The sequence below is a fragment of the Lissotriton vulgaris genome, chromosome 2_1 (genome assembly GCF_964263255.1).
Source record: "Lissotriton vulgaris chromosome 2_1, aLisVul1.2, whole genome shotgun sequence".
Classification (NCBI taxonomy): Eukaryota; Metazoa; Chordata; class Amphibia; order Caudata; family Salamandridae; genus Lissotriton; species Lissotriton vulgaris.
In genome coordinates, this window is record NC_141687.1 from 1,053,522,422 (window position 1) to 1,053,810,779 (window position 288,358).

Below are 288,358 nucleotides of genomic sequence, written 5' to 3' on the forward strand. Positions count from 1 at the left end.
GACCAGGCAATTTTAGTGGGAGGAGATCTCAACATAGTAATGGATGCAATACAGGATAGCCCTAGGCAAGGAACTGGTCATTCTAGGGCCTTTCCCCCGGAAGGGCTGGCCTGGTTAGCTGACTGTGGGTTACGTGATGTTTGGAGTTTGTAACAGACTGATTAACGGGACTATACTTTTTAATTGGTGGTGCATAAAACCTACTCTCGCCTAGACCATTCCTTAGCCTTCCCCGTGGCCTGGGACTGGATAACACATTTTTCCATTGAGACCCACTCACTATCTGACCATGCTGCTATCATATTCACTTTAACAACCTCCACTGTGCCACACCATGGCGCCCACGTGAAACACTGCTGCACTCCCCTGAAGTGATCTCATCAATCAGGCAGACAATTACTGACTATCTGGCCCATAACGACACGGGCGAGGTCCCCCTCTCCTCGGTTTAAAAAGCACTCAAATTGGTAGCCTGAGGAGTTTTCATAGCAAAAGTGGCACAAGGGAGTAGCCGGGGAAGGCAGTATTGAACTGGAGTCCATACACAAGCACACTGGGGCTCCCAGAGTCTGGTATAAACTAGAACAGGAGAGATTGCAACTTAAACGCCTCAACTTAGACAAGTCCAAATACGCAATGCTTCACCTCAAACATAACTTTTGTTCAGGGACCAACAAAGGGGGGCGAATGCTGGCACACTGCTTGGGCAGTAAGCAACACACAAATAAAGTGAAGACTATACAAACATGTGTAGGCTCAATGATGTCTGATGCTGCAGCTCTCACAGCCTAATGTCGGGGCATTCCATGCTAACCTATATGCAGGGTACTCCACAATCCCAGGGCTTTGGGCATTCCATTCTGGGCTACTCATCATTTGATTAGGCTCTATGCAGATTATATCTTATTCTCTATCTATCGACCCCTGTCCTTGCTTCTAGCCCTTATCTTGAAGCTGAGCGCATTCAGAGATATATTAGGCTTCAAAGTAAACTCGCTGAAAACACAAATACTGAACCTCACCAAAAACCCAGGCACAGAGCAAATTCTAAATTCCCGGTACGACTTCCAGTGAGTGGAGGCTGATCTCCCCTACCAGGGATTAGCACTGGCTTGGAGTTTCAATAAAAATGTGCAGGTTAAGTACTCCAGACTCTTGGCAACTCTGTTAGTTGGGCAGAGTAGCTGCAGTGAAAATGAATGTTCTACCCCGGGCCCTCTTCCTTTTCTAGACTCTTCCCCTCTCTCACCCGCCTGGAATGATACGCAATCTCCAAAAAGAAATCAATTGCATTATCTGGGGAAAGACAAAGGCAAGGTTACCAACACAATTGCTACAAAGAACCAAGCAAGAGGGGGGCATGGCGGTGCCTTATGTTTTACGGTACTACCAAATGACGCAGCTAAGATACCTGATAGAGTGGACCACCCAATGATGGAAAAGCACTGGGTCTTTATGGACCAAGCAGTATATTTGGAGAGAGGGCTGGCTCTCCCGTGCCCACAGATCATGGGGTCTCTACTCATCCCCAGTCACCAGCCCTTAAGGTTGTGGAGTCTGCTGGGTTTTCATCCTTCCTTTCCCCCATGACCTCCCTGTTTGCAAACCCAGAGTTTCCCCCAGTTTGTCTCTGGGCATTGCTACGCATCGGCTGGCTGCAAGCGAGTTGGCGGCCTCTTTGATCACAAGGGTCTCATTCTGTTTGAACTACTGAAGACACATACACCTTGCTAGAACAAGACAGATTCACCCACACTCATCTGACCCTTGATTGTTCCACACAGAGATGCGCCCTAAAGCTAGTAGACCTATGACCCCATTTGAGAAATAGTTGTACCTCAAAGACGATGACAAGAAACTCTTACTGAAATCTATCACTACTTTATGAAAACACCACAGCCACAAGAGTCCAGGCCAGATCCGATGGGAGATGGAACTTGGGCATAGTCTCACAGACAAAGAATGGGGAGATGTAGTCTATAGGACGCACCACACAGCACATAACGTAGGACACACTGAAACTGCATACAAAAATAGCTCATATTGGTACTACATGCATTCAGAAATGGAACGTGCTTGCGAGACTGTGGCAACCCCGGGACTCTGATACACCCCCTGTGAAATTGTACCAAGTCCTCAAGATTCTGGGAGATAGTCCTGGGTGATATTGTTAGCACCTTTAAAATGGAACTTCCCTGGTTCCCTGCATACATCCTTCTGGGTCTCCCCAATGCCCTTATATACGCTCTCTGGTCCACTAGAAGGCAACAAATTACTCTGGGCCTTAACGCAGCGCACAGGTTACTTTGGCAAACTCTGGTTCAGACAAAATCCCAGAACACAGACTATGGCTCCATCAACTCTGGTACTTGTTGTGCATGGAGAGGTTGTCTATGGATGCCAGTTTTGACCCTACATCATACACAAAAATATGGTCCCCATTCATACCTATCCTGTCCAAAGTGTTCAGGGAACTGACATGTCCCTCATACTTGCGTCTCTTGAGACTTTTGCCTCACTATCAGGGGAGGCCAAGCCTCATGAACTCAAGGGCTCTAAATTAAGCCTGGGAGGAGTTCTAGTATGCAGAACTATTGGATAAATGATGTACACAGTGATTTTCAGTCCTAGGTGCTTGTCTGCACTGTGCAATCATCGCGAACGGCACCGTGCACAGTGCAAGCAGGCTTTACTTCCTTTCTGGAGCCAGACTTACTCTGATTAAGGGCAGGCCAAATCAGACACTTTACAAACCTAGTATAGTCTAGTCGGAAGGGGAGAGGGTGAGGGTTGGCAAGGGTTTGTTCAATTTCTGAGTTTCTCTTTGCTTTTCTGTTTTTCTTGAAATGCAAAGCATTCTACCATACTCAGCAATACTGTGCTAAGGCCATTGCTATACAAAGTTGATTATGATGACCTATGCATTTTTTTAAATAAGCTTCGATGCCTCTATCTCATGTATTTTGTATGCAGCCGTCCCTTTCTGGGCTCTAAGTGACATCATGTGTATTACCATGCCCACTCACCGGTTACTAACTTGACGTGATCTGCTCATTGGTAAACAACTGAACTTTGCGGCTGGCCCGTAATGGGTTGTAGGTGGCTTAGTGTATATTACCACGGCGTCTCGGTGGTTACTAACTTGACGTGATCTGCTCATTAGTAAACAACCGAACTTTGCGGCCGGCCCGTAATAGGTTGTAGGTGGCTTGCTGTGTATGTGACTTGATTTATGGTTTGCCAATAAAAAAGATTTGATCCTAACGTCACTAATAAAGATCAGTAACATTTATAAAGTTGCCACTCTGCACTCCAGCTAGTCCAGTGGCCTCACAAAGGCACTGACATAGAAAGTGTTCTGACCACCTGGGAAGATGGGTGAATGACTCCGAAGCCCAGGAACAAAGGCAGATGCCACAGAGGTTTCACATCCTCTTCAGGGTGATAGTCCAAAGTGCACACTTCATAAGTGAAACTGCATTTGAAGGGTCACTTGTGACAGCATCCCTGAGCAGGATGCCTTTTGTTCCTGCTGACAATTAGGAGACAGAGCTAAAGGAGGAAAACCTGGATCCAAACCAGTTTTCCCTTGGGCATGTAGCCCACTGGTAGCTACACCTCTAAGATGGGCTGCCCTGCTCTTGATGAAAGAATGGCATTCTGGGATAGCCAGATGTGACACATCACATGAACTTCATCACTAGAGAGAAGGGGACCCAAGAGTCCATTAGCTGTGGATCTCATGGTCCCCTAGGGGCACTTTCCTGGGACCAGCCCAAAAGTGCACCTGCTGGTGCACATCTGGACTAGTGGAACTGACCCAGGAAAAGTCAATTTCCAACCTTCACAAACAGCAGTGACTCAGAGGACCAGTCTGCTGAACTTCTGGAACCAGCTCCAGGACAACAAGAGCTGAAAGAGCCCAACTAGACAAAGTGGCATTCACCAATTAAGTTTGGCTGTGATCAGTCACCAGGCATGACAAGAGACACATCTGAGATAGCCAAAAGCTGCACCCATGTCTGCTGGACTGGAGGGTGCTATCAGAGTCTGGATCCATCACATATAAGGGACACCAAACCCCACCAAAGGTTTTGCATCGAACCACAGTGCAGCAAGACCACTAGTGCAGCATCTGCTGTTCAACTCCTGCCACATAGAGGGCTTCTATGGACTTTGATCTGCATGGACAAAGTCATCCCACATCACTTGTGGACGAAGGAACTACCATCGAGACACCCCCTTTGAGCACACCGCAATCATACCATTCTTTCGAGCATCTGCCTGATTCCTACAGCATCAGGACCACTCAATTGAAGTCAATGGCATCATCCTTTATAGTGTGGAACTTGCTTTAAAACACTCTTTTGATCATCAAGGTCATTAAAATACTCTTTGTATTTACAAATTGTTGTTATGTTTTTTTATTGGTGTGTGATTTTCTTATTTCATAGATAAGAGCTGTTAAATGCTTTACACTGCATTTCTTTGCCAAACCTTACACAGCCAGAGCCACCCAGGGTAGAGCTAAGGTTAAGTAATGATACTGACACAAAGAGGAATTGCTATACTGAAAATATAGATATTTTATGAAGATCTTCCAGTGGATCCCCACCGACACCAGGAAGACGGTCACCCAGGCCCTGGTCACCAGCCGACTGGACTACGGGAACACCCTCTACGCTGGAACCACACCCAAACTCCAGAAAAGACTCCAGCGCATACAGAACGCCTCTGCATGACTAATCCCGGACATCCCCTGTCACAGCCACATCTCTGCCCATCTGAAAGACCTGCACTGGCTCCCTGTCAGCAAGAGGATCACGTTCAGACTCCTCACCCATGCACACAAGGCTCTAAACGACATGGGCCCCAAATACCTCAAATGCCGCCTCACATTCTACACACTCACCCGCCAGCTCCAATCCGCCAGCCTCGCTCTCGCCGCCGTCCCACGAATTTGCAAAGCCACCGCTGGAGGAAGATCCTTCTCCTACCTGGCGGCCAAGACATGGAACTCCCTCCCCACCCCCCTACGGCTGTCCCAAGACCATCTCTCCTTCAGTAAACAACTCAAGACCTGGCTGTTCGAGCAGTAGCGACTCCCCTCCCTCCCAGCGCCTTGAGACTGTAACGGGTGAGTAACGCGCTCTACAAATTATTTGATTGATCGATTGATTGAATGTGCTTGAAATTAGATGTGGTGCTTGCCTTTAGTTGTAATTTAATGGTATGTACTTTGCATCCACTCAGTCAGTCAGGCAGGCACTTACACATTCAGTTATACTCCAACAAAAGGACTTATGTACCCACCACTCATATAGACAAATAGTCACTGGCAGACCTATAAAAGCATTCACAAACCCATAAACCCACCTATACATCTACTTACATAGTCATTAAAGCACCCATACAGGCACTGTCACACCCACAGCCATTCATGTACCCAGCACTCAAACAGTCAGTCACACATGCACATACACAACCATACACCCAGTTATACACTCAGTCACCCACCCATACAGCCACTCACATGCCTATTTACAAAACCACACAGCCACTCACACACTCAGTCAGACAGCGACAGAGACACTTACACATTCACTCACACACCCACAGAGCACTTATGTATCCACCATGAACAGAGCAACTGGAATATACAGTTACACACCCAAACACCCAGTAACAATACCCATTTAGACATCCATACAGTCACTAATACATCCAATCACATACAGCACACAGCTATTTACACTACCAGTAACAGACCCACAGATACACGCACTCACATATCCACGCAAACACTCACATACCCAGTCACCCACCCATACAGCCACTCATATACCCGTTTATACAGCTATACTCAGACAATTACACAGCTTCTTCCATACTGACATAACCACTTATGTAGCTACTCACTCACCTACAGTGTGTGATCTAATAGTATGTACTGTAAAGTTAAATGTACTCTATATTTATAAACTGGGCAATAATTGGCTTTTTTAGCGCAACTGGCAGATGGCATTTGCCACAATGAGTCACTAAGTCTTTCACTTTTGGTGAAACAGCGGGGATGGTAACCACTGGTTGGGTGGTAAGGGTCCCACAGATGATGCAGCAGCTGATGATGATGCACCACCTTCCCTTCTTTCTCATCATCCTGTTAACCGTCCTTGTATAGATGATTTTCCGATGTTTCCACATAGAGTATGTGCTGTGTGAATACTTCTTCTCCATAACTCTTGACAGTTTTTTGCTGAATATATTGCATTGGAATATTTTTGCAACAACGTTCTTGTCTCCTGAATGGATGGAGAAATATTTCCAAACATCACAGGACTTCTTTGGCGGTGGTAACATTTCTTTCTCTTCGTCCTGCTCTTCTCTTTTTATCTTTACCAGAAGTCATCCTGACTTTACAACTCTGTACTTTTGAAGGAAAGCCAAAAAAAGGATGGAGTTGTGGATTTCAGTCTGTCTCCGGAGAGATGTTAAACCCAAATAACTACTGAAGGGTGTGACTTCTAATGTCCATGGGTAGAGACTTACTTTATTCAAGGAGAAGTTGAGGTTTGAACCTGAAATTATGGCAGATCTGTTTTGGCATTGCGGTGGATCCGCAGACTTGTCAAACTCACAAAATATGTATCTTTCCAGCCCACATTTCTCTATTCAAACTCAAAAAGCCTAAAATGAATGGCGGTGTCAACTGTCCATATTTTTTACAATATATTTCAGCTTTTGTTCCTAAACAGATTTGGTCCTCTTTAGGTTCCGCTAGTTCGTCTTCATCTCTTTTGTGTGCGAACCTTCGAACTGTTGCTCATTTCTCCTTTTTCCTTTCTCAAATGTGTCATTATTTCCCAAAAACCCAGACATCTGTCATCCCCTATATTAAACCATTCTAGTTTTATTGCTAATAAGTACTTTTCTCAGACATACTCTCCTTCCCAACTCATGTCATTATCCCCTATTTGGTACAACCCTGCTATTAGCATATCAAAGAAAGTTCTTAAATGGCCCTCCTGGTGGGCCTCTTGCATTACATCCATTTCCCAACTACTCTCTAACATAAAAACAAATCTATTTTCTTTGATACTTCTGTCTCTTATAGACACAAACATTAACTACTTCAAGATATTCTTCGTCATAACATTATTGATTCTTCGCTCATACCTCATACACCCATTGGTGACCTTGTACCTTCACAGAAGTTAAAGCAGCCTTCATATATAAACAGCTTTCTTTATAAAAAAAATGTTTTTATTATTTTATATATATACGCAGCCCCCCACCACTGATCTGCCCAACCCTTCTCAGACTTTACCCATCAACAAAAAACCCACTTTTATTACATAATTCATCAAAATCAAGAAAGCAAATCCTTAATTCTCCGGTGCAAAACAATCCATTACAATCTATTTTTGCATTTCATAATTAAAACCTACTTAACATTTAAAATCGTACATCGGATCTATAAGAAGCATCTATCCGGCCCCGGTGTGACTTTGTATCCACTGCAATAACGGGTCCCATATTGCCAGTCCTTTTTAACGTTTACTACGCCCTTTTCTTTTATAGATGGCTACCTCTAAACTGCTTGTTGCCTATAAGCAGGATACCTATTGTTGGAGCGTTAGTGGATTTGGATCTAGCCATGCTGAGGCTATACATATCCTAAAGACAGCCATTGCCACGTAAATTAGCCCTTGCATATATTTTGGCCGCTTAACATTAGCTGTGCCTAACATGATTTCCTCCACTGAAATAACTACTCTTGCTTTTAATATCTCTGACAAGAAGCCTGATATTTCATTGACCAGATTCGTTAAAACGTCACATAATGCAAATATATGCACAATATCAGCCTCAAATAGTGCACAGCGGGGACATGTTGTTCTTTTACTGGTCCCTCATTATGCTATCTTGTATGAGGTGTAGTATAGTGAGAAAAATGTTTCACAAAATTGGGCTTGTAGTTTTATAGACAGTAAACAAGTCTGAGATAATTCATAGGCGTGGTAGAGCGTTTGGGGTAAAACACCTGTGATAACAACGCTGCTGTAACCCAAAGCCAGTAAGCTCACAACACTAGGGGGCCCTCATATCCCTTAAAAAAAAATCAGGCAATACCAGAGCGTGAGGAACAGCTAACTAGTCGCAGAGACCTGGTACATTGGGACGCGACTTGCAGTAGCTCGAGCCCAAACAATGAGGTCCGGCAAAATAAGAAAAGCACCTAGCGAGAAACCGACAGCACGGAAGACCTCAGCCAAACAGAGAAGACTTGATAAATCGTCTGCAAATAAGGCCAACAGCACCCTGAAAAATCCTTTAATATCACCAATTGCAACTCTCTTCGAGAAATCAATAGCGAACAAGAACTCTTTAAAGGACCTACTAGTCAACTTTTTGAAAGATCCAGGCGAGGTACTGTTTTCCTCCACAACCGACGTAGCGGGCCTACAAACCCCATTGGATCCTGAGATAGAATCGGAAGACAGCTTCCAGTCAACAAAAGAGGCACGTACACACTCAAACTCGCCTGTAAAAGTAGCTGTTCAACTTACAGAAGACAGTCCTGTTAATAAAAGTCAAGATCACCTAACAAGCAGTGAGAACAATATAAATCGCCAAACAGACGTACAAGTGTAACCACATCTGCAATAATTCACTCTGTTGACAACTCAAGTCTGAATAATCCGTCACAACAATGGCCCATCACCAATCAACTACTTCACAAAATTAAAGCGAGAGAGCTATCAGCCGAAAAAGGCCCCTACGACCTATTGAACCAGGAAATAGGAAATGTAGAGCCTGAAAAACTCCAGTCAGACGAGGCCCCATACCCACACATCCCGAAAAACCATCCAGCAGACGGTTCAAAGGCCCCCGCTGGGCAACAAGTCCCACTCAATAACATGAAGGATCTTAACAACTCGCTAAGACATGACGACAAAACAAATTCACCTACAGGCGACGAGTCTCTGATCCTCGTGGCACCTCTCCTGCAAGCACTAAAAACAGCTATGGCAACGTTAACAATGCAATCCGACAAGTTGGACATCCAAATAGATTTGATGAACATAATTGCATCCTACATAGCAGGAATAAATACAAAATTGGATAACCTTAATAACTTAATTAAAAGAGTGCAATCCCTCTCGACCGAACAGCATCAAATTTGCCCTTGTGTCCCAATTCTGGATAAATTGAGCACCCTACCAACGGTCCTTGACCAGATCATTAGTTTAAACAAGCAAGCAATAAGCTGCGACAGAGTGACCGAAAGCTTAAAGAGCGTCAAACTTGAAGATCAACAACCTGGCAGCAACAGACCTCGAGAAGAAAAAACACCTGAATTACAGACATCACGGCATGAGATCAATATAATCAGTAATACCACACCCTAAAAACCAGCGACGGAATCTACCACTGCCAAGCAAATGATACAAAATTTAACGAAAAGACAAAAGAAAAAAGAAAGAAAAGCAAGAAACAAAAAAAGGAAGATGACGTGCTCCGACGCCATAGCAGCTATCCTATATTTTTAAAACACCATACACAAAACACACCAGAGTTAGGCACAACGGACACCTCTAAGAAGGCTGAAGCAGGAACCATCGGACAACGTATATACACAACCTCGCTAAACGCGAAACCCAACCCTCAAAGCTCACTGGAATCTCGGGAAAACCCTCAGTTGAAGCAAATACTCGATCAAAATCCCGCCTCAAAACAGATCAGTCTGACTACAAAAGGGCCGGAGCACAAAATATCGCCGGCACTGAAAACAACAAAACTATTGTTCAAGTACACAACGAGCAGTCAAAAAATTTACTAAACAGGAGTTCATCCAATGATCCGATGCCACTTATGGAATCAATAAAATCTGCTTGGCGGAAACACCCGCCCAATACAACACCATCATTAAACCCTCAAAATGCTCAACTACGAGCACTTCACTATGGAAACAAAGTTGCCCAAGAATGCACTAGCAACCAACAACATCAGGAGAGAGAGAGCGAAGCTGAAAAACACTGCCTTAAAGCAAACAACACAAATACAGCACACCGAGACGAATTGCATAGCACCGTCCAACACCCCGGGCTAAGCCCCCACACCTTAACATCAGGCAGCCAGTGCAATTTGACTCAGACAAAGCTGAGCTTCGTTGTCACCAACAACGAAATGACACGACCAAGAGATGAGGCAGCGACAAACCAGAAATTAGATACCATCAATTTATCACCTGATATCCAGCACAATCAGCTCCAAACGTCACGTCTAAGCGAAGAGGCAGTAATAAAACCAATAATAGACACAACCAATGTGGATAACGTCAGCTGCCAAATTATCTTTACCCCCGAGAACGTGACCCAAGGAAGACACGATATCCTAAATAGGAATAATATCCTAAAACTGACTAAAGAAATTAAGGAACTAAGTTCAAGTTCAAGTTCAAGAATTTGTATAGCGCACTACTCACCCAGAGGGTCTCAAGGCGCTTGAGGGAATGATCGGTGCGGTACTTATCAAAAAGCCAGGTTTTTAGCTGTTTTCTGAAGGAGAGGTGGTTCTGTGTAAGACGGAGGTGAGTGGGGAGGGAATTCCAAGTCTTGGCCGCTAAGTAGGAGAAGAATCTTCCTCCCATGGTGGATCTATGGATGCGTGGAATTGCGGCGAGGGCTTGGTCGGATGATCGTAGTTGGCGGGTGGGTGTGTAGAAGGATAGTCGGGTGTTGAGGCATTCTGGTCCTAGGTCATAGAGGGCTTTGTGTGCGTGGGTGAGGAGACGGAATGTGATTCTCTTGTTTACGGGAAGCCAGTGGAGGTCTTTCAGGTGACCGGAAATGTGGGTATGACGGGGGATGTCCAGTATGAGTCTGGCTGAGGCGTTTTGGATGCGTTGGAGTTTTTTCTGTAGTTTGGCTGTGGTTCCGGCGTAAAGGGTATTTCTATAATCCAGTCGACTAGTGACCAGTGCGTGGGTGACTGTCTTTCTTTTTCGGTGGGGATCCAACGGAATATTTTTTTGAGCATGCATAGGATGTTGAAGCATGAAGATGAGACGGCTTTGACTTGTCTGGTCATCGAGAGAGAGGAGTCTAGGATGAAGCCCAGGTTACGTCCGTGATCTGTAGGTATGGGTGCTGTACCCAGGGCCGGTGGCCACCATGAGTCGTCCCAGGCAGAGGGGGAGGATCCTAAGATGAGGACTTCCGTTTTGTCCGAGTTTAGTTTTAAGCGGCTGTTCTTCATCCAATCGGCTACTTCTTGTAGATTGGTTTTGGCGGTGTTTGGGTCTTTGGTGAGGGAGAGGATCAGCTGGGTGTCGTTTGCGTAGGAGATGATGTTGAGGTTGTGTTGTTGCGCAATGGATGCGAGGGTACTCATGTAGACGTTGAAGAGGGTGGGACTGAGCGATGATCCTTGTGGTACGCCGCAGATGACTTCAGTGGCCTCTGATTTGAATGGGGGAGGCGGACTCTCTGGGTTCTTCCGGCGAGGAACGAGATGATCCAGTCCATAGCTTTTCCTTGTATTCCGACGTTGCTGAGGCGTTGTAGGAGGGTGCTGTGACAGACTGTGTCGAAGGCTGCGGAGAGGTCAAGTAAGATGAGGGCAACTGATTCTCCGTTGTCCAGTAGTGTTCGGATGTCGTCTGTAGCTGCGATGAGGGCGGTTTCGGTGCTGTGTTTGGCTCGGAAGCCGGATTGTGAAGGGTCGAGCGATTTGTTGGATTCGAAGAAGGCGGTGAGCTGACTATTGACGGCTTTCTCAATGATTTTGGCCGGGAAAGGGAGGAGTGAGATGGGGCGGTAGTTCTTAAGTTCCGAGGGGTCAGCTGTGGGTTTCTTCAGGAGGGTACTGAGTTCGGCATGTTTCCAGCTTTCCGGGAAGGTAGCGGAGTTGAGGGAGCAGTGGATGACATCGCGGAGATGGGGTGCGATGATGGAGTCTGCTTTGTTGAAAATGTGGTGGGGACATGGGTCGGTTGGTGAACCTGAGTGGATGGAGTTCATCAGGCGGATGGTGTCTTCTGTAGTGATTGGGTTCCAGGCTTAAAGGTTGTGAGAGTGCTGTTTTGGTTCGGAGGTGGGTTGAGTGGTCTGTTGATCGGTCTGGTTTTCAAAGCTGTTATGTATGTTGGCGATTTTGTTGTGGAAGAAAGAGGATAAAGAGTCGCAGAGGTCTTGGGAGGGAGTGATGTTGTTGGTGCCGGAGATGGGGTTGGTAAGTTCTTTGACGATGTTAAATAGTTCCTTGCTGTTGTGGGCGTTGTTGTCGAGTCGATCCTTGATTGCAGATTTCTTGGAGGATCGGATCAATTGATGGTGTTTGCGGGTGGCGTCCTTGAAGGTGGTCAAGTTGTCAGTGGTTGGGTTTTTTCTCCAGGTTTTCTCGAGGTTGCGACATAACTTTTTGGATTTCTTCAGGTCATCGTTGAACCAGGGGCATTTTTGCTACCATGTTTGATCTGGTGGTTTTTCAAGGGTGCTAATTTGTCAGCGCTGTGGGTGATCCATTGTGTGAGTTTGGTGGCAGCTTGGTTTGGATCCGATGATATGGCAGGAGGGTTTTGGTTAAGCGATGTGAAGAGTTGGTCGGTGGTGATTTTGTTCCAGTTTCTTCGAGGAATAGGTTGTGGGGGTTTTGAGTCGAGGTCCTTTTGTAGCTGAAGTGGACGCAGCTGTGGTCCGTCCAATGGAGAGCTGTGGTGTGATTGAAGGAGATGTGTTTGCTGGAGGTGAAGATAGGGTCAAGCGTGTGTCCGGCTAGGTGGGTGGGGGTGTCAACAAGTTGTTTGAGTCCGAGATTGGCCAGGTTGTCCAGAAGGGTGGTGGTGTTGCTGTCTTTTTTCTTTTCCAGGTGGAAGTTGAGGTCTCCCAGTAGGATGTAGTTCTCGGATGTGAGGGCATGTGGGCTGATGAAGTCAGTGATGTCTTCGTTGAATTGTGTGCCGGTTCCTGGTGGTCTGTAGATGAGGGTGCCTCTAAGTGTGGTCCTGGGGTCGGTGTGGATCTGGAAGTGAAGGTGTTCGGCGGCCGCAAGGTTGTCGTCGGAGCTGGTCGTGATTCAGATAGTGTTCTTATGGACGATGGCGATTCCTCCTCCTGTTTGGTTGATGCAGTCTTTTCGTATGATCTTGTGAGCGCTATCAAATCATCCGACTTAGACCGGGTCAAATTTCTAAGTAGCTCTAATACAACAACGCATGAAAAAACAAGGACAACATGGACCTCCGCTGCTATAGCCCAAGCTATTCTAGGGCATACGGAGATCTTCCAAGCATGGGGCATTCCATTATCACAGGCAACTGCCCCAAGATACCGCTTCCTCTACAGACAAATAGTGGCACGCAACTTATAAGAAGACTGGGAGACCTTGCCCCGAAAAAAGCAGTGTACTCTACATTACATAACGCCAAAGGCAGAAGCGAGGCAGAACCTACACGCAAAGAGGCAAACGCAGTTACAGCAGGAGAACAGCTAACCATAACTGATTCCTGGAATAAGCTTCCGAACATACAATAAACGACCTAACTGACCGATCGGCTAAGAAAGAAATAAAGTAGTACATAATAAAATACATATTATCTCATGGAACATAGCGGGCACAAAAAGACTGCTGGACGACGGTCTCGCCTTGGATGAATGGGACAACGCCGACATAATTGCCCTGCAAGAAACATGGCTGCAGGAAGAAATTGCATTGGCGGGCTACATCCACTACACGGTGCCAGCTAAAAAATGTAAAACCAGGGCGTGGCCAAGATGGCGACCGAGACGGAGGTCTGACTGTGGAGCTCCTCACCCTATTCCCCTGTGACTTCCCGCAGTAGCCCCAAAACAGCCACTTTGGTCCCCCTTGCATCCCGCGGGGAGCGGTGCGGCCCAAAGTGCAGACCCAAACAGCGAAAACGCACTTCCCCGCCGCCATCGCCGGCGCGAACGCTGACCGGAGCAGAAGCGCACTGCAGCGGGGATCGGCGGTGGATCGGGCCTGATCCTGCCCCGGGGCCTCCTGCCCTCTTGCGGGAGCCACAACTACAGACCGAGGCGGGCCCTCGCCACCCGGGACCCCCCAAGACATCTGGGCCCATTAGGGGGATAGTCTCCGCTCCGCAACTGGGGCGGCTTGAGACCCGGCCACTCAACAAATCCAGCCCCCGTTCTGGGCCTACACCCAGAGTGGGGCTGGCGAGGGCGGACCGAGGCGGACCCGAAGTGAACTGCCCCATGCTGCCGGGTCCTTGCAATGCCGCACTCAGCAAAGGGAAGCTGCTGTTGCCGACGCTACGCTAGGGCCACAGACCCCAGCGTCTTCCCTCAGGGCGAACGGCGGCCCAGGTATGCGAGGCCCTGACATCCAACAGAGGCCTACACTGCGGCGTGGATCAAACGCTGGGCACCCGCCGGCGGACTGAGAGTCTCAGGAGTAGGCACTGAGGGCGAGCGCTTGAACACTTCGAGTGTGCTTGGTCTCGCGCTAGCCCTCCTGGTGTCTGGGCCTTGATCCCATGGGGCTCCTCGCCTTGGGGCACCAACCTGAGGCCCCGGCTTCGGCCTGCGTGGAGCTGCGGCAGGCGGGACGGCCACTGGGGCCTGGTGAAGGAAGACCTATCCCCCGCATCAGCGCCTGGGGCGTCCGGGGGCCGACCCGGATCACAAAGTCGGGGCCCCGGTTTGGCCATAAGGGGCCCGCAGCGAGGAGCCCGGGGGACGCCCGGAGAATGCGAGCAGACGACTACAGAGCGACCGCAGGACCGGAGGTGAGGAGTGGGGGAGCTCGGGGGGCCTGGTGATCGTACCCCCGGCGGGAAAAGTGCGGCCCACTGGCTGTATACAGAGACGGGCGGCAAGACGATCCCCGGACACAACCCGATACTGCCCAGACCAACTACGTTAGGCCCCATCTCTACCACAACACGCAGAACCGCGATTGTCTCGGCGGGAACTGGAGACCCTGCGCCCGCCTACAGCACTGCCTTAACACCGTAGCGGGACTTCATCGAAGCGGCTGGTGACCGTGGGCCCGGTGAGGCGGCCCTCTCGACCGGCGGGACAGAGGGGTCGGGCAGACAGACAGACCTCAGCGCAATGTCCAACACTAACCGCAGGGGAGGCCGACCGATTAACGAACTCCTCATAAAAACATCCACAAAAAGCGAGGAAACCCACACGCCTCCGTCGCCATCGGCGCCGGCGGCCACTCCTAACAAGGACGCCGAGGACGCCCCCATCACGAAGTCGTTTTTGGAAACACTCTTTAACACGCTTCGTGAAGACTTCCAGACCTTAAAACAGGAACTGGTGAGCGAGCAGAGGGAACTTCGCCGGGACCTGGATGGATTGGGGGAAAGAGTAGTGGCGGTGGAGGAGTCTACCCAAGCACGCTGCGAGGAACTGGTGCATCTCCAACAAGAGGTCCTCCATCTCCGGGAACAGCAGGTGGACCTCCAAGCTCATGCGGAGGACCTCGAAAACCGCTCTCGGCGGAATAAAATACGGGTTAGAGGAGTACCATCAAAAGCGGAGGGGACCAGCGTCACCATGTATCTCCAAGACCTCTTCCGAGAGATCCTCAATGAACCAGCAGACTTTCCTATCCTCATTGACCGGGCACACCGGGAGGGATTGCCCCGTCGGGCTCCCGCCCCCCCTCCGGACATCTTGGCATTCCTCCCGGACTTTCCCCTGAAAGAAAGGATATTGAGGGACGCACGTCAAGCACAACCCCTCCGCTTCTGAGACTGCCCTGTTGAACTATTCCAGTATCTATCAGCTATAACGCTCCAAAAGCGCAAAGAATTCAAAGCAGTCACCACGTTCTTGAAGGGAAAAGGGGTGCCTTACTCTTGGGGCCACCCGTTCCGCCTGATCTTTAAATGGGAAGGTGCCCTGCATCAGCTCCGCTCGCTTCAAGACACCTGTGCCTTGCTGGGCCTTGAGTTACCAGATGACACTTCGGAGGGAGGCTCTTCTCCGAGATCATCCCAAGCTAATCCCTCTGGAAGCGGCTGGCAACCGGTGCGGAGATGTCGCACACCTAAATCTCACCTCCGCCCGGACCCGGGGACGATCGCCAAAGACAGTGCCGCAGCCATCGAAGAAGTGGTTATGGACACCGCTACTAAGGCCTAAGCCTGTTTGACCCGGGGGGCCATACTTGAAGCATTTTTTAGATGTGGGGGGGAAGGGGGAGGGGCGGGGGGGCACATGGGTTGCCACTGCCACAGTCTCCTTTCTCTTTTGGAATTACAGGCCTGAACTGACTCTGAATAGGCCTGAGACTATGACTTTTGATTGGGGGCCACGAGTTGGGGTTAGGGTGGGTGAGGGAGGAGGGGGTTGCGGGGGGAAGGGGGTTAGTTGGGGAAGTTGGGGACTAGGGTGGGGGGAGGGGGAAATCTGGACCCTCCCGGTGTGGTACTTTAATGTCGGAATGGGCGGACATGGGGAGCTGGCAGACCCCTGCAGGCCGAGAACGCTGCGCGACTCGCATACCTCCCATGCATGGCTAGCTCCGCGCTGAAGATTCTCACCTTGAATGTAAAGGGGCTTAACAACCCCGTTAAATGCAGGGCTGTCCTATCATTCTTAGAAAACTCGGGAGCAGAAATCTGCCTGCTCCAAGAAACGCACTTGCTCTCCAAAGACTGGCACAGAATGCGCTCAAGGGCCTTCCTTCTCCAATACTACTCCTCCACCCTGGAGAAGAAAGCGGGGGTGGCCTTATTGGTGGCACGTCATTTTAAGGGGACGGTTGGGGACTAGGTGGCTGAAATTAAGGGGAGGTTCCTAGCCCACATCATTCGTATCGGCGGGATGGAAATGGTCGTGGGCTCCCTTTACGCTCCGAACACCAAGCTAGAACCATTTCTCAAAGGGGCATTGGCAGACGCGCTGCGACCTAACACTAAGACTGTGCTAGTGGGCGGGGACACAAACCTAGTAATGGACCCGAACGTCAACAGATCTGGCCATCGACAAGGGTTTGCCCGGGCGATCACGCCGGAGGGGAGCCGGTGGTTGTTGGAGGAGGGGTTCGAGGACCTGTGGAGCAAACACCATCCCGTCACCCCGGGATACACTTTCTACTCCCACATACACCGCACCTACGCACGCATAGACCACTTTTTCGGCATCTCAGACGCGACTCCCCTGATAGACGATGTAGAGGTGCTCCCAGCAGCGTTGTCTGATCACGATGCACTCGTCCTACACATGCAAACACGTAGGGTCTCACAGCGGAAAGGTAGATAGCGCCTCAATGATGCACTTTTGCAACACGGGGGGTGACGCAACAGCTCCAGGACCGCATCAAAGAATACCTGCAGACCAACGACACCCCGGAGGTCTCCCTGGCAGCGGTGTGGGGGGTGCTTAAAGCGGTAGTGAGGGGAGAACTGATTTCTATAGGGATAAGAGGCGCTCTTTGTCCGCGCAAGTGCTCGACCTGGAGCAAGCTCACAGCCGCACCTGGGCTCCCAGGATTTGGCGGCAGCTTAAGGCAGTCAGGGCCGAACTCGCTAGCTTAGATCTAGATAGAGCGGAATATGCAGCCCTGAGACTGCGCCACACATACTATGTGGGTGGCGATAAGACAGGGCGCTATCTAGCGAGCTGCCTCAAAGCGAAGACCCTGCAGACGAAAGTCCCCTCTATCCGTACCCAAGATGGAAAGGTAGTCTGTGAGGATGACCAAATTGCGGAGGCCTTCCGCGAGTTTTATGCTTCGCTGTATGCGGCGGAACCGCCTGCCGAGCAGATTTCCGCTGATTCTTATCCCCGGAACACGGAAATTACCCCCTCCCTCCCAGACGAGCCCACAAGGGCTTCCCTCGAAGCTCCCATCAGAACGGAGTAGGTCATCTCCGCGATCGCGCGTCTCAAACCTCTGAAAGCCCCAGGCCCGGATGGTTTCTCGGCAAACTTCTACAAGGCTTTCTGCCCCCAAATTGCGCCGGTGTTAACCAGACTTTTCAATTCCTTCCAGGGCAGAGGCTCCATCCCTCAGGACATGTTGGAAGCTGACATCGTGGTCATCCCCAAGCCAGGCAAAGACCCATCCCAATGCAAAGCATATAGACCCATCTCCCTGCTTAATCAGGACCTAAAATTGTTCACAACTGTATTGGCGGCGAGACTAGGCCTGTGCCTACCGAGACTCATTGAACCGGACCAATTGGGGTTTATCCCCAGCAGGCAGTGCGCAGACAACACCAAACGCCTGCTTCATGTCATTGATAAAGCCCACTAATATGACTCTGATGCGGTCCTACTGTCAGTAGATGCCGAAAAGGCGTTCGACAGAGTTGACTGGGAATATCTGGACGCCCTCCTGGAGCGCTTTGGGTTCGGAGATCGGTTCCGCACATGGGTTGCTAGCTGCTACGCCGCCCCGCAGGCCAAGATCACAGTTAACGGGATAGGCTCTAACCCTCTAGACATCCGGAGGGGCACCAGACAAGGGTGCCCTCTCTCGCCCCTGCTATTTGCCCTGTATATCGAACCACTGGCCCAATGGATACTGGACAACAGGTCCATTACAGGTGTTCGATTCGGGGGGGAACCGCAGACCATAGGTCTGTACGCAGACGACGTCCTGGCGGCCCTAGAGAACCCCTCGACGTCGGTACCGGCTTTCCTCTCTGAGATAGAGACCTTCGGGAGCGTATAGGGGTTCAAGATGAATGTGGAAAAATCACTAATCCTGCCCCTGGGACGGAACGCAAGGGCCGCGCGGTGCGGCCATTGGCAATATGGGGATCTTCAGACTCAGATGTCCATACCTTATTTAGGCATCTCCTTGACCCCTAGCACGACCCAAACAGTTGAACAGAACTATACGGCTCTACTGACGGCCCTGAAGGGGGACCTTGTGAGATGGCGTCGCCAGCCGCTTTCGTGGCTGGGGCGAGTGGCGGCGGTAAAAATGACCCTCCTGCCAAAAGTTCTGTACTTGTTTCAGACCATTCCGGTAACTCCCCCGATTGGCATGCTCAAACATTCCGGTAACTCCCCCGATTGGCATGCTCAAACAAATGCAGGACTCCATCACACAATTTGTGTGGGCTGGTAAGCGCCCGCGTCTGCGCAGAGATCTGAACACGCGGAATACGGCAGAGGGCGGTCTCGGGGTCCCTGATCTGCTCCGCTACTTCCACGCATCGCAACTCCGTTACCTCCTGGAATGGAGTAGGCCCGAATCAGAGAAAAGGTGGTTATTTCAAGACCGGGCTATGGGTCAGATGTCCCTATGGAAGGTCTCATTCCTGAGACGGACGGACAGGCCCTCGTATCTCAAGAAATCGCCCATCACGAGAACTATAATGCAGGTGTGGGACAAAGTGGCGGTTCCGAAGGGCCTTACCACGTTCCCGTCCCCGTTGACCCCTCTGTTTGGAAACCCGGCGTTCCCTCCCCAGATTGGCCCCCGGGTCTTTTTCACAACGGCAGGGGTCGGAATGCAAGGCAGCTGGTGACCTCTTCAATCCCATGGGCTTCATGCAAATCCGCACTTTGCAAGACTACTACACACTCCCACAGATCCATCGCTTCCAGTACTTCCAGATCAGACACTGGCTCACAGAGAAAGACATGATGCCCCATGTGAGCAAGCCCCTAACAGACTATGAGAAGTGGCTCCACACGAAAACAACAGACAGACACTCGATCACAGACCTCTACACGATGCTCAGTCCACCTCCCCCTGCTGCGCGATCGGCGAGTCAGAACCGATGGGAGCGCAAACTAGGTCGCACATTCACAGACAAGGAATAGCAGGACATATATTTCAGGGCTCATCACACCGCTCGCAACGTGGCTAGTAAAGAGGCGGCGGTGAAAATAGCATACTACTGGCACCTTACACCGGCACGGCTACATCAAGGCAATCCGCGTAGAGACCCTGGGTGCTGGAGGGGTTGTGGTCAAATTGGGACACTCACTCACATCCTGTGGGAATGTGCAGAAGTCAAGGGGTACTGGGAGGAAGTGCTCAAGAGCTTTGACACACGTTTTGACACGGAAATTCCCCGGTTTCCAGCATACACGCTCCTAGGCCTCCCCAATGCTATCACTTTCCCTCTCAATTCGATCGAAGGAAGGCAGATGGGGCTAGCGATGGGGGCAGCAACTCACCACATCCTATCTCTTTGGGGCACCCCAAGGAAACCGACTCATACGGGGTGGCTCCACCACCTGTGGTATATAATGGGGATGGAGAAAATACAGGCCTCTCTTACCCAAACAAGAGACACATTCCTCGATACTTGGCAACCCCTCGTCTTTCTCCTGTCTGAGGAATTCAATGAGATTACCTGCACAAAATACCTCAGAGTGCTCCGGCTGCCAGACGATTTCCGAGGAGAGCCCAGTTCTCCTGACTGAATGATGCCTCTCCTATAGGCCTAGTGATATCTAACATCAACGCACTTACCACACCGGGGCAAGGGGAACGAGGGTGGGATACGGGTAGGAGTTGGGAGGGGGGTTTGTTGGATGTTCATGGGACTGGATCAGAGCTTCGCTTCGACCTCGGAGCTTCCCTAGCACTCAAGGACACAGTATGTGCTGCAACAAGGGGCCCCGCTCTTTGGGAGGGGTGGGACAGAAATTACCTGCCGGGCGACCGCATGCACGCCCGTAATGTTCCTGTGCCCTTTGTTTGTCTTGTCCGAATTTCAATAAAAGATTTAAACCAAAAAAATGTAAAACCTACGGAAGACCGATCGGAGGCCTAATGGTATACGTGTCTACTGCTCTTAAAATTAAGTCAGAACAACTCCAATCGCCAGATCCAAGTTTACAGTTAATCAAATTGTCAGGCCAAAAAAAGTAAGGTCATAAAACAACAATATTGAGCAATTATTACACCCAACCGAATCATCAGGTAAAAAAGACAAAATTCAACTTATTATGCAAGAAAATACTAAAACTTCGGAGCTCTGAACCAACTTGGAACATCATTTTAACAGGAGATTTTAACTCCAATCTGACTTATACACCAGAGGAAGATGAGATACTAACCTCAGACAACATACACTGGAATGTCTTCAAGCAAGCAACAGGTGCAACAAAGAGCTGAAAGGATAGCCTAGCCACTCACTTAGTAACTGACCTAGAGTACCTAGGTATGCGAGTACTGAATGGCAGAACAGAGAAAGACAACCCACCAAAGAAAACGTTCTACGGTCCTTGTAGTCAATCCACATTGGACTTTACGATAATAAGTCTTCCACTGATTCCTTCAGTACTCACTTTTTATATCGAATATACAACAATGAGCGATCACAGTATGCAACATCTGAAACTCAACTTTTTTTCAGACACATTGCAACCGGTGTATTCCCTGGAAGGCTATTTAGGAACAATCAACCAGAAACGAATACACTGGAACAGTTCGACTAAACTGAATTGGACCTTAATAATAAAGGACACTCTCCAAGAGGCAAACAGAGCTACAATAGATAAGATACAAGCCTGGTCTCTCTTTCTTGCGAAATTAAAGTTAAGAATGAAACCAACAGATAGGAGGAGCTTTGCGGGCAACCAAGATGGCCGCGTAAGCTCGGAGCTCCGCGGACCCTCCGACCCTCCGCAAATATCCTGTTGGAAATCCTGATCCACGTTAGTGGATTCTACTTGGTGGATGGTCGCAGACACGGGAGCAGCTTTCCGCATCTAAAATGATGGTTCCTAGACTAAACTACGTCGAGCTGAACTCCGTGCCAGGGATGCGCCATTGTCTCATGGGTGGTTGCTGCCTTCACCGACGCTCCGCACGATTGGAATGCGAAGCAGTTCTTCGAGGTCCCTGCTGACGGAGTGCTCATGGCTGCGGAGTTGCCTACTACCGGCTTGGTGTGATTACTGACACTGCCTCGGCTCTGTTCGTGTGTCCCTTGTTCAGGCGGAGTAGTCCTTTGTTCTTCTGGGACCCAAAATGGCTGGCAGAGGGGACCCCGACAGGTCGTCGAACAGAGGTGTTCGTAGGACGGCCCAGACGCAGCTAAATAAAATCGACCGATATGCTCAGCAACGGACCTCACCCACTGTGGTGGCCTCCTCTAAAGACCCTGAAACGGCGCCTGAGAGACATGGGCCTTAAATATTCGATGCTGTTCCCTGCCAAACTTAGGATCGATTATGATAGCCGTGCCCTGTTCTTTGATGTGCCGGAAAATGTAAGTGACTGGCTGGACACTTTGCCACAACGCCGGGAAGAACAGGACGAGCATTCCGGAGGCGCAACTGGTGGCTCCGACCTCTAAGACTTGTTTCTACTGTGCAGAACTTGGCGGTTGGTGTCCCTGTAGTCTGTGACTGATTATACCAACGTTACTTCGATGTTGATGATTCTCCTGTCGTTTACAAGGAGGGTGGCGGGAGGGGTTTGTGGAGATTCCTTACTCCTTTGGGGACTTTCTGTAGGCTAGTTCATGGGGCGACAGGCACACTGCTGGTTGGGGGGGCTTTTTAGTCTGCTGCAGGGGTGCAGGGTGGGGGTGGTTTTGGGACAGTTCGTTTGTTTGCTTCTTTTTCTCTCTCTCTATCTCTTTGGCAATGGGTTGTACACACTGTTCAGTTTCGATTGCTGTTGAGGTTCGCTGGGGCTGGGTGGGGCTGGCAACACGATGATGGGGGTAGGAAACTACGTGTTCTTAGTTGGAATGTCAACGGGTTGGGTGACCGCATCAAGAGGGGGGTTGTGATTCAATTGATTAAACGCCACATGCCTGATGTCGTTCTCCTTCAGGAGACGCATTTGGTTGGTAATACGTGTATGGCGCTTAACCGTAAGGGATACAAAATGGTTGCCCACTCGGGGTTCTCCTCGGGCTCTCGAGGGGCGGGAGTTCTTGTTCGCACGTCCCTTCCTTTTGAGATTGACGTCACTCTGATAGATGAGAGGGGGCACTACGCCGCAGTCACGGGGCGGTGGGAGGGGCGTGCCCTGACATTACTTTCAGTTTACGTTCCCCCGGGCCTGCAATCTAGCACTTTCCAAGACCTTGGTGGCGCCATTTTGAATTTGCCTGTTGGTTTGTTGATATTGGTAGGTGATCTCAACTAGGTTTGCTCCGGCTCTTTGGATCGCCAACCGCCTAGAGACCTTCGGGGCTCCCAACTGTGGCTGCCCTCTTTCCTTGAGACTATGGGATTGGTGGATAGCTGGCGGCTGTTACATCCCACGCTCCGTCATTTCTCCTTCCATTCCGGTGCCCATGGCAGTCTATCCCGGATAGACTATGTTCTCACGTTGGCTGCGTATGCGCCTGCTGTCTCTGAAGCCCGGTTTTTGGCAAGGGGCATCTCCGACCATTCCCCGTTGTGGGTCTCTTTCGACTTTGACATTGTCTTGTCAGATCGGCCGGTGGCTGTTAACCCATGGTATTTCCGCAACCCCAAGACTCGCAAGCTACTGGCCAAGGCCATCGACCTCTACTTTTCCGAGAATGAGGGTTCGGTTCGCTCAGCCGCGACTCTATGGGAGGCGTTTAAAACTGTTTTGAGAGGTGCGGCTTTCGCTCTTATAGCGGAGGCCCGTAGAGCCAGGGATGCCGACTTGGTGCATATCGAGGAGGAAATCGCGGAGTTAGACTCTCAACTGGAGACAGACCCCGATTCCGCTCTCATGCACGATCTTTCCCTCAAACAGTCGGAATACCGTGACCTTGCCACGAACGCTGCCCTTACTATTGCTAAGGAACAGCAGGGTCGGATATACGACGTCGGCGATAAGGCTGGGAAGTTGCTAGCCTGGCTAGATAGGAGGGAGATGGCTAGCCGTGTCGTACCCGAGATTTTGGGGGATGACGGAGTTGTCGTCTCTGATCCTAGCGCCATTGCCGAGTCCTTTGCCGACTACTTCCGAGATGTTTACACTTCTGTTTCGGACCGGTCTGAGATCGACTCAACAGAGCTTCTCTCGACAGTTGAGCTTCCCTGTCTTTCGGATGAGGAGCGAGACGACTTGGACAGGGACATCTCGGTTGATTAAATCGCCCTTGCGATTCGCTCATTGCGATCGGGCAAGGCGTCGGGCCCTAATGGCATCCCGGTTGAGCTATATAAGGTCAGCCCGGATGTGGTTTCCCCGCACCTGCGTAACATGTTTCTGGAAGCGCGGGACGCCGGCCTACTTCCCTTGGACCAGAGATTGGCCACCATTGTGGTCATCCATAAGGATGGGAAGCCGAGAGACTTGTGTCGCTCCTATCGGCCCATCTCTCTCCTCAACGCCGAGCCTAAGATCCTCGCCAAGCTACTCGCCAATCGTCTGATTGGGATTATTGGCGACTTAGTGCACCCGGACCAGTCGGGCTTTATTCCTCATCGCAACACTGCCCTTAACCTGCGTAGACTCCACGGCGCCATGGCCAGGGCTCACACCCTGGAGAAGCCGGCGGTCCTCGCCTCCTTGGACGCCACAATGGCTTTCGATTCTCTCGAATGGAGTTACCTCTGGGCGGTGTTGTCGAAGCTCGGTTTTAGCCCGGTGTTCATTACCTGGGTAAAGCTCCTTTATGCTGACCCGCTGGCTAACGTTGCCGTCAATGGCCGCATTTCGGCGTCTTTTGCCCTTCATAGAGGCACCAGACAGGGCTAGCCCTTGTCGCCTCTCTTGTTTGCGCTCGCTCTTGAGCCACTTGCGGCCATGATGCGCACTCACCCAGATCTGCATGGCATAAGCTGGGCTTCTGGCTTTGAGGACAGAATCTCGCTCTATGCTGACCACATTCTGCTCTACCTCACCTCCCCTTGCAAGTCACTCATCGTGGCATGCGATGTACTCAGGCTTTTTGGCAGGTGCTCTGGCCTCATTATCAACCGGGCCAAGTCCTTCCTGTACGTGCTGAAGGGGGACACACCGCGCCTCCCTAGAGGCTGCAACATCCAGGTGGCCAGCCAGGGCTTTAAGTATTTGGGGATTTATATCTCCGGTAATGCGAGGGTGAAATACGACCACAACTTGCTTCCCCCTCTTCAGCGCCTCCGGCGTGACGTGGAGGGTTGGCGCAAGCTTCCACTCTCTTTACTCGGTCGGGCGGCAATATTTAAGATGATGTCTTTGCCCAGGTTTTTGTATGCCCTGCAGAACACTCAGGATCCGGTTCCCGCTCGTTACTTTCGAGAGATTGAGAGCCTTCAACGTGCCTTGCTCTGGGATGGCCGTCCCCGTGTTGCCATCACGAAGCTCACGCTCCCGTGGTACGACGGGGGGATTGCACTGCCGGATGTGCGCAGATAATACTGGGCCTCCCAGTTGGCGGCTATCAACCATGGTTTCTACGGCCCGGAAAACAACCCCGGCTACGCCATGGACAGGTGGCTCTTGGGTGGCGGCAGCTACTACAGGGCGCTGTATTCGAGGTCTCTGGACGGGCGTATGTCGGGTCCGACAAGAACTGCGGTCCACATCTGGCGCACGATCACTAAGGCGCAGGGTTGGCTGGGCAGGCTGACTAGTTTCACCCCTTTGTACGATTCCGACATTCTGGGCAAATTATGGCACACCAAGGGCTTTGATAAATGGGACCTCATAGGAATTTTAAGGGTGGACGATATGATCTCTAAGGGCGAGATTAAGACCTTCTCCCAGCTACAGGCTGAATACCAGCTGGGCGGCACAGAGTTTTTCCGTTATGCCCAGCTGCGACACGCGCTGCTATCTGCTAAGCCGGCAGAGGGAGTGATCCCAGAGAGCTCCCCGCTGGAGGACAGAGTGTTGGACGGCCATATGCCTGACAGTGTCATCTCACTGTCGTATAAGAAGCTGATTAACGTTCGTACTGACCTCCTCCTCAGTGTGCGGGTGCAATGGGTGCGTGATGGCCTGGAGATCGACGATGAGGACTGGCAGAGCGCTGTGTCCTCCCCTAAGGAGGTCGCCATTTCCTCTCGTCTCCGACTGGTGCAGTTCAAGATCTTGCATAGAGTGTACGTGACTGGCCCCCGGCTTATACATATGGGCTACTCGATCAATGGGCTCTGTCGCCGTGGCTGTGGCGCCTCTGCTACTTTTCTGCACATTCTCTGGGAATGCCCCGTCATAGCTTCCTGCTGGAGACGGGTGCATCGGGTTATGGAAGAGGTGACTGGGGTAGCGGCGACTGCGGAAGCTAGGAGATGCCTCCTCAACATCTGGGAGCCATCCGATCATAATGTGGCTCAGACGCAGTGGGTGACCCTTGGCAACATGGTGGCTAAACGCGACATTGCACAGAAATGGGGGGCTGCGACGGCTCCCCTGGTGGTACAGTGGAAAGCCAACATGGTTTGGAGTATGTTTAGGGAAAAGACAGTCTACATTGCCAGGGGTAAGCCACGAAAGTGGTCGAAAGTGTGGGGGGCTTTGAATGCTTACAGGGGAGATATTTGCTTGCCCCCTGAACCTGTTTCTTTGGAGGAACATTTGTCGCCATAACCTGTGACACCAACTGTTTTATGATACACTGTTGAATCCTGTTTTTTCCTTCTCCCCCCCTATATCCTGCTTACTTTTCTATATTTGTGCTCAAGTGTACGCTACTCCCTGCCCTGCTCTGGCACCTCGTAGGCTCTCCCTGTTCCATTGCTACTCTTCGACGCCCTTGGCGTCTTCTTTTTTCCTTGTTCTAATGTTCCTTCTATTATATAAAATATAAAAACAACCTTCACAGTTCTGTGTTAAACGCTCTTGCACTATTGCTCTTCTGATTCACGATGCTGCCTTGCCTCCGGGATGTCAGGCTGAATAGCTGTGTGCATTTTTTCAATAAAGGTTTTAAAAATTAAAAAAAAAAAAAAAAAGAATGAAACCAACAAAAACATTGGTAAAAACTAAGCACCCGACATAGGGCCCGATGTAGGAGCCCTAATACCGGTTGGAAACGGCCAATTTTGTCCGTTTCCGACTGGTATTAGGGTTTTCTAATGTAGGAGCATGCTTTACAGAATCGGTATTTTACCGAATCTGTATTTACAGATTCGGTAAAACTACCGAATCGGTAAATACAGACTCGGTAAAAATACCGATTCTGTAAAAGCACATGTAGGTAGCACATCTTTGAGTGCTGCAGGCCTTTCAGATTCGGTATTTTACCACCCAATCCAATTGGGTGGTAAAATACTGAATTCAGGTGTGCATGCACATCTGTGCATGCACACCTGTGCAATGTGACACACAGACATGCCCTAAGGGCATGTCTGTGTGCCACATGGCACACAAGTCCAGAATTGGGGTGCCAGAGGGTGTCAAAGTGACACCCCCTGCACCCTTGCAAAAATCGGAATTTACTGAATCGGTAAATACCGATTCGGTATTCACCATTGATTTCTATGGGCTTCAAGGCCCATAGGAATCAATGGGGGATACCGATTCTGTATTTACCGAATCGGTAAATACCGAATCTTACAAATTCGGTATTTACTGATTCTAAAATACCTACATGTGCCCTCTTCTATTTTACCACTTCTTAAATACCGAATTGGTAAAATTCGGTATTTTAGAAGTGGTAAAATAGAATTACCTACATCTAGCCCTAAGAATCTGCCCGGGGCACTAAATGAACAATTAAAAGTGAATGACCCGAGCTGCTTGAATACGTTTCTTGTCCACAGAAAATTATATAAAAAAGGAATCTGGGAGCTGAAAAAGAAGGCGAACAACAACTTTTGGATTAACTTACTGGCCAGCTCTAAGTTACAGGACTCGAACAAATTCTGGACCATAATAAACCAGCTGACAAGGCCATGAAATGTTCTGTCCTCAAATATTCAAGAAACGGTATGGTCAACTTTCCTGTTGACAAAATTTGAAGAAAACCGATGGAAAGCTCCAGAACAGACATTGGGAACCACATTTAAACAGTTGCGAAGAACATCATCACACTAACCGCACGACAACAGCACAAAGGACACATATGTGTACTGAAGCCACAGAAGGCTGGTACACGGTTGATGAGATCATCGCTATCATCGGAAAGGGAAAAAGAAATGGAGCGCCGGGCCCGAAGGGCATCCCACAAATTGCCTTTAAGGATGCATCAGACCTTTGGGCACAACATCTTGAAGAGCTCTTTACAGACGTTCAAAGGTATAATCGCATCCCAGAAAGCTGGAAAGGCTCTATCATCACCCCAATACACAAAGGAGGAGAGAGGGCAAACCCTTTAAATACCGCCTAATAACACTCCAGGACATCGAAGCCAAATACTTTGCCTCTCTCCTTTTAAAGGACCTGGTAAATTGGGCAGACGATAAAGCAATAATTGCAATAAATCAAACCGGCTTTAGAGCGGGCATCGGAACTATGTTTAATATACTAACAATAACAATGATAGAGGAAAAATGCCAGCGTTCGTAGCAGGACCTGAACCTCTGTTTTATCGACCTGAAGGCGGCCTTCGATAGCGTTGACCACAAGCTATTATGGGCGAACCTGAAAGCCTGGGCCATTCCCGAGAAAATACTGAGGGGGCTACTCCTATTCTACACAGATACTTGGACACAAATCAAGTTAGGGGATGGATCACATCTATCAAGAAAAGTATACACATCGATTGGTTTAAAACAGGGCTGCGTCTTAGCACCACAGCTTTTTAATCTATTCATATCAGAGCTCTCAGGAACTTTAAACATCTGTAATGCGCATGCACCGAAACTTGGCAATCGTCATCTTACCCATTTGGCTTACGCTGATGACATTGTTCTTTTGAGCCAAACTAAAGTGGGCCTGTCCAGGCTACTGGCAGTAACATCACAATTTTTGACGGCAAATAACCTTACTCTGAATTTATCTAAGACAAAAACTATGTCAATAACCAACCGTCGTACAGTGCAACTTGACATATCATTTGAGGGAAAATCACTTGAAAGAGTAACAGACTATAAATACTTAGGATAATACCTTGATGACAAGCTCACTCTGAACACCCAAAAAAACTAAGCAGAGAGCCGGAGCACTAATTTTCGCACTTAGCTCACTGGCAAAAAAGCTGCAAGGCCCCTCGCTGAAATCTCTACTAACAGTGATGGCAACCAAAGTACTTCCAACACTATCCTATGCAAGCATAGCCATGCAGGGCAAGGATGACATTACCCTAAACAGCCTTACTGCAAAAATCTACAAGAAGGTCTTGCAACTTCCACGCTCAGCTTCTCCTGGATAGACGCGTTTAGAATTTGGCCTAATGAATGAGACACTCGGAAGACTCTACACAAGCATTAGAGTATGGTATAGAATTAAAGTGAAATTTACAAATAACACCTTGGACAGCTTGTTATGGCAGGAATTAGAAAATCAACAAAATTCTGCCGCAAACAAATATCTGACAGGCGCTTTGGAGCAAACATGCATGGTAACCTTGTGGGAAAAAAACCTACCATTCACGTCCTTTAAACAGGTCCTAAAAAAAGCGGCCAAATTTCATTAATTAATTACGGATAAAGCCATCTTTGCCGCCCGCTCCCACGCATGGACCGTGATTAACAGCTATAACAATCTCATCCCGGCTACCTACCTTGCATCAACATACTCCGTGTTTATAAAAAAAGGCTGATGGCAGTGAGATTCGGTAAACTACCGACTGTGGCTGATGAACCTGTCTGGAAAAACGCTCAGAAGCAAATACCTGCCGACTATGTGGCACTACAAAAGAAGATATCATCCACATTATATGCCACTGCAAATCACTGACCCCGGAGCGAACACTTTTTCTAAAGAACATTTTTAAGGCCAAAGGTCTACGCACTGGTAGATCTGCCATTATTGGTGCCTTAGACTCAACAGACCCAATAATTAATTGCAAATTTATAAAATTCTTGATAGCCTTTGAAAAGCGGCTGAAAGCTCTTGATATTTTAAAATAAGATGTTCCGTATTATTAACTATTTTAATGACAAACAATCAGATTAAGCTCCTACCAGCATCATTTTAAATTTTGCATTTTAAACTTTACGATGCAGACATTTTATTGATTTCACTGTAATGTTAAAATTTCTTCCATGTTCGTTTTTGTTATGGTTTTAATTAACTAAACATTAAAGTTTATTATTCTGTGTTGGCAGTCAGACACAATTTTGTATATAATCGGTGCCAAACGTCTAGCTAGTAATTTAGAATAAATTTTAGAGTCCCCATTTATCAACGTGATAGGGCGATAAGACCCAAGTTCTGTGGAGTCCTTGTTTTTTTTAGGAAGACCACAATCTTAGCTGAAGACCATGAGCCCGGGGTCACCCCACCCCTCCCCCCCGGAAGATATGAACAAATAGACAAATAGATCCTGTATTATTTCTTTTAATTGTGAGGAAAATATGGAATAAAAGTCTGTTGGGGTTCCATCCATACCCACTGCTTTTTCCTGTAGCTAGGCTATTCATAGAGAGAAGAAAATTCCTCCCAGTATGGTGTGTTATCCAGACTATCCTGGTCCTCTTCCTCTAATCTTAATGGTGAGTTTTGATTTAAATACTCCTCGATTTTTTCCTGTTGAATCTCTGAGTCCTAATATAGTTTCTAGTAAATCCGTTGAAACGCAGCTCTTATTTCATTAGATTCAGTCTTTTGCCCAAATTCTGGATCTTTAATTTCCCTTATTAAATTAGCAGAACTTTGTTCTCGGGTACGTTCCGCTAGTTGGTGTCCCACCTGTTCACTCAATTCGGATATTTTTTCTCAGTGCATTGTTGCCTTAACTATGGCTTTTTCTGTTAGGATATCGATGATAAGATTTGTAGCGGTCGCTACCCGGCTTAGTTCACTTTCTATTTCCCGTCCCTCCTGGACAGCCTTTATCAGTCCTCCCAGATTCCGCTACAGACCGACCATTTTTTGTTTGGCCTCTTTATTAAGGCTTAATGAGAATTGTAATGTCTCTCCTCTGATGCCAGCCTTCAGGGCGTCCTAAACCATATCTATTGATGTACTACCTATAATGTCCTCCAAAAGCCCAGGTATTCATCTCCTCATATGATGACAATATTCCTCCTAAAGCAACAGTGCTCTTTCAAACATCCATGTATTCATAATGGATTTTGTTGCTCCACATTCTATCATTAACACAAGAGGATTATGGTCAAATAACACTCTTGGCAATTTTTCTATTGTACAGAAAGATCTTAAGGTGCTAGAGACAAACATATAAACAAGCCTTGCATGCATAGAGTGTGGATTAGAGTAATATGTAAATCCAGGATCCACGGATGCTCTATTTGCCAACAGTCGATCAATCCATGCATTTGATATACATTTTTAAGAGCCTGAAATACTTTTGGCTTCCTGCCCCGATATTTAAACCCTGGATCCAACGACCAGTCACATGGGAGATTTAAGTTATAATCAAGACACACTATCAGCGGGAGAGGCCAGTGAACCAATTCATTAGAGATAAATAGCCTGATTCATCAATCTCCCGTTTTGCGAGCTCCTAATAGCGATTCATAAGGAATCGCCATTAAGGACTTGCAAAACGGGATTCATGTAGGAATTGCTAAATAAATGGCGATTCCTACACAATCCTTATTTGCGAGTAGCAAATTGCTAATCGCAAATAAAGAATAACTCCCCATTCATTCCTATGGGCCAAAAGGCCCATAGGAATGAATGGGGAGTATTCCTTATTTGCGATTAGCAATTTGCTACTCGCAAATAAGATAGCGATTTAAAGGGTGCCAGGGGTGTCCAAAGAACACCCTGTAGCACCCCTTAAATGCAAATTGAAACAGGTGTTGCGCACACACATGTCCAAAGGACATGTGTGTGTGCAACATGCAACTTAGAAAAATGCTTTTAAAAGCATTTTTCTAAGTTTTTGCTATTTACCGAGAGGTCTGACCTCTCGGTAAATAGCGGCCCGAAATTGCGAATTAGCAATTTAAAAATGGTTGATGAATTGCATTTAAGGAATCTCAAATAGAGATTCCTTAAATGTAATTCCTCGCAATTTAGCGAATTAGCAATTACCGATTTTTGCATTTGGGATGATGAATCCCAAATGCAAAAATAGCGCTCGCAAAGGGCCAGATTCTCAGAATCTGACCCTTTGCGAGCCGATTTCGGCTTGATGAATCAGGCTGAAAATTCAGTACATCTGGGTCATCACTAACATTATCATATATTGTACATAATGTCATTCTTTTCCCATTATTATATTGAAATTCTGTAACTGCCCACCATCCAAACTTATCGGCTGAAGATCAAGTAAATTGCATCCCACCCCCTTTCGCCAAAAATGCCACTCCCCTGGTTCTCACCCCTTGTGTTTTAGCAGTGATCAGTATATACCAAAGTGTATTTAGCAAATACGGTTGTGACCCCTTTATATGTGTCTTATCTTATCTTAAGCGAAATTTGTACAGCGCGCGTTCACCCGAAGGTTTCTTGGGGCTAACCGAGCGGTCTTAAACACTAAGCTCAGAGGGGAACAGGAAGACTACGCCAGTGTCTGCACAAACAGCCACGTTTTAAGTAGTCCCCTGAACTGGGGAAGGGAGGTGGAGGAACGAATGTCCAGAGTGAGGGTATTCCACAGCTTGGTGGCAAGCGTGGCGAACCTACGTCCTCCCATGCGTTGAAGCTTGAAGCGAGGGACGGTCAAGAGGATTTGAGAGGCAGACCGAAGATTGCGTGAAGGTGTATATTTGGGCAGAAGTTTCTGAATGAACCTAGGACTGCGTGAGAAAAGGGCTTTGAACGTCATGCATGCGACCTTGAAAAGAGTGCGTTGTGTAACAGGAAGCCAATGAAGTTGCCTGAGCAGTGGTCTAGCAGATTGCCAGCGAGGAAGACGTAAAATGAGTCTAGCTGCTCGGTTTTGAACTAGCTGCAGACGCTTGCTCAAAGCAACCGGAAGGCCCAGGTAAATGGCGTTGGCATAGTCTAGATGCGACAGCACTAAGGCCATTACAACCTGTGTCAAAGCAGAGTGGGTGAGCAGTCGGTTAATCTTTTTTATTTTCCGAAGTTGGAAAAAGCATGATGACACCACAGCATTGACTTGAGGCTTCAGTGAATCCTCATCATCAATGAGTACCCCTAGGCTCTTCACCGATTCTGAGGGATTAGGAGATGGGCCAAGTTTGGGAGGCCAGCAATGTGGTCCCCAGAAGACCTTACTTTTGCCAAAAAGAACCAACTCTGTCTTTTCGGGATTCAATTTGAGATGGTTATTGTCCATCCATTGACCTATGAAAAGCATGGTGGATTGAAATTGGTGGACAGATTCTGGGGAGTCATCGATGGTAAAGGTGAGTTGCAGGCCATCTGCATAATTAAAAGTGGTGGCTTTAAAAGATTTTAATGAATGCAGCAGAGGAAGCATATAAATATTAAACAAAATTGGTGATACGAAGGAGCCCTGAGGGACCCCACAAGTAGTGAGTAACTTAGGCGAGGAAAAGGGGGGAAGACCTACTGCCTGAGAGCGGGCACTGAGAAAGGACCTAATCCAATCATGGGCAAGGCCCCGTATGCCGGCTAATTTGACACAGTCGAGGAGGATGTCATGGTCGACCATGTCAAATGCCGCCGACAAATCAAGCAGGACCAGGGCCTGAGGGACGCCCAGGTCCGCATTATGGCGTAGGGAGTCCAGGACTGCTGTAATAACCGCCTCAGTGGAATGGGCTGGACGAAATCCAGCTTGAGCATGGTCCAAAAAATCCGACTGCTCGATAAAATTGGAAAGGTGCGTGGTGACATGGGCATCCAGGACCTTGGCCAAATAGGGCAGCAGGGAGATAGGCCTGTAATTCGACAGAATGGTAGAGTCCACTCCCGGTTTCTTTTGCAGGGGTATTACCACAGCCTCCTTGAACAAGCTTGGTACCATGCAAAATGCCAGGGAGCTATTGAGAACATTCAATATAGGCAAAGGGAAGGCAGTGATTACCTTTTTTAGAATATGGGAAGGGCAGCAATCACTGGGGGAGCCCGACTTGACCCTAGCCGTGAGAGCAAGCAAAGTCGGGACATCTAGGATGGGGAAAAGATCAAGGGAGGACTCATTAGGGAAAAGAATGGAATCAAGGGAAATGGGAAGGGTAACTTGGATACTAGACTTGATAAGCCTGATCTTGTCTTGAAAGTAATTATTGCAGAAATCTTGAGTAACTTTGGGTCTGGGCTGAGTTCTTACAGGATTGGTGATGGAAAAGATATCCTTCGACTTATTAACAGAGTTTTCGATGATGTTGGAGAAAAACTCTGCTTTGGCTAAGAAAATTGCTTTCATATAAGCAGAACGGACAGCCAAATATTGGGTCTTCCCAAGGGGATCATAATGTCTTCTCCACTCGCGTTCCTTCTGGCGTACTATACGTTTTTTAGCCCGAAGATCTGAGGAAAACCATTTATGAGCGTCAGATTGACGCAGTGTTTTTGATATTTTCATAGGGGCGTGTATATTGCTAGCTTTTTTGAGCCAATAGGAGATGTCTTCTACCGATTGGTTGAGATCGTCATTGTTGACGGGGACAGAGTTCTGCAGGCTATCAAGAAAGGCTGGAGTGTCCAGGGATCCCCACTTCCTAATCATGCCTTTCCTAGTGTCGGTAGTCCTAATAGGCTTGGAGATGGAAATGAATCAAAAAATGATCAGACCATATGCACGGCGAAATCGTGGGCAAAGAGACGCTAAGGTTGGAGCTCCAAATCTGGTCCAGCGTGTGCCCTTTAATATGGGGGGCGGAGTCAATATGTGATTGAAGTTGAGCCATGTGAGGAGGTCCCCAAGTTCACTTGCTGCCGGGTCTCTGGCCCTGTTGTCCAGCCAGTAGTTAAAATCACCGATCAACAAGATCCTGGTGTAATCAGTGACTAGCGTAGCTAACTGGTCACATAAGGAAAATGGGAAAGAGAGCATACTTTGGGGGAGTCTGTACATCAGAACACAGATACATGTACCTGGTCCGGAGTCAAACCTAAGCACCATGTTTTCGGCTGCTGAGAGGTCAAGTGACGTCAGTTTAGTGAATGCTAAATGTTTGTTAATATGTGTCTCTTGTAAACAGATGTTATTGGCCCCTGTCATCTGTAATGCAACAGACACTCTCTATCTTTTCTTTGTATCATTGAGGCCACATATATTAACAGTCATGATTTTCAACCTAGCCATATTGATTCTTGTTCACCCCATCCATCCCTAGTGTTCTCACAGTTTGACCCATGGCACTCGCTCCTTGCTTAGCTTAAGCATACTCTCGTGTGTAACAGCCTAAGCATCTGCTAGTCTGGATATTTCTGTGGCTTGCAGAAGTGCTAATTGGGTCATCCATCTGACCCCTCTCCTTAGCGTTCATACCCTTCGGGGAAAACAGACTTGTGATAACAGTCTGCTTTTTCCCCTGCTCTCCTGCACTCGTGCCCCTCTGGCCATGATTTTTAATATGTTCAACTTTGCCCTTCTTACCAGTGTGTGGATCGGCCTTCATCGATTCATTGTCTGATTTCAAGTCAGTTTCCTGCCCCGCTGCAGCTGGTGTCGGCTGCACAGTCGAGCGCGTCTTGTTCCACGTTCCTCATGCTGCCATAGCTTCTCCGTAACGCGCTCTGAGATCTCTGGGGTCCTCGTTGCTAGGCAACCCCAGCCGGCTTCCGTCGATGATTCCCCAACCAGATATATGGGATGAAAAACGTCTGCAGCAGCAAGAAGGTAAGGCCACACAGGGAAGTCTATGGAGGTATCCTTTATTGCAAAACGAACCAGAGTCCAAGCGAATGCATTTCGGCTCCATTTGAGCCTTCCTCAGCGCGACGTGGTTCAGGCAGCATCAGGACAAAATGACCGGTGAGTATCCTGGTCCCGACCTGCCAGGTGAATAAGTACTCCGCCCCCAACAGCTCAGAATGTCATTGGCCGCAGATAACACGTGGTAGGATGCCCAGTGCGTCTGGACTACCACTACCGAGATGCAGTGTGCTGGGCCAGCACCGCATCAATGATGCCAAATGTTCACAGGTTACTTCCACCTCTGTAATGCCTTGCAGGAACCACCTCCGCTCCCCTATACTGCACCAACCACGCAGAAACGACAGTCTATGAGACAGGGGCGGGACCAATGATCCGGTGCCCGAGGTGAAGTAAGTTACTCCAACACTGCCGTGTTTTCGTGCCGCTTCCAGTGGTGGGCTCCTAGATCCCAATAACTTGGGCACATAAAGATTTCCACCAAAGCAGATACCAGCAGCCAGGAGCCTCTTTCCGGTGCAGGGGCCTCTCACCGCACGATGCTGGCGTGCACGCTAATTAGTGGACGAAAAACCTCTGCAGCAGCAAGAAGGTGAGGCCACACAGGGGAGTCTATGGAGGTATCCTTTATTGCAAAATGAACCAGAGTCCAAGCGAATGCATTTCGGCTCCATTTGAGCCTTCCTCAGCGCGACGTGGTTCAGGCAGCATCAGGACAAAATGACCGGTGAGTTTCCCTGGTCCCGACCTGCCAGGTGAATAAGTACTCCACCCCCAACAGCTCAGAATGTCATTGGCCGCAGATAACACGTGGTAGGACGCCCAGTGCGTCTGGACTACCACTACCGAGATGCAGTGCGCTGGGCCAGCACCGCATCAATGATGACAAATGTTCACAGGTTACTTCCACCTCTGTAATGCCTTGCAGGAAGCACCTCAGCTCCCCTATACTGCACCAACCACGCAGATACAACAGTCTATGAGACAGGGGCGGGACCAATGATCCAGTGCCCGAGGTGAAGTAAATTACTCCAACACGGCCGTGTTTTCGTGCCGCTTCCAGTGGTGGGCTCCTAGAGTCCCAATAACTCTGGCACATAACGATTTCCACCAAAGCAGATACCAACAACCAGGAGCCTCTTTCAATGCAGGGGCCTCTTACAGCGCCATGCTGCCGTGCGCGCTAATTAGTGGACAAAAAACCTGTGCAGCAGCAAGAAGGTGAGGCCACAGCTGAGTCTATGGAGGTATCCTTTATTGCTAAAAGAACCAGAGTCCAAGCGAATGCATTTCGGCTCCATTTGAGCCTTCCTCAGCACGACATGGTTCAGGCAGCATCAGGACAAAATGACTGGTGAGTATCCCTGGTCCCGACCTGCCAGGTGAATAAGTACTCCGCCCCCAACAGCTCAGAATGTCATTGGCCGCAGATAACACGTGGTAGGACGCCCAGTGCGTCTGGACTACCACTACCGAGATGCAGTGTGCTGGGCCAGCACCGCATCAATGATGAAAAATGTTCACGGGTTACTTCCACCTCTGTAAGGCCTTGCAGGAACCACCTCCGCTCACCTGTACTGCACCAACCACGCAGATACGACAGTCTATGAGACAGGGGCGGGACTAATGATCCGGTGCCCGAGGTGAAGTAAATTACTCCAACACTGCCGTGTTATATATATATGGCGGTCGCCAGTAGGTAGTTATAGTTAGGACCTACTTTCCATAGGAAATCCACAACATTCTATTTGGAATAACTTTGGCGCTGGTGGACGAATCTTCGCAAATTTCTCCAAGAAAATTGCCTGCTCTGCTCCGCTCCTTCCCTAAAAGTTTGGGGGTGATTCATCAAGTGGGGGCTGAGAAAAAAGGGGGGACCCAAAAAGTGTTTTCCCCATGCAATTTTCCTATAAGGACCTTTAGCCAGGGCTACAGCCCGAACGGCTTAACGGAATTACACCAAATTTGGCAGAGAGGTAGATTTCATTTCGCAGATTGTGCTTTTTGTTAAATGGTGTAAATCCATTCAGTAGTTCCTGTGAAAATCAAAAGTAAAATCATAGCGATATCTAGAGACGAAGTACAGTACGAGTACCTACCCGAGCATGAGCTGCATGCTGATTGGCTGTCAACTGTCTGTCAACACTCGAAACCAGGAAGTGTTGGCAGCCATCTTGTGCCTCGGTAGAACTGAGGCATGAGAAAGCAGTGAAACAAATGTGTAAAACATGCAAAGGGGGCAGGGTAGAAACACCCTGACCCCCTAGGCCTGCTCAGGGGGTCCTACAAGGACCCCCAAGGCCCCCCAGACATTTTTATATTGCAGGATACGCGTAGGGTACGCGTACCCTGCCGATCCCCCAAACAATTAAGGCACCACTCTGCAAATGTCCCCTGGCACGTCTGCAGAGGGGGAAATAATTCCCCTTGAATACTGGGGGTCCCTGGGTGCCAAGTAGCCCACCAAGAACCTCCAGTATGCACCAGGGGGCTGCCTTGCAGAGAGGTGTAAAGAGGCCATGCCCCTTTTTACACCTCTCTGCAATGCAGCCCCCTGGCGCATTGACACCTCTCTGCAATGCAGCGTCCTGGCGCATACTGGCCCCCAGGTACCCCCAGTATTCAAGGGGAATTAGTTCCCCCTCTGCAAACGTGCCAGGGGGCTGCCATGCAGAGATGTGTAAAGAGGCCATGCCCCTTTTTACACCTCTTTGCAAGGCAGCCCCCTGGCGCATACTGAAGGTTCCTGAACCCCTATGCCTGCTCAGGGGGTCCCGAAGGACCCCCAGGGCCCCCCAATTTTTTTAGGTGATATGTGTTGAAACGTGACCGGTGGCACATTTTAAGTTGGGGAATTAATTCCTCTTCAATCCAGAGGTACCCTAGGGGCCAACTATTCCAACAGGTTCCTCCAGTAAGCACTACGGAGCTGCATTGCAGAGTGTTGTATAAAGGGGGCGTGCCCTCTGAACACCTCTCTGCAACGCAGCTCCCTGGTGCATACTGGAGGTACCTGGTGGGCTAGTTGGCTCACAGGGGACCTCAGGATTGAAGAGTAATTAATTCCCCAATCTAAAACCCACCACAGGGCGTGTTTGCACACATGTCACCTCAGGCCCCGCCCCTTCCTTCACTATTGAGCACAATATTACTCTAAAATTAGCGGAACTACGAATTCCGATTTACTCACCTGTTATCAGGAGAAACGTCAGTGCTGCATCTTTGAGCCCACTACTGATCCTGAAAAGTAATTCTAACCATATTTACAGTAACTTAAATGTCCTTCCTTAGGCTAACATTGACTGGTTTCACTTGGAAATTCTTCTAAGTGTGAATTTTGGAACTTAAAAAAATTCCTCTAAAATCAGCCGAACTACGAATTCCGATTTACTCACCTGTTATCAGGAGAGACCTCAGTGCTGCATCTTTCAGCCCACTACTGAGCCTGAAAAGTAATTCTAATCGTAGTTACAGTAACTTGAATTTCCTTCTATAGGGTAACATTGACTGGTTTCACTTGGAAATTCTTCTAAGTGTGGAGTTTTGGAATATAAAAAAATCCTCTAAAATCAGCCGAATTACGAATTCCGATTTACTCACCTGTTATCAGGAGAGACCTCAGTGCTGCATCTTTCAGCTCACTACTATCATGATTTATGTAATATGTGATGTCATCAGCAGTGCATTGCGGGCACGCGAGTTATAATTAACTGAATTAACTATAACAGGGGAATTTCAATGGTTTTGTATGAGTGAATTGTCCAGCTAACTATAACATGTGTGAAACCTATGTTTTTTTTTTAATGAATTTGCAAGGTTTTTTAAATGCTAATTCCTAACTATAACGTGGCTGAAACCTATGGTTTTTTCAGTGAATTTCTAAGGTTTTTTAAATGCTAATTCCTAACTATATATATATATATATATATATATATATATATATATATATATACATATACATATATATATATATATATATATATATATATATATATATATATATATATATATATATATATATATATATATATATATATATATATATCCAACACCAAATTCCACGATGCCTTTCCGCAACAAACAGGAGAACAGACTCTTCTAATGACTTCAGTTGCAGGTTTTTATTGTTTTTTCAATATTCAAAAGTGCATTGCTGTGCCCGAAAACACCAAACACGGTTCTCTGGTAAATTGTGCAAATTACACCATTAACATTTAAAACTACTGTTAGCCAATCATAAACTGTCATCTTATTTTATCATGAATATAGAAAACAGACTTTGTTTTTGTTGATACGGGAAAATAGACTAACTCGTAACTGTGAAATACATTCGTTTTAAAGTGCTCTGTGCGACATACAATAATAAAGAAATATTTCTATTTCAAATATAATTCATGCATTTGGTTATAATCCGACCACAATATAAAATAACTGGTCAAATACATTAACGATATTCATTAGATGCATATCTCCATTCTATTCTAGGTATATTAACCTTTGGTCGGCCTTTGCATTTATAATAATATGTCAGCATTAGAACTTCTTGTTTCCCATTGTCGAACATAAAAACCAATTGAGGATGTGTATAAAATATTTCTTGATGACAGAAAAAAGTGCATGTGCTATAGTGCAATATTAAAGTGCAACGTGAACTCCCAGCCGGGAGTTAGTTTAAACTTGGTAGTAAGTATATTACTACGGGGCAGGGTTGAGGGACAGAGGTAACTGTTTCAATCAAGTAAAATATTGATTTTCATTACTGTACAAATACTGATGAACGGGCTTAAATTCATAATTTGGAAAATATGACAACATAGGACTTAAATAGGGCAAACTTAACCTCAGATGTTAATCAATTCATGTGGTCAATAAATCCATGCTATGGCATCAATTAATAGTAAAAACCACAAAATCCATAAAATTATAGATTTATGATAAAATAAACATCAATCGAACACCACCACAAAGAGCTAAAAACCTACATAAAAAGATTAAAATTGTGGTTAAAACATATTAATTTATAAATAAGATGTTAAGATTAAATAAATAACCATTTGAGCAAGATCCATTTCATATAATGTAAAATATAGGCTGAAATATAATAAAAAAACAGTCTAGAGATAGTGATATAAGTCTTTACAAATATTTAGTCCTTTCGGGGTTTTAGTATCGAGCTCTAGATTGTATTTAGTTACTAGTTGGAGTAATAACTTTTCTCGGTTGCCACCTCTCTTATTCAGATGCTCCGTCCATCACCACCCCCTTTTTGTACCGCTTTTGGCCGCCATAAGTGTGGCAGGGTATGCTCAGACGTGAGTCCCTTGCTCACCTTGCCACTGGATTCAAGCAAGCCGGGCTGAAGACGGCTGGAATGCCAGAAACTGGTCCTCGGAAGCTTGTTTCCGGTCCAGGGAAGACATGGCTTGGCAGTTCGGGCTGGACTGTTCCCATGAGGCACAGGGTCAGACTGATTTGCATATAGCCATGTCTGAACTGGGGTGGCAGAGTGGGCTAAAGAACGGTGATGGATTAAACCCAGATCTTTTGACTGGGTGTGAGTGTTTGATTGATTCAGATGCTCCATCCATCACCACCCCCTTTGTGTACCGCTTTTGGCCGCCATAAGTGTGGCAGGGTATGCTCAGACGTGAGTCCCTTGCTCACTTTGCCACTGGATTCAAGCAAGCCGGGCTGAAGACGGCTGGAATGCCAGAAACCGGTCCTCGGGAGCTTGTTTCCGGTCCACGGAAGACATGGCTTGGCAGTTCGGGCTGGACTGTACCCATGAGGCACAGGGTCAGACTGATTTGCATATAGCCATGTCTGAACTGGGGTGGCAGAGTGAGCTAAAGAACGTGATGGATTAAACCCAGATGTTTTGACAGGGCGTGAGTGTTTGATTGATTCAGATGCTCCGTCCATCACCACCCCCTTTTTGTACCGCTTTTGGCCGCCATAAGTGTGGCAGGGTATGCTCAGACGTGAGTCCCTTGCTCACTTTGCCACTGGATTCAAGCAAGCCGGGCTGAAGACGGCTGGAATGCCAGAAACCGGTCCTTGGAAGCTTGTTTCCGGTCCAGGGAAGACATGGCTTGGCAGTTCGGGCTGGACTGTTCCCATGAGGCACAGGGTCAGACTGATTTGCATATAGCCATGTCTGAACAGGGGTGGCAGAGTGGGCTAAAGAATGGTGACGGATTAAACCTGGATCTTTTGACTGGGTGTGAGTGTTTGATTGATTCAGATGCTCCGTCCATCACCACCCCCTTTTTGTACCGCTTTTGGCCGCCATAAGTGTGGCAGGGTATGCTCAGACGTGAGTCCCTTGCTCACTTTGCCACTGGATTCAAGCAAGCCGGGCTGAAGACGGCTGGAATGCCAGAAACTGGTCCTCGGAAGCTTGTTTCCTGTCCATGAGGCACAGGGTCAGACTGATTTGCATATAGCCATGTCTGAACTGGAGTGACAGAGTGGGCTAAAGAACGGTGATGGATTAAACCCAGATCTTTGACTTGGGTGTGAGTGTTTGATTGATTCAGATGCTCCGTCCATCACCACCCCCTTTTTGTACCACCTCTCTTATTGGCTTGTATGCTGTCAATTACAAAGTATTGTAACACATTCAAATTATTGTCGTGTTCCAATTTGACATGTCTCGCCACTGGATAGGAGGGGTCAGAATTGACCGTTGCTGGCAAGTGCTGCAGGAATCTAGCGTGTACTTGCAATTTCGTGCTGCCTACATATTGGAATCCAAATATGCATTTCAACACATACACAGCATATTCTGTTTTACACGTGTAGTGACCCTTGATTTCAATAGTGATTTCCAAAAATGCATGAATGTATGTACTGGTGTTAACTCCAAATTTGCAGGCCCTCCAAGTACTGCACTTGAAGAAGCCTTTTTTAGTAGAAAGCCAACTATCTTTGTGGTATAGCTAAGGGCTGGTTTTGACCAATTCACTTCTCATTGAATGGGCCTTGCGAAAAGTAAAATTAGGTCTTGAGGTTAAAACTCTATTAAGAACAGGAACAGTGAGCACTATGGGCCATTGTGTATTTATAATCTTCTTTATACTCTGAGATTGTCTGCTATATGTAGAGATGAACCTGCAGGAATTTTCTGTTTTGGATGTCTGACTAGTTACGACTGACATTTGAGTTAGACCTCCAGGACTTTCTGTGGATGTTGATATTGATTGAATGAGAGATGCTCTATCTTTTTTATTAGCCTTTTGAATGGCTAAATCAAGCTTCTTCTCATTATATCCACGTTCCAGCAATCTGCATTTTGCAGATTCCTGTGCTTCCTTCAGCGCCGTTTCTGTGCTACAAGCTCTACGAATTCGTAGGAATTCACCATAGGGTAAACTAGTAATAGGGTGGTGCGGGTGAAAACTGCTGGGATGTAACAATGTGTTGCCAGCAATGGATTTTTGGTAAAGACTAGTTTCTATTTTCCCCTCCTGTATGGATACTTGAAAATCTAAAAAAACGAATCGACAGGGGGTCAATATGGGAGGTAAATCTGAGGTTAAGTTCATTAACATTGATTATGTCTACGAATCTTTTTGCCAATTCCTCAGACCCTCTCCAAATAATAAAAACATTGTCAATGTATCTCCACATTTGCATCACATGATTTTCAAACAGAACCCGGTGTTGCCCCTTGAGGACATGCTCCTCCCACCAGCCTACATGTAAACATGCATAGCTGGGGGAGAAGTATAGAGTATGATGAGGACGACCTGGAATATGATGAAGATGGCGAATCCCTTCTGTTTACATCTTCAGCAGAAGAGAGTATAGAGGAGGAGGCACAAATAAATACAATCAAATCCAAACCTAAACCCCTGTCCAGGACTAAACAACGAGGCCCCTGTAGCACAGATTTGTCTAACCAATATGTACTCCCCCCTACTGCGGTAGAAACCATTCTACAGGCCATCGCAGCCCATAGAGAGCAGACGGAGGAGGACAGTAATCGATCAAGGCTGGCTCTACGCAAGATTCAAGGGGTGGTTAAAAAACTGACCAAAACTTGTAAATCAATTGGCGAAAGGGTTACGGAAGTTGAGGCAAGAGTGTTGACTACTGAAAATGAAACTCAAGCAAACATAGAGAAGATCAAACTCCAAGAAGCTGAGCTAATGGATATAAAATGGAAGCTGGAGGATTTTGAGAATTGCCAGCGCCGTAATAACTTACGCCTGCTGGGAATTCTGGAATAAATGGAGGCGGAGAATGTACGCGCATTTGTTATTAAACTGTTCAAGGAATCTATGCCCAACCTAACAAATTGGAACTGGGAACTTGAGATCCAACGAGCTCACAGGATGCCGTTTAACCCTCCTGTTAAACCTGGCCCTTATCCTCGTGCTATCCTAATCTATTTTGGGAACTTCTTATTGAGACAATCAGTGGCCGAGAAAGCTAGACCCGATCATAAACTTACATGTAATGAGGTTTCCTTTTTCACTAGGCCTGACTTCTGCCATGCTGCAGTGGAGAGGCGGTGGCGACTACGATCCTTAATTAAACCCTTTCAAGAAAAGGGGGCCCAGGCTTATTTAAATAACCCCGCAAAACTAAAGGTTGTATGGGCAGGGCAGGCCAAATTTTTCATCTCAGAAATTAAAGCGAAGGCTTACCTTGATGAGATTAACAAGTAGGGGCTAGTAATGTTGTAATATAGAATATAGAGTCTCCTGCTAAGTAGCTACCATCGATTGATTATTGCTTGATTATTGCCTGATACTTATGTTTTCTTTTTCTTTTTTTTTTTTTCTTCAATGAGGTTTTGTCTATTGTTTAGTATGCAACTCTCTATTCCTTACGGCTTAAACCTATATTACATTATTAAAGCAGATACAGTAGCTCAGGCGCTGCACTGCTCTGGCAGAGTCCGATTGCCTACTAATTGTAGGGGGGTCCCTAGAGGGGGAGGGACCTGCAGGGGGGAGGGGGCGGGTGGGGTTTGGGGGGGGTTGGAAAAAGGAAAAGAACCTGATCCAGAGGGTAAAGCTTTTTTTGTAAATTTTAAGAACTGTATAAATAAAGTAAGCAACTGCATGAAGAAGAAGTCAAAGATCCTTGATAATTACAATGAGAGAATTAGAGAGTTTTTTATATATGCTGATTCATTGACTAATGGCTAGATTGAAAATTCAAACTTGGAATATTGGGGGTCTATTGAATAGGGAAAAACAACGTCGATTGTGTGAATTAATAAAAATTAATCCTGTAGACATTTTATGTCTACAAGAGACGCATGTTTCATGGGTTAAAAGATCACAATTGAGGCTCAGAGGATATAATCTGTTTGCCGTCTCTACCCAAACATCAAATATAAGAGGGGTGGCGATTTTCGCTAAAACTTATCTTGGTCAACCTATATGTGCTGCCTCTGATCCACATGGTAGATGGGCAATAGCAAAATTAGCAAATGGTTTGATTATCTGCACAATTTATGGTTCTAATCAGGACGTTCCAACAGTATTCTCACTACTTGAAGTTGAGCTTGCAACCTGGCAAGGTTCGCTAGTCATCTGTGGGGATTTTAATATTTCTTTAAAAACACATATATTTAACGATCAAAATAACCATAATCTGCAGAGCTATGTAGGACGCAAACCTAAAGTATATAAGGCTATCAGGAGACTCACAAATAGTCTGGGACTAGTAGATATATGGGGTGTTAAGAATCAGCAGGACTTAGGATGGACATACTTTTCCCACCCACATCAAAAACATGTCCGTATAGATTACTTTTTCTCTACTAGGGATTTAGTGGCTCAGGCGGTAATTACAAAACATCCTAAGATCTTATCTGATCACAATGCTTTGGTTCTCACACTGACAGTTGGAGATCGAAAGCAGCCTCGACAGTGGTCATTTGATCGAAAACTGTTGGTCGATAATGAATATATTAAACACATTAAAAAATGGACGGAGGAATTTTTTGATATCAACCGCTTTAGTGCCCCCAGAAACACTGTATGGGATTCCTTTAAATCTGCCCTTGGGGGTGAGACTATTAGCTACCAAGCTAGAGCGAGAGAGCTAAATAAGAATGACTTCAACGCTAAAGTAATAGCCTTGGCTAAGGCAGAGGAAGATCATACCACAGCTATTTCCCATGGGACAGATGCTACACAGTCAATGTATTTAGTTACTCTATTAAAAAATGAGCTAAACAATAGCCTTAGTCAAAAAGCAGCTCAGACTTACAGTGCTCATAGGAGAGATATTTATGAAAATGGGGAAAAAATTGGGGAGGCAGCTGGCGTTGTACACCCGGCAGAGGAATGTTTCGAATCAGATAAAATTGATAACTGATAATGGTAAATCATATACGCAGGCAGATGAGTTCACTTCGCTATTTCAGCAGTATTATCAGAATCTATATACGGAAGACTCTAACCCTCTATCAAATACAGAATATGAGTTTCTGAATAACTTTATTATAATACCGAGGGTATAAAAGGATTAGATGATACTACACGCCAGGATCTGGAAAGAGAAATCACCCTAGATGAGGTATTACTATCTCTAACCTCACTTGCATTGGGCAAAGCAGCCGGTCCTGATAAGCTACCCATAGACCTATATAAAATTCTGAGCTCTCAGTTGGGACCAATACTTCATGATCTTTTTTTAGGTATTCAATGGAACGGGGTAACCCCGGACTCCTGGAATAATACAATTATAATTGTCTTCCCCAAAAAAGAGAAATCACTTCAGCAATTAACGTCATACCGTCCCATATCATTAATCAACGCGGATTTCAAATGATATGCCAAGGTGTTAGCCACGAGACTTAGTAGTGTTATTGAGCAAATCGTCTCCCCGTGGCAACATGGCTTTGTTTCTGGCAAATGAACAACGGACCATACATCTAGGGTAATTGCCTTGTTTGATGCCATGACAGTCATGGGGGGCCGAATGTCAATGATACTATTAGATACCGAGAAGGCGTTTGATCGTGTCTCGTGGAAATTCCTGTGGGCAGTTATGCAACTAAACAATTTCGGCCCCAAATTTATTAAGGCGATAATATCAATGTACCTATCTCCCAAAGCTAAAGTTCAATTGATGGGATCTGAATCTGACGATATCAGTATAACTAGAGGTACGAGTCAAGGGTGTCCTTGCTCCCCCTTATTATTTGCTCTTATATGAATCCTTTGATTTTGAAACTTATTGAGAGTCCCAGTATTAACCCAATCGTTCTTGGCCCTTTTTCTACTAAAGTATTAGCATATGCTGATGATATCGCGGTCTTAACATCGAACCCGATTGAGGTTATGGAGGAAATTGAGGCTATAACTACAGAATATGGCATCTATTCTGGATACTCCTTAAACAAAATGAAGACAATTGTATTATGTATTGACAACATCGACTATAATGATCAAAGGAGAGCTGCAAATGCTACTTATCTAGGAATTGTCATTGCTCCCACTGTTAAAACCATAATTAACCATAACTTCATCCCACTGATTCAAAATATTACAAAAGAATTGGATAGAGTAAATGGGCTCCACTTGTTTATTATAGGGAAAGCTAATTTCCTTAAAATGAATATACTTCCTAAATGCCTTTACCTGTTTCGAGCAATTCCACTGGCTATTGATCCTAAGATCTTAAAAACTCTTGAATTCCTTATGATTAGGTTTGTTTGGCAACATGGTAAAATCCGAAGGTCTCACAAGTTAATGTCTCTACCTAGCGAAAGAGGTGGGTTGGCAATACCTAATACTAGTATGTATCACTGGGCCGCACTTCTTAAACAAATGACCCCACTGATTAGCTCTAATGTAAGGGTATCAACCCCTGATAACAATATTCCACCCTCAATATATGAGCTATTACTAGGGGATAAGGCCAATGGATTGTTCTTACAACAAATTGAGGCACGGGATTACAACAATGATCGAAATTATGAAATTATAAACGGGGCACTAAAGGTTTGGGGCAAAGTTACTAAACACCTGCACATTAGTAAATGGAATAGGTATACCTCTTTGTGGTATACGAAGGCGACCCTGCCATTTTCAAATGACATTACAGCAAGGAAATGGCAGAGACTTGGAATACTGCGTGTTAAAGATTTTCTTGTACATGATCTAGAAACTACTTTTTTAGATGTTAAGGATAAATATCATCTCTCTAACGGGGACTACATTAAATATGTGCAAATATATACAAACCTTAAGGCTAAGGGGCCCACCCTTGGGCTACAGAAATAGATTTTTTGGAGGCTATTAATGGATCTAATACAAGAATTGGTGTTATATATAATCTTCTCCTTGTTAATGTACAAGATGATTTGGAAAAAACTGAATCTAGCTGGGCAGCCAAACTTAGCAATCCCAATGTTGACATATATAAAAGTCTAGAGTTGAGCCAACGACTTTTTAGGGCTAGCAATCTTAAAGCCCAAACATATAAAACCATTTTTGGCCTCTATTATACACCCGCTAAGTTGTATTCTTGGGGTAAAAGGGAAAATGATTTATGCCCAAGGTGTACACAAGGACTGGCTAACTTAATACATATGCTAAGCAGTTGCCCCAAACTCACTCAAATCAAACATATGATTGCTGATTACTGGGAGGTGCTGTTCGGCCATAACCTTCCAGAAACAGATTCATTGTTTATTTAAGGATATGATTCATCGATCGCTCTATCAAAGAATGAACAAAATGTATTATTTATAGGTACGGCGGTACTTAGAATTATTTTGATGGCCCGCTGGAAAGAAGCCGAACCACCAAGCTTCCAGATGTGGCTGGCTCGTTTTTTAGCTGTTTTCAGCTTCGAGAGAGCCATATACTCTACAAGAGGGCTTAAGTGGAAAAGAATGGGCGAATCGATTTGGTCTCCAGTTTTGATCTGGAAAGCAGGATTAAATTCATCTATCTAGATTTTCTCTGATGGGATGGAAGGCAACATATAACCTATAATATATGTAACAGGGTATTATCTATAAAAAAAATTAAAAAAATTCTTGCTATTTGATGTAATATATTTTGTGAATTATTGGGGGAAATCTCTGGCTCATCAAGGGTCTTGTATTACCTATTCTATCAAATATTGTTTTATTCTATTATTCTTTCTTTCTTACCGATGTGAAACCCTTGAATATGAATATGATTATGATTATGATTATGATGGTTTATGATTTCAACTTGTACTCTTTTTTAGTATGCTGTTTTTTGGTTTGTTTTTTTAAATTTCTCTGTTATGTACCTGTCTGGATTGAGTTCAATAAAAAAAAAAAAAAAAAAAAACAGAAAAGAAAAAGGGATTTCCAAAAATGCATGAATGTATGTACTGGTGTTAACTCCAAATTTGCAGGCCCTGCAAGTACTGCACTTGAAGAAGCCTTTTTTAGTAGAAAGCCAACTATCTTTGTGGTATAGCTAAGGGCTGGTTTTGACCAATTCACTTCTCATTGAATGGGCCTTGCGAAAAGTAGAATTAGGTCTTGAGGTTAAAACTCTATTAAGAGCAGGAACAGTGAGCACTATGGGCCATTGTGTATTTATAATCTTCTTTATACTCTGAGATTGTCTGCTATATGTAGAGATGAACCTGCAGGAATTTTCTGTTTTGGATGTCTGACTAGTTACGACTGACATTTGAGTTAGACCTCCAGGACTTTCTGTGGATGTTGATATTGATTGAATGAGAGATGCTCTATCTTTTTTATTAGCCTTTTGAATGGCTAAATCAAGCTTCTTCTCATTATATCCACGTTCCAGCAATCTGCATTTTGCAGATTCCTGTGCTTCCTTCAGCGCCGTTTCTGTGCTACAAGCTCTACGAATTCGTAGGAATTCACCATAGGGTAAACTAGTAATAGGGTGGTGCAGGTGAAAACTGCTGGCATGTAACAATGTGTTGCCAGCAGTGGATTTTTGGTAAAGACTAGTTTCTATTTTTCCCTCCTGTATGGATACTTGAAAATCTAAAAAAACTAATCGACAGGGGGTCAATATGGGAGGTAAATCTGAGGTTAAGTTCATTAACATTGATTATGTCTACGAATCTTTTTGCTTCTTCTTCAGACCCTCTCCAAATAATAAAAACATTGTCAATGTATCTCCACATTTGCATCACATGATTTTCAAACAGAACCCGGTGTTGCCCCTTGAGGACATGCTCCTCCCACCAGCCTACATGTAAACATGCATAGCTGGGGGAGAAGCATGCCCCCATTAACACCTTTTGGGTTTGCATATACACTTTACCATCAAACATAAATAAGTTATTATGTAGACACCAATGTATCATACTAAGTAGCATCTTATTATGATGGTACAGTTCAATGTTGCTACGCTTCAAATAGTATTCTACTGCATGAAGACCATCTGTGTGTTTGATGCATGTATATAGGGCGGCAATGTCCAAAGTTAACAACATGTAATCCTCACACCATTGTATATTCTTTAACTTGGAAAGAAAGTCTCGAGAGTCCTGTAAATATGATGGCAGCTTGGTCACGAATTCCTGTAAAAAATAATCTACATATTTAGAGGTATTTTCGAATGTACTGTTTATGGCTGAAATAATTGGCCTCTCTTGTAGGGGGTCTAAGCCCTTGTGCACTTTTGGTATTAAGTAAAACGTAGGTAGAGTTGGATGCTCTTTAAAAAGGAACTTATATTCATCTTTTGAGATGAGTCCTTCTCTTTGCTATCTTACATGATCATTTTTATACTCTCCATTGATTTTATGTGCACTTGCTCCATTAGATAGCTCATAACATTCCACATTATTCAAATGTCTAAATGCCTCTGTTCTGTAGATTTTTTTGTCCCAGAGAACAATGTTGCCTCCTTTATCAGCTCTATTCCGTAATTCTCTCATGAAATACGTCTATGGCGTCCCTCGGCATAATAGGAACAAAGGTCGAGGATGCTTTCAATGGGCTATTTGTCAAAGAACGGACATTGATGTCTTCCTGCTCTAAGACCTCTTGTGTGTCAGTCGCCTCAGATTCTGGTGCATTTTTTCTTAAAGCATGGAGATTTTTGGGGAGTAGGATCTCCCTCACCATTAGTTCTCCTTCTTCTCGTTGTTTGTGCTTTAGTACAGATGTTCTAATTTGGCCATGATTTTTAATGGTGTAGTATTTTCTGAGTTTTAATTTTCGGATGAACTTATAAACATCTACACGAGTCTGCACGAAGTTGAAATTGCTTTCTGGACAAAAGCTTAAACCTAAGGTCAATAATTGTTTCTCTGCATCAGCGAGTTGAATATTGGTCAGGTTGATTATGGTTTGGTCATTGATAGCAGTTACTTTCGCCAGTTGTGTTTCTTTGTTTGCCCCCTGCCTCGCCCGCTATGAACTTTTCCTTTGTTCCCGTCTACGTTGGTTCCTTTCTGTGTTTGTGAGCCTGGCTGGTATCGCGGTCGCGGAGACTGGATTCTTTGTTCTCGAATGAAATCCATAGCTTCCGCATGTGATAAAGGGCCCATAGCAGCTGATGTGTTTTCCGGATTACTTCCTCAGTCAGAGTCATTATCACTAGATATTATGCTTGATTCGGAACCTGAAGCTGCGCTATGCAGGGCAGAGGCAGAGGCTTCATTTTTGGGGTTTACCCCTCCTGGCATAGCATTAACCATTTTTACTGCTTTCTGTTTTTTTACCAAATCATGATTACGGGCAAATGTGAACACCTGCCCTTGTTCCTAGTCATTTTTGTCTCGAGCGAATTTCCATACCTTTCTCTTTTTGTTGGTTTCTTCGTGCTTTTCATTCCTTTCGTGCATTTCCTTTAATGTTTTGTCAATTAGATCTTTATTGCTGTCGTTCGTGAGTGTACTAATTTCATCTTGAATTCGGGTGATTTCTTTAAGATCTGTTTCACGATCAATTGTGGCATATTTAATGAGGAGGCAAACTAGACGCATGGACGCATCTAAGTTACTTTTGGCCCATTCTTTTAATAGTAACGATTAGGTCTTTCAAAGCTTGGGGCGAACATTATGCGTAGTCCCCGAGGCACTCTCCCTGCCTCATGATATGTTTCCAGGGACTTAACTTCCCACCACTTCGTTAACTCACTTTTAAGATGTTTTTCCAGCAATTTAAGTAAACTTCTAATATTGGGATGCTGTTCAAATTTATCAACATGAATGCCTGCTCTTTTTTCTATTGTAGGTAAATTAAGAAACAGTTCCTCTGCTGCTTTTTCCCTGTCTCTGACAGAATCTTCTATATCGGTACAGCAATTGATTTTCACTTAGTTTATAATGGTTTTTCGCCGCTATAATCAGCAAAATTTCCTTTTTACAACTGATAGTACCTCCCCTCCTGCCACTTTGGTTAAAAGTTTTCAATTTCAGTGTTCCGACTTACTTTTTCAATTACCAGCGCCGCCCCGCCAAGTCCTTCGACTCACAAAGCCGCGCTGTTATTCAAAATGCGGTACTCTCTTCCATTTCTTTCATAACCATGCAGGGGGCTGGGAGCAAGGAGGTCGTATGAACCATAAATCCAAATCGACTTATTTATATATTTCGAAAAGACCTTCCTTTGCTTCTTCAATAAAGGAAATAGAACGGACTCCACTTCAATATGTGCTGCAAATCTTTATTTAGTGCTTGCTGCCACCATAATGCGTTTCGGGCTACATGGAGCCCTTGAATATTGATAGGCTTCATATTTTTAAGTATGGCTATGGTTTCTCTAATGTAAATGTTAACATTTGTGGGGCCTGTATACCATCTCTCTCTCTCTCCATATTACCTACTGGCGATAGCCAGTAGGTATATATAGTTAGGATTATTTCTCTATGGAACTTTTGAAAATTCTATGTCTAATAACTTTGGCGTTTGTGGACGGAATCGGCTGAAATGGCACCTTTTGTTTCTGAGCAGCCCTTGAAAATTTGGGGGGGTTTCGTCAAGGGGGGGCCGAGAAAAAAAGGGGGGTCCCAAAACGCGTTTTTCCCATGTTAATTTCCATAGGGCGTTTGGCCTCACTTTTAGCTCGAACGGCTGAATGGATTTGCACAAAACTTGGCAAAATTGTAGGGACTGTTAGCCCGATGTGCCTTTGCTGGGTCTCAATATATGTGCTCCAGTAGATTTTGAGAAATTACCGTTTTAAAAAATTTATATATCTGTGACAGCGTCCCAGATAGCGCTCCAGATCGCGTACTTTTCGCGTCACGGAGCTTTGCGAAGCGATGCTGATTGGCTCTCCGGTGTCTGTCAACATTCTAAACAGTCCGGTGCGGCCGCCATCTTGTCTCTCGGTAGGATCGAGAGACAAGAGGAGGAGAAAAACGAAGGGGGAATTTAATGAAAGGGGGCAAGGTAGACCCCTCTTGACCCCCTAGGAATGATGTTGGGGTTATTAAAGGGTCCCGTGGGGCAAATAATAAAAATTTGATTTTTCGCGGTAGAAGCGCTTCTCGGTTCGCGAACCGGGTCGCAAACTGGTAGCGAAACGTGAATTCGCCATTTTGTGTTTCGATTTAATTAAATTACTAGGTATAAGGGGGTACGGGAGATGTATCCTGACCCCTTTTGTTTTCTGAGGGTGGCTGAGGAGGCTCATATATGTTGATACATGTCTTCCAGCGGCTGTGCGTGAGCATTTCTTTTTTTTGCTGCGTGACGTCTGTTAACGTTCGATTCGATGGAAATCAGGAACTGTTGACCGCCATTTTGTCACTGCGAGTAAATATTTTGTCAAAAATAATTGTTATAAATTAATCCTTATTGATAAACATTGTCTGCGCCATCTTGTCTTTTTTGCAATGCCACACTTTTGTTGAGCACGGCAGCCATTTTAGATGCCTTGACCAGACCCACTCTCTGCACGCCGCCGATCCTCAGCATGGCTCTCCACCTTCGCAAGCATCTCCCCCACGCACTGGTCACCCCCGCTCTCTCTCTCATGCATGGTCCAGAAACCTCCTACCATGTGCGCTGCTCTTCCCTGAGAATCACACCCTGTGCCCGCCCGACACCACCCTTTCACCCTATTCACTACCGCACCCTCTGACACTCCTCTTCCTCTGTGTCCAATTGTCCAGGCCGGTCCCAGGCTATCACCTAGCCCTGCAGATGTAGTTTATGGCCCCAGCTGTAGAGAATCACCCCTCTTCAAAGGAGTTACAGTAGATCAAGGTCCCCACCCGATGAGATCCGTCACACCACACGCGTTCCTACTATCTGATAACCATCCTGTATTGTGCTTGGGCAGGGGATTCTCACAGTGAGGGTGTGTGGGACCGAGCCTGAAGCGGAAGATTCCAGGGATGCCTCTTTGTACATCAAAGTTTTTACAATTATGTGTCACATTAAAAATATATAGCACTCCAACAAAGTAGTAGGATTATAACACTTATAAATATATAGAACGCAACAAAAACAGTAAATACATTTAAACATTTTTTTGAAAAAAGAAGCAACAATGGTCAGTAGCTGTGTTTTGTGCGAATAGTCCCAAGGCAGCACAACGTGCTGAGTTCTGGACGGCACCCAGGTGATGTTACCTGGGTGCCGCACTGGTTTTTGGTATCCTACAATGCAGCTCCGAAAAATGGCGTGGGGCGTCCTGGGGGGTGCGCGGGGAGGCCTCGTCAGTAGCGGTCTGTTGTGCGAATAGTCCCAAGGCAGCAGAACGCGCTGAGATGTGGATGGCACCCAGGTGATGTCCAGTAAGTTGTCGCACTGGTTTTGGCATCCTACAATGCTGCTCCGAAAAACGGCGTGGGACGCCCCGGGGGGAGGGTGGGGGGGAGTCGGCGTGAACGGGCCTCCCCAGGTGGAGGCTCGTCTGCTGTACTGGGGTGCCCCTTTACCGTTTCAGTTGCCATTCCGCCCGCTTTTGCTACACTGTGCCTCATCCTCCATTCAGCTGTTTATCGCCCGCTCTTGCGGCTACAGCGTCGCGCTCACCATGTAGTTGAGTTGCGCCCCCTCTTGCGGTGCAGCGATAGGCGGCTGCCACAGGACTCTTAAAATGGCGGACGGCTCTTTGGATTTGGGCCTGGTCCACTAAAATGGCCCTGGGACACCTTGGAACTCGGACGTCCCCTGAGCCTTGAAGATTTTACAAAAGTCTTGGGGGCTCCCGACTCCTGCAGGCTTCCGGTGGGGAGCGGTGCCATGATTGCTCGCGGAATGACCACGACGGTGCCACGAGATGGTGGTGCTCTCAGGCTGACGCCAGCTTCAGTCTGAAACATCTAGAAACAAGGTGGGGCTTTCATCGTTTGGGAAAAAAAAATGTTTTAATCCAATGAAAAGTGTTATTTTTAGGTCATATGATCAAGCCTTCCATCATTAGGAAACCAAAAGTAAAATGAACCAATGAAAAGTTTTATAAAGAAGTCACATGACCTGTTATGCTTACGTTACGCGCTGCTATAAAAAGCGTAGAAAATCCGTTGGCACGTGAGGCGGCGTCAGTAGCGGACCGATGTGCGAATAGGCCGAAGGCAGCACAACGCGCCAAGATCCGGATGGCACCGAGGTAGTGTCCAGCAAGTTGCCGCACTGGTGTGGCCATCCTACAATGCTGCGCCGAAAGTCGGCGTGGGGCGCCCCGTTGGCCTGTGAGGTCGCGTCAGTCAGTGGGGGCTGTTTGAGAAAGCAATGTGATGCTGTGCGTCGCCCCCAAAATGGAGGCTCCTCGGCTGCAGTGGGGCGCCCCTTGGTGTTTCACTCGCTATCCAGCTGAGTTGCGTCCGCACTTGCGGCTACAGTAGGCCGAAGGAAGCACAACGCGCCGAGATCTGGATGGCACCGAGGTGGTGTCTAGCAAGTTGCCGCACTGGTGTGGCCATCCTACAATGCTGCGCCGAAAGTCGGCGTGGGGTGTCCCGTTGGCCTATGAGGTGGTGTCAGTAGCGGACCGATGTGTGAATAGGTCGGAACCAGCACAAGGCGCCAAGATCCGGATGGCACGGAGGTGGTGTCATAGTTGAGAGTTCTGAGCAGCGCTTGTAACACTGTCTGAAGCTTATTTGCACCTGCTGCAGCTTCACTATTGCCCTGGTGTGGCCAAAGATCGCCCATGACATAGGCGGCCGGCTCCCATGGTCCGGCGGAACTTTTTTCCTTTTCCTTTCAGCATCTTGTCCCACAATCCGTTTGACCTTTAGACACGACCAGGTCCCTGAATGTGTGCAGGGGGACGCTATTGATTGAATCAAAATGGCGGCTTCACACAAAGCTGACTCAAGCGTTGCTGGTGATGCTATACAGACAAAAAATGGTTTTCAGTTTGTACATTCTTCAGGATTTTTCCATCCAAGTCTGCTTGAGAGTTTGTAGAACAATGGCTTTAGATCTTGCCCTCCCCTCTTTTGACTGTTGGTTCTTGTTGCCTATCTCTTCTGTTGTCATTTAACGGAACCTTTTTTGACTGCCGAAAGGGGTTCTGGTCCGACCGCTGGTTGGTGGAGACATTTTGACTATATCCTGGACCTGCCTGGCCTCGCCCAAAATGGCGCCGGTATAAATGGGACTCGTAACTCCTTGTTGTGTACTGGTTGCACAACCTTGATATCACGAGATACGTATGCAGTTTTGAAGCACATGGCGGGCGGGAACGAGAATTGATTGAATATTTCGACATCCCTATTGATATTAAGTTCTGATGTGTTATTGATTGCTGTACTATTGAAAGTTCGAATTAACGTCACCCATGGTACTTGCCCGCAAATGTATATCTAGATAATTTTATTGTAAGTGGCCCTGTTGTATTTTAATTACAAAATGTACGTCCACCGATTCCGCAACTGTTAGACACCTTAGTTCTTGCAACCTAATGGCCCGCTCGTTGCGTTCCTCTACAGTGTAAATGTCTCCTCATCATATACGATTCCAGTTTGCTCCGTGGCCGGCCCACGTGGTTATAGGCCCGTATTTGTATACTGACATTTTCACAATAAAGGTTTTTAAAACAAAACATGGTAGTAGTATTTACATTGGTAAAGTTTTTAATTTTAGTCACTGTTTTCGAATCAGTAAAAGGCAAGTGAAATAAAGCAGTCCAATTACATGACGGATAAAAGGTATAATACGCAGGAACGCAGTAAAGATAAATGGTCAAGGGCTGTTGTGTTTTTTACTCCTGCAACATAAAGTGATCGATAAGAATCTGATATTCAGGCGTATCGGCGACTAAGACAGCAGGCCGAGCATCTTTTGCTCAACAGCTCCGTCATGGGACGAAGAAACGCCCTTTTTCTAGAAAAAGGAATATATTTTACTTGCAGGACAGTTGTAAATTTTCCGGGAAAATACATTAGCCTGGAACATTATAACATATATGTTTAAGAAAAAATAATGTTCGAAAGCAATACAAAGCGTAATTTTTAGGTCATATGACCAAGCCTTTCATCATTAGAATAACAAAAGTAAAATGAACCAATGAAAAGTTTCATTAACAAGTCACATGACCTGTTATGCTTACGTTACGCGCTGCGCGCCGCGCCCCGGATCCCTTCCGGGAAGCTGCGCTTCGCGCAATGGAGTGCTTCCGGGTGCGCTAACGCAGCGTGTCATATAACGCATTACGCGACAACGTAGGTCCAGAATATAGTCAAAATGTCTCCACCAACCAGCGACGGGAACACAACCCCTTTCAGCAGTCTAAAAAGTTCTGTTAAATGACAACAGAAGGGACAGGCAACAAGAACCAAAAGTCAAAGAGGGGAGGGCAAGTTCTTCCCTACCGGGTCACGTTGGGGCGCTACCGGAACTGATCGAATTGGTAGTCTACAGTGTTTCTGGATGTTTCAGACTGAAGCTGGCGTTAGCATGAGAGCACCACCATCTCGTATCTCAGTCGTGGCCATTCCACGAGCAATCATGGCAGCTGCTCCCCACCAGAAGCCTGCGGGAGTCGGGGGCCCCCAAGACTTTTGTAGAATCTTCAAGGCTCAGTGGACGCTTTCGAGAATGGGGCCCAAGCCCTAGCAGACAAGCGTCCGAGTTCCAAGGTGTCCCATGGCCATTTTAGTGGACCACGCCCAAATCTGAAGAGGCGGCCGCCATTTTGAGAGTCCTGTGGCAGCCGCCTATAGCTGCATCGCAAGAGCGGGAGCAACTCAACTACATGGTGAGCGAGACGCTGTAGTCGCAAGAGCGGGCGGTAAACAGCTGAATGGCAGAAGAGGCACAGTGTAGCAAAAGCGGGCGGAATGGCAACTGAAACGGTAAAGGGGCGCCCCACTACAGCGTGTCTTCAGGTCAAACGGATTGTGGGATAAGGTCCAGAATGGAAGAGTCATCAAAAGGCAAAAAGTTCAGCCGGACCCCGGGAGCCGGCCGCCTATGTCGGGGGCGATCTTAGGCCACGCCAGGGCAACACGACTTGGGGAGGGGGCAGAAGTCAAGCGCACCCTCCCAGTCCGCGCCACCACACCGTATGTTGAAAATCTGAAGCCATCGTTCTACAAACTCTCAACCAGCCTTGGATGAAAAATCTTGAAGAATGTACAAACTGAAAACCAGTTTTTGTTTGCATAGCATCAGCAGCAACGCTTGCTATCAGAGTGCATGAGTTTCATGCTCGATCGATTGAGCTAGCCGGATCAGGCAACAAAAAGTATAAAATAGTTATGTAAATAGTTATTTAATAAAATGTTTTACCCTGTTACTTTGCTGGTGTGTTGTATATATTTATAATATTTGCATAGAGTTTATCGTTATTTTGGGTGGGGTGGGTGGCGGAGCCGAGCTGTCTTGCAGCCATCATGGTGTGGAGCTCAGTTCATCTCACTAGTTTTGTATTTCTCATGAAGGGTGTTCCTAATGTTTCTATTTTAGCGAGGTCAAAAAGAGATCCCATTAGTGGCCTACTATTTTGCTCGATTATTATTTTTTTTTTTACACAATTTTTCACTATCTGCAAAGACTAAACAGAGTATTGCGGCTTTGTGCTTGTTAGTAAATAGAGAATGAACCAAAGAGAATAAATTCTAAAATAGTAAATGCTTGGATAACAATCAATCAAATGGAGAGACAAGCAGGCACGACGGATTACAACGGGGGCAAAGGCCTGCGTTAACTACCCTTCACTATCTGCAAAGAGAGAGTACTTCTAAGAGAAAAGAGGGGGGGGGGCAGCGTTCAAAGCACATCAGCGTGCATAAATACGAAAATGTTTTTACCTATCACGTACTTGACATTTGACAGCTTTTGATATTTGCTATTAAAAAACCATTGAAATTCAATGAGAAAACCATAGGGTTTAGCCCATATATAGTTAGGGATTAGCATTTACAAAACCTTGAAAATTCACTGAAAAAACCATAGGTTATAGACCATATATAGTTAGGGATTAGCATTTACAAAACCTTATTTTACTCGCATAAAACAATTGAAATTCGCATATATAGTTAGTTGTGCTAACTATATATCGCGCACCCGCAATCCACTGCTGATGATCTCACATATTACATCATTCATGACATGGTCAGTGACATCACTGATGACATCACTGATGACAACTCAAATGACATCACTGATAACAACATCCAGTGACTGTATGTTTCTGTAAAGTAAAAATAAGTTAACATATTGAAGAATGAGTGGATGTATAAGTGTCTAGATGAAGGATTTAGTAGGTGCATGACTGACTGTATGAGAGAGTGATTAAATGTGTCTCACTGAGTGCATGGGTTAGTGACTAAACTGTCTTAATTTGTGCATCATTATGTCTGTTGTTCTGTAAACTGCTGCATGTGTTGATCAGTAGCTATATGATTAGCTATATGGGTTATTGATTGGTTGCCCAAGTATTTGTATGGGAGAGTGAGTGTGTGTGTGTGGGTGGCTGGGAGGTGTGTGACTCTGTGCATAGATGTGTGAGCAGTTGATTCACTAGATGTATGGGTTCAAAAGTGCATGTGGAACAGCTGTATGGGTGGTTGACTGTGTGCATAAGTGTATTGGTGAGTGAATGGATATCTCAGTGCTACATGTCAAAGTAAGTACATATGTAAAACACAGTACATGTGAGATTGACATATATAAATAACTGTGCATAAGAGCCAGTGAATGTGTGAGTGGCTGTATGGATCATTGTAAACTTGTATCAGTGATTGTATAAGAGAGTAAATATGTGTTACCATATGTTTGAATAAGTAAGGTGTGTATAACTGTATAGTTGAGGAAATGGAGGTGTGATTGATTCTTTGCATGACTGACTAGCTGTATGAGTAGCTCCATGGATGAGTGACAGTCTGTGAGTGTCTGTTTACACTGAGTGTATCTAAGGTTATATTAGAGTCTGAAGAGGTTCATCGTATTATCACATGAATGATGTCATCAGTGATGTTGTCAGTGATGTTATTTGAGTTGTCATCAGTGATGTCATCAGTGATGTCACTGACCATGTCATGAATGATGTAATATGTGACATCATCAGCAGTGGATTGTGGGTGCGCGATATATAGTTAGTGCAACTAACTATATATGAGAATTTCAATGGTTTTGTGCGAGTAAATTAAGGTTTTGTAAATGCTAATCCCTAACTATATATGGTCTATAACCTATGGTTTTTTCAGTGAATTTTCAAGGTTTTGTAAATGCTAATTCCTAACTATATATGGTCTATAAGCTATGGTTTTTTCAGTGAATTTCAATGGTTTTTTAATAGCAAATATGAAAAGCTTTAAAATGTCAAGTACGTGATAGATAAAAACATTTTCGTGTTTATGCACGCTGATGTGTTTTGAACGCTGCCCCCCCCCTCTTTTCTTTTAGGAGTATTCTCTCTTTGCAGATAGTGAAGGGTAGGTAACGCAGGCCTTTGCCCCCGTTGTAATCCGTCGTGCCTGCTTCTCTCTCCATTTCATTGATTGTTATCCAAGCATTTACTGTTTTAGAATTGGTTCTCTTTGGTTCATTCTCTATTTACAAACAAGCACAGAGTCGCAATACTCTGTTTAGTCTTTGCAGATAGTGAAAAATCGTTTAAAAAAACAAAAGGAATCGAGCAAAATCAGTAGGCCACTAATGGGATCTCTTTTTGACCTCGCTAAAATAGAAACATTAGGAACAACCCCTCATGAGAAATACGAAACTAGTGACATGAACTGAGCTCGACACCATGATGGCTGCAAGACAGCTCGGCTCCGCCACCCACCCCGCCCAAAATAACGACAAACCCTATGCAAATATTATAAATATATACAACACACCAGCAAAGTAACAGGGTAAAACGTTTTATTAAATAACTATTTACATGGCAGCCTGCTGCAACATCCATCACTATTCCTGTCGAGGTAGCATAGCTGGCGGCCTAGGGGTGGAGAACCGTTGTGCAAATTGCCCGGGGATGACACCATGCGCCAAGACTCGTCCCCAGTACATCCAGAGCTGATGTCCGACAAGTTGTGTGTGAGGATGCCTTGCTGATGCCGCCACTCCCACCACCACCTTTTTGTTGCCTGATCGGGCTAGCTCAATCGATCGAGCATGAGACTCATGCACTCTGATCTCCTTGGCCTTAGTCAAGCATCAATAGTAAGATTTTCATTCGTGAGTGTAAGTTCATGGTTTTCCATCCACAGACTAAAAGCCTGGAGTGGGAGTGAAAGAACCATAACTAGGTAAGAAGGAAGGCAGACGCTGTGGGAAGGACTCTGGATATGGTATGTTCCTTGGTCCCTGAGTTACTTCGATGTCACTGCCTTGCACAAATGGCATAAGTCCTGGATGTTGGGTGCCATAGTTGAGGGTTCCGAGCAGCGCTTGTAACACTGTCTGAAGTTTATTTGCACCTGCTGCAGCTTCACTATTCTCAAAGTAAGTGGGGGCTGTTTGTGGACCTGACTGCATTGGAAATCAATGTGATGTGGTGCCTCCCTGAACCGCTTGACGGAGGCCCCCGAGGGGCGATGTGATGGCGCGGACTCGGAGTGGGCGCTTGGCTCCGACCCCCTCCCCAAGTCTTGTTGCCCTGGTGTAGCCTGAGATCGCCCCCGACATAGGCGGCTGGCTCCCGGGGTCAAGCGGAACTTTTTACCTTTTGGTGACTCTTCCATTCTGAACATTGTCCCACAATCCGTTTGACCTGAAGACACGTCCTGCGGTGCCCTAGTCCGACCATCACATATTCCTGCGCCAGGAGATGGCGTGGGATGCACTAGAAGGGAGAGGCGGCGCGAACGAGCCTCCCCCACCTCCCCAGGTGGAGGTTTCTCAGGTACACCCCAGCGCTTCACGCAACCAGCTGAGTTGCGCCCGCTCTTGCGGCTACAGCATCTCGGCCACCATCCACTTGAATTGCGCCCACTCTTGCGGTGCAGCGTCAGGCGGCTGCAACAGGACTCTCAAAATGGCGGCCGGCTCTTCGGATTTAGGCCTAGTCCACTAAAATGGCCCTGGGACACCTTGGAACTCGGACGCTTGACTGCTAGGGCATGGACCCCATTCCCAAAAGCGTCCCCTCAGCCTTGAAGATTTTACAAAAGTCACCGGGGCCCCCAACTCCCGCAGACTTCCGGTGGCGAGCGACTGCCATGATTGCTCGCGGAATGGCCACGACGTAGCCACGGGGTGCTCTCATGCTGACGCCAGCTTCAATCTGAAACATCCAGAAACACTGTAGACTACCAATTCGATCAGTTCCGGTGGAGCCCCAACGTGACCCGGTAGAGAAGAACTTGCCCTCCCCTCTTTGACTGATTGTTCTTGTTGCCTGTCCCTTCTCTTGTCATTTAACAGAACTTTTTGGACTGCTGAAAGGGGTTGTGTTCTGACCGCTGGTTGGTGGAGACATTTTCACTATATTCTGGACCTGTGTTGTCGCGTAATGCGTCATATGACGCGCCGCGTTAGCGCACCCGGAAGTGCTCCGGTGCGCAAGGCGCAGCTTCCCGGAAACGATCCAGAGCGCGGCGCGCAGCGCGTAACCTAAGCATAACAGGTCATGTGACTTGTTAATAAAACTTTTCATTGGTTCATTTTACTTTTGTTATTCTAATGATGAAAGGCTTGGTCATATGACCTAAAAATAACGCTTTTCATTGCGTTCGAACATTTTTTTTTCCCAAATGATGAAAGCCCCACCTTTTTTTTTCTCACTCTGACTTGTAAAGCAAAGGACCCAGATGCATTTACAGTTTATCACTAACAATGTTCCAGGCTAATGTATTTTCCCGGGAAATTTACAACTGTCCTGCAAGTAAAATATTCTTTTTCGAGAAAAAGGGCGTTTCTTCGTCCCATGAGGGAGCCGTTGAGCAAAAGAGGCTCGGCCTGCTGTCTTAGTCGCTGATAGGCATGAATATCAGATTCTTATCGATCACTTTATGTTGCAGGAGTAGAAAACACAACAGCCCTTGACCATTTATCTTTACTGTGTTCCTGCGTAATATACCTTTTAACCGTCATGTAATTGGACTGCTTTATTTCACTTGCCTTTTACTGATTCGAAAACAGTGGCTATTATTCAAAACTTTACCAATGTAGGTACTACTATCATGTTTTGTTTTAAAAACCTTTATTGTGAAAATGTCAGTATACAAATACGGGCCTATAACCATGTGGGCCTGCCACGGAGCAAACTGGAATCGTATATGATGAGGGAACATTTACACTGTAGAAGAACGTAACGGGCGACCAGTTAGGTTGCAAGAACTAAGGTGTCTAACATTTGCGGAATCGGTGGACGTACATTTTATAATTAAAGTACGACAGGGCCAGTTACAATAAAATTATCTAGATATACATTTGCGGGCAAGTACCATGGGTGACGTTAATTTGAACTTTCAATAGTACAGTAATCAATAACACATCAGAACTTAATATCAATAGGGATGTCAAAATGTTCAATCAATTCTCGTCCCCGCCCGCCATGTGCTTCAAAACTGCATACGTATCTCATGATATCAAGGTTGGGCAACCAGTACACAACAAGGAGTTACGAGTCCCATTTATACTGGCGCCATTTTGGGCGAGGCCAGGCAGGTCCAGGATATAGTCAACATGTCTTCACCAACCAGCGGTCGGACCAGAACCCTTTTCGGCAGTCCAAAAAGGTTCCATTAAATGACAACAGAAGAAATAGGCAACAAGAACAATCAGTCAAAAGAGGAGACGCTTTCGTGAATGGGGCCCATGCCCTAGCAGGCAAGCGTCCGAGTTCCAAGATGTCCCAGAGCCATTTTAGTGGACCATGCTTAAATCCAAAGAGCTGGCCACCATTTTGAGAGTCCTGTTGCAGCCGGCTATCGTTGCACCACAAGAGTAGCCGCAATTCAGCTAGATGGCGGGTGAGTCACTGTACCGCAAAAGCGGGCGGAACTCAGCTGAAAGGCGAGTGAAACGCTAAGAAGTACCCCACTGCAGATGAGGTGCCTCCACCTGGGGAGGAGGGAGAGGCCCATTTGCGCTGCCTCCCCTCATCCCCCGGGCACCCCACGCCGTCTTTCGGCGCAGCATTGTAGGATGGCCACCCAGTGAAACTTGCTGGACACCACCTCGGTGCCATCCGGATCTCGGCGCGTTCGAGTCACTGTACCGCAAGAGCGGGAGAAACTCAGCTGGATGGCGGGCGAGACGCTGTACCGCAAGAGCGGGCAGAACTCAGCTGTATGGCGGGCGAGACGCTGTACCGCAAGAGCGGGCGGAACTCGGCTGGATGGAGGGTGAGGCACTGTGCCGCAAGAGCGGGCAGTACTCTGCTGGAAGGCAAGTGAAACGCTAAGAGGCGCCCCACTGCAGATGAGGTGCCTTCACCTGGGGAGGCGGAAGAGGTCCATTTACGCTGCCTCTCCCCCCCCCCCCCCGGGCACCCCACGCCGTCTTTCGGCGCAGCATTATAGGATGGCCACACCAGTGAAACTTGCTGGACACCACCTCGGTGCCATCCGGGTCTCGGCGCGTTGTGCTGCCTTCGGCGTACTGTAGCAGCAAAAGTAACCGCAACTCAGCAGGACACGCCGTCTTTCGGCGCAGCATTGTAGGATGGCCACACCAGTGCGGCAACTTGCTGGGCACCACCTCGGTGCCATCCGGATCTCGGCGCGTTGTGCTGCCTTCGGCCTATTCTCACTTCGGTCCGCTACTGACGCCGCTTCACAGGCCAACGGATTTTGTAGGCTTTTTATAGCCCAAAGCCGCATAACAGGTCATGTGACTTGTTTATAAAACTTTTCATTGGTTCATTTTACTTTTGGTTTCCTAATGATGACATGCTTGATCATATGACCTAAAAATAACACTTTTCATTGGATTAAAATGTATTTTTTCCCAAACGATGAAAGCCCCACCTTTTTTTTTCTCACTCGGCAATCCAAAAAGGTTCCGTTAGATGACAACAGAGGGGACAGGCAACAAGAACCGTCACTCAAAAAAGGGGAGGGCAAGTTCTTCCCTACCGGGTCACATTGGGGCTCCACCGGAACTCATCAAATTGATAGTCTACAGTGTTTCTGGATGTTTCAGACTGAAGCTGGCGTCAGCATGAGAGCACCACCATCTCGTAGCTCCGTCGTGGCCATTCCGCAAGCAATCATGGCAGCCGCTCCCCACCGGAAGCAAGACTTTTGTAGAATCTTCAAGGCTGAGGGGACGCTTTCGAGAATGGGGCCCAAGCCCTAGCAGACAAGCGTCCGAGTTCCAAGGTGTCCCAGGGCCATTTTAGTGGACCAGGCCCAAATCCGAAGAGCCGGACGCCATTTTAAGAGTCCTGTGGCAGCCGCCTATCGCTGCACCGCAAGAGTGGGCGCAATTCAACTAGATGGTGAGCGAGACGCTGTAGCCGCAAGAGCGGGCGGTAAACAGCTGAATGGCGGATGAGGCACAGTGTAGCAAAAGCGGGCGGAATTGCAACTGAAACGGTAAAGGGTCGCCCCACTACAGCAGTCGAGCCTCCACCTGGGGAGGCCCATTCACGCCGCCTCCCCCCCCCCCCCGGGGCGCCCCACGCTGTTTTTCGGTGCAGCATTGTAGGATGCCAAGACCAGTGCGGAAAGTAAAGGACATCACCTGGGTGCCGTCCAGATCTCAGCACGTTGTGCTGCCTTCGGACTATTCGCACAATAGACCGCTACTGATGAGGTACAGTGCAGCAAAAGCGGGCGGAAAACCGCTGAATGGCAAGTGAAACGCTAAAAGGGCGCCCCACTACAGCAGACGAGCCTCCATCTGGGGAGGCCCGTTCACGCCGCCTCCCCCACCCCCCGGGGCGCCCCACGCCGTTTTTCGGAGCAGCATTGTAGGATGCCAAAACCAGTGCGGCAAGTAAAGGACATCACCTGGGTGCCGTCCAGATCTCAGCGCGTTGTGCTGCCTTCGGACTATTCGCACAACAGACCGCTACTGACCATTGTTGCGTCTGTTTAAAAAAATTTTTTTAACGTGTTTACTGTTTATGGTGCGTTGTATATATTTATTAGTTATTAAAGTGTTATAATCCTACTACTTTGTTGGAGTGCTATATATTTTTAATGTGACACATAATTGTGAAGACTTTGATGTACAAAAAGGCATCCCTGGAATCTTCCGCTTCAGGCTCGGTCCCACACCCCCTCACAGTGAGAATCCCCTCCCCAATCACAATACAGGATAGTTATCAGATAGTAGGAACGCGTGTGGTGTGACGGATCTCATCGGGTGGGGGCCTTGATCTACTGTAACTCCTTTGAAGAGGGGTGATTCTTTATAGTTGAGGCCATAAACTACATCTGCAGGGCTAGGTGATAGCCTGGGACCGGCCTGGACAATCAGACACAAAGGAAGAGGAATGTCAGAGGGTGCGGTAGTGAATAGGGTGAAAGGGTGGTGTCGGGCGGGCACAGGGTGTGATTCTCAGGGAAGAGCAGCGCAGATGGGGGGAGGTTTATGGCCCATGCATAAGACAGAGAGCGGGGGTGACCAGTGCGTGGGGGAGATGCTTGCGAGGGTGGGGAGCCATGCTGAGGATCGGCTGGGTGCAGAGAGTGGGTCTGGTCAAGGCATCTAAAAGGCTGCCGTGCACGACAAAAGTGTGCCATTGGAAAAAAAGCAAGATGGCGCAGACAATGTTTATCAATACGGATTAATTTATAACAATTATTTTTAACAATATATTTACTCGCAGTGTCAAAATGGCGGTCAACACTTCCTGATTTCCTTCGAATCGAACGTTAACAGACGTCACGCAGCAAAAAAAAAGAAACGCTCACGCGCAGCCGCTGGAAGACAAGTATCAACATATACGAGCATCCTCAGCCACCCTCAAAAACATAGGGGGTCAGGATACGTCTCCCGTACCCCCTTATACCCATTTCTCACATTGTTTTTCCTCCATCTTGTAGTTTAATTAAAACGAAACACAAAATGGCGAATTACCGTTTCGCGTCCCGGTTCACTACCCGGTTCGCGAACCGGAAAGCGCTTCTACCGCAAAAAAACAATATTTTTTTATTTGCCCCACAGGACCCTTTAATAACCCCAACATCATTCCTAGGGGGTCAAGAAGGGTCTACCTTGCCCCCTTTCATTAAATTCCCCCTTTGTTTTTCTCCTCCTCTTGTCTCTCGATCCTACCGAGAGACAAGATGGCGGCCGCTCCGGACTGTTTAGAATGTTGACAGACACCGGAGAGCCAATCAGCTTCGCTTCGCAAAGTTCCGTTACGCGAAAAGTTCGCGAACCGGAGCGCTACCCGGGACGCTGTCACGGATATATCTGTTTTTTAAAACGTTAATTTCTCAAAATCCACTGGAGCACATATATTGAGACCTAGCAAAGGCACATCGGGCTAACAGTCCCTACAATTTTGCCAAGTTTCGTGCAAATCCATTCAGCCGTTCGAGCTAAAAGTGAGGCCAAACGCCCTATGGAAAACTCAATGTTAAAAATGCGTTTTGGAACCCCCCTTTTTTCTCAGCCCCCCCTTGACGAAACCCCTCCAAATTTTCAGGGGCTGCTCAGAAACAAAATGTGCCATTTTCCTGAAAATTTCAGCCGATTCTGTCCTCAAACGCCAAAGTTATTAGACATAGAATTTTCAAAAGTCCCATAGAGAAAAAATCCTAACTATATATACCTATATATACATATATAGGTAATATATATATATATATATATATATATATATATATATATATATATTCACAGAAAAAAACATAGGTTATACTCCATATATAGTTAGGAATTTGCATTTACAAAACCTTGAAAATTCAATGAAAAAACCATTGGTTTTAGGCCATATATAGTTAGGGATTTGCATTTAGAAAACCTTATTTTACTCGCATAAAACCATTGAAATTCCATATATAGTTATAAGCGCTAACTATATATCGCGCACCCGCAATCCACTGCTGATGATGTCACATATTACATCATTCATGACATGGTTAGTGACATCACTGATGACATCACTGATGACATCTCAAATGACATCACTGATGACATCACTGATGACAACATCCAGTGACTGTATGTTTCTGTAAAGTTAATATATGTCTTACATATTGAAGAATGAGTGGATGTATAAGTGTCTGGATGAAGGATTTACTAGGTGCATGACTGACTGATTGAGTGAGTGATTAAATGTGTCTCACTGAGTGCATGGGTTAGTGACTAAACTGTTTTAATTTGTGCATCATTATATCTGTTGTTCTACAAACTGCTGCATATGTTGTCCAGTAGCTATATGAGTAACTGTATGGGTTATTGATTGGTTGTCCAAGTATTTGTATGGGAAACTGAGTGAGTGTGTATGGGTGGCTGGGAGGTGTGTGACTCTGTACATAGATGTGTGAGTAGTTGATTCACTATATGTATAGATTCACAACTGCATGTGGAAACAGCTGTATGGGCGGTTGACTGTGCATGAGTGTATTAGTGAGTGAATGGATATCTCAGTGCTACATGTCAAATTAAGTACATATGTAAAACACAGTACATGTGAGAGTTGACATCTATAAATAACTGTGCATAAGAGCTAGTGAATGTGTGAGTGGCTGTATGGATCATTGTGAACATGTATCAGAGATTGTATAAGAGAGTAAAGTAAATATGTGTTAGTATATGTTTGAATAAGTAAGGTGTGTATAACTGTATAGTTGAGAAAATGGAGGTGTGATTGATTTTTGGCATAACTGACTAGGTGTGTGAGTAACTCCATGGATGAGTGACTGTCTGTTTACACTGATTGTATCTAAGGTTATATTAGAGTCTGAAGAGGTTCATGGTATTATCACATGAATGATATCATCAGTGATGTGATCAGTCATGTCAAATGAGATGTTATCAGTGATGTCATCAGTGATGTCATTTGAGATGTCATCAGTGATGTCATCAGTGATGTCACTAACCATGTCATGAATGATGTAATATGTGACATCATCAGCAGTGGATTGCGGGTGCGCGATATATAGTTAGCGCTTATAACTATATATGGAATTTCAATGGTTTTATGCGAGTAAAATAAGGTTTTCTAAATGCAAATCCCTAACTATATATGGCCTAAAACCAATGGTTTTTTCATTGAATTTTCAAGGTTTTGTAAATGCAAATTCCTAACTATATATGGAGTATAACCTATGGTTTTTTCTGTGAATTTCAATGGTTTTTTAATAGCAAGTATCAAAAGCTGTCAAATGTCAAGTACGTGATAGGTAAAAACGTTTTCGTGTTTATGCACGCTGATGTGCTTTGAACGCTGCCCCCCCCCACTCCCCTCTTTTCTCTTAGTAGTACTCTCTCTTTGCAGATAGTGAACGGTAGTTAACTCAGACCTTTACCCCTGTTGTAATCCGTCGTACCTGCTTGTCTCTCCATTTGATTGATTATTATCCAAGCATTTACTGTTTTACAATTGGTTCTCTTTGGATCATTCTCTATTTACAAACAAGCACAAAGTCGCAATACTCTGTTTAGTCTTTGCAGATAGTGAAAAATCGTGTAAAAAAATAAAAGTAATCGAGCAAAATCAGTAGACCACTAATTCGATCTCTTTTTGACCTCGGTAAAATACAAACATTAGGAATAACCCTTCATGAGAAATACGAAAATAGTGAAATGAACTGAGCTCCACACCATGAGGGCTGCAAAACAGCTCGACTCCGCCACCCACACCGCCCAAAATAACGGCAAACCCTATGCAAATATTATAAATATACACAACACACCACCAAAGAAACAGAGTAAAACATTTTATTAAATAACTATTTACATAACTATTTTATACTTTTTATTGCCCGATCCGGCTAGCTCAATCGATCGAGCATGAAACTCATGCACTGATAACAAGCGTTGAGAGTTTGTAGAATGATGGCTTCAGATTTTCCACATACGGTGTAGTGGCGCGAACTGGCAGGGGGCGTTTGGATTCTACCCCTTCTCCAAATAAGATTTTCATACGTGAATGTTCGTTCATGCTTTTTGTCCCTGAGTTGCTTCCATGTCACTGCCTTACATAAATGGCATAAGTCCTGGTTGTTGAGTGCCATACTTCAGAGTTCTAAGCAGCTCTTGTAACACTGTTTAAACCTTATTTGCACCTGCTGCAGCTTCACTATTCAAAGTAAGTGGGGTCCATTTGTGGACCTGACTGCATTGGAAAACAATGTGATACGGTGCCTCCCTAAACCGCTTGACGGAGGCCCCCGAGGGGCGGTGAGATGGCGCGGACTGAGAGGGGGCGCTTGGCTCCTGCCCCCTCCCCAAGTCGTGTTGCCCTGGTGAGGCCTGAGATCGCCCCCGGCATAGGCGGCCGGCTCCCGGGGTCCAGCGGAATTTTTTCCCTTTTGAAGAATCTTTCATTCTGGACCTTGTCCCACAATCCGTTTCACCTGAAGACACGCTGTCGTAGGGCGCCCCTTTACCGTTTTAGTTGCCATTCCGCCCGCTTTTGGTACTCTGTGCCTCTTCCGCCATTCAGCTGTTTACCGCTCGCTCTTGCTACTACAACGTCTCGCTCACCATGTAGTTGAGTTGCTCCCGCTCTTAAGATTTGACCGAACCTTTTGGACTGCTGAAAGCGGTTGTATTCCGACCGCTGGTTGGTGGAGACATTTTGACTATATTCTGCACCTGCATTGTCGCGTAATGCGTCATATGACGCGACGCGTTAGCGCACCCGGAAGTGCTCCGGTGCGCAAGGCGCAGCTTCCCGGAAACGATCCAGAGCGCGCCGCGCAGCGCGTAACGTAAGCATAACAGGTCATGTGACTTGTTAATAAAACTTTTCATTGGTTCATTTTACTTTTCTTTTCCTAATTATGTAAGACTAGGTCATGTGACCTAAAAATAACACTTTTCATTGGATTAAAACATTTTTTTTCCCCAAACGATGAAAGCCCCACCTTGTTTCTGGATGTTTCAGACTGAAGCTGGCGTCACCATGAGAGCACCACCATCTCGTAGCTCCGTCGTGGCCATTCCGCAAGCAATCATGGCAGCCGCTCCCCACCGGAAGCCTGCGGGAGTCGAGGGCCCCCAAGACTTTTGTACAATCTTCAAGGCTGAGGGGACGCTTTCGAGAATGGAACCCAAGCCCTGGCAGACAAGCGTCCGAGTTCCAAGGTGTCCCAGGGCCATTTTACTGGACCAGGCCCAAATCCGAAGAGCCGGCCGCCATTTTAAGAGTCCTGTGGCAGCCGCCTATCGCTGCACCGCAAGAGTGGGAGCAACTCAACTACATGGTGAGCGAGACGCTGTAGCCGTAAGAGCGGGCGCTAAACAGCTGAATGGCGGAAAAGGCACAGTGTAGCAAAAGCGGGCGGAATGGCGACTGAAACGATAAAGGGGCGCCCCACTACAGCAGACAAGCCTCCGCCATGTGCTTCAAAACTGCATATGTATCTCGTGATATCAAGGTTGGGCAACCAGTACAGAACAAGCAGTTACGAGTCCCATTTACACCGGCGCCATTTTGGGCGCGGCCGGGCAGGTCCAGGATCTACTGAAACATAAAAAATGAGGCTGACGTCTCTGAAGCAGTTGACGAACAGCAGGACATAGTAAATAAACATGAACTCTCTAAAGCTGTTAACTCACTGCAGGACAAAACAAGTGAACCTGAAACCTCTGGAATAATTGTCGCTCAAAAGAACAACACACAAAACTCTGTAGAGCCTGAAGAAAAAAAAACAGAAGGGCACTGTAGTTTCAGACACACTTAACACTAATGACTAAACAAAGATATCGTCTGTTTATAAAGCAGTTATCATCTTGACAGAATTGACAAAGAAGTGTACAGACACCAATGCATCAGCATTCTCGGAGATAACATCTTAAGGAACAAAGAAAGACCTGTTCACTCTTGACACCCCAGGTGCTGTGTATATTGCACTATAGTGCTGCATCAAGAAAACGGGCAACCCTATTGATGTGGATTTTTCATTATTGATTATTGTAAAGAAATGGCGACTCCCCCCTTTAGCAGATTAGCTAAATGTTTGCGTAATTTAGGCATAAAAGTTATATTATTGTTGTTGTTGTTGTTATTGTTATAGTTCTGGTTAATTTCAAAAAAAGGTTAAATATATTTACAGTTTTTGTTGCGTTCGTTATATTTAAATGTTAATAAAATGTTAAAATGTAACTGTCTTGGAGTACTATATTTTTATTAAAAATCGGGTGAATGGGGCCTTGAATCGGGTTATTGTCATGTGTGGGCTTTGCAAGTGTACTGCTACAAGATCGGACATTTCAAACTCAAATGCACGTTCTTTTTCTTACCTTTCCGAAGCATGGAGCGCAATAGCAGGCAGAGAAAGGGTGATGCACGTGTTGAACACTGCCTGGCCTGCAAATTGCTGGCAGTGCCCCCCCGCCCGCTCCTGAAAGAGGGCACACACACACCGCCGCCCGAGTACTTCACAAATCTTTAAAAGACCATGCGCTTGTTCAATGGGAAGTGGATAACATGGCTAAGAGCATTTGCTGGATAATGCATGAATATCGCTGACTTTTCAACGATATTCATGCATTGCGGCCGTTTTTTATCGCATTTGCGATAAACCTTGCTAATAGCAAGGTTTATGTGCGATAAAATTCGCCGAAGTGCGGCGATAATTTTTGTCTCTAAACAAGTTAGAGACAAAAATTACCGCTAGTTTTTGGTAATATGCCCCCGGGTTTTTCCTTGCAGGAATCGGGAAGCGAAAGACTACCACTGAAATAAGTAGTCTCACGCCTGAATCGGGAGGGTTGGCATGTCTGGATACTCTACAGCTGGGGCCATAAACTACATCCGCAGGGCTAGGTGATAGCCTAGGTCCGGCCTGGACAATCGGACACAGAGGAAGAGGAGTGTCAGAGGGTGCGGTAGTGAATAGGGTGAAAGGGAGGTGTCGAGCGGGCACAGGGTGTGATTCTCAGAGAAGAGCAGCGCAGATGGGGGAAGTATATGTCCCATGCATGAGAGAGAGAGCGGGGGTGACCATTGCGTGGGGGAGATGCGTGCGAGGGTGGGGAGCCATGCTGAGAATCGGCGGCGTGCAGAGAGTGGCCCTGGTCAAGGCATCTAAAATGGCTGCCGTGCACGACAAAATTGTGGCATTGGACAAAAACGCAAGATGGCGCAGACAATGTTTATCAATAAGGATTCATTTATAACAAAATATTTACTCGCAGTGACAAAATGGTGTTCAACACTTCCTGATTTCCATCGAATCGAACGATAACAAACGTCACGCACAGAGCAGTTTTTAGCCATGTTATCCAATGGAAGGTGGATAACATGGCTAAGAGCATTTGCTGGATAATGCATGAATATCGCTGACTTTTCAACGATATTCAGCGGGGCTAGGTGATAGCCTAGGTCCGGCCTGGACAATCGGACACAGAGGAAGAGGAGTGTCAGAGGGTGCGGTAGTGAATAGGGTGAAAGGGAGGTGTCGAGCGGGCACAGGGTGTGATTCTCAGAGAAGAGCAGCGCAGATGGGGGAAGTATATGTCCCATGCATGAGAGAGAGAGCGGGGTGACCATTGCGTGGGGGAGATGCGTGCGAGGGTGGGGAGCCATGCTGAGAATCGGCGGCGTGCAGAGAGTGGCCCTGGTCAAGGCATCTAAAATGGCTGCCGTGCACGACAAAATTGTGGCATTGGACAAAAACGCAAGATGGCGCAGACAATGTTTATCAATAAGGATTCATTTATAACAAAATATTTACTCGCAGTGACAAAATGGTGTTCAACACTTCCTGATTTCCATCGAATCGAACGTTAACAAACGTCACGCACAGAGCAGTTTTTAGCCATGTTATCCAATGGAAGGTGGATAACATGGCTAAGAGCATTTGCTGGATAATGCATGAATATCGCTGACTTTTCAACGATATTCATGCATTGTGGCCGATGTGCGGCGATAATTTTTGTCTCTAAACAATTAAAACGAAGCACAAAATGGCGAATTCCCGTTTCGCTACCAGTTTGCGGCCCAGTTCGCGGCCCGAGAAACGCTTCTACCGTGAAAAATCATTTTTTTTTTCTTTTCCCCACGGGACCCTTTAATAACCCCAACAACATTCCTAGGGGGTCAAGAGGGGGATACCTTGCCCCCTTTCATTAAATTCCCCTTTCGTTTTTCACCTCTTCTTCTCTCTCGATCCTACCGAGAGACAAGATGGCGGCCGCTCCGGACTGTTTAGAATGTTGACAGACACCGGAGAGCCAATCAGCTTTCTGCACGCAAAGTTCCGAAACGCGAAAAGTAAGCGGACCGGATCGCTGCCCGGAGCGCTGTTACAGATATATATCTTGATTTAAACGTTAATTTCTCAAAATCCACTGAAGCACATATATTGAGACCTAGCAAAGGCACATCGGGCTAACAGTCCCTACAATTTTGCCAAGTTTCGTGCAAATCCATTCAGCCGTTCGAGCTAAAAGTGAGTCCAACCGCCCTATGGAAAACTCAATGCAAAAAACGCGTTTTGGGACCCCCCTTTTTTCTCAGCCCCCCCTTGACGAAACCCCACCAAATTTCCAGGGGCTGCTCAGAAACAAAATGTGCCATTTTCCTGAAAATTTCAGCCGATTCCGTCCACAAACGCCAAAGTTATTAGACATAGAATTTTCAGAAATCCCATAGGGAATTAATCCTAACTATATATACCTACTGGCGATAGCCAGTAGGTAATATATATATATATATATATATATATATATATATATATATATATATATATATATATATATATATATATATATATATATATATATATATATATATATATATATATATATATATATATATATATATATATATTACCTACTGGCGGTCGCCAGTAGGTAGTTATAGTTAGGATTTTTTTCAATGTTAAATCTCAAAATTCTATTTGGAATAACTTTGGCGCCGGTTGACGAATCTGCGTGAAAATTTCCTCAAAATGGTCCGGTCATTCCCTGAAAGTTTGGGGGGGATTCGTCAAGCGGGGGCCGAGATAAAAGGGGGGTCCCAAAACGCGTTTTCCCCATGTTAATTTCCATAGGGCGGTCGATTTCACTTTTAGCCCGAACGGCTGAATGGATTTCCACCAAACTTGGCAAAATTGTAGGGACTGGTAGCCCGATGTGCCTTTGCTATGTCTCAAGATATGTGCTCCAGTGGATTTTGAGTAATTAAGGTTCAAAAAAATATATATATCTATAGCCGCGCTCCGGTGCGCGCACCAGGGAGCGCTCCGGGCGCGTGACGCGAGGTGCGCATGGAAAGCTGATTGGCTCTCGGGTGTCTGTAAACATTCGAAACAGTCCAGAGCGGCCGCCATCTTGTGTCTCGGTAAAATCGAGACATAAGAGGTGGCTAAAACAAAGAGGGAACTGACCATAAGGCGTCAGGGATAGACCCCTTTGACCCCCTAGGTTTGATGTGGGGGCTATAAAAGGGCCCCGCGGGGCATTTAAAATATTTATTTTTTTTCGTTTTGCGCGGGGGAAGCGCCCGGTGCGCGCACCAGGTAGCGCACCGGGGAGCGTAAAATGAGGGAAAAAGATGACAGATTTTTAAAAAAAATGAAGTTTTTATTTAGAAATTGGAGGTAGTTCTAAAAAGAACTTTTTTTTTTCTTCTTTTTGTTGTTTTATATTTTTTTTGTGTTTTTTGAACTTTTTGAACTTTTTTTGGCTTTTCAAAACAGTTTTATATTTTTTTTGTATTTTTTTAGGGGGAGAAACAAAAAAAGGGAATTGAAACTGGCTCAACTGGAGCAAAAAAACAAAAAACCCAAAAAATTACTTCTTTTTGGGGCACTTGTGATTATCACCTGCAAGGACGATGAGCTTAACGCTTTTTTCGCCATAGGCGATAAGCTTGCCACATGCAGAACAAGTGATTTTAAAATCAGCAAATCTCGGCTGAATGCAAGGTATCACCTCGGATGTTTCTGGTTCTGATGAGGTGGGTTGGTTTCTTTGGGAGGGGGTCCTTGATGACTGGGGGAGGTTACTGGCCAGTTCCCTGAACTCTGCACGAAAGTAGTTGTTTGGGTGCTTTCTGGTCATGTGCCGAATCATGGTATAGTTACCAAAAGAATATTTTTTGTTTGGGTTGCCCCGTGAAAGTTCATCATTGCAGATGAAGCAAGTCACCTTGGGCGCATTCACCTTTTTTTTCCCCTCTGGGATTGAAAAAAACTGCCATACAATGTGTGGTTTGGGTTTGTAAGGTGTATTTTCTTCTGGCAGCCATCTTCTTCTCCCCTCCTCCTCTTCCTCTTCCTCCTCCTCCTGTTCTTGACCACCAATATAATTTGGAGCTGGTCCTCTTGGTGGTTGTGGTGGTGGTGGTGGGGCAGATGCACCAGCTGATGCTACTACTGAAGCCATTATTTGGAGCAAAAAAGTAGAGAGAGCAACATACAGGTCTTCCTCAGTCAAAGGACAAAGTCAGAATAAGGAAAAAAGGTGGGGTCTTTCATCATTTAGAAAAAAAAACTGTCCTGAACCAATGAGAAGTGTTATTTTCAGGTCACAAGACCAGGGGCTTCATCATTATGAAACTAAAACTGTTATGAACCAATGAAAAGTGTTATTTTCTGCTCACATGACCCGACGCGCTTACGCTACGCGCACGGGGCGCGCCCGGGGGCGCGCAGCGTAAGCGCGTCGGAAGTTTACGTTGTGCGATCGTATTCGCTCGAGTACTTCCGGGTCACGCGGTCGCGGCTACGCGATACGTCACGATCATGTTTTCGTTTGCGATATTGGCGCTCACGGGACGCTCCCCGGAGCGCGCCCGGGGGCGCTTTTCAGAAATACGCTTTTTGGGGCGCACTCCGGGGCGCGCTCCGGGAGCGCTCCCCCCAAAAATTAAAAAAAAAAAATGGGATAATTGTAGGGACAGGTAGTCCTATTCTGAAGTGGTTTGTAAAAAAATTAACTTTAGAAAAATATGTATTGTGCAACATTGGGCTTAATATATGTTAGAGCCAAAATGTAGCCCAAATGTAGCCCAAAGTAGCCCAATGTAGCCCAAAGATGGCCACCAGAGACCAAAAATTGTAAATGTAGCCCAAATTTCAACTAGATGTAGCCCAACTGTAGCCCAATGACAGAATGTACCAGAGTGTTAAAAAGAACAACTAGAGTGCTAACAGTCTTATTTATAAAGTGAAACTTATAGTTAGGAATTAGCATTAACAAAACCTATGAAATTCACTGAAAAAACCATAGGTTTCACACCAGTTATAGTTAGGAATTAGCATTTAAAAAACCTATGAAATTCACTGAAAAAACCATAGGTTTCACACCGGTTATAGTTAGGAATTAGCATTTAAAAAACCTATTAAATTCACTGAAAAAACCATAGGTTTCAAACCAGTTATAGTTTGCTGGAAATTTTACTGATATATAGTGATGTCATGAGTGATGTCACTCACCATGTCATGAGTGATGTAATATGTGATGTCATCAGCAGTGCATTGCACGCGCAAGTTATAGTGAGTCCGACTAACTATAACGTGGGAATTTCAATGGTTTTATATCAGTAAAATTTCCAGCTAACTATAACTGGTGTGAAACCTATGGTTTTGTCAGTGAAAAAGGAAAGAGAGGGAGTTTGGGTGAGCAGGGGCACTGAAAGAAGTTGAATGTGGTAGGAAAGTAAGGAAAAGAGAAGTTAATATGGAGGATAAGAATAAGTGAGGGAAGCAGAGTAAGAAAACAGGGGTGAGGTAGGGTGAGAGAAAAGTAGTGAGGTTAAAACAAAGGGTGATGATAAACTACATTTTGTAGTCACACTTACCATATAATTAATGAAAACTTAATTGCATCTTTAAACTACACTTTGAATCTGTGAAAGACAAAAGAAAAAACAAGTTATAATTAGTAAAATATATATTTTAAAATAGAAGAAACAGGTCAAGAGGTAAAAAATCTAAAAAAGTTTACTAAGAAATAAAGTAATGTAGAAAGAGAAAAAAGAGGGAAAAAGAAATAGAAAGAGAACAAATTACTGAAGATAAGTAAGATACTAAAAGAATGCGAGATACCAAAACGAAATCAGGAAAGAGAAGAAAGTGAAAGGAAAATGAGTGAAAAGGAGAGGAGTCTAAATGAGGAACTATTAATAAGAAAGAGGAATAGAAGATGACTGAGAGTGAGTGAAGGGGAGTCACAGAGTGAAGGGATGAAAGGAATGAGGTTAATATAGAACGATAGAGGAAAAAGGAGTGAGAGAGTAAGTACACAGAAAGACAAAGGGAAGGACTGAGTGAACTGCAGTACAATGAGTGAGAAAGGAAAAAGAGTAAAGGAGCAAAAGAAGGAAAGAGAGGGGAAGAGAACTAAAGCAGTGGTACTGAGAGAATGTGAGAAAGATGAAAAGTGGTGAAAGGGAGAGAGGAAATGCAGACAGTTGAAATTGGATTGAGGAGTTGTGAATGAAGTGGAGTAAAGGAACAGCGATGAAACAAAGTGAAAAAAGACAGTGTAAGTGAGTAAAGAGAGCTAAATAAGGGTGGAAAAAGGAAAATGAGTGTGAGACAATGGGAATACAATATAAATTACACAATGCAAACTATAGAAAGACTTATACAATATGTTACATTGTTTATTTTTGCTGTTCTCAGAATATATTGAATTTCACTTAAATTAGTGAGTTCAAACTCTTCATCATATAACAGCGGGAAAAAAACACAATCTAAAAGATTGTGTTTAAAAAAAAAACATAAAAACTTTCAAATTATATATGTACAGTAATCTTTGATTGACTTACTTTTCCCTGAGGCCAAATAGAATATAGTGAAGGTCCTTTTGGTGGAAAAAAAGTCTGCTGTTCTCTATAACTTCCATTTCATCGACTTCCTATGAAAAAAGATCTAAGAACATCATACCTTACACTTTCCTTACGGCCAAATCGTGTCAGATATTTGAGTATTTTTTACTATGAGATCCACTTACAGTACCTATATGAGATAAATAATTTTAAACATTAGATTAACTAACTAACTAACTTTTATTAACTATTCCCGTCTTCAAAGGCCAATTACCTTTACTAAAACTTTGGTTTTAAAAACACTAGGTACGAATTTTTAAAGCCATAAGGCAAACGTTTATAAGTCAAATGAGAATCATTGCAGTAACTCCAACCTTTTTGACATTTTAAGTAGCATGTATAATGTCCTGATGTTATCGAAGAACCATCATGATAAATAATAGCTACAGTTGTAAAGGTTCTTCCTGAAATTGATAACTGAGAAGCCACAACATTTTTGATAGAAGTTGTCAATTTAGTTCCATCAGGTCTACATCGTTGAAAAACTAAAATGATATACTTACCATAACTTTGTATAAATAATGTGGATAGCATTGGACACTTACATTGGGTACACACCATATTATGATCTGCTGCTTTAATTAGATTTTTAAATTACACTGATTTACAGTCTGGTAAAGTAAAATATATATATAAATCTTTCAGTGTCTATTCTAGTAGTACTTGATGAACTACAGTTGTGGCAGTCATGCTGCCATTGATAAGAAAGGCAAAAAAGATTATCTACATCTACACCTTCATCTTCCAAAACACCAAACATATACATTAAAAATTCCTGACAATCCTGCTGAATGTTCTGTGAAAATTTATCTTGACCAGAACACATATCTAAAATATTTCCATTTTCTGTTACACTTTCTATTTTTGCTCTATCACTGCTACATTTCTCAAACACAGAATTCAATAAACCACACAATCTTTGATCCCGATTTTCAACAATCTGTTCTTGTAAAGTTTGAAGAAAAAAAAACAACATTAACCACTATATTAGCATAGCAGTTGACACCAGAACTGATTTCAAACTGAAATCCAACAACATTTCAATCCTTTTTCTTTCTGTTTTGAATTACAGTTTCATCTACTTTTTGTCTTTTTGCTACTACCTCACTGCAATTATTCTCATTTCTTCCTTTTCGGCCTACCACACGTTTTTCAAACAGAGAATATGGAGGCAAATGTGGAGCATACTCTCTTCTTAACCTATTGTATTCTTTAACACAATCTAGATCTGCACACATCTTTGTCTCATTACACTCAATCAAGTACAATCCTGATAAAGTTCTGACTCGTGATAATGCCACATATGCCATACCCTCTTTAAACACAGATCTTCCAATGTTCACCAAAGCACTATCTACACTTAAACCTTGAGATTTATGAATTGTCACCGCATATGCCAATCAAACAGGAAACTGTTTTCGGCTAACATATAAGTCTTTTACAAGCAGAAATCTAGCAGAACAACGACTGATTTGTTGTACTTGCTCAATGCCATCACATTTTATTTTTAAAAATTCAATTCCATCTCTATTTTTATAATTCACAAAATCAACAATATAGCCCATTGCTCCATTTACCAGACCTCTTTCAACATTTAAATTCCTTCTCAAAATGATACGACAATTTAAACACACATTCAGAGTCTTTTCAAAACCAGCTGTTTTAGAAATACTTTTCTCTAATGAATCCAATTTTGTTTTAACATTTTCTGACAAAACAATTGTTGCACCCATATGCTCTATTTTATCTATTGCTTCCAGTTTCACAATCTCTTCATTTTCTAACTTTAACATTTTGTTGTTGAAGATGGAACATTCTTGCAGAGTTGGCATCAAACATATCCCAGATTTCTTCTCAGTCATTTTTAAAAAAATATTCTCTGGAAGAATGTTTTCATTTAGATACAAATTTGAAATTAATCGAGCATGTAAAGCTTCTTTCCCAAGCTCACTTACTTTTCTGATTCTTACATCTTGTAGAATATTTTTATAATCTTCATCCTTTGCCTGTCGCATATTTTGAAGCCGTTCAGCATATTTAAAATGTAACCATATATTAACGTTTTCAATTCTTCTAAGGGACTTCCTGGTATCTTCATGCGTAAGCATTTTAAACACTGGTTGTCCTTTTACTGGAGTCAACTGCAGTAGATCTCCAAAAACAATAATGTGTTTTCCTCCAAATAACACATCATAATGTGTTCTAAGAATTTCTTGCATTCTCAAATGTACAAAAGCAAGCATTAGATTTGAGACCATGCTTACTTCATCAACGATAAGAAGTTTCATTTTCTTCAAGACTCTGGACACTTCAGAACACGCATCTCCAGATAACTTATTGTAATGCAATTTATTATCATACTCAACTGGCAGCATCAGTAAACAATGTAGAGTAATCCCTTTAATATTATGTGCTGCCAGTCCAGTTGGAGCGGTTACAACACAAGACAGCGGTGATTCAGTCGTTTTCTGCAAATAAGTTGCAATGGCTTTAATCAGAAAATGTTTTCCTGTTCCCGCTTCTCCATTTACGTACAGTCGTACAGGCCTAAATGATGTACATGAGAACACTTTTTTCTCATGTCTGAATCCATGTTCAATCTGTTCTGTAACTTCGTCATATATCTTTTTCTGCTCAACGTTTAGTTGCTTTACCAAATCTTCTAAGTTAACTCCATCCTCTTGAGCTTGTTCCATAGCTCTTTCCACCTCATCCATGGCAGTTGCAGCTTCATTTTGGATAATTGGTCCTCCTAGTGGATCCTGACTCAATGAAGTAGAACTCTGACTGTCTTGAGAACTGTCTGTAGCAATCTCTTCAGCAATTGTGGTTTCTTGCTCTATTTCTTCGTTCAACATTTGCAGATAATTAGGAAAAACAGGACATTCTATGGTATCCTTAGTTGCATTAAAAGAGTCTTCATAACAGTGAAAATCTCCAAGTAGTTCCTCTTCTGTACGCCATGGCTTAAAGAGTTACAAAAGAGCTAAATAGTAAAATTCTCTTTTGTCTGGAGCTTCGCAACTCAATTTTCGATGAATAATCAAATGGCCTTTTCTCTGCTTCACTAGACATCCTTCATACCCAATGACAGCATATTTTCCATTATTGATATCTTCTGTGATGTTCCTCTTATAACTGTAGTTTTGCAGAACTTCATACAAACAAGTGTTCTCAAGGTGAGTACTTCTATTTGGATAGTATGTATCCAACATATTTGTCTTCAAAATATCTGTACTGTTTTGTTCTTTCTCTGCCAAATATTCAATTTCTTGTACAGATTTCAAAACTCGGTTTCGTGTTGCAGCAAGACCTAGACTCACCCAAATGATTGTTCTTGATTTGGCATAGAGACTTGCTGATGATAACCGATCAGAACATTCATATGCTCCAATTTCTCGATGCAACAACATCTTCAGACTGAAACTGTATAATTTCTTGCTTAGACTCTTTTCATGTGAAATGTCCTCCCACATTTCCTTCAGTTCTGTCTTTTCTTTTTTTGTGATGTAAGATGTCACATATCGAGCCACAGCAATAGAGTTGTCAGCAACGAACTGAATATCCATGTTTTCCTCCAAATAACACATCATACTCTGTTCTAAGAATTTCTTGCATTCTCAAATGTGCATAAGCAAGCATTAGATTTTAGACCATGCTTACTTCATTAATGATAAGAAGTTCACCAAAGCACTATCTACACTTAAACCTTGAGATTTATGAATTGTCAACGCATATGCCAATCAAACAGGAAACTGTTTTCGGCTAACATATAAGTCTTTTACAAGCAGAAATCTAGCAGAACAACAACTGATTTATTGTACTTGCTCAATGACATCAAATTGTATTTTTAAAAATTCAGGGGCATATTATCAAGGGGGTTTATCTCCGCTTTTTTGGCTTTAAAAGCCAAGAAAGCGGAGATAAAATTATCTCCCTATTACCAAGCTGTCGCTAACACCAGTTAGCGACAGCTAGTAGGAGATAGCGACCATCTTGGGCCCCACTTTGCATGTCAGTGATATTTATCACTAATGAGATGCAAAGTGGGCGTGCCAAGATGTTAGAGACTGAAAACAGTCGCTAACATCGCTATCTCCTATTACCAACTTTTGAAGATATTCGCGCTAAGCGGGAAGATCTCCAAAAGCTAACACCTGCCCTGAGCAGTTCTTAGCCATGTTATCCAATGGGAGGTGGATAACATGGCTAAGAGCATTTGCTCGATAATGCATGAATATCGCTGACTTTTCAGCGATATTCATGCATTTCGGCCGTTTTTTATCGCATTTGCGATAAACCTTGTTAATAGCAAGGTTTATCTGCGATAAAAATCGCCGATGTGCGGCGATAATTTTTGTCTCTAAACAAGTTAGAGACAAAAATTATCGCTAGTTGTTGGTAATATGCCCCTCAATTCCATCTCTATTTCTATAATTCACAAAATCAACAATGTAGCCCATTGCTCCATTTACCAGACCTCTTTCAACTTTTAAATTCCTTCTCAAAATGATACGACAATTTAAACACACATTCAGAGTCTTTTCAAAACCAGCTGTTTTAGAAATACTTTTCTCTAATGAATCCAATTTTGTTTTAACATTTTCTGACAAAACAATTGTTGCACCCATATGCTCTATTTTATCAATTGCTTCCAGTTTCACAATCTCTTCATTTTCTAACTTTAACATTTTGTTGTTGAAGATGGAACATTCTTGCAGAGTTGGCATCAAACATATCCCAGATTTCTTCTCAGTCATTTTTTAAAAAATATTCTCTGGAAGAATGTTTTCATTTAGATACAAATTTGAAACTAATCGAGCATGTAAAGCTCCTTTCCCAAGCTCACTTACTTTTCTGATTCTTACATCTTGTAGAATATTTTTATAATCTTCATCCTTTGCCTGTCGCATATTTTGAAGCCGTTCAGCATATTTAAAATGTAACCATATATTAACGTTTTCAATGCTTCCAGGGGACTTCCTGGTATCTTCATGCGTAAGCATTTTAAGCACTGGTTGTCCTTTTACTGGAGTCAACTGCAGTAGATCTCCAAAAACAATAATGTGTTTTCCTCCAAATAACACATCATACTCTGTTCTAAGAATTTCTTGCATTCTCAAATGTACAAAAGCAAGCATTAGATTTGAGACCATGCTTACTTCATCAATGATAAGAAGTTTCATTTTCTTCAAGACTCTGGACACTTCAGAACACGCATCTCCAGATAACTTATTGTAATGCAATTTATTATCATGCTCAACTGGCAGCATCAGTAAACGATGTAGAGTAATCCCTTTAATGTTATGTGCTGCCAGTCCAGTTGGAGCGGTTACAACACAAGACAGCGGTGATTCAGTCCTTTTCTGCAAATAAGTTGCAATGGCTTTAATCAGAAAACGTTTTCCTGTTCCCGCTTCTCCACTTACGTACAGTCGAACAGGCCTAAATGATGTACATGAGCACACTTTTTTCTCATATCTGAATCCATGTTCAATCTGTTCTGTAACTTCGTCATATATCTTTTTCTGCTCAACGTTTAGTTGCTTTACCAAATCTTCTAAGTTAACTCCATCCTCTTGAGCTTGTTCCATAGCTCTTTCCACCTCATCCATGGCAGTTGCAGCTTCATTTTGGATAATTGGTCCTCCTAGTGGATCCTGACTCAATGAAGTAGAACTCTGACTGTCTTGAGAACTGTCTGTAGCAATCTCTTCAGCAATTGTGGTTTCTTGCTCTATTTCTTCGTTCAACATTTGCAGATAATTTGGAAAAACAGGACATTCTATGGTATCCTTAGTTGCATTAAAAGAGTCTTCATAACAGTGAAAATCTCCAAGTAGTTCCTCTTCTGTACGCCATGGCTTAAAGAGTTACAAAAGAGCTAAATAGTAAAATTCTCTTTTGTCCGGAGCTTCGCAACTCAATTTTCGATGAATAATCAAATGGCCTTTTCTCTGCTTCACTAGACATCCTTCATACCCAATGATAGCATATTTTCCATTATTGATATCTTCTGTGATGTTCCTCTTATAACTGTAGTTTTGCAGAACTTCATACAAACAAGTGTTCTCAAGGTGAGTACTTCTATTTGGATAGTATGTATCCAACATATTTGTCTTCAAAATATCTGTACTGTTTGGTTCTTTCTCTGCCAAATATTCAATTTCTTGTACAGATTTCAAAACTCGGTTTCGTGTTGCAGCAAGACCTAGACTCACCCAAATGATTGTTCTTGATTTGGCATAGAGACTTGCTGATGATAACCGATCAGAACATTCATATGCTCCAATTTCTCGATGCAACAACATCTTCAGACTGAAACTGTATAATTTCTTGCTTAGACTCTTTTCATGTGAAATGTCCTCCCACATTTCCTTCAGTTCTGTCTTTTCTTTTTTTGTGATGTAAGATGTCACATATCGAGCCACAGCAATAGAGTTGTCAGCAACGAACTGAATATCCATGTTAGCATTCCACATGGACAAAATCACTGGGTTGTAGTCATTGATGTACTTGGACTCTTCGTTTCTTTTTAAATTATATGTATTTTTGGGTGATTTCCTCGTCACAGTATGTCGTAGGGATGACATCAAATTATTTACTCTTCCCTTAGAAATCACTGGTCGTGGAAACGCAAAACGACATTTCGTGTAGTACTTTTCCTTGGTTTTGAATTTTCGACGACAGTACTTTCCACAATGATGAGATTGAAAACGTAAAACTTGTTGCCTTAAACTGTTTTCTTCAGTAGTTTTCGGAACAGCACATGTTGTACACTCTTCAATGAAACTCATCACTGTTTCATCCGAATCTGATCCAAATTTGGGTGCATCTTTAATCCATAACAACATATGTATATGAGGAGCACCTCTCGCTTGATATTCCTTCCTCCAACAGAAATCCAAAACCTCTCCAAGGGGAGGATTTATTTTGTTGGTGATAAAAGACATCATAGCTTCAAATCTATGATTAAAATATCTGCCAACATTCACTGGATCCAAAGAACACAGTTCTCCAGGTGTTTTCAATTCTATATTTTGTATGTTTCCATTAGCCTCTCATAGAAATTGAAGTAAGTCGTCCCATGCATACTCAGCACAGCTAAGCGTGAGGAACCATCTAGGAGTTCCTAAGTTTCTTAGCATACATTTCAATTCCCCATGACAACGGAACCAATACTCGTTTGTTCCATGCTGACATGCCATGAGATTGATTAGCTGAGATTCCAAAATACTGTCTTGCAGATTGACTTTCTCCATAAAGTCCCTTGCTGAAACATTTTGCAGATGAGCTCCACTTTTCAATATATGATTAACTGCATAAGAAAACCCAGACAAATCACTTTCATACAGTAGATGAAACAAATACGGAATGCATTGACGAAACCTTGGATCTTCAGCATATAATCTTAAAGTCTGGTACTCAGCTGCAGCAATTTGAACTGGTCGATCGTCATATCGTCCACCTTGACCTGTTGGAAATAACTGTGGAAAACAACGAGCTTCCAAACTTTCTTCCCATACACTAATGGGACTTCCTTTTGCTGCTTTCATTTAAAACAAGTCAATTGCATTCCCCATTACTTCTTTGGAATGCAAAGGATGAACAGTATAATGTTCATATAGTTCTTCACTTCTAGACACATCAACTTTTTTAATTTGGCCAACTGAACAATCACTGTCTTCTTCTCTAGCTGTTTCCTCTGCTCCAACACTTACATCTTTATAGTACTCATTGTTTTTACCAAAGACAACGTTGCCTTTTTGACTTTCCTAACATCCACTAAATCTTGCCAGATTTTCTTACTCTGTGTCGGAACCCCATTAACTAGAATAACCAGAGGATCCTCTTCTACTCTTTCTACACCAATTGTATCAATATTTTTCTTGACATCTAGAGGCAAATAAACAACTCTTCCCTTTATTCCTCTTTGTAAATCTGTAGGAGGTAATTTCCCTATCTTAGGCTCCATGCGAACAATAGCTTGAAAAGGATGGACACATTGAATCAAAATTGATTCATAAGTATTTAAATCCATCAATTCAGAAGGAATATCTATCAACTGAAGATTATTATGAGCAGCTCTAACAGGCATTCTATTTTCATTTAATTTTTTCAAACAATAATTACAAATACGCTGATCAAAACTCAAATCAAAAGAATTCTCCACCAACAAATAACTTACAAAATCCTTCCATTCACTATTATTTTCCAATTCACATTTTGCATATAAATCAACTAACCTAGTCTGAATCTTATAATGAGTCCGTCGACAACACACACAAGTTACATTAGGCCTTTCACTTGATTTCACCTTAAACTTGGTAATTTCCTCGTCAAATTTTTCTGTACTTGAAATCTGTACATTGTCTTCCACATTACCATCCATTACTATATCCATTTCTACACTGTCCTCTTTGTTCCCAAAATAACAAAACTCAATTTCGTCCCAAATAGTCTTCACATCTACTTCAGATCCATGCAAAAGAGCACTGTTTAACTGTTTAAGCTTAAGTGCTGGACTTTTTGCATAATACAACCTTCTCACTAATGTCCTCACCTTATAAAATAGCACTAACATAACATTATGATGTACTGCTAACATCCTAATATGATGAAAAACACTCTGACATACTTTTCTAGAAAGACAAGCCAGTGAATGCCCATGCAAACCTGTGTTTTCTCTCAGTCTGCAAGGATCTAACTCTTGCAAGATCTTCATTTTTTGTTTTAGACTTTTCTTACTATATGTACGTAAGAAATTTCGAAGCAAATCGATTGAATCCTGTCGCGCACTACAAATACTACTGCACTTCCATGTGTACACTGGACCCTTAGTACGTCTCCCTAAAACTTCATCACTTAACACCTCTTCTGCATCTCTAGACATAAGTTTCTCTTTTTCCATCACACAACCACTTTCACCTCATATGCTCGAACACTGGTGTCAACTGCATGCACCTAATCATTTTCCTGAAAGTAACTCTCCTCATTAAAAAATGGCTCAGAACTTGAACTATGCATCCATTCTCCAGAATATACTTCACAAAAAGGAGTCTGATTAATAATTCTTTTCCATCTACTGTTCGATTTGAAAATATCAATTGCCTTATTAAGTATCCTAATTCTATTGATTACTAAAATAAATATTTTTTTCTTAACTTCAAAAGCCTGATCAACAATCTTCTCTACACTTTTCTTTTTCTTGTAAAAAGCAGCTCTCTGTTTACCTTTCTTTTCATTTTTTAGCAAATTTTAACTACCCTTTTGCAAAACATTCGTCTACGAATGTCCCTAAATTGATTTAACCTTCTATTGCTATCCATACTCTTTTCTCCTGCTCCAATAGAGACATTTTTTGAGGGCCTCTCCTTCCTTTTTAGATTTGCTCTCTGCTTCTGGATCTTCACATTACCATTACCATTTCTTTTTGATCTACATAAATTGCGAATAAAATACTTAATTGTCTTGCCAGGAGCTTTTCTGGTGTTGTTTGAAGTACTTGTTGTAGAGGATTCCTTTAATTCCATTGATGATTTTGTTCTTTTACGTATGGTATTTTTTCTACTCCTTTGCCTTGACGGCATTTTTGCTTGCTTTTAAAATGTTGATTTCAATCTGTGGTTCTGAAAAAAATAACACATTAAAGACCACTATTAGCAAACAACAAAGTAATGACAAAAAGCAAACGATATAAACACTAATTTGCAACATATTAAAGTTTATACCACAGCAACTCAGGGCCTTATTTATGAAGGCCTTGCGCCACCAGTGAGTCCCATGTTAAAAGAGACGCACTGGTGCCACAAGGCAATCATGAATAAGGGCCAAATGTAAATACCATTGATTTGCCCCCAAAATCGTTTTTTGATTAACATTTAAGAAACACTGCGCAGAACCTATGTACAACCACTCAATATCACTTTTGAAACCTCACTGTTTCCCAAAATACAAGTCCTCTATCTTGCAAATGTTCATAGCAAGCATTATCAAAAAGCAAAAAACAAACCAACAGCAAACAAACTCAGGGCCTTATTTATGAAGGCCTTGCGCCACCAGAGCGTCACTTATTTCCCATGTTTAAAGTGATGCACTGGCAGCACAAGGCAATCATAAATAAGGGCCAAATGAAAATACCATTGATTTGCCCCCAAAATTGTTTTTTGAATAACATTTTAGAAACACAGCGAAGTTCCTATTTACAAGCACTCAATTTCACTACTGAACCCTCACTATTTCACAAAATACAAATCCTCTATCTTGCAAATGTTGATATCAAGCATTATCAAAAAGCAAGACACAGACCAACAACAAAAAAACTCAGGGCTTTATTTATGAAGGACTTGCGCCACCAGTGCGTCCCATGTTAAAAGAGACGCACCGGTGCCACAAGACAATCATAAATAAGGGCCATATGTAAATACCATTGATTTGCCCCCAAAATCGTTTTTTGAATAACATTTAAAAAACACAGCGCAGATCCTATGTACAACCCCTCAATATCACCTTTGAAACCTCACTTTTTCCCAAATATAAATCCTCTATCTTGCAAATGTTCATAGCAAGCATTATCAAAAAGCAAAAAACAAACCAACAGCAAACAAACTCAGGGCCTTATTTATGAAGTCCTTGCGCGACCAAAGCGTCGCTTATTTCCCATGTTTAAAGTGATGCACCGGCAGCACAAGGCAATCATAAATAAGGGCCAAATGAAAATATCATTTATTTGCTCCCAAAATCGTTTTTTGAATAACATTTTAGAAACACAGTGAAGATCCTATTTACAAGCACTCAATTTCACTACTGAGCCCACACTATTTCACAAAATACAAATCCTCTATCTTGCAAATATTGTTATCAAGCATTATCAAAAAGCAAGACACAAACCATCAACAAAAAAACTCAGGGCCTTATTTATGAAGGCCTTGCGCCACCAGTGCGTCCCATGTTAAAAGAGACGCACCGGTGCCACGAGGCAATCATAAATAAGGGCCAAATATAAATACCATTGATTTACCCCAAAATCGTCTTTTGAATAACATTTAAAAAACACTGCGCAGAACCTATGTACAACCACTCAATATCACTTTTGAAACCTCACTGTTTCCCAAAATACAAATCCTCTATCTTGCATATGTTCATAGCAAGCATTATCAAAAAGCAAAAAACAAACCAACAGCAAACAAACTCAGGGCCTTATTTATGAAGGCCTTGCGCCACCAAAGCGTCACTTATTTCTCATGTTTAAAGTGATGCACCGGCAGCACAAGGCAATCATAAATAACGGCCAAATGAAAATACCATTGATTTGCCCCAAAATCGTTTTTTGAATGCCATTTTAGAAACACAGCGAAGATCCTATGTACAAGCACTCAATTTCACTACTGAACCCTCACTATTTCACAAAATACGAATCCTCTATCTTGCAAATGTTGATATCAAGCATTATCAAAAAGCAAGACACAAACCAACAACAAAAAAACTCAGGGCCTTATTTATAAAGGCCTTGCGCCACCAGTGCATCACTTTCTTCCCATGTTAAAAGTGACATACCGGCGCCACAAGACAATCATAAATAAGGGCCAAATGTTAATACCATTGATTTGCCCCCAAAATCGTTCTTTGAATAACATTTAAGAAACACTGCGAAGATCCTATGTACAAGCACTCAATTTCACTACTGAACCCTCACTATTTCACAAAATACAAATCCTCTATCTTGCAAATATTGTTATCAAGCATTATCAAAAAGCAAGACACAAACCATCAACAAAAAAACTCAGGGCCTTATTTTTGAAGGCCTTGCGCCACCAGTGCGTCCCATGTTAAAAGAGACGCACCGGTGCCACGAGGCAATCATAAATAAGGGCCAAATGTAAATACCATTGATTTACCCCAAAATCGTTTCTTGAATAACATTTAAAAAACACTGCGCAGAACCTATGTACAACCACTCAATATCACTTTTGAAACCTCACTGTTTCCCAAAATACAAATCCTCTATCTTGCAAATGTTCATAGCAAGCATTATCAAAAAGCAAAAAACAAACCAACAGCAAACAAACTCAGGGCCTTATTTATGAAGGCCTTGCGCCACCAAAGCGTCACTTATTTCTCATGTTTAAAGTGATGCACCGGCAGCACAAGGCAATCATAAATAACGGCCAAATGAAAATACCATTGATTTGCCCCCAAAATCGTTTTTTGAATACCATTTTAGAAACACAGCGAAGATCCTATGTACAAGCACTCAATTTCACTACTGAACCCTCACTATTTCACAAAATACGAATCCTCTATCTTGCAAATGTTGATATCAAGCATTATCAAAAAGCAAGACACAAACCAACAACAAAAAAACTCAGGGCCTTATTTATGAAGGCTTGCGCCACCAGTGCATCACTTTCTTCCCATGTTAAAAGTGACATACCGGCGCCACAAGACAATCATAAATAAGGGCCAAATGTAAATACCATTGATTTGCCCCCAAAATCGTTCTTTGAATAACATTTAAAAAACACTGCGCAGAACCTATGTACAACCACTCAATATCACTTTTGAAACCTCACTGTTTCGCAAAATACAAATCCTCTATCTTACAAATGTTCATGGCAAGCATTATCAAAAAGCAAAAAACAAACCAACAGCAAGCAAACTCAGGGCCTTATTTATGAAGGCCTTGCGCCACCAGTGCGTCCCATGTTAAAAGAGACGCACCGGTGCCACAAGGCAATCATAAATAGGGACCAAATGTAAATACCATTGATTTGCCCCCAAAATCATTTTTTGAATAACAGTTAAGAAACACGGCGCAGAACCTATGTACAACCACTCAATATCACTTTTGAAACCTCACTGTTTCCCAAAATACAAATCCTCTATCTTGCAAATGTTGATATCAAGCATTATCAAAAAGCAAGACACAAACCAACAACAAAAAAACTCAGGGCCTTATTTATGAAGGCCTTGCGCCACCAGAGCGTCACTTTTTTTCCATGTTTAAAGTGATGCACCAGCAGCACAAGGCAATCATAAATAAGGGCCAAATGAAAATACCATTGATTTCCCCAAAATCGTTTTTTGAATAACATTTTAGAAACACAGCGAAGATCCTATGTACAAGCACTCAATTTCACTACTGAACCCTCACTATTTTACAAAATACGAATCCTCTATCTTGCAAATGTTGATATCAAGCATTATCAAAAAGCAAGACACAAACCAACAACAAAAAAACTCAGGGCCTTATTCATGAAGGCCTTGCGCCACCAGAGCGTCACTTTTTTCCATGTTTAAAGTGATGCACCAGCAGCACAAGGCAATCATAAATAAGGGCCAAATGAAAATACCATTGATTTCCCCCAAAATCGTTTTTTGAATAACATTTTAGAAACACAGCGAAGATCCTATGTACAAGCACTCAATTTCACTACTGAACCCTCACTATTTCACAAAATACGAATCCTCTATCTTGCAAATGTTGATATCAAGCATTATCAAAAAGCAAGACACAAACCAACAACAAAAGAACTCAGGGCCTTATTTATGAAGGGTTAATCAAAGTGAAAAATGGACACTTGTAACAGATCCAGACCATTGGTTGGAAAAACTATGGTACCCTCAAAAACCCAATGTGAATTGGTGTAGCGGTATATATCGTTCCTCCGCCCCTACATTGTGGTTCGTTGGCAGTTATCATTGGGTACCATAGGTAGTGTGGGTGCCTGCCTCAACCTGAGGCTCCTCTGGTCTGGATTGCAGTGGCCAGAGAAAAAACATATGGTGGTGCAAAAGGGAAAAAAATTTTTAAAAATAAGATCTGCACTTTAGGTATTTTAATGAAATAGTGTGGATCTTATGTTAAGAACAATGGGTACTTATTCAGGATCGAGTTATGAGATCCTCAAGTATTCAAATTACAAGGGTGTCGACATGTTTCAGCCCCCTCTGGCTCAAAGGAGTCTACGGGGCTTTCGTCAGGACAAAAATGACAAACAAACAGAGAAATTCTACTCACACTTCGTTTGTGGAGTTCAAAGGATAATGAGGGTCAAATTAAACCACTCGAATTTTCGCGAGCCTGTGAACGAAATTATAAACAGACATATTGTGCAAAGTTATGAAACAATTTTGTCATAAAACTTGAATGAGAAAGGCACACTAGTAAGCAATAGTCTTAACTAGCAACACAGAGGCGTATTTTTCGCTAGACAAATAAACATTTCTAAACAGTAGGAGCGTTCCCTGGTAGGATAGAGGAGAGAGGGGTGTAGGCAAGGGCGTGCATGTGAGCTGTAAAGATGTATGTTACAGCGCCAATCATAGCTTAATGGAGTCGTATTTAGTATGGTGGGATATCACATGCTGTGAGTTACAGATTCTATCCCTACTATGAATTCCAATATTTAGAATGCAGCGAAGCTGTTAACATTCTTAGTGTGAAGCGTTCTGCACTTAAGTTGTGTGTTATCAGTTTGTCAAAATGCAATTAGATCACTCTCTCAAACAAGCATACAAGGAGAGACACTTACCCCCTATATGGGAGATTTGAGCTTGCGTCGGGGAGGTTCAGAGCTGTGAGGGACATTTAGGAAAAGGGTCAGATATCTCTTACCTTCAAATAGAAGGAGTCGGCAATTCGAACGAGATGCGCGCTGCGCCATTACCCGCGTGTGTGCTTCCCTTCGCCGCTTGTGCTGACTCTGCCCCCGGATGTCGGAAGGGCGTCCGGGGGAGGGATTAAGACCGCGTTTTTTCTTTTTTTCAGAAACTTTATTGGGCTATAGCATGAAGAGCCTGGCCGGTGGGATCAGTGATAATACAACAAGCTTTATTGAGTCGCTGTATAAAGAGCCAGCCTGACAGATTCTGGCAACCATACACCGGCACAGTCTACGGGCCTCTAAATAAAGAAGGGAGTCAAGGCATCATTGGATAAACGATCTTACTCTAGTGAACAGCAAAGTGGTGCCAGGGGACATTATCATTCATCCCGGTGGTGTTGGTCTTCAGACGGTCCACCCACCGTTGTTCTTTTTCATACAGGATTTTTTCTGTATTGTGGGTTTTTTCAGATATCATTTCAATGACAGTCCATCTTATGTCGTCACAGGAATGTCCTTTCTCCAAGAAGTGGGCACAGAGTTTAGTAGTGTTTTTCTTCAAGCGGATATTGCTGCGGTGTTCCCCTATCCTGATTTTGATTTTGCGGCACGTCATGCCTATGTACATTTTTTTACATGGACACATAACCAGGTAAATGACGCACGAGGAATTGCAGTTAGTGTGTTGTTTTTGGGTCCAGTTTATATTTTCTGACAGTTGTAATTGTTTTGTGTGGGTTGTGAATTGGCAAACTGTACATCCGCCACACGGATAGTGACCACTCACTGGGACCATCATGGCATTCCTGATGGGTTCTTGGTTGTGTGTAGTTCGTGGTCGAGTATGGACTAGCGTGTCTCGCAGATTTTTTGATCTCCTGTTGGCGAAACGTGGTTTTGGCCAGTCAAATTTTCCACTATGAAGGATTTTCCAGTTCTTATTAATCAGTTTTTGAACCCCATATGTAGATGGACAAAAGGTGGTGACGCATGTCATGAGGTCTGGGATAGGGTCTTTCGGGTAGGTTTGTAGGAGGCATTCCCTCGGTTGGTGGTTAGCTCGTTTCATGCATTTTTGTATGGTCTTTTCTGTGTAGTCTCTCTGTTTTAATTTTACACATAGATCTCTTGCTTGGGTTTTGTAATCGCTGTTCTCTGTGCAGTTTCTTTTTAAACGAAGAAATTGACTGTAGGGTAGGTTGTCCCGCAGTGGTTTCGGGTGGTAGCTCTTATAGGCAAGAAGGCTGTTTTTGGCAGTGGGTTTGGTGAATGTCTTGGTTTTGAGTTTATTATTTTCTGTGAAAATTGTGAGGTCGAGGAAGTCGATAGATGCATTGTTGGCCACATGAGTGAATTTCAGCCATGGATCTTTGTTGTTCAGCCACGACAGGAAAGCTTCCAAATCCAATTTGATGTCCCAAATGAGGAGGATATCATCTATATATCTCTTCCAGTATAAAATACTGGAAGAGTAAGGATTTTCCTCATTGAGGACGAATTTATGTTCAAAATTGCTGACATACAGCCCTGCCACCGAAGGGGCAAAGGCACTGCCCATTGATGTACCATGTTTTTGTAGATACAATGTTCCATTGTATTCAAAGAAATTGTCTTTAAGTGCAAGTTGGCAGCACTGTAAGATAAAGTGTCTTGGGGTCTGATATTCCCAACTTTCACTATAAAGAACGTCCTCCAACATTTGTAGGGTGTCATCTTGGGGTAGGCTGGTGTATAATGACTCCACGTCAAGACCTACCAGGTACATCGTGTTAGGATCAAACGATATGTCTTTGATTTGTACCAATAGATCGCGTGTATCTTTTAGGTAGGTGGGTGTTTTTTGCACTATTGGTTTTAAAAACTCGTCTGCGAATTTTGATAGTGGTTCGAGCAGTGATCCTATTCCTGCTACGATGGGTCGTCCTGGTGGGGGTGATCGATTTTTATGTGTTTTAGGTAAGGAATAGAAGAAGGGGATTTTGGGATCTTTAGTGCAAAGGTACTCTGCTTCCTTCCCTGTAATCCATCTTTTAGTTTCCGCTTCATTGACCATTATGTTGATCACATTTTGCAGCCTTCCTGTGGGATCTTCCTCAATTATTTCATAGTATTTTCTGTCTGATAGGAGGGAGAGACATTGTTGATCATACCCCTCTTTGGTGAGGATCACGATACCTCCCCCCTTGTCTGCTGGTTTCAGGACAATATCTGTGTTGGATTCAAGTTTTTTAAGCGCCTGTCGTTCCCTAGTGGTCAGGTTTTGAAACTGAGGTTTCTTCTTAGCAGTCATTTTATCTATACCTTTGAGTATAGCCTGTTCAAAAGTGTGAATTTCAGCAGGTATACTTCCTGCTGGTGGGTTGAAGGTCGATTTTATTCTCAGATTGGTATCTCCTTCTATAGGTTGATAAGGTTTGTCTGCAAAGAACGCTTTGAGTTTTAGAGTGCGACAGAACTCTGCTATTTCACATTTTAGTTTGAAATTGTCAGTAGGTGGAGTCGGGACAAATCCAAGTCCTTTTTCCAGAACATTCCTTTGGTCTTCTGATAGTTCAATGTTAGCAATATTAACTATTAACGAGTGTTGGTTTTGCTCGTGCTCGGTTGGGCAGACGACATGCTCCTCGTTTGGACACTCCTCTGTTGATCTTGCCAAACGATATTTTTCTTTCTCCCTCTGAATTGGTTTTGGCCCCTGGATAAAAAAGGCTGCTGTTGTTGTTGTTGTTGGCCTTGTTGGCCTTGGTGTTGTTCATTGCTTAGTTGAGGCATATGTGGCATTCCGTAGTTGTATGGTGTCATCCATCCTCCATATGGTGGCATAAAAGATTGGAAATGGGGCATATTCATATTTGGGTAGAACGGTCTTTGCCACCGGTTACCCCTTCTGAACCTCTGTGGTCGATTGTTAAAGCCACCTCTTCTTGGCGGGTGGTCCTCAGAGCTGCTCACCGAGTTATTTGAGGAGGCTTTGCCCAATGATTCATTATCAGAGCTTTGGTCATTGGAGTTGTAATCCTCTTTTGTGTAAGGGTGCATTTTTTCTTGACTAAACTTCTTCAAGTCCTTGCTCAATTTTGATAGTTTGTTTTGCATAATGAACTCATGTGTCTCTGCCATTTCCTTAGTAAGTTCTTCCAGTTTTTTAATGTAGGTTGATGGGTTTATTCCTTTTTTCAACTCATTTTCAAGAATATGAATTTCTTCTAACAATGCTTCAGAGAGTCTTTTGGCCGTCTTTATGATTAGTACCAGGTAGTCAAGAGTACACTTCCAAGAAATGGAAGACCAATCCTTGCGAAAGGCCAGGTCGTGTAGGAAGATGCGAGGGGCATTATTGACCCACAAGCCTCGTGGGGCTGTTTTTTGTCGAAGGTACTCGGTCATAATGATACCGTGAATCGCAGTGCGTATTTGTTCTCTCTTCTTTTCTGAGAGTGTGTCCCAATTGTCCGTTTGTTCCAGAGCTTCAGTCAGGTCTTTGTTCTGGAGAAGTGATTGGCCCGCTAGGATTTCTGCTATATCGCTCTCGCCAAAGCTCAATCCAACGTTACCCTCCATAGTTCCACTCCAAAGTAAAGAGAATGAGATGAATTCTTTTTTGAGCAAAAATTCCCGCAGCTGTCCGCTGCTTAATACTATGGTAATCAGAGGAGGGACGAGGAAAAAGTGTCCATTTTATTTCCCCAAATAATATCAGCGTTAATCAAAGTGAAAAATGGACACTTGTAACAGATCCAGACCATTGGTTGGAAAAACTATGGTACCCTCAAAAACCCAATGTGAATTGGTGTAGCGGTATATATCGTTCCTCCGCCCCTACATTGTGGTTCGTTGGCAGTTATCATTGGGTACCATAGGTAGTGTGGGTGCCTGCCTCAACCTGAGGCTCCTCTGGTCTGGATTGCAGTGGCCAGAGAAAAAACATATGGTGGTGCAAAAGGGAAAAAATTTTTTAAAAATAAGATCTGCACTTTAGGTATTTTAATGAAATAGTGTGGATCTTATGTTAAGAACAATGGGTACTTATTCAGGATCGAGTTATGAGATCCTCAAGTATTCAAATTACAAGGGTGTCGACATGTTTCAGCCCCCTCTGGCTCAAAGGAGTCTACGGGGCTTTCGTCAGGACAAAAATGACAAACAAACAGAGAAATTCTACTCACACTTCGTTTGTGGAGTTCAAAGGATAATGAGGGTCAAATTAAACCACTCGAATTTTCGCGAGCCTGTGAACGAAATTATAAACAGACATATTGTGCAAAGTTATGAAACAATTTTGTCATAAAACTTGAATGAGAAAGGCACACTAGTAAGCAATAGTCTTAACTAGCAACACAGAGGCGTATTTTTCGCTAGACAAATAAACATTTCTAAACAGTAGGAGCGTTCCCTGGTAGGATAGAGGAGAGAGGGGTGTAGGCAAGGGCGTGCATGTGAGCTGTAAAGATGTATGTTACAGCGCCAATCATAGCTTAATGGAGTCGTATTTAGTATGGTGGGATATCACATGCTGTGAGTTACAGATTCTATCCCTACTATGAATTCCAATATTTAGAATGCAGCGAAGCTGTTAACATTCTTAGTGTGAAGCGTTCTGCACTTAAGTTGTGTGTTATCAGTTTGTCAAAATGCAATTAGATCACTCTCTCAAACAAGCATACAAGGAGAGACACTTACCCCCTATATGGGAGATTTGAGCTTGCGTCGGGGAGGTTCAGAGCTGTGAGGGACATTTAGGAAAAGGGTCAGATATCTCTTACCTTCAAATAGAAGGAGTCGGCAATTCGAACGAGATGCGCGCTGCGCCATTACCCGCGTGTGTGCTTCCCTTCGCCGCTTGTGCTGACTCTGCCCCCGGATGTCGGAAGGGCGTCCGGGGGAGGGATTAAGACCGCGTTTTTTCTTTTTTTCAGAAACTTTATTGGGCTATAGCATGAAGAGCCTGGCCGGTGGGATCAGTGATAATACAACAAGCTTTATTGAGTCGCTGTATAAAGAGCCAGCCTGACAGATTCTGGCAACCATACACCGGCACAGTCTACGGGCCTCTAAATAAAGAAGGGAGTCAAGGCATCATTGGATAAACGATCTTACTCTAGTGAACAGCAAAGTGGTGCCAGGGGACACTAGAGTAAGATCGTTTATCCAATGATGCCTTGACTCCCTTCAAGCTCAAATCTCCCATATAGGGGGTAAGTGTCTCTCCTTGTATGCTTGTTTGAGAGAGTGATCTAATTGCATTTTGACAAACTGATAACACACAACTTAAGTGCAGAACGCTTCACACTAAGAATGTTAACAGCTTCGCTGCATTCTAAATATTGGAATTCATAGTAGGGATAGAATCTGTAACTCACAGCATGTGATATCCCACCATACTAAATACGACTCCATTAAGCTATGATTGGCGCTGTAACATACATCTTTACAGCTCACATGCACGCCCTTGCCTACACCCCTCTCTCCTCTATCCTACCAGGGAACGCTCCTACTGTTTAGAAATGTTTATTTGTCTAGCGAAAAATACGCCTCTGTGTTGCTAGTTAAGACTATTGCTTACTAGTGTGCCTTTCTCATTCAAGTTTTATGACAAAATTGTTTCATAACTTTGCACAATATGTCTGTTTATAATTTCGTTCACAGGCTCGCGAAAATTCGAGTGGTTTAATTTGACCCTCATTATCCTTTGAACTCCACAAACGAAGTGTGAGTAGAATTTCTCTGTTTGTTTGTCATTTTTGTCCTGACGAAAGCCCCGTAGACTCCTTTGAGCCAGAGGGGGCTGAAACATGTCGACACCCTTGTAATTTGAATACTTGAGGATCTCATAACTCGATCCTGAATAAGTACCCATTGTTCTTAACATAAGATCCACACTATTTCATTAAAATACCTAAAGTGCAGATCTTATTTTTAAAATTTTTTTTCCCTTTTGCACCACCATATGTTTTTTCTCTGGCCACTGCAATCCAGACCAGAGGAGCCTCAGGTTGAGGCAGGCACCCACACTACCTATGGTACCCAATGATAACTGCCAACGAACCACAATGTAGGGGCGGAGGAACGATATATACCGCTACACCAATTCACATTGGGTTTTTGAGGGTACCATAGTTTTTCCAACCAATGGTCTGGATCTGTTACAAGTGTCCATTTTTCACTTTGATTAACGCTGATATTATTTGGGGAAATAAAATGGACACTTTTTCCTCGTCCCTCCTCTGATTACCATAGTATTAAGCAGCGGACAGCTGCGGGAATTTTTGCTCAAAAAAGAATTCATCTCATTCTCTTTACTTTGGAGTGGAACTATGGAGGGTAACGTTGGATTGAGCTTTGGCGAGAGCGATATAGCAGAAATCCTAGCGGGCCAATCACTTCTCCAGAACAAAGACCTGACTGAAGCTCTGGAACAAACGGACAATTGGGACACACTCTCAGAAAAGAAGAGAGAACAAATACGCACTGCGATTCACGGTATCATTATGACCGAGTACCTTCGACAAAAAACAGCCCCACGAGGCTTGTGGGTCAATAATGCCCCTCGCATCTTCCTACACGACCTGGCCTTTCGCAAGGATTGGTCTTCCATTTCTTGGAAGTGTACTCTTGACTACCTGGTACTAATCATAAAGACGGCCAAAAGACTCTCTGAAGCATTGTTAGAAGAAATTCATATTCTTGAAAATGAGTTGAAAAAAGGAATAAACCCATCAACCTACATTAAAAAACTGGAAGAACTTACTAAGGAAATGGCAGAGACACATGAGTTCATTATGCAAAACAAACTATCAAAATTGAGCAAGGACTTGAAGAAGTTTAGTCAAGAAAAAATGCACCCTTACACAAAAGAGGATTACAACTCCAATGACCAAAGCTCTGATAATGAATCATTGGGCAAAGCCTCCTCAAATAACTCGGTGAGCAGCTCTGAGGACCACCCGCCAAGAAGAGGTGGCTTTAACAATCGACCACAGAGGTTCAGAAGGGGTAACCGGTGGCAAAGACCGTTCTACCCAAATATGAATATGCCCCATTTCCAATCTTTTATGCCACCATATGGAGGATGGATGACACCATACAACTACGGAATGCCACATATGCCTCAACTAAGCAATGAACAACACCAAGGCCAACAAGGCCAACAACAACAACAACAGCAGCCTTTTTTATCCAGGGGCCAAAACCAATTCAGAGGGAGAAAGAAAAATATCGTTTGGCAAGATCAACAGAGGAGTGTCCAAACGAGGAGCATGTCGTCTGCCCAACCGAGCACGAGCAAAACCAACACTCGTTAATAGTTAATATTGCTAACATTGAACTATCAGAAGACCAAAGGAATGTTCTGGAAAAAGGACTTGGATTTGTCCCGACTCCACCTACTGACAATTTCAAACTAAAATGTGAAATAGCAGAGTTCTGTCGCACTCTAAAACTCAAAGCGTTCTTTGCAGACAAACCTTATCAACCTATAGAAGGAGATACCAATCTGAGAATAAAATCGACCTTCAACCCACCAGCAGGAAGTATACCTGCTGAAATTCACACTTTTGAACAGGCTATACTCAAAGGTATAGATAAAATGACTGCTAAGAAGAAACCTCAGTTTCAAAACCTGACCACTAGGGAACGACAGGCGCTTAAAAAACTTGAATCCAACACAGATATTGTCCTGAAACCAGCAGACAAGGGGGGAGGTATCGTGATCCTCACCAAAGAGGGGTATGATCAACAATGTCTCTCCCTCCTATCAGACAGAAAATACTATGAAATAATTGAGGAAGATCCCACAGGAAGGCTGCAAAATGTGATCAACATAATGGTCAATGAAGCGGAAACTAAAAGATGGATTACAGGGAAGGAAGCAGAGTACCTTTGCACTAAAGATCCCAAAATCCCCTTCTTCTATTCCTTACCTAAAACACATAAAAATCGATCACCCCCACCAGGACGACCCATCGTAGCAGGAATAGGATCACTGCTCGAACCACTATCAAAATTCGCAGACGAGTTTTTAAAACCAATAGTGCAAAAAACACCCACTTACCTAAAAGATACACGCGATCTATTGGTACAAATCAAAGACATATCGTTTGATCCTAACACGATGTACCTGGTAGGTCTTGACGTGGAGTCATTATACACCAGCCTACCCCAAGATGACACCCTACAAATGTTGGAGGACGTTCTTTATAGTGAAAGTTGGGAATATCAGACCCCAAGACACTTTATCTTACAGTGCTGCCAACTTGCACTTAAAGACAATTTCTTTGAATACAATGGAACATTGTATCTACAAAAACATGGTACATCAATGGGCAGTGCCTTTGCCCCTTCGGTGGCAGGGCTGTATGTCAGCAATTTTGAACATAAATTCGTCCTCAATGAGGAAAATCCTTACTCTTCCAGTATTTTATACTGGAAGAGATATATAGATGATATCCTCCTCATTTGGGACATCAAATTGGATTTGGAAGCTTTCCTGTCGTGGCTGAACAACAAAGATCCATGGCTGAAATTCACTCATGTGGCCAACAATGCATCTATCGACTTCCTCGACCTCACAATTTTCACAGAAAATAATAAACTCAAAACCAAGACATTCACCAAACCCACTGCCAAAAACAGCCTTCTTTCCTATAAGAGCTACCACCCGAAACCACTGCGGGACAACCTACCCTACAGTCAATTTCTTCGTTTAAAAAGAAACTGCACAGAGAACAGCGATTACAAAACCCAAGCAAGAGATCTATGTGTAAAATTAAAACAGAGAGACTACACAGAAAAGACCATACAAAAATGCATGAAACGAGCTAACCACCAACCGAGGGAATGCCTCCTACAAACCTACCCGAAAGACCCTATCCCAGACCTCATGACATGCGTCACCACCTTTTGTCCATCTACATATGGGGTTCAAAAACTGATTAATAAGAACTGGAAAATCCTTCATAGTGGAAAATTTGACTGGCCAAAACCACGTTTCGCCAACAGGAGATCAAAAAATCTGCGAGACACGCTAGTCCATACTCGACCACGAACTACACACAACCAAGAACCCATCAGGAATGCCATGATGGTCCCAGTGAGTGGTCACTATCCGTGTGGCGGATGTACAGTTTGCCAATTCACAACCCACACAAAACAATTACAACTGTCAGAAAATATAAACTGGACCCAAAAACAACACACTAACTGCAATTCCTCGTGCGTCATTTACCTGGTTATGTGTCCATGTAAAAAAATGTACATAGGCATGACGTGCCGCAAAATCAAAATCAGGATAGGGGAACACCGCAGCAATATCCGCTTGAAGAAAAACACTACTAAACTCTGTGCCCACTTCTTGGAGAAAGGACATTCCTGTGACGACATAAGATGGACTGTCATTGAAATGATATCTGAAAAAACCCACAATACAGAAAAAATCCTGTATGAAAAAGAACAACGGTGGGTGGACCGTCTGAAGACCAACACCACCGGGATGAATGATAATGTCCCCTGGCACCACTTTGCTGTTCACTAGAGTAAGATCGTTTATCCAATGATGCCTTGACTCCCTTCTTTATTTAGAGGCCCGTAGACTGTGCCGGTGTATGGTTGCCAGAATCTGTCAGGCTGGCTCTTTATACAGCGACTCAATAAAGCTTGTTGTATTATCACTGATCCCACCGGCCAGGCTCTTCATGCTATAGCCCAATAAAGTTTCTGAAAAAAAGAAAAAACGCGGTCTTAATCCCTCCCCCGGACGCCCTTCCGACATCCGGGGGCAGAGTCAGCACAAGCGGCGAAGGGAAGCACACACGCGGGTAATGGCGCAGCGCGCATCTCGTTCGAATTGCCGACTCCTTCTATTTGAAGGTAAGAGATATCTGACCCTTTTCCTAAATGTCCCTCACAGCTCTGAACCTCCCCGACGCAAGCTCAAATCTCCCATATAGGGGGTAAGTGTCTCTCCTTGTATGCTTGTTTGAGAGAGTGATCTAATTGCATTTTGACAAACTGATAACACACAACTTAAGTGCAGAACGCTTCACACTAAGAATGTTAACAGCTTCGCTGCATTCTAAATATTGGAATTCATAGTAGGGATAGAATCTGTAACTCACAGCATGTGATATCCCACCATACTAAATACGACTCCATTAAGCTATGATTGGCGCTGTAACATACATCTTTACAGCTCACATGCACGCCCTTGCCTACACCCCTCTCTCCTCTATCCTACCAGGGAACGCTCCTACTGTTTAGAAATGTTTATTTGTCTAGCGAAAAATACGCCTCTGTGTTGCTAGTTAAGACTATTGCTTACTAGTGTGCCTTTCTCATTCAAGTTTTATGACAAAATTGTTTCATAACTTTGCACAATATGTCTGTTTATAATTTCGTTCACAGGCTCGCGAAAATTCGAGTGGTTTAATTTGACCCTCATTATCCTTTGAACTCCACAAACGAAGTGTGAGTAGAATTTCTCTGTTTGTTTGTCATTTTTGTCCTGACGAAAGCCCCGTAGACTCCTTTGAGCCAGAGGGGGCTGAAACATGTCGACACCCTTGTAATTTGAATACTTGAGGATCTCATAACTCGATCCTGAATAAGTACCCATTGTTCTTAACATAAGATCCACACTATTTCATTAAAATACCTAAAGTGCAGATCTTATTTTTAAAAAATTTTTTCCCTTTTGCACCACCATATGTTTTTTCTCTGGCCACTGCAATCCAGACCAGAGGAGCCTCAGGTTGAGGCAGGCACCCACACTACCTATGGTACCCAATGATAACTGCCAACGAACCACAATGTAGGGGCGGAGGAACGATATATACCGCTACACCAATTCACATTGGGTTTTTGAGGGTACCATAGTTTTTCCAACCAATGGTCTGGATCTGTTACAAGTGTCCATTTTTCACTTTGATTAACGCTGATATTATTTGGGGAAATAAAATGGACACTTTTTCCTCGTCCCTCCTCTGATTACCATACCTTATTTATGAAGGCCTTGCGCCACCAGAGCGTCACTTTTTTCCCATGTTTAAAGTGATGTACCAGCAGCACAAGGCAATCATAAATAAGGGCCAAATGAAAATACCATTGATTTGCCCCCAACATCGTTTTTTGAATAACATTTTAGAAACACAACACAGGACCTATGTACAAGCATTCAATTTCACTACTGAAACCTCACTGTTTCACAAAATACAAATCCCCTATCTTGCAAATGTTCATAGCAAGCATTTCAAAAAAACATGCCACAAACCAATAAAAAAGAATCTCAATCTGCTTCCAAATCTGAAGTAATGCAAGTGACATTATTCTAAATGGTTCAAATATATTTATTTAATGAGGCAAACACTATTAATTACTTCTCAAAAATATAAAAGCCATTCTTTTACCCTAAAATCGTTTTTTAAATAACTTTTGACAAACACAGCACAAGTCCTATGTACAAGCAATCAATTTCACTACTGAAACTTCACTATCTGCTTCCAAATATTCTCCATAGAGCAAACAAGTCTCTATCTAAATTAAATGAATCATTACTTACCTTTACAAATGCTTTGTCAGATTGAGAACAGTGTCAGACACACACACCAATGTTTCTTTAGCAGAGCAAAAGGTGTGCACTCAATACACTGAAACCAAGACTGGCATAGAAAATCTCTAATTTTACACACATATGCCTTATTTCAACCAATCAAAAGTCTTCCCTTACTATTTTCAAACCAACACCCTTCCCCCTCCCAGACCTTTCTATCTGTTATCATAGCAACTCCCTCCTACCTGAACTCTCAGGTTCAAATGTTCATTCTACAATGTTGCAAATTAAGTCAGCAAGGATGTTTGACCTCTCAATGCACCAGCTTATCCAGGGCATTATTGCTTTTAGTGACTTTTTCTTAACCATTCAAATTGCTTCTTTCACACAACACAACCATGCACCCTAACTTTCAGTTTTCAACTATCTGAATCCACCAATCATTGATTGTGATTCAACAGCAGGGAAACTCCACAATTTTTTTTTGTAAACTCCTACTGTTCCAATTGTCATTTCATTCCCACACTTCATCTGACTACACCAGAACCTTCTCTCATCATGTATTCTGTATGGATTATTGGACACAGCTACATCCACTGGGCTCAAAGGTATGCAGCAAGCAGAAATTATCACAGCCTTGATTTATCAAATGTGGAAATCAAGTGGATTGGACAGAGAGGATTGAGATGTCACCAATTGATACCATTGGTGAAAACCTTTTTGCATCTGCCAAACCCTGACCTCTTAATAGTGCACTGTGGTGGAAATGATTTGGGCACTATGACTGGGGTTGGTCTGGAAATGCTTTTAAAGGACACCTTTGATCAATTGATGACACTTTTTCCACAAACTGCCTTGGTATATTCAAATATATGCCAAAGACAGAAATGGAACTGGTCCAACCAATTTTGTCCACAATTTGAGAAAGCACGGAAACATGTGAATAAATCTGTTTCTGCTTACATGAGAGACTATGGAATGGGTTCAATATACAACAACAACTTGCGTTACAACATGCAAGACATCTACAGAGGAGATGGTGTGCACTTCTCAGATGAGGGGAATAGAATATTCCTCCTGAATTTAAGACTGTGCATTGGAACCTACTTGTAGGTACTTAAATCAGCCACAGAACCCAAAAGCTCTTTTCAGAGCTACCCTACCTCTGATCACTCATAATGATTTTCTTTTTCAAACTTTTTTCACTATTTTTCACCAAAGTACGCTCCCCGGTGCGCGTACCGGGCGCTTCCCCCGCGAAAAATGTAAAAATGTTTTGGGGAGGAACATAATGGGGCCTTCTAAACCCCCCTCAGAAAACCTAGAGGGTCAGGAAGTGTCTACCGTGCCCTCTTCTACCCATTCCCAACGTTGTTTGTCCTCCATCTTGTGTCTCAATTCTACCAAAACACAAAATGGAGGACTCCTGTAACGCTGCCGGTGCGCGTACCGGGGTGCGCACCGGTAAGCGCTCCCCAAAAAAAGGTGGGAAAGTAATTTACAGAAAAACCACTGGAGAAACTTACACCAAATATAGAATACGCCCTACTACATAGCAGTCCCGACCATTTACCCAAATTTGGTGGTATTCCATTGAGCCATTTGGGCTGTAGCCCTGTCTAAATATCCTAAGGTAAATTACATGACAAAAACACATAACTGTTTGAATTTTCAACCAATTAAAATGTTACTTACATTTTGTACTTTTATGTGCTGACATTTGATTGGTTAAGTACATGAATATATATGAAAAATGAGAGGGAAACACAGCCATTTTGACTAACACTACCTAAGGTACATTTGGAAAAAATATGACAGAAAACTTCAACTACTTTGAAGAAGGTAAGTTGTTAATTTGAAAGGAGAACTATGTTATGCACTTTAAGTTAATTTGGGAAAACGTTTTCAGATAGTTATATACTGTCCCTCTGTAAGAGTTAGACATTGAGAAAGGCTTGTCTGTTATAATTATGGATTGAGCTAGGCTTCTCTGGTATAATTATGAATTTACTTAGGCTTCATCACAGGCACTTTTCTAATAGTTCTACTTCCTGCCTGAAACCATACACTGCCCAAAGATAACTTCACTGTTAAAAACTCACAAGTACCTGTCTGAACTTAAACCCAACAGTGCCCTATCTCTACTGATATATTTATTTTTTATGCAATTGCACGCGCAAGTTATAGTGAGTCCAACTAACTATAACGTGGGAATTTCAATGGTTTTATGCGAGTAAAATTTCCACCTAACTATAACTGGTGTGAAACCTATGTTTTTTTCAGAGAATATATATATATATATATATATATATATATATATATATATATATATATATATATATATATATATATGTATATATATATATATATATATATATATATATATATATATATATATATATATATATATATATATATATATATATATATATATATATATGGTATTATCATTTTTATATAAATATATAAACCAATATTCTTATAATTTGAAATTAGCACTTAAAAAACCCTTAGAAATTCACTGAAAAAAACCCACAGGTTTCAGGGACATTATAGTTATGAATTAACATTTTAAAAACCCTCGAAATTCACTTAAAAAAACCATAGGTTTCAGGGACATTAGCGCTAGGAATTTGCATTTTTTTAAATGTAGAAAGTCACAGAAAAAAACACAGGTTTCGGGAATGTTATAGGTAGTAATTAGCATTTAAAAACACCATAGAAATTCACAGAAAAAAGCAAAGGTTACAAAGACTTTATAGTTAGGCTAACATTTCACTCGTACAAAACCTGAAAAATTCAGCCGTTATAGTTAGCTGAGCTAACTATAACTCCCGCTCCCGCAATGCACTGCTGATGATGTCAGATACTTTGTCACTCATGATATGGTCAGTGATATCACTCATTACATCACTGATGGCATCACTGATTACATCATCCACATAATCCCAGATGCACCTACTCACACCCTAATATAACCTTTCATAAACCCACTCTAAAATACAGAATACCATTCTCAAAACCATAGACATTCCAATGCCAGTTAGTACATACCCTTTCACTGATTCATAGGTCTACACACACATCCACTCACTTACCAATACCGTCACTCATACATGCAGTCACTCATCAATACTGCCACTGATATATGCACCCATAAACCCATACAGACACTCACACATTGCCATTCACCCATAGAGTTACTCACATACCTAGACACTCACCCAAATGACACTAACATTTACTCACTTCTACAGTTATACTCACACCAACTCACTTACTCATACAGATACTAACACATACTTACTCTTTTATAAAATCACTAAGACAAGCACACACTCAACCACACAAGTGCTCTCAGAATCACTCACTCTTAAATACAGTCACTTATATACCCCAACACTCACATATACTGTCTTACACATATTCAGTTGCTCACCCATATACCAATGGGACATAAATTCACTAAATGAAAGAACAATACTCATACTCACTCACACACACAGCCCCTCGCAGATGCATTTGTGAACTCTTACAGCTAGTGAATCACCCACTCATACATCCATGCAGGGAGTCACACACCCCCTCGCCCACCCACACAGCCACTCAGACGCCCATACAGACACTCAGACAGCCAACGAATAACCCATATAGACACTCATATAGCTACTCACTAACCCATGCAACCACTTACACACTAACTGACAGACAGATACAGACATTCACACAGATTAGTTACTCACCCATACATTCACTGAGGCACAGGTAGTTATAGGTATTATAGTTAGGACCTATTATGAATAGGAAAAGCATTTTTTGGTTTGCCAATATCTTTGGTGCCGTTTGGCAAACCTTCGTGAAATTTTAAAACTGGTGGGGTGCTTCGGTCGCTCTGGTGGGGGGGATTCTTCGAGTGGGGGCTGAGAAAAAAGGGGGGTCCCAAAGCACGTTTTCCCCATGTTAATTTCCATAGGAATATTTGGATCAGGCTACAGCCTGAACTGCTGAATGGAATTACACCAAACTTAGCAAGAATATAGCCCTAGGTTAAGAAAGTACCCTTTTTTATATGGTGTAAATCCGTTCAGTAATTCCTAAGAAATTGAAAAAAGAAGAAATATCAATATATGAGCACCAAGGAGGAGTTGCGACTCCTCCCGAGCATGAGCTTCATTCTAAATGGCTGCCAACACTCCAAACCAGGAATTGTGGGCAGCCATCTTGTGAGTCAGTAACCTTGTCACAAGAAATCAGTGAGAAAAAAGGTCAAAAACAAGAAAAGGGGGCAGGGTAGAAACACTCTGACCCCCTAGGCCTGCTCAGGGGGTCCCACAGGGCCCCCCCGGGCCCCAAAAAGTATTTTCTTGTTTAAAAACGGCCAAATTCACACTGGGTTCACAAATCTGGCCAAGAAAATAAAATACAAAATCCCGAAAACAATGCAGAATTAATTTGCGGGGGCCCGCAAGGGCGCCTGCAGGGGACTGCCACTTCCCCAGGGCTTAGTCAAAAGTGTGTGGGGGCATGCAGTCCCCTCGCAGCCTCAGAGACCACCACCTCCCTGGGCCTTCAATAATAAATGTGTGAGGGTCCCAACCCCCCACGCTGCCCTGGGGACCGTCACCTCTCCGGGGCTTTCATATAATAGGGGTTCCCCAAGCCTTGGGGACCGCCACCTCTCAGGGCTTTTATATACCACAACCTCCCAGGGCCGGCTCCTGCAATGTCCCAGGGTGCCCACCCCCAGGATATTGCTGTTTGCTATGGCAAGGTGGAACCAGCACCATAGCTTTTGGACACGAGATTAGGAAACCTGCTCTCTCGTCCAAAGAAGGGTTGCTTTTGCAGAAGGGGAGCTGCATGTCAGCAGCTTCCCTTGTGCAAACGCAATGCCGGCTCCCACAGTCTGGCCCATGGGGGCATTTGGACTCCCCCATGGTCCCCAACGGTGATGCCAGGCCGCTGGGGATGGGGTCCCTGGGGCCAGAAGTAGCCTGGGAGAGGAGCCATGCGGCCCCTCTCTCTAATAATTATTTTTTTAATACAGAAAGGACATGGGGTCTTCAGGGCTATAATTGACCTTAGGAGAGGGGCCACAAGGCTCCCCTCCTAAAAAAGGCTGGCCAGGCCCCCCGGGGATAGCGTCCCCAGGGCCAGAAGTGGCCAAGGGGAACGGGGCCACACTTTCCCTGTACTATTTATAAAAAAAAAAAAATCAAGGTTATTATAGGCCATGCGGCGTCCCGCCAAACGATTTTTTTTAAATGCTGGCCAGGCTCTGGAGATGGGCTCCCCAGGGCCAGAAGTGGCCCAGGGAAGGGAGGCCACATGGCACACATCTGTTTTCCTATTTTGTTTTAAATGCTCACGCCCTGGGGGATGGGGTTCCCAGGGCCCAAAAAATAGTAACAGAAGTAGGGCCACGCAGACCCCACCTAGAAATATGTAAAAACAAAAGCCAGCATCTCACCGGAGGCCCGCCCCCTCCCTGCAGCAAACGCACCCCCTGGCACATTTTAGGTTGGCGGATTAAGTCCCCCTGAATAATGAGGGTCCCTGGGAGCCAGCTAGCCCACCAGGTAACTCCAATAAGCACCACACAGATGGATTGCAGAGAGGGGGTCCGAGGCTATGCCCTATTTTACACCAGTCTGCAAACGTGCCAGTTACCACCAGTACCCGTCAGCAAAAAGTTGGGGCCACAGAAAGACTTTGCAACAAGGCCTATTTCTTCTCCTCTGTTGGTTCTTGCTTCTTTCTGCACCTTTCTTCGTCTTTCGGGACTTCTGTTGCCTCTTTCTGCATTTCTCTTGCTTATTTCTGTGCCTTTCTTCCTCTTTCTGCACATTTCCTACCTCTGTAGTCATAGTTAGAAATTAGCATTTAAAAAACCTTTGAAATTCACCGACAAAACCATAGGTTTCAGGGACGTTATAGTTCGAAATTAGCATTTAATAAACCTTTGAAATTCACTGAAATTAACATAGGTTGCATGGACGTTATAGTTAGTTGGACATTTCACTCATACAAAACCAAAGTAATTAGGCCGCTATAGTTAGTTCATCTAACTATAACTCGCGCCCCCGCAATGCACTGCTGATGACATCACATGTTACATCCTTTATGACATGGTCAGTGACATCACTGATGACATCACTGATGACATCTCAAATGACATCACTGATTACATCACTGATTACATCATTCATGTGATAATCATATGCAACTCCTCACAACCGAATATAACCTTAGATACACCTACTCTAAAATACAGACTATCATTTTCGGAGCTATACACACACCAATACCAGTTACTTCATACCCACTCACTAATTCCTAGGTCTACACAGACATTCACTTATTCACCTATATATCCACTCATACATGCAATCACTTATCAACACAGCACTATCATATGCACTTATACACCGATAGAGACACTCACACATTGCGTCTCACCCATAGAGTTACTCACACATCTAGTAAGCCATGCAAAGAATCAATCACACTCCCATTTACTCAACTATACAGTTATACACACACCACTTCACTTATTCATACATATACTAACACATACTTACTCCCTTATACAATCTCTGATACAAGCACACATCCATCCAGACAGCCACTCTCACAATCACTCACTCTCAAATGTAGTCATTTATATACTCCAACACTCACATATACTGTCTTTCACACATGGTGATACTCACACATGTACCACTGAGACATCCATTCACTCACCAATACAGTCATACACACACTCACCCACCAATGCATCCCCTCACAGACACACTCTTGAACCCAAACACTCAGTGAATCACCCATTCACACATCCATGCAGGGAGTCATTCACCCCCTACCTACCCTCACAGACACTCAGACACCCATACAGATACTCAGACAACAATGACCCATATAGACACTCATGTAGCTACTCACCAACCCATGGAGAGGCTTACACACCAACTGACAGACTGATACAGACATTTACACAGATTAGTCACTAACCCATGCATTCACCAGGACACGTTTAATCACTCACTTATACAGTCGGTCACGCACCTACTAAATCAACCTTTCAGACACTCATACACCCACTCATTCTTCAATACACCCTGGCATATATATCTATAAAACATATTTAGACTTTATAGAAACACACAGTCACAGGATGATGTCATCATTGATGTCATCAGGGATGTCACTGAACATATCATGAATGATGTAATATGTGACGTCATCAGCAGTGCATTGTGGGGGCGCGAGTTATAGTTACCTGAATTAACTATAACAGCAGAATTTCTCTGGTTCTGTACCAGTAAAATATCCAACTAACTATAACGTCCCTGGAATCTATGTTTTTTCAGTGAATATATATATATATATATATACATATATATATATATATATATTCACTGAAAAAACCCTAGGTTTTACACATGTTATAGTTAGGAAGTAGCATTTAAAAAACCTATGAAATTCACTGAAAAAATCATAGGTTTGACACCAGTTATAGTTAGCTTGAAATTTTACTGACATAAAACCAATGAAATTCCACGTTATAGTTAGTTGGACTCACTATAACTTGCGCGTGTAATGCACTGCTGATGACATCACATATTACATTACTCAAGACATGGTCAGTGACATCACTCATGACATCACTGATGACACCATACTTGTGACAGAGTGATAGACCTCCTTTCACTGTAAAGTAACCCTTGAAACACATATTCAAAAATTGAAACTAACATTTTCAAAAAAGTGGATATACCCACACCAGTTACAACAACCAATTCAGTAATTCCACCATCTATATACACGTCCACTCATTCACCAACAGTTCTATATAGTCACTCGTACATATACTCACTCATCGTATGTACTGATACATCTATACATCCTGTTACACACCGACAGTCATCCAAAAGTTACTCACACACATATTCACACATGCAAATAAACTAATAAACATCTATTTATTTACATATACAGATATACACACACTACCACCTTACTTCTAAGGAAACTTACACATATTTACTCTCTTAAACAATCACTTATAGAAACACATTCTTATTTAAACAGGAACTCTTTCAATCTCTCAGTCTCATATATACTGACTTATATATATCAATACTCACATATACTAAATTAAAACATATGTCGTTACTGATGAAGACACTAGTGAGGCAGGCATTCACTCACTAACACACACATATATACACTCATCCACCCATACAGTCCTGCACATATGCTGTCTTCAAAAAACATACAAACAGTGAGTCAGTCATTGATGCATCTATATGATAAGTAACACCCCCACCAAACCATACAGAAACTCATACTGATACTAAAAAAACATCTATTAACCCATATACACACACATGTAGCTACTCACCAACCCATGCAGCCACTTATACACAAAGTGAAACACTGATACATATATTTAAATATTTAAACATTACTCGCTAATATATGTATTCACTAAGATACACTTAATAAGCCAGTTATCCAATCATTTCTTTTTAAAAAAAACATTCATTAAGACAATAATTTAAACATTTATTCTTCCCTCGACCTTTACATATACATATATAAAACATATTTATTTTTTAGAAAGACACACATTCACTGGATGGTGTCATGAGTGATGTCACAGACCATGTCATGAGTAATGTAATATGTGATGTCATCAGCAGTGCATTACACGCGCAAGTTATAGTGAGTCCAACTAACTATAACGTGGAATTTCATTGGTTTTATGTCAGTAAAATTTCAAGCTAACTATAACTGGTGTCAAACCTATGGTTTTTTCAGTGAATTTCATAGGTTTTTTAAATGCTACTTCCTAACTATAACGTGTGTAAAACCTAGGGTTTTTTCAGTGAATTTCATAGGTTTTTCAAATGTTATTTCCTAACTATAACGTGTGTAAAACCTATGGTTTTTTCAGTGAATTTCATAGGTTTTTTGAATGCTAGTTCCTAAGTATGAAAGATATACCTGAAATAAATATCGACATACCAATCTTACGTGCACAACCGAGTGCACCCACCCACCTATTTATTTCATGAAAGGTTTCCAATTTAAACCTAATGAATTTCTTCATAGACCAATGAAAGAACTTATAGTATGTTAAGACACTGAACCTAGGCTTTTTTTTTGTCATATAAACCTTTTAATTAAATGGAGCCGAATTTTTTTTAATCGCTCGGGCGTGACTGGTTGTACATATCTTAATATTTTTTTAAAAAAATATAAAAGGTTTTATAATTTATTTATTGTATACTTAAATCGAGCTCTAAAAATATGTGGAATCCGTATGTGTTTGAATTCACTTCTTTTCACGTTTTTAAACTTCAGTAAAGAACATCGCTACTTCCAAATCGCGTTCGTAACTAGATAGTGTCAACGCCTACACGTCCTAAGAAGCGCATGTAAAGTCATGTGACTTGAAAACAACACTTGCAATTGGTTCTTAGTAGTTTCTGTTCTGGAATTTACACGAAGCACTCCACCCACTTTCCTCACAATCTTTTCTACTCTCAAGAGACAACAACGTCGAGCATCTTCCGGAAAACTTTCCTGAAATGGCTGCCCTTCCGCATTCATCTTCCGAATCTGAAGGAAATGAGCGACCACCGTTAAGAAGAAAAAAGGAATCTTTCATTTGGCAATTTTTTACTTATCCTGAAGATCAAAAGAAAGTAAATGCGCCAAAAGTAACCTGCATGATATGCAATTCGGAGCTCTCAAGGGGAAATCCAAATAGAAAATATTCCTTTTCTATACACACCATGCAGCAGCATGTTAAACAAAGGCACCCTGAGCATTATGCAAAAGCATCGACAAGAGCCCTGGCCACGCTATTACCATCAGAGGTGGCCAGCACATCTTCCGGTGGACGACCTGTATCTCCATCGAGTGCTGAGATGGACTTGAGACCATATCTTGCGAAGGTGCATATGAAATGCAACGATTGTGGAGAAATTCTTTTGTATGGAGAGCAGAGCCTCGTTCTTATTAAACTGAAAATTGAAAGTCACAAATGCCCCAAGAAAAGATAAATTTCTTCACTTCATTTTCATAGTATTACATACTGAAAAAGAAAAATGTAGTAGCAACTTTAAGTAATCGAAAGCATCATAACACTTGTTTCCAAAAAAAAAAAAAAAAAGTTCTTTTCAGAACTAACTCTTTCTACCAAAACGTGCTCCAAGAGCATATTAAGAGATGTTTTTTCGCCGCTTTATTTTAGTGCGCGACCGGGAGCGCGCACCCTCCTATCGCGTACAAGACCTGAGACTTGCATGTGAAGTCATGTGACTTCAAAACAACACTTCTAATTGGTTCTTGGTAGTTTCTATTCTGGAATTTACACGCAGCACTCCACCCACTTCCATCACTTTCTTTTCTACTCTCAAGAGAGAACAACGTCGAACATCTTCCCGAAGACTTCGCTGCAATGGCTACCATTCCGCATTCATCTTCCGAATCTGAAGGAAATGAGCGACCACCTTTGACAAGAAAAACGGAGGCCACACTATTACCATCAGAAGTAACCAGCACATCTTCCGGTGGACGACCTGTATCTCCATCGAGTGCTGAAATGGACTTGAAACCATATCTGGCGAACGTGCACATGAAATGCAAGAACTGTGGAAAACTTCTTGTATACGGAGAGCAAAGCTTTATTCTAATTAAACACAAAATTGAGAGTCATAAATGCTCCAAGAAAAGTTAAATTTCTTCACTTTATTTGGATAGTATGACATACTGAAAAATGTCGTAGCAACTTTAAGAAATCAAAAGCATCATAACACTTGTTTCCCCCCCCCCAAAAAAAAAAAAGTTCTTTTCAGAACTAACTCTTTGTACCAAAACGAGCTCCAAGAGCATATTAGCTGATATTTTCTCGCCGCTTTCTGTTAGTGCGTGACCGGGTGCGCGCACCCACCTATCGCGTAGAAGCAGCGAGACACGCATGTGCAGTCATGTGACTTTAAAACAACACTTCCAATTGGTTCTTACTAGTTTCTATTCTGCAATCTACATGGAACACTCCACCCACTTCCCTGGAAAACCAGTTTATCGAAAAACTTTTAAAGCCTCCCCTTATGAAACATTCGACATCGTTCACATAGCAGTGTAGTAAATAGCACTAGATACACTCCGTCCCTTAATTATAAGAGACTTATTGCTATGTGAGAAAAACTTTTGTTTTCACGCAATAATGTGAAATGCTGAGCCTGTTACAGAATTTTCTTTCACATATATGTTACTGTTCTCCTTCGACCACTAACACAGTAGAAAATACCACCAATAGCGGTGATATTTTTTACACCGAGAACGGGCGATTTGTATCGCTTAGAGCCCTTGCTATTATAAAGTTTTATTTCCTAAGTCTCTGATCTCCAACTGTGCAACGTGGCTCCCCTGTGTGTTGTAATGAGGTGCTAAGAGCACCACGTACACTCTACTGTGACTAAGCATCCATAAATTCTGCGGACATCTCTACCCTGCTATCTGCAATTATAAACATCAAAAGGAGCTACGCTGCGCCCCTTGGAGAGGTCTCACTCCCACTGCTACAAAGGCTTGGCAGTCGCCAAGATGCACAAGAACAGCGTCTCGGATCCATTGAACTTCTGTGACGGTCTCAACGAAAATAAGCACTAAACAATATTCAAGTATGTAGCAGTCCTTCTACTTGGTTAGAGACTAAAAATTTACTGCAGCGCTGCAGCGATTTCTACCGCAAATAAACCTTGGTATTAATGAGGTTTAACGCAAATGCGGTAAAAATCGTTGCAAAGCATAAGTATCACAGAAAAGTCAGCATTATTCATGCATAGCGACCTAATGCTATTAGCCATGTTATCCACCTCCCATTGGATAACATGGCTAAGAACTGCTCAGGGCAGTTGTTAGCTTTTAGAAATATTCCCGCTTAGCGCAAATATCTCCAAAAGCTAGTAATAAGAGATAGCGATGTTAAAGACTATTTTCAGTCGCTAACATCTTGGCACGCCCACTTTGCATCTCATTAGATATAAATGCAACTGACATGCAAAGTACGGCCCAAAATGTTCACTATCTTCTACTAAGTGTTGCTAACTGGTGTTAGCAGCAGCTAGGTAATAGAGAGATAATTTTTTCTCTGCTTTCTTGACGTTTAAAGCAAAAAAAACACAGATAAACACCCTTCATAATATACCTCTATATTCAAATTGAAGTAGGCGTATGTCTTGACGCAGCAATCACATGCACAGTTTTGAAACAACATGGCCCAGAAAGTCACTGAGTAAAATCTCATAAATTACAGTCAGCCACTTTCAATACGTATTACTTCAGAAGAATACTTCTTTATGATACAGGGCTCTAGAATGACACACATATCTCATCTTTATAGAAACCCTTCAGGTTTTTTTAACAGCTGTTAAATGCTTCCATACTCATCACAAAGCTGCTCCATCATGAGCATTGCCTCATCTGTCCTCAGGACGGACAACATTTGTGATGAACTTGCCGCTGTGCATGCACAACACTAACATTGTGCTTCCTTAACACGTTCTATTCACTAAGCAGAACCATGACGGAACCACTCTATCATAAACACACCTGAACCATGGCTCATAAAAGGAGTAGCTCAATCATAACCATACAAGTACCACTAAGCCCCCCAGCCCCCTAATCTTGAGGCAGAATTGGAACTGCAACACAGGATTTAAAGTCCTGCAAAGAACACCATGTAACAGTTAATATCATACGCACCATTGTTTTCATATATCACTTTTGCTAAACTCACTCAGTGAAATGTCGCTCATTTTATTAAATCACTTTTAAAGCATACCTTCTAACAATGCACCCAATCCTATGTGGAAGTGTTCAATATAAAAAATGACATTGCTTTAAGAAGGATAGAGAAATAAATAACACAATGTTGTAAAAATTTCTTTATTATATATACTTACCTAATAAAAAGAAAAAAAAAGTAAATTTCTTATTAAAACGTAGCACCTGTGAAAAAAAATAAAATAAGATTATAAAGTATAATATTTAAAGAAAAAACAATAGAAAACAATAAGAGAGATGCAAAGAAAACTGTCAGATATTATTAATTAAACTTACCTTATAAATATAATATCTGTGGAGGAGAGTAAAAAAAAAATCTGTTATAATACATATTTCTAAATGCAATGTAACAAAATAAGTAAACAACATATTAAATGATTTATTTTTGCTGTTCTCAGAATACATTGATTTTCACTATCAAGAGTGATTTCAATATTAATCATCATATAACAGCGGGGAAAAAAAACACATTCAAAATGATTGTGTTTAAAAAACCCATACAAAATCTGCATACATATTATAAATACTTGAAAAAAACATGTCTTAAATGTTTTCCTCAAATTCGCAATTTCTTGAGTAAGCACACTACATCTTCCTCAGTTACAACCTAATTAAAGTATATCACTTATTTTTCAAGATATCTCAACAAAGCCCCGTGCAGCAATCTCCTTTAAAAATATGTATTTGAAAGACACAGTTTCATCTCTCATATCTTTCCGCGTGGCCAAATTGTATAAGCTAACTCATTATCTTTTAAATACCTCTCCCAAACACTTGCGTCCATATAAGTTTCTAAATAATTCTCGAAAGTACTCATTTTCTTCTCTCATATTTTTCCACGTGGCCAAATACTATGAGTTAAGTAGTTTTTTTCTGAAATTATTTAATCTTAGTCTTATCTATTGTTTTCTGTACTTTCACAATCAAAATTTGTACCGTATTTTAAACATTAAGTAAATTTGTACCTGATGTTATCACTATGCAAAACACAAATTTCATTTATAGATTTGTACACCCTTATTTATATAATATTTATAAACTAGTAAGTTTCAGATCTTTATAGTATACATATTCCTACAGCAAATCATTCTACTGAAATTTGGGTTCCAAAAATAACAAATAAGAGTTACTTAAGGCAAAAGGCAAACGTTTTTTAAAAGTCAATTGGCTATCATTGCAAAGTGTCCAGCCACTAGCACACTTCAAATAAGCTGTATAATGTCCTGATGATGTAGAATGCCCTTCATGATAAATAATGGCTACAGTTACAAATGTTCTTCTAGAAATAGAAACTTGAGAAGCCACAAAATGTTTAATTAAAGTGGATAATTTACTGCCATCAGCTCTACATCGTTGAAACATTAAAATTACATATTGTCCGTATCTATGGATAAATAAAGTTGATAACATTTCAGACTTGCATTGAGAACAGACCATGTTTGGATGCACATCTTTAACTAGTTTATGAAAAGGCTCTTCTTTGCAGTCTGGTAAAGTCAAATATATAAATCTTTCACTGGGTATCTCAGTACTACTTAAAAATGAGCAATTATCACACTTATGTTCCCATTTATAAGAAAGCCCAAAAAGACTATCAATATCTACACCTTCATCTTCCAAAGCTGTAAACATATACATAATAAATTCCTGACAATCTTGCTGAATATTCTGAGAAAACTGATTTACTCCTGCACATATGTCTAAAACATTCCTTAATTCCGAAACACTTGCTACTTCACTATCACCACTACTACACATTTCAAATATAGAATTTAAAGAATGGCAAAAGGTATGCTCCTGATTTTCTAGAATCTGTTCCTTAACATTTTTCAGAAAGAAAACAACATTAACTACTACATTTGCATAGCAGTTGACACCAGACCTATTTTCCAACTTAAATCCAACAATCTCTTCAATACTAACAGTTTTGCTACAGCTACCAACAACAGCTACATCTTTTTTTCGTCGTTTCTGGACTACTTCAGCACATTTGTCCTCATTTTTCCTTTTCTGATTAACTATACGCCTTTCAATTAAAGGATATTGAGGTAAACTTGGAGCATATTCTCTTCTTAACCTATTATACTCCTTCACACAATTTAAATCTGCACTAATCTTTGTCTCATCATAATCAATCAGATAAAGTCCACATAAAGTTCTAACACGCGCTAGAGCAACATACGCCATGCCCTCTTTGAATACAGTGCTTCCAATATTTACCAAAGCACAATCTACACTTAAACCTTGAGATTTATGTATAGTCACTGCATATGCCAAACAAATTGGAAATTGCTTACGACGGACATATAAGTCTTTCACAAGCAAAAAACGAGTTGAACATCGACTAATTTGTTGAACCTACTCAATCCCATCAAATTTTATCCTCAAAAATTCAATCTCATCTCTATTGGTATAATTGACAAAACCAACAACATTACCCATTGCTCCATTTACCAATCCTCTTTCTACATGTAAATTTCTTCTTAAAATTATCCGACAATTTAAACATACATACAGATTTTTCTCTAAACCAGCAGTTTTAGATATAGTTTTTTGAAGAGAATCCAATTTTAATTTCATCTTTTCAGACAAAACAATAGTACTACCTTCATGCTCTATTCTATCTTTAGCTTCCAGTTTCTTAATTTCTTGATTTTCTAAATTCAACATTTTCTCATTAAAAACTGAACATTCTTTCAGAGTTGGCATCAAGCATATCACTGACTTATCTACTACCTCTTTACTATATATTCTCTCAGGAACACTATCTTCATTAGGAAACAGCTTGGAAAGTAATCGTGTTCTTAGAGTGTGTTTCGCATCTTCAGTTAATTTTCCAATCCTAATATCTTGAAGAATACTTCCATATTTAGTATCCTTTGCCTGTCGCATATTTTGAATCAGTTCAGTATATTTGAAATGTGACCATATATTTACATTTCCAATACTGCCCAGGCACTTTCTGGTCTCCTCATGTGTAACAGTTTCAAATACAGGTTGTCCTTTCACAGGAGTCAGCTGCAGTAGATCTCCAAAAACTATGACATGTTTACCTCCAAATAACACATCATACTCTGTCTTAAGTGTCTGTTGCATTCTTAAATGCACAAAAGCAAGCATTACATTGGAGACCATGCTTACTTCATCAATAATAAGAAGTTTCATTTTTTAAGGACTTTAGAAACTTCAAAACAAGCTTCTTCAGATAGCTTCTGATATTGTAATGTATTTTCATGTTCAACTGGCAGCATCAGCAAACGAAGTAAAGTAACACCTTTTATATTATGTGCTGCCAATCCAGTTGGAGCAGTAACAACACACGACAGTGTTGACTGAGTTGTTTGCTGTAAATATGTAGTAATTCCTTTAATTAGGAAACTTTTACCAGTCCCAGCTTCTCCACTTACATATAATCGAATAGGTTCAAATGACATACATGAGCAATCTTTTCTCTCATGACGAAAGCCATGCTCAATGTGCTCTGTCACTTCATCATATATCTGTCTTTGCTAAACATTAAACTGCTTCTTTAATTCTTCTAAGTCGATTACTTCCTCTTGACCTTGCTGCATTGCGCTTTCCACCTCATCCATGGCGGTGGCTGCTTCATTTTGAATAATTGGTTGTCCCAGTGGATCTTGACTTAATGATGCCGAACTTTGACGACCTTGTGAACTATCTCTAGCAATCTCTGCTGCAATTGTCGCTTCTTGCTCTATTTCGTCATTCAACATTTGGAGATAATTGCTGAAAACAGGACATTCAATACTACTTTTAGATGCGTTGAATGAATCTTCATAACTATCAAAGTCTCCAAGTAGTTCCTCTTCTCTACGCCATGGTTTAAAGAGTTGCAAAAGAGCAAAATAGTAAAATTCTCTTTTATCAGGTGTTTCGCAACTCAGTTTCCGATGATTTATCAAGTGTCCTTTTCTTTGTTTTACCAGACATCCTTCATGTCCAATTACAGCATGTACACCTTTATCAATATTCTCTGTAACATTTCTCTTAAAAGTATAATTTTGAAGTATTTCATACAGACAAATGTTTTCAAGCACAGTACTTCGATTTGGATAGTATGTATCCAACATATTTGTTTTCAAAATGTCTGTACTGTTTGGTTCTTTCTGGGCTAAATACTCAATTTCTTGCACAGGTTTCAGAACACGGTTTCATGTTTCTGCTAGGCCCAAACTCACCCAGAGAATAGTCCTTGATTTCGCATAAAGACTTGCTGATGATAATCTGTCAAAACATTCATATGCTCCAATTTCTCGATGAGACAACATCTTCAAACTGTACGTATATAATTTCTTGCTCAGGCTCTTTTCATGAGAAATGTCTTCACACATCTCCTTCAGTTCCGTCTTTTCAGATTTCGTGATGTAAGACGTTACATATCGAGCCACAGCAATAGAGTTGTCTGCAACATATTGTATGTCCATGTTAGCATTCCACATGGACAAAATGACTGGGTTATAGTCATTAATATATTTCGGTTCTTCACCTCTTCTTAAATTGTACGTATTTTTAGGTGACCTCCTTCTGATATTATGTCCCAAACATGACATCAAATTGTTGACTCTTCCTTTTGAAAGTACCGGTCGTGCAAATCCAAAACGACATTTGGTGTAAAATTTGCTCTTTGATTTGAATTTTCGCCGACAATATTTTCCACAGCGATGACTTTGAAAACGTAACACTTTTCCTCTTAAGTCTTTATCAGTGCTACTATTAGGAATGTCACAAGTGGCATACTGTTCAATAAAAGACAGTACAGTCTCATCCGAGTCTATTCCAAATTTAGGAGCATCCTTGATCCATAACAGCATATGAATATGAGGAGCACCTCTTGCTTGATATTCTTTTCTCCAAAAGAAATCCAGTACTTCACCAAGAGGCCGATTTTTCTTGTTAGTAATGAAAGACATCATAGCTTCAAATCTATGATTAAAATACCTGCAAACATTAACTGGATCTAATGAACACAGTTCTCCAGGTGTCTTGTAGTTTATGTTTTCTATGTTTGCATTCGCCTCCCGAAGAAATTCAATTAAATCTTCCCAAGCATACTCTGCACAGCTTAGAGTTAAAAACCATGTTGGTGCTCCTAAATTTCTAAGCATGCACTTCAAATCTCCATGACGACGGTACCAATACTCATTAGTACCCCGCTGACAAGCCATTAAATTAATTAAATGAGAATCCAAAACACTATCTTTCTGATGCACTTTATCCATAAATTCCTTTGCTGAAATATTTTTCAGATGTAGACCACTTTTTAAGATATGATTTACTGCATAAGACAGACCAGATAAGTCACTCTCAAACAGAAGATGAAACAGATATGGAATGCATTGGCGAAACCTTGGATCTTCTGCATATAATCTTGTTGTCCGGTACTCAGATGCAGGAATCTGCATAGGTCGATCATCATATCGTGTACCTTCACCTGTAGGAAATAACTGTGGAAAACAACGACCTTCCAAACTTTCTTCCCAGACACGAATAAGATTTTCTTTCGCCTTTTTCATCTGAAATAATTCAATAGCATTCCCTATTGCTTCTTTGGAATGTAATGGATGAACACTGTAATGTTCATAAATTTCTTCAGATCTGCTGTCTCTCTTCCGCCCAAGTAATACTCTCTCCTAAGCGCGGGGACACGCCGGGAGGCGTCACCAGGCGCTCTATAAACTCCTATAAGGATACATCAACTTTTTCAATTTGTCCACTACACAAATCACTATCCTCTTCTTCACTTACATCTTCTTGTTCTACGTATGCATCTTTGTAATACTTATTATTTTGCACTAAATACAACGTTGCCTTTTTCACTTTCCTAACATCCACTAAATCTTGCCAGATTTTCTTACTCTTTGTAGGTACACCATTAACTAGAATAACTAGAGCTTCCTCTTCTACATTTTCAACACCAATTGTTTCCATATTTTTTTTTAGATCAAGAGGCAAATACACAACTCTACCCTTTAATCCTCTTAGTAAGTCTGAAGGATTTAATTTACCAGTCTTAGGCTCCATTCGAACAATAGCCTGAAAAGGATGTACACATTGAATCAGAATTGTCTCATAAGTATTTAAATCCATCAATTCTGATGGAATATTTACCAACTCTAGATTATTATGAACAGCTCTAGCAGGCATTTTATTTTCATTTAATTTATTATAACAATATTTACAAACACGTTGCTCAAAACCCAAATCAAAATAGTTTTCCACCAACAAATAAGTTGCAAAATCTTTCCATTGACCATTACTTTCATCTTCACTTTTTAAATATAAATCAACTAACCTAGTTTGACTTTTATAATGAATGCGTCGACAACAGACACAAGAAAAAATTGGTTTCTCACCTGCAATTACCTTAAACTTTATTATTTCCTGTTCAAAATTTTCAATATTTACATTCCCAACATTTTCTAACATATTTCCTTCTATAATTATATCACCTTCTGCATTATCTTCCTCGGGACCAAAATAACTTACCTCAATTTCTGCACAAATCTTCTTAACATCTAATTGACATCCATACAAAAGAGCACTATTTAACTGTTTAAGTTTAAGTGCTGGACTTTTTGCATAGTACAACTTTCTCACTAATTTTATCATTTTAGTATGATGCACTGCTAACATCCGGAAGTGATGAAACACACTCTGGCATATTTTTTTAGAGAGACAAGCCAGAGAATGGCCTTGCAGACCTATGTTCTCGCGCACTCTGCATTCATCTAATTCTTGCAACATTTTAATTTTTTTCTTTAGACTTTCTTTAGTGTACTTACGTAAGAAATTGCGAAAGAAATCAATTGAATCCTGTGGTACACTACAAATGCTACTACAATTCCAACTGTAAACAGGAGCATTAGGACGTCCCTCTAAAGCTTCTCTAGCCATAACATCTTCTGCATTTCTAACCACAATTTTCTCTTTCTCAATAACACAACCATCCTTCACCTCATACGCTCGACCAGTGGTGTCAACTGCATGCAACAGATTGTTACTTTGAAAGTAACTCTCTTCATTAAAAAATGGCTCAGAAGTTGAAGTATGCATCCACTTCCCAGAAAACACTTTACAAAAATTACTCCTATTTATATGTCTCTTCCATTTACTTTTACCTTTGAAAACTCGAATCGCCTTATTTAAAATATTTATTCTATTAAGTATTAAAATAAATAATTTTCTTTTTGTCTCAAATGCGCGCTCAACAAAACCCTCTATATATAGTTTTTTTTTAAGAAAAACAGATCTTTTTTTAGAAACTTTCTCCTTTTGTAATAAATTTGCAACGACTCTGTTGTAAAACATACGCTTCCTGATTTGGCTGAATTGATTGCTCCGGGTTTTACTGTACTGACTTTCATCTTTCCTAATTCCAGTTATCGTACTATGTTTAACTCCAGATGTCCTTTTAGATGGTGAAATCGTTTTCTCCTTCTGAACTTCAATATTTACATTTTTCCTTCCCAAAATATTTTTTTAAAACTTTTTAGTTTGCTTACCAGGAACACTCTTCTTTGTATCCGTCCTCTCAGTCTTTGAAAATATTTCTGTACTTTTCTTCTTTAAACTGTACGTCCGTTTGTAGAGTTTCTTTTTTTCAATTCTGGTCGGCATCTTAATTTAAAATTTTGATGAGATTGTGAACCTGTAAGACACAAAAATAACAAATATTATAGTTCACTACTAGCATATACCGTACAAATTAAAACCACATATTCATTTTCTAATAAAATACAGATAATAACAGAAAATCTCTGAACAAAGTAGTAAATCCTGTAGTGAATTTTCCTTGTAAATTTATCACACTCTATATTTCTTTAAACTTTATAGACAATTTTAAAAAAAAAATTTAAAAGCATACAAACAGTACACTTTTTTCAAGAACTATCGGTCATCATAAGTGTTTTAATCTTTTTTTCTACAATCTCTTTTACACTTCATGAGAACATATCTTATCACTCTCATGAAGCACTTCATCGACGAATATATAAAAAAACTATCATCACGAATGCTATGCTATCAATTTTTGTATTTATTTAAAAGTTCATAATTTAGAAGAACTTCTAACATCAGTTCATCAGGAACTTCTCCAAGTTCATTGTCCTCCTCTTCTATCAGCTCTAAATAAGCTGAATCTAACGAAATGTCCATAAAATAATAATTTTCATCCGCTTCCTCTCCAACAACCGCGTCTAAAATTTCCTCCATCAATTCATTAATGATGTCAAAATGAATTTCATTCTCTTCTGACCAATTCTCCATAGTTATTTGATTAAATTCTTCTTTATCCTTTTAAAAAAATATAGAGATTAAATTATATCTTTTTCCATAAGTGTATAACTGAAAACTACCTTTACTTATTTTTTAAACTACAGATAATTTTATAATCTCTAACTTATTAACTCTATAATTTGTAAGATACCACATTCCTCTTGTTTTGAAAAAGAAATTGGCAATATAACTCTAAACATTGACACTGTGCTTTTTAAAAAATTAAATAATTACTGTTGATAAAAGACATTTCACTGTAAAATTTATTTTTAGATTTTCTACATATTTGAAATATTTATTACCTGTACAATAATATTTAGAGACCCATTTCTTTTATTTCATCACTACAAAGTGCAATATAAATTTATGCACTCTAAAGAAAAGGATCACACTATACAAACCATTTAATTCACTTTATAGATTACTACTTCCCACAGAGACAGTTCCATTTATATTACAACAGTATACTCACCATGTCAATTTCTTAGCATATGCAAAATGTCATACTTACCATGAACAACCACCTCATAATAAAGCTCTACATTAATATTTAAAAAAGTGCCTATACATAGTATATTCACAGATATGCAGGAAACATGAGCATTACATTTAGATCCATATCATAATACCTCTCTGTAATTAAAAATGGAACACTGCCAAACATAATAAAACAAGATTTTAAAAATAATGAGCACTTCACAAGTATTATTAAAACAAACCTGAAAGAATTTTACTCCAATGATTTCTAAATCTGAACTCCTTGCAAAAGAACACATATCCCAGGCTCATTAAAACATAATTTCAACTGTCAATGGAGAACATCTCAAAAAACATATGTAGTATAAGCAGATAGAACCACATGTGAAAAATGTAAGATAAAATCATGTTCAAAACGTTTACAAATTATTCCTTATTATTTTCATCACCACCCACAGAAATTGCCAAAGCATAAAAAGGAACTCACCTGAAAAAAAGAATATATTCTCTCAATATATAACTTCAACAGGTTGATCCTTACAGGCACCAATCACTCTAAAAATGAAAAAAAAAAATTTTTTATTAACCTATTACAAACTTATTTCCTACACAATATACAATCATTATAGCATTGAACAAGCATAAGTAATAAGATTCCCAAAATACTATCCATTATAAATAAATACAAAATGTCTCATTTATAAAAGCATTGTGCCACAGATATGTCACTTTTCCCCATGTTCAAATTCATGCACCTACATCAGTAGGCTTTCAAAAGTAAAAGGTCAAGTAACAAACCAAAAAAAGCCTTATTAATGAAAACATTGCGCCGCCACTGTGTCACTTTTACCATGGGAAAAGTGACGCACGGGTGACGCAAAGCCGTCATAAATAAGGCCCCATGTCCATAGACAAAAACTACAGGGCCAGCATTATACACATGCAAGCAGTACACTTGCACAGAACCACAAAACACCAAGAGCCACCATGTTAATATATATCCTTAATATAATAAACCTCTGAGAATGGATACATATTTCCGTGGCAAACTACTAAGCAATATTTAAGTGACTAGACTCCTAGAAAATTTATCAAGTCATTCTGCTCCTCTCCACTGCATAGCCGGCGACCTAATTCTGTGGAGCTGCTATACAACCGGCAGTGCTGCGCCGTTTCCTTTAACATCTTGGTAAATTCAAAATGGATGTCCCTCCTGCCTTCGCAAACGAGCCGGACCACATAGAACTATTTCGACAGAGAATGCTTCTGTACTACGACACCTTAGCACTCCCAACTTTGAATACTTCATATCGATTATCATTTCGATATTCGTATTTCACCTGTGTGCAGCCTGTATTTCATTGCCTGAGCTGTGATTTCACGTGGGCCCTGGATTTATGTCTCTGCAATTTGGTTCCTCCTGAAGCAAATTACAATCACCTCATGAATCCGTTACTTGATCATGAACAGCTTTGTTACAACGGAGAGTTTATGGCCTTTGCAGCGATACAAGGAGTTCTGGGTCATTGGAATATATTCGCAGCGGCGCAAGATTTCCTAAAAGAGAGCTACATCGAAAACCCACCGAGCTACCCTCTGATGGTAACTTTACAGAAAAATATGTTCTTTCAACAATATTTCCATTGTTACTTGTGCTGTATTTCAAATGCAATACTGCAACCTTCAAAAGATATCTCAATACAGTAGTTCTCCTCAATAGTGATTTGCGCAGCATCCAACAGATTACATACATGCACCTCTCACCATTTTATCGCTTTTGGCGCCTTTTATTTCCCCTCACACACTGACATAACACAAAATTGATAGTGCTTCGCATGTAGACCGCTGATTGATAAAGTAATGATGTATAACCACTTGCATTTTCATATATCTTTCCTAAACTGAAAGGCCAGAGACCTCTCACCATTTTGTCGCTTTTGGCGCCTTTTTTTTCCCACACACAGTAACATAACACAAACTTGATAGTGCTTCACATGTAGACAACTTTTTTCCCTCACACAGTAACAGAACACAAACTTGATAGTGCTTCGCATGTATACAGCTGATTGATAAAGTAATGATGTATAACCACTTGCATTTTCATATATCGTTCCCTAACTGAAAGGCCAAAGACCTTCTTCCATTTATTAAAATATGATATACTTCCTTATAAGAGTGTACAATGTTTTTTTCCAACTATATTCATTTTTCTTCAACTATAGCGTTTGTATTCCATGTACTACTGACAATACCAATTACTGTGTTTTTTGCAATTTCTGTACTCATATTACATAATGATTTGCCTTTAAAAAAGTACATTTCTAAGTAAACATTTCAAATATTCACGGTTTCTTTTTTAATCCATAATCTCAAGTGAAATGATTTCATATTGAAAAACTATTCATGGATTCCACATAACCTTAACTGTAGTAACTGAGGACCTTATTTATGAAGACCTTCCGCCGCCGGTGCCTCACTTTTTAAAATGGGAAAAAGTGATGCACCGGTGGCGCAAGCCCTTCATAAATAAAGACCAGAATGTTTTCTTTTCTCGACCTCACTTACTGATACTAGAACCTGCAAGCCAATTACGGCCTGTGAACTCTTTCTTAGTAGGTCGCGCACCGTACAGACAGTTATACCACTGTTAAAAAATTTTTTTTACTGTTACCAAGCACCGTCACAGTTCCGCTTCACTCAGAGTTAATCACTGCTCCCACGCTTCTACAGGCCAGACGCTATGTCGTATTTCTCTCCTTATCACCCTTTCATCTCCACAATAACAAACAGTTCTCCGCCAGCCACCAGAGAACAGAGTCAGATGCAGAGGCACCAACAAGTGAAATACGACATACCCTCTGCTCTGAGAAAGCAACCAAGCGGTAATTGAGAACGAAAACATTCAGTAGCGCTTTAAAAATAGCAATGCAATTATATAATTATTTTTTTGAAAACATTCCAATTACTTTGATAGGACTATCTGTGTGTGCCTCCACAGCAAACTTCCTCAGCCCGGACTGAAGGCAGACACACACAGACAATAAGATAACACAGAACAACGGAGATGGAAAACAGAAGGGACATGAAGATGCAGTCAAACAGCAGGACTGAGAGAGATATATATATATTCCATTTCCAACCTCAATGTACGAACACATTTACTACACAAATCTCTGTACAACCTCATGGTCAAAACTTTTCATTTTATTTCACTCGACCACCTCCCTCACCCCACCAGTGCAAACGGCGACCAGAAACCGCACTATAATTTTGACGTCTAACAGAAACTTTGTGAATACCTTAATCATTACCACTTTAGCCCCCTTCCCCCTCCCTCTCGCCCCACCCCCACCAGTGCAGGCCACGGCCACCAACCAGCCTGAAATTTTGTCGACTGACAAAAAGTGTACAAATTCATTAACCATTAGCATTTTTTCACAACGGTATCACTAGTAATTTACCATTTCTCTCTCTTTCTGCATTATCTGTGTCTCTGCTAATATCATTTCTTCATTTCCTCAACAACTTCTCTCATTATATATAAACGCTTCAAAATTTCAAAAATAATTACTCTCTATATTAAAAATATTTTTTACTGCGTATTCAACATTTAAATGGAAGAAATTACTTTTAGAAATACAACACATTATGACAGCCAAAAATTAGTTTTTACATGGAAAATCAATCATTGTTTGTCATTAAACTATATTATACGATACATGACAAAACAAACAGTTACACACTTACCTTTACCAATGCTTTGAACGATGCAGAACAGTGAAAGTCACAAAACAGATATTTGTTTGCGGAACTCTGAATAATGCTCTCACTGCAACCAAAATTCAATGGCACAGATATCCAGTCAATACACACTCATATAACTCTCTTCAGCCAATCACATTTCCTCACGCAAAATTGTAAAATCAAATTTACATTTCAATTGGTTGTCCTTCACAATATTTTCAGACTCACGTGAGAGACACCCATCACCAACTGCCATCTCCGGCTGTTTCCATGGTAACACCTCATTCTGCACCTTGCTGAAGGCACAGGTCAAAAGTTCATGTCTCAACGTTCTACAGCAAACTAAAAAGTCTGTTTTCCCTCCAGAAACACATGCCTATCCACAGCGCTGTTAGATGTCTTTTTTTTCACACCCAATAGTACTTTTCGTTTGACATAAACATTAACATGCAACGTACTTTTCAATCTCCACTTATTACAATCAACCAATCATTTTTATTTTTTTAACCACACCCAGCCTCTTCCTTTTTTTTTTATTTAGAATTTCAACTTCTAACTACCATTCCACTTCCAGAACCGATCGGAGGACGACTACAAATCCCTTGAAAATGAAGGTCTGGCTAATAGGACACAGTTAGATTCACTGGTGTGAAAAATATGCAGTAAGCAGACGAATTTGCAACCTCGGCTTACCAAATGTACACATAACATGGATTGCCAAAAAAGGATTGAAATGTCACCAATTGATTCCATTGGTGAAAACTTTTATGCATCTCCCAGAACCAGACCTTATAATTGTGCACTGTGGTGGGAACGATCTAGGCACAATCACTGGGGTAGGTCTGGAAATGCTTCTAAAAGACACCTTTCGACAATTGATGACACTTTTTCCTCGATCTGCCTTGGTATATTCCAATATATGCCAAAGACAGAAATGGAATTGGTCCAATCAACATTGTGCACAATTTGAGAAAGCAAGGAGACATGTAAATAAATCTGTTTCTGCTTTCCTCAGAGATTATAGCATGGGTTCTATTTACCACAACAACTTGCGATACCATATGCAAGACGTCTATAGGAGAGACGGTGTTCATTTCACGAATGAGGGAAACAGAATCTTCCTCTGCAACATCAGGCTCTGCATCGGTACCTACTTATAAATGCAGAAAACACTCAATTAACACAAGGGCTCTTTTCAGAGCCACCTTATATCTAAGCACTCAAACTCCTGATTTATCTCCATTTTCACACTCTTGTAAATAGGTGTGCGCAACCGGGTGCGCGCACCCCGTCATTTTTTTTCGGAAAAAAAATATATCTTTTCGCGTTTAAGGGCCTTACTGCACACCCCGAGAAAACCTACGCAGCAAGACAATCTCTACCTTCTCCCCTTTCCATGTTTCAACATTTTGAAATGAACAATATATTTACTCTCAGTGACAAAATGGCGGACAAAACTTCCTGATTTCCTTCTAATCGAACGTTAACAGACGTCACGCAGCAAAAAAAAATTCCGCTCACGCGCAGCCGCTAGGGTGCGCGCACGCGTGCGCGCCTATAGATGTATAATTGACTTTAACTTTAATTTTCTCAACAACTACTGAACGGATTTACACCATTCTAAAAAAAGCGTAATCTGCGAACCGACCTCTACAGTTTTGCCAAATTTCTTATAAGTCCATTCAGCCGTTCGACCTGTAGCCGAGTCTAAAGGTCCTATGGAAAATAACATGGAGAAAACACGTTTTGGGACCCCCCTTATATCTCAGCCCCCACTTGACCAATCCCCCCCAAACTTTCAGGGAAGGAGCGCAGCGGCCCGAGCCATCTTCTTTGAGAAATTCGCTAAGATTCTTCAACCAGGGCCAAAGTTATACCAAATAGAATGTTGAGGATTTCCTATGGAAAACAATCCTAACTATAACTACCTACTGGCGACCGCCAGTAGGTAATATATATATATAATATATATAAATATATATATATATATATATATATATATTCACTGAAAAAACCATAGGTTATAAACCATATATAGTTAGGGATTAGCATTTAAAAAACCTTGAAAATTCACTGAAAAAACCATAGGTTATAGACCATATATAGTTAGGGATTAGCATTTACAAAACCTTATTTTACTCGCACAAAACCATAGAAATTCGCATATATAGTTAGTTGCAATAACTATATATCGTGCACCCGCAATCCACTGCTGATGATGTCACATATTACATCATTCATGACATGGTCAGTGACATCACTGATAACATCACTGATGACAACTCAAATGACATCACTGATGACATTATCCAATGACTGTATGTTTCTGTAAAGTTAAAATATGTCTTACATATTGAAAAATGAGTGGATGGATAAGTGTCTGGATGAAGAATTTAGTAGGTGCATGACTGACTGTATGAGAGAGTGATAAAATGTGTCTCACTGAGTGCATGGGTTAGTGACTAAACTGTCTTAATTTGTGCATCATTATGTCTGTTGTTCTGTAAACTGCTGAAAGTGTTAATCAGTAGCTATATGAGTAACTATATGGGATATTCATTGGTTGCCCAAGTATTTGTATGGGAGACTGAGTATGTGTATGAGTGGCTGGGAGGTGTATGACTCTGTGCATAGATGTGTGAGCAGTTGATTCACTCGATGTATGGGTTCAAAAGTGCATGTGGAAACAGCTGCATGGGTGGTTGACTGTGTGCATGAGTGTGTTGGTGAGTGAATGCATATCTCAGTGCAACATGTCAAAGTAAGTACATATGTAAAACACAGTGCATGTGAGAGTTGACATATATAACCGTGCATAAGAGCCAGTGAATGTGTGAGTGGCTTAATGGATCATTGTGAACTTGTATTAGGGATTGTATAGGAGATTAAATATGTGTTACAATATGTTTGAATTAGTAAGGTGTGTATAACTGTATAGTTGAGGAAATGGAGGTGTGATTGATTCTTTGCATGACTGAGTAGATGTATGAGTAACTCCATGGATGAGTGACAGTCTGTGAGTGTCTGTTTACACTGAGTGGATCTAAGGTTATATTAGAGTCTGAAGAGCTTCATCGTATTATCACATGAATGATGTCATCAGTGATGTGATCAGTGATGTCATTTAAGATGTCATCAGTGATGTCGTCAGTGATGTCATTTGACATGTCATCAGTGATGTCATTTGACATGTCATCAGTGATGTCATCAGTGATGTCATTTGAGATGTCTTCAGTGATGTCATCAGTGATGTCATCAGTGATGTCACTGACCATGTCATGAATGACATCATCAGCAGTGGATTGCGGGTGCGCGATATATAGTTATTGCAACTAACTATATATGCGAATTTCTATGGTTTTGTGCGAGTTAAATAAGGTTTTGTAAATGCTAATCCCTAACTATATATGGTCTATAACCTATGGTTTTTTCAGTGAATTTTCAAGGTTTTTTAAATGCTAATCCCTAACTATATATGGTCTATAACCTAAGGTTTTTTCAGTGAATTTCATTGGTTTTTTAAAAGCTAATATCTATAGCTGTAACATATATTCTTATTCTAATTCACAAATATATTTTATATATCATTGTATTATATTTTTTTATTCAATTTATATTATAGTTTAAATTATATATTTTCTTGTTTCGCTGCCGGTCCGCGAACCGGTAAACGTTCCGTTTGCAAGTAACGCGTTAGAAAGCCACATCGTGACGCGTCGCATAAACGCAACGTATCGCGTTACTACGTAATGCCCCTTATGACGTGCTGCGTTAGCGCACCCGGAAGCGTTCTAGAACGCGAACCAAGGCGTGAAACGCAAAGCCCCGGAAACGATCCGAGGCGCGGCGCGGAACGCGTAACGTAAGCATAACAGGTCATGTGACTAGTTCATAAAACTTTTCATTGGTTCATTTTACGTTTAGTTTCCTAATGATGGAACGCTTGATCATATGACGTAAAATAAACACTTTTCATTGGTTTAGAACATTTTTTTTTCCCAAATGATGAAAGTCCCACCTTTTTTCCTCACTCCGACTTTCATTTTCATGAGAGAAAGACCTGTTTTTGCTTGCTAAGACATGGCATTTGTATTAGCTGCAGCTGGTGGATCCCCACCACCTCCACCACCACCAAAGAAGAGAGGACCAACTAGCCAGGTCATCTTCCAACAAGAGGAAGAAGTAGAGGAAGACGAGGAACAGGAGCAAGGGACAAGGGGGTTTTTGAAAGAAATGCCAAGGACGTCCCATGTGAAAGAGAATTTTATCTGCCAATTTTTTTCTTTTCCTTCTCATGAAAAGAAAGTAAATGCCAGGTACGTTACCTGCCTCATCTGCAAAGATAAACTCTCGAGAGGGACCGAAAAAAAATATAGCTATGTTAATTATACCATGCATCGACACATGGAGAGGTGGCACCCTCTTAATTATAGTGCTGCACAACTTAGAGATTTGGTGGATAACCCCCGACCGGCCAAAACATCCACCAATGACTTAGCAATAAGTGAATCAGAGACAAGGGAAACGGTCACAAATCTCCAAAAGAACTTTGGGCAGGTGAGATTGACATGTGTAGCTTGTAGAAAATTAATTTCAAGTGGAGAGAGGAGTATTACTCTAATAAATAGATCATATGAAAATCATCAATGTCCAAAATGTCCAAGAAAGTAATTTTTTTTTTGTTGCTCCTGTTGAGCCCTTTGAAGTGAATCATTTTTGTTTCCCCTTCCTCCAAAAAACCACAAAAAAAATAGAAAACATCAAAAATTATTTTTAAAAAAGTTCTTTTCAGAACTACCTTCCCTTTTTAAAAAAATTGCTAGAATGTTTAGCACTCTAGCATCCTGTATTTCTTTTGATACGCTTCCCGGTACGCGAACCGGGAGCGAACTAAAAAAAAATATTTTAAAAAAAAAAACGAGTAAATAAACAGAGAGTAATGTGAAAAAAAAGACAAATAGAGGGAATAACACACAGTTACTGTTGAAAGAGGGACTGATAAAAGAAGTGAAAAGAGTAGTATAAATAAGTAATAGAAAATGTAATGAAGGAAGTAGCAAAGGCAGGAAACTAAGGGTTAAAGAAATGAAGCAGTGGAACTAATAAAAGTTAAATCTGATAGACATGTAACGTAAAGAGTACTAAACACTTACCTTATAATTGTCATTACCGTACTGAATTATCATTTTTATACTTTTAATCTGTGTAAGAAAGAAGAAAAATTTTTTAATTAATACAAGGTAGTAAAAAAAGAGTGAGCATGAGACAAAATGAATACATATTAGAAACCACAATTCAAAGTAGAAAATTAATTAAACATATTTAATAGTTTATTTTTGCTGTTATCAGAAAATATCAAATTTCACTGAAAACAGTGAGTTGAAGGTATTCATCATATCACAGCGGGGGAAAAAACCACAATCAAAATGATTGTGTTTAAAAAACCCAAATATTATAACTAAGCAGAAATAGGAACTCCTCCAAAGTAACTTACTTTCTATGACGTCAAAGGATATCCTATGAACAGCTTATACTCTGTTGTGCTGTTAATATTTTCTGCCCGCCACTTTCTGAAAGATAAACTCCATTGTTTTAAGAAAACTGAGACATACAAAGAAATTTAAAACAGCACACTAAGTTACAGCAACACCTAGAATCATTATAGTCCAATTACCTACCCTAAATTCTGACTTCAAAAATCAAGTCAAAAGGCAACATTGCTTCGTACTCAATTAGTAATGTTTGCTGAAAGACTAGCCCTTTTTAAATTTGAAATAAGCTGTGTAATATCCAGATGTTGTCAGAGGACCAGCTTATTATATAATAGCTGCAGTTGCAAATGTTCTTCCTGAAATCGATGACTGTGTAGCCCAAAATTTTTTAATTAGACTTAACAACTTTTTTTCATACAGTTTATGTAGTTCAAATTGTAAAATGACATTTCACCCATAAGTTACTATAAAAAATATGGACAGCATTGCAGACTTACGTTTCCTCTACTCTTTATTTTGATCTGCTGCTTGACTTAGCTTATAAAAACAAACAGTTTTCGCTCTGTACTACAATTATCCACAAGGCCATATAGAGTAGGAGCCATTAGAACCTCTGGAAATTCCTCTAAACAAATCCCAAGCTTCCTTTCCTAAAATTTTGGTTGTAAGAACACCAGGTAAGAATTTTGAAGGTGGAAAGGCAATCTTTTTTTGAAAGTTAAAACAGAATCATTGCAGGATGGCCAAACGTTTACAGATTTCAAATAAGCTGTATAATTTCCTGAATTAGTTGAAGGACCGTTATGATATATAATTGCAGTAGTTATAAAAGTCTTTCCTGATATTGACAACTGCGAAGCCACAAAATTATTAATTAAAGTTGTCAATTTAGTTCCATCAGGCCTACATCGTTGAAACATTAAAATGACATACTGGCCATAACTTTGTAAAATTAACGTGGACAGCATTCCAGACTTACATTGGCTGCACTCCATGGGCCTTATTTATGAAGGCCTTGCGCCACCGGTGCGTCACTTTTTCCCATGTTAAAAGTGACGCATCGGCGGCGCAAGGCCTTCATAAATAAGGCCCCATGTTTTGATCGGCTGCCTTTACTAGCTTATTGAAGGATACTGATTTACTGTCAGGCAAAGTTAAATATATAAATCTTTCTGACTCTACACGAGAAGTACTTGATAGCCTACAGTTCCCGCAGTCATGCTGCCATAGATAAGAAAGGCCAAATAGATAATCTACATCTACACCCTCATCTTGCAATACATCAAGCATATAAATTAAAAACTCCTGACAATCCTGCTGAATATTTTCAGAGAATTCTGTTTGACCTGAACATTCGTCTAACAGAAAACGAATTTCAGACACCCTTTCTACTCTCGTTCTATCAGCACTACATTTCTCTAACACAGAATTCAATAAACAGCATAAACTTTGTTCGGAATTGATCACAATCTGTTCTTTGAAAGTCTCTAGTGAAAAGAGAACATTAACAACTACATTAGCATAGCAGTTAACACCAGAACTATTTTCAAATGTAAAACCAACACAATTTTTCAACAGAATTCATTTTATTCCTGCTTACAATTTTTGGATCATCGACTTTTGGTCTTTTTGTTTCAACCTCCCTACTATTACTGATATTTCTTCGTTTCCGGCCTACCACACGTTTCTCAAACAAAGGATATTGAGACAAATGTGGCGCATACTCTCTTCTTAACCTATTGTATTCCTTAACACAATCTAGATCCGCACAAATGTTTGTGACATCACAGTCAATCAAGTACAATCCCGATAAAGTTCTGACTCGTGACAATGCTACATAAGCCATACCCTCTTTGAATACAGAACTGCCAATATTCACTAAAGCAGTGTCTACACTTAAACCTTGCGATTTATGAATTGTCACCGCATATACCAAGCAAACAGGAAACTGCTTGCGGTGAACATATAAGTCTTTTACAAGCAAAAACCTTGCTGTGCAACGACCAATTAGCTGTACTTCCTCAATGCCATCAAATTTAATTTTTAAAAATTCAATTCCATCTCTACTTCTGTATTTCTCAAAATCAACAACATTACCCATTGATCCATTTACCAGACCTCTTTCAACATGTAAATTCCTTCTCAAAATGATTCGGCAATTTAAGCACACAATCAAAGTCTTTTCAAAACCCGCAGTTTTAGATATAGTCTTCTCTAATGAATCCAATTTAGATTTCAAATTCTCAGACAAAATAATTGTTGCTGCCATATGCTCTATTTTGTCAATAGCTTCCAGTTTCACAATCTCTTGTTTTTCTAAATTCAACATTTTGTTGTTGAAGATGGAACATTCTGCAAGAGTTGGCATCAAACATATTCCAGATGTCTTCACAGTAATTTTCTGAAAAATATCCTCTAGCAAAACGTCTTCTTCTGGATATTAATTTGACAGTAAGCGTGCATGTAAAGCTTCTTTACCACGCTCAGTCACTTTCCCGATTCTAACATCTTGCAGAATATTCTTGTAATCTTCGTCCTTTGCCTGACACATATTATCACGCAGCTCAGCATAACTGAAGTTTAACCATATGTTAACGTTGCCAATGCTCCCTAGGCACTTCTTGGTATCTTCATGTGTAAGCAGTTTAAACACTGGTTGTCCTTTCACTGGTGTCAGCTGCAGAAGATCACCAAAAACAATGATGTGTTTGCCACCGAATAACACATCATACTCTGTTTTAAGAACTTCCTGCATTCTCAAATGCACAAATGCAAGCATGACATTGGAAACCATGCTTACTTCATCAATGATAAGAAGTTTCCTTCTTCAACACTCTAGAAACTTCACAACAAGCATCCCCAGATAATTTGTGACATTGTAATTTGTTATCATGCTCCACTGGCAGCATCAGTAACCGATGCAAAGTAATCCCTTTAATGTTATGAGCTGCCAGTCCAGTTGGAGCGGTCACAACACAAGACAGCGATGACTCAGTCCTTTTCTGCAGATAACTTGAAATTGCTTTAATAAGGAAACTTTTCCCAGTTCCTGCTTCTCCACTCACGTACAGTCGGACAGGCTTCAACGACGTACATGAGCACTCTTCCTTCTCATGACTTAATCCATGCTCAATTTGGTTGGTAACTTCGTCATATATTTTCCTCTGCTCAACGTTAAGTTGTCTTTCCAAATCTTCTAAGTTAACTGCATCCTTCTGAGCATGTGCCATGGCTCTTTCCACTTCAATCATGGCAGTGGCAGCTTCATTTTCAATAACTGGTTCTCCTAGTGGATCCTGACTCAATGAAACAGAACTCTGACTGTCCTGAGAACTGTCTCTAGCAATCTCGGCTGCAATTGTTGCTTCCTGCTCAATTTCTGCATTCAACATTTGTAGATATTTTGGAAAAACAGGACATTCTATGGACTCCTTGGCTGCATTGAAAGAGTCTTCGTAACAGAGGAAATCCCCAAGCAGTTCCTCTTCTGCACGCCAAGGCTTGAAAAGTTGCAAAAGAGCTAAATAGAAAAACTCTTTTCTTTCGGGAGATTCGCAATCCAATTTTCGATGATTTATCAATTGACATTTTTTTTGCTTGACCAGACATCCCTCACTTCCAATTACAGCATACACTCCTTTATCAATATCTTCTTTGATGTTCCTCTTGAAAACGTAATTTTGAAGAACATCATACAGAAAAGCATTCTCCAGGTGACTGCTTCTATTTGGATAATATGTATCCAACATGTTGGTCTTCAAAATATCTGTACTGTTTGGCTCCTTCTCCGCCAAATACTCAATTTCCCGTACAGGTTTCAGAACTCGATTACGCATTGCAGCAAGACCAAGACTCGCCCAAATGATACTCCTAGATTTGGCATAGAGACTTGCTGAAGATAACCGGTCAGAACGTTCGTAAGCTCCGATTTCTCGATGCGACAACATCTTCAGACTGAAACTGTATAACTTCTTACTGAGGCTCTTTTCATGGGAAATATCCTCCCACATATCCTTCAGTTCTGTCTTTTCTTTTTTGGTGATATAAGACGTCACATACCGAGCCACAGCCACAGTTGTCAGCCACAAACTGTATATCCATGTTAGCATTCCACATGGACAAAATCACTGGGTTGTAGTCGTTGATGTACTTGGACTCTTCGTTTCTTTTCTAATTGTATGTGTTTTTTGGGTGATTTCCTCGTCACATTATGTCGCAGCGAAGACATCAAATTGTTAACTCTTCCTTTTGATATCACCGACCGTGGAAATGCAAAACGACATTCGGTGTAGTACTTGTCCTTGTTTCTGAATTTACAACGACAGTACTTTCCACAACGATGGCTTTGAAACCGTAAAACTCGTTTTCCTAGACTTTTGTCTTCGTTTGTCTTTGGAACAGCACATGTAGCATACTGTTCTATTAAACTCATCACTAAGTCATCCGGATCTGTTCCAAATGTGGGTGCATCTTTGATCCATAGCAGCATATGTGTATGAGGAGCAGCTCTTGCTTGATACTCCTTTCTCCAGAAGAAATCCAGCACCTCTCCAAGAGGTGGATTTTTCTTGTTCGTGATGAAAGACATCATAGCTTCAAATCTATGATTAAAGTACCTGCATACATTCACTGGATCCAAAGAGCACAGTTCTCCGGGTGTCTTGAATTCAATATTTTCAATGTTTCCATTTACCTCTCGTAGAAATTCAAGTAAGTCTTCCCAGCCATACTCAGCACAGCTGAGAGTGAGGAACCATGTGGGAGTTCCTAAATTCCTCAGCATACATTTTAAGTCACCATGACGGCGGTACCAATACTCATTAGTACCACGCTGACAAGCCATGAGATTAATCAGGTGAGAATCCAAAATACTGTCTTGCACATTGACTTTATCCATAAAGTCCCTTGCCGAGATATTTTGCAGTTATACATCACTTTTCAAGATGTGGTTCACTGCATAAGACAATCCAGAGAGATCACTTTCAAACAGTAGATGAAATAAATAGGGAATGCATTGACGAAACCTAGGATCTTCTGCATACAATCGTAAAGTCCGATATTCTGAAGCAGGAATTTGAACAGGTCGCTCATCATATCGTCGTCCTCGACCTTTGGGAAATAACTGTGGGAAACATTGAGCTTCCAAACTTTCCTCCCAAACACTAATGGGACTCCCTTTGGCTTGTTTCATTTGAAACAACTCAATAGCATTCCCCATGACTTCCTTGGAATGCAAAGGATGAACACTATAATGTTCATATATTTCTTCCTTTTTAGAGGCTTCTACTTTCTCAATTTGTCCAGGACACAAATCGCTGTCCTCTTCTTCACTTACTTCCTCTTCTGCAACACATACATTCTTGTAGTACTCATTTTTATCAAATACAATGTTGCCTTTTTGACTTTCCTAACATCTACTAAATCTTGCCAGATTTTCTTACTCTTTGTCGGAACACCATTAACTATGATAACCAGAGGTTCCTCTTCTACTTTCTCTACTCCAATTGTATTAATGTTTTTCTTCAAATCCAAAGGCAAATAAACAACCCTTCCCTTTAATCCTCTCTGGAAATCTGATGGAAGCAACTTCCCTGTCTTTGGCTCCATTCGTACAATAGCCTGAAAGGGATGGACACTTTGAATCAAAATAGATTCATAAGTATTTAAATCCTTCAATTCAGAAGGAAAGTCAACTAATTCCATATTATTATAAACCGCTCTAGCAGGCATCTGGTTTTGGTTTAATTTGTTATAGCAATAAGTACACATACGTTGGTCCACTCCCAAATCAAAACAATTTTCTACCATCAAGTATGTGGCAAAATCCTTCCATTCACTATTGTTTTCCATATCACTTTTTGCATATAAATCCACTAACTTAGTCTGATTCTTATAATAAGTCCGTCGACAACACACACAAGTGAAATTAGGCCTCTCACTTGATTTCACCATAAACGTGGAAATTTCCTTGTGAAACTTATCTGTACCGAAAATCTGTACACTGTCTTCCACATTACCTTCTTCTAGTGGTTCAATATCAACATTGTTCTCTTTACCAGCAAAGTAACAGAACTCAATTTCTTGACAAATATTCTTCACATCTACTTCAGAACCATGCAAAAGATCTCTACTTAATTTTTTAAGCATAATTGCTAGACTCTTAGCATAATACAACATTCTAACTAATTTCCTCACTTTATTATGATGCACTGCTAGCATCCTGAAATGATGAAATACACTCTGGCATACTCTCCTAGAAAGACAAGCCAGTGAATGACCATGCAAACCTGTCACTTGTCTCACTCTGCAAGGATCTAATTCTTGCAACAACTTTATTTTTTGCTTTACACTTTTCTTATTAAATGTCCGTATAAAATCACAAAGCAAATTGATGGAATCCTGTCGCACACTGCAAATAGAACTACACTTCCAGGTATACACTGGTCCCTTAGGACGTCTCCCTAAAACCACATCACTTAACACCTCTTCTGCATCTGCAGACACAAGTATTTCTTTTTCAACCGGACAACCATCTTTTACCTCATATGCTCGACCACTGCTGTCAACTGCATGCACCAAATCATTGTCCTGAAAATAACTCTCCTCATTAAAAAATGCCTCACTATTTGAACTATGCATCCATTCTCCTAAGAAAACTTCACAAAAATTACTTCGATTAACTTCTCTCTTCCATCTACTATTAGATTTGAAAACATAGATTACCTTGTTTAGTTTCCTAATTCTATTAATTACCAAAATAAATAACTTTCGCTTAATTTCGAAAGCCTGATCAATAATTTTCTCTACATTTTTCTTTTTCTTATAAAATGACACTTTCTGTTGACCTTTTTTAAATTGTTTTAGCAAATTGACAATTACCCTGTTGCGGAACATTCGCCTACGAATGTCCCTGAATATATTTGCCCTTCTACTGCCATGCACAGAGTTATCTCCTGCTCAAGCACAAACTTTTTTGACGGGCCTTTTCTTTCCATTTAAATTGGCTCTCTTTTTCTGGACTAAAACTTGTACTGTAGTTATACTTTTGTTTCTACAAATGTTTCTAAGGAATGATTTCGTTCTCTTACCCGGTGTTCTCTTCGTGCGTTGAGGTAATTTTAATGTAGAGGACTGCTGCAAGCTTTTAGTCAACTGCTGTCTTTGACGTTTCGTAGCCTTTCGAATTCTATCCTTAGACGGCATTGTCTAATTTCCAAATAATCTGCAGTTGAATCTGTGGTAAAATATAATGAAAAATGTTATTAACCACTATTACCAAACAGTAAATCAATAACAGTAAGAATTAGATTCAACAATGCTATAAAAATGATTCAATAAAATATTTGTAATTTAACTGTGATAGTGATAATATTACAGGGCTTTCATACAAATGACTGCCCACCCTGCAACGAAAAGACCACATTAAACTTTACGCACATTAAATTGTGTACTTACCTGCAATAATCCATATGCCAGTGTTTACGTCCCTCCACCCTGCCCCTCCCCCTCCCCGCCTACCTGCCCCACCGTAACTTCCTGCACGACCCACGGCTGCTGTTTTGCAACATGCTGCATCTTGTAAATCTCTCCTGCATTATAAAAGTGACGCAGCAGCAACACAAAAGAGGCGCACAACCATCATAAATCTTTCCCTAAAACTTTAAGGGACAGATGTAGGTCGGTCGGTATCGGCCGAAAAACTGTATTTTCGACCGTTACCGACCAGTTTACAAAATTTGTTATGTAGGGGGCAATATATTACAGAATCGGTAAAATTACCGAATCAGTAATTTTACCGATTCGGTAAAATAAAACATCGGTAAATATACCGATTTCAAGCCACCCATATGTAGGTGGGACTCTTCAAAGTGCCTCGAGCCTTTACAAATCGGTATTTTACCATCAAAAACAATTTCACTGATTCTGTAAATGTAGATTTACCTACATGTGGCCTTGGATTTAGGCCCCTACATACCGATTGGCCATTTACCGGTCGAAACGGCCGAAATCGGCCGTAACAGGTCGGTGAATGGCCTAAAACGACCACCTACATCGGGCCCTAAGTGTGCATGCATTTGATTTCAAACAAAGTTTTACAACCTTTTATGTAAAACAATTATACACCTACATTCATGGGGAACTGACTTAAAATGCCCTAATACACATCAAAACGTTTTTTAAAAATACTTGCACCTTTTTTTCATTAACCTTTAACATGGCTATGTAACTCAAACAATCATAATGAAAATTTTATAAGCACACATAGGGGCGTATTTACAAGGGCCTTGCAGCACGGGGAAAGTGACTTCAAATGACCAGACACACATGGGGACGTATTTACAAGGCCCTTGTACCCGGGGGAAGTGACTTGAAATTGCTAAGCACACATAGGAGGGTATTTACAATGCCTGTGCAACACTTATGCATAATTTTCTTTTAACATGGCTATGTAACTCAAACAATTAATCATTCCTATGGGCTTTGAAGCCCATAGGAATGATTAGGCATTACCGATTTGGTATTTACCGAATCGGTAATTAAAGAATTCACAAGGGTGCAGGGGGTGTCACTTTGACACCCTCTGGCACCCTCAAAACAGGCACAGGTGCCATGTGGCAGGCATACCTGCCCTAAGGGCAGGTCTGCCTTTCACATGACATAGGTGTGCATGCACACATGTGCATATACACCGGAATCGGTATTTTACCATGAAGTTGAATTTCATGCTAAAATACTGATTCGTTAAGGCCTTTGAGACTCAGAAGAGTCCCCCCTACATAGGAAATTTACAGAATCGGTAAAATTACCGATTCGGTATTTTACCGAACCGATAATTTTTCCGATTCTGTAAATGTAGATTTACCTACATGTGGCCGTGGATTTAGGCCCCTACATACCGATTGGCCATTTACCGGTCGGAAACGGCCGAAATCGGCCATAACCGGTCGGTAAATGGCCTGAAACGACCACCTACATCGGGCCCTAAGTGTGCATGCATTTGATTTCAAAAAAAGTTTTTAAACCTTTTATGTAAAACAATAATACACCTACATTCATGGGGAACAGACTTAAAATGCCCTAATACACATGAAAACGTTTTTTAAAGGAACTTGCACCTTTTTTTCAATAACCTTTAACATGGCTATGTAACTCAAACAATCAAAATGAACATTTTTCAGACACACATGGGGGCGTATTTACAAGGGCCTTGCACTACGGGGAAAGTGACTTCAAATGACCAGACACACATGGGGACGTATTTACAAGGCCCTTGAACCCGGGGGAAGTGCCTTGAAATTGCTAAGCACACATAGGAGAGTATCTACAATGCCCGTGCAACACTTATGCATCATTTTTTACATATACACCGTAACAATAACAACACAAATGCATCATATATCTGTTCCGCAAAAGTGACGCATTGCAGGAGTCATATCACAAGTACATAATTTCTCATAATTTTTTAAAGCATGCCTTTTCCTTAAAAACGATTTTCTGATCATAATTTGAAAACACAGCACAGCTCCTATGTACATACACACCTTGTCAGTACTAATACTTTACATTATCTACAATTACAATTGGTAAAAGAATCCAAAATCGCCTTTGAAAGCAGAATGCAAACACTTAACGCAAAACATCATTTTAAATACACAGCTGACTTTCTTATTTACGCAAAAAAGCATACTAGTCTTTATCTAAAATATATAAACGATAACTCACCTTTACAAATTCTTTTTGAAATTCAAAACAGACTCAGAAACACACCAATTATTCTTTAGCAGAATTAAAGGTATGCACTCCAGAGGCTGGAACCAACAAAGGCACTGAAACGCTGATATTCATCACACATATCTCTCATGTCAGCCAATCAAAACTCTTCCCTCACTATTTTCAAATCAACACCCTTCCCCCATCTGCCCTTTCTACCTCTTTTCCATAGCAACTACCGCCTGCCAGACCTGTCATGTTCACAAGTTCACACAACAATGTTTCAAATGAACTCTGAACTCTCAGTACACCTGCTAATCCACTGCAATCTTTCATAACAACATTTTTAAATAACCATTCAAAATACATCTTTCATAGAACACATCCATGCACCCTAACTTTCTGTTTTCAGCAATGGAAATACACCAATCACTGCTAATGAATCATTTGCACTTAAACTCCACAGTTTTTTTCATTACAAACTTCACTATTTCAACTGCCATTTCATTCCCACACTTCATCTGACTGCAGCAAAAACTCCTCTAGCCATGTTTTCAGTCTGGATTCTTGGACATAGCTACATCCACTGGGCTCACAGGTATGCTGTTAACAGAAATTTACACAACCTCAATTTACAAAATGTGGAAATCAAATGGATTGGTCGAAGAGGATTGAAATGTCACCAATTGATACCATTGGTGAAAACCTTTTTACATTTGCCAACCCCTGACCTCATAATAGTGCACTGTGGAGGAAACGATTTGGGCACTTTGACTGGGGTAGGTCTGGAAATGCTCCTAAAAGACACCTTTGAGCAATTGATGACACTTTTTCCTCAAACTGCCTTGGTATATTCCAATATATGCCAAAGACAAAAATGGAGGTGGTCCAATCAATTTTATCCACAAATTGAGAAATCGAGGAAGCAGGTAAATAAGTCTGTTTCAGCTTACATAAGAGACCATGGAATGGGCTGCATCTACAACAATAACTTGCGTTACTACATGCAAGATATCTACAGAGGAGATGGCGTGCATTTCTCAGATGAGGGGAACAGAGTTTTCATACTAAATTTAAGAATGTGTATTGGTTCCTACTTATAAGTTTCTAGAACTTACACAGAACCCAAAAGCTCTTTTCAGAGCTACCTTAACTTAGTTTACTCTTTTGAAATTTCGAATGTACCTTTTTTCACTAATTTTCACTTATATTCGCTTCCCGGTTCGCTACCCAGTTCGCGTACCGGCAGCTAACCACGCGAAAAAATCATTTTTTTTCTCGACATATATGAGCCTCCTCAGCCACCCTCAGAAAACTTACGGAGACAGGATACGTCTAAAGTACCCTAATCTACCCATTCTGAACATTATTTACCCTCCATCTTGTATCTCAATTCTACCGAAACACAAAATGGAGGACTCCCGTAACGCTGCAAGTTCGCGTACCGGGACACGCACTGACAAGCACTCACTCAAAAAAGGTGGGAAAATAATTTACAGAAAAACCACTGGAGACACTTTCACCAATTAAACAGTAGCTCATACTACATACCAATCCCTACCATTTTCACAAATTTCGTTGGAATACCATTTAGCCATTTAGCATGTAGAACTCTCTAAAATCCCTGAGGTAAATTACTTCACAAAACATATCAGAAGTGTTGGAAATGACAACCAATTAAAATATTACTTTCAATTTCTACTATTATATCATGACATTTGATTGGTTATGTACCTGAATATATATAAACAAAGAGAGATAAACACAGCCATTTTGACTACTACTTCGTGAAGTGTATAACCACTAAAAATCAACGGATAACTTCAAGTTATATTTAAAAGGTAAGATATTATTTTTAAAACTGAAGTATGTTCTGTACTGAAAGCTAATTAGAAAAACATTTTCTGACAGTTATATTCTATCACTCTGTAATACTTATAGAATAAAATAGACTTCTCTGTTTTAGGTATGGCAGGGCCAGTCCTAGGATTTGCGAGGCCTTGGGCTAAAAGGGAACGTGCGCGAGGCCCCCTCCAATTTACATAAGTGGCCCCTTGCAAGGAGAACATTCACAGACACTGTGGGGGCCCCATTGTCCAGCATTTTGGCGCCCCCACAGTTTTAACTTTTACTCCACACGCATTTCTCACACCTTCATAGGTGTGAGAATTGATTGTGGTCTAAAAGTTAAAACTGTGGGTGCGCCAAAATGCTGGACAATGGGCCCCCCACAGTGTCTGTGAATGGTCTCCTTGCAATTGAGGGAGCGTCTCCTTCTCCCTCCCCTATGCCTCCTGACACCATCCATGAGAGGCCCAAGGAGGGGGCCCCCTCCAATGGACCTTAATTGCAGGCGACACCTTTCTTTGTGATAGATCTCTAGGAAAACAAAAGGACACATCACCAGTGCGTGGCCCCATGCTGGTGGGCTGAGTGCGAGGCCCTGAGTGGCAGCCCACAATGCCCATGCCTATCGCCGGCCCTGAGTAAAGGATGGAGTTAGACTTGTCTAGTATAATTCAGAATTGACTAAGAGTTTATTTGATAATTTTCTTCATATTTCTACTTCCAATTTGATACCATACACTGCCCAACGAAAAAATCACTGTTTAAATAACCAAACTGCCTGTCTGTACTGAAACCCAACAGTTCCCTATCTGTACTGAAATATTTTTTAAAAATTCATTTTTCAGAATACAAAATGGAAGGACAACAAGAAAATAACTTGAAAATTGAAGCAGGAACACAAAAGGAGACGGAAGTTGACCATGATTTCTACGACGATTCAATAAACAATGAACTTCTGCAATGTGTGGATGCAATAGATTTTCTACTGGAAAATGAAGAAAAAAATGATTATGATTTTTTAGAATTTCTTTTACATTTTGAGAAACAATCAGAATAATAAATTTTTATTTCTTAATTCAAAAATTTTTGACACATTATTCATTTTTATATGTATATTGTAAACTAGTAGCAAATTGATTATAACGTGAAGTCAGACTTTAAATATACTGTGCAACTTTTTGGTGTTACATACTAACTTTGTTCATAGTTACTTCCTTTCTTCCACTATATAATCTCCAATGTGTATTTAACATCTCTTTATCATCTCCTGCCTCCATGTTGTTTCGGCTTTCCTGACAGACTATGGTATGAATTCCATATACCACAATAACTTCTTTAACAACAGGCAAGATATCTACAAAGGAGACGGCGTTTATTAATTTGTAGACTCTGCATTGGTACCTACATGTTGCTACGTAAATAAAAAAAACAAAAAAAACCCCAACAAAACGAACAATCAATAAACATACAATAAGTTAAAAGTCAATCATTCTTGTTTCCTTGTAGTACGCTCCCAAGACCGCTTTCCGGTACGCGTACCGGGCGCACCCCACGAAAAAAACATTTTTTTATTTTTTTTTATTTTTTGGCCGGCGGGGCCCTTTTAAAGCCTCCACATCAAACCTAGGGGGTCAGGGAGGATCTACTATGCCCCCTTATGGGCATTTGCCCCTTCGTTTTGGCCTCATCTTGTCTCTCGATCCTACCGAGAGACAACATGGCGGCCGCTACGGACTGTTTAGAATGTTGACAGACACCGGAGAGCCAATCACCTTCGCTTCGCAAAGCTCCGTTACGCGAAAAGTACGCGAACTGGAGCGCTATCCGGGACGCTGTCACAGATATATCTGTTTTTTAAAACGTTAATTTCTCAAAATCCACTGGAGCACATATATTGAGACCCAGCAAAGGCACATCGGGCTAACAGTCCCTACAATTTTGCCAAGTTTCGTGTAAATCCATTCAGCCGTTCGAGCTAAAAGTGAGGCCAAACGCCCTATGGAAAAATGAATGGGAAAAACGCGTTTTGGGACCCCCCTTTTTTCTCGGCCCCCCCTTGACAAAACCTCCCCCAAATTTTCAGGGGCTGATCAGAAACAAAATGTGCCATTTTCCTGAAAATTTCAGCCGATTCCGTCCACAAACGCCAAAGTTATTAGACATAGAATTTTCAAAAGTTCCATAGAGAAAAAATCCTAACTATATATACCTACTGGCGACCGCCAGTAGGTAACAGACACATATATATATATATATATAACATTATTAAACTTTTTAGAAACACTCCTCCTCACTGGATGATGTCATCAGTGATGTAATTTGAGATGTCATCAGTGATGTCATGAGTGATGGCACTGACCATGTCATGAGTGATGTAATATGTGACATCATCAGCAGTGCATTGCAGGGGTGCGAGTTATCGTTAGCTCAGCTAACTATAACGGCTGAATTTCTCTTGTTTTGTATGAGTGAAATGTCAGCCTAACTATAACATTTCTGTAACCTTTGTTTTTTCTGTGAATTGCTAAGCTTTTTTTAAAATGCTAATTCCTAACTATAACGTCCTTGAAACCTGTTTTTTTCAGTGAATACATATCTATATATACATATATATGTGTGTCCAGGAGTATGCAGCACTCTAGGAGTTGGAAAGAGTTCAAGTTTTAAACAATCAAAATAGTGGGAGCACATAAAATGCCAGTGCTTTTTATCCATTTCAGTCTTGCTCATGGCTGATCCCTTTTCAGGGTTGCTTTATAAACTTTCACAGGTCTGCCTGATATGGTGCATTGTGGGACATGTAATGAATTCATTGTAACAATACTGAATACAGAGATGAATCAACCCATCCTAAAACCATTATTTGAGTTCTTAATTTTTATGTCAGTCTTTATAGTATTGAATGTTCCAGCTGATATCTTCAGATAATTTTGTGTCACTAAATAACTCAACATACCCGTTGGTCATTCGTAGCATCTTGTTCATTATGGAGAGGTAATATCTTATTGGCATCTGTTTATTTTTGTCATTCATACAGTTTTGCCCAAGTCACTGATCCATGGAGCAAATTATAATCATTCCATTAAACCACTTCCTGCATCACCTGCTTGGTTTAATTTTTAGGCAAGTTGTAATCTTGATTTTTTAAAATAATTTAACATCTAATTCCTAATTATTTTCATGTCTGAGTAGTTTTATTTACTTTTAAGCATAGAAGCCCTTTTCCAGGAACATTACTATTTTGTAACTTTTCTTCCCATATATAATCACACCCATGCAGCATTCCATTATTGATGCAGCATTCCATTATTGTAGCTTTAATTGTGAAAGCTGAGGCATAGATTTTTACAAATTCACAAATGTTGAGATTGATAAATATGATAGCAATGTACACCCTGATGTATGCACGCATGACAGCAGCAGAGCCAATAATGCAATACAAATGTATTCTGAACCTATGCACGCACAGTGATGTCAATATCTGTAAATCCAATGTCGCTGTACAACGTAACTTATGTCCGCCTAATGATGTCAATATCACATGAATGTAATGTTGATTACGATGTAACAATTAATTTGAGATGACCTCCCCATCAACCACCAATTCGGAGATACATAGTCACACAGGTGCTGTGACCCACACCCAAGCCTACCGTAGGTCACAGGTATGGTTACACTTAGCCCAATGACAAACGCACCCAGGTAAAACTATGATCGATCCCACACATAAGTAGTCACACCAAAAACAGGCCCTAGGAAACTGGCCCCAATAAAACAGGTTTGGCCAAAGACACACCTTCCCAAAACGCCACAACGATTGATGCCACTTGTAGGTAGGAACACTTTCTATCAGGACACAACATGCACCCCATATGAGGTGATCATGTAATCACTACACCGGACAACTGGACATGCACACTGGCCCACACTAGCTCTCCACAAGGTCGAAAGCCATCAGCCCCTCTTTTTAAAATGGTCATGCTTGTTATTTATGACTATGGTGCTTTTCAAAGAATGCCAAAGTGTTTTATTGTACCTACAAAATGTATATAAGTGCAGCCAAACTTCTGTACTCTGCGACTGTCTTCAGACGTGTCTTTCTCAATCCTCCCCAGACTGCTGTATTCACTTAAACCAACTTGTCCCTGCTTTGCCAAATGCCTCTTGTCTTTCCATTTATTTAAGGTAAAATCGTATACGAGCAACACATATCACTCTTCATCATTATTCAAACCATACAGCTGTTGTGTCCTCATCTGTATCAGGCATTTTGATTCTAGCTGGTGGAGACACAGTGCACGATTGGCGCCTCTTTTATTCTTGGTGTTCATTTCAATTGCAAAGTATTGCATAGTTTGTCATGCTTTCTGATGATTGCTGTTGTAATGTTTCACCATTGCACACATACATTCTTTATTTTGAACAGCCCTTATATGGTCTAAGATTATTTTCTTCGTGGACAAGTTGTACTGCCCACATACATTAGCCCATATAAACATTCCAGAACATAGATAACAAATTGTCATTTACAGATAATTATTTGATTGATCTTTATTGTTCTGCCATTCTTATCCTTCAATTCTTTCATGTTATTTTCAGTAGTACAAGCCTTGCAGGATCTACCCTTCCAACCAATGCTGTATTTTTTATTGGCAAAGTGGGTCTTCGCTAATTTATCTTTCATAGAGGATGCCTTCTTAAATGTTATATTAGGTCTTTTTCCTAACATTGCACCAATTTTTGGATCCCTCTCTCTATTAGATTGCAATATTTTTGAATATTCATCTAATCTCTTCTGATTCTTTACTGAATATTAATATTAGTCATATATTTTGTGTCTATGCCATGCCATTATTAGCAATCAGTTTCCAATCTTGTTTTGTATTTAGATCTCTGCCATTCTCTCTCCAAATCTTATTTCCGGAACCCTCTTGGCAAGGACCACATTTTCACTCCACTATTTATTTTTATCTAGATCTTGTTCATTTGTGTAATTTATTTTCATCCTTGGGAATACTTCTTAGCAGTGGTTTTAGTAGGAAACTTGAGCCATGTAGTATACTATTAATGGATGTATTTTTCTATACAGTGCTGTTTCTATTTATTCTATATATTGTTACATCAAGGAAGTCACCTCTTTCTATACTAGTTGTACAAATACATTCTAGGTCTATTTGATTGCCATTTATTCTTGCTAAATAGTTCTAAAAAATCCTAAATGATCCACCCCACATGATGATCTTCAATAAATCTGGTCCAAAGTATTACTTTGTCAACAAATGCTTTGTTTACTTCTCACCATGCTATCTCCTTCTTCCCCCAACCAATGGTTTGATTTTCATAGCTGGGAGAAAGTGAAATGGCCATGGCAGTCACAAAGTTCTGCTTGTATATCCTGCTTGAAAATGAACATGTTGTTTCAATCATCTCCATGAGCATTGTCATACTTTCAAGTTCACCTACACTAGGTTGTTTTTTAAAAATTAACCATGTGCTTCACATCTTGTCTCATGTCTTATTGATATATACAAAGATGCTACATCCCATGTTACTTGGAGGTAGTCTTGGCACCCTCTTGAATTACTCAAAATGTATAACATATCTCCTGTGTCTTGTATATAAGTACTGATATTTTTGACTACTGGAGCCAAATATTAATCCACATTCTTTGAGATATTCTCATACAAACATTATCATGTTGAAATGATCAGTCTTTCAAGAAGATTAACTAGTTTTATGTACTTTCAGCAGAAAGTAGATAGTTGGTATCATTGGATCATATTCTTTCAAAAGTCTCCATTCATCCTCATTTATTAATTCTCCCTCCAGCAATTGTTTCAATTTCATATCGATTTGTGATTTCATGTGTTTCAGTGGATTATTTAATAATTAAATAAAGTTTGATGCATCCTTTAATTGATGCTCAGCCTCATTAATATAGTCTTAGACTACAGACTATATTTCTATTGCAGCAGAGTGATCTGTCAAGCAGAGGCGGAGAAGAAAGGGGTCCAAAACCACGTTGTCCCCAGGCAATGTTCCATAGGCTACTTTGCTCATTTCACATAACTTTCACTGCTTCAGGATCATTCCATAATTCCCTGCAAGGGCTGTTTGAAAAATATTTTTTGAATCCTGTTGGTACTCTTGGAAGGGGCACGGGCACCACCAAGATGTTTTCTTTATTTTATTGAGGGCTGTAGGGAGTACAGCAGCCCCACAGCAACTTTTAAAAAAACACGGAAAGTCCACTGTGTCATTGAATCCATGACCCTAGAAGAGTTTGACATATTTTTTTAAAGCACTCGAATCTGGACCTCACCAACCAAAGTTTCAAATACTGTCTGTACCAACAGGAACAAGAAAGTTGGAAATAACAAAGTTTAAAAACAAATTAAAAGTCATCTGCTTACCTCGTATTGCAGTGGGAGGCCAAGTCCACATGGAGTGAGTATGAACTGAGGGGAAGCCAGGGTTGCAGCTGGTGCTGCTTGCAGGTAGCACAGTTAGTGTCTCCTCCTGTGTAGGGCTGGCAAAAAGCTGTGACGCGTGAGATACATAGCCACTCACAATACTGCTTTCATGCTCTGTATTTCAACACATAGCTTGAAAGCAAAATCAAGATTGGCTGGGCGGGCTCAGAGTAGAAGGGGACTGGGTCTCTCTCCCCATAGCACTCTTATATGTGCAGATTTATAGGGCAGATAGACGTACACATGTCAGGTAGGCTGGCAACCATTAGGATAGATGATATCACATGGTGCGCTGTGATAGGGCCACACCTCCTCCCCCCAAAATACTGAGCACATATTACTGTTGCCTGTCCTGATGCCACTAAACTCATCACAGGCCATATAATTAATATGTGCACTGTGTGATGGCTCACAGTGGGGGAGCACTAAGGTAATGGAAGGAGGATGCAACGGAGCTGACAAAGGTGCACTAGAGAGAGGTGGGGAATAGAGAAGTTGGTGATTGAGAATGAAGCCAGTACAGTTGAGTTTTAAAGCCCATAATTGCTTAAGGACTCTTAGGAGCTGGTTTCACAAAGGATTTTAGGAATGAGAACTCCTCCTAAGGAGTTGAAGATGCATGAAAATGGACAGTGTGCAATAACACAGAGCTTGAAATGGAGAGGTAGTCTATGCATTATGGTGTACGCATGGGAGGAGTGGGAGCTGGATAAATGCTGAAATGTAGACCAGCACAAGGGACTTGTTGCAGTTCCACTTTAGCTGGCACTGTAGAATGAAAACTAGTGAAGGTAGGATGTATTTGGAAGCAAGACATTGACATTGGTATTCATGAAGTGCACAGCTTTGCAGATGCTGTCCAACTACCTCACTGACTACCACTCTCTTTTAATCTCGCTTGCCTTGTCTCCTATTGTTTCTCCTTTCTCAATCCTTCCAAGCCCTCATCCTCTGAAACTCTTCTTTCCAACTTTTTTTTGTCCCGTTGTTTCAGAATCTTTCCCTCTTTCTCCCGATCCATCTTCTTTCATTCTTGGCTCCCTTGTCACTTTGAGTTTTCAAGGTGGCCGTCGCCAGCTGTATGTAACTTGTCCATTATTGTATTTTTTTGCTTTATAGTCTCTTATTTGTATTTATGCATTTATAACCTGAAATATCAAACCATGAATGTCAGAAAAAAGTAAAATCTGGATTGAATAATCTCATAACATCTGTTTTGTAACTAATTCAGACCACTGTCTCATCTTTCGTCTATCTCAAACTTCATATATTTATCTCTCTCCTGTCTTTTCAACACCCCATCCCTTTCCCTACACCTCCTTTTTAAATCAATTCTCAGCTTTTGCCTCCCATCTCGCTCCCTATCTTATTTTCCCTTTCACCTCTCTCTATATGTATAGATCTCAATACTTCTTTTCTCACTCTGGTCCTTCCTTTTTCTGTTCCAGCTACTCTTTTCTGATGTCCTTCCTCTATCTTGCTCCTTTTGACTCTTCTTCTCCCTCCAGTGCTCCCTCCATCTCCTTTCTCAAAGCCAGCCTTCCTAGATGTGCTGTCCTCAGAAATTTCTAAGTTTCATTCTTCTCCACATTAGGTTTAGGATCCTAAATTCTGATCTCTGTAATTGCATTTTTTTAAATTAAAAATCAGAGCGTGAAAGCCAAAGACTGGTTGAGTTACTCACAATTGACTTGGACAGCTTCCAGTCTCTTGTCCATTTTCCTCCTACACAGTCCCCTTTTCTCGGTTCTTCTAAAGCGTAATCTCCAGAACTTAGTTTGTAAATAAAGAAGGGTTAGACCAAAGTTTGGTTCAGAAGCCCGCTGCTAGCAAATCGAAGATCAGGTCCTGAAACCCAAGGCTGCCAAGTACTAATTCCAGGTCATGCCTGTTTTATCCACCCCCAGACATCTTCTGTCTCATTACCTCACCCTTACAGGTTCTTTTTCATCCCTACTTTCTGTCATTGCCAGTCCACTGTTTTTCTGTCATTCGCTTCCTCCTTCTTTACGCCTTCCAAGTCGTTATCTATCTTGCTCTGGATCAAAGTCTGATGAGGAAATGTGTTCATGTCTGTTTGGCCGGTCCTAAGTTAGCGAGTCAAACTGTCATGCACACTTTTGGTACACCAACCACTCCTCCTCCCTGTAACCCCCGATCTGCCTGCCCTAACCTGTCCATGTAGCCTGTACTAAAAATTCAATGATAATAATGTTGTTGTTTTAGTATCATCTCATTTTTAATTTTTAGACTGCTCAGAGATGTAGACATTCGTGGTAATTACAGATATGAGGGCAAAAAGAGTAAAGTGTTTAAAGCCACCAAAGGCCTATTAATTGATTTTGGACTGGTAGATGTCTGGTGGCTGAGATGACAGGGTGCTCCCGGAAGTACTTTTTCTCTGCCCCCCATCATAAGCATGTACGACTTGACTTTTTTTTGTGCCGATGGAAATGTCTACGAGTGCTAGGTTTGAGATTCACCCAAAAATAATTTTGGACCACAATCCAAATACTATAGAAATAGAAATAGAAGATGGGTATAAGCCTACATGGAAACCTTGGACATTTGAGCGCCAGCTTTTACTGGATCAGGGTTATTGTGAGCGAATGATTAAATGGATAATAGACTTTTTTCAGTTTAATTGTGGCTCTGCTTCAGAGGTAATGGGATGGGATGCTTTTAAGTCAGGATTTTTCGGGGAGACCCTTATCTACTCCATTAATAAACAATCTAGGTTAAGGGTAGAATATGCAGAAGAATAAATAAACTACAGCTTTTAGAGACCAACTTTATGATGGCCATCACTGCTGGACGGGATCACAAAAAAATTGTGATCGATCTCGCTGTACAGAAGATGAAGATATACCAGAATTACGGAGCTGTACGAGGTGGGAGAGGATTCAGGGTGCCTTTTAGCTAAAAGGCTGAGGCAGAAAGAGGCAGCTACCAGGATTAACTCTATTCAGGATTAGCAGGGGGTACTTCATGCGAACCCGGCAAAAGTGCTGGAGATTTTTGTAAATTCTACGCCCAGGTGTATACGGGTGATGATAGTACTCCGGTAGCAGGGAAATTAGCAGATTTCTGGGGGGAGAGGGAATTTTCCAAAGTCTTGTTTGAACAAAAAGAAGAGCTGGATGCCAAGATTATTTATGAAGAACTCGAGTCAGCACTAACATTGCTCGCTGTCAGAAAGGCGGTGGGACCAGATGAGATACCCCTTGAATTTTTTAGAACCTTTTTTCCAGCTTTGAAAGAACAAATGCTGGAAACCTTCTTGTGTGCACAAAGAGGTTCCGCCCAATGTCTTGGCGGAATTCTACCATCATGGTCTTTTTAAAAAAGGGTAAATCTCCTCTCTCACCCTCCTCTTATAGACCAATTTCGCTAATTATTGCCGACAACAAAATTTATTCCAGAATTTTGGCCAGGCATGTATCTAGAATTATTTCAACTTTAGTATCCGAATCCCAGCACAGGTTTATTCCCGGACGTGATACTGTTGATCATGTCCGTCGGTTGATAGCAATGATGGACTGGGCAAAAGCCACAAATAATATAATCGGAAAAACCCTGTTGGATGCTGAGAAGGAATTCAACAGGGTGCCCTGGCCATACTTGTGGGAAGTGCTCCATGTGAAGGGGTTTGGCCCGGTTATGGTGCAAGCATTGAAGTCTTTATATCACCTTCCCACTTCTTGCATCTGCTTAAACAATAGAGAATCGGGCCCGCTTTCAATCAGCCAGGGTACGCAACAAGGCTGTCTCTGTTCCCCTTTATTGTTTGCTCTTTATATTGATTTTTTTTGGCCAAACGAAATTACTCCGCTGATATTAAACCAGTTAAAATTCATGGTCTAGAATATAGAGCTATGGCCTATGCGGACGACATTGTCGTTGTCACCACAGATTTAGTTTCCAGATTGTCAATAATTGAAGAACAGGCATCAGAGTTTGGGCTCTTTTCCGGGTACAAGCTCAATCTTACCAAAACACAGATCTTATGTATTGGCAGTAGCCCTCCAGAGGGCATATCCACTGTTGCAGAAGCCACTTATTTAGGGGTTAAGCTATCCTCGTCAATCAATAAGATTCCAGAGCTGAAAATGAATCCGGGAATAAATAAGGTGAATTCTATGCTACAACGAATAGATCATTTCCACCTATCACTGCACGGGAGGTCGAATGTTTTAAAAATGCTTGTGTTAAACAAATTTCTTTATTTTTTTTTAGAGCTGTTCCGCTCGAATTTCCAGCATCCTGCTTTAAAAAACTTGAAAATACTTGCTCTAGATTCCTCTGGGGATATAAAAGACATAGAAGGACATATAAGAAGATGGCTTTGCCTAGATCAATCAATCAATCAATCAATGACATTTATAGAGCGCGCTACATACCCGTAGGGTCTCAAGACGCTGGGGGTGGGGGGGGTGCCGCTACTGCTCGAACAGCCAGGTCTTCAGCTTCTTCCTGAAGGAGAGGTGGTCTTGGGTCAGGCGCAGGTCGGTCGGGAGGGAGTTCCAGGTCTTGGCGGCAAGGTAGGAGAAGGACCTTCCTCCTGTAGTCGCTCTTCGGATGAGGGGGACGGCGGCGAGGGCGTGGTTGGCTGATCGGAGGTGGCGTTTGGGAGCGTAGAAGTTGACTCGGCTGTTGAGGTAGCTCGGGCCTTGGTCGTGTAGGGCTTTGTGTGCGTGGGTGAGGAGGCGGAAGGTGATTCTTTTGTTGACGGGGAGCCAGTGAAGGTCTCTCAGATGTCCGGAGATGTGGCTGGTTCGTGGGATGTCGAGGATGAGTCTGGCTGAGGCGTTCTGGATCCGCTGGAGTCTCTTCTGGAGCTTGGCGGTGGTACCGGCGTAGAGGGCGTTGCCGTAGTCCAGTCGGCTGGTGACGAGGGCCTGGGCGACGGTCTTCCTGGTCTCGGTGGGGATCCACCAGAAGATCTTCCGTAGCATGCGCAGGATGTTGAAGCACGCCGAGGAGACGTTGTTGACTTGCCTGGTCATGGAGAGGGAGGAGTCCAGGATGAAGCCCAGGTTGCGTGCATGGTCTGTCGGTTTGGGTGCGGTGCCCAGGGCGGGAGGCCACCAGGAGTCGTCCCAGGCGGAGGGTGAGGAGCCCAGGATGAGGACCTCCGTCTTGTCCGAGTTCAGTTTCAGGCGGCTGGTCGTCATCCACTCGGCTACCTCTTTCATCCCTTCGTACAGGTTGGCTCTGGCAGCGGCGGGGTCGTTGGTCAGGGAGAGGATCAGCTGGGTGTCGTCGGCGTAGGAGATTATGTTGAGGTTGTGCTGGCGTGCGATGGCCGCGAGGGGGCTCATGTAGACGTTGAAGAGGGTGGGGCTCAGAGAGGATCCTTGAGGGACGCCGCAGATGACTTCGGTGGCCTCTGACTTGTACGGTGGTAGGCGGACTCTCTGTGTTCTTCCGTCGAGGAAGGAGATGATCCATTCCAGCGCCTTGTCCTGGATTCCGTCGTTGCTGAGGCGCTGTACTAGGGTGCGGTGGCAGACAGTGTCGAAAGCCGCGGAGAGGTCTAGGAGGATGAGGGCCGCTGTTTCTCCGTTGTCCATCAGGGCTCGGATGTCATCGGTGGCGGCGATGAGGGCGGTCTCGGTGCTGTGATTGGCTCGGAAGCCGGACTGTGAGGGGTCGAGGGATCCATTCGTCTCGAGGAAGGCGGCCATCTGCTTGTTGATGGTCTTCTCGATGACTTTGGCTGGAAACGGGAGGAGCGAGATGGGGCGGTAATTCTTGAGTTCGGTGGGGTCCGCTGTGGGTTTCTTGAGAAGAGCGCTGAGTTCGGCGTGCTTCCAGCTCTCAGGGAAGGTGGCGGTGTCGAAGGATGTGTTGATGATGTCTCGCAGGTGGGGTGCGATGACAGCGTCAGCCTTGTTGAAGACGTGGTGAGGGCAGGGGTCAGTCGGTGATCCGGAGTGGATGGAGTTCATCGTGCGGATGGTGTCTTCGGTGCTGATCGGGGTCCAGGCATGGAGGGTGGTGGTGGGGGGTGGTTGTTCGGTCTTGGTGTGCGTTGGTTGGTTGTTGAAGCTGTTGTGTATGTCCGCGATCTTGTTGTGGAAGTATGAAGCGAGGGAGTTGCAGAGGTCTTGCGATGGGGTGATGTCGTTGTTTCCTGCGTTGGGGTTGGATAGCTCTTTCACGATGTTGAAGAGTTCCTTGCAGTTGTGTGCGTTGTTGTCCAGCCGGTCCTTGAAAGCAGTTTTCTTGGCGGCGCGGATCAGCTGGTGGTGCTTCCGGGTGGCCAGCTTGAAGATGGTCCTGTTGTCCGGTGTAGGTTCCCTTCTCCAGACTTTCTCGAGGGCTCGGCAGTTCTTCTTGGAGCTCTTGAGTTCGTCGGTGAACCACGGGGCTTTCTTGCTGCCGGATCTGCTGGGCGGGGTCCTCAGCGGGGCGAGTTCGTCCGCGCAGTTGCTGATCCACTTCGTGAGGTTGTCGGCGGCCTGGCTGGGGTTCGCTGAGCTGGCGGGAGGGTGCTGGCTCAGGGAAGCGGCGAGCTGGTCTGCTGTGATCTTGTTCCAGCTTCTGCGGGCGGCCTGATGCTGGTGGTGGTGGGTCGTCGATCTCTTGAAGGTGAAGTGGACGCAGCTGTGGTCCGTCCATTGAAGCTCTGTGGCGTGGCTGAAGTCGATGTCTGTGCTGGAGGAGAAGACTGCGTCGAGTGTGTGTCCGGCGAGGTGGGTGGGGGTGGACACCAGCTGCTTGAGTCCAAGATTGGCGAGGTTGTCGAGCAGGGTGCTGGTGTTGCGGTCGTTGTTGTTCTCCAGGTGGAAGTTGAGGTCCCCCAGGAGGATGTAGTCAGCGGAGGGGAGGGCATGCGGGCTGACGAAGTCGACGATGTCCTCGCTGAATTGGGTGCGTGGTCCCGGAGGTCGGTAGATCAGGGTGCCTCTGAGGGTGGTGTTCGGGTCGGTGTGAATCTGGAAATGCAGGTGTTCGGCGGTGGTCAGGGTGTTGTCGGTGCTGGTCGTGAGACGGATGGTGTTCCTGTGGATGATGGCGATGCCTCCTCCCATCTGGTTGGCGTTGCGGTCCCTCCGGACGATCTTGTAGCCCTCTGGGATAGCGATGGCGATGTCGGGAGCTGAAGAGGCGTTCATCCAGGTCTCTGTGAGGAAGGCAACGTCAGGGGCAGTGGTGTCTAGGAGGTTCCAGAGTTCGATGGCGTGTCTGTGGACGGAGCGGGTGTTGAGTAGGATGCACTTGAGGTGGGTGCTGCTGGTGTTCGACTTGGCGGGTGTTGGTGCGAGGCAGGTCCGGATGCAGGAGAACTTGCAGGCGTGGCAGCTGAAGGGTCCGTGGGTGCGTCGTGGTGTGGCTTGGTGGCACTCTGGGCGTCGGCCGGTGTTGAGTGCGCTGAGGGTGGCGGCTGAGTACGTCCGGCGGGTCGGTCGGGGTCTTCGAGGTCCAGGGGTCCTGGCGCTGGGCGCGGTCCATGGTGTGATGGGGGTTGGAGTATTCCATTTTTTGTTGTATCACTGGTCGGCGGTTTTGCAGTTTATTTCCCCACTGATAGTTGGGGATAGAGCTATTATCTTGACTTGTCATTCCCTTCAATCTATGAATTTGGGTTGGGGGAAGCAGTTAACTCTTGCCTGGTCAAAGTCTTGGAGCCAAGTTATTTAAAAAAAACTAAATTCAAAATTTTGAAAGCCGCTTTTTTGGTTTGGAAACTGGTGAAGCGGCATCTAGGCATTATGAATTTGAATGCTTATTCCCTTTTGGAAACTGTTGGAGCTCTTTCTCTGATTTTTCGGGACCAAACGGTATATAGGTGGCATCAGAAGGGAATCCGCCGTTTGGGAGAAATTTGTCCTCATAGCATTCTACCAGCTTTTGTAGATTTTCAAACTCAATAAGGCTTGCCAAGACAGGACTTTTTTAAATACCTGCAAGTCTTCTGAATACGCTGGGGCCTGACCTAGAGGCCCAATTTGGAAAATTCCCATTGATAGATCTCTTGGAGAAACAAACACCTATTGGGGTATTGTATTCTAATCTGATAACGTTACTTCCATCAGATCTAGAGCAATGTCAAGAGAAGTGGGCAAGTAAACTAAATATAGAAGGGATAGATCTAATCAATTCTATATTATTAGCAAACCAGGTTTTATTGACAGGTTAGATGCGGGCACAGCACTATATATCTGTTTATGATATGTATTATACCCCTGGCATATCTCAAAATGGGGCACAGGAGCTGGAACCAAATGTAATAGATGTGGGGCTTTTGCTGCAGATTCACTTCATATGTTTTTTCGTGCCCTAAATTGTTGGATTTTTTACGGCTATTAAACTCTTTCTGGCATTGTTAATTGGCACACCAATGTGTATTACTGGGGAACTAGTCTTGACAGGAGTTCAGACTGAACTGGTCTTGTCTACATCTAAAACAACTGCTTTCGTATTTATTTGTATGGCGATTGTACGTGCCTGTATTACAAAGGATTGGATTTCTCCGGACCCTCCTTCATTTCTTTCTTGGTGGGCAAGACTGCTGGTGATGTACAATCTAGAAACTGACATTTATAAGACTAAGGGGAGTAGGAAGAGGCTCTTTGGGGGAAGGCTGTGGGCCCCTGTGACTGAATGTATTTAAGCCACAGTGTTTCCTCCACCTGATCTCTTTGTCTTTTGTTTTTGTTTGGATTGGCTGATGTACATAATTTTTTCTGACCCCATGTGAATGTACTTCATCTTTTTTCTTTTTCAGGTATTTGTGATGCTTGTTTACTCCTTGCATAAAAATTGCAAAATAAAAAAATAAGGAAAAAAAAATAGACTGCTTAGAGAGCAGTGGGGCAACCCTCCTCCGCCTTAGCGGAGAAACCGCTGTCGAACAGCTTACTGCTCTATGTTAGGATTATAATTTATGAACTGCCAGCAGCAACAGATCTCTCAGACAAAAGCAGCAACCCACTGGCCTATTTAAAAAAAAAAAAGGGTCAAGGTGCACCACTTAAATGTTCTTAGAAACTGTTATCTCTCTTAAGGTAAACAGTAATGATCATATCAACTATTTCTTGTATTCTTGAAGTTTCTTTATTCAATTCAGTTGAAAAGAATCCTTGACTAGGTGCTGTTTTCTTGGGAACCTTCCACTGTTGTCTTTCCCTCTTAACCCATTGGCCTATTTACATTATATGCACTTTGTGATTTGAATGGCACACATTCTTTGCAGCAGGCATGTTAACACTCTGTGCTACCTTACAATGCGTACTTGATTCGTAGTGACAAGCACAAATGTAAATGTATTTGAGCTTATATAGCGCGCAGCTACCCGCAGTGGGTTTCCCGGCGCTTGCTTAGGGAACGCTTCCTGGTATTCCCCTGTGAGATAACCCCGGCAGGGTATCCACAAGGTGAAAGCCAGGCATCCCGCCGCGAGGGGCCGTTGTGGAGATTAAGCAAACTATTGCCCAGAGTCGCAGAGTGTGAACCGTGAGTCGAGAAGGCACCGGAGCAAGAATTATCGAGTCCATGGAATTTTTAGCCCAAGACCCACCGAGGCAGGGAATTGAACCCTGGTCCAGGGCCGATTTCAGCTTCCGGATCTGCCTGCCTCTAACCCCTGAGCCACACTTCTCCACAGCACAAAGGAAAGTAGAGAAACGCACCTGCTCATAAAAAAAATAAACAATCTCAAACAATGAGCTTTTAAGCCAAAATTGTAGCGCCTTGCCTCTTCTAATGACTCATATGTATCACATCAGGCTTCCAGTCTCTTCAGCCGCTTACATTTGCTAAGACATTATCACTCCTAACGTTTCGCGCTCTGAGTGCGCAGTGCCAGACACATCAGGTAATTGCTTTTGTGCATGAGACCATAAAATCAATGCATTTATCGCACAAACAAACATCTTTCTGTCTATCCCTTTTCAACAATGCCAGCTGAATGTTTTGAGCAGGTGCAGCATGAAGCACGGATACCTTGAAACAAGAACGAATAAATGAGTTTGAAACATTTTGAACGGTGTTCCTGGTGGAGGTCATTATAAAGGTGCAATACATCATGTCTTCCGCAGAGAAGATATTATCAAATAGGAAATAACAGTGAGACACAACGTTAAAGTTTCCCACCACATCATTCCAATGAAAACCGTTTTCCTTTTGCAATCAATCATTACCTTACTTGTCATACTTAACATCTGTACTTATGCATCTATAAATGAAAACACGAGGAGCCTATCAGTAATCTTCATTACTCTGAGTCGTAGTTTTCCTCATCACTGTCCTTACACTGTGAGTTCTGTTTTCCCACCCAGGCAGGATTTTCATACCCAATTCGTTTTAATTTTTACTTTTGAAAAAGGCTTTATCTTCTAAAGGGTAAATCAAACAACATAAATTCCTGGGACCTCATTATTGAGGCTGTGCGTCACTTTTACGCCGCCGGTGCGTCACTTTTTGTGACGCACCAGCAGCGTACAAAATGTGCCTTGTTGAACCATATTTACAAAGTGGCGCAACTAGGTAGATGCGTCACTTTGTAAACCCCTGCGCTACAGTATACCTGCGCCAGGTATAATGTATACAGGGGGCGTTCTGACACAAGAAAAGGTCATAGAGGTGACGCAGTGAAATCTATAACATTTCACTGCGCCACTTCTAGGACGCAAGTGCGTCAATTTCTTGAGCCTGGCTCACAGCAGGCGTAAGACTGATGCAGGCCCTTTCACATGGGGCTTTCTAAATGTGAAAGGACACATTGTTGGAGTTGCGTCACTTTTGTGACACACTCCAGCAATGCGTCACTTTTGCGCCATACAGATATGTCAAAATTCTGACGTATCTGTAACTCCATGTGCAATGATGCGTCATACTGTAAATATGATGCATCATTGGTGTCGCAAGGAGGGCGCAATGAAAAGTGACGCATCGCTGTTCTGACGCAAGGTGCGTCACTTTTCATAAATGAGGCCCCTGGTTTCCAAAGTTTAGAAACAGTGATTGAAAATTAGTAGGAAATCTTGGAGAAGGAGTGAGGATCCTTGAGCATTGTGACGAGGAAGACTAACATACAGAGTAATGAAGATTAACTGTAAGTAATCTAAGCATTACGCTGTATCCATCGTCCTCTGCCCAGTCCTTACATCCTCGGATTGTAGCCTAGCTGAATTTGTGAAAAACCAAGTAGATAAAAACACACATTTCAAGTGCTACTCTAAGTAAGAGTTATCAGAACAAGAGAAATGCAAAAGTTATTTTTTTTGTATAGCCTTCAAAGTATTTGAAAAAAAAGAATCCAAAGATATGTCTCCAACCAGGGTGTTATAATGCAATATGGCATTTTTGCGAGATACTCTGATAGTAGCTTCATAATCTAAGGCAAACTCCTTTAGGCGCTACCCAAGAAACAACTATTTCTTTGACAGGACGACCCTTAGCTCTCTCTGCGAGAGTTGTTCCCATTGGTCAATACGTAAGAGAGACCGTTAAACACACCCAACGACTTAAGGAAGCCATGGAAGAATAGCCTTCTTTACAAGCGTGTCCCAAGATTACAAACAGTGAATCCATCTGAAAAAGTGAGGTTGTCCTGGGTAAATAAGTTGAAAGAGCCCTGTGAGCATCTGGGCTATGAAGCCAAATCTCCTCATCTCATGAAGGAGATGGATAAAATACTGAGCGAACCAGATTCTGAGAACAGGATTTTTAAAACCATTTTGTGCATTTCGATCCAGATACAAAATCACTAACAGCCTGATTCATCATAGTGAAGTTTTGTGAGTCTGAAATAGCGATTAATAAGGAATCGCTATTCCAGATTCGCAAAACGGGATTCATGTAGTAATCGCAATATTTATTGCGATTCCTACAGGTTCCTTTTTTGCGATTAGCTAATTGCTAATCGCAAATAAGGAATAACTCCCCATTCATTCCAATGGGCCAAAAGGCCCATAGGAATGAATGGGGAGTCATTCCTTATTTGCGATTAGCAATTTGCTAATCGCAAATGAGATTGCAATTTCAAGGGTGCAGGGGTGTCCAAAGGACACCCTGTAGCACCCCTGAAATGTAAATTCACACAGATGTTACACACACACATGTCCAAAGGACATGTGTGTGTGTAACATGCAACTTAGAAAAATGCATTTAAATGCATTTTTCTAAGTTTTTGCTATTTACCACGAGGTTTGACCTCGCGGTAAATAGAGGCCCAAAATTGCAAGTTCGCAATTTTTAAATGTTTCATGAATAGCATTTAAGGAATCTCTAATAGAGATTCCTTAAATGCTAATCCTCGCAAATTTGTGAATTCTTTATTAGCGAATTTTGCGTTTGGGATGATGAATCCCAAATGCAAAAATTGCACTCGCAAAGGGCCAGATTCTCAGATTCTGGCCATTTGCGAGCGCAATTTCGCTTGATGAATCAGGCTGCGTATCCGGAAGAGATGTCTCTTAGGTTCACAAAAAATTAGTCCTAATATCTATGGATAATGGAGCCTCCCATGCCAAGCAGAGAGCAGCCTAGTCTTCCCATGGGATCTGTTGTGAAGAGGAACGATGTGGCCAGACAGGATAGTAGTGGGAAGGGGAGGGATTTAGGTTAGAGCTAATAAGAGCTAAATATAGGAGCCTAGAGAGAGGGTCGGATATTGGTAGGGGGGTAGGGAGAGGGTCAGCCTCACTCTGGCTCAGGCCACTCGCACATAGGCTTGTTCTGTTGGTTGGGGCCTATATAGGGAGTGGGTGTATAATTTTGGCCTTTTCGTAGCCTGATGGCTGAGGAAGCAGAATCGGGATGTGCTAGTGCGGTGGGCCAAGTGGAACTGCTGCAGCCGGAAGGGAGGGGTGAGGGGGGGACAGGCAGAAGCTCAGTTAAGCATGTCCCGCCTAGTAAGGGCTGCCTCTGGTGTCGTGGTAGCATCCATGGCAGCATGCTCGATGCTGAAAGGTAAGGCGGGCAAAAAGGGCAGGCCAGGCAGGGATGCAATTCATCCTCTACGGCAGCACAGCACCAGCTCCACAGGAAATGGGAAAGTCAGTCTCCCTCTCTTGACTGCAGCCCGTCGGAGCTTCTTTCAGAGTTGGGGACTGGGGCCCAATCGGGTGCGGCGGCCCCTCCCCTAGCAGCGTAGAGGACCACAGAAGTGTTGATGATGGGCCCAAGGAATTACCCCTGTACCTTTCATGGCACCACAATGAGGCTGGGGTGGAGAGGGTGCGGGCCGTAAAGGAAAAGAGAAATGGAAGGTTTTCATGGCAGGCCTTACTGAGATCCAGGGGATGAAGGGGGAAACAGGACACTGAAGGATTGGGGTAGGCACCACATCTCTCAGCAGCACCACATGCTTGCTCTACACACGAGGGAACAGGGAACTCCCTGGTTTGCAGGTGGCAGGGAGTAGACTTGAAAGAATGGATCCAGGAACAGCACAGGCTCGTCCAAGAGACAGACGCGTGGTGAGAGATGTTATGGAGAGAGAGGGAGGGCCCCTTGGATAATGAGGTACAAGCCAACAAACTCCCGGGAACTCATTGGGAGGGAGACAGTGAGGGGGCTGCCTAGGGTACAGGTTGTTGTGTCTGGGTACCTGGGGGAGATCAGGGCAGACATGAACTAGATGGGGCTCTTGCAGCCCCTGGGGGCCAACAGCGCAAGGTGACAGTGAGGTTGGTGCACCCCTAGGGTGATCAGAGGGGCAATGCCAATAGGTGAGGCAGGCAGAAGGGTGGAAACTCCAGCGGGGTGCAAGACAGCCCCAGGGCGCTGAGCCGAAGCAATAGGGGGTCATTGGTGGCCTCCTTACAGCGTGGGAATGGATACCTCATCCGGGGAGCCTCGGGTACAGGTTGTTGTCTCTTGTACCTGGGGGAGATCAGGGCAGACATGAACTAGATGGGGCTCTTGCAGCCCCTGGGGGGCAACAGCGCAAGGTGACCGGTGGGCAGCCTGGGAGCCTCAGCAAGTGAGTGCAACATTCAGGAATTACAAAACTGTGGGGGTTGGTGAAGGGAGAATTGATGGATTGGATTTTATGTCAATGGGTGGAACTCTGATACAAACAAGGTGACTGCCAAGGACAGCAGTGCACGAGAGACAGTATGACAATTCCAAGTCCACCGAGAAGGAGGAAGAGGTGGGGAAAAAAGTTAACACTGAGGAGGGCACCCATCAGAAATGTTTGCTCTATATGGGGTTGGCTATGCCTCTGGGGGTCTCATTTATTAGAAAAGACCAGGAAAAGCATCTGGAGGCTGCACTTATGCCATACCTGTCGCTTTATTCTGAGAAGGAAGTGGCTTTGAAATGAAGTGGGGGTTCCAGGATGGTTTCATGGTGGAGTACCAAGGAGCCAGGGCTAGGAAGTGGATGGACAATTTGTGGTTGACCATGGCTGCCCCTAATGTATTACTTGACAAGTTGTGAAATGAGGTTGGCAAGGGCAGAATCATAGGTCCTTTTCAATACTTGTCACAGTCTGACTTAATAGTATCCCCACAGGGTGTAGTACTCAAGAAACAAACTGGGGAATTTCCCTTGATTCATCACTTGTCGGATGCAAGCTAATGGGGAGATTGATATTGACAGAGTGTTGCCCATGGGTTGCGCCATCTCCTCTGCTCTCATTGAGAACTTTAGTACATACCTGCGGTAGGTCTTTATAAGGGAAAGCGGACAGGGCAATGTTTCTCACTGTCTGGACAACTTCCTGTTTGTGGGTAAGGCAGAGTTGGGAGAAGCCCGCAAGCTCTGAGTCATTTTGAAGTCATGGTGGTGTCTTTTGGGGTCCTGTTGGTGACTGGCAAGACAGAGGGCCCCTCCACAGTTCTGATTTTCTGGGTATTTAGCTGGACATCGTTCACATGATGGCCAGGTTGCGCATGGTGGAGGTGCTGGAGAGCAACACCTTCCTGGATGAGGTACTGGGGTTGAGGAGACTGGAGCTCAGGATGGTGCATTAGTTGTTGGGTTTCCTGAACTTTGTAGTGCTGCTTTTTGCAGAAGGCTGGGCCTGGCCATACTGAGGGCTGTCCTGTCACATCACAGGGTGCAGATTTCCATGGGTGTGAGGTTGGATTTACAGGTTTGGAAGTTGTTTTCACAATTTCCTTTCTTGAAAAGGACATGGCATGACAGGTACACATTTTCTCTGATTCAGCTGAAGCTCATGGTTTTTGGTCTTTTCTGGGATTGCCGCCGGTGCGCCAATGTCTTGCCAAGGACTGGATTGGCCAACGGAAGGAGCATTGCTTTTTGGAGTTTTTTCCGCTCCTGGTGGTGTTGACGGTCTAGTGTGTGGAACTTGCAAGCAGGGTTGAGCTGTATATGACAGTGGTGGACTTGATTTACTGGCAGAAGGCAAGATACTTGAGGGTGTTGCGTTTCCTGCTCCGGATTCATGTTACAATGATTACAGCTGAACATAGTTTTTAAATTGAAGCATATACCTGGGATCAACAACTCTATCGCCGATTATTTGTCTTCTTCACAGTGGCAAAGTTTTCGCAGTCTGGCACTGGGAGCGGAGGATTGCAAGACAGCAGTCCCGGTGGACATCTGGGATCGGGGGGCATGAGAGCATTTAGGCTGGGTGAGAATTCCTTAGCTGTGTTCACAAGGAGAAGTTATCATCTGGCATGGAGTGAATTTGTATCTTTTGAGTTGAGGGCTATCCCGGGATTCTGTCAAGCATTAATAGGGTGGATCGGGAAAGGAGGGTTAATGAGTTTTGCTTTATTTTTGATTAACAGAGGTTTGTCCCCGCCACCATACCAGGTAAACTGTATGGTTTATTATGTATTGGGGGTCTGATCTCGGCAGGATGACATTTTGGGAAGATCTTTAAAAGGTTGAGCTAGAGAGAGGCCGGGGTGGCAAGCAGTTGAGGAAGGCGATCTCATTCGATTTGTTGCTTGACCTGCTGTAAATTTTTGCCTGCATGTTGTGTTGATTGTTTTGAGGTTGCACTCTTTTGACTTTGCATGGTGTGGATGTTTTTTGTGTTTTTAAGGTGTCTGAACTGCTGGGGTTGGAAATTGAGGTGGGTGTTTTATGTCGCGACATGCTTTCAGAAGGGGGTAGGTTGGGTATTTGGCTGAGAAAATCAAAGACTGATCAGTTGGGGGGGGGGGTAAGTGGGTTTGGTTACAGCAGGGGAGTAGCATGGAGGCATGTCCTGTGAAGGAATGGAGGGAATTTGTTGCCTAGCCTGGGATCAGGCCTGCAGAGGTTTTCTGTCGTAAGGGTGGGTCTTGACTCACTGCCTATCAGTTGCGGTGTATGCTTCGAGGCACTCTGAAATGGATGGGTAGGAACCCAGCTCAATATGGGACGCATTCTTTTCAGAGTGGGGCACCAACAGCGACTGCACGAAGGGGTTGAAATTGGTCACTGGTTTGTCAAATAGGGAGGTCGAGGTTGAGGTGCTGCGAGGTATATGTGCATAAATGAGTGAGGGGTGTTGGCGAAATTGAACCAGCGGGGTTTGGGTGCACATTGTACATTTTTTTTTTTATGTACAGTGAATAGGCGACCCAGTGAGAGACAAAATGGTTACATGTACACTCCTTTATTCACTGGGCAGAGAAGAGAAGTATGCAGCACACCGGATCTACGGACGTAACCTGGGATTGCCCAGCAGTCGACATGAGGTGCTGTGGTGGGGAAAGAGTGGGATGAGATGGGATAATCTGCCACCATTTTTAGCAACAATGGTTTTGAAATGGGGGTTCCTAAACATGCTGCTGATCCATCTGGTGAAAAATGACGTGGTGCAGCTCTCTGGGCTCACTCTACTGCAACACATGCAAAGAGACTTGGTTTTGATTCAGCAAAAATTGGCGGGGTTTGCATCATGGACAATAAGGGGTTTTTGTGGGGAAAATGGCATCTCGGTCTTGTCAGATGAGGGGAGTCAGGAGAGTGAGTTGGTTCGGTATCAAACAGACAGGGTACATCTGTCTGAGAAGGGCAATGCATATTATATGATAGAGTTGCGAGATTTGCTGGGCAGTTTATGGAAGGAAATTATTTGGTCCCAGTGAATGTGCCGCCTTTGCTGGTTGCAGTGGGTTTGCAAGTGGGGCAGCAAAATGCCATTTAGGGCTTTGCTGGGTGGCTAGTGAGTGGGGGTCAGGGAATCAGATTCTGGCCTACCCACCCCTAGCGGATAGGAGGTGTATGCAGGCGAGCGATGACAGTGTGCAGGACACCCTGGGATAGGGCAAGGAAGTTTCCATTGGAAGGATGCTTGGGGAGAAGACGGGTGAATGAGCCTGGGGATGGAAGGATCTCATGGGTATAAGAGGTGTGAGGAAGAGTGAAGCAACAGGAGGAGTGAAACTTGAGGAGAGAAGTAAGAATGACGGGAGGGATATAAGTAGATGTTAGTTAAGATGTTCTATGCTGTTTTGCACTGTCCTAATAAATGGCCTTTTTGACTTTGAATTATTGTCAAGTGGTGATTACTTCATGAACATTAGATCTCAAAATGTTTCCAGTGATGAGCAAATATATTGAAAGCACCTGAACGAATAGATTGCTGAATAGAAATTTAACCCCAAGGATCCTCGCTCAGCCCCACCCTCTTCAACGTCTACATGAGCCCCCTCACAGCCATCGCACACCAACACAACCTGAACATCATTTCCTACGCCGACGACAACCAGCTGATCCTCTCCCTCACCAACGACCCCTCCACCGCCAGAGCCAGCCTTCACAAAGGAATAAAAGACGTCGCCAAATGGATGAAGAACAGCCACCTGAAACTGAACTCACACAAGACGGAAGTCCTCATCCTGGGTTCATCCTCCTCCGCCTGGGACGACTCCTAGTGGCCCCCTGCCCTGGGCACCACCCCCAAGCCAATGGACCACGCACGAAACCTGGGTTTCATCCTGGACTCCTCCCTCTCAATGACCAAACACGTCAACGCCGTCTCATCATCCTGTTTCAACACACTGCGCATGCTCCGAAAGATCTTCCGATGGATCCCCACCAAAACCTGGAAGACGGTCACCCAGGCACTCGTCACCAGCCGACTGGACTACGGGAACACCCTCTACACTGGAACCACAGCCAAACTACAGAAAAGACTCCAGCGCATACAGAACGCCTCCGCACAACTCATCCTGGACATCCCCCGCCACAACCACATCTCCTCCCACTTGAGAGACCTGCACTGGCTCCATATCAGCAAAAGAATCACGTTCAGACTCCTCACCCATGCACACAAGGCTCTCCACGACCTGGGCCCCAAGTACCTCAACAACCGCCTCACTTTCTACACGCCCACCCGCCAGCTGCGTTCGACCAGCCTCGCCCTTGCCACCGTCCCACGCATCCGCAGAGCCACCACCGGAGGAAGGTCCTTCTCCTACATGGCGGCCAAGACATGGAACTCCCTCCCCATCCACCTACGGCTGACCCAGGACCATCTCTCCTTCAGGAAGCAACTCAAGACCTGGCTTTTCAAGCAGTAACGGACCCCTCCCAGCGCCTTGAGACCCTAGCGGGTGAGTAGCGCGCTTTACAAATCTGATTGATTGTTTGATTGATTGATAGCTGGGTGGGCCAACAACTGAAAGAATGCTAAGCAATTCTGTGCTGCTCCTTTATTTTACATCTGAGTACACATGAAAGAGTAATTCTAAACTGCCTCTGCATTTTGCATTTGTGTTGGAAAGCAAGTAAAAGGAGTCCAAAAAGCCTCTACTGTATCAATATTTTAGTTGTGGTGAACTAACAAGGGACTGTTGATGAGCCGGGCAACTGAGTAGGTCTGGATGTCTTTTTTATTTATATTGGCCTGATTTGCATAAATTATGAATGCATCATGTGGAAGGGGATTTTTTATTTTTTAATTTAGCATTGTGCAATTTTGCATAATTTGCGCTCACAAATGACTTGTTTGTGCAGAGAACAGCTTGTTAAAAGCATGTTATTACTGGAACCAGTCACTGTCGATATTTCACAATATGTCTTTACCAGAAGTGCACACTTGTGTGCAAAAGTCACATAAGATACCAGCAATCCACATTTCGCTCTAAAACTGTAATTTCATGAACTTTTTATGGAATTTCACAAACATATGTGAGAAACATTACAGGATTTCACCCACACTGAGGCCTGGGAAATTCTCAGATTCCTCCTTTCTTCATTTATGGGTGTGCTTGTCCTGCCAGATGTCTCATCCTCCCACCTTTTAGGGCCTGAGAGCATGTGTAAAGTGGGAGCATACATATGAGTTAACACAATAATTTCTGGGCTCATAACTCAGTTATTTCTCCTAATAGTCTTCTGTAAAATAGTTATGCCACACAGAAGGTAAAAGTCATATGTAACACATACATAGGGTCAAAGTATATGGATACTGTGACAACATTAAGTTCCTGGTTTAGTTGCAAATTAAATCCAAGAAGAACACACATTGCCAAGTAGAAATACATACTCATGTATGTTACCTAAATCACCCTAGAGTGTGATGTATATGCTTACCAAATGATCAATATTTAAGAGTAGGAAATGCAACATGCTTGGTAAAAGTATGACTTGTAGTGAAAAATTGCTGAAACCAGTGTTTCACTGCTTTGGTAAAGCTATATTTTCTATAAGTAGATCTCGTTATGAAGCAAAGCCTGTTTTCAGTAACTTTGCCTAAGAAAATAATAGACAGTTAATTCATCATTAGGTTCCACATATTAAAACTCTCATAAAAAGTTGAAGGTACGTGTTTGAAAAGTTTTATAGGAATGTACCTTTCAAAAACTGTTCTTTGTGCTGTCTGGAAGCAAACTGATTTAGAGCAAGTTTATCCAGTAGAATACAAAGCATAGTTTGGCAGTAAATGTCTGGCATCCTGTATGACAATTAGCTTACCTCTGGAAGCAGGAAGGCGGAGGTAATGTCAACAGTGACCACTTTGTAGGGATTTGCTCTCTGGGATAGGGATTGGAACAGATTATTTCTCATAAAAAAGTCTCAATTGGGGTCTCAGGAACTGAAACCATTCATGTCCAGAGCCGTTTTAGGCTTTCTATCTGTGCTTCCAGGGGACGTATAAACCTATTTAGATCTGCAATACAGGCCCATGAGTAGGGAAAACAGAAAGCACAATATTATAACCTCAAAAGTTCCACACTCGGTCCGAAGAAGGAAAGGTTAATGGTGCACTTGTAGATTAAACCTGCAAGGAGAAAAAAATACATTTGGAACACATACTACACAACGCCCCTAAGTCTCAATCTGCAAACTACCTTTTCCAGGAAAGCACAGAACCCTAACGATGTTTGCCAATGGAGGCAGTCAATTTGAAGTTATTGTGTATATGTTTCCTCAATTTGAAGTTATTCTGTATTTGTTTCCTCCTGGTGCAGCGTGCCCTTTCCAAGCAATCGAGATACTTTGTGCTGATACCAGGATCTCATTAATTGACCATGTAAAAACCTTGGAGATTATTGTTTTTGAATTGGTAGCATTTTGGAAGCAAAAACTGAACAAAGAAAAATATTCTCAGAATTCAAACATATTTTGGAAAGTATTGCTTCAGTGGTGATTGTGAAGCTCACACTTTCATTTGCATATTTGGATACTATGTTACTTGAAGAATGGAATCTCCTTTACATAATGTTTATATTTTTACAATGTGTACATGGTATTTGATATAGTGCTATATGCTGAGGACTTGATATATTTGGTGTTAGTATGAATTAAGTGATTCTAATTAATATTTTTTATATTGCTATTGAAGAAAACAATCATCAATGTACATCAAAAACAGTAAATGTATACGTACAAAAACAGTTTTTGTTGGAGTAAAGTACTCTCTCGCCCTGATGGGTTACCCACCCACTACATTTAGAGATGCCCACTGCCCCAGTGGATATCTCTTGCATTTGCAGGATACACCTTTGCAGCAGTTCCTGTCAATGCACTGACAATTTGTTGGACGGCTCCGTCAACAATCCCAAAGCAGGATTTAGTTTTTGAAAATAACGAAAGCAATGACCCATGGCGTGGAGGCACATTATAGACTTTCACTGTCCCTTACTGCCATGTTTTACCTGTTGTGATTGACAGTGAAGACTGGCTATTTGCCTTTCCACTCTAAATCAGGTGGGCTTTCAAATGGGTAACCCTCTGAAGGCCCTCACTCCTTTGGGCCATTGGAGGTGTATGTCAGCAGTGGAGATGGAGTAGTCTCCGCTGCTGACATACTGAATTCCACCTGACTCTAAATGAGACTGGTAGACCCTCACTATGGTGGAAAAGATACTATGCTGTCATGGTCTAAATCAGACCCTGAGTGATAATATAAAGGCATATCATTTGTTTATCAAGTGGTATATTAATCAATACAGCAGTAAGGTACACAATATATTAATGATACCCTTCAGATATCCACTACTTTCAAAACGATGTAAGTGACAAGCAGAGTTACAAGTCAGAGTAGTGATATCTCTTTCCACGACTCTTGACTTCAGGTGAGTGGCACCTTTACACAAGCTGCCTGCACATAGAAGAAAGCTAAAGACATCTTTGGGTGACACACTGTGTAAAGGTTCAAAATACAATCAGAAAGAAACTGCTGTAAACGTGGTTGAGTTTTGGTGGAAAGTTGCCAAGGCTAGATGTTGGGATTGCTCTAAAACCTTGATATGCATAAGATAATACTGCTACCTCAAGATGTATCTAGAAGGAATAGAACTCTGGATGGCAAGAAGAGAAAAAGACCCAACACCTCCTGACTCTTCTTGGGACCTAGGAACTGCAAACTGGTCTCCAAGGATTAGGTGATGGGCCAACTTTTGCTGCTGAAGGGACACAGAATGCAGAAGGTGTCTCTCATTTAAAGAACTCCAAGGGGTGGGGCATCATCTCGCCTCAAATCAATAGCACTGCTGTGTGGCCCTAAGCATGGATTAACTCCAATTTTACCAATGTAATCCTAGTAATCCTTTTAATTCTCCTCTGTTATACAGTTTCTCTTGCTTGCTGGTCCACACGTGGAATTATGTGCCATTTTCTAAATTTCTAATGTTTCAAATGTGTCCATCTGGACCTCTTTAGGAAACACGACTGGCGCACAATGCCTCACAGGCAGTGTTTATTGAAAAAATCCAATGCATTTCGGCATAACAGATGCCCTTCCTCAGGGATAACTATAAATAACAAATAAAATTCTAATCAATTATATATTCATATGTAGTTTTCACAAAAACTTTAATTGAATCTCAACCCAGTCATCGACCCCCACCATAGACCCATACATCAGCTATGCAAGTTGTTTTCTGCCTTTTGTATCAAACAAACCAAATCTTTTTAAATATCATTCTTTAAACATTACCTCTTCTTTCCTTTCATTTATGTAAATCACTCTGCTTCACAAAACCACCTATTTATATCTGGTATTACTTTCCATTTAGAAGAAGGCATAAATTACCACTTTTGACTGGAACATCTGAGAGCCCTGGTTCAATTGAAACCTGGATTTAAAAGAGTATGTTGGGGATCTGTCACATGCAGGAAACCAGAAGGCATCTTTAAAGTGACAAGAATTTAGGGCCAGATTTAGAGTTAGGCGGATGTGTTTTGGCCACCAAAACCACCCTTTTCACCTGCTCGCCTTCAGTGAAGTCTATCTGTCTGATTTAGAGTATGATGGGTTGTAACTGTCCTCCAAATCCATTACATTTTTCTTTCTCCATAGGTATATTCCAGACTCTGCGGACTGAGGGAGCAAAGGCATAACCCCACCAGTCTTATTTAGAGTTAGCTTTTCATCAATTTAAACATGGCAGTTGAACCTCTGGTGGGAGCATAAATAGACAAACTCTGTCCATACACCCACTGAAAGGACCCAAACAAAGTGTCCCTGCCACTCCTGGGTCTCTATATGGCAGTGCTGCTGAAGAAAATGACACCCTTAATGTAGGACAATCTGGAGACTATTTTTGCACTTACAAAACAAAAATAAAGTTAAAATACCGAACACGGAAATTATCATATTGTATTTAGAAAAAAATGTATATGCTTTTTAAATGAGGGCACAAATCTTACAATGGGAACTGGAGCTATGATTTGTAAAAAGGGTTATTTTAATAGTGCCACAAATCACAAGACGCTAATATTAGTCTTTGGAAGCATTAGACCAGGACCTATTTGTGATTGTTGGTGGAAACCGAACTCAGATAACAACCACAATTCTTGTCAGGGTGAAAAACAAAAGTCACCAAATGAATCTATTCCTAACCCTCTGGAAGCTTGCCAGAAAAACAGCCAGACGTCCCTCAAATGCAATGTGTGAAGTAATTTTGCAGTGCACAAACAGCAATAAAGTGAAAACACAACACAAGAAAAACTCCAAACCAATTTAGAAAAATAGAGTACATTTTAATAACACCATGCCAGAAACCAGAATGACAAAATCAACTAAGTAGAACCAGAGGTTTTTAATGTAATAGTTATATAAAAATAATGCCAAAAGCAGAAAGTGCCAACTATGGTTATCTGCAAAAAGAACAACTGATGGACAGAATGTTGAATCATGTCAAACAATCACCCCAGTACAGGGATCTGGGCCTAAATATCCTGAAACCAGTCCCAGAATGCTTGTTTCCAGTCCAGGGAGGATCTGGCTTGGCAGTTCAGGACGGGCAGTTCCCATGAGGCACAGGGTCAATACTGATTTGCATACGGCTTGGTCTAAACTGGTGTGGCATGGTGAGCAAAAGAACGATGGAGTTAACATAGATCTCTTGAGTAAATGTTTAATATGCTCTGAATTCCCTCAATGTTCTGTGTTTCTTTTGCTTTCTCACCCTAAGTGCGCCGAGTATGCCCACACATGTGTCCTGGGCTCACTTTACCACTGGATTCAAGCTAGCCTGACTGATGAGGGGTGATGCTTCCAAACCTGTCCCAGGATGCTTGTTTCCGGTCCAGGGAGGATCTGGCTTGCCAGTTTGGACTGACTGTTCCCATGAGGCATAGGGTGAAGATTGATTTGTATATGGCTGGGTCTAAACTGGTGTGGCATGGTGAGCAAAAGAATTATGGATCTGACCCAGATCTCCTGACTAGGGGTGAATGTTTGATTTGGTCTGAATTTGTCAATCATGTGGGTGTCTTCAACTATGGTTATCTGGTCATGCTGGACTCGGGCAAAGTCACATTTCAGGCTGAACAGGATGGAGCACAGGCTAGATACTGGGACCAGGTTATTCCCACTGAAAGTTGTATCTTAAGGCATTGATCTGAGGCTTTGCCTCACTTGGCGTCAGTTGCTGTGATACGAAGTACTGTGTCGAGTTGCATAGCATTGCGTTGGTTACGATTATGAGCTGCGAAGGCTGAGATGTGAGGTTGTGCATCAAGGTGCATCATGCTGCAATGGCTCTGTTAAGGCCACCAATTAGGAGCTGCGATGCAAGGTCCTGTGTCAAACTGTGAGGCGCTGAGTCAGATTTGATGGAGCCCACTGTTATGCAGTAAGAAGCACCCTCTGATGCCAGTCGAGAATCTAGGACTTGGGGGGCACCTCTTGGAGATCAGAACTCCCTCCAGTCAGAGGCCAGCTGCAGGGTTCAGGCAGGTCCAGTTGCTGGTGTAGGCAGGTCCGGTGCAGCAGGGAATCTGGGCAGTTGCAGGGAGGCATCTAAAGCGTATTGTGTTTCTGCAGCTCACACAGGTGATCAGCCAACTGACCCTTGGTGTTACTCTGGGTAGCCTGGAATGAAGGCAACGTGGTCCAGCTTTCCTTATATAACAGTAAGGCAGTCTGTCAAGCAGCTGGGCAGTCATCTGGCAGCAGAACAGTCCTCCTTCTGTAACATCCACAGGCCCAGGAGGGTTCATATGAGTGCCATCCTTTGTGGGGGGACTCCTTGTCCTTCCTCCACATCTGGTTCTGAAAATTTCCTTTCCTTCCCATGTTAAGGCTTCAAACTGTCTGGGGGTGACAAAAGACAGGACAGACCTGGTATCAGAATCCTTTGTGTGTATAAGAGGCAGAGCCAATTGAAGTGTAAGTGGGGTTAGGTACAGCTCCTCCCAGTCATCCTGCCAGAATGGTCCTTCTGTCCTGACCTAAGCCCCCTTTGTGTTACTGTGTGGAAGCAATTCGCAAACCCCAGCAGTGGAGCCAGCTACAGTCATGTGACTAAGGACACTGGCAAAAGCCAGAAATGGTTGGGCAAACAAAATGTCAACATTCTAAAAGTGAACAACAAGAAAGTTAGGTCAGGGAGCACACCTTCCCTTAAATGTCAATCATTTTCACGAGAACCATTTTAAAGTTTGCGTGCGCATCACTTAGTGACCCATCCCTAGAGCACTGTTTCAGATTAAGAACTCGAAAGGCACGCCATCTGGCGCGCCAAGCTTGCGCACAGTGTGTGAAAGGGACCTTTTCCCCGCAAGTACTTCATTTTCACCCATAGTTTATCCAACTTCACTATTGTTTCCTTATTTCTTCAAACTTTTCTTTAATAGTACCACGGAGACTGTGAAAATTCCAGATGGTTGTTTATTGCACATTTTCAAATGCAGCTGCTTTCCAATCCAGGCTTTTAAACAGCGGCACGTGGGTAAATAAACAACAACGCAGGTCGTGCAGATGTTATCCAATGCATTTCGAGCGTTAAGCTCTTCGTCAGGGGTTTTCTGAAAAAATACAAGAGTTGCTATACCAATTGTGCGCATATAAATGTGCAGTTTAAACATAGAAAAAGTGTCAGCAAACCAATAAAAATATTGCCCTCCCGCTTCGTCAACAGAAGTCTATGAAACTAAAGTGCTCCCCCGCGGTACTCCCCAAGTCTTAACCCACCTCTGTAGAAAAAAAACATCCTAATACTAACGCATCAAGTATCCTTCTCACCTTCGCTGCACACAAGCCCATATTCTCCATTCAACCGTCAGCGTCTTTCACCCGCTCGTTCAGTCTGCTCAATCGTTCTCCGTTCCACTCACTTGTTAAATAACCAGTATTCACTCTCACGTGTTTGTAATCATCATCCAATCCACAACGTCAATTAAACCGCATTCATACTACTACAACTAACTTTCTTGTTGTTCACAATATAACGTCCCTATGAAGGGAGCACCCCAAAGTCGACGAATAGAGAGGAATTAAGATTAACCGGAGACAACTGAAGATTCCACACCAAGACTTTTTTTCCAGCTAGTGAAGCCTTGATGACGTAGTTACGTCACACTATGTATATGATGGGACTGTTATACCGATATTCTGCACTTTGGACTGTGTTTGTAATTCAGTGATTGTTTACATTAGTTGTTAACATTAGTTTCATTATTCAGGACTTGTTAGTAGCACACGGGTGTAACTATAAGCAAGGAAAGCGAGTACTTCCGGGTGTACGAGAAAAATCAGGGGATACGTATGCATGGCGGACTGATTCTGTGGGGGTGTTAGATCGGGTGGCTGATTCTCGATCAGTAAGGTGCGGTATGATAACGGTTTATTTTTGGGTGCAAGGACAGCAGTGAAAGCGCGCTACCAGAGGGGTGTGAATGATAGGGCACTATGGGAGTTGTAGTAGTATGAATGCGGTTTAATTGACGTTGTGGATTGGATGATGATTACAAACACGTGAGAGTGAATACTGGTTATTTAACAAGCGAGTGGAACGGAGAACGATTGAGCAGACTGAACGAGCAGGTGAAAGACGCTGACGGTTGAATGGAGAATATGGGCTTGTGTGCAGCGAAGGTGAGAAGGATACTTGATGCGTTAGTATTAGGATGTTTTTTTTCTACAGAGGTGGGTTAAGACTTGGGGAGTACTGCGGGGGAGCACTTTAGTTTCATAGACTTCTGTTGACGAAGCGGGAGGGCAATATTTTTATTGGTTTGCTGACACTTTTTCTATGTTTAAAGTGCACATTTATATGCGCACAATTGGTATAGCAACTCTTATTGTATTTTTTCAGAAAACCCCTGACGAAGAGCTTAACGCTCGAAATGCATTGGATAACATCTGCACGACCTACGTTGTTGTTTATTTAACCACGTGCCGCTGTTTAAAAGCCTGGATTGGAAAGCAGCTGCATTTGAAAATGTGCAATAAACAACCATCTGGAATTTTCACAGTCTCAGTGGTACTATTAAAGAAAAGTTTGTAGAAATAAGGAAACAATAGTGAAGTTGGATAAACTATGGGTGAAAATGAAGTACTTGAGGGGAAAAGGTCCCTTTCACACGCTGTGCGCAAGCTTGGCGCGCCAGATGGCGTGCCTTTCGAGTTCTTAACATTCTAAAAGTGCCATTTTGAGATTTATAACTACATTTTATTGTAAACAACATATTTCTATCTGCCCCCGTTCCAAAGTTTTCACTTAATAAATGTAATAAGGTAACCCACTGTTAGTCAATAATGAAGATAGGCTTCACAGCAGTGACAAAATCAATTTAGGAGTTTTTCACTACTGGCACATGTAAAACGTAAACCCACATGTCCTACTTTATAAATACGGTGCACCCTGTCCTACAAGCCTTTAGGGCCAACCCAAGGGGTGACTTTTACGTATTACAAAGGAAGATGAGGCCTGACAAAACATTAATTTGTCATGCAAAAATGCCAGACTACAGGTAGTGGTGTCAAGCCTGAGATGTTATAAAGGGCTACTTTAGATGGCACAATGAGTGCTGAAAGCCAGCTAGTAGCATTTAAATTAAATGTGTCAGTGAGTTGTAAAGTCATTTTACCATGCATTTGGGAGAGAGCAAAAGCACTTCACCACTATGTAGCAAGAAAAAAACAGTCCTAATGGCAGCAAAAATGGGTTCAGCAACAGAAAGCTAAAATCTGAGTAAGACCCTACAAAAAGGGCCAGGTCCAATAATCTCAAAATCTACCAGCAGTACAGGCCTGAACCTATAACCAATGAAGTTACTGCAGTGGGTCACTATGGACCACTGACAGCTCCAGAGGCCTAAAAACTGTAAAATATTTCCAAGTCCCACATTTTCTGTGTTTTTTAGCAGATCCTCTGGGTCACTTATATGACGCTCAGAATCTCACAGACAACAATTATGGGCCATGAATCACTCCAGCAGACTCCACCAGAATGGTCTACACCTGGTCCAATAAGAACTGCTTGGCTGATCCCTTCAGGAAGAAGGACTTTGATACATTTTAGGTCCTGGTAGCCACACAGAAGGCCATTAAACTGACCCTTAGGGTCCATCTCTTGATTTTGGGTGCCAGAGGGAGCATGTTCAGTCTTTCGGGACTACTATTAGGTTACAGAAAGCAGCTCAATTCCTCCTTCTGCTGGTCCAGAAAGTGTTTTGAAGAGGGTGTCTTTAGCTACCACATTTATCTTTTCCAATATCCAGTAGGTTGGGTTGACTTCTCGACACTATGGAGGAAAGGTTCTCCAGGGCAACCCTAAACACTTTTGAAGCAGTTTATGTATGGCCTAGTAATACATTTTACACAGTGCACCTCACTCATAAAATCCGAGATGAACAACATCTTGCTCCCGTGTGCATAGCTCTTGTGTCCACAGCGAGGTACTTAACAGGTAAATGAGCACACCCTTCACCTGGTTTAATCCCTAACAAGTTCTAAGGGAAGCTTTGCTCCCACTGAGATTGATGTCAGTCTAACAATAGTGTCCCTTGTGGACAAAGGACTTATTAATCTTCGTATCAGCATTTACAATAAACTAAAAATTACCAGAACTCATCGCTATCCCTTCTAAGTTAATGAAGTTCCAGTGCAAATGTCCTACCTGCCTGGATTCCAATGAAAATGCCCCATACTCAGCCCATCCTGTCACCAATGTTAATCTATTGTTCAGCTCTAGTATCATATTGAATAGCTCATTAAAATCAAGCACATGCTAGGCAGCTGCTGCCAGCCTTATTGTAATGAGCCTCCTGGAGCTTCTGGTGGAAAATGTTAATGTCTCTCAGAGCTGTTACATTTAATTAACTTTAAATATATTACTTGGGCTGGACATTACTTAACTACATTAACTCATCAGTGCATGCCTATTTTTATGTTTCTTGTCAGATGTATCAGTGAAAAGTATCAACTCTTCAAAATCACATTTTCTGTACTCTAATAACATCCCTGCCAGTGTAAATAGTTTTTGAAAGATACTAACTGAAGGAGCATGTCGACCTAATACTACCACATGGCCTACTTTCAAATATCAACCGCTCTAACCCTTGGGCTACAAGATTGACTTAGAAGTGACTTGTGAGGAAAATGGTGTATTATATGGTATGGTTATGCATGCAACCTTACTGTGTAATACACTTACAATACTGTCTTGGGTCTAGTCAGGCCTGTTTTTTAAACTTTAGCTCAAAACTGGGTAGCTGTGGCTTCGAACAGTCAGGCTTAAGCAAAGAAATAAGTATAAAGCATTTAGAAGTACTAAAAGACAAATAAGAAATTCACACAACTGACAGAACACTGACATCAATTTATAAAAATAGACCCTTTTAAACACCAAAGTATACAAAACCAACCAGAGATATAGATGTTATCATTGATCTACTATTCTCCAGTCACAATGAAATCCGCAGTTTGTTTTGGCCTGTGGCCTTCTTGGGCAACCAAACTGCACCACGATTACTCTCCCGGGCCCAGCAGACTTGGTTGCAACTTATGCGCATTGGGGCTCAGTGTCCCAGACTGCATGTCGAGGAGCAGTGGTGGTCAAGGGATTAGGGATAGTGACTAGCAAGGTGGGCTTCTTTAGCTTTTGCAGCCCTGAGGCTTGGCGATGATTTTTTCTTCAGCAGGGCTCCACTGGCTCAGTCCTCTCTTTGCTAGCTTAGGAACAGAAGGTGTTGTCCAGACTTTGTAGCAACCTCTCTTTGCCAGGGCTAGAGAACAGCAGAGCAGTCTTTCTTCAGTCCTCTCTCCAGTGCAGACATGACCTGAGATTTGGGTGCCTTATGTATACCCTCTGTGAATGCAGCAGTTTCTATCCAATGGGCTACCGAGCACCTATACCCAGAATGATGCCTTCCTGCGATGTGTGGCATCTTGTGATCCTAGAGTGCAACATTATGCCCATTCCCAAGATGGAAGGACCCTTCTCGGTGAGCATGAAAATTAGTAGCCCACCCTAATGGTGTGGCCTGCTTAGGGCTACACACCCACAAGAAAATAATTTGGCAACTCTTTTCCCCTCTCTATTCCATTCACCAACCTGTCATCCAGAATAAAAGAGCAATCCCTCTCATGTGTGTCCACCACCTGTCTTTCAATGGTGGCTTTCCCTTTAAAGCTTGCCTTTTGGGCTCACACCCTGTGTTCCTTTCTGCCAGGGAGAGGTGACACTTCTATTGTTTCCTTTCCTGGGAGTCAGTCCCACTTCTTCCTAGGAAGGCAGAAGGCTGCCTTGTGAATACTTGGGCAACAGAGCAGCAACTTTCTAAAGTTGCCTTTTACTCAAAAGCTAGAGTGAATTCAACTTGGGCATCAAGTCTGGTTTAATTTACCTATTAGTTTGATACCTTAAAGTACCGATTTTAGTAGCCCTAATCAGACGTTAGCACAGCTGAGTTGTCAGTGTGTAACCCTGTACTCGCCAATAGAGCAACTAGCCTTGCCATTGCAAAAATGATTGGGGGTTTTTGCTGTTAGTACAGTTAAAAATATCTGTCCCACTTTTAACATAATTCATCATGCCTTAGGATTTGATAGGCCAGCTGTATCAGTGACTTATATATATTAAAAATGAATGTCTTTAGTTTAAATGGCAAAGTTGATTTAGCAGTTTAAAACTGCCTTACCAGTCTGCAGTGCCAATTTGGGAGTCATGTTTTACTTTGTCTCACTCAGGGTGGTATAACAAGTGCTGCAGCCCCTGAGGGACACCCTAACTTGCAGGCCCTGGGTACCTCTGGTATCATCTGCTGTGGACTTAAAAGTAACTTAACTTATGACAATTTGGTATAAGCCAATCAAACGTATACGTTTAGGAGTTTGAGCATGGGAACTGTAGTCTGGATAGTAGAAAAACTGCAGCATCAGTCCAAAAATTTGGATGTGATCATGGAAAAGAGGCATTTCCTTACATGACTTATTCATATGCCAAAACAGGGTTTTAGGCATATTAAGAATAGTTATTTTGAATGGTGTTACAGCAGGTTATTAGGATATTGCAGTCATGCATGTTAGCCCAAATCCATGTTTTAAAGGCCAAACCTTCTATGTCACATAGGTATAGCTGTCCACAGGTTGCATTTAAACTGCAGTCCCTGAGAGTGTTTTACATACTATATACTGGTGAATTATAACAATTGTAATATATATTTTTGGGATAAGCAAACAAAACCACAAAGGTTGAGCATAGGAAGTTTACTGCTGTTTAGCAGGTGTATAGTGCACAGGTATAAAAAAATCTAAATTGAAAAGGAAAAAAAGGTTACCAATCAATATGTCTTCAGCTAAAAAACAAACAATTGTTTTTTAAGTAGAAGTTTAAAAAAATATAAGGCCAAAAATGGTGATCCAAAATCTTCAGGATAATTGAAAGCAATAATGTGTTGGAAGGATTGAAATGTGCAGTGTTCCATCACACTTCAAGTTCAATACAACTAGCTCCTGCCATACTCTTTGCCATCCTGATATTTGCAGGCCTGTACACCTCAGTGGGCTTTCAATCCTTCAGGAGCATATGGCTTCCGGTCACATATTTCTTAGCAGTGTATGTGTTTGGTTCAGAATTTTGGCGTTGAAGCAGGATCAGTTGGTTCTGGGGAGGGGCGCAACAGGAATTGAGAGGTTTGGGGGAATGGAAAGAATAGGGTTTTAGAAGACTTTGAGGTTATAAGATGTGGGCGTAGGGGGGGATGGAGGAGTATGGGAGGTTTTTGCAGGTATGGGAGGTGTTGGGTGTCCTGGAGGATGTATATGAATAAGAGGCTTTGGAGCTAAGGAAGAATGTTGGTGTATAGGTAGATTTACATTATGAGGATTGGGTGTATGGATTCAAATGCATGGGAGGGTTTGATGTATATGAAGTTTCGAATGTATGAGGCTATGGTTGTATGCAAATGTTCAGGTGTATGCAAGGGTTTGGGTGTATGGGAGTTTCTTGGTGAATGTGAGGGTTTGAGGAACGGAAGGGTATTTGGTAATGGGAGGGTTTGCATATATGGGCAGGTTTAGCGGTTTTAGGTGTGGCTGGGCAGTTGGGCAGGCGGAAAGGTTGAGGGAGGTGGAAGGATGATGGTAGAAGATGACAATGGTTGGCATTTGGAAATGGTTCAGGTGTTTGAATATAGGCATGGGGAATGGTGTTAGTGAAAATATGGACAGGAATAATAGAAGTAATGTGACAGAAGCATTGTTGAGAGAAGAGTTTCTGTTACTATGTGACCTTTCTGAAAGGCAAACAGGACAAAGTGCATACCATCCAGGATGTTGTTGACTTGTTTCAGTTGTTGTCTGACACTCTGAATGGTATTCAATATTCTGTCTGCCCTACAGAAAGTTTCTTCAGGATTTCAAGAACCTCCTCAAAGACCAGTGTAGGGTGGATGTGGACAGGGTAGAGGTGGTTGGGACAAATTAGACCTAATCCTGTTTCTGTGGGTACAGGAGTGAGGGTGCAGATGTCACTAGTGGTGGTGGTGAACATACTATCAGATGTCACATCTTGAGAAAGTTTGTCCACCATCACAAGGGGTTGGCTTCAGTCGGGGGACTCAGTGTCTACAGTAGTTGTAGCCTCCTAGTCTGACCCGTCACCATCAATGCCATTGGGACCTAGCTGTCTTTAGCCACACCTTCATACTCTCAGGGGCTCTCCTGATGCTCCCCAGATGTCTAGCCAACATCTCATTTGCTAGCTACAGTAGAAGCTGAAAATATTTATATGCATGTATTGATTACAAGTAATGAGGATAATTAAAATGTTTACACAAATGAAAGAGGATTCATCATCATTCCTTTGTCCATAACTATCTATATAAAGACTGCACGTATCAACATTATTTAGGGCCTGATTGTTTAATTAGGAATACTGCTTGCTCATTCCGGATTTCAAGGATATTTTCTAGCCTTATTAAAAATTAATTTTATGCTATTATGCTTAGGCTGACAAAATATGTATGACATTTGTGATTGGTCAACCCAGAAAAATAAATATTTATAATGGTGGCCCATAGCTTTTTAGTTTTTCCCATACATATTACAATTCTTAAATGCTGTGTGAATAAATTAAAAACCTTTAGATATATATATATTTTTTATGGACTGTCATGTCGGATAAAACACACATCCTGCTAAAGTTTGTTTTGGGCTGTCAAAGGGTGCTAGTTCCCCATTTAGGCACATGGTGTATATTTATAATCCATGTGTAAGAAGGCCACATTTTCTGTATGGTCACCCCAGAAATGTAATATTTTTATGCACCATACATTTTGCTGTTTTTTTACATTTGTACACCTCATCCTGCTAACCTGGAGTAAAGTACCAGTGCTCCCCTATTCTTAAGAAATTGGTCACTGATCCCACTCTCCTCTCTAACTTCAGGCCCATCTCTTTTCTCCAGCTGCTGAGCAAAATTCTGGAGAGCCACATCACCTCCTGTCTCTCTGCCTTTATTGAGGCTAATCATCTCTTGGCCGCTCATCAGGCAGGATTTCGACCCGCTCACTCCACGGAGTCTGTTGTTCTCTCAGGGGTGATGAGCTCAGGAGAAGTGCTGACACTAATTCCCCACAGGCCTTGGTCCTCCTCGACTTGTCCACCGCCTTCGACACAATCGACCATTTCAGCCTTCTCGACCGTGTCGGGGGCGTCGGCGTGCGGGGATCGGCCCTAGCGTGGCTCACCTCCTATTTGGAAGGTCGCACCCAGGCTGTTCGGCTGGAGGGCTTTTCGGCCCCCATCTGTTCAGTCTCTTGTGGGGTGCCCCAAGGCTCATCCCTTTCCCCTCTTCTTTTCAACCTCTACATTCTTCCTCTCATTGTTTCTTTACAGGTAATGGAGGTCACGGTGTTCAATTATGCCGATGACCTCTAGTTGATTTTCGACCTCTCCTCTTCCTCTGATTCTATCTCTAAGTTTCACTCTACCTTGACATTAATTTACCACTGGATGAATCTTAATCAACTAAAGTTGAACCCCGATAAGACGGAGTTGGTTCTTATCGGCGGTCCCTCCAATCCTTGGACTTCCGCTTTTTGGCCCCCTGCTTTGGGTTTACCACCCACCCCCTCTGTCTCAGTGAAAACTCTGGGTAGCAAAATCAGCCAAGACCTCTCCATGCGTGCCCAGATTAGCTTGGTTTTCTCATCCTGCTTCTTATCCCTCAGAACTATCTGCAAAATCTCCCGCTACTTCTCAGTTGAAGCCCTTAAACTTATTATTCTGGTGATGATTCTTTCCCGCCTAGATTATGGCAACGCCCTGTACGTTGGCATTCCAGTGTACGAGCGCCGCCGCCTACAGCTCATTCAAAACCAAGCGGCTCGCCTAATCTATAGGCTTCCGAAGTCACATCACATTACCCCTCTGTTAAAGTCTCTCCATTGGCTCCCTATCTTTGAACGGTCTCTATTTAAGATGGGCTGCCTGATCTTTATGTCGCTTGCTGGCACGGCCCCTGCCTATATCACATCTAAGATCAGTGCCTACGTGCCTGGTAGAAGCCTTCGTTCTTCTACCCAGCACCTTCTCAACGTTCCTCGATATCGCAGGAAAAAACTGGGTGGATCCAGATTCTCGACTCTTGCCCCCCTCTTTTGGAACGCTCTCCCTCTTGCCATCAGATCCATTCAGCAATACACTGAGTTCCGAACAGCCCTTAAAACCCACCTCTTCTCCCTGGCTTATATTTCTTGCCTTTCTTCCCCGCTCCCCTCAGGATCGTCTTTCTGCAGCGCCAAGAAACTGCCTGGTAGTAGAGCGTTTTACAAAACCCTTCCAACTTCAACTTCAACTTATTCCTTATTCACACATTTAACTTGCTGATACGTCCATAGTATATAGTGTAGAGAATGCTACCATGGACTAACCACTTATGGACTGCAGTCCCCTTTATGCCATCCACAGTGTGGGCCTACAAAACAAGGCTCCAGATCTTTACATGTAGCTTGGCTGCTGGAGTGTAAATCTTGCAGTGCAAACTGTCAAAATAAATTACTTTTGACTGTTGTAGACCTCTTTAAATATATGCATGGCACGCTTATGTAGAGCATTTAGCCTACAATGCCAGGTGCATGATATCTAGAAGTAGGGCATGTAAAAAATTAACGATACCTTGTCCATAAAGTGACAAGGCACCAAAGCTATTTTCACTAGGCAGAACATAGCAGTACAGTTTCAAATATTTATACTTATATTTCAAAATTGTGGGCAACTAGAAATATGAAGTAAATACTATTTATTATAATTATATTTATTGGTGAAGTTGTTTTTTAATAAATATTAAGTAAAAGTAACTTTAGAAAGTTACGCTTCACCTGCCTAAGCCTAATTATCATTAACTTCTAACGGCTGGTCAGAATGCATGTAGCAATTAAGGAGGTATGTAAATCCTACCAGGAACCACATAATAGGTCATTTTGATTGACTGGTTGACACAAATGGCCATAGAGTGGGGATGATGCCATCTTGTTGGCACAATAGTGTCGAATCCTGCCTGTCAGGTCTACCTAAGACACACCTAAGACATTTGCACGCTTGAAAGTGATTAAACAGTAGCATGAATAATTATTGGATATTGCCTGTCTGGTTACTAAGGGACCCTATTTGTTTTACTAGACTTATGTCCCCAGTGAGGTAAACAACGCTTACCACAAATCTTTTTCCCCGCAGGGAATCACAACGCAGTTGTTACAACGACTGCATCGTGATTCCGCATACCATTACTCCGCAAGTCGAAACAACGACTTGCGGAGGGGGGGATGGTGTTGGATTTAAAATCCAACACCTTCCCTATTGTCCGCACAGACTTGAGTTGGAATAGTAAATTATACTATTCCAACATCCCCCCACTGCAAGTTGTTGCTCAGACTTGCGGACTAATGGTATGCGGAAACACAGCACAGTCATTGTAACGACCGCGTTGTGATTCCCTGCGGGGAAAAATAATGCGGGATATCAACGTATATTCCCCCTGTGTTGTTGTAGGGACCATGCCTGTTTCAAACTGAGGTTCAGTGTTAGATGTGGGAGGACATTGGTGATTTCCCTATGTCATTTCTGGTCTGGTTCGAGGTAAGGCAAACAGGAACTACTGAAAACGTAGGTAGGTTTGCCCACACAAACTATTATCCTATTTGTTAGGAAGTGCCTCAGAGTCACCCTCACCCACTGGCCAGTATGATCCATTTGGTTCGTATCCCAAGGCACCCTCCTCAGAACAATCTCTGTACCAGAGTAAGAACGGAAGAGTAGTGGTCCTGCTGTCTGTGATCGGAGAGAAGCTCTGAAGGACTGAACCTACTCTCTCTTTAACCTGCAAGTGTTAGTTGGCTGACCTTTTGTATGGTTACAGGACACAGCAAGATTCAAGAGGACATCCAGCTCATTGGTGGCAACTGCATTTGGACTGGACTTCTCTGCTGGCCTCTGCTTAACATCATGAGAGTCTCTAAATGCATTCCCAAAGGTCCTGTGGCCTTAAAAGTACACTTCTGTGTTTTTAGGCACCGGAAAAGGTTCAGCATGGTTTTAAAAGTAAAATGTAAAAAGGATTTAAAAGAAAGTTCAGCATTTTTCATAAACAAATAACAGAAACCATGTCTGTGTTGGGCTGTTGTAATCAAATCTAGGCCCCTAGTGTAATTTTCCCGGTTCATGCCCTTATATAGTTGTACTTTATCATGTCCTTATATAGGCATAGAAATCACTACCCTATTTGGTCTAAGCCATACAGCCCAAATACGGCATGGCTACTTCCACTAGGTTCCAAGAATTAACAACGATTTTTAGGAAAAACCCGCTTTCAGCAGCTAGGAACTTCCCCCTTCTTAAATATTAAGTTCGCCAAGAACTTCTGGCGTTTTCCAAGAATTTAGCCTTTGAGTGAAACTCGGCACCTTCAAAGAATAAATATGCCCAGGTCTGCCCAGTCAAACACACGATGGTTTGCAGCAGATCAACTATCTACTTGCCTGATGCCCTATAGCAGCAAGTGCCGAAGGAAGCCGACTCTCCAGTTGACGCACTGAGAGAGACGCTGTCTTTTTTCTTGCCGAGAAATCCAGCTCCAGTGTTTCCGGTTTACCCTTGCGGGTATCTGGGAAATCGAGTCCTGAGAGAAAGATACAAGACCTCCTTCATTCTAACACCAAGGTACAAAGCTGATTAGACCTCTTAGAGAATTCTTGGAATAGATTCCTGGCAGAGAATTACTAAACTTAGACTACTCCTCACTTACTTCTTCCCTCGTACTAGACTTAGGTTAGGTACACCGTGGTAGGCATATTTTAGAAGCACCAGTTGAGTATTTTAATTATTATTTATTACTGTATGTATTTCATATATGTTATGCACTTTTATGGCTTAGAAACCATATCATGCATTTACAGTACTACTTTATAATACTGTTCGTATTATATGCACTGTACTTTACGATTGTAGCAGTTCATTTCCAATGCTTGAGAAAGAAGACTGTTCAATAAATACTTTTTATTGAAAACGCCCATCTCTCTATTTCTCTGCGTCTCTGGTGAAACGAAGCATGCATGATTGACTGAGTAAAATAGTTATCTATTGTTTCCGCGACTCTAGAGATTTGATTTCTTATTCTTGGGAAACAAAGTTGTCATGTTTATGCGGTTGTCAGAAACGAATCCCTTATTGTGAATTCGAGAAAGTTTCTAGTGACCTCTGAGCTAGCTGGCACTCACTATTAAGTTTAATATATTCGGTAGAGACCTAGTCGACTTCAGTCCTACGTCTAAACTACAGTATATATTATTCCAATGCGCAGAGCCTATTGGGAATATAGGAACTACACTACTTGTTGCCCAACGTTTGGTAAGGCGATAATTTAACGCTAGATACTAGAGTAACTCAGTCGTGCTTTTCACTCAGACCCCTTTTTCCCGTTAAAATACTCCAATAGACGTCTGGAGTGGGTAAAAGTGGGTAATATCTGCCAAAACTGAGTAGGACGAAAATCATGTGGATTCGCTTTTGGTTTATTCAACGTTGAAGGATACAGTGTTCCAAAATATTGTGCACCTAATCTTTGTTTCCTTGAAACTTTGCTCTGCAATAACTTTCAGTCGACAAAATGTCAGAGAGTAACGATGAAAGGGAGAGAGCAAGAGTAGCAGCTCAAGTAGTCTTAAATGACACAAATCTCCAACAAAATGACGCAGATGCAATAATGATCCAGACAAATGTAAGGAAAACCATAACTATAAAACTTATAGAAAATGGGGTATCATCAAGAGGTGGTAAAGTAATCTTTGTTATAGAGGCACATGAATAACGGCAAACAAAGGTATTCTATTCATGGATTATGTTTCCTGCACCAAATGCAGTAACACACGCGTTCCACTTTTACAAGTTAGAGGAACCTCCAGCAGAATACGTTCCTTTTGAGGACGTTGAAATTCCATTAACTTACCAGGAGCTTCAGCTCTGGTTTAAAGGTGCCCTACAACATCAAAATCACATTACCAGGCTCGGTCCACTAGGTAGACCAGGAGCTACATGGCCGGTAGTAGCGAGCTACACACCACAGCCTGACATTAACGGAATGACAGGTCCAGAACTGTTAGCTCAGCTGAAACAGTTAATTAAAATACACAGACAATTGGTTCAATATGTCATGCAGACTTTAACAGTCCAACCTGCTATAAAAATTCCACAGCACACCCTGTATCAGGGGAACACAAATAAAATAACACCACAGACTTTGGTAAATTACCCACAAAGAGGGAACAAATCCAGTTCTGGTTAGCTCAAAAAATTACTCAGATAGAGGCAGTATTCCCTGATAGTACATTCATGAGACACACAGAATTCTGACAATCTGTTTACCAATGTGGATCGCACCACATGTGGAGGACTGTGACACTTGGGGTACAGTTTTTTGCTTCAATCTACACAAAAACACATGGTGAACCATCTATGGCGGTAACACCAGACGTTCTGAGGCAGATTAAAAATGAATACGGCCCAGAACCGGCCTTAAATCTAGGTATGAAATTACTGAAAGATTTCAAACAGGTCTCAGCTATATTATTAGCTAACATTAAAGGTGAAGCAGTATCTGTGGCGATTCGCCAAAAGTTAAAAGAAACAGATATTACAGATCAACCTTTTGAGCTTGCTAGAATTATTGAAAAAATCTTATGAAGAATTAGGAAGAGATAGTTTGGGTGGGAAAACAGTAAACCCTGAATTAACAAAAAATCCTGAAAAAGTGTTTATTAAAAATAATCTCACTACTCCTAAAAAGAAGTGGGAAAACACTAAACAGACTCTTCCTAGATAAACGTTCTCAGTCCAGAGGAAGATCTCCCCAAAGGGGAGATAGGTCTCCCCAATGGGAGCCCTCTGAAAAAAGGTATAACCTTAGGAATAGGGATAATTTGAAAAAACCTGACAGATATCAAGATAATGATACAAGTCCCTCTCAATCTTTTCAGACTTCCTCGCAGAAATCGGAAAGAAGAGGACGGTCAGAACACAAGGAGGAACGTGTCAAGTCCAAAGAAAAAGAACCCGTTCACCAAAGTAAAAAAGCTCAATTTCCCAAAAAGAAGGTAGCAAGCATAAAAATCAGACATGCCGAGGATCTTGAGGACACAACTCAAGAATGGGGAGTGGGCTTAAACAATGCTAGACAGCGAAGCAGAAGTCACCATAGTTCGCAAGATCCTGAAGGATCATCTGGAGACAGTAGACTTGAATGAATGCATTCAGGTTGCAACTGCCGAAACCAGGGTTAGTGTACCCCACAAGTTATATGAAATAACACTCCGGATGGAGGGGGACATAACTAGAAAAATAAGAGCACTCTTTTGGGAAAAGCTCTGAATGACATACTTCTAGCTGAACAAGACCAGCCACCTGAATTTGTGAGAGAGTGCCCACATGGCGAAGAGATAATTATGCCAGCCTTCTCAATCGCATTCCAATTCATAAAAAATACACTTATGCCAGAAAATGGGCAGTAGCCCTGGCTCCAGCATTATATAAAAATCATGTGGGATGGGATGAGGATTCTCCTCACCATAAAATCCTGTTAATAAATCAACCTGCTGCAAAAAGGCAGTACCCAGTTAAGCAAGAAGCTAAGAAACAAGTCAGGGAGATTGTAAATCAACTTGAATACCAAGGGGTGATTGAAACATGCACCTCATCAATGAACAATCCTTTGTTTCCTGTCTCCAAACCAGACAATTCATATCGTCTAGTATTGATTACAGACACTTAAACTCTTGTTGCAAAACCTTTGCAGTATAAAATGCACATAATGCTGCACTGATGAATAACATTGCACGCAAAAAATATAAAACCACATTAGATATTTCAAATTAGTTTTTATGTTAAAAATTTTCACCTGAAAGCAGGCATCTGACCACTTTCTCAATTATGGGGACACAGCAACAATTTTGCCGTCTCCCCCAAGGATTCAGGAATAGTACAGGGTTATTTTCAGCCAGGATAACAGAGTTACTACAAACGTACAATGATGAGGCATTTTCTTCTGTCAATGTCATCTATCTTACAGATGACAACTTGGACAGACACTTGGAATGAGTGAACAACATAATACATTGGTTCGCCTCTGAGGGGTATAAATTCAATTTTAAGAAATCACGAATTGCGCACCTCAATGCCCTATTTCTAGGATACGAATTATCAAGTGAAGGCAAGAGTCTGGCAGCAAACTTTCTAGAAAAATGTGCACTGCTCCAAACTCCAAGAATGCTGAAAAACTTACAGTCCATTCTAGGTTACCTGAATTTTGGTAGAACTTATGTTCTAAACTACGCAGAAAGGGTTAAACCTCTCTACGAACTAATCAAACCTGATTTCAAACCAACTAATTGGACTCAAGCACACACAGAAATCTTGCGTTCAGTCCAAACAGACATGTTAGCAAAAACACAATTACAGACACGCGAAAACGTTCGCAATCTTGTGATCCGAATCATCCCAGGGAGATGCGGATTCACGTACCTGACCTTTAATGAGGGAGAAACAGTACCAATAGCAAAGAAATCACACTTGTACACACAAGCTCAAATGAAGTTCACTTCCTACTGAGAAAATTCTGACAGCGGTTCAAACTGTGGTAGCAAATGAGAGAGCTCTCGCGCAGGGTAGACGCATAATGATCGTTACACCTGTACCTGCCTTAGAGGCAGTGAAAAAAGCAAGCATCCCAAATGCTAAAGCTTTACATCCGAGATGGATACAATGGGTTAACTCTCTTGCTGCAACAGATGTTGAATATGTTTTTGACCACAGCTTGAAAACACAAGAATTTCTCCAATACGAACATGAATGTCCTCTGCCGACCGAAATTCTGCCTCTTGAACATTACGGATGTATAATATATACAGACTGATCAGCACAGCCCGCAATTGGGGGTAAACAAGCCTATATTGTCGAGTGCGAGATCGTTAAAGGTCATTGGGGCGAAGGTAAATTCAGTCCTATGGTCACAAAAACTCAATCACTCAGAGACCGTACAGCTCAGCGAGCTGAACTACAGGCTTTCAAGATGGTGCTTGAAAATACCAATCGCGAATTCCCCACACTTATAGTGTGCAATTCGTATTACTGCATACAATCTTACAATGAATACTTGCAGAACTCGGTTCAGAATGGCTTCAAAGATGCTAAAGGTAGCACAATAAAGCATAAAATGCTTTGGGAACAAGTAGTTCTTTTACAGAAAGAACTACAAAAGACTCACGTGATTCATCAGCGTGATGGCGTTCAGGTTGCAGGGAATTCATTGGCTGACGAAGCCGCGAATGCAGCTTTGCAAATGGCTTCCGTAGCTGCAATCAGCTGGTCAAAAACAAAAATAGACAGGGAAATAATGCAAGCTGTCACTGCTCAAATCAAAGACAGTGGTAAGACACTCCCAAAAGGCTTTCCAGTAAAGTACTCATATATAACTGATGCGAATAATTATTCTTTAGCTCGAATCGCTGGAGTGGGGGATAGGGCAATCCAGACATGGAACATAGGTTAGGACTAATTGTAGCAGCACATGAAGGGACGGCATCTACACACGCGGGAGCCCCCGCCACTGTGTCATTATTAAAACAGAGATACTGGTGGCCGAGCATGAGGAAAGAAACTAGAACCTTGTTCTAGAATGTAAAACCTGCCAGAAAATAAAAGTTTCTACAGTGAAACGTTCTGCACAGACGCCCCTTCTGATTTCAGATACACCACTACCGTGTGTTTACCTGGACCACTGTGGTCCCTTAACAAGGGATGGCAACTGTAAACATATTATGGTCGCAGTGGATTCCTGCACAAGATTTATTTGGTTATGGCCCCAGCGCTCGGCTGACACCAGAACTGTTTTAAAGGATTTGCGAGTCTTTATCGGCACATACGCAATCGGCAAGCTACATTCTGACCAGGGTCCTGCGTTTAGCTCTCGAGCTTACAAGGAGGCTATGGTTAGCTTGGGTGTTGCATTGCGCTATTCTAGTCCCTTCCATCCTGAGGGTAATGCGGTAGTGGAAAGAAAAAAAGTGACATAAAGCAATCCATAACAGCGAAGGTATTAGGTTCGGGTGATGGGTGGGTCAAACATTTAATAAGTGTCCAACGTAGTCTTAACAATCTGCCAAGAAATTCTCTGGGAGGAATCACTCCTTATGAATTACTGTTTGGTACTAGAATGATAATCGAAGACCTCGATTGTCAAACTTCAGTGGTGGAACAAAAACCCTTTGATGTCAAAGATTGTTTGGCTGTTTTACAGGACTTAAATGAAACAAGAAGAAGTCTGAGTAACACAACACAAAAGCCAACAGCCACTAAAGAAAAACCACCTGTCCCAGCAAGATCTGTCTGGATTCCTAAGATTGGGGATCTAGTCAGGAAAAAGATAGCGGTGAAGAAGGAATTTGGGCCTTCTTACAGAAAAGCAGTACCTGTCTTAGCAGTCCAAGGAACAAGATCAGTAGTACTACCGGCCATTGATGGTAAAAAGGAGAACCAAATTGTGTCCATTGACCTGGTCAAACCACAACATGTGGCCGATAATAAGTAGTAGGCCCAGTGGACTCCCAAGGAGTAGCAGAAGACCAAATCTTGGTACTATCCATGAGTTTCAGACTGAAAGACTTATCACGTTTGATAAACCTGCAGTAAGACAAGAGGGACTATGCAACAAAGCCATGAAACTTGTGCCTCTTGAGACCCAAATAACAGTTCGTCAAGAAACACCCGTCTATAATGATGTAGCCTCTGACTACACTAATATGACAAAGGACGAAGCAACTCCAAAGATTTATAACAATCCTGATGCAATTCCAACAATTGACAGAACTGCCTCTGGCTATTTTATCAACTTTGATACATTCTCTGAGGATCCCAGTGAACCCGAAGAAAGGCCAGCAAAGAAAACTCTCAAAGAAAAAACAACAGAACAGTTTCATCAACTGGAGAAAATATATCTGGCTTCACCATGGATTGAATTTTGGATTGGTTTAGGTGTATTCTTTCTCCTCCTCTGGCTGATTTTAGTGTTAAGCTTGGGACAAATGATAGATGGAAAATACAGTACAATGGACACAGCAAGTCAGAAAATCAACTTGGTCCTAAAACCTCGCAAATCATCCCATCGTGAAAAGAGAGACCTGTCATCAGTGAACATCACAGCCATTCCTATACCTGGTGGTATAGCATGGGAAAGAACTGATTATGACATTTATGGCCTGGTGGAGCTGCTAAAGATTCGACACCAATTCAAGGTTTCTTTAAGTGACTTTGTATCACCCAGCATATTTTCTGATGATTGGGACTTTGAGACTATTAATAATATGATGTCAGATTTAGAAATGTCTGCAAAATTTACTGAACATGACTATTTAGAAGGGTCATCAGACTATGAGCAAATGTATTGATTTAATCACTATGGTCACCACTATTTGTACAAATCTGCAAGTCCTAGGAATGTTTTTTCATATAATCAATGGGAACATTGTCCCATGCCATCAAAAGGCAGCTCAAAAACATTTCATGAAAAGTTTTCATACTTCTCAGGGTTTAATGTTACAAATCAAGAAACTTTTTAGTTAAAAAATGTAAATAAGACAGGAATGAAAACAATGTTGACCAAAACTAAACAAATGTATTCTGTAAACTTTTATGCTCAGCTGTCTACATTAGGTTTTGACTTTTGGAAAGACAACATTGAGACAAAAACTGTCTGGGGCACGAAAGAATGGCAGGTACAATGTTTAGAGGCCTTGTTCAGAGCCTGCATTATACCAAACCCACTTCTGAAAGTAATAACACAACAGAAAAGGAGGTAGACATACCATTTGTTTTAACACAAAACAGAACTAATCCTGATTGGAAAAAATGGTTAATCTGGCCCACAGACACCAATAACTGTCATGATAGATTACCGAACAAAACACAGGGGTTAAAACTGACCAGGCTAGATCCAAGATACTCCCAGAGACAACATCCAGGGATACTAACAACATATAGTGTAGGAAAACTATGCCTTGAGTGGCTAAAGACATCCACACTTCCGTAAATCAAACAACACTTATCTTTACTTAAAGAAAGCAATGATTTGCGAGATTTCTTAATGGGGCCTAGCAAACCATGGCAAAATAGTTTCATATATGCTGGGATATACGCTGCATACAACGAAGCTTGGAAAATAACGCAAATGGAAACTGCAGAAAGAATACGAGAAATTGATCGTATTAATTTAGAGAAAGCTCTCTCTGTAGTGGACAATGGGTTAACGACTCTGTCCTCCAGAATATATTCATTGGACAGCATTTTATCCTAGGACTTGCTAATGTTAAAACATGGCCAGTCTCAATTACGTTCTATAATGCAGTTAGGCTGGACGTTGCAAAATCTTCGTTCAGGCTACGTGCCATGGTGTCTAATCAACACAACGTCATTGTTTGCTGTATTTAACCTTACAGATAAACAAATCTCTTTGGCACAAAGAGGAGCAGAGGATACGGTGCTGAGCATTGAAAAACTGGAAAGATTACCATTGACAGTTTCTGAGAAGCCTGTCAATTTTATTTTATTATGTTTTGGCTCTCAAAAGAGGGCCACATAAAATACATAATACAAATACACAAATAGAATAGGATACAATAAAATACCAGAAGACAGTTTACAACAATTAACATCAGACAGGAATAATCAACAGCAGACACCTCCATATTTCAATAATAAATAGCTAAAAAACCTTTAAAAAAATTAAAAATATAGAAGCAAAACATTTAATTTGGGGGGAAATACAAAGCCTGCAAAAAGATATTTGCATTAAAAATGCCGAGTTGGAGACAGATCGGTTTTAACCATTTCAACCGCAAAGAGCGCAATGCAGGACATATAAACAACACATGAGTTCGATCTTGAACACTCATATTACATAGGTTACATACCGGAGAAGATCCATACCATTTTGATAAAAGGAGATTTAAAGGTAATAAATCATATCTTAGGAGAAACCATAGTCTTCGAACTCCATGTGGAATATTCCATGTGACATACGGTTGGGCAAGCTTCATTGAATAAGAGTTAAAAAGGAGATCACGTCCCCTCTTTTCTTGAAGTACATTCTTATCCAATTTAAAACAGAGTTCCCACGAAGCCTGTTTCAGCAAGGTTTTTAGCTGAGTCGGGGAATGTGTAAAAAGAGTACTTTCATCCAACTCTAAAACTGTCACAGCTTTTCTGAAATTCCTAACTATTTGAGAGAACTCTTTAAAGCTGCCCAAAAATTCTCCTTTAAGAAGAGCTCTCAATGATCCCGGTTCTCCTCTGGCCAAACGTGCCACCCATCTTACCAAAGCGCATAATCCCTGAACCCAGCTACTCCTAAGGCCGAATTCAAGCCTACATGCGGCTAGCGAACAAGCTGTGTTAAGGGTAGATAAAGATCTTAATAGTTTTCCTTCAACTGTGTGGCAGAAACCCCAATGCTTCAGCTCTACAAGTTCTATTCCATATAGAAGTGTTGCAGGAATTTTTGCCCTAAACACCTCTAGTAAACAGGCAAAATGTCTTTTCCCAGTGGCAAGGTAAAGGGAACACAAACCTTTGCCATGTGCAAGGGCTTTACGCGAGCTATGATCGATATGGGGCTTCTCACTCAAATTGGCCGAAATTATTTTACCTAAAAAAGTATAGGATCTAACTACCTCTAATTTCTGGCCACCTATAGACCATCCAAAATTTTCTGATCTGGATTTCTTTTTTCCTGAAATGCACATAATTTTACTTTTGGAAGTATTTATCCTCATAAAATGGGACTCAGCAAATAAATGTAGAGCCTGCAGACGATTAGCCAAGCCCTTAGGTGTTAAGTCTAGGATGAGGATATCGTCTGCATACAGCAAATAGGAAATAGGAAAACCCCCCACAACCGGGGCAATGCCCGCACAAGCAGGCAGGGAAGCTGGGAGATCAGCAATGTACAAGGAGAACAATAATGGGGCAAAAGGCAACCCTGTTTAAGTCCATTCAAGGTTGGAATTAATTGAGAGAGACCCCTTTCTCCACCTTGAAGCACACGACACCAGGTATCCGTATGAAGAGCCCGTACAAGATCCAATAAATGAGATGGCATACCCAGTGCTGCTAAATTTCTCCACAACGTACGACGATCTACTTTGTCGAACGCTGTGGAGAAATCAATAAAAGCAGCAAACACCACCCCCCCTCGAACATGTATGTATTTGTCCGAAATCACCTGAATGGCGGTGAGATTATCTAATGTACCGTGCCCCTTGCGGAAACCAGTCTGTCCCAATGGTAAGATATTATTTTCATCTACCCAATCATTAATTAATATTAAAAGACACTTAGTGAAAACTTTTCCGATTGAGTCAAGGAGAGCTATCAAATGGTAATTCATAGGCTTGTCCCTATCTCCCTTCTTAAATAGTGGGACCAGTATGCTTCCCCTCCAAGAAGCAGGCACCATTTTAGAGATGAAACAAGATCTAAACAATGGGAAGAGTATCTTACTCCATAGAGACGGATCCTGCTTCAAAACCGATATGGGTAACTCATCAGGTCCCATTGCTCCCGAGGAGCGCATGTTCTTAATGGCCATTTCTATAGTTTTCTCCGAAGGGAAGTCGATAGGACCCTCAACTGCTTGAACAAACCCACTATCCTCGACCATTGTGCCATTCCCAGCATATAGCTTTGAGATAAAAGAGGTCCATACCTCTTCAGAAATGGGAATGGGAAGAGGGCTTGCTCTAACTCCACATCCCTTGCCAACTATAGACCAAAATTCTCTAGCCTTACCATGCCTTACCATGCCTTACCATGCACAACGGCTTCCCTTAAACTTATCCACAATGAGTCTTCTTTTTCTTTTTTAAGTTTCATTCTCAATCTACTTCTCCTTCTTTTTAGCAGCGATATTTTATTTGCTAATTCACCAGATCTACATAGAAATTGCTCCCGCACTAATTTATTTACTTCCTTATTTAGGGGGAGCATTACACTAGGATATGGGAACTTTTTCCTAGGAAAACTAGACTTTTTTGCAACCAAGGTGATCTTCCTCAAAAAATAAAGTGCAAGATTTCAGAACCCAGCCAATCACTTAATTCTAATGAGAAGCCTGTCATTGAATGGATAATTCATGGCACCATCATGATACCAGTGACGATTTGCCAATTTCAGTATTGTCTTCAGCATATGCCAGCGGGCCTGTATGAAAGGTTGGGTAAAGAATACATTAAGAGTACATTAAGTCTACATGGACCTTACACACACAAATGTTGGAACAAGGGAAAAGAGGTATTCCTTAGTGGGAAAAATTGTAAAAACTCACTAAGTGGTACTCTTTTGTGCAAAGGTATTAATTTACACGGAGCCTGCGACAGTTCTGCAAATAACCTCTATTGCCATCTGCACGGTACTCCTTCCACCGTGATAGAGCCCATTTTCAAGCAACTATCCAATGGCAGTTACATTATGTTGAATGATCACAGCTGCTGTGGCATGATGCCAGGAAAACTTTATCTCGTTAGTGTGTCGTCCATGGTCACTTGTTGTATGCAAGTATTGAATCCAACTCACAAGACAGACAGTGGGACGGCATTATGGCCTTCACTGAATATCTCTTCTATACGAATTGATACTTTATGCAGAATAAAAGCCATTCTTTTGCAAAAGTCTGTGCCACTGACCTCGTCTAGAGAAACGTATGATCTGCAAGTTACGAGGACATCTGCAGAGATACATGCATTATTATCAACAAACTGCCCAGTACATTTCACAGAAATGTTAGGTCAAATCTTAAACATGTCTGATACCAGTGGCATCGCACATGTATTTAAGACGATTTTTTTCAGGACTGTTGACTCCATTTGAAGCAGTCCTCTACATTTTTCCAAACTTCGTGCACTATGTGTTCGGCGGCCTGCCTCTTATCTTGGTACACGTAGCAGGAATTCTATTTTTATTCCTTCTGCTCTGATATGGCAAGTCCGGCAACCAACGATACCCAGACCAACATGGAAGGGGTCCTCCTTGCCATGGGGGATCGTGAGAGGATTTCACAGATTCTTGGCTTGGCTCGTTTACGAGATCTGAACACAACCTGGTTTCTATCGTTCAGACCAATCTGGCAAGATTACATCTTACCTGTTCTACGATGCCTACTTTGCGGAGAGGAATGCGTGTTGGACATCTGTCTTACACTTCCATGAGTCCTCCCATCGGATGACAATGCCTTGCTACGTCCTGTAACAGCTCATGCATCGTGTTGTCCCCAACGGCTACCAATCCTGATGACGGCATTCATTGAGGTCTCACTAGTAAGTGTAACTGAAGGTGAGATATGAGAATCAAGAGGCACACAGGTACTATCTGATTTGAACACTGCTAATGCGGCACCTGGCGCTGACGGCAATGCTTCTCATCTGTGCACATTTGATCTGCTTGATCAAGTGGTTCCACTTTCACCTACTGGAGTAGTTGATTTCTTTGCCATCCTTGATGATCTGATGTTTTCTCCTGACACCGAGAATAACTTTTGATTCATGCACACAGCGTTCCCTGAACTCTGAAATTCGGCCTTTAATTTTTTCAAAACAAAGTATTTTAACTTTGGGACTCTATTTTTTCACAACAATTTGAATTTTTTTCTCTCCAAAAACCATTGAACTTTTTTGGCACAGACTAATCTGCTTAAAGTGGAACTATTCTTAGAGAACAAGAAATTATATTTTTTTTACCCCTGCCTAGAAAATATATTTGGCCTTATCCTCATATAACCATTGACATGATATGTTATGTTGTGAAATGGTCTGTATTTAAGAGCCATTTTCATAAATTTAAATTCATGATTCATTCAGTTTGCATATCTTGATACCATACTATATGCTTAGAATGTCATCATTTCCTCACAAAGCGTACTGTAGAAATGCTCAATATTTTCTCATGTACAACCATTTGGAAGTGAATTTTTTGTATTTTGGGGTGGGATTGTAAACACTAGCTTTAGATATGTTCAGTGCTTATTAGGTTAGCTTAATTGAACTTAAGATCGTGGAGTGGGTGTTGTAATCAAATCTAGGCCCCTCGTGTAATTTTCCTGATTCATGCCCTTATATAGGTATATTTTATCATATCCTTATATAGGCATAGAAATCCCTAACCTATTTGGTCTAAGCCGTACATCCCAAATACGGAATGGCTACTTCCACTAGGTTCCGAGAATTAACAACAATTTCTTGGAAAAACCCGCCTTCAGCAGCTAGGAACTTCCCCCTGCTTGAATATTAAGTTCTCCAAGAACTCCTGCCATTTTCGAAGAATGTAGCCTTTGAGTGACGATATTAAGGTCCAAACATGCGTCAAACTCGGCACCATCAATGTATAAATATGCCCAGGTTTGCCCAGTCAAACACACGGTGGTTTGGAGCAGATCGACTATCTACTTGCCCGACGTCCTGCAGCAGCAAGTGCCGAAGGAAGCCGACCCTCCAGCTGACACACTGAGAGAGACGCTGTCTTTTCTCTTGCCGAGAAATCCAGCTCCAGTGTTTCCGGCTTACCCTTTTGGGTATCTGGGAAATTGAGTCCTGAGAGAGAGATACAAGACCTCCTTCATTCTAACACAAAGGTACGGAGCTGATTAGACCTCTCAGAGAATTCTTGGAATAGATTTCTGGCAGAGAATTACTAAACTTAGACTACTCCTCACTTACTTATTTCCTCATACTAGACTTAGGTTAGGTACACCGGGGTAGGCGTATTTTAGAAGCACCAGTGGAGTACTTTTAGTCATTATTTATTACTGCATGTATTTTATACATTTTATGGGTTAGAAACCATATCATGCTTTTACTTCTTTATAATACTGTTCGTATGATATACACTGTAGTTTATAACCAGTATTATGATTGTAGCAGTTCATTTCCAATGCTTGAGAAAGAAGACTGTTCAATAAATACTTTTTATTGAAAACGCCTGTCTCTCTATTTCTCTGTATCTCTGGTGAAACGAAGCATGCACGATTGACTGAGTAAAATAGTTATCTATTGTTTCCGCGACTCTTGAGATTTTATTTCTTATTCTTGGGAAACAAAGTTGTCATGTTTATGCGGTTGTCAGAAACTAATCCCTTCTTGTGAATTCGAGAAAGTTTCTAGTGACCTCTGAGCTAGCTGACACTCACTATTAACTTTAATCTATTCGGTAGAGACCTAGTTGACTTCAGTCCTATGTCTAAACTACAGTATATATTATTCCAATGTGCAGAACCTATTGGGAATATAGGAACTACACTACAGGGCACTGGGATTTTTTTTAGAGTTTGGCGGACTGGTTACTCTTTCACAAGCATGGCGGTCATCAAATTACAAGTTTATAGCCCTTGTAAAATATCAGATGTGATATCTGTAGCATTTGTGACTGAGTCCCTAGTTCACCAAACTCTAAATCAGGCCTTAGTAAATTTGTATTCACTTTTCTGCTTCCAGGCTTCAGCAGGACCAATCTACTTGGTGTTTCTGAACTGTGCTCTATCATGGACAGCCTCAAACTGCGTCTAGGTCCCAGCCTATGGTGAGCATTGACAATCACTTGTGTGTTTTTCTAAAAAAACAAATTGAAAAAAATCATATCTCCTATTCCTCTTATTGTATGTTTGTGTATATCTCTGTCATTTACTGTATTTTTCTAATTTAGTTTGGGTTTTATTGCCTATGTATTTGACTTTATTACTGTTTGGATTATGTCTAAATATTTTACACATAGCCTTATGTTAAGCTTTTCTGCTCTGTGCAATAAAACCAGGGAATGAGCTCAGGTTAATTTTGTTACTTTGAGGGTTCACCCTAACAAGAGTTAGCTTTTAGGAATTAATGTAACTTGCATATTTTCCATAGAGTAATTACACAAAATACCACAACTTATCGTGAAATTGTGCAAATTTCTGCAAAATCAATCTCAAACTCAAGAAATACCATGAACCATCCATTCAAGCAATTCCTTGTTCCTCACGTTCAAAACACTGACTCGCACATCCGGATTTGTAGTTTTGAGCTCAAAAAGTCCCTGATTGGTCCACTCAGGTAAAAATATATACCTGAAAGAGTGCCCATGTTAAAGGCACTGCCTCTCGCATTTCAAACACTGCAGTTCGCATTCAGATTTATGGTGCAGAGCAGGAATAATGATGGAGAAATATCATGGGACATTAATATCGCCGCAGAAATATAGTTTGGAAGTAATATCGATTACAAAAATATAGCTGTAATAAATATCGTTTAGAAAACTGTAGTTTACAAAAATATTGATTTATTAATAATGTTATGTATTTTAGTGTTTTTAATTAGAATTGTTTGTCATTTTATTATATGTTTTGGAATTGTACTAGTTATGAATTTATTTTATGTTTAATTTTGTGTTATTAGTTCCTTAGAGGGTCGTGGGTCTATAGGGAAATAGGGTGGGAAGTAATTTAATTATGTACAAATTAATTGAATAATTAATGTGCTTATTTGTTAATTATAGTTTAATAATTAGTTGTTAATTAATTTCAATTAGCCAATTAATCATTAATTATGTTAATTGTTTAATTAATTTTAGGTGTGTTTTGTGGAGTTTATGTGTGTAAATTGTGTGAGGGTGGTAAGTAATTAATTTTTTATTGATTAATTATTAAATACTTTTTAAAATAATTACCATTAATTAATTAGTAATTATTAATTGTAATTGTGCAATTAACTCTAGGTGTGTGTTGTGGTGTTTACATGTGTATATGGTGTGAAAGCTAGTAATTAATTATATTTTTATTGATTAATTATTTAATAATATTACATACTTTTTCATTAATTAATTAGTAAATATTAAATGTAATTGTGTAAATAATTTTAGGTGTGTGTTGTGGATATTATAGTGTTAAATAACGTGTAAATAATTATTTTCATTATCTTTGTTAATAATAATATATTTAAATGTATATAATATTTATGCTTATATTGGAAATTAAATTTCATAAAAATGTTGATAGTTGTGTTATTTATTGTTTTGGGATCCAGCGCTTTCCCTACTATTGCACTCACTGGCGTACGAATAGTAATTGTTACTCCTACGCTATCCAACGTTTTCCCTACTCTTACACTCTCTGGAGTGGGAATAGTAATTTTTACCCCTCCGCTATCCAGCGCTTTCCCTACTGTTGCACTCACTGGAGTGGGAATAGTAATTTTTACCCCTAAGCTATCCAAGGCATTCCCTACTGTTGCACTCACTGGAGTGGGAATAGTCATTTTTACCCTCCCGCTATCCAATGCTTTCCCTACTGTTGCACTCACTGGAGTGTGAATAGTAATTTTTACCCTTCCGCTATCCAGTGCTTTCCCTACTGTTGCACTCACTGGAGTGGGAATAGTAATTTTTACCCCTTCACTATCCAATGTTTTAACTACTAAGGTTTTCATTTTGTTATTAAATGTATGCATTATTTTTTAATACTTTAATGTGTTAATTAAATATAGAATATTGTATTTTATTCAAAATGTTTTATATATGTGTTTATTTTATTTTTATATAATTATTAAAGTTTATAAATTAAATAAAGATAATAGTTAATAAAATGTGTTTAAGTAAATATATGTATATGTACACATTTTTTGTGTTGATATTTATTAAATTAAGTTTATTTGTTATAATTAGTTCAAATATAAATTTATTTTAATTTATTTTGTTAATAATAATAATAATAATATTTAATTATTTAATTTAAGTTATGTTATTTTTTAAAGTCAATATTATTTACATCTATATTTTTTACATCTATATTTTTGAATCAATATTATTGTACTTACCTGTTTAAGTATAGGGAGTCAATGATATTGTAATCAATATTTTTACATCAATATTTTTGTTAACTATATTTTTGTCATCAATATTTAAACACGGAACCAGATTTATTTCATGTTCCAAAATTACCTGAATGGTCCGCTTGTTTAAAAAATCTAAAATATACCTGTAATTTTGCTTGCAATAATTAATGAAATGTACATCTCGTGTTAAAATTTCTCCCCAAAATTACGTGATGTCATGTAATGATGTAATCTTGGAAATTTTACATCAATTTCATCATTTAAAAATACCAAAATTATGCCAATTACTCCAGAGTCATTAACGTTTCACACAGGTCTATTGATTATTCCCTCAGAAGGCCAGTCATCCACTCCAAATATTAATTCTGTTTCTTACAATGGGATATGCATAATGCTTGGGATGGAGTAACTTTTGGCAAAACTCTACACCAAATCCTAATTCCTAGTCATATATTTCATACGTGAATGTCATTGCAGTGATTTTGCATCACTCTTTTGACACCAAATTACGGAAAACCATGTGATTATGCCCATTTATGTAACTATGAATAAATTGGCACACAACACCTACTGCAGGAGCACAGGAACCACAAACTAGTGAGAAGAAGCATTTGCTGCAGTTCTTGTTTTGTTGCCTTTAGCAATATTTTCTTAGCACTATATGTGTCCCGGAGTCTATTTTTAAAATACCTCTAAATTCAGGGTTAAGCTCCTCAAGTAATTCTGCATGATATTTACTGGTAAATTTGCGTAACTATGCTACAGCAAAAGACATGAATTACACCCACACCCAGGGACCCATTAGGATGGCGGGCGGACGCCAGTGGTGCGGAGGTCCCGCACCAGCGATTAGGATGCAACCGCCACCGTGACAGTGGCATCCTCCATTCCCAGCTTTGTGGCTGGCGGTGCTCACAGCACCGCCCGCCACCATGCTGGGAATGCACTGTGTGCATTGCCATGCACAAGGTGACAGGCACTGTGAGGTGCCTACCACCATGTCCATGACAATGTAGGGGGTACCATTGACACCCCCCATGTGCACCCCCTACCGCCAAATCCCTGGGGGCCCGCAACAGGACCCTGTAAGAGAATTCCACATGCCTTTCTGTGGCAGCAACGCCGTGGAAAGACATGTTCCTGCACCCATGCTAATATGGATGGCGGTGTTTAGCAGACACCGTCACCATATTAGAACCTTTTCCGCCGGGTCGACTCGTTGACCGGGCAGAAAAGAGGCGTACGTTATTCCAGTTCGCCGTGGTACCCCCTGCTATACTAATACGGTGGGGAGGAAAAGGGTGGCTGGATGGAAGGAAGTATGGTGGATCACCACCGCCATGCGTGCGGTGTCGATCCTCTCTACATCCTAATGGACTCCCTTGTGTGGAGGCTGCTAAATGTAAAGAATGCCTAATAATTTTTATGCCAACATGGAAAATATTATTTCTCAATACACTTACTAGTGTATCACTACTCCTTTGCCTGACGCTCCATTTCCGAAGCAGGCCAGGCCATCAACAGATTTTGCAGTATTAGTGGGGATTAGTGAAAATCACCCCCATTATTTTCTTGGGAGGACCTTCCCAGTTTTATAAATGCTGTGAGGCAGAACTACTATTGAAAGTCCTGCCACCATTCCCATCAGTGGACGCTGCAGTGCTTATGAATCCCCTGGTGCTGCACTTGCCTGGCAATGGCCCAGGATGTATTTTTTCTTCTAATGGGGGCTGCTCTACAGAGTGTAAAGCAAGAAAAACAATAATAATGCCTTATATCCAGGGCCACTGGAATTATACAATTTTATAGCTGCAGATATTTAAAAAAAAATTGTTTCTAACTCAAATGGACCAAAAGTTACTAAACACAGGGCAACATGTGTTCCTGTGCACTGGGAAACAAAAGGGGATGATGGCGGAGTGTTAGAGCAATTCAAACACTCACCCCGAGTAAACTGATCTGGGTTTAATCCAGCACCATTCTTTAGCTCACTCAGCCACCTCAGTTCAGACATGGTCATATGCACATCAGTCTGACCCTGTGCCTCATGAAAACAGTCCAGCCCGAACTGCCAAGCCATGTCTTCCCTGGACAGGAAACAAGCATCCTGGGACCGGTTTCAGATTCATAATCCTCATCAGCCAGGCTATCTTAAATCCAGTGGCCAAGTGAGCAAGGGATGCTTATTTCCGGTCCAGGGAAGACATGGCTTGGCAGTTCGGGCTGGACTGTTCCCATGAGGCACAGGGTCAGACTGATTTGCATATGGCCATGTCTGAACTGGGGTGGCTGAGTGAGCTAAAGAATGGTGATGGATTAAACCCAGATCAGTTGACTGGGGGTGAGTGTTTGATTGGCTCAAACGCTCCATCCATCATCCCCTTTTGCATTGCTTTGTTCGCCCCAAGTTGGCAGGGTATGCTCAGACGTGAGTCCCTTGCTCACTTGGCCACTGGATTCAAAATAGCCTGGCTGATGAGGATTATGGATCCGAAACTGGTCCCAGGATGCTTGTTTCCGATCCTGGGAAGACATGGCTTGGCAGTTCGGGCTGGACTGTTCCCATGAGGCACAGGGTCAGACTGATTTGCATCTGGCCATGTCTGAACTGGGGTGGCTGAGTGAGCTACAGAATGGTGATGAATTAAACCCAGATCAGTTGACTGGGGGTGAGTGTTTGATTGGCTCAAACTCTCCGTCCATCATCCCCTTTTATATCGCTTTTTTCGCCCAAAGTTGGCAGGGTATTCTCAGACGTGAGTCCATTGCTCACTTGGCAACTGGATTCAAAATAGTCTGGCTGATGAGGATTATGAATCCGAAACCGGTCCCACGATGCTTGTTTCCGGTCCAGAGAAGACATGGCTTGACAGTTCGGGCTGGACTGTTCCCATGAGGCACAGGGTCAGACTGATTTGCATATGGCCATGTCTGAACTGGGTGGCTGAGTGAGCTAAAGAATGGTGATGGATTAAACCCAGATCAGTTGACAGGGGGTGAGTGTTTGATTGGCTCAAATGCTCCGTCCAGCATCCCCTTTTGTATCGCTTTCTTCGCCCTAAGTTGGCAGGGTATGCTCAGACGTGAGTCCCTTGCTCACTTGGCCACTGGATTCAAAATAGCCTGGCTGATGAGGATTATGAATCCGAAACCGGTCCCAGGATGCTTGTTTCCGGTCCAGGGAAGACATGGCTTGGCAGTTCGGGCTGGACTGTTCCCATGAGGCGCAGGGTCAGACTGATTTGCATATGGCCATGTCTGAACTGGGGAGGCTGAGTGAACTAAAGAAAGGGGATGGATTAAACCCAGATCAGTTGACTGGGGGTGAGTGTTTGATTGGCTCAAACGCTCCGTCCATCATCCCCTTTGTATCTTCCTGTGCACTGGGGCTGATTACAATGGCGGACAGATTGGAGTCCGTCCGCCATTGTGGTGGTGACTGGGACCATCCACAATACATGCGGCAGTTCCCCACACCAAATTAGGATGCAACCGCCACCCTGGCAGTCGCATCTTGCATTTTAACCTTGCGGCAGGCGCTGCAGACAGCAGCACCTGTGGCGATGTTAAAAGTGCATGTAGTGCATTTCGCTACACTACGTGGCAAGCACCACACGGTGCCTGCCACATGGTGCAGTAAAATGCCATGGTACCCCCTCAGTGCACCCACACCTCCCCCAACATAAGGGAGAACCGCAACGGGCCCCCAAAACCAATCTACATCAGCCTTTTAATGTCGGTTTACCCGCCATGGAAGGGCTGGATGAAGCCCGCATTGTAATTTAGAAGATGGTGCCTACTCATTACCGCCACCATGTCCCGTAATGTGTACTATTCACCAGGCAATCGGATCGATGGACTGTGGTGGTTCCGTGGCGGATGGTCTTTGCGACCACCAAGGTTGTGTGTCGGATTCCCCTGCCATCCTAATTTGGCGGGGAGAAATTGCAGTCCGATGGCAGAAGGACCGCCACTGCCTTTCGCCCTAGTGTATAGGCCTTTGCAAAGGTTGACTGGCCATCTCGCAGTAGCTTATTGATGTATTTGGGTGTTAAATTGCTACTAATATGGTGAAATATTTTCAGAGACAGTGTAACCATTTGTAAAAATGACAAAATAATGAAGTTATTCTATCAAAACATTTGCTATTTTACATTGCTTAATTTGCCATCTTGCCGTATGATTTAGACGACTTTGCTGCATAATTTGGTCCTCCTCTGCCACATAATTCCAGTGATCATGCCTATAATGTTTCCTCAAAACCACATGAAAACAGGGCCAGATTTGGTACCCAAAGCAGCTTTGGCAGTTTTGTTGGACTATCCCCCGGGGGAGGGAGTGGGGCAATGTGAAGCAGTGGGGGCTGATATTGCAGCACATCTGCAAAACCTGACACAACCGCTGCAAAACTGTCCCCCAACGTCCCAACCTCCTATCGACATGCCTGGTTCCCTGGACGGCCATTCCGGCACCACATTACTAACAAATATACTTATTTTTGGATAGTTTTAAGCAACCGAGAATGTTGTTAAATGACATTTTCGTTTAAATGTTTTGCAGAAATACCATGACCTTATTGTAAGTACATGATGTACATTTGAGTATTTTATTAAGTGGATGTAATATCTGTTACCTTTCATGCCCATTGATGCCTAATAAAAATACTTCACATTTTATTTGTCAGATTTTTGGAACCTCTTTATGTGGCTTTGACACAGTGCAGCATGATGACATTTCTGGACTGGTTCAGCCCTTGTGATGTTACTTTCCACAACCAATGCATTCCCTGTTTCTGCTAGTACCATGTGTTAAAACCTTTACTTCATTTAAATAACATTCTCTGTAATATCTGAAATGATTAGTGACACCATGGATGTCACTGTTTTAGCTGTTACACACTCAGTTTCCCATGCCAAAGGTAAGGCCAGCATATCCACAAAATGAAGTTTTATCCAGTAGTGGCCCGTAGTGGGAGTGCTGCCGTGCGCTGACGTGGGGCGGGAGAGGGGCAGGGTGGGTGGTAGCAAACTACAGATACGGCTGATTAGAGGTAAGTAAACGTATAAATAAATAAAACAAATTTAGTTGCGTGCGCTGCTTTGCATTTGGCAATGCAGCACGATCAACAAAATTCATTTGCCAGTTAAGTGAGGTTATTTTGTTCTTTTTCCCTATTCTTGTACATTTATCTTCTTTCATTTATTATTCTATAGTTATTTTTTTATGTAACCATATTTCTTTGCACAATGCCAGGTCCCGAAAATCCACGTTTTATTGAGGGAGAATTGTCAGTCATGGTGGGTGAAATCATAAGAGTAGAGCAACAATTGTTTGGAGACAAGTCCAAAAGGACTCTTCTCACAGAAAAGGCAAATGTGGGTCAGAAGAGTTGACAAAGTCAATGCAGTAGTTGACAACCTGCACACACAGGAGGAAATTAGGAAGAGGTGGAATGACATGCGGGGTGGGTGCTTTTCAAGGCCTCCAAGTATCACATGGAGGCCCAGATGAATGGTGGTGGTTGTCACAGGCCCCCCATTACAACTGATGCCCTGGGGAGAAGGTGTTATAGATTCTACATCCTGAAGACTTAACAAGAATACCTGGTGGTGTGGAGCCTTGTAAGTTACACTTTACAAAGTCTCACTAAAGCTCAATGTCCTGTTTGTTCTAAGGTAGCTGTTGCCAATGTGTCCTGCACATATTTTCCAAATATAGAAATCTCAAAGTGCCAGTATCATATAATTCAGAATGTTTTTGTACATTTATTGTGTTGCATTGAAGATTACAGTTGTCAGTCTCCATTACAGGACACATGATGTTATGGTGCCTGGAAGTGCTAGAACACCAAAATAACCCATTACCCATATGTGTGTCATACTGTAAGTGCCTGTCCCATTTTAACAGAATATTTTCCACAGGAATGTTCCACTAACCATTTTGCAAGTTTTGGGAAGTTGTCTTTGAAAGGACTACAACTACCCTTATGCCCTGTTTCTGTTTTGTCAAACTAATATTGCTATGTCAGTGTGGTATTTTTCCTTGTCTAACATATCTCCCCAAGCCTACTAAAAATGAAAGTGTCTTTGTGTAACGTAACTGGTGCTCATGTAAAACACTCTGATACCTTTGGGCCAAGTTTTCACTATAAAAAGCTGCAAAAAATAAAAAGGTATCTGCAGTGCTTATCTCAAAAGATTTGGCTGTATAATACACACTTTTGCTAATAAAAATGTTCTCAATTTCTCAATAGATGAAAACTTTCAGAGCACGTGACCGGGAATCTGCCACTGAGGAGACCTCTATTCTAGCCCAAGATCAAACCTTCAGTGAAGACAGCACTCCTGGTAATCTGGATGAAGATGTGCATCTTGGTCCATCAGGTCAACCGGGGCAGGCCACACCAGGGAGTCTCACTGTGCCAACACAACACCTCCCACCTCAGCTGTAACACCTCTGCTAAACGAAGCCTCCACTTCCTGTGTTACTACCACTGTAACACTGATCGTGTTTCCCCTAGTCTTGGGTAATAAGGAGACCACAGCACCACAACTCCAACTCTCCCAGGACTGCATTGGATGGGGCACACTGGGCCATGGGCACAGGGCAATAGAGGTAAGGGGTGTGGGATGGATTCTGTGGGCCAGCATAGTAGGGCCCCTTTGGTCACTCTCACCCAGGCCACCATCAACCAAGTCTTGGGAGCCTATCATCAGACCAGAGACATGATGGGTCAGTTACTCATTAGCTCAAGGAGATGAAGCAGGTGCAGAGGGAGCTCAATTATCAGACCGCCAATCTGGGCTCCCTGACCAGGGTTCTGCAGGACATTTACATCCATATGTGCAAGGTTTTCCAAGCACCATCTACCCCTTCCTGTGGTCCAACAATATCTACCACAAGAAGGGATGCCATGCCACATGATGTACCACCTGCAGCCCCCCTAGGCCTTGTAACTAGGGATCCCCCCTCACCCATACGAAGTGATGTCCATGCATATTACCAGGAATCGAAGATGGTAAGACCTCTACCACTACCAGCAACAACAAAAAAATTACCCAAATTTCCTCTAGTGTGTGCCTACCATTCTCTCTGTGGACTATTTCTGGTCACATGTGCCTTTCTGATGCCAGTTGCATTTTGGACATTGGCTCTCAAACTATGGTTTCATTTAACATGACTGATTTCTTAACTTTCTGGTTTGCTTTTTCATTTCATTTTCTTCCTGTTTAATTTCTTCACACTTAGTTCAAAAAGTTCCCAACTCAAACACTCATGGACTGGTGTGGTATATTTCAACTCCATCAATGCATTTGTTTTCTTCCATTATAACTTTACAATGAGAAAAATCAAAAGATTATGTAAATATAGATAATATGACACATGAGGAATGTTTATCTTAAGTTCCCAACCATGAACCCCCAAAATGTCAAACCATTAAATCATCTACAACTAAGAAAATGTGTCTGTCAACATTTGCACTAACATAACAATCTATACATGTAACTGATATTCAGTGCCAGTTTTCATATTTCCAGTACCAGACCTTGTCAACATGAAAGAAGGGGATGTATCCAAAATAATCGGAGTGAGTAGGCAAATGATCATTGACTCATGTCATCAGCTGGAGCCAGCTCTTCTGACTCACATAAGGAACCCCACATCAATAACACTAAAAGATAAAAACACAGCAGTGTTACATTTTGTAGACACCGAATCACTCCAATCCACTTTTTCAGTATCTGGTGGAATGTATCAACCACGTTTCTGTGGTGTGTCACAATAAATATATCCTACAATGATGAGAAACATTAACAGCAACATACACATTAAATATTATGAGGATGTCGCCAATGTGAAGGGAGAGTGGCATGGTTTGACTCCGCTACCACCTGTGGTTTGAGCAAATAATGGCATAAATATTGCCTTAGTGCCAACACACAACAGATTACAAGTCTGATATATTCTTCAAATCTTCCATTCAATCTCAGTGCAAGTTACATTGGTACAAGATTTGTACACCCAAAGTCTGTGTATGTCCTTCCCAGCATCAACCTAAGCTCCCTTTGTGCTTCGCAACAGCACCAAATCCCTGAAAATGTCACAACTCTGAAGTGTCCAAATCAAGACGACATGGTGAAGGAACCTAAAACAGATCAAAACAAAAAGATTGCAATCTGTCTGTCATGTTAAGTTTGATTGGTAAAGTCTAGTTTTGTAGGACACTGTTTCACAAAACAATGAGAGATAAATAGAATAACTGAACACAGTAGCTAATGTGTCATGACAGTTTGGTCTGATTTTCTCTAAACTTGTCCTTCCTAAAAAATTACCACCATCGCCAGACGGCAGAGGCCAGATGCCAGAAATGCTGCTGGTTTCCATAGAGGTATGATCACCTACTCTGTGGCAGATCTCGTTGTTATTTTGTGGGGTGTACGCTCCTTCAGACATCCTCCATGTACCACTTTGGAGGGGCCTTTTTGCTGTTTGCATTGTGGGTTTAACTCCTAGGTGTACCCTGCTTCTACCTACTCCCCCCAGGTCCTGTCCTTGGCACTAGCCCCAAAATAAAACTGCTTAGTCTATTTTATTTTTTTATTTTATTTGAAAGGTTTTAAAGGTTTTATATAGCGCTGGCTAGACCCGGAGGTATCAGAGTGCTTTACATGAGCATCAGATCATAGTTACAAGTTACATCGTTACAAAGGTTACACAATTATTAGAGCATGGCAACATAGATATTTGTAAGGTCAAGATAAACAAATATGTAGGGGGAAAAGCAGGCTAGGGGAAAGATTCAGGGGAGGGGGGAAGGAGCTGGGAAAGTAGACAGGTAATGAAGGGGGAAAGAGGAGGGGTGCGTGAAGGACATCTCGTTGAAAGAGGAGGGGAAGGGCGACGGGGACACAAACCGCTAGACGAGTCAAAGCAACGTCCAAAGTTCAGTAAGCTGTGATACCAGGGGAAGTGGTATCACTTCCCTATCTCTGTTGCGGGAGGCCCCCTTTACGTAGTGGACTCTCTCAGAGGGGTCTCTGAGACTCCAAGACCTACATACTGGATCCTACCCCAAAAAGGGGAGAGGGAGTGCTTTGGCGACAGGTGCCATACCATACCTCAGCTATGAGTGGCTCCCTTGGTGGGTACGCTGAGACTCCAGAGTATAAATATTGGATCTTTCCCCAACAAGGGGAGGAGTGCTTAATCAAAGGGCACAAAAGACAGGGGGCTAGGCAGACTAGCAGGCAAGGTGAGAGATTCAGGGGAGAGTGGATAGGAGCTAGGAGCTAGGGAGGTAGACAAAAGAGAGAAAGAGTATTAAATGGGAACAAATGTAATTATTGAGTTATTATATAGCGCTGGCTAGACCCGATGGAATCAGAGTGCTTTACATGAGGGACAATAATGTTGCAAATTACATCAAATAAATGTTACATAAGTATTAAGAAAAGCATTTAAAGAACATAGGAGACAAGGTGAATGGAGCAGGAAGGGTAAGGGGATAAGGTAAAGGGGTAGGAGGAAGACAGGACGAAGAGACGAGGGGAAAATCTGCCCAAGGTCCGGCTGGGTAGGTGACGGCAGGGAGGGGGAGTCCACAACCCTTCTTCTCTTTAGCTATATGGTAGCTCCACCGGGCATCAGCCAAATTGCTATGTCTCCACAGTCTGGGGTAAGTTCCACAGGTTCCAAGTCCTGATGTGTAGGAAGGTTAGGGGATAGGTTCAATGTCTGGTCAATGTCCAATTGTTGTCCCAGGGAAGTAAAACAACATGTAGGGGACCACTATGGAAGCCATCTTGGGGTCAGGCTTGGGACTGTACTGTACACGCCCCAAACATCATATTGATGTTTATGACTTGATAGTGGATGAAGCCCCGGATACCCTCTTCTTAACCAAGTCATGCTGTCTGGCGATAATGTGGCTGAACCAGGTTTGGCGCTCCCGCCCCCCGGTTCTAATATCAAAATGCTCAACAGAGGGTCTAGAGAGGGTGGCATTGCAGTCATTTTTAAATCTTCCTATCCATGCTCCTTTGTGAGTGAAGCTGCGCTCTTTGGGATCTCTTTTAATGCTAAGTATACCTTGTCTGGCCTACTGATCTATCACCCGCCTGGGCCCTCCAAAGAGTTCAGAACAGCTCTTCTTGATGCTGTAGGACCTTTAGGGAGAAAATTACAAAAAACAATTTGATGGACAGAATGTAGATCAATGTCTTACATTCACCCCAGTACAAGGATCTGGGCCTAAATCCATCGTTTTTTTGCACTCCACACCACCCTGTGTCAGATAATGGCTTTATGCAAATCAGCTCTGACCCTGTGCCCCATGGGAACAGTCCAGTCTGAACTACAACAGCCATATCTTTCCCAGACCGGAATCAAGCATCCGAGGACCGGACCGGTTTCGAGGTAACACCTCTCATCAGCCCGGCTAGCTTGACTCCAGTGGTGTGGAGGCTCTGGGACCCACGTCTGAGCTACCCCAGTACACTCAGGGAGAAAATTACAAAAAACTATTTGATGGACAGAATGTAGATCAATGTCTTACATTCACCCCAGTACAAGGAACTGGGCCTAAATCCATCGTTTTTTGCACTCCACACCACCCTGGGTCAGATAATGGCTTTATGCAAATCAGCTCTGACCCTGTGCCCCATGGGAACAGTCCAGTCCGAACTACAACAGCCATATCTTTCCCAGACCGGAATCAAGCATCCGAGGACCGGACCGGTTTTGAGGTAACACCTCTCATCAGCCCGGCTAGCTTGACTCCAGTGGTGTGGAGGCTCTGGGACCCACGTCTGAGCTACCCCAGTACACTCAGGGAGAAAATTACAAAAAACTATTTGATGGACAGAATGTAGATCAATGTCTTACATTCACCCCAGTACAAGGATCTGGGCCTAAATCCATCGTTTTTTGCACTCCACACCACCCTGGGTCAGATAATGGCTTTATGCAAATCAGCTCTGACCCTGTGCCCCATGGGAACAGTCCAGTCCGAACTACAACAGCTATATCTTTCCCAGACCGGAATCAAGCATCCGAGGACCGGACCGGTTTCGAGGTAACACCTCTCATCAGCCCGGCTAGCTTGACTCCAGTGGTGTGGAGGCTCTGGGACCCACGTCTGAGCTACCCCAGTACACTCAGGGAGAAAATTACAAAAAACAATTTGATGGACAGAATGTAGATCAATGTCTTACATTCACCCCAGTACAAGGATCTGGGCCTAAATCCATCATTTTTTGCACTCCACACCACCCTGGGTCAGATAATGGCTTTATGCAAATCAGCTCTATCCCTGTGCCCCATGGGAACAGTCCAGTCCGAACTACAACAGCCATATCTTTCCCAGACCGGAATCAAGCATCCGAGGACCGGACCGGTTTCGAGGTAACACCTCTCATCAGCCCGGCTAGCTTGACTCCAGTGGTGTGGAGGCTCTGGGACCCACGTCTGAGCTACCCCAGTACACTCAGGGAGAAAATTACAAAAAACAATTTGATGGACAGAATGTAGATCAATGTCTTACATTCACCCCAGTACAAGGATCTGGGCCTAAATCCATCGTTTTTTGCACTCCACACCACCCTGGGTCAGATAATGGCTTTATGCAAATCAGCTCTGATGCTGTGCCCCATGGGAACAGTCCAGTCCGAACTACAACAGCCATATCTTTCCCAGTCCGGAATCAAGCATCCGAGGACCGGACCGGTTTCGAGGTAACACCTCTCATCAGCCCGGCTAGCTTGACTCCAGTGGTGTGGAGGCTCTGGGACCCACGTCTGAGCTACCCCAGTACACTCAGGGAGAAAATTACAAAAAACAATTTGATGGACAGAATGTAGATCAATGTCTTACATTCACCCCAGTACAAGGATCTGGGCCTAAATCCATCGTTTTTTGCACTCCACACCACCCTGGGTCAGATAATGGCTTTATGCAAATCAGCTCTGACCCTGTGCCCCATGGGAACAGTCCAGTCCGAACTACAACAGCCATATCTTTCCCAGACCGGAATCAAGCATCCGAGGACCGGACCGGTTTCGAGGTAACACCTCTCATCAGCCCGGCTAGCTTGACTCCAGTGGTGTGGAGGCTCTGGGACCCACGTCTGAGCTACCCCAGTACACTCAGGGAGAAAATTACAAAAAACAATTTGGTGGACAGAATGTAGATCAATGTCTTACATTCACCCCAGTACACGGATCTGGGCCTAAATCCATCGTTTTTTGCACTCCACACCACCCTGGGTCAGATAATGGCTTTATGCAAATCAGCTCTGACCCTGTGCCCCATGGGAACAGTCCAGTCCGAACTACAACAGTAGGACCTTTAGCCATGAGAGCAGCAATTTTCAGTATCTTTGGAGATCTGAATTTGTATCTGGATAATCCTCAGGATGCTGACATGGGTAACCTTCTGGCTGATCTTGAGGCTTGCCAGCTACTCCAACTGGTGCAAGGGCTTACACACTCTGCTGGCCATTTGTTGGATCTAGTCTTTACTAATCTTGCTTTCCTGACTGTTCACTCTCCCTCCCCAATGTGCTGGTTGGATCACTATCTCATAACGATGACACTCTCTGGGGTTGTGCCTATGAGCAGGGTACCTCATAGGCGCATACTTAGGCGCTCTTGGCACAAACTTAATATCGCAAAATTTCAAGAGCTGCTTTCTTCATCTGTGCCAAGTCTTCCAGAAGATTCAGACTCTGCCTATAAATCATTGTCCAACTGGATTGTTGGTGCTCTCGACTTTCTTATTCAAGTAAAATGGCAGTACCATGTCTAGTCCTTGGTAAAATGCTAAACCCACTTCCATGCGCAAAGAGTGTAAGAGGTTGGAGAGAGCATGGAGAAGGAACTATGACCCTAACCTAAAGAAGTCGGAACGGGCCATTTACTATGCGGAGGAGATCAAGAGGAGTGCAAATCCATCTAAAAGTATCTTTTCGATACTGAAAAAGCTGAAATCATCAACAGTCCTGACTGCTACTCCGATATTATCTGACAAGCAATGTGATGCTCTTACCTCCTTCTTTGTGGAAAAGGTGGAGAAGATCTATAAATCCTTCCCTCAGGTCTTGTCATGTTCTGTCCCTGTGGCTTGGCCTCCTACTTCTTACACTCTGACTACTTTCCCTGCCATCTCCCATGAGATGTTGTCTGTGATTTGTTGTAAAGTCAAGTCTGATTCCCCATCTGATCCTCTTAAGGTGGCCTTTGTGATGAAAGTTTTACCTGTGCTCATTCCTCCATTGAGCCATGTGATTAACTTATCTCTCTCTACAGCTGTTGTACCGAGCACTTGGAAAAATGCTAGGGTGGTCCCCATGCTAAAAAAACTAACATGGATATGGCCAAACCAGAGAATTTCTGCCCCTTTTTCCTCCTGCCCAGGGTCTCTAAAATCTCCGAGGCCTACGTCAACATCATCTTGATGAGGTATCTGGATAAAAATAACATACTAGACCTCTCTCAGAACGGTTTTCATTCCGGTCACAGCACGGAATCTGCCCTTCTTCCTGTCACCGAACATCTGAGATGGGCCTTGGATGAGGGTCGTAATTCGGCACTGATTCTGCTTGATCTCAGTGCCGCGTTCGACATGGTCTCCCACCAGATCCTGTTGAGACATCTGGAGGAGGTGGGAATAATGGTACCAACCGGGATTGGTTTGCTTCCTTTCTTTCCAGGTTACCGCCTCTCCCTTTGTCTCCAGAGTTTTTACCACCAAGCACGGGGTACCGCAGGGCTCAGCTTTGAGCCCTACCCTCTTCAATCTTTATGTTCAACCGCTGGCAATGGTGGCTCAGAACGGAGGGCTTACGGTGGTATTGTATGCAGACGATACTCAGTTGGTAGTCACCCTCTCCGATGACATTACTCGGGATGCCTGTAAGTTCCGTAGCGATCTTGAGGCTGTCTCGGAGTGGATGAGTGTCATCTTCCTCCAGCTCAATGTCAGCAAGTCCTAAGTACTTCTGGTGGGAAGAGACTCAGAGCTTTGGAGTGAGCAATGGTGGCCTGCCATGCTGGAGCCGGCACCGGCAGATAAACATGTGGTAAAACACCTTGTGGTTTGGATTGATACCGCCCTTTTCTTTCAAACCCAAACCAAGAAGGTGGCAGGGACTAGTTTTGGGCTATTGCGGGGGCTCAAATCTCTGTTGTTTTTTTTCGATCACCCGATTAGACAGGTTGTCGTCCAGGCCTTAATCCTGTCAAGACTGGACTATGCCAGCTCCCTTTATCTGGGGGTCAACCAGTCTGAGACTGTCAGACTACAAAGGGTTCAGAATGCAGCAGCTCTAGCTCTCCTTGGCCTGCCGATGAGGTGTCCTCCTTCTAAAGCCATCCGTCACCTCCATTTGCTGCCTGTGGCCAAGGCCCTCTGCATTACTTATAAAATCCTTAATTTATCATCTCCATGTTATCTAGCCATTCTGCATACTCTTTACATCCCCTCCCACCAACTTCTTTCTATAGGACAGAATCTTGTCGCTGTCCCCAGGGTGAGGAGGGTATGTGCTGGAGGGTGCTCCTTCCATGTGTTGGCCTCGAAACTTTGAAATGCGCTTCCCACTTCTATCCACAGTGTAAAGTCCTAGCTGCCTTTCTGCAAAGCTGTGAAAGCATTCCTCTTCCCTCTGTTATAAGCTGTCTTGTCTGCTACGAACTGTGCAGTTTTCTGTTTTCAGCGCTGGGACGCTCCTTTGCTTGGGCAGCCATGTGCTTTACAAGTCACCATAACATAACATAACATAACATAACATAACATAACATAACATAACATAACATAACATAAAAAAACATACTTCTCTCATCATCACATCTATAGTTGATATAAAAGCGAAAGTGATAACATATAAAGAAATACTTACACTCATGAAAAGATGTCAATGGCATCTTGAAGTAAGTCAACTTCTTCCCTTTCATCACTATCATCTTCATTGGCATTTCAGGATCCTCACCATGTGGCCCTTCATGGTCTCCATCCTCAGTGAGGAAAGGAATGCTCCATCACAGGGTGATGTTGTGGAGCAAGCATCAATCTGGTGAGTAGAGGAGGGCACCACAGGTTTTGTCCCAACAATGAAATCTTGCCTTTAGTAGCCAGAGAGCCGGCTCCATTGGCTGCCATATTCTTCAATAGGTCACATTGAAGCGGACTTCCCCTGGCATTGTTTGCTTCCTCAGCTGTGCCAACAACTATGGTCAGTTGGGATAAGCTGAGTCTTCTAGATGGAAGACAAATAAAGTGGCAAAAATGTAACACAATTCTAAATTATTCAACTAGAAATTCCTCAAACAATTTTATGATCGATTGTACTGACCGACAAGCCAGGCCTTCTCAGATCCAAGTTGTGACATTTGCCGGGATATGGAGCTGTTCCGTAGTACAAAGGAATCATGGGTAGAGCCAGGTAAATGTTCACAGATGCTAGTGATATACAAATCTGGTATGCAGACAACTTACATGTTGATTAAATGGAAGTTTTCCTCTTTCCAGTAGGCCTTTTCTCTGGCATGTGCTGCCACTAAGGCACTATGTGTGCCATCAGTTGCTCCACCACATGTGGTAGGGGACCCAAACCATAGAAGTCTTTCTTCACATTGGCTAAATCCTGCTGCCATGGAAACTGGATGAATCTATTGAGGTGTCTCATCAATGAAGATAGAACATTTTTAGCACACCACAGAAAGTTGGTTGTGACATTTCGCCAGATACTGCCACAGTGTATTGGAAGGATTCAGTGGCCAAAAAATAAAGTGATGCCATGAGTTTGCCAATTGGTGTAAGGGATGTGGGATATATGTTTTAGGGCTAAATATCTGGTTCCAGATGATGACATAAATCCACTAAAGCTTGCCTATTCAATCTGAACTCCTTGATTATATCCCATTTTTTCCATTATCTGGAAATGGGGGTAAACATTTGGCACATTTTCCACAGCAACACTTGGTATTTACCATGTCAAGTCATGTAGTTCTAAACTGGAATGGTATGGTGAGCAAAACAATGATGGATTAGGCCCAGATCTCTGTACTGGGGTGAATGTATTACATTGTTCTGCATTCTGTCCATCAATTGTTCTTTTTGCATAAGTCATGAAGTTCTACAAAATGTATATGGTTAAATTGCATATTTTAATCCAACATTTGCTTTATGTCCTTTATTCATCACAAATTACATTTATAGCCTACTATAAAAGCAAATAAAAAAACTGAAAATAATACATTTGAAATGTATTAGGTACACATTCTTTTTTTAAACGTTTTTTATCCAAAAGTACCGTCATCGGAGGTGTGAACAACACCATGCTAATACCGCTTTCCAGCACAATGACACAGTACTTATAAATATTTATTTTTGAAACAATGAGTGTTCATCAAAATTTTAATATGTAAACAAAGTAACCCTCATTTGAGAGGTGGTAACGCACTTAACAGTCACAAACATGCTATTTTGAAATTCCAAAACGGCGGGTGCCTGTCCATGCCAATATGATATTTGAAATCAACGCATAGTGGGCAGTAAACTCCACGACAGACACATCCATAGGCTAATGTTTGTGAAAGTAACATACAAAGGCTAATGGCTGTATCCGTCTAAGCTGCCATTTGCGTACATTGTGCACATACATGTGTAGGCTGGAAAAAAAGCTCACTTGCTTCCTAATACTGCTGCCATCAAGGCCTCCTCCACTTTTGCTGTTGTTTATCACCACTAGGAGAAATGATGCCTGGTCAAGCAGGTGATAGGGCCACTGCTTTCTCTCCAAAGGATCTGGATTTGCTGGCACAGGAAGTCCTTTCCCTGTATGGCGAGCTCTATGGCTCACCAGAGGAACAGGTACATGTGCGAAATGTATATGGGAAGCTGTCTGTTTGTTTCCCACTAACAAAGGTTACAATGTCCCTTTGAGATCCTGACTGAATTGTAGTCAGTGATGTTCCTTACACAGGACAATGATGGGGATTTATTAGCACTTTACTATGTTAAAAAAGTTCAACTTTACAGTGTGTTGTCGTTTTAAAACCCTAGATTATAACTGATGTATATGGAGAGATGTGTCTATGTCTATGTTTGGATTTCATGTACTACATTGAAAACTCACATCATGTAAATTAGAAAACATTATACATTTTTTACAATTGTGCATAAAAATGTTTTCGGTACAAACAAAATGAAAATTATGTTAGCATTTGTGTATGGTCCCACAAATCACTGGGCCTATATTTGGGCTCTCCTAATAGTTGTATGGGAGCCACTAGTACACATACACAATATACATGTTGTATGATAAGTTATGCGTTATGCTGGAAAATGTAGGAAAATGTTGTCACATCTATACAGACAAACAAAAAGTCACAAAACCATTGTTTTTTTGCTTTCATTTCTTGTATCCATTCAGGTCAACTCCCATTATGAGCGGGACATATGGGAGGCGATCACCAGGAAGGTGGGTATCCTGAGTGTCTACAAGCAGCGCAGCCTTCCATTTCTGCAAGAGATGGGAGTACCTACAATGCTGGATCCAAAAGTCAGCTTAAGTCCAGCTCGTACAGTCCTCTCAACGTAGCAGTCGCGTGCACCACAACCTGACCTCTGTAATGGCTTGCATTCTTGCAATTGCAATTGGCGATCCAACAGCAGCGACAAGGGGTATGTTTCATATGTTCCATTACTACATTTCTGTTACAGGCAGGATTTTTAACATCAACATTAAGGGTGACCTATGTCCAAAACACAAGAAAGAATTTTTGAAGGTCTCAGTTTTGCACAATGTGTATGATGGTGTGCTTTGTCTAATAATTTGTTTGAAAGGATCCCACCTTATTCCTGTTCACAAAAAATGAACTGTTCTGAGCAGACACATGGCTGCCTAAACGTCACATATACATCATGTTGTTTGAAGTCATGAAAGACAGTTGTACCAAGCAGGTCAATAGTGTTTATTGTGTCTGGTGTGATGCACCTTTACTATTGAGGATGAGGTAATGGTAGCCCTATTGCATGCAACATAACATACTAGGCACTTGTCATACAGTGGTTGTACGTTGGTAAGTTAAGATTTTGCACAAACAATAGTGAGCATATGATCCAAAATGACTAGTGACATACGTTTTATAGCTACATTTTGGAATCAAAACATATCCAAATTGTGTTTAGCATCAGAAATAGTGTTTCATACATTGTAAAGGTGACAGGTTAGCATGATATCTTACTCCTTCACAGATTTGTGTGTGTAAGAGAGTCTGTTTTTTGACAAATAATTGTGATAGGCATACAATCTTTGTTGAATCACAGACAGGAATGTATATAGATTGTTGACAGTGACACACACACTAAACCATTTCTCAATGTCCTTTGTCATGTCCATATGATAAAGCTATGATAGAAATAAATGGCAAACTTAAAGGAATTTTGCAAGATGGAATGTTCTACCACATATGTGTAGAAGTATCCCGTCAGGAAATCTCAAAATCGGGCCTAACGAATGACTCGTTAGGCAATGATGAAATGCATCAAAGTGTAATATTGTGATGCATATATTAATATTTGAAATAAGTATTGTATTTGAATTAGTGTGTGTACTAATTACTTTGATATGCTACAAAGTCTTTGATTACAGTGAAAGCCAGCTTATTTAGTGAAACAATTTCACAAAGATACAACAAACTTCAAATAACTAGCGGTATGTAGGAGTGAAATGTGAAAATGGGTTTTGCTCTGTACTGAAGAGTATTAGAAATGTTTCATAGGCTATGTACATACTAATGCTGTGGAAGTCATTTGTCAATCCACCCAAATATTTGTTTCTGACTCTCTTCAACAACATATGTATCTACATAGTATGTGATGCATTGCTAAGCTACTTAAGTACAGAAGTCATTTATAATTGTTGACAACTGATATATACTTTATGACATGAAGTAAGTGTTAACATTGCAAAATGCCCGAATGAAGGTAACCTGCTTTCAGTTTATGCTAATATAGGTACAACATTGCAGTTTTTGTTGACACACATTATTTATATTTGACTTATTGAGAATGAAATGTATGCGGATTTTAGGGGCTTGTGAACACACTGTACTATGGTGATAGACCCTACTGCATCTGTTCCACTTGCATCCTTGCCCGGGAGTAGGAATAGTAAATCCAACCCATCCAATGTCCTAAATGTGACCTACATTTGCATAAATTGGAGTGGGAATAGTGTAGCTAATCTTCCCAGACTCCAATACTTTATCTAACAAAAGTTAAATATATTTGATGATACAATTTATTTTTACTATTTGTTTTTTTTATATATTTGTTATTTCTTGTTTACTTGTTTGGAAGAAAGTGATGTAAAGATTCATTAAAGGGTGCCAAGGTTAGCTAACAAAAAAACATAAAAAATATTAACAATTCAATTACAAAATATATTAACTAAATAAGCCATTTCAAAATGTTCCAATGTTTAAAAAAAATGTCTGCTTATTTAATGAATATCTTTTGTAATTGAATTGTTTATATTTTTATGTTTTTTTTTGTTTGTTAATAACTTTTGCACGAACCTTCACAACACTTTCCCCAAAAAAGCAAATTCACTTCAGCTCCAGCATTTCAGGGTGATGGATCAAGCAGGAGTTGGGGAAAAAGTTAATTCCCAAAAGCAAATTTCCCATGCATTTTTCATAGACTTCTTTAAGCAGCAATACCTCAAAACTTGCTAAATGGAATTAAACCACATTTGGCACGTAGCTAGATCTTGGTCTGCGGATTTGTGCTTTTAGTGATTTGGTCTTAATCACATGAACCCAGTTTTAAAAAATAAAGCCTTTGATTGGACCTGGGTGCTATATTTCCCTTGGGCCAATTGTTTCCGCAACTGCAGCACTCTGATTGGCTGCCAGCAACATGAGCATAATGTTATAGGCACTTACCACAGGACTAGGGGTCATAGTCACCTGTCCTGAACTTAAAAAAATAATACATACATTGGGGTGGGATATCCCTACCCTGCCCCCCCTAGGCCCATTGGTGGGATCCAGAGGGACCTTTCTGGGGCCAAAATATAAAAATGTTCTGCTATTTTTGCCACAATTCTGTGGGACTCCCATGGGATCAAAGAAGAATATGGGATTCTGGGAGGTTTTTTTATGTTTGGGGAGGGGGACCTACTTCCCGGCCAATTAAGGCCCCAAGGTTCCCATCACATGGGTATGTGAATATTAAGTAGGGTAGGTGGGCAAACTGTGCAAAAAAGCTAGGGGTGACATGCAGCACCCCTCCCTGAGCCATTATAGGCCCCAGGGAGCACATCTCACAGGGCCTTGTTCCTTAATCAAGGGGGGCAGGGGAGCATAGTCCTCCTCTTCAAGCCATTATAGGCCAAGGGAAGCCCATCCCCTAGGGCTGACATTAACACAAAAATAAAGGGGGGTCACATTGCCCATCCCTGAGTCTTTGTCGCCACAGGGGAGCCCAGCTCCCAGGCCCACACTTACCTTCAAGGACAGAAGGGCTGCATGACTCCTCTTCCGAAGCCTTAAAAGGACCTCATACACTGTGGCTGGCTCAAGTACTCTGTCCTCAGGCCATCCCTTGGATAGAGTAATTTCCCTGTCAGCACTAGTGCAGTCAGGGAAACATATATTCCCCTAAACCTAACACAAATATACATGTTGGGCTTTGGGTGAGGGTCATCTGGGACCCCTCCATCACGTCTAGTTGAGGGGGGGATATCTCTACACTGTCCCGTATTGGTTTATATATATATCTTTACAGTTTGAGCTTTAATTTCTCAAAAAGCCCTTCATTGATACTAAATCACATTCTGGCCAAGATCACGCTTTCTACCAAACTTTGTGTAATTCAGTTCAGCCATTTTGGCTGTAGCAGGGTCTAATTTTCATTTAGAATATTGCATGTGTAGATGCCTTTTATGACCCCACTTTCGCTCTACCCCAGCTTGACAGATCACTCTCAAATTTCCAGGATGAAGGTGTTGTGGTGGATGGGACTTTTTGGGTGGTTTTGTGAAGATTCGTCAAAAACTGCCAAAGTTATAAGCAAAGTAAAAAATGATTTTCCTATCAAAATGTAGTTCTAATTATAACTAACTTAGACACAAGTGGCCTCATTATGATGTTGATCGGAAAGCATTCCAAATGACTCCTTATCGGAATCGTTTCTGACTGACTTGGGTTCAGTGAGTCCCACCAAACGATTACCATTTTTCCGATCACCATTTTCCGAGACCCGTTGCACCCTTTCGCATGGTGGGAAAGAGAGGTCCCATTATTACCCCCATGGGCCCCAACCGTAGGCCTCTGAATGAAGGGGTGCCTCCTACAGGCTCCTAAAGCTCCCACTGACTCCAAGTCTCAGAATGCTGGGCATAACAGAGTAGGGAAGACCGAAAGGTTACTTTCTATTGTAATCGTGAACATAGGTTCCGTAACGGGTTAGGAAAATCCGAATGCCATTCAGAGCCTTTCCGACCAACATCGTAATGACGCCCAAAGTTTTCACAGGTGCCAACTCTTCCAATCATTCATTTATGTTCCTCATGATAAATGTAAAAAACTCCAGCCTCTGAGCCTATACTGCTATTGAAGGACAATGGTTGAATCAACAAAAGTTCTACAATCCTTTCAATCACTTTCAAAACACTACATTGTATCAATTGCTATTCGCTCTATGGAACATTACAACCATTTTCACAACCTATTGTGCCTTTATTCATCCGGTGACTCATAAATATTTCAAAACAGAGTGAAAGACGATTGCAGTTCTAAAATAGGATCATGTATGCTTGCATCAATTTTAAAGCAATGCTTTATCAACTGACCTCTCTCATATATAATTTTTAACAGTATAGCAGTTATACTGATGATACTCATAAAGATAAACCACATTTCTTTCTCTTTCAGTACAATCCAAAATTAATGCTAATACAAGGTGTAGCAGACTATCACTATGTCACATATTACAGCACCACTAAATTGAGCATTCCTTCAGAAGAAGTCAATTCACATGTTCTAGTGCAACCAAGTCACATATCACCTCAATTAAATTAAATTAATTGGAAGGTCATTTCAGGTAATCAAGTAATCAGATCACCAATAAAAAAACAAGGAAAAGGGGCGTAAGGGGAAATTGGGTAAATGAGATAATAATTTCTGAGGCCTTATGAATAAATTCAGAAGTAAAGATTGAGCGTAATAGCACAAAGAGTGGGTTATAGTGGGGTTATATTGGGTCATCAATTCCATCACATTCCTTTCCCCCACTAAAGTGGTATTTCAATCAGTAAAAAAATCACCCACAACAGTTCTGACAAAGCATTAAAATTAAAACACAAGGACTGAATGAACCTATTATATCAGATTTAAGATTATGGCTTCTATCATACCGATTTACCCCGCTAAAAGTGTTTTTTGACAATATAAAATAATCTCCCCATGTTAAAATTGTTTATTCTTTTATGCTGAAAGGGCTACAGTACTAAAGTAATTTGAATGCTTTATTAAAATGCTAGCTTGACTTATGTGCTATAGTAAAGCATACCACTTTCATGATTAATCACATAATATATTCTAATTCATATTTGCATTTCTTAAAATTGGAGATAAACAATACAGTCATAGCAGTTCGGAAATAAGCACGATTCAATGTCACGATAATTCATATGAGACTTCAACCTAGATTTATCTCTATATAATAAAATTCAGAAAATGTCAACTTTTTTCATTAAATCATGTTCAACTAAATTCAATTACATTTCCAAAATCAAACATATATGAGACCAAGCAGGATAGAAAATATATAAATATCACAGTTTTGCTTTCAAAGAAGGACATGGAGATCCTCATCTATATTGTCTCCCCAAACAGTTTCAGTTCCAAGCAGTACAGCTGATCTTGATTAATTTCTTCCAGACACAAGTTCTCGAAACCCATCACTAGGATGCACTGTCACGTTTTATGACATAATATTTAAGATCGTTCAATGAGCCTCCATGTTCCTTCATAAAGTGTTTGCCATAGGGTACTTCCCATCACAGTTCTTTAGAACTCTAATGGAAAGGGGCGACCAATCGGTCCCCCCGAACGTATGGTGGAGTACCACGATCCCCCCGGGAAGCCATCTTGGGCGGGAGGCGAGTCTCGGCTGGTATGCCCGAAGCGGCGTAGCCGGGGCGCGCCTTTTTCCCGCCCTAGAGTGGGCTGGCCTAGACACCAACGCGGCCGGCCACGCCCTCAGAGGCAGGCGGGGGCGGGTTCACGCCCACCCTGAAGACGGATAAAAGGAGCGGAAGCCAAGAAAGCATCCTCTTGTTCCTGTGCTCTGAAGCTGCACCTCCCCGCTGCACGTGAGCTCGAGACGGAACGAAGAGCAATTTTGTGTGTTGTAATCCCTCTTTTTGTCTTACAGATATCCCGTCTAAGAATGCCCAAGAAGGTCGGAAAGCGGGTCGGTACCGAGGAGATGCTCCGCATACTCATGAAGGAGATAGCCGATCTAAAGAGAAAGGTTGAGGCTAAGGACGGGGAGGGAGGACCGAAACGGCCTTTACAGGGAACAATTCCCGGTGGAAAGAGCAAGAGGCCCAGAAGGGGAGCACTTGGGGGGGAGACCCCGGTTCCCGAAGCGCCACGAGAGGAGCCAACCCCGGCGCCAAAGGAGGGGAATCCAATCCCTGTGGTGGTCACCCCTGCGAACAGGGAGGATATGCCCCCCGAGTTAGCGGCGCAATTGGCAGCGTGGTTGGGGAACGATAGCGAGGGCGCCACAGCTGACGACGCCCGGGCAGTGATGAGGCAACTGCGGGAATCTAGGGAGGCTGCGAAGACGCCATCTTCTGTTCCCCCACAGGTCCCGGCGGTTGGAAGTACAGCAGGCCCAAGTTCGGCGACAAGCGTGGGGTCTACTTCAGGTAAGCGGCCATTGCCGATTGCGGGGGGGGAGTCTGCACCTTCTCGAAAGGAGAAGATTGCCCAGCACGTCCCACTAGAAGTCAAGGAATTAATTTGGGCGGATAAATATATAAACATGTTTTCATTGCTTACCGACCATTACGAGATCGAGCATGTAAAGAGTCAAAAGGAGCTCATGCATCCGAGTGTTTGGCGCGCAAAAATGGCCGCCTTTAAGGTCGACGAGACCATTGGTACTTGGGGCAGAGCGTGGGGAATTTTTACTTCCATCATGGGGGAGCGCAGACCTGAGTTGTTGACCGAGTTACCCATTTATCAGTCACGTATTATGGAGTATTCTGTGGCATATGGGGGCAATCAGTGGTTCTGCTATGATAATCTGTTTAGAAAAGCTAAGGAACACAACCCGTTGTTGTCTTGGGATTGTTACGACTCAGTGTCTTGGCAAAAAATGGAGAGTACAGGGATGTTGAAGGTGCCATTAGTAGGGAGTAACGGGGGGGAATCCTCCCGCCAAAACTCTGGGACGCCCTTTCGGACGGGTACAGGTAACGAGTTCCACACGAAGCCGAGTGGCAACACAGGTAAAAGGGGGATCTGTTGGAATTTTAACAGGGGCAAATGTACCAGGCCCCAGGGGTCATGCAAATTCAGACATGAGTGTGGGGGGTGCGGGCAGCCATCCCATCCTGAGTCCATGTGCAGAGCCAAAACGGGTGTTAACGGTGGTAAGGGAGGCGCCAAACAGGTCTAATATAGTCCGAGGGGCGCCTTTACCGACCCCGATTGATACCATGGCAATGATTCCTTGGCTCAGCGAATACCCAGATCATGCTTCCGCTGGGGTGTTACGGAACGGGTTTTCATATGGTTTCCGCATCCCAGTGGGGGATTTTCAGGGGGTACCGGACTGTAAGATTCAAATGTCGGTCTTACAGCACACAGCGGTGGTGCAGGTAAAGATTGGGAAAGAGGTGACTCGAGGTCGTGTCGCCGGTCCATTCGATTTGCCACCAGTTGCTAATTTTGTGTGTTCTCCTCTAGGGGTGGTTCCCAAGAAGGACCCGGGTGAGTTTCGGCTGATACATAATTTGTCAGCCCCACATGGTCTTTCCGTGAATGACGCGATAGACCCGGAAGTATGTTCGGTGCGGTACGCATCTTTCGATGAGGCCGTTGCCATGTTGAATCGCCTGGGGCCCGGGACGCTGATGGCCAAATCGGACATCGAGTCAGCGTTCCGGTTGCTCCCGGTACACCCAGACGATCAGCGTCTCCTTGGTTTTCAGTTTCAGGGTCACTATTACATGGATAAATGTATGCCAATGGGATGCTCGATTTCATGTGCCTATTTCGAGAAATTCAGTTGTTTTCTGCAGTGGGTATTCACGAGGAAGACAGGTTTTCAACATGTTATGCACTATCTCGATGACTTTCTGTTTCTGGGGGCAGCCGGGGATTCTGAGTGTGGACAGGCCTTACATGAATTTTGTGTCCTAATGAATCAATTCGGTGTGCCATTGGCGCCAGGTAAGACGGTGGGTCCCTCGACCTTGATCGAGTTTCTGGGGATCGAGCTCGACTCGGTGGAAGGTTGTTTTCGTTTAACTAAAGAAAAAGTGTTAAAATTCAGGTTGTCCCTTGAGACATGTATTCGTGCAACGAAAGTGAACTTGCATCAATTGCAACAGGTGGTTGGTCAGTTGAATTTTGCCCTAAGAGTAATGCCGATGGCACGCCCCTTTTCCCGCTCGATTGCACAGTCCATGGTCGGCTTGAAGGAAGGACATCATCGTACGAGACTCTCGGCAGAGGTTCGCCAGGACATGCGCATTTGGATTGCATTCCTGGCGGATTTCAATGGTCGAATTGTCTGGAATAAACCAGCAGTGTCTTCCGAGGAGTTGGGGCTATGGACAGACTCGGCGGGGAGTATGGTTTTGGCGCCATATTGGGTACACAATGGTCGGCTCAAAAATGGCCGTCATGGTGGCATGAGTGCGGGTTGACGAGTAGCCTTGCTTTTCTCGAACTGTTCCCTATTCTGGTGGCCTTGAAAACATGGCCAGAAGTGTTTAGGGATCACTCTGTGGTGTTCTGGTCTGATAACATGACCGTGGTTGAGTGTATCAATAGTCAGGCAGCACGTTGCAAATTGATTCTGAGACTGCTCAAGGAAATTGTGTTGTTGTGCATGCAACTAAATGTACTGTTTAGGGCGCGGCACGTGCCGGGGGTGATGAACCACGCGGCTGATGCGCTCTCTCGTTTCCGTATGCAGGCCTTCTGGGGTTTTCTGCCCACAGCGGACCCGGTGGCGGCACCCTTTCCCGAAGCTCTCTGGTCTCTCGGTGCCCCGAACTACAGGACCTCGTGGGAGAGAGTTTAGCACCCAGGACGAGGAAGGCATATGAAGGGGCGTTCCGTTCCTATTGGGCCTTTTTGGGTACTGCCGGGAGGGAGCTTTGGGGTCTGGAAGAGTGTGTAGTGAGATTCCTGCTCTCCTTACGTCACGCAGGCAAGTCAGTAGCTACGGCCCAGAGGCATCGGGCCGCCATTTCCTTCATGGCAAGGGCTCATGGGATCCAGGACCCGACAGCGTCTTTCGTTGTGCAGAAAGCGCTACGTGGGTGGCAACGCCTTGAGGGTCGCAGAGTAGACGATAGGCACCCGATAGGTCTGGATAGGTTGGCCCTGTTATTATCCGTGCTACCGGTAACATGTTCATCCCAGTACGAAGCAGTGTTGTTCCGAGCCGCATTTGCATTAGCATTCCATGGGGCTATGCGGGTAAGCGAATTAGTGGCAAAGAACAAGCAGGATACGATGGGGGGACTGTGCCGGGAACACATTCAGGTCAGGGAGGAGACAATGACGGTCTCGTTTGTCAGGTCCAAATCCGATCAGGATGCAATCGGGGACTGCGTAATCATCCAGAGGAACCCCGGGTCTGCCATGTGCCCTGTGGGGTGCGTTGAGGAATATTTAGCGCAGAGGGTGGCAGCATGGGGGGGGACCTTGTTAAGACACGCTGACGCCACCCCACTGACGAGGTTTCAGTTCCAGCGGGTGCTTGCGATGTCGATTTCTGCCGCAGGCTTGAACCCCGGCGACTTTGGGACCCATTCCTTTCGGATAGGGGCTGCTACGGAAGCTACAGCCAGGGGTCTGAACGTTGAACAAGTAAAACGTGTGGGGAGTTGGTCCTCGAACTGTTATAAGAGGTATGTGCGGTTGCACATGTTGTGAAGCTGTAATGATGTACTCACGCTTCTTGTTTTTGTTTGGTTTTCAGTTGCGCAAGCCTACGAGGCGGGGCGGACTGTCCAGTCGACCCGACACCGGGGGGCCAGCGGTCAGACATTGCCGGCTGTGAAAAAGGAGGTGTGGGTCGTGGGCCACTCATACGTGAGGCGTGCCGCGGACGTATTCAAAGCAGGTGACATGATTCACGTGGCTGGGGAATACGGGTTCAGTGTGTCCTTCTACGGGAAGGGCGGGCTCTGTATTGACCAGTTTCGATCTTTTTTCGAGGGTTTGCTAGGGCGGACAAGGTCACCGCCGTCTGTAGTCATAGTACATCTTGGGGGCAATGATTTGGTGACCACTGGTAGACGACTTCTTCTTGAGGCGATGCTTTCCACGGTAAGTTGGTTGGCGAGAAGAGTTCCAGGGTGCACAATTGCATGGTCCCATATGATCCCACGGAAAGTGTGGCGGGGGGCTATTTCTGTTTCTGCGCTGAATCATTCAGTAAGGAAAATTAATAATAAAGTGAGTAGATTGTTTCGTTCAAGTACACTGCATTCTGTTTCGCATGGTTGTATTAAAGGGGACAGTATGTATTTGGGGGACGGTGTTCATTTGTCCCGGGTGGGGAACGAATTACTCATAGGAGACTTCATAGCATGGTTAAGGAATTTACAGCATGACCTTTAGGTAGGAGTGTTTTGTGGGGGGTCCGGATAGCCGGTCAACTATCCGGCCTGTGGCGGTAAGGTCATGATCGGTGAGCAGTAATTCGAAGATCCCTATGAGGGGGCGTCACCCATTACGGATGGGAGCGCGCGGGGGAGGTGGCCAATTGGCCCCTCAACGGGGAGGCGGTCCTGTCTAAGGAGAGGCCGCCGGAAGGAAAGGAAAGGTGGTCAAGGCCCCTTCCTGGATAGGAGGGGCTACGGCCCCTCCTGGGGAATTTCCCGGGGCCAGGACATCTGCGACGGCAGATGGGTAAGTTGTGTGGGGTGCGGGAGGGGGTTTACGCTACCTTTTAGACACCTCACACGAGTCCTCGAACGACCGTTAAATGGCGTCGAGTTTATTGGGGCCCCCGTCAAGTACAAAGGGAAATTGGTAGATGCACCTGGAAGATTTTAAATCTTAATTTCTTAATGGTACTTTCTACATATTATTTTTTACAGCCACATTCAAGTATGTGTGTGTGTGTGTTCACTACATATTAGGCCTGGGCAGTGAACCTCGCTCAATTCGTGGAGTTTGCGAAGTTTTCTGCACTCTGCGGAGCTTGCGGAGTGCAGAAAACTCTGTTTTGCGATGTGCAGCTGAGTTTTTTCCCCGCTCGCGGTTGTGAATGGTAAATTCCCAACTGTGAGCTGCCGCTAGGGTAGAATTTCTACCCTAGAAGCAGGATTTCCAGCACAAACTGCAGTTCGCACTGAACTCCGCCACTCGCGTAACTTCACAGAGTTTTTTTGTAACTTCACAGAGTTCCGCATAGCAAAACTACGCCCAGGCCTATACATATTCACTACAAAACCAGTGAAATTCAGCATTTATAGTTAGCGGAGCTAACTATAACTTGTGCCCCTGCAATGCACTGCTTATGACCTCACATATTACATCATTCATGACATGGTCTGTAACATCACTGATGACATCTCAAATGACATCACTGATGACATCATCCAGTGACTGTGAAATAAAAAAAAATCAGTGTGAAATATATATACCAAGGTGAATTGGTGAATCAATGGGTGTATTAGTGCCTGTATGGGTGATTCACTAGGTGCATGACTTACTGTATAAGTTAGCTATTAGGTGTCTCAGTGAATATATGGGTGAATGGCCAGGTTATGCAAATATCTGTATCAGTCTGTCAGCTGGTGTCTAGGTGGCTGCATTGCTTGGTGAGTGTGTACGTGAGTGGTTGTATGGGGGATTGGTTGTCTAAGTAATGGTATGAGTGTCTCTGTGGGGGTGGGTGAGCAGTGTGTGACTGCCTGCATGGATGAGTGAGTGGGCAAGTCAGGGGCTGTGTGGTTGAGTGAGTAAGTGTGTGAGTGTATATATGGGTGAGTGAGTGGATGTGTTGCTGGTATATGAGTGAGTAACGGGTTATGTGAAAGCAATATAGGGGAGTAGTTGAGTATATGAAAGATGGTATGGATGAGTGAGTGAATGTGAGAGTGGCCATATGGGTGAGTGTTTGCCTATGTCATTGACTGTATAGGTGAGTGAGTATATGTTAGTATCTGTATGAGTATGAGTAAGTGGGTGTGTGTCGAACTGTATGGGTGAGTAAGTGGCTGTGTGATTGGCTATTGGTGAGTGAGTTGGTGTGTGAGTAGCTTTATGGGTGACTGACTCTGTGTGGGTTGCTGTATGGCTATATGAGTGGATATGTCATTGATGGTATTAGTGAGTGAGTGAGTGTCTGAGTAGATAAATGGGTGAGTGAGTAGATTCTTTAGATCCGTAAGGGCTCTCACTCCTGTCAAATGGGAAGGCTACATTTCTTTAGTGTGTTCAGTTTCATCATCACCTATTGCCAAGGGACCAAGCAGGAACAGTCAGATTTGTTTTCTAGACTAAGGTATGCTCACTCTCTCTTCCCATTCGGCATCCGACTCCCCTACTATCATTCCACCAGAAAAGATAGTCCCAGTCAGCAGGGGTGACACCTTTATGGCAGCCTTACATGAATAATATAAAAATCTAAAGACCGAAAAATGGATCAAATCACCTAGCCAAACTATCACAGACAAGTGTTCCTTCATGCTCAGAAAGTGTAGGTACATCCCCACTATAGAATTACGACATCAGGTAATTCAATGAAATCACAACACAGCATTAGCAGAGAAGCCAAATATAATGAAAATTCTGAGGAATTGTCACAAAAACCTTCTGGTGAAACAACATACGGAAGGCTATGCAAGAATATGTGCCTAACTTGTGCACGAAACAAGAACACCTTTAGGCGTATTACAGCCTCTGCTTATGCCTGTAGTTCTATGGCACACAATCAGTCTAGAGCAGAGGTCTTCAAACTTTTGGTTGCCGAGACCCCCCCAGTCAAAATTTTCAGGCACAAGGACCCCCTCCTGACAAACATTTCTAAACCTATAGGCAGAGCTACTGGAATTATGAGGCAGGTGAGGACCAAATTATGCGGCAGCCTCGACTAAATTGTATGGTAAGAAAAAATAAATAATACTATGTGATGCCGCATATTTTGGGATAGTATTGCTTCATTATTTTGACATTTGTACACACAGTAACACTGAGGAAAAAATATTTAATCTCATCAGTACCAGTTTATAATGAAAATACTGCAATAAACAACAGAAAGATGTCTAGTTAACCTTTGTGAAGGGCTTTTCACTCCGCAGGAATAAGTGCTGCCACATTAGAAGCTCACCTGGCACTGGCCGGGAGCAGCAAGAGTCCCTTAAAACCCTGGCAGCGTTATGCAGAGTTAAGCAGTTTACCCATGCCACTTTCCTCTCACCCCTCCCTTTCATCCCTCTCTCCTCTCCCAACCATGGATCCCTCTCTTACTTTGCAAGCCATTTTCTTTCACCCCTTTTTACAACTTCTGAACTCTCCCCATTCAACCTCTCACTTCATGTTTAATTACCTCTTGCCATTCTGTCTTTTCACTGCCCTCCTCTCTCGAATTTATCTAATGGCCTCTCTGGACATATCACCTCTCTCTCCCCTCAGCACCTCTTATTCACCCCAAGTCTCTTCCTTCAAATTTCTGTCTATTTGTATCTTACACCTCTTCAGTCCACCATTCATCTTTCACATCTCCCTTTTGCTCTTCCTCACCTTCTTGAACCAACGTCCCTCTCCCCTATTACCTCAGCACCCACCTCAGTTCTCCCTCTCTTCCCTCATCGCTGTTGTCCCTCACCCACATCGTACCAAATTCTCTTTTTATGTCACAGATCATCACTCACCTACCTTCTCTCACCATTTAATAGTATCCCTCCTCTGTGCCCTCACCTTTCGCTCACACTCACTTCTCCTCTTGCGTTTCTGCACTTCTTCAGCACTTCACATTTCTCCTCATCCCTGACCTCTTCAAACTAATTCTCTCGCTCCCATGCTGTCCTCTCTCATCCCATCTACTCTAACACATTCATCTCTCCTCACTGGGCATACCGGTATGCTCCTCTCTGCCTGTGCGAATCTTCTTATTGTTCCCTACTGCAAAAAAAACATGAATAGTCGGCTTCACTGTTTTGGTGCGGGCCGCACAGTTGTGGAACTTTCACCCACCTTTGCTTCACTCCACCATTGATCTATTATCCTTTAGGAAGCTATAAAAACCTGGCCCTATACCCTGTGGGTTACCCCCTTTGGCCGGTTCTCCTTCCCCCTCTGTGTGTTTTCATATTTGCCATTTCAGCCAGCAGATGATTATTAGCCCCAGGACACCTATTTGGAAATAATAATAATAGACAGAAGTGTGACCTGGAAGGTGGGACCCACTTTCTATCACTCCACGACCCCCCTGGGGGTCGGGCCCCACACTTTGAAGACCCCTGGTCTAGAATTTATTACTAACCTACCAGCAAGCAATAACTTCATTACCATTTTATTAGTTGCTGAAATCCTATAAAAAATGGCACATTTCAACCCTCTCAAAAAGATACCCACCCCCGCAGAATTTAGTCAAATATTCATTGATCATATCATAAGACTGCATGATCTACCAACTAAAATCATCTCAGATCAGGAGTTCAATTCAATTTTGGAGAACACTCTGTGATACGTAAGGAATAGAGGTAGCCTTGTCATCTGCCTTCCACCCATACACCAACGGGCAAACTGAAAATTTCAAACAAACCATAGAAACTACATTAAGATGCTTACTATCACATACACAGAACAATCAGATCAGGCCTTTCCACTACCTGAATTCATTTATAATAACATAACCCACTCTGCCACAAAATACACATCTTACTTTTTCATGTCAGGACAACATCATTGGGTCCTTCCCATTGAAATATCATGAGTTTCTACTAGCCTACCTTCAGTTACAGAAAGACTCGAACAAGTGCATGAGATTCAAAAATATGCTAGGACAAGCTTTGCAAAAGTCCAATTGGTCAGGAACGCACTATCTGACAAAGATTAAAACCCCAGCACCTATATACAAGGAAGGAGACACGGTGTGGTATCAGCACAACACAGGAACCCCTGCAGATAATATGAATTAAAACAAACCAACAACAGAACAAAAGGTTGGGTTGGGGGGATGGCGAGGAGCATGGTGGTCGGAAGCTAACGGCCGCAGGCGGAGCTCCCGAGATGTGTGGCGTGCGTGTGCTACGCTGCTGAGGAGATCAGCTGACTCTGACCCTGCCGACTCTGTTTCCAGCGGCACTTCACCTCGCGCCGCATCCTTGCTAGTCCTCAGCTGCTGCTGTTTTACTCTGCCTCACCCCGGCTCTCAAAACCTCGACCTGTGGAGAGAGTCAGAACGGAGGCGTAGCGGTCCACGGAAAGGAGAAAGTTTCCTGCAACTTGCTTCAATGGAGGTTTGGATCGGCTGTTGTGTGGCCCCGCGGGGGAGGGGTCTGTTCTACACGCTATCCTCAGTGTAGTTCAGTAGCAGGGCACCTGCTTTGGAGGTTGTTTTTTCTTGCGTTCTCTCTCTTTTTTTTCATTGCTCGAGCATGGCCGACATTTGGTGAGTGAGAGGACTGGGACATTTTTTTTCAGGCCAAGCTGTTGACACTGAACATTAAAGTTGATTTGTAAGCCCCATTGTGGGTTGCCATATTGCGCACTTTGCGGCTTAGCTAGCCCGCAGTTGCCTCACTCCACCTTACCTGAGTCCCAAAAAGAAGTTCCTGAACAGAGGTAGACAAGGTTGAAGCCGAGTATACCAATGGTGTGGGAGAGACTCATAAGCAACAGTAGTGACTGTGAAGACACAGAGGTAAGGGTGCAGGCGTTATCTGGGTGTCGTATCTTGGAAGCTGCAAGGAATTGGAGGAAGCAAGCCCCTAGTATTTTAGGGGGCACCCCACGAGATAACAGCGTGACAGCAGTTATCGCAGCCATCACAGGTAGCCTCCCGCACAGAGAGAGTAAGGTTGGAGAGTGAGAAGGGTCTGAGGGAGGCAACTTGCCAATATTGCACCACGACTTCAGTATACTTCCCATCATTAATTGTGAGCTGCTACTGTCCCCGGGGACCAGGGGGCCACACCAAGGGCAAGCCGGGGGGCAAATTCGGGAGGTTGTAAAGATTTATAAAGACAAGAGGCCACTTAACAGCGCTCAGTGCATGGAGAGTAGAGGGGAGGCGGGACTGGACTGTAGTCCCCTGAAAAGTAAAGGCGACACTCCACCGAAACACGCCTTGGGGAGATACACGCTGCGGAATAGAGCATTAGTAATCCCACCAGGTCAATCCACATTAAGGGAAGGGCAACCTCCAATTGTAGAGGTTAAAGCTGGGAATAGCAGAACACGAGGGAAAGGAACTAACAGCTCAAAAGAGACACCGCAGGAAGCCTCGGAGTATACACCCGGTAAAGGAAAGCGGAAAAGCAAGAGCCAGAAGAAAGCCTGTCTCTCGGCAAAACGAAAAATAACACCATTATTGAAGTCATACTACAAGATTTGTAGTACATCTTCCACCTCTACCACCGCTAATACCGCTTCCTCTACCCCTACCTTTACTGCTGTACCCACCCCAGTTCCCCTTCAAAACAACAAAATGTCAGCCCCCTGCGTAAAAACTATAAGTGTGAACAGCAAGATAAGTGACCCATCCCTAGGTAAAGTAAGGCACGCCTCGGTACAAAAGGTCTAACTGAAATACACCCATCAGTGGAGCTCTCAAATAGCTTTTCAGCTCTTGTCGTACAAGATCTGGATATGACTCCAGTCATTGATGAGGGAAAAGCAACGAGGGTAATGAGGGTCCACTAGCCCAAATACAAGCTCAAGCGCAAGCTACTGCGGTACCGGGTATCTTATCAACCCCCAACTCAATCTCCAATCCATCGACTTATGAAGGTTCAGATGTTTCAGATGCCCGTGAAACTCAGGGGAAAGACTCTGGCGTACCTCCAACTCCTCATACCTCCATTCCAGGGACCTTAGCGGATATCCTGCTAAGCCTACGAGATGATATAGGCAGGAGATTTGACGATATAGGCAAGAGGTTTACAACTTCAGAAGCAAACCAAGTGGCTATCCAGGCCTCTTGTGACCTTCTATCATCCAGAGTCGAGGAGATATCGCTAAGGACTGATGCCTTAGAGGCAGAGATACCGAAAATAAAGGAATCTATAAAGACCTCCTCAGCCACATTGAGTAAGGTGATCCGGCAAAATCAGGACCTGCAGGATGATATAGAACGGCTTGAGAATCACTCTAGGAAAAATAATTTAAAACTAATGAATATTCCGGAGGACATTGAGGGAGTCAACATAAAGAGCTTCGTAGTCTCTCTCTTAAAAACCCACATCCTAAAAAGCTCAGATGAAGACCTGGTCCTGTCAGCAGACATACAAAGGGTCCATTGGGACCCGTACAGAAAAGTGCCAGGAAAAGATCGCCCAAGGAAAATATTGGTCAATTTCCTAACTTATTCCCTCAAAGAGAGGATACTATCTCTTGCCTTAAAAGCTGGTCAATTGAAATGTAACCTGTTTTCTACCTCATTTTCCTTCTCCATTCGGTCGGATGTGTCCCATAGAACAGCAACAAGACAATGGGAACTGGGCAAAAGGATGACCATACTGAACCAACTGGGGGCCAAAACTCAACTCAGATTTCCAGCATCCCTTCGCATTATGTGGGATAACCACATGTACAATATGCGACATATAGAGGAGGTTGATGCTCTAATTGACAAGATAAGAAAGAGAGGCAGCGGGGGGGAGGATGAAAAGTTCGATAGCCGAAGTGGAGCGGTCTGTAAAATATAGTAAGCATAGTATAATCTAACTTTACACATAATGGTTTAAGTAAAGTAACTGTTGATTTGAGGAGGTGGAGAGGGTTGGAGTCAAGCCTGACACTATTCAGCGGTTAGCCTTATTACACTTTTTTACCTTCTTTTTCCTCGTTTCTTTTCTTCATCTTTTATTTTCAATCATGTTGTAGAAAGCCGCACATCGGGGGGGGGGACTCCAACCGTGGGTGTATGCCAGAGAGTAAGGGAGGGTTCCCCAGGGAAGAAGTAGGTAGGGGGGGGTCACGGGGGTTAGAAAGGGAGGGGGGTAGGGGGGCGCACCGGTGGGGTTGCAGAGGGAGAAAATCAAAAAATTTCCTTATATCCCGTTCCAGTATTCTTAACTATGATAGCGCAGGCCAACGGCTCTAGAGAAGTGAAGGGGTTAGTGAATAAATTAATACCATAAAGATAAAGGTCATATCTTGGAACATTAACGGGTTGCGTGGCAGCAGGAGGGTGCGGCAGATTATGAAATACCTAGAGCAATCGGCAGCGCAAATACTCCTCATACAGGAAATGCACTTGAGCTATTTAGAGACCAAAAACATCTTCGGTAAGTTCAAATGGATTGAACATTCTCTTTGCTCACAAAATACGACACACAGTAAGGGAGTCGCTGTTTTGATTAGGAAGGGAGATCATTGTATTGTTAAATCTGTTTTAACCAACGGCACGGGTAGATGGATTCAGGTGAGAGTAGGATGGGGGGAGACTGAAGTCACCTTAGTATCCTACTACGGCCCTAATGTAGACGACCCCGCCTGCCTGCTCAAAGTTCAGGCCAATTTGACAGAGGTTACTACCCCTGTAATAATCGGGTGCGATTTCTATGTACTCCTCAATCCCGCTCGAGATAGATCGAATCATAGGAAGCAAGTGACAGCCCTGCACACAAGACGAGTAATGATCAATATGATTCACGATCTGGGTTTGGTTGACATCTGGGGTGCTAAAGGAGGAACGGGAGCTGGGTACACCTATTTCAGTAAAAACCACGGCCACTCCCCACGAATAGACTACATCCTTACAGATCAAGCAGGTCTAGATAAAGTGGGTGAAATCTTTGTTTGCCATGTATTCTTTCAGACCACCCCCGATAACGTTCTCTTATATAGGAAGTACAATTAAACCCCCCTTCCGGTGGACGCTAAATAGAGCTATGTTGACAAATCAGGAGTTAATATGTAACATGAAGGAAGCTACTTCTATGTTTTTCATAGATAATGTGGGGTCCACCTCCCCAGAGCATGTATGGGACGCCTTTAAGGCCTATATACGTGGAGTACTTCGCAGCTGGATCCTAGATAGGAATAGAAAAGATAGGCAAGTATTTAAAAACTTGGAATCAGAGGTAGCTAGAATGGAGGAAGCTAAGTCGCACTCCCAACCAGAGGAAACCCCTCAAATCCGCGAAGAACTTGATAGAGTTCGCTTTGAATATAAAACCAAGCTGAATGAAAAAGTAAGGGCCAGTGGGAGGTGCATAGAATGGAACACTATGAGTATGGGGAAAAAGCAAGTGCAACCCTGGCGTGGAAGACAAAAGCAGACAGAGCAAAGAACAACATTAATAAGTTAATAATTGATGAGGCTGGCACCACGTCTTGGAAACACAAAGACATGCAACTGCGCCTGGTGTCTCTATTTTCGCAACTATATAAAGAGGATGGTACATCGGATGTTAACAGTATTAATACGTGGTTGTACAAAATAAAAGATCTACCACTGCTAACTGAGGAAGGCAAGGAGATGTTAGAAGGGCCGATCACCGTGAAAGAAATTAAGCTCCATATTAAAAAGATTAAGAACAATAAAGCGGCAGGGACCGACGCCCTTCCTGGAGAGGTCTATAAAGTCCTAGAAGAAACAATTGTATCTAGATTGCACAAGTTATTTAATTATGTACTTATACAATGAGGGGTAATCCCCCCATCCTGGAGGGAAGCAACAATTGCGCTTATTTTGAAGCCGGGAGAGAGCCCTCTGAAGGCTGATTCCTACAGACCAATCTCCCTGCTGAATACTGATTATAATATCTTTACCGGTATTTTAGCAGGGAGATAGGTCAAGATAATCCCACAATTAATAGGAATAGAACAGAAAGGCTTTGTTCCGGGTCGGCACATCCAAGAACAAACTTTGCAATTAATAGGATGCATAGACTGGGCAGAGACAAGGGCAGAGCCTCTTGCAGTGGCCGCATATGAGGCAGCAAAAGCGTTTGATCGCGTTAGCTGGGTCTCTCTTTGGGAAACTCTTAGAGTAATGGGGTTCGGACCATTGTTTATAAACTCCTTAATAAAATACTATGAGGCTGCGTCGGCCGCTATTCTCCTTAACAGGAGTTTGACACCTGAATTTGAAATCCTTGTACGAAGACGACCTATTGATCTACACTAGCAAACCCATAGAGGTTCTTCCCAAAGTAGAGAACGATCTAAGTGACTTTGGCAAGTACTCTGGGTATGCAGTTAACTCCGATAAAACTGATATAATGTGTCGGGGGATAGAAATGTCAGTACAGAATGCAAATACCTGGGGATAAATATTGTGCAGGATCAGGTGAATATCCCATTGACAAATTTAAGGAGAGTTTTGAAGGAGATAGATCATCTATTTCTGAGGTGGAAAAATCTACCACTTACAATTTAAGGCTGCGTCAACATCGTTAAAATGGTAATCTTACCCAAACTGACTTATCTTTTTAGCGCCATCCCCCTAGATTTTCCAGGCAAACTTCTTAGTAAAATACAGGGCAAGATAGGAAGTTTTATTTGGGCCAATAGGAGCTCCAGATTGTCATGGAAGAAACTAAAGAGAAGGTTAATCAAGGGGAGCCTAGCTCTATCTGACGTCTTTTGCTATTGTTTGTATTTCCAGTTTAAAAACACCCGTTGCCTATTGTCTAGCCCAACCGAAAATAATTAGGGGAAGATCCTGAGTGCTATGGTCAATCACGAGGGAGGCGGCGAGGGATTTACGTATAAGTTCGGGGCCCCCAGGTTTTTTAAAAAAGTCCGTCTGAAGGTGATTAGATCAGCACTAAATACTTGGCAAAGCCTTAAGGCAAGGTGGGGGATAAATTATTTTTCAGAGTTTGCCCCAATTTGTGAGTCCCCCGGACTCCCCGAGTGCTTGAAGGACGGCTTGGCTGCTCCAATTGCGAGTGCAGGTATTTTGGTGTGGTCTGAGTTAATATCTTCAGATGGGGTCTTACCATGGGAAGTCCTGAGAGCAAGGATTGGAGATACCTTTTCTCGTTTTAAATTCCTACAACTTTGTTCATGGTACGAGGCAGAAAAAGGTAACATAGGGGGTAATTATGAGGTGGAGGCAAAGCTCCAAAATATAGCTCCAATTAAGAAAGAAATAGGTATATGGTATGGTAGTTTGTTAGATTGGGAAGACACTGAATTACCGTCATCACACTTAGTTTGGAGGGAATCCACATTGGAGGACAGTTCCTTACAGCTTTACTTCCTGTCTCTTAAAAATTTAAATACATTTGTGAAGCCTGCTTCTCTTAAAAAAAACATTTCTACAGGTTGTACTGTACCCCGAAAATAATTGCCAAGTTTGCTCCGAATCCACCCCCCAGATGTCCCAGATGTGGCCTGATAGAAGCAGATGATCTGCATATGTTCTATGAGTGCATTCAGCTAAAGAGCTACTGGGGCAATATAGAGAAGGCATTGACGGGTATCTTCGGGTGGAAATCACTTTAGATCTACAGCTAGTTATATTTGGATCGGGTTTAGGTATCACCACCTTCGAATCAGGACAATGTATGGGCCTCTTCTTATGTTTGATCCTGCTGGCCCGACGAGAGATCTGTATATTATGGAAAGATCCTACCCCCCCCCCCTCGTATGAGAAATGGGTCCGAGTGGCTTTGAACATGGCAAACCTGGAACGTAGTGAGAGAAACATCTGGTCACCCTTGGTTCGCTGGGGAAAGGAACTAAGGCGGATCTAATTTTTGGTCAGATGATTACACCACGCCTCGTACAAAGATGCTGGCCTGGAGGGGCCGAAAGCGAATGCAGGAACATAGACCCAGGGCGTTTAGGATCAGTTGGGTCTTATATGTGACGATGGCAGACGCTTACGGTGATATGAGGACTAAAAAAAAAAAGAACAAAAGGTTGGGTGAGATTTGAAAAGCTTTGGTAAGGTGATGTCTTACGTAAATGTGCAGTATAAACAACAAAAGAGTGTAGCTTCTAAAAAGAAGAGCGAGCATGAAGAATCTTTCTAGATTATTTTAGTAGGCCCTCACTCCCCAACCTAGTTGGTGACATGCTTCATTATCGGGCCCCACCGGGAGCGGCCGAGTGCCTCCCCGGTGTGTTGCGATGCCAGAATTACTGCGGAGCTGGAATTTGTGGTGACAAATGCTGGTGTAATAAGGTGTTTAAAAATGTACGGCTTGTGTCCAAAAAAAGGTTTAATAAATGGCCAATCAGACACACTAAAAACAGAGTGTGGGAAACAAGGCTAAATTAATTGTTCAACTATTTCCCATGGGGTGGGGTCGACATATTACTGCCCTGGTGGTATAATTTACTGGGCATTAATCAGGACCAAAAGGACTAAACCTCGGCTGTATGGACGCGCTAAGGCCCACCCTAACCTGAGGATGTAAAATTGAAAAAGTGGTAAGAAAAGTGCAATCAAAACATGATGTTGGTGGGCGCTCTTACTCCAGAGAAACCAGATTGCACCTGTGGATCAAAAACAAACAATAACAAACATATAAAGAAAAAATAAGATTCCATCTGGCGTCGTTGTTTGTTACAGGAAACTCATGCTTGTGTGCTCTAATAAAGTGCACAACTGTTTATTACAAGAATCTCATGCTCTTGTGCTCTAGAAAAAGTGCACTTATTCTCAGGGTAGTACAATCGCCTGAGAAATATGAACACATGCACTTTAATCTTTGACAGTAGCAAGATTGATTGATATGACCGTTATCTTTGTAATAGCGCTATGGCACCTGCATGCCTACTAGGGCGTTTAGCGGTATCTCGTAATTGGTGGGGTAAATAGTAGTTCTCATAACCTGTGAGCCTTAACAGCGTGGCCAGAACCCACACAAACACATGCTGCTATTAAAATCTTTTTCACAAAATATACAAAAATGTATCTCACGTTAGGTGTGAGAAATTTCCACACCATGGGTCTTGGAAGGGTAGTGGTGGCAAGAATGGCACACCCTAGGGGGGAAAAAAGGAGAGCGAAGGATGAGTCTAGACCTCATATCCAGCGTGGTTTACTAATCTGAGAAGCTGTTGGGATGACTTACACCGGCGTCACCAGGAACCTGCTTGGAACCTGAATGCATCCCTCTTGAACCGGGCCCCGAAGATGAGAGGTCCGGTGTTGTGATGTTATTTAAAAGTGGAGACTGAGTGTGCTGGTGTGAAACTGGGCGGCTGGCGGCGTGGCCACATACGTCATGTTGTATGGGCATGCACATCAGGCCAATCACGGGGCGCGTTGGTTGGAAGGAAAGTAACCCTCGTAATGGTAGCAGGAAGTGAGGGAGGAGAAAGGCTAGACAGCTTACGTTGTCAACAGATACCTTGTGGCCAACTAAAGGAAAAACTTTATTGACACAAGGCGTGTCTCGTAGGGGCAAGTGGCACTGACAAGCAAGCGCTGGACCCAGTAGTGGAGCAGTAGTTAGTATAAGCACCATACGGAGCTCCCTGCAAACGGGGGAACTAAAAAAGTTTACTCATTCCCATATAGTTGCACACTAATATCATTGGTGCAAACCTCACTAGCATATAATTAAAAGTCGTTTTGGCCAATTATGCAGTGCATAACTAGATTATAGGCATTACGCGCACTGTTCTCCACAAAAAGCATAGGCACTGTAGCTCTAGAGAGCAAGGGGACTGGTACAAATGAAGAGCAGATAGCGGTGGCACACCTCTCATGAATTAAAGCTCAGCCCCAGTGGTTCAAGGGGAATTGTGAGTAAGAAAAAATGTATTGGCCATAGAGGTACTAATAGGAGCTCCCTCAAAACAATGAATAGATTCTGAAAAACGTTACATGCATGTTAGTGTCTGACTGTCTGTCCTAATGGCTCCACATGCTCAGTGTGTCTTTAAACTACCTCAAAGGGTGTTGGGATTATACCCATTTTGCTTTAGAAGACCAACCCTAACTCCACATATTACATTTGTGTATAAGAGTGTCAGGAAAAGGTTTCTTAGAGAAAGGAGGGTCACCGGAGTTCTACGTACTCTTCTCTAGGTGACATTAGTGCTTTAGTACTGTACCCCAGGGATTATCATTGTTTAGGCCTTGTTTGTGAGTCCCCAGGTGGTAGACCCACTTTTGTTCTTTCTCGAACAATAACTGTGGTATGTTTTCCCCAGAGGTTACATGCTTAATGATAGTCCATTTCAGGTTGTTGATAGGGTGGTTGTTCTGTAGGAAATGTTCACTCATTTTGGTTGTAATTTTCCAGCACCTGATGTTCCTTCTATGTTCACATAGTCTCTGTTTGATCTTACGTGTAGTCATGCCCACATACCGCAACTGGTAGGGGCATGTGATGAGGTATACCACGTTGGTAGAGTTGCAATTAGTGTGGGTGCGTTGTGTCCATGTTTTCCCAGGTTCGATATTCAAGACCTTTGTGTGTGATGTCAGGTGACAGACACTACAGTTGGAGCAGGGAAAATGGCACACCACTTTTGGGAGGCTCCATGTGTTGGTGACTGATCTAGGACCTGCCATAGGTTGTTCTCTAGGATGTGTGTGTAGTACCAGTGAGTCTTTTAAGCTCTGTCCCTTTCTGAATGAGAAAAGTGGCTTTGTCCATGATCTATTGTTGCTGTTCAGAATGTTCCAATTTTTGTTGAAAGACTTCTTTAAGATGTTTGATTTGCTGCTATAAGCTGTGACACAGGCAAGGGGAGTCTCTGTGGGCTCTCTGGGGTTGTCTTCCAGGAGAGCCTCTTGGGGTCTTTTGTAGATTTTGTTCAGAACTTTATCTGGATAGCCCCAAGCTTTTGGTCTTGTGGTGAGGTCTGCAGCTTGCTCACAGAGGTCTGTCAATTTACTACAGGTTCTTCTAACCCTCAGGTACTGGCCATAAGGTAGGTTTTCCCGCGGTGGGCGGGAATGAAAACTTAAAAACTTCAGTAAATTGCTCCTGGCAGTAGGTTTGTAGTGTGTTCTGGTGGTCAATCTATCATTGGTTATAGAGATGACTACAAAAAGGAAGACCATCTCTTGTTTGCTACTGGTGTTTGTCAATTTGAGGTTCACATCAAGGGTGTTGATCCACTCAAGAAATTCACCCAGAAGTTCTTCGGTGCCCCTCCAGATAAGTAGGACATTGTCGAAGTACCTCTTCCAGATTCCAATGGAAGAAGCATATCGATTGTCTGTTGGCAGAATGAACTTCAAAATTGTGTACGTAAGCCCAGCCACACTAGGGGCAAAAGTTCTGCCCATTGAAGTGCCCGTGCATTGGAGTAACAAATTACCCTTGTATTCAAAAAAGTTTTCCTTTAGAGCCAGAGTGTCACACTCAAGAATGAACTCTTTTGGTGTCTAGTACTCCCAGTTGACAGAATCCAGGGCTTCCCCAGGGCTTCCCCCTGGCTCTCAATGTCCAGGGACACTAGAATGATGGAGTTCTCCTCAAAAACTACCTCATCAAGAAGCTGTAGCAAGCTCTTGGTATCTTTGAGATACGTGGATGCTTGTTGGATTATGGGTTTCAGGAAATGGTCACAAACCTGTGACAGAGGTTCCAGTAAGGAACCAATACCCAACACAATTGGTCTTTAGGGGGGGGGTTTGTTATTGTGAGTTTTGGGTAGTGTGTAAAAGTATGGGATTACACTGTCCCCTATGGTCAGGAAATCAGCCTTGTGTTTGGTTATGTGGCTGCTTCTTTTAACATATTAACAATTCGTGTTTTAGCTCCGAGGAGGGTCCTTCCTATGTAGGATGTAGATTCCCCTTGGATTTGGTACTGGAGCACTGTCTCCTCCTGTAAACAGAGTACAAGTCCAGGGAGGATTCCAGAGCTAGTGTCACTGCCTCATTGGAATCATCTGGCAACCAGGTAGGTGGCTTATGACATGCGTTTGCAGAACTGATTTACACTAAATCACAACAAGCACACTTTTTGGACCAACATCTAACTTTCTGCCACATTTGTGTGCTTTGGTGTAATCCGTTCAGAGATATTTAAAGTTTAAAAAATAAAGATATCTGGGAGCTCAAACTACCACTGAAATGTGATTGGCTGCCAACACTTCAACCAGGGAGAGTTGACAGCCATTTTGGGACACGGCTGATACTTGTTAATTCGTGTGTTTCTGGTTGAGTACAACATTATTGCACAGCCACTAATCCGCAAGCACACACACATACTGGTTGGATTTGGCACGAAGGTGAGTGATGATTCAGTACATACAATTGTATTCGCAAGTAAATTCACAAAAATGAAATGCACTGTGAATAATTGAAAGTATGAGAAACTGAACCACTGACTCACAGCTCGTGAAATGTAAAGCCACGTCAAGGCACCAACCCGTTTACAGGCCATTCATACACCTTTCATACATGTGACACATACAAAACATTCACACTGCCAGCCGCGGACCCATCACATTACAACACTCACACCAGCAGACAGCGCCATTCAAGGGCCCATTACTTTCACACGCCCACATTCCTGACACTGCAACTACACAAAATGATGGACTGCATGGAGTGTCACTCAACTAGCATTGTGTGTAGTGACCAACAGAAAGTAACTACTCACACACCGCCAGCCGAGCGCCAGTCCACCCACACCACCATCCAAGCACCAGGCCATGCACATCGCCAGCAAAACACCACTCCGCACACACTGACAGCCAAGTACCACTCCACGCAAACCACCAGCCAAGCACCACTCCACGCACACCACCAGCCAAGCACCTCTCCGTGCACAGACAGCCAAGTACCACTCCATGCACACCACCAGCAAGCGCCACTCCACACACAACACCAGCCAAGCGCCACTCCACACACACCACCAGCCAAGCACCACTCCAACCACACCGCCAGCCAAGCGTCACTCCACACACACCGCCAGCCAAATACCACTCCACGCACACCTCCAGCCAAACACCACTCCACGCACACCGCCAGCCAAGAGTCACTCCACGCACGCCGCCAGCCAAATACCACTCCACGCACACCTCCAGCCAAACACCGCTCCACGCACACCGCCAGCCAAGAGTCTCTCCAAACACGCCGCCAGCCAAGCACCACTCCACGCACACCTCCAGCCAAGCACCACTCCACGCACACCGACAGCCAAGCACCACTCCACGCACAACTCCAGCCAAAAGGCACTCCACGCACACCGACAGCCAAGCGCCACTCCGCCCACACCGCCAGCCTACGCACACCGCCATCACATTTTGAATTTTTTTTTACAAAACAAACAAAATAATTGCAAATAGATAAAAATCTAGTAACACAAAATCTGTTACTAAAAACATTGCACAAATGCCAACCTTAAAAAAGAATACAAATTATTTAAAAAACACAGACCAAGCAGTACATTTTACCACTCATGGATACTCCCAAAAATTATTTTGTGTGGTAAGCTCTATAACAAGCAGGCACACACAACCCAGGGTTAGAAGGACACCCAGGGCATTAAAGAAGAGTCTCCTTCCGCAAACCTCTTCGCCAACAGACTCTACATCTCCTAGTGGGAAAGTCTTTTGTAGATGCGGGAGGAACGTAATCAGGAAAGTGGCGATCTTTCAATCGAGCCACATCCCCCACCATTCCAAATCTAGGAACACTTACTTGCTCCACAACAACAAGGCTAGATATCACAGAGTGCTGAAACTGAAGAAAGGTCAACTTTGACCCAGGAGAACACGCCTTGAACACAATAAAAGTATTGAAAGTTGCAAAGTTGAAAAAATGGATGGCCAACTTCTTATACCATACATAAGCCTTCCGAATAGCAGTGTAAGGTTTCAACCTCTGATCTACTCTGTAAACACCACCCATGTGCTTATTGTAGTCCTGGATGCACACAGGTTTGTGCACTTCAGCAACCTGACCCCAAACTGGCAGAGGTGAAGTACTCTCATCATGGATTGTACTCAGCATGTACACATCCCTCCTGTCCACAAATTTCACAGCTAGTAGTTCGCCACAACGTAAGGAACTGCACTGACCCCTCTGAAGTTTCTTGCAAACAAGCTCCTCTGGAAAACCTTTGCAGTTAGAGCGGATTGTGCCACATGCAAAAGTGTCCACTTTAAACAATTCCTTAAACAATTGCACAGCAGTGTAGAAGTTATCAAGGTACAAATGGTGGCCTCTGTTGAACAATCTTCTAGCAAGATCCCACACAATTTTCTCTGATACTACAAAAGAGAACGGACAACCAGGGGGGTCAATAGTGGAATCTCTACCAGAGTACACACGAAATTTAACAACATACCCTGTCTTACTCTCAGACACATATACAGTTTAATTCCATAGCGTGCCCTCTTGCTAGGGATGTACTGCTTAAAAGCCAAACGACCCTTGAAGAAAACCAAAGACTCATCAATAGATATTTCTTTCCCAGGAATGTAAATCTCTGAAAAACGATCAACAAAGTGATCAAGAGCAGGCCGAATCTTAAAAAGACGGTCACAGTCAGGGTGACTACGTGGCAACGCCTCAGAATTATCCACAAAATGCAACATGCGTAGCAAAAGTAAATACCGATCACGAGTCATAACAGCTGGAAATTTGGCTGTTGCCATCAAAGGACTGGTAGACCAATATGAAGCCAGGTTCGGCATCTTTAACAAACCCATCAATAAAGTCAATCCCAAAAACTTCTTCAGCTCTTCCAGATTTGTGGGAGTCCACCCGGTAGCTCTAGAGTGGGGCCTAAGTTTGTCACTGTTGACCCTCAAAAACTGTTCAGCATACAAATTAGTCTGCTCAACAATCTCACCCAAAAACACATCATCCATAAATACCTGAAAATACTGTATAGGCAAAAAGTTTTCACAATCCACTCTACACCCTGCATCACCGCTAAAGGCAAGCAACACAGCTGCACCATTTTAGGATCAACCCAGAGTCCAACACTTCCAGTAGGAAGACTAGCAGCCTCAGGCTGCAATCCAGCTGCCTCTTGCACCATTGGCACAGCAATGTCCTCCTTAAACACAGGCCCTTCATCTGCACTGAGAGTACCTTCATCATCCGATGATTCCATGTGGAGAGAAAACTCACTGACAGAATCTTCCCCTCCCTCCTCTCCCTCAGACGCACTGTCAGTGTCATAATCCGGCTCGGAGGAAGATTCAAGAAGCGTACCTACCACCTGCTGAGCAGTCATTCTATGGCTAGCCATAATGATTACTAACAAAGATATCTTGACACACAAGTCAACAACTACAATCACTATGTGAAATAAGCAATGAACAAAATTCACTTTTATCAAAAATAACTACACAGTGCAAAACAATACCACTCACTTGCCAGAAGCAACTAAACTCACCACCACGTAGTCTGCACTGACACAGTATGGATCAACAATATCCCCCTAAAAAAGAAAGAGAAAAAATTGACAAAAAAATCCAAACATTGCAATATTACTCATTTGGAGTACATACAACAAAAATTATTTTCTTACCTACAAAAATGCAAATACACAAAACTGCAGAACAACCACTGTCGAAACCACAAACAGGAATCAAAAGCTTTAGACTAGATTTAAAAAGAAGAAAAAAAACATTAGATTCACATACACAAAAAATACACTAGTCCTACATGCCAAGTTAAGGGGTAGGTGGGCCTAACAGTATAACATCAATATGGGAGCAACCCTTGCCCTTGAGGCCACCCCCAAAAAGACAACATTTTTTTAAATTCTGGTGTCTACTGGCTTCTGCCCCCTTTGGGAACAGGTGGGACTGCTACTCTGCCACTCAAAGAGGGCAGAATAGGCCACAATCATCCTCCCATAAAGGAAGGGGAACGACCCATGACCATGGGGCGGATCACCAAAATACAAATAAACCCTGTTGCCCTAGTGGCCCTAAAAAAAAAAAAAAGCAGAACTGCCCTTCCAGGTGATACCAAAGGGGATGACGGACGGCGCGCATGCACAAATCTAACACTCACCCCCAGACAGCTGATCTTGAAATAATCCATCATCATTGTTTAGCTCACTTCACCAACCCAGTTCAGACATGGCCATATGCAAATCAGACTGACCCTGCGCCCTTTGATTACCCTAAGTTGGCAGACGTGGGTACCTTACTCACTTTGGCACTGCACCCCAGCTAACCTGGCTGATAATGGCTGATTAGCCAGTAACCGGTCTCATTATGGTTATTTTTCTAAACATTTGAACCCCCCCCCGGGGCAGCCAAAGGCTTACAACATGCCCCTTAAAAGGGAGCGACCCTTGTCCAAGGGGTTGCTCCCCAAAACAACAAAAAAACATTAAGGCTACTCAAAATGGCCCCCAAAATGAAAGTGACCCTTGCCCAAGGGGCTACTCCCCTGCTCTTTGCCCCAATGCATGGTTTATATATTTTTTAAAAACTTAAATAATGCCCCCCCGGGGGGCAGACAAAGCAAAAGTAATTGCCACCAAAAGGGGAGCAACCCTTGTCCAAGGGTTTGCTCCCCAAAACAAAAAAAACATTAGGGCTACTCAAAATGGCCTCCAAAAGGAGACTGACCCTTGCCCAAGGGGCCACTCCCCTGCTCTTTGCCCCAGTGCACAGAAACATTTGTATGCCACTGTCCCCGAAAGTAGAGTGACTCTTGTCTAAGGGGTCGCTCCCAAAAACTAAAAGAAACAATAGGGCCACATAAGATAGCCCCCAAAAAAAGACTGGCCCTTGCCCAAGGGGCCACTCCACTGTTCTTTGCCCCAGTAAAAAACTATATAATTTGTAATGCCCACCAAATACAGGAGAGTCCCTTGTCCAAGGGGACACTCCCCAAATCAAAAATAAACAAATGAGCAGCACAAAATGGCCCCCATTATGAGAGTGACCCTTGCCCAAGGGGCCACTCCCCGTACGCACAAACAATGCCCCATAATGCCTCTTTTTTTTAAACTTTAGGCAACTTCTGCCTCCCCCCCCCGAGGGCCAGACAAAGCTAAACAATTTGCCCCCAAATGTGGGAGCGACCCTTGCCCAAGGGGCCGCTCCCCGAACGTACATATAGCCAATACAACAAAAAAAGAAAATCCCTGGTGTCTAGTGGGCATTCCTCCTGCACGATCGCACGATCGTGCAGCATGAATGCTCTAAAGAGGCATCGAGGGAAAGAAAAACCCTATCCTTTCCCCCGATGCCTCTTTAGTTTAAATCCCACCCGCCCCAGGCCCCAAACTTACCTCTTTCTCCTCCGATGCGCAGGAAGCAAATGGCTTCCCTGCGCGTCGGAGGAGAAAGGGGACCTCTAATAACGTCAGCGTGCCTCGCGCGCTGACGTCTTTGATGATGCGGGGGGAGGCAGGGGAAGGTCTTCCCCTGCCTTCCCCGCAGAAACTTAGAAAATCGGGCACCCGGGCACTGAGAAAATCGGGCACTGAGCTCGTCATGAGCACCCGAGCATACCAGGGGTTAACCACGACAATCATGCCTCTTCCATAAAATCTAAAACACATATATCCACACATATCACAGTATTTTAAACACTCAGGGTTTCTTACAGTTTTCTCTAAAATTATATTCTTCTAGAGATTTTCTGTAAAAACCATCTCTAAAACCTATTTTCTGTGTTTGCAATGATGCCGGAGAATGCGATGACGTCAGTACCTGCCACCATGGAGGATACATCCAAGGGATACATCCCGAAAATGCAAAGCAAACGCAGGAATACAATAGCCACCATCACATAAAAAAGCTAAGACTATCTTATGAATTCTAACCATCATAGAAGATAAATCACTATCTTTTTAACTCTATAAAAACATTTATCGATAGCTCAATAGCTCTAAAACAGTCTGTATTAGTGAGTCAATTGGTTATATCAGTGCATGCATAAATCTAAAGTTCTCAACTATATGCGGAAGTGTAGTTCATATAATAGGCTTTACTAGAGTATCGTCTGACATTTATTTAATGTTGGGAACTTGGGGTCTGAAGAGTCTTCCTCTAAACGTACATTAATAAGCTGTTGTTATACCTTATTAGATGATAGAATATTACGACAATTCCCAACAAATATTTAGGATATTGCCAGCTTTGAAACTCACGGACCATAGAAAAGGAACTCTATGTGTGTAACCATAGATCTTCAACCATCTGAAAGTAAGGCTCTCTATATAAATAGCTTGTTGCAGTTAATACTGAAATCAGATATAGAAATACAAGGTGAGTTAGCTTTATCTTTTAGAAAGCATGAGCCCCTTCAGCAAAGTAGTAATGCTTTAAACCTTGTTTGAAAGTTTTATTTTTTCACAATATTCTTAACACCATCACTGTGTGCAAGATTCCCCTCCTGTGCTGGGCCCCAATGTAAATGGGTATGGTCATGACGAGCTTGTCATGAGCACACAAGAGGTATACCTCATGACGAGCTGAGCTCATCATGAGCATCGAAGGGGTTAATATGTCTACCGTCCAATACCTTTAGTATGTTCACTCTTTTAGAATCTTTAGTGAGGCCCAACAGATTTGTTGATGTGATTAGGTTGTCCCGATGTTAGGTAAGGAATGTAAAATATATACATAAAGCACTCAAATAAAAATACACATTAGTTCTCAATTCTCTCATTTAAATAATTTGGGCCTTTTAATTTTATTATTTTTTTAATCTTTATTCTTCATTCTTTGTCTGTATTACTCTCTGATCTAGTTGTTCCCTTATTTTATAATTCGTTGTATATTTTGTGTCAATGTAAACTGCTGTGGATATAGATATCCTCTTGCTTTTTTTCCCTCTTTCTTTATCACAAGTATGTCTGCTAATCAGTTAAAAAACTTTAAATAGATTAAAAAGAATAAATAGGATTTAATAATGAACTTAATCACCAGAACCATGAAATGTTTTTTATCAGGATTTGTTGCTGTTTGCCGTTATTATAATTATTTTCTATAAAAGCGTTTGGTTAAAGTCGTTTATGAACAATTAAGATTCTAGGTGCATAGATAACCACCTATGTTGCCTTATGTTTTATATAGTTTTTTTGCAATAGACGGTTTCCTGATGAAGGCAGTAGCGCTGAATTGCTTGTCCCCATTAAGTTTTCATCCACTGCTTGCCCCCATCTAATCTGTCAAGGATTTGGAAATGAGTATGGATTGTAATAATTTGATACAATAATTTCTTCACTTTATCACTGTACACTATGTATTTATTTATTGATGTTGTTGTCATTTTATTTTATTATATATTTTGCAAAATATTAAATAGACTTAAAATAAAATAAACAAATTATATTTTTTCAAAAACAAGTGTTTATTGTCTGTATGGTATGAATTGTGGTTACCTTTCTATTTCACCAAGAATATCTGTATATGTTTATATAGAAGCTTGCTATTGGTTTCTTTACACATTTAGGCTTGTCCTTGCACATAGCAAGCACATTGTTCCGGTAGGGGTCCCCTTCTTTCAAAAGTATAAGTCTCAGAGTGGGTATGACACTGTATATATAAGTCTATGAGTCTTTCAGTAAGTGTGACACTTGCTGCATAAGTCTCTGAGTGAATCTCTCTATCAGTGAATCTATGAGTGGTTGTCTGTGACTAAGTCAATCAATGTCAGAGTTGGTTTGTGAGTGGCATTATAAGCCTCTAAGTGGGTCTGTGAATAGATGCATGAATGTCTAAGTGAGTCTGGCTGGGTGTGTGAGTGTATTCGTGGTTCTCTGAATGGGTGCATTAGTGTCTAAATAGGTCTGTGAGTTGCTGTATGAGTCTCTAACTACATATGTGAATAGGTACATGAGCCTGTGCTGGATCTATGAGTTGGTGCATAAGTGTCAGTGTGGATCTGTCTATCATTGAGTGTGTCCGTGAAAGCAAAAGTCTCACACTGGGTCAGTAAGTGGCTGTACGAGTGTCTGGGTATGGCAGTGGGTATATCAGTATCTGCGTGGGTATGTGACTGGATATATAAATGTGTGAGTGGGTATGTGCATGGGTGTATGAGTATCTGAGTGAATATGTGAGTAGGTACATATGTGTGTGTCAGTCACCGGCTAGTGTTTACAGATATATATTTTTTAGATTTTCAGCAATATTTGCGGTGTTGCCGCAATAGTAGCAATGTCCCCATAACGGTATGGGGGGCACACTGGAGGTCACAGTGGCATCTCAAATATCGCGCACGATTAAATAAATACATTTTAGACATTTAACTTGTGTTACTAACACTCCCGTTTCTCAAACATGGGTTCAGAGTACCTCTACTCTGACCCCTTATGTTAGCTATTTCAGAAGTTTTCAGCCTCGGAAAACTTTCCCGATCATAAAATGATGGCTGCATCTTTCTGTTCAGTTAATCAGCACATTCCCGTTAGTACGTGCTTTCGAGATTAATTGCAAAATATCCATGTCTAGAGATATTACTATAATTTTTGGCTTAAATTTCTCAGAAACTACTGAACAGATTTACACCAAATAAGCAAAAGGCACTTCCTTGAACCAACATCTACCACCCTGCCAAATCTGGTGTAAGTCCGTTTAGTAGTTTGGGCTGTAGGTCTGGCTAAAGTTTCCTATCGGAATTAACATTACAAACACAACCTTATTTTACGTCTGAAATTAATGGTTCCCCGTGCATGAATCACCCCTAAACATTCCATGACAACCAGAACCTACAGTGACACTTTTTTGGAAAATGTCATGAAGACTGCTTAAACCACTCCAAAGTTATAGGCAAGCCAAAAAATTCCTTTCCTATGGAAACCAGGTCCTAATTATAACTACAGACTGGGGACCACCACCTCCCCGGGGCTAAGCAAATTGAGGGAGGGGGTCACACGGCTCCCCTCCAGGAGCCCTCGATGGCCCTGGGGACCGCCCCCCATAGGGCCGGCTCCTGCAATGTCCTTGGATGCCCACCCCCGGGGACATTGCTGTTTGCTATGGCAGGGTGAGATGGCTCCCGCCCTGTCATAGCAAACTCTGCTTTGATTTTTGGAAGCAATAGAAGGAAACCTCTCTTGCGTCCAAAAACCAAAGCAGAATTGCTTTCGCACAAGGGGAGCTGCATGTCAGCAACGCTCCTTCTACAAAAGCAATGCCAGCTCTTGCAGAAGGCGGGGAGCCGGCTGGATTGTGGGGGCATTGGGGCTCCCCCGTGGTCCCCAACAAGAGGCCATTCCCCTGTGGAAGGGTTCCCTGTGTCTAAAAATGGCCCGGGAGGGGGGCCACTCAGGCCTTCTACCTTTTGGGAAAAAAATAAACATTTGGGCATGCCCTGGGGGCCCGGGTTTCCCAGGGCCACAAATGGCCCGGGAGGGAGGGCCACACCGCACTGCCCCTTAAAAAAAAAAGAAAGAATTGGGAATGCACTGGGAGATGGGGTCCTCGGGCAGTGGTGGCTCAGGGAAGGGGGCCACATGACACAGTTCCCCACAAAAATAAATTTGTAAAGAATTGTGCATGCCCCGGGATATGAGGTCCCCGGAAGGAATATAAATGAATGGAAGTGGACAGTTTTTCTTTGCAACAAAGTTTGTTTACCCTAGCGTGGCGCTCAGCGTGGCCCCTAGTGTGAACACGATGGGTGCACAGTTCCTAAAGTTGCAATGGGTGAATGACTTCAAGAAAAAATAATTACGATTTTTTTCTAAAGCTAGGTTATATGTTGGGTTATTGGGTGGCTCTAAAAAGAGCCATTGTTTTCATTGGGAGATTGTTGTAGCTACATGTAAGTGCGCATGCAGAGATTCAGGTTGTTGAGGAAACACTCTGTTGCCTTGATCAGTGAAGTGTATTCCATCACTTCTGTAGATGTCATCCATATGGAAATGGAGAATGTTGTTATAGATGGAGCCCATCTTATGGTCTCTGAGGTAAGCAGAAACAGCTTTATTAACTTGTTTTGTAGCTTTCTCAATCTATGGACAGAATTGATTGGACCACTTCCATTTCTGTCTTAGGCATATTTTAGAATATTCAAAGACAGTTTGGGGGAAAAGCAACATCAATTGTGCAAAGGTGTCCTTCATTAGCATTTCCAGACCTAACAAAGTCAATAAGTCTAGGTCATTACCACCACGGTGCACATTCATGAGGTCAGGGGATTAGAATGCAAAAAGGTTTTAACCAAAGGCATCAATTAGTGCCACTTTAATCCTCTCTGTCCAATCCATTTAATGTCTACATTTTGCAAAGCTAGGTCTTTGTCAATACCTATGAGTTCAGCATACCTTTTGCACAAAATACATGGCTGTGCCCAACAATCCACACTGTAAGCATCTTGAAGGGATGTCTGTAAGTAATGTAGAGATGTATGTAGCTGAGGTTGTCAGTTGGTAAAATGAGAGATATGTAAAATGGCGGACAAAATGCAATTTTTTTTAAATTAGAGAATTGAGTGGCTGTTCGAGAACATTCTATATTAAAAAATAGGGTGCATTCTACTTTTTTAAAAAGCTTTTTTCTTCTTGATAGTAAAAAATGTTTGAAGGGTACAATAGAAAGGATAAGATCATATTTTCCAAGTCAACCACACCTGCTGTTTGTATTTGTAACATTGTGTGGTGAACTTCAAAATATGGTAAACGTGTGACCTGTGAGTTCAGTTGAATATTCCATGAGCTGTTACTATGAAAACTAGCATGACGCAGAATTGGAGAAGGGTTGAAAGTTAACTGTGCTTTTAAAATGTGAACTTGTAATTTATATATATAAGTAATATTTTTTTCAATGATTTTTCCTAAGTCAGCACTATATTTAAAAGTGGTGTTTAATTAAAAAATATTGCTGAAATTACTTGTTACATCTTTTTGAACTCCTGTATTAATTCGCGACTCCGTCGCGGTGGTGCACGATGGGGTCACCAATTCTAAAAATATGTAGAAACAGTTTGGGCACCTTTACGAGTCAGTTGATAAGTGTTATTATGTTTAACCAAAAGAAATGTCATTTACAATTTGAAAAATTCTGGGAAGCAATGTGATTTGTTAGTTATGTGAATTTGTGTGTAGAAAGAGAGGAAAACGTTGCCATTACTGATTTTACCTTTTTGAGTCTGGTGCATTATATTGATTGTGTAAACGAAAATCCTGTCAAAGTGTGTGAGATTTTGAATTCAACACATTTATTTGCCAGGTGAGATATACTTTTGTTGAGGTTTATTTTAAAAATGTGCTCATGATCACTCCTACTGAATCTCTATTGAGGATAAGTTACTTCTTCTCCACAATTTCATCTACCTCATGGTCTTAAAGTATGCCTTCTGATAAATTTTTAAATAAACTGTTAATGCCGATTTTTAAACTTTTTATGACGTGTTTACAGTATATAATGAATGAAATTTTTTATGTTTGTGTGTACTTTGTATGATTTTAAATAATCAAATAAAGTAGTATTGACTTGACTGGACTTGTTAACATTATTCAAAAACTGTGCTGTTTGAATTATATTATTAAATGGAGAGATGTATATTGTAGTTTGTTTAATTATACTTAAGTGTTGTTTAAAACAGAGTCTGTACAGTAATATGTGTATTTTGTAAGATGATTACTGATGTTCATGTAAGATGTTATTAATTAGGCTTGTTTTTTAAGTCTGTACAAAGGTATAGTTGAATGATGCAGCATCATTTTAGATAGTTGGTTAAAGACGCCGCACAAATGTGTAGTTTGAAAGATGTTCATATAAGGTGTAATTAATTAGGCTTCTTTTTTGTTGTCTCTACAAATGTATAGTTGAATGATACTGCATAATTTTAGATAGTTTGGAAAAGATGCAGCACAACTGTGCAGTTTGAATGATGTTCAAATAAGGTGTTATTAATTCAGTTTCTTTTTTCTAGTTTGTACAAAGGTAAAGTTGAATGCTGCCACATATTTTTAGATAGAATGGTGAAGATGCATCACAAAAGTGTGCTTTCTAGGATGGTCATATAAGATATTATTAATTAGGTTTCTTTTTTCTGGTGTGGAATAAGGTATGCTTAAATGATGCCACATAATTTTAGAAAAAAGGATAAAGATGCAGCGTCAAAATAGTGATTTAAACATTGGAGAAAAAGGGTGCTCTAAATTAGACTTCTTTTTTCTAGTCTAAAGAAAGGAATAGTTGAATGATGCCACATAATTTTAGATACAAAGGTGAAGGTTATACAAAGGTGAAGATGTAGAACAATAGTGTGGTTTTAAAAATGCTCGTAACAGGTGTTCTTAATTAGCCTTATTTTTTAAGTCTATTGACAGGTATATTTTAATGATGGTGCATATTTGTAGATAGAATGGTGAAGATGTATTACCCCTGCAGGCATGTTGCACTTATCTACTTAACTAGATAATATGTAATGACTCATCTATGTCTTCAGATTGTATTCATACAGTTATATGTATGCTTAGTGATTTATTGAGAGGCTTGCTGACCGATTACAGGAGTGCAAAAGTAGTGACTGGGTGATTTTAAAACTACATGAGTAATGATTGATTGATTCCATATTCTCCAATCACCCAGTTAGTATCCAAGCACTTATGAAATCACCTAGGTGCTACCCATGCACTCTTCCAATCACCCAAGCACTACCCATGTACTCATGCAATAACCCAGGCATTACCCACATTCGTATGCAATCACACATGCAGTACCCATGCAATTCTGCAATCATCCAGCTAGTATCCAAGCATCCATGAAATCACCCGGGCACTACCCATGCACTCTCCCAATCATTCAAGCACTAACCATGTACTCATGGAATAACCCAAACATTACCCATGCACTGATGCAATCGCACAAGCAGTACTCATGCAATTCTCCAATCAGCCAGTTAACATCCCAGCACTCAGGAAATCACTCCGCAACTACACAAGCAGTTATGGAACCACACAGACACTACCCATGCATTCTCCCAATCACCAAAGCACTACATTTGCAGTCACTACCCTTGCTCTCAATCACCCAAGCACTACCTACGGAGTTTTGGAATCACTCAGGCAGATGTAGTACATGTCTCAGTGTCTAGGTTGTTCTATAGTTCAGAAATATTGAATATATATTTCTTTAACATATCATGATGATTTGGGAAGGTAGATGTATGTGTGTTTTTACCATAATGGGAACACTTATAGTTGAGTCACGTAATAGTGTGCAGGTTTATATTTGGCTAGGCCCAACTTTAATGCCATTATAAAAACACCCAAGTACTCGCCATGCAGTCTTACAGTGATGCAGGCACAACATATGAAGTGCTTTAGTCACTCAGCAATTGCTTTTGCACAGATGCAATCATTTAGGCACTATCTGTGCACTTATGCAATCACTTAGGCATAACTCATGCAGTTATATAATCACCAATGTATTACTGTTACACTCCTTCAATCACGGAGGCAGTATCTTTCTACTCTTGTAATCAATGAGCCAGTAGTTATGCTGTCATGAAATCATTCAGTCACTATTTTTGGGGTATTTTAGTTACTCAGGCTCTACCTCAGTAGTCCTTCAATTATCTAAGAAGTACCTATGCACTAACAAAATCTCCCAGTCACTTTCTATGTAGTCATGTAACTCCTCAGACATTATTCCTGCACTTATGCAATCACCGAGGTGTTACCCATGTACTCCTTTAATCCCTTTCTTCCCTTTCAATCACATATGCACTTTTCTTGTACTTATGGAATCAGTCAATCATTACTCATGTAGTTTTAAAATCACCCAGCCACTACCTTTGCACTCCTGTAATCGGTCAGGCACCAAGTTAATAGTTCACCAAACATCCAGGCGGTACTCATGAACTTACAAAATCATCCACTCACTTGCTATGTACTTCAGTAATCCTCGAGAAATTAGCCTTGCAAGCATGTCATTATCCAGGGTCTAGTAATGTACTTTCCCTACAGTCATGCAATCATGCAGGCTGTACCTATGTAATCATGTAATAACCTACACACTACCATTGCAGTCGTAGAATCACCCATGCCCTTCTCTTGCATTTGTCTATTTACCTAAGCAGTACTCAATGACTCATTGATCCCTTTAGGAGCTATTTATACACTTAACCATTCAGTCAATGTGAATGTAAGCAATGAGGAAATTAGCTAGTCACTATCTATCTTCTACTGCAAAAATCCAGTGACTACCCTTGCTCTTATACAATCACCCAAGCACTACCGACGGAGTTTTGCAAACACTCAGGCAGCAATATTGTATATTTATTTCTTTTAGATTTCATGATGATTTGGAAAGGTACAGCCATACGTATGTCTGCTTTTAACAATATGGTGACACTTATAGTTAAGTCATGTAATAGTGTGTGGCATTATATTTGGCTAGTCCCAACTGTCATGCACTTATAACAACACCCAAGTACTTGTCATGCAGTCTTACAATGATGCAGGCACAATATATGCAGTGGTCTAATTAATCAGTCATTGCTCTTGTACAGATGCAGTTATTTAGGCACTATTTGTGCACTTATGCAATGACTAAGGTATAACGCATGCAGTTATATATTTACACAGGCACAACTGTTGTTTTGTCTGTTTGGGCACCCTTTGTGCATCTTTCCGACCCTCTGTTGATTCTTTTTGCAGTTCTGTTCCTGTTTCTGCACCCCATCTCCTTCATTGTGAAACCCTCTTGCCTCATTATGCACAGCTCCTACCTCTTTATGCAGTCTTGTATTCTCTTTTTACAGTTTTGTTGCTTCTTTTTGTATCTCTTTTGCTTCGTTCTGCACTTCACTTGCCTTTTTATATAGCCATCTTTCATCGTTGTAAAACCTATGTTCGTTGTTTCTGCACTGCTTTGTGTTCTTCCTGTACATTTGTTTTGAATATCTCCATCCCTCTTTCCTTTTTCTACACCCTTGTTCTCTCTTTCTGCAACCCTGTTGTTACATTCTGCCCATCGGCTCACTCTTTCTGTAACGTTTTTGCTTATTTCTGGAACTCTCTTTACTCTTTCTGCAGTTCTTTTGACTCTTTCTGTACCTCAATTGCCTCTTTTGCAGTTCTGTTGCTACGTTTGCACTACTGTTACTTCTTTCCCGATCTCTATTGCAAATGTCGGCACCTGTCTCATACAATTATAAAAATCAGGAGTTGTTATGCTGTTTTATAATGAAACAGACACTAGATATTTAGTACTGCTATCATTCAGACATTACTGCTGCATTTCTTTTTTACACCTCTCTTCACTTGTTTTACAACTCATGTGTAATTGTGAATATATTCCGAATATGCACTTGTTTGTGGCTTTTAAATAGAAGGTGTTTCTTTAAATAGATTGGTATATTTCAATATAACTATTTTAATAATATGAAATTCATTTTAAATATTCTTTCTTTCGGATATTCTCCATTATTATTAAGAAAGACTTACCATGACAAACAAACAACAGAAAAGAGAAAACAAGAAAAGAAACAATACTATTTAAAGAAAAAACAACAGCTGGAATTAAAAGTCTTGCGGTAAGAGAACAGAAACATTTATTTAAAGACTTTCAAGGACTAATAGGGGTTTTGACAATGTACAAAATAGAAAGACTAGCTTTAGAACCAAGAAGAATTAAATGAAAAAAGGTCAGATTAATGGCAAATCACGTTCTAATAAAACAATCTATGCCAAAAGAAGGATGAATCAATTTCATGAAATAAGAAAATGTATGTATAAAAGTTTAGTACTACAGAATTTATTGAAATATGGCAAGAAGTATCAAAGAAGATCCGCATTTTATAAAAAAGAAAAAAACAGATTGAAACTATAGTCGAAAAGGCTTTTGAAAAAAAAAAGGAATTGTTCATTTTAGTTTTAAACAGAATGCGAACATTTGATAAACCAACACATTTTTTGAAGGACAAAAGTAAAAAGAAAAGACTAATTAACAGAACTAACTTTTATAAAAAATAAATTAGGTGAATGGATGCACACTTCAAGTTCAAAGCCTTTTTTTAATGGAGAGAGCTATTTTGAAAGCAATACATTAGTTCACGCAGTTGATACCAGCGGTCGTGCTCATAAAGTGAAGAACGGTTGTGCAATTGAAAAAAATATATATGGTTCCTAGACGTGTAGAAGTGATAGCTGATGACGTTCTAGGAAGATGTTGTTAAGCCCCATTGTATACTTGGGATTGTAGTAGTATTTATAGTATACAACAGGAGTCTAGGTAAGAATTATGGGACCACCTCTAAGGTAATTTCTTTCAGGTCAGGGAGAAGAGGGGAAGAAAGCAACAAGCACTATGAAATGACGCCCTTGTAACCTCTCTATTTTCTTTCAGGGTTTTAGCCTCTAGATTTAGACATGGGCACAACCAAAATAAAATGGCAAATACTTTTTATTTTTTCATTATCTTTTTATTTAAATTATTTTTTCATTGTTACTTCTTATCACATTATTGTTTTCAGCTTAAAAGTTTTCATTAACAAATACACAACTATCATCAATAATCCATAATACAAAATTCATTATTCATAATATAATCCATTCATTACCAGGTAGAGAACTGACACAATCAATCCACTCACTCATACCTCATACACATTCACACCTCAATTTATCTGTGCAAGTTAACACATTTAGTTGGTTTTCGTCTGTAGCCCAATATAGGGGCACCGCAAACAGTAGGATTTTACAAGGACTTGGTCAACGAGTTTCGGTGTCAAACACCATCAATGGGACCCACCTTCATTCACACCTCAATTTATCTGTGCAAGTTAGCACGTTTAGTTGGTTTTCATCTGTTGCCCAAGATAGGGGCACTACAAACAGTAGGATTTTAAAAGGACTTGGTCAACGCCTTTTGGTGGCGAACACCATCAATAGGTGTCACCTTCATCAGGACCCACCAGATATGTCAACACTTGTTCTCTACACCCTGGGTTTTCCTATAATAGTGTATATAAAAAATCCACAATAAATGTTATGCCCATGACATATCCAATATAGAAATCATTGATTGGACCCATCAACAATTCAAAGCACTTATAAAAACGTTATCCACCAGTGCCACCTATTGCCAAAAAATACCTGTGATTCATGTCAACAGAAAAACTGACATTCCTATGATTCTATTTCCCCCACTTACTTGGGGCAACAATTCATTCTTTTACTCCTTTAACTGTATATTAGGGTACTACAAGCACCATCATCACTCACATGTTCACTTTTATTGTTTTGGACTTCATTTTCTCTGAGCCTACACTCGACCATACTCTGTTGTTGATACTTACTCTTGTTGAGTCTTCAATAAGTGATATACAATATCCAAAGTCTAGCTAGTCACTCAGAATTGCAATTTGCTCAGCTAACAGGACTTACTACCTGCTGAATAGAAGAGGAAAAAAGAGTGCTATCACTTCTCTTCCACCGAGAAGGTTCTTATTCTCTGGCTCTAATCTCTCATCCTTATTACCTCAAATATCTTGTCCCAAGGAGTCTAGAAAGCCAACCAGAATCACTGTTATTCAGCCCAAAAGGGGCTTGTTTCCTGCTGGATAGATAAAAGGAGAAAGATGCTATTACCTTTCTAACACCAAGAATGTTTCTATTTTTTTCTGACTCTCATCTCTCAGCCTTATTACCTTGGATGTCTTTCCCCGGGGCTGCGCCTTTTATACTGCCAGGGTTTGGTTAGCACGAACTGCTACAAGGTTCCACTAAGAAATGGTATATCCTGCATGTATAAAATAATAAAATTTGATGTAACTCATTGACGTCTGATTAAAGAGATTAACAGTCTCAAATGTCGTTCTTTTCTCCTGTACCTGGGAAATGTTTGTTTCTATTCATGGTATCTTCCAGCTAGTCCGTTAACGATCAATAAGAGCACATTATATCAATGTTCTCATGAAATCACTGCCAAGGTAAAAAGAATAGGGTCACTCTTCCCTTTTCATTCCTAATGTGGTTTTTGACATTACTCCCTACAATCTATATTAAAACCCTTTATTGACATTTAAATTGTTCAAACACTCTTTTCTCAAGTAGGTGCCTAACCCAAGGATACACCGTTCCCTAAACTAGCTTCCACATAAAAAAACAAGAGGGATTTACTCTTTTTTATTCTACTCACATAGATCATAATCCTAGCAGCATACGCTAGTCAGATGTTCCATTCATTCACTTCTCATGGGGTTTTAGACATTACTGCCTCCAATCTACATTAATACCCCTGATTAACATTTGACTTGTTTAAACACCCTTTTTTCACGCTAGAGCCTTGTTCAAGAATACACTGTTCCCTATTGTAGCTTGTACATTAAAAACTGAAGGTATTTACTCTTTTTTTTTCTGCTCCCATGGATCGCAGTCCTGTCAGAATACGCTAGTCAGCTGTTCCCTTCATCCGGGATACACAACATACCTCAAAAACCTTTGTTTTACAATCTGTCCCCTCTTATCTTTAGTGTTTAATCTTATCTCTATTCCCCTCATATTTCAAGCCTAAAAACTACAACCCTTGCGGTTCCTTCCACTAATCAAATGTAGCAGCACAGCACTCACCTATTCTGTTCTGCATATATGTCCATCAAAGTTCCACAGCATCAGCCACGTCTCAACGAGTAAGAATCAGTCTCCAAAGCTCGCCTTTTATAACACGCCCACGCTCAACACGTACGCGCCAGTTTCAATAATCTTAAACACCTGATGTTGTTACTGGAAACAAACTACGGACTTTTCTACTGTGTCACAGCAGTTTTCATCTTTTTAAGACAGGTGACTTCCCCTGTTTCGCTACACCTCTACATAACCACGTCATATTATCAGCAACACTGACAAAGGACCAATACACTAAAAGGTTCAGCAGCACCATTTGGAAAAGGGTTAGGCGATTAGACACATTGTGCATTGATTCTATTATCAACAATTGTACAGCCATATTTTTCCACGATTGATACACAAGATTTTCATCAAAAAGACACCGTATTTACAAACGCTAGTATTACAATTGCTCTCGACGCCAGTGATCCATTTCCACACCACTATCTTGACAGACAGTAATGCCTCTAAAGGGAATCTGGGTATCCAAATTTATATTACCCTATTTAAGAGGAGTAACATCACTACATAAATGCTACAGTGCTTCCAAAGCAAAGAGTGTCAATTCCAACATCTGGTTTTCTATACAAGCTGCCGCTGGACAACTGGTGTTATTTACACCTTAGCTTTGGAAAGGAGCCAAAAATCAATCACTCTTCACATCTAAAAAGTCTCAACACCATGTCAACCTAAAGTGTCCATTATTAGCAACCCTGTGACACAATAACATGTCTTAACACTAACAGGCACTGGAGTAAACAGCTGTCTATTTCTCTCAGCCTGGTTGTATTATCATATTATACTAATTTTTCATTTTTTGAAAATACTGCTGTCATTCATCTGATACCTCCTATATACTCAGCCATTAATCTATTTGCCCTCCAACAGGACAGCAGGTAATTCATGCGACTATACTCATTCCACTTCCAGTAAGTACACAGGTGTTACCAGGGTTTTGTGATATTCCACTGGATTTCTTCATTTAATCAATTTTTTACACTATCCAGAGAGAAGATCTAAAAACACTCCCTTCTTTTGTGAATTGTCTCCATGGGTGTCCCGGTCTGTCCTTTCACCTTTTCGAAAATACACCATTTGATGTCCTTCTCAGAGTGCTAGTTAGCTAAAAAATGATGGACAAGTGGGGCTTCAATTATGCTATTACGTATCGCTGATTTATGCTCGCTGTATCTTACCTTGAGCTCACGCGACGTCACCAGTCTTAAAAAGATGGAAAGTGCTGTGACACTCTAGAAAAGTTTGTAGTTTGTTTCTAGGAACAACATCAAGTGTTTAAGATTATTGAAACTGGCGCATACGTGTCGAGCGCCGTTTTGTTATAAAAGGTGAGCTTTGGAGACTGATTCTTACTCGTTGAGACATGGGTGATGCTGAGGAAATTTGATGGACATATATGCAGAACAAAATAGGTGAGTGTTGTGCTGCTATATTGGATTAATGGAAGGAATCGCAAGGGTTGTTGTTTTTAGGCCTGAAATATGAGGGGATTAGAGATAAGATTATACACTAAAGATAAGAGGGGACAGACTGTAAAACAAAGGTTTTTGAGGTATGTTGCATATCCCGGATGCTGACAGGACTGCGATCCATGGGAGCAGAACAAAAAAAGAGTAAATTCCTTCTGTTTTTAATGTACAAGCTACTATAGGGAACCATGTATTCTTGAGCAAGGCTCTAGCATGAGAAAAGAGTGATTGAACAAGTCAAATGTTAATAAGGCGTATTAATGTTGATAGGAGGCAGTAAGGTCTAAAGCCCCGTGAGAAGTGAATGAATGGAACAGCTGACTAGCGTATGCTGATAGGATTGAGATCTATGTGAGTAGAATAAAAAAGAGTAAATCAATCTCATTTTTTTATGTGGAAGCTAGTGTAGGGAACGGTGTATCCTTGGGTTAGGCACCTACGTGACAAAAGAGTGTTTGAACAATTTAAATGTCAATAAAGTGTTTTAATGTAGATTGTAGGTAGTAATGTCTAAAACCCAATGAGGAGTGAACAGGGAAGAGTGACCCTGTTTTTATACCTTGGCAGTGATTCCATGAGAACATCGATACAATGCGTTCTTATTGATCATTAACGGAATGCAGGAATATGGTGTTAAAGGACTAGCTGGAAGAGACCGTGAATAGAAACAAACATTTCCCAGGTACAGGAGAAAAGAACAACATTTGAGACTGTTACTCTCTTTAATCAGACGTCAATAAGTTACATTAAATTTTATTATTTTATACATGCATGGTATACCATTTCTTAGTGGAACCTTGTAGCAGTTCGTACTAACCAACCCCTGGCATGATAAAAGGCGCCGGCCCAGGGAAAGACATCCAAGGTAATAAGGCTGAGAGATGAGGGTCAGAAAAAGAAAAACGTTCTTGGTGTTAGAGAGGTAATAGCATCCTTCTCCTTTTATCTATCCAGCAGGAAACAAGCCCCTTTTGGGCTGAATAACTGCGATTCTGGTTGACTTTCTAAACTCCATGGGACAAGATATTTGAGGTAATAAGGCTGAGAGATTAGAGCCAGAGAATAAGAATCTTCTCGGTGACAGAGAAGTGATAGCACTCTTTTTTCCTCTTCTATTCAGCAGGTAGTAAGTCCTGTTGGCTGAGAAAATTGCAATTCTGAGTGACTTGCTAAACTTTGGATATTTTATATCAGTTATTGAAGACTCAACAAGAGTAAGTATCAACAGAGTATGGTCGAGTGTATGCTCAGAGAAAATGAAGTCCAATGTAATAAAAGTGAACATGAGAGTGATGATGGTGCTTGTAGTACCCTGAGATACAGTTAAAGAAGTAAAAGAATGACCTGCTGCCCGAGTAAGTGGGGCAATAGAACCATAAGAATATCAGTTTTTCTGTTGACATGAATCACGGGTATTTTTTGGTAAAAGGTGGCACTGGTGGATAATGTTTTTATAAGTGTTGTGAATTGTTGATGGGTCCAATCAAGGTCTTTTATATTGGATATGTAATGGGCATAACATTTATTGTGGGTTTTTTATATACACTCTTACAGGAAAACCCAGGGTGTAGAGAACAAGTTTTGACCTATCTGGCAGGTCCTGATGAAGGTGGGTCCCATTGATGGTGTTTGACACCAAAACTCGTTGACCAAGTCCTTGTAAAATCCTACTGTTTGCGGTGCCCCTATATTGGGCTACAGACCAACTAAATGTGTTAACTTGCACAGATAAATTGAGGTGTGAATGTCCATGAGGTATGAGTGAGTGGAATGATTGTGTCAGTTCTCTACCTGGTAATTAATGAATTATAATATGAATAATGAATTTTGTATTATGGATTATTGATGATAATTGTGTATTTTTTTGATGAAAACCTTTAAGCTGAAAACAATAGTGTGAAAAGAAGTAACAATGAAAAAGTAATTTAAATAAAAAGATAATGAGAAAGTAACAAGTATTTGCCAATGTCTTTTGGCTGTGCCCATGTCTGAATTTAGAGGCTAAAACCCTCAAAGAAAATAAAGAGGTCACGAGGGAGTACATTTCATGATGTATGACAGGAGTCTATTCAAATTTTACGAAATTTCTTATATGCGTATAGTAAAAAAAGTATTAACACCTTGACTGCTAGAGCAATTCCCCTCCTTTGTCTGGAAGTTCCAATAGTCCATGATTCATGACGAGCTCAGCTCGTCATGAGCACACGACCAGTGTACTGCATGACGAGCTGAGCTTGTCATGAGCAGGGAAGGGGTTAAACAAAATATTAAGATGTTGCAAGGACTAGATCCTTGCAAAGTAAGAAAAAATACTGGTTTGCAAGGTCATTCTCTGGCTTGTCTTTCTAGAACAGTCTGTAAAAGCATTTTTCATTATTTGAGAATGTAAGCAGTACATCACTCTGCAATGCGGAAGTTAGTAAGAAGATTGTACTATGTAAAACGTACTGCTATAATTTTAAGTCACTTAAACACTGCTCTTTTGCTTGGGTCCATATAATATGTCAAAAAAAATTGAGATGATATAGAGTTTCCTTTCTTTGAACCTGAACAGGAGTGTAGAGAAAGTGAGAGTTTGATAAGTGTAGGTGTTGAAGAAGAGGTGGAAAGTAGTAGTACTGAGAAGTTTGAAGAAGAAATTACAAAGTTCAAGGTAATTTTTTGTGAAAGACCAAACTATGTTTGTATTTGTTGTCCACATACTCACTATGGAAATCAAACTATGAATGTTGGTCTGTATTTAAAAAGTGAAACAGAAAACAATTATAAGTGGAAGGAATTTGGAGCTTATTTGTTGGTGAAAGATTGCTTTGAATTGGGTAGTGATCAACGTATTTGTAAATATTGTTATAGCAAATTAGAGGAGAACAAAATGCCAGCTAGAGCTGTATATAATGAGCTAGAGTTGGTAGGTATTCCTCCAGAACTGGTAAATTTAAATATGTGTAAGTCCATTCTGATTTAATCTGTTTACCCGTTTCAGGCTATTGTTCGTATGGAGCCTAAAACTGGTAGGTTGCCTCCCATAGATTTACAAAGAGGATTGAAAGGAAGAGTTGTGTATTTACCTTTAGATTTAAGGAAAAATATTGAAACTATTGGTGTAGAGAAAGAGGAAACTAAACCTGTAGTTATTCTAGTAAATGGTGTTCCTATGAAGACTCGGAACATATGGCAAGAATTAGTAGATGTAAGCAAAAGTGCAAAAGATTACAATATATCTCATAAAAAACAATGTTTAATACAAAAATGTGTATGTGGGAGAAGAAGAAACAGTTTTAGGAGATGATAGCAGCATTTCAAGTGGCCACATTGAAAAAGTGGACATCTCCAAAAGTGAAGAAATGTATGAACATTATAGTGTACATTCAAAGGAAGTGATTGGAAATACTATTGAATTATTCCAAATGAAGAAGGCAAAGGGAACTCTATTAGTGTTTGGGAAAAAAGTTTGGAAGCTCGTTGTTTTCCACAGCTCTTCCTCAATGAAAAAGGTAGATAATATGTGGAACAACCTGTACAGATTCCAGCGTCAGAATATTGTACAGCAAGATTGTACTCAAAAGATCCAAGATGTTGACAATGTATTCCATATGTTAAATGTCGTATACTTGTAAAGCGCACAGCTGCCCCAGCAAAGGGGCGTCCCGGCGCTGTATACCGCTGGGGAATCCATCCTGGCTTTCCCTGTGAGATGGTCCCTCCTGGGCATCTCCAAGGTGAAGACAAGCATCCCCGGCGCTGATGGGGCCGTTAGTAGAGATTAAGCAAGCTATTGCCCAGAGTTGCTGAGTGAGACCCATGGTTGGAGTAGGCACCGAGGCGAGAATTATCGAGTCCGCTGACCATGGCCCAAGACCCTGCCGCGTCAGGAATCGAACCCTGGTCCCAGGTCGACCTCTGCTTCCGGGTCTGCCACCTCTAACCAGTGAGCCACACCACTCTAAATATATATTTCACCTTTTGTTTGAAAGTGTCTTGTCTGGACTTTTATATGCAGTAAACCACATATTAAAAAAAGGAGTTCATCTTCAACTTATTTCTGAAAAGTAATTCATGGACAAAGTACAACAGAGAGACAATCATTTAGAATCTTAATTGATTAATTTGATGGCGTGTCAACCTGGTACTGAGTATTGGTATTGTCGTTATGGAGAACTTAAATGTATGTTATGGAACTTAGGAACCCCAACATGGTTTGGTACACTAAGCTGTGCTGAATACGCATGAGACTATTTACTTGAATTCTCCAAGAAGCAAAAGTAAATATTAAAAACATTAAATTCAAAACAGCTGGAGAACTGTGTTCCTTGGATCCTATAAATGTGTACAGATATTTTAATCATAGGTTTAAAACTATGATATATTTTATCTTCAATAAAAACAACCTACCTCTTGGAGAAGTTATTGATTACTTTTGGAGAAAGGAGTACCTAGCTAAAGATGCTCCTCATATACATATGCTTTTATGGATAAAGGATGCACCTAAATTTGGAACTGATTCTGATGAGACTGTTTTATCTTTCATTGAAGACTATGTTACATGTGGTATTCTACAAACAGGAGAAGAAAATACTTTAAGACAACAAGTTTTTCGGTTTCAAACTCATTGATGTGGCAAATACTGTCGAAACACAAGTCAAAAGAAAACTTTTAGACAAAATATCGGTTTGGGTTCCCGCGTTCCGTAATTTCCAAAGAAAGAGTCAACAGTTTCATGTCAGCAGTGAGGCATAGTATAACTCAAAAATCTCCCAAAAATACTTACACTTTAAAAAGAAGTGAACATTCAAAGTATATTAATGATTACAATCCAGTGATTTTGTGGATATGGAAGGCAAAGATGGATATCCAGTATGTTGCAGATAATTCCATTGCTGTTGCTTGCTATGTTAAGTCACACATAACAAAATCTGAAAAGACGGAGTTGAAAGAAATATGGGAAGAAGTTTCACAAGAGAAGACTCTTAGTAACAAATTGTGCATCTTTAGTTTGAAGATGCTGTCCCATTGAGAGATTGGATCCTACGAATTTTCCGATCGATTGACCACTGCAAGTTAATATTCAAAGTCAAAAGGAATCATTTAGGGTAGTCCAGGTCTTGCTGCAACATGAAAACGAGTATTGAAATCTGTACAAGAAATTGAATATTTAGCATTAAGTGAACCGGAAAGCACAGATACTGTCAAAACAAACATGGTGGATACATACTATCCTAAAAGAAGTCCCTATTTTGAAAACATACGTCTCTATGAAGTGCTGCAATATTACAGCTTTAAGAGAAATATTATAGAAAATATAAATGTAGAGAAATATGCAGTGATTGGTTCTGATGGATGTTTGGTGAAACATAGTAATAGAAAACTCATTAATCACAGGAAACTGAGCTGTGATACTCCAGATAAAAGGGAATTTTTCTATTTAGCACTGCAACTTTTCAAGCCTTGGCGTACTGAAATGGATTTTTAGTGCTATGAAGAGCCTTTTAATATATGTAAAGATAGCATTCAAATCACATTTTTTCCAAATTATTCACAAATTTTGAATGAAGAAATTGAACAAGAGACTACTATTGCAGCTGAGATTGCTAGAGAAAGTTCTCAAGATAGTCAAAGTTCTGCTCTACTGAGTCAAGATCCACTAGGAGAACCAATTCTGGAAAATGAAGCAGCAATAGCCATGACTGAAGTGTAAACAGCAATGCATCAAGCTCAACAGGATATTATGGAGTTGGGAAACATGGATGAACAACTAAATATTGAGCAGAAAGTAATATTTCAGCAAGCTACACAAAAAGATAGACCATGGTTTACTTAATGAAAATAAAGAATGCAACTGCACATTATTTAAACCTATTCAAATGTATATCAGCGGTCAATCAGGTACAGGAAAACGTTTCTTAATTCAAGTTTTGACCAGTCATCTACAGAAAGCCACTGAATCACATTTATCTTGTCTTGTAACCGTTTCAATTGGGTTAGCAGCACACAACATTAAAGGGATTACATTACATTGTTTACTGATGCTACCTGTTGAACATGAAAACAAATTGGAATATCACAAGCTATCTGGAGAAGCTTGTTAGGAAGTTTCAAGAGTACTAAAATAAATTAAACTTATGATAATTGATGTGGTGAGCATGGTCTCAAACTTAGTGCTTGCCTTTGTACATTTAAGAATGTAGCAAATTTTAAATACAGATTGTGATGTGTTATTTGGAGGAAAACATGTGATTGTTTTGGATGATCTACTGCAACTTACTCCTGCAAAAGGGGAACCAGTTTTTAAAACTCTTGTGCATGAAGACACCAGAAAATCTTTGGGAAGTATTGGAAATGTCAACATTTTGTCATATTTTGAATACAAAGAACTTAATAAAAATATGCTACAGGCAAGTGATGAAGACTGTGGAAGCTTTCTTTAAGATGTTAGAATTGAGGGGATATTATCAAGAACGTGTGATGACCATCGCAAAGTAACTTAACGCAGCTCCCAACATCGCAGCCTTTTGTGGGAAAATGACAGTGTATCAACAAACCAATCTCAACAATGCGGTACCATACGATATTCTCCAGACAACGCATCAACTGACCGCGTAAAAAAAGCAACACCATGCTGCAAAAACGCAAAATGCGAACGCAAAAAAGATGCTATGAGGCCAATTGCAATATAAAAATCAGTGAAACCAGCTACAGGTCTGCAATCCACACGCCTCAGGCGGGAACAATCACTGTAAAACTAAAAAAACACAGAAAAACAAATGTCAAACAACAGCGAAGAACCATGGATGTTGCCGGAGCAAGTACGAAGGAGAACCAGAACCCCACAAGCCCCTCGGAGGACCTTCCTGGGACCTCGGGGTCATGGAAGGCCAAGGAGAAGAAGAGTAGGAAGAAGCACTTCAGTCCACAGGAAAACTGGATCCTGATAACGGAGCTGTTCGTTACCTCCACTATGTCATTGGCAACCAAAAATGGACTATGGCAGTCCATCGTGGACAAGGTGAATGCAGTCAGATTGCTGAAGAGGGCAATGGACCAGGTCAGGAGGCGCTGGAATGACATCAAGCGCAAAACCAAACTAAAACTCACCAACAACCAGCAATGCAGACTGGAGGTGGGAGGCCTGTGCTACAGGAGGAGCTGGACGACATGGAGGAAATGGTGTCCACAATCATCAGGGCGGAGACGGTGGCTGGAGTCGGGGGACCGGACACTGCCCAACAGGACCGGACACAACAGTACCAGGCTGAGCAATGACCAGGGACTGGGGGACGGGTGGAGATTGGCACAATGGCACACATGCACAATTGAGCTGAGCACTCCTGCGGACAAACTATGCCCCCGACCCCAACTCACACCAAGAGAACAATGTACCCAAATATACAACATCTCAGCACTGCATAAGCACAGAAGTCAGAGGCACACCGCATGTAAGGGACAAGGGGCAGCCAAATCAGAGCTGCAGGGGCAACTCCCCCAATATGCCGCACACATACATCACATGCAGAGCACATCAACACTGACAACAATGTAGCACAAACCGCAACACGTCCTAACCAGAACACAGGACACAACTGGTGCAGACTGGGTGTAGACATTGGCCAATCACAAGTGGCATTGCAGGGAAATGTGAGTTGATAATTTATAAGTACAAACACACATCGGTGATGTTGTTGAAATGTCCACTGTCCCGCAGCAAATGGGCAGCCCCTCGAAACAGCCACGATGTACACAGTCATGCAGTCTGTATGTAAACATGTACAATGTGACAACACACATGTGAACAAATTGTTAAACTGCATCTCCCCTTCACATTGCAGAGGGACAATCAACACCTCCTGCAGAGCAGCCTGAACCGCTCTTCTCTGATGACAAAGAGGACAACCACAGCTTCAACTCCGTAATCCCTCCAAGAGTTCATTGACAGTCCTCGCACCCCACCGCCAGGAGCAGGGCAACCCAGCTGCAACAAGGACACTCTACCCCCTGCACAGACCACACAGCAGGCAGCACCCACCACAATGGCTGCCTCCCAGGACCCCCACAAAGAACACATGGCCTTCCAACGCCATGTGTTGGGATGACAGGAGCAGTTGGCTGAACAGGTGCGGTGGGCTTTGACCGCATGGCAGACAAACTAGATGCCAAAAGTGTCTAAGTCACATCAGAGACCTTTCACAATCCCTAAAAGACACCCACTGTCCACTCTATGCACTCCAATGAACCATGGCTGACATTACTAGAGCCCTAACTCAGAGACAAGAATGACTGTCTAGTCATAGTGGCTACAGCGAGCTCGCCCGGGAGTTGGGACTCATGCTGAGAACATGGAGCGGGCCAATGCAGAAAGAGCGGCTGTCTTGGCTGCACACCAGCGAAAGGTAGCTTGTTTCCACAATGACCTCAAAACCATCCTCATGGCATTGCTGCCACACAGCCTGGTGCTTATGCATGCTGCTGCTACCACTACATCCACATCTCTGCCCCCTGTAGTGTCAGTGATACAAAGTGGGGCAGACATTCCACCTCCGACCCCTGAGGTGTCACTGCCACATAGTGCTGGAGAAAGGCCAGCACCACCCACATGTGAGGCACATGACACAGCAGATGATGAAGATGTGGATGAAACCGCCTTACTGGTACTGAGAGAACTGTAGCATTCATCTCTGCCTCATGACCTGTTTCAGCTTGGTTCTGGCCTCGGCATCATCACCTTCCACTGTCCCCTGATACACTCTGTGACACTCACCTTGGACCTCGCAATGGACTGCCATATTCTGTTTGATCACCAATGACACAGCTATTAGACTGCAGACTGAACTCTTCCTCTTCCTTTGGACTTCTCATTTGCTGAAGGTCTCTGGCTGGCCCTTCATGGGCCAACATTTTACTGTGGGGTCTGCATGGCCGTGTACTGCTCCAGATGCAACACTCCACTGAATGTGTATTAAACATTTGGAATCACACAGATGTGTCATCTCTATGGTCTTTCAAGTGTGGTAGTATTGATGAATGTAGGGTCAGTGAATTCCTCTTACGTCCATGTGGCTCATGTCATTGGACTTCTGTCACAGGGTGACACATTGCTGACTGTTGTCCGGGTGGCGCCTACGCAACAACAGCTACACATGCATTTGTTACCTCATTTTCCAGCCTCATACGGAACAATGCCCAGAGCCACGGGGTCAATGTTCAAACCCTACGCTGGTCTGGCATTCATCAGGCCAGCCCACTCTGCTTACGCTCACAGGGGTGAATAGCAATGCTACATGTCCCAGGTCTTCCCTGTAGGGATCTGCTGATCACAGGTCTAGTTGTCAGCATGCCACAGCCACTCCCTCATGGCTGGTGTTCACCCATACCACACTCATCCAGCAAACATGTCACAGTACATGTGGCCCTGCCAATAAAAAGAGCCATTTTCAACCTCTCTTTGGGTGCATCCGTGTGGTGTGCATGTAGGCATGGGCGCCCAGGGGCCTGCAACATCACATTTGGCCGGCCCAGAGGTCACATGATGGAGTCCGCACCATGATACCCAATCATAGAGGGTCCATGACTTACGGGCACAGACTTGTTGGCACCGGATACACTGTGGCCGGCACAGGTACACCACCATGGGACGGTGAATTTCGCTGCACTGAGGTAGGGGCACCTTAAGTGCTGACCGGGTGTGCCACCTGCGATGATGCCCCGTCCCGGCGGTCCGGACTGCTCAGCGTGTAGTATTGAGCCAGCGGACTGTGGGGGCCTACAGACACATGGCGTTCCCTTGCAGGTCACAGAGTTAGTGTCACCTCAAGGGTGAGCGGGTATGCAGCCTGCAATGAGGCTGGGTGCAATGGTATGTCCTGTGGCATGGTGAAATCAAGATCCAGCACCAAAAAGTGAGACCCAGTGGCCTGCGAAGTGGAGGCTGCATGATGTGGGGGGGTGCCTTGTCCGCGGCCCCAGGCTTGTGGCTTGAAGCGGCATGTGGTGGGTCCTCATTGCTACACTCCAAGGGCGGAAGGTGTGCAGTGAGGCCTGGGTACACAGGGGCGGGCATGCACCGCTGGGTGGCAGGAAGGGCTGTGGTGCAGCTGCCTGGGTGCGCTATGGCGGGCATGCACTGCTGGGTGGCGGGAGGGGCTGGGGTTCAGCTGCCTGGGTGCACAGGGGCGGACAGGTGATGAGGTTGTTTGCAATTATATGTATTGTGCCATTCATGTATCTGGACTCTGTTACCGATGACAGGTCTGTCTCAGATGTGTGACCTGGTGAACTGCACTACATACTGGCATGTGGTTGGAGACACACTGGTTGCAGCAGGGGAGCAGTTTTGCCTGGGTGAGCAGTGTCGACACTCTCTCTCCCTTTCCCTCTCTTCTTTTCTCTATCTCTCTCTCCCCCTCTCTGTCCATCTATCTCTCTCTCTGTCCGTCTATCTCTCTCTCCCCCTCTCTGTCCATCAATCTCTCTCTCTGTCCGTCTATCTCTCTTTCCTCATCTCTGTCCATCTATCTTTCTCTCTCTACCCCTCTCTGTCCATCTATATCTCTCCCTCTCTTTCTCTCTCTCTCTCCTTTGCTCTCTCTCTCTGTCCCTTGATGTGCCCAGGACACACCTTCTCATTATGAATTTTGTCTTGCAGGCTGTGACCTATGGATTGTCCCTAGGCGAGCTGTCATGTATCTTCATTTCTGTTCTGTGTTTATTTTAATACAATTTCATTTGTTGCTTCGAAGGTGAATGCGTGATGATCATTTTTATGACGATAAATGCATGTCACCAGATGTGATTGTGCGACATCTTGCAGATTATTTGGTTCATGAGTCTGTGTAGTTGATGTGACATGTTTTTGGTCGAGGGGGCGCCAGGGAGGGGGGATCCTAGGGCTGGTGGCAGTCAGTGTTGTAGCCCTCTTGGGTGTCAGGCACGCATGTTCTGTGGCTCCATGTCATCTGTTGTTCTTCAGGTGTGGCTCAGGGCTCTTTCTGATTCAGGTTGTAGTCTGACTTTACACCAGGTCAGAGCAGGTGTTAGTCTCCTGGTGCTAATGCGCCTTATCACATGTTTTGTGATCTTATTGCAGATCAGGCTGGTCAATGAGAATGTTGAGGTGTGGTGCTTTTGGGGCTTTTTGCGAGAGAACGCCTACTCTGCATCTCATTAGCTATAGTTGCCGGGGTCATCTGTGGTGATGTTTTTTGAAGATGCTATCACCGGAAAGCAGGTGATATTGGCTGTTTGCACCAGATTGTGAATGGGGTGATAAATTTATCGCAACTTTGGCTGCGGTAAAGTGCAGATAATTCGGCGATAGCTCCTTGAAAATATGCCCCTAGGAGTATTGACAGACCAAGGTAAAGATGTTTTGCAAAGTTGGCTACTTACAAACTTGTTTCCAAATGAAAATGTTGCTCTGGTAATAATATGCAAAGAAATTGGAGAAAAGAAATCTATAATTGTCCTAATGCCAACACTGCTAGAGTGTTGTACATTCAATCAAGACTTTTTGAAGTTGGAAAAACAGCAAATAATTAAAATGGAAGCCATGGTTAAAATAGAACATGAAGGAAATACTATTATTTTGTCAGAAAAATTCAAAACAAAATTTGATTCTTTGGAAAAATCTATATCTAAGACTGCTGGTGTAGAAAATAATTTATATGTATGTGAAAACTGTTTAGTAATTTTACGATGTAATTTGGATGTGGAAAAAGGTTTAGTAAATGGTGCAATGGGAAAAGTTGTTGATTTTGTTAACTATCCAAATAGAGATAGAATTGAATTTTTGAAGATAAAATGTGATCAGATTGAGGTGGTAAAACAGATTGGACATTGTTTGTTTTTTGCGTTTTAAAGACTTGTATTTTCGTAGAAAACAGTTTCCTATTCCTTTAGCATATGCAGTGACCATTCATAAATCTCAAGGTTTAAGTGTGAACAGTGCTTTGGTAAACAGTGGAAGTACCGTTTTTAAAGAGGGCATGGCATATGTTGCATTGTCCCGAGTCAGAACTTTATCTTGATTGTATCTGATTGATTTTGATGAGAGAAATATTAGTGCAGATGCAAATTGTGTAAGAGTATAATCGGTTAAGAAGACTTTATGGCCCCAACTTAGGTGAATATCCTGTATATGTAAAGCGTGTAGTATGTCGAAAACTAACATATGAGATACTCTGTAGCAAGGTTGGAAATAAGATAAATATCAAGAGAATGTTGAGGTTCCAAACAAAAAGAAAATGGACACTGTTCAAGATATTGTAGGATATCAGTTAGAAAATAGATCAGGTATCAACTTCTAGCTAATGTAGTTGTGAACATCATATTTTTTCTAGAAAATCTTCAACAACAAATTATGGAGAATTGTTTGTTTGTTCTTTGCTGCATTCTATTTTTGAAAACGTGATAACCAATAAAACTAAAATCCAAAGTGCTTTCTGGCATTCAGAATCTTCTGGATATATGTTCTTGTTCTTCACAATTTACACTTAATGTACAGCAAGATGCTCAAGAATTTCTTATGTTTATGCATGTAAGATTGGAAGATGTAGGAATAGAAATTGAAAATCTGTTTGGACTTTCTTACAGATGAGATCATCAATGTGAAGATTGTAAATTTTCTTCTACCACTGAAATAGACACTGAAAGATTCATATGTTTGACAATACCAGATTGCAAAACATTGTCTTTTAACAAATTAGTAAAATCAGCTAATCAAAATATGCGATGTAGTCACTGCAAATCTGAAATGTTATCAACATTATTTATAGTAAGATTTGGTTAATGTGTCATTTTAATGCTACAACGTTATGGAGCAGATGGAAGAAAATTGGAAACTAAAATTAACAATGTTCTGGCAAGTCAACTGTCTTTCCGGAAGAACTTTCAAAGCAGTGTCCATTATTTTCCATGATGGACATTTTACAACATCTGCACCCTGTACTGTGTATTTAAAGTGCAATAAAGGATAGACACATTGTAATGATGCTCATTTGGAATTCAAATATTGGTTGCCTTAAGAATTACCAAATTCATATCTAATTTATTTGATGCCAAAGTTCTGAAAACATCATTTGGTCTATTGGGAAGATGTAAAACAATTACTGTTTCAATTATAATTTCTATTCTTTGATATTGTTTTTAGAAAATTGTTTTGGAAAGAAGCAGTTGATAAATTTGATCTTTGTATTATATGTAATGTTAATGAGAGTGTTTACTTTTGAAAATGTAAACAAATAGTTGAGTTTGTTGTAGATATTTTGAACACATATTTGTTTTTTTTACTGATTGTATTTTTTTGCCCGCTGTCACATGATGATCAACATTGAATTCTCTGTGTACAGTGAAATTCAATAGAATCTGAAAACAGCAAAAAAGGCAAACTGTAATTGTAAAATTATGTTGTGTTCTTAAAACTATAACACTATATGTAATAGCAGTATTTCTCTTCTCTTTTACAGACAATAATTCTAAAGTTTGAAAATATTAAAAATTTTGATTATAATAAAACAACTGAAAAATTGTTTCAATGAGTTTCATATCTACTTCAAAAAAGATAAGATTGAGTCACCCAAGCACTGCAACAATCACATGTGCACTACCCATGCACAACTTTAATCACCTTGACACTACTCATTCACTCCTTCAATTACCCAGGCAGTACCCATGCACTGCTCTAATCACCCTGTCACTACCTATGCACTCCTATAATCACCCACCCAGTACCATGTACTAATCCAATCAGTCCACGAATACTCAAGCACTTACAAATTCACCGTGCACTATCCTTTTTTTTTTTTTTATTATCCTCATTTGCCGTCTTGCCACCCATAACTTCTTTCTTAATACACCACTGGGCTGTTTTATCTCTTAGGCTGGTTTAGAGTAATAGGGCATAGACAACACATATTCTTGAGTCTGGCCTTCCTCTGAACTATCCTTCTTGACCACCTGACCCAACATGTGTGTCCTCCACCATCTCTATCGTCCTGGAGGAAACCATATACCAGCGAGACAGGCCCGGGCTTAATCATCGGACTTTAACATAAATGTAATTCAACCAAAACTTAACAAGAAGGGTATCCAAAATCCTCTATTTCTTTTAGATCGGTCTAAGATATCAAGCTTAGCTATGTACCTCATAGCTAAAATCCAATCCATTAAACTAGGACTAAGTGGTGAGACCCATAGTTTACATATCTCTCGACGTGCCAGCAACATGGCATAAAAAATAAGTCTAACATTGTTGTTCAAAAATCTGTTTTCTAAATCATATCTCCCCGTAATAATTAATTCAGGGCTTACCTCAATGCGTTGGTTCAGAGATTTGGAGAGCGAGTCACTTACGTCAATCCAGAATTGCTTGATATTTGGGCAAGATACAAACATATGTAAATCATCCACATTTGGAGCTTTACATTTTGGACATCCCACAATTCCTCCTTCTTTAAACTTAGAAAGTCTATACGGAGACCAATATGCCCTGTGAATGGTAAATAAGAGGTTTCGCCTTAGGTTTGCAGGTTTAACAATACTGTATAGCATGCACATAGATACTTGCCATTGGTTTTCTGTCGCGATCCTTGGCAAGCTATCCATCCACAGGGTCTCTGGCAGATCAAATGGTCCATCTTCCAATTCTAGTATTTGCCAATACCAAAAAGCTACTTCCTTCTTAAAGATCCCTGTCTCCAATTTTAACTCAAAGTCATTTTCCGTTCCGATCTCTGATTCCAAATGATTTGCCCAGCTTTGGATCTGTAGATATTTATATTTTGAAAAAACTGGACCCCACATTTGCTGGCAAAAACGCCAAGAAATTAGTTTGCCATCTTGAAACAGATCCTTCCACCTTTGCAAAGCAGGTTCCTTTTTCAAATGTAGTGCTAGCGCGTCTTTTGTCCAGGATGGAGACCCAGGAGACTCCCATATTGGGGCCATATAGCTAAAATAAGGCAGTTTAGATATTTTTCTAATGTTATGCCATATCTCAGCCAAGTCTCTCAAAGTCTTAAGTCTCACCTTTTTAAAAAATTTAGGGTCTGCGAACTTATACAAAAAACCAAACTCATGATATCCTGACCTTTTCAGCATTATTCCAAATAATTCGGCAATCTGAGAACTAAGAAGGGTACCCAACAGCATCCTGCAGTTTTTTAAACAAAAAGCCCAAGCATAAATTTGTATATCTGGGGCCGCCAGCCCTCCTTTATTTAGTCTCCTCCTTATTTTTTTCCATGAAATTCGAGAGGCCTTTGACGCCCAAATGAATGATGTTATCGTACTCTGTAGCTTAACCAGCCAATCCTTTTTAAAACCCAACGGAATAGTCTCAAACAAGAAAGTAATTTTAGGTACAATCACCATTTTTACAAGATTAGATCGTCCGTATATTGAAATAGGTAAATTCATCCCCCTTTTAGGGTATCAACAACTTCTTTTTTCACTCTATCAATGTTAGTTTTTGCCAAGTCTTCAATTTTTTGTGTAATCCTAACCCCAAGATATCTCATTTCTGCTGTGGTTTTTACCCCTCCTGTATTAAGATTCCAAGTCATTATTTCAGTTTTGTCTGATTTAACTGGTAGCCAGAGATCTTACCAAAATCCTTTGTTATCTTAACTAGATTTTCCAAAGAACCAACCAAATTTGAAGAATAAACAATAATGTCATCTGCATATAAACCAAGTTTCTTTGACCAGTCCATCACAACAAAGGGGGGTATCTCTTCTGAACCTCTAATTTTACAGGCAAGAGGCTCTATATATAGGTTAAAAAGCAAGGGTGATAACGGGCATCCTTGTCGAGTACCCCGCATTACTCTAGTAGGGAGTGTGAGAGTCCCATTTACCAATACTCGCGATGTTGGTGCACAATACAAAGCAAAGATAGATTGCGTAAATTTGTCTCCTAAGTTGAGGTAATGAAGAAGTGTTTTTAAATATACAAAATTAACTCGATCAAAAGCCTTGGCAGCGTCTAACGCGATCACTGCCAAGGGGTATTCATAATTGGAAGCTAAGTCTATCATTCCTATCAAGGAATAAGTAAGTTCTTTTAGGTATCTCATCTTGATAAAGCCCCTTTGATCTTCGTGGATCAGCTTATGAATAATTTTACCGAGTCTGTCAGCTAGGATTTTAGAGAAGAATTTGTAATCACAATTTAAGAGTGAGATAGGCCTATAAGCATCCAAACTCTTTGGAGATTTCCCTGGTTTAAGTATTAAGATAATAGTTGCCTCGTTCCATGAGCTTGGAATTGTCACTTCCCCTCTAAAAATGTTATTATATAAATGACATAATGTGGGAACTATTGTGTTTCCTAAAGCTTTGTATGCTTCTGCTGGGAGGCCGTCTGGCCCAGGGGCTTTCCCCCTTTTACGTTCCTTAATGACTTTCATCACCTCTTCTTGAGTAATTTCTTTATTTAACTCCAACATATCCTCCACTGCAAGTGGTTTCACTAAGGGTAGCCAGCTCTCAATCTCAACTTTATTTGGACAGAGATCCTCTGTATACACATTCACAAAATAATCATGAAACGCTTCTACAATTTGTTTCCTTTCTGTTATAACTTAACCTGTGCCCGATTTCTTAATCTCTTTAATTTGATTACGTATAACGTCTTTCTTGGCTTTCCACGCTAATAACTTGCCGCATCCCTCTCCATATGAAAAGTGTGCCAACTGAGCAGCTTCCCATCTTTCTTTAACTCTTTGAGTAAGTACTGCCGTAAGTTGAACCTTTAAATCTAAGAGCTTTTTCTCCACTGAATCTTCTGAAATGATACCACCCTGGGGGGTTCGACTAGATTCACAGTTTCGAATCTCTTTTTCTAAGTTAGTAACTAGGCTGTAATACAGTCTTTGCTTTTTCGCACCCTGAGCTCCCATTCTCCCTCTCATAAACGCTTTGCAGGTTTCCCAAACTATATCCTCCTTAGCTGAGCCCACATTCACGTCTAGAAAAACTTGTATCTCATCTTTAAGAGCTTCTAGAACTTCTTCGTCTGCTAAAATTGTACGGTCTAGTCTCCAAACAGGACTCATTTCTTCTAACTCTAAACTTAAGTTTAAACTCACTGCAGAGTGATCTGATAAATGTGCCCCTATATGTTTTACACTTGTAACCCGCTCTTCCAACCTATTGTCTACCAAAAAAAAATCTATCCGTGAACTATGCTTATATTTTTTATTATAAAAAGTAAATCCTAGCTGCTGTGCCGCTTTAAATCTCCAAATATCACAGAGCCCTTGCTGGACCATAACTGACCTTACCTTAGCTGTCATTTTGGTATTTACTATTGCCCTAGCATTACCAGTTCTATCCAACTTGCAATCTAATACTGTATTGAAGTCTCCTGCCATGATAATTTTGCCTGAGAATTCCAACAACTCCAATTCGATTTTTTCTAAAATTGTGGGGTCGTCCACATTCGGACCGTAATAACCAACTACCACAAGGGCTTCACCCGCCAGTCTTATCTTACAAATCACCCATCTTCCTCTACTATCTACTAAATTGTTTTCAACTACTATATCTGCTCC